Source organism: Sturnus vulgaris, chromosome 3, assembly GCF_052056855.1.
Source record: "Sturnus vulgaris isolate bStuVul1 chromosome 3, bStuVul1.hap1, whole genome shotgun sequence".
In the NCBI taxonomy this organism is placed as follows: Eukaryota; Metazoa; Chordata; class Aves; order Passeriformes; family Sturnidae; genus Sturnus; species Sturnus vulgaris.
In genome coordinates, this window is record NC_142245.1 from 108,049,786 (window position 1) to 108,297,708 (window position 247,923).

General features: G+C 41.1%; 9 protein-coding genes across 18 annotated transcripts; 3 read left to right on the top strand and 6 right to left on the bottom strand.

The window, feature by feature from the left end:
• Positions 1-2,133: 2,133 nt before the first annotated feature.
• Positions 2,134-10,238, bottom strand: LOC106851186 (WD repeat and coiled-coil-containing protein). Of its 2 annotated transcripts, XM_088162466.1 has the most exons (5): positions 10,147-10,238; positions 9,689-9,806; positions 6,007-7,879; positions 4,479-4,596; positions 2,134-2,735 (listed from the first exon to the last, which is right to left on the bottom strand). In XM_088162466.1, the coding sequence occupies exons 3-5, from the start codon at positions 7,858-7,860 to the stop codon at positions 2,464-2,466; spliced, it is 2,244 nt and encodes a 747-aa protein (XP_088018592.1). In that variant the 5' UTR covers positions 7,861-7,879; positions 9,689-9,806; positions 10,147-10,238; the 3' UTR covers positions 2,134-2,463. The 2 variants fall into 2 exon arrangements, with proteins under 2 accessions (XP_088018592.1, XP_088018593.1); XM_088162467.1 differs by lacking the exon at positions 10,147-10,238 and having other exon boundaries at positions 9,689-10,090.
• A 10,497-nt stretch (positions 10,239-20,735) lies between these two features.
• On the bottom strand, positions 20,736-35,677 carry LOC106851145 (WD repeat and coiled-coil-containing protein-like). Its single transcript, XM_014872904.2, has 4 exons — positions 35,666-35,677; positions 32,869-34,788; positions 24,016-24,136; positions 20,736-21,386 (listed from the first exon to the last, which is right to left on the bottom strand). The coding sequence occupies exons 1-4, from the start codon at positions 35,675-35,677 to the stop codon at positions 21,220-21,222; spliced, it is 2,220 nt and encodes a 739-aa protein (XP_014728390.2). The 3' UTR covers positions 20,736-21,219.
• Positions 35,678-48,206: 12,529 nt separating this feature from the next.
• On the top strand, positions 48,207-93,630 carry FKBP1B (FKBP prolyl isomerase 1B). 2 transcript variants are annotated; one of them, XM_014872964.2, is made up of 4 exons: positions 48,207-48,317; positions 51,579-51,626; positions 90,268-90,380; positions 92,925-93,630. In XM_014872964.2, the coding sequence occupies exons 1-4, from the start codon at positions 48,281-48,283 to the stop codon at positions 93,051-93,053; spliced, it is 327 nt and encodes a 108-aa protein (XP_014728450.1). In that variant the 5' UTR covers positions 48,207-48,280; the 3' UTR covers positions 93,054-93,630. The 2 variants fall into 2 exon arrangements, with proteins under 2 accessions (XP_014728450.1, XP_088018602.1); XM_088162476.1 differs by lacking the exon at positions 51,579-51,626 and having other exon boundaries at positions 48,216-48,317; positions 92,925-93,196.
• A 4,357-nt stretch (positions 93,631-97,987) lies between these two features.
• Positions 97,988-102,105, bottom strand: SF3B6 (splicing factor 3b subunit 6). The gene is made up of 4 exons (XM_014872963.2): positions 101,983-102,105; positions 101,625-101,743; positions 99,647-99,785; positions 97,988-99,154 (listed from the first exon to the last, which is right to left on the bottom strand). Exons 1-4 carry the CDS (start codon positions 102,010-102,012, stop codon positions 99,065-99,067), a joined length of 378 nt encoding a protein of 125 aa, XP_014728449.1. The 5' UTR covers positions 102,013-102,105; the 3' UTR covers positions 97,988-99,064.
• A 214-nt stretch (positions 102,106-102,319) lies between these two features.
• Positions 102,320-108,356, bottom strand: TP53I3 (tumor protein p53 inducible protein 3). Of its 2 annotated transcripts, none has more exons than XM_088162475.1 (7): positions 108,189-108,356; positions 107,019-107,215; positions 106,749-106,891; positions 105,802-106,069; positions 104,354-104,566; positions 103,415-103,611; positions 102,320-102,664 (listed from the first exon to the last, which is right to left on the bottom strand). In XM_088162475.1, the coding sequence occupies exons 3-7, from the start codon at positions 106,884-106,886 to the stop codon at positions 102,458-102,460; spliced, it is 1,023 nt and encodes a 340-aa protein (XP_088018601.1). In that variant the 5' UTR covers positions 106,887-106,891; positions 107,019-107,215; positions 108,189-108,356; the 3' UTR covers positions 102,320-102,457. The 2 variants fall into 2 exon arrangements, with proteins under 2 accessions (XP_088018601.1, XP_014728448.2); XM_014872962.2 differs by lacking the exon at positions 108,189-108,356 and adding an exon at positions 107,991-108,138.
• A 9,964-nt stretch (positions 108,357-118,320) lies between these two features.
• FAM228B (family with sequence similarity 228 member B) lies at positions 118,321-129,516 on the top strand. 3 transcript variants are annotated; one of them, XM_088162483.1, is made up of 6 exons: positions 118,321-118,395; positions 121,958-122,062; positions 124,375-124,446; positions 125,102-125,299; positions 127,364-127,438; positions 127,831-129,516. In XM_088162483.1, exons 2-6 carry the CDS (start codon positions 121,970-121,972, stop codon positions 127,843-127,845), a joined length of 453 nt encoding a protein of 150 aa, XP_088018609.1. In that variant the 5' UTR covers positions 118,321-118,395; positions 121,958-121,969; the 3' UTR covers positions 127,846-129,516. The 3 variants fall into 3 exon arrangements, with proteins under 3 accessions (XP_088018609.1, XP_088018610.1, XP_088018608.1); XM_088162484.1 differs by having other exon boundaries at positions 118,330-118,478; positions 127,364-127,486; XM_088162482.1 differs by having other exon boundaries at positions 118,330-118,478.
• Positions 128,459-208,628, bottom strand: ITSN2 (intersectin 2). 5 transcript variants are annotated; one of them, XM_088162480.1, is made up of 40 exons: positions 208,505-208,628; positions 195,678-195,741; positions 177,778-177,870; positions 176,065-176,128; positions 174,433-174,596; positions 172,973-173,170; positions 172,545-172,641; positions 170,727-170,869; positions 169,423-169,486; positions 167,133-167,270; positions 166,958-167,043; positions 165,673-165,935; positions 164,857-165,006; positions 164,489-164,629; positions 163,596-163,683; positions 162,842-162,981; positions 161,856-161,936; positions 159,985-160,121; positions 158,391-158,836; positions 157,079-157,200; positions 155,168-155,343; positions 154,737-154,881; positions 154,107-154,312; positions 153,233-153,297; positions 152,407-152,573; positions 152,066-152,111; positions 151,758-151,879; positions 150,866-150,962; positions 149,880-150,071; positions 137,020-137,141; positions 136,059-136,165; positions 135,241-135,424; positions 134,590-134,688; positions 134,267-134,434; positions 133,202-133,414; positions 132,350-132,471; positions 131,722-131,804; positions 131,490-131,573; positions 131,030-131,203; positions 128,459-129,927 (listed from the first exon to the last, which is right to left on the bottom strand). In XM_088162480.1, the coding sequence occupies exons 2-40, from the start codon at positions 195,706-195,708 to the stop codon at positions 129,770-129,772; spliced, it is 5,376 nt and encodes a 1,791-aa protein (XP_088018606.1). In that variant the 5' UTR covers positions 195,709-195,741; positions 208,505-208,628; the 3' UTR covers positions 128,459-129,769. The 5 variants fall into 5 exon arrangements, with proteins under 5 accessions (XP_088018606.1, XP_014728447.2, XP_088018603.1 ...); XM_014872961.2 differs by lacking the exon at positions 208,505-208,628 and adding an exon at positions 208,185-208,241 and having other exon boundaries at positions 170,727-170,851; XM_088162477.1 differs by lacking the exon at positions 208,505-208,628 and adding an exon at positions 208,185-208,241.
• Positions 208,629-216,717: 8,089 nt separating this feature from the next.
• GCFC2 (GC-rich sequence DNA-binding factor 2) lies at positions 216,718-233,797 on the top strand. The gene is made up of 18 exons (XM_088162485.1): positions 216,718-217,045; positions 218,149-218,256; positions 219,731-219,892; positions 220,391-220,609; positions 221,558-221,637; positions 222,530-222,645; positions 224,377-224,563; positions 225,041-225,164; positions 226,419-226,497; positions 227,647-227,759; positions 228,489-228,688; positions 229,064-229,214; positions 229,473-229,594; positions 230,745-230,821; positions 230,997-231,063; positions 231,786-231,932; positions 232,257-232,381; positions 232,711-233,797. The coding sequence occupies exons 1-18, from the start codon at positions 216,733-216,735 to the stop codon at positions 232,823-232,825; spliced, it is 2,505 nt and encodes an 834-aa protein (XP_088018611.1). The 5' UTR covers positions 216,718-216,732; the 3' UTR covers positions 232,826-233,797.
• Positions 233,798-234,208: 411 nt separating this feature from the next.
• MRPL19 (mitochondrial ribosomal protein L19) lies at positions 234,209-238,895 on the bottom strand. The gene is made up of 6 exons (XM_014872958.2): positions 238,799-238,895; positions 238,475-238,586; positions 236,879-236,997; positions 236,205-236,339; positions 235,292-235,473; positions 234,209-234,546 (listed from the first exon to the last, which is right to left on the bottom strand). Exons 1-6 carry the CDS (start codon positions 238,854-238,856, stop codon positions 234,331-234,333), a joined length of 822 nt encoding a protein of 273 aa, XP_014728444.1. The 5' UTR covers positions 238,857-238,895; the 3' UTR covers positions 234,209-234,330.
• Positions 238,896-247,923: the final 9,028 nt, after the last annotated feature.

Sequence of the window (247,923 nt, forward strand, 5' to 3'; positions counted from 1 at the left end):
TAACTATTTGGGCCTTCTTTTAACATTTAGCATTGGTGCAGATCATCCCAAAAGTTTAGAAATGGTGTTTTGATTTGCAGTCAAGCAGCCCTGAAAGGAAATACTTAGGTGTGTTGGTTGACAAGAAGCTCAACTTAAGCTGGCAATGTGTGCTCAGAGCCCAGAAAGCCAAATGTACATCAATATGCTTTGTTGTACATGAGTGTGCCAAATGTGTCCTGGGCTGCATCAAAAGCAGTGTGGGCAGAAGGTGAGAGAGGAGTCCTGTGTGATCACACCTGGAGTCCTGTGCTCAGCTCTGGGGCCACGTTCAAGTGAGTCCAGGGGAGGCCATGAAGATGCTCTGAGGGCTGGAGCAGCTCTGCTGAGGAGACAGGCTGGGGTTGTTGAGTCTGAGAAGAATCAGGGGAGGCCTTAGAACCCTGTCCAGTGCCTACAAGAGAGCTGGAGAGGGGCTTTTTACAAGAGCCTGTGGTAATAGACAAGGGGGAAATGGCTTTAAACTGAAAGAAAGTAGATTTAGTTTACACATTGGGGAGGAATTGTTTTCTGTGAGGGTGCTGACCCACTGGCACAAATTGTTCATAGGAACTGTGGATACTTCACCTCTGGATGTGTTCAAGGCCAGGCTGGATGGGCTTGGAGCAACCTGGTCTAGTAAAACGTGTCCCTGCCCACAGCAAGGGTTGGAACTAGATGATCTTTAAGGTCCCTTCCAACCCACATGATTCCATGAAATAAGCAAGTCTCTTAACATAAGAATTTAATTCTTCCACGATTCCTAGGATTATATTTTAAATATAAATGCACATGCATGTGCACAGAGCTCACCATGAAGAACTAGTTTAATCTGACCAAACTATTAACAGCTTTTAGCACGTATCTTGCATTTGCTGTACCTGCTCCAGTTACCCCACACAGCACTGCCCTGTGCACAGGTAAGTCCTTGATGCTCACCTGGGGAGCTGGAAGAACTCCAAAGGTGTGTTTAGTGCAACCTGAGACCAAGCACACTTCTGGTGGGAGACACTATCTTTTATCAATCTAACACAAAGAGTAACAATTCCAAAATAAGCAGCTAATTTTTATACACTGTTTGGCTGCATAACAAAATTACAGAAGCAGCATTTGAGGCATGAGAAATTCAAGGTCAAGGTGTTCTGTGGAGCCAAGAGCATTCAGCCCTGACCCTCTCCTCTCGTTAGTGGGACACTGGAACCAGAAACAGGCATGAAAAAGGAGTGTCAGGCTGCTGAAGAAACATGGATCATCCCCAGCATCCAGCCTGCTTTGAACCCACACCCAGTGCTGAGGTTTCAGTGACTTTCAGGTGTATTCATGGTCCACCTTCTGATTAAACAGTGACCATTACTGAGGAGAGATGACTGTTATGTAAAGGATTGAGGCCACAACTGCCAAATTATCCCGTTCATCAAAAGCTGTAACTTGTAGTTTCACCACCCAACACTGAGTGCCCTCTGCAGCTTTTACTAGTGTTGTATCTTTAAAATTGTGTATTTGTGGATAGATTTCTTTTGACAGTGGCTAAATTTCCAAACAGGCAATGAAAAAAGAAGAGATTATCTTAGTCCTGAGACAGCAGCTCCAATTCTATAATCTAGCTGCTTGATGCCTTCTCACACAGTAAGTGCCACTGTGAAAGCCTGATAAACTGCTTAATGTTATCGTGCTGTGATTTTATGGGGAGCAATCTTGGATTAGTCTTTTCTTCAGTGCTGCAATCCATGTTACATAAACTTGTGCTTACATAAACTTTTTCTAAATTTCCCCTTTGCATTTTCTCTCTCTCACTATAAAAGCCCACAGAACATTTTCCTCTGTCAGACTTTTAACTGGACGTTCTCATCACAGAAGATGAGACACGTGGCAACCACTTCCCCAAATCTACAGATGGAAGCAGAGAGGTGTTATGGGCAGGTACAGGAAGGGAAAAGGATCTTGCTTCCACACAATACGGATATTTCACATGATCCTACTTTGTCCCAAATCCCATGATTTTACACTGGTGCTTACACCAGTGCAAACCCAGGTGCACTTCTGCAGGCACAGCTCCTAAATAACACCAGTGTAATATTTCAGGCTTTGGCAGAAGAGAGGAAATGGGGGACAATGTAGCATTTTCAACAATTTCTTTATTATCCAAGTTCACTATTATCTAAAAACACCAATGTATTAAAGACCAAGATGGAAACTTGAGCTCAGAAACTTGTAAGAATGCACATTTTCAACCTCACCTGTACTGCAAGAGGCATAGTTAAAAAACACTGTTCAGTATAAAAAAAAGTTAATGTTTCCAAGGATCAAATAAATAATTTACAATGCAACAAAAAATTATAGAAATCATACAGAGATTTGAGACTGTTGTTGATAATTTGCAGTCCCATACAGTAAACATGAAAGCCTCCCATCGTCAGGCAGGCATTGCAAAACCACTGTCAAAAACTACATTTTATTGCTGGGCTGTTCTGAAGGGCTGATGCTGTCCAAGGTCTTGGAGGAGCAGTCCCTCAGGGCTTCCAGAGAACTGGTGATATCCAGGCTTTCTGAAGAAGTGGATCTACACCCCTGTGTGGAACTGATGATGTCCAGAGTTTTGGAGGAGTGGGAACTGTATCCTTTTGCAGTGGCATCTCTGATGAGGATCTCCTGTGTGGATGTAAACGTTAATGGGATGAAGCCCTCACTGTCTGCTGTGAGAACGATCCAAGAGGAACCTGTGAACACAAGCACATGGCTGTTGATAAGTTTTTGTGCAATTAGGGTGTGTTTAAGGTAAAAAACAAATTTCTTCTAGAATTAAATGCTTCTGTATACTTACAGCTTTCTAGAAAATAAAAAGTATGAAAAGATACAATCTCAAAAATAAAGGACACTTGGCTACTATGATGGATTTTGCCAATAGGAGATGAGAAAATAACAAAGGCATGCTTCAAATGAGGAGGAGGAATGAGATTGTGAACGTAATTTATAAGCATCCACACTTGGTTTTAATTAGGTATTGATAAGCCACTTCACAGTGCTAAAGCTGTGCAGATACTATAAAAAGCAGAGATTTAGTAAATTAAATGACAAATTAATGTAATAAAGACAATTTAGAAACTGCTTTTATTATGTTATTTCACTAGACTTAATTCCAGGAAATACAAGGAAGAAATACTTTACAATACTGTATAAACCCAACATCTCTGGTCAATTTGCTATTTTTCTTTGACACTAGCTTTTTTCTTTATAATTTGAATCTGAAACCCTGACTTTTACCACTACGGATAAGCCAGAAAATGTTTATATTTTTATCCATTAAGCTGATGAAGCAAGAAAATAGAGCTCATGACGGGTAAGGGAATTCAGAGAAGCATTTCCAGCTGTTTGTAAGTTTACATTATGTAACTTTACGTCACAAGTAAGGTCACAAGAAGATTGTATCTTAATAGCACACAACCCTCTAATCTTTTGGCTTAATTTGGACCAAACTTGAAAATCAATACAACTCAGGATTTGAAAATACCATTCCTACTTTGCATCTGTATATTCCAAACAAACATTCCATCCACAATTCCTTATGAAAACTAAAACTTGGACAATGGCAAGAACAGCAGCCTTAGGCTTTGGGATGGCTGCCCAGTGATCTGCAAGCAGGCAGAGAGCAGATACAGGGGGCAAGTGGATGGAATACAGCACAGGGAATACCTGTAGTAGTGAGAAAACAAAGTGTGTTTTCTACCTCTGCCCAGAGCGAAACACTCAGAATTTACACATACACAGAGACATGGGATGGGCATGGCATGAACTGGTAACAGCAGAGGAGAACACAGCAGGAAGAGGCAGTTTTCTTCACAGCAAAACCTGATGTGAAATGCACTGCTGAAGTGTACAGAGCTGCTTCTGTGCTACAGGATTTCCTAAAGCAATACTACATGCTGGGGCTACAGATTCAAATATATAGATTCACTATACTCTCAAAACCACCAGTCAACCCTTGTTACTCAGACTTCTCTCTATAGAGCAGCTGAAAACAAGTAAAACACTGGCTGAAAACAATTTTCCTTTATAACTAGTTACTTGATATGGGGCATCAATATGCAAGTTTGCTCTTCTTTTTTTTTTCCTAATAATACACAGATTCTTTTCCATAAAAGAAGATTCAGAGAAGAATTTTTACATTATTAAAAAAAAAAAAGCAGGATTTTATTCATCTTTCATTATTTATTCCTTAGGGTTTTCCCTGGATGGAATATGCATATTGCTATTGCTCACTATGACACACAGAATCCCAGAATGGCTTGGGTAGGAAGGGACCTTAAAGCTCATCCAGTTCCACTCCCCTGCCATGGGCAGGGACACCTTCCACTACACCAGGCTGCTCCAAACTCCATCCAAGCTGGCCGTGGGATGGGGCAGCCACAGCTTCTCTGGCAATGTGTTTGAAGTGTTTGTACTCCTGGATAATCCCAACATACCGTGCTGCATTTCTACAAGGGACAGGTTGAATATCTGCTGGATGATGTTTAGGCGGAGTTTACCACCACACAGAAGAACGGCTCGACTTTCATCTGCATCACTTTTGGAAAGCTGCTTCTGAAAATGCAAGAAAACAGTCATTAGCTACTGTGATGTATAGTTAAAATGGCATTAATCGAAACAGGATAACAGATGTGTCTCCAGTGGCATCACTCACAGGAAGCCAAACACTCCACACATTTAGGCCTGTTTGCAAGATTTATCCTTTGAAGTCTCAGCTGTCAAAGTGCTGATGAGTGAGTGACAGCAGCAAGGAACTTATCCAGCAAATGTCAGAACAGGAGAGAAAATCATACACTGCTGCTGAAGAAACTATGAGCTTCATCCACAGCACAATCCTCATCCCCATCCTTCATCCATGAGGGACATTCCCCCAAGGAGCTTGTAAAACTACAAGTTTTCTATCCCTACCTTCCCCCACCCACCCCTGATCCAAAACTTCAGAAGTGAGAACTCCTGGTCATGAATGTTGGGGCGAGGAACAGACCCACAAGTCAGAAGGGCTTATTTGTCCCACCCCTAACCATCACTGCCCAAAGCCTTAAATCCAAAAAGCATCTTCAAAGAATATGACCTGTTGGGCAGAGCAAAGCATCTTTTAAATCAGTTTTCACAATTATTAAATTTTTACAGTGGGAAACAGCGAAGAGAGTGAGGGAATATGATCTAGAACTTCAGTTCAATGGTAATTTTTTGCAGTAATAAAGCTTAAAAGTAAGAGCTAATTGAAAGGAAAACGGCCATTTAAATTACTTTGAATATTGACGAAGGTTTATTAATCTGAATTCTAGAAGTGACCCAGTAGATCTCTGCCAGGTTTTAATAATCAGGTAATTTACCCTTTCTAGCATGAGATTTGCAAGAGTAAATCTTTCATCCAAAAATGTTTCACGAGAAATTTCACTTTAAATCCATTTTTAAACTATGTTAACGGAATTATTTATTGTGTCCCTAAAGGTCTCTTTCCTCTTTGGATGGTACTCTCAATGCTAATGAGCAACATTTCTGTTTCAAAGCCAAGGCAATTTGCTTTTGTTTCAGTCTTCATTAGTTTAGTTTTCCTCGCAGGAGAGTGAGAGATTGATACTAATTCCCACATGTAAATCTTCACTTGTCTAAATTTCTATACAGAAAACTTTAGAAGTTGCCTAGGAAAAACATTCCCTTCCTAGACCTCTATAAGAACTTTAATTCTGCAGCTGGGCTGCAACATGTGGGTCCTCTGGAGTCCCAGCAGCCTCACTGCAGAGCTGAGGGGTTTGTCCCAGTGTGAGGTGGGGACAGGGAGCTACACATTCCTGAATATCCCATTGCTGGAAGCCTGCAAAGTAATGGGATTTATAACCATATATAACTACCTGCAGGAACAGGATGGAAATCTAATCCTACTGACTGATATTTGAGCATCACAAAGAACATAAAGCCATAAACAGGTTTCACCATTAAGGCTTTCAATATTAAAATTACCTGGCAGGTGATGTTAATAAACGAGGGTTCCTGAGAAGATGGGTACACTGGAAGACTTATCTTTCCAGATTTTAGCAGCTCAGTTAATTCAGAAAGATGGTGCTGCAATTCTGTGAAGTTAGCAGACAATTTTTCCACATTTTTCAAAAAGTAACTCGCCTCCTTTTCACTGAACAGGTTATTCTTGTAAGAATTGGGTATTTTGGAAGCTGCCTCAGGCTGCCTTTTTGGGGATGTTGGCTTGTTCGAAGCATTAGACAGTGCCAAGCTCCGATTCACTGGCTCAGCATCCAGAGTCTCAACAGCCGGAGGAAAATTCATGGAAATCTTTTTGTCTTTGAAGTCGCTGATGTTCAACACCAGGTTTTGTTCATAAACAGAACTCTTGATTTCTTCAATGAGTTTCCTTCGGCTTGTAGGGGACTGAAGGACAGAGCGATCTGGTATCAGGAGCCCACGGCTGAGAGCAGAGACATCTCTAGAGGAGGGATCATGAGTAATGTTGGAAAGGTTCAAACTGGAGCTGCCATCAGCTGGCACAGACTTTGAAGGACCCATTTCAAGTATCAGTTCTTTAATCATCAATCGGATCATGTATTTGTCTGATCTTGAAGAAGGAAGAAAAGCAGGGTCAGTGAATTTTTGTTTTCCAACCAGTATCAGTAACAATTTATTGGTCAAGAAGCATAAACCCTTTGGCTTCTCACTTTTCTCCAGCTGAATTTGTTGAATATTGGGCAAATTGGATGAAGTCAGTGAATAGACTAAAATAACATTACAAGTATTGGAAGCAACAGATACAGTTTGAGTTTTGGAGTCAAAAGCCATTATATCAGGAACAAGAATGCCTGGGATGCTCACTTTTTTGGTAGAGGTAACCTTTCTTTCAAAAGTCACCAAGATGAGGTGTGAGGAATCTTGGCCACTTCCTGTAAGGTAGTCCTTGGGCCTCAGGTGAAGGAGAGGGCTGGAATCTGCACCCTGCTTGTTGGAAAGTATGTGAGTTAGATCCACAGGAGACGTAACTACAGACAAGGGCTTCTCAGAGTCCAGGGACTTCTTCCCTCCATCCAAGGAATACTCTTCGTCCCCACACAAGCTGGACTGCGAGGGGAAGGACTCGGTTTCAACACTTGATGGAACTTCAAAGGCAACACCAGCATTTAAGCCGCAGATCTTGTCCAGAGGGAGCTCGGTGGCAACAGCGACTTGTAAATTCTGCGTAGCTTCCACGGCACAGATGTAGCCTCCCACATCAAAGATTGGGCAAAAAGAGCAAGCGCTGAGCGTTTTCTGAGCATCATCCCAAATGTAGGAATGGAGGGCACTGCCCACCCCCACGACCAAGCGGTTGCCTTCCTTGGTCCAACAGGCACAGTGGATGAGCCCACTGCCCTTAATGTCTGCGTTAATTCTGGAGTTGCTGAGGTGGACAGAGGGAAAGACGGAGGCGTCCCGGGTGGTCAGCACGGCCAAGACCTCCTTGCTGGGATGCCACACGCAGCCCTGGGGGAGCACCGGGTACGGCTCGCTGATGTCGCAGATCTGGGAAACCAGGAGCTTGTTCCTGTCGGCGCCGTTGAAGCAGAGCTGCCAGATGGTGATGTGCTTCTTGTGCTGCACCGCCAGCAGGGCCGGGGCCTCGGCGGGACACGGGCCCCAGTACAGCCCGTGCACGTGTTCAAACTGACCCACCACGCTGGAGTCACCGAATTTGGGCTCCCCGTTCTGCAGGTGCAGCGCTGTCAGGATCACCTGCTTGCCGTCCGTCCAGGCCAGCCCGTGCACGGGGTGAATGGCCTGGTGCAAGGCGTTGAGGCCAGTGCGCAGCAGCTTCGCCTTCCCCAGCTCCATGACTGCTAAAGTGGAACATCTACACAGAGCAGAATGAGCAGGAAAAATAAATTATTGCTGAGGATAGAGGACAGCAACTGGATGATTATTTAGCTTATGACCCTGCCAGTGCTGGACTCTTCCCTCCAGTGAAGTCAATATACACATAATGTTCACCTATGCTTAATTCCCAGCCCAGTAATTTTTTTGTTTATGATGTTTCTACCATGAAATGCAATTTTAAGAGAAAGAAACTTTGCTGTTTCTATAGGCTTACCATCAGATTTCTGCCGTATTTCCATCACAAGATCAGTCCTTTCATTCTAATCCGTAAATTGCTGTTCTCAGAATATTTTCTAATTACTTCAATATCAACAATTCTCAAAATATTGCTGCTCACTCTCAACTTCCTGAAGCATTTGTGGTCAGATGAAGTAATCCCTTACAAGTATAACCAAGCATTAATGTATTATCTACAAATCTGATCCTGTATTAAGCGTGTGAGAATGAGGCATTTGGATGATTACCCCAGAAAGCTCTCTAAGAAAGCAAATGCAATCTTGAAGAAAGTTAGGATGAAAGCAAGTTTCTGAGGAAATGAAAGAAAAAAGAATTTTAAAGAAGACATACACAAGTCATCAACACTTTGGAAAATTTCAGAGTTTTACATGGATTTCTAGTTTTTGAGCTGTGAACATCCTTACTCTGTGAAAAAAGCCAGTTCAAAGGAATTGATGGTTTCCTAGCTGCTGGTTTCCTAATTTAAGATCTCCACACAATGTGGCTCAGATGTAAACCATGGCACAGAATGAGTTGCACTTTTAGAAGAAAACATGAAAACCAAGAAGAAAGTTTTTTGACAGCTAAAACTGTCAAACTGGAAGAGTTTATTGCAATGTGCGGGGCCTGGCACCACTCAGTATTTTAATTATTTGTGGATGACCCTAAACTTGCAGGAAGAGGACTGCAAGAATGGATTTCAAAGATTAAAATTGTATAGAAAGTTATGTTATTATAACCAAAGTAACTTCTTCTCAACCTAATAACAAGTGCAAAATAGTAAACTTAGTAAAAAAAAAACCAAAAAACCCCAAAAAACCCAACTTGGATACCTCTCCAGGAAGAATTCCATAGGTAGAGGTTTAGAAAAAGAGGATCTGGCTTACAATGAATCACAAACTGAGTATTTCAGTAATGTGAGAGATGTTGCCAAGTAAGAATAATTAATTCTGGAATGTTTTGAGAGGGATGGAGATACACGAGGGAGATAACTGCCCCACTTCCTCATTGCTAACAGCACCTCCACAGAACCTACTTCTGAGTTCAAGGACGATGGAAATGCTCAACAAAGCTAAGGGATCAGAGAAATACACGGCTCTCTGTGGGTTCTGTGTTTGGAGAAGACTATGAGTGGGAACTTGAGAACATCCACCAGCCCAGTGACAGAACATGCATCCATACCTGTTCTCCAGGTATATTCTGGACAGTGCATGATAATAATCAGCTTAGTTTCAACAAAGATTTAGGTCACCTAGTAAGGAAAAATTTTGACTATATGTCATAGCTAAGCATTGAAGCAGGTTACCTTGGAGGGAGGGGAAGGCACTCCATGAATTTCATAATCGGTAAGAGCCAATTAAGGAAATGTCTGTCAGGGATGAGTTTAAGTACACTGAATCCTGCCTCACAGGAGAGCACTCAAGACACTTCCAGTGCAACTTTTCCACCATCTACCTGGCCTCTCCTCTATAACCAACCTCAGTCGTGTTAAGCAGCCACCAGTTCCAGGAAAATTAAGACTGGATATTCGCTGTGCTCAGAATCCCACACACTGCTGGGCAATACTTACTGATGGCAGGGAGATGCGAGATAATGTGCCTCCTAAGACACTAAAAGATGCTAAAGCCTCCTGGGCCGTCCGGAGAGGTTCCTGTGTCACAAGGGGCGTTTGCACTATCCCAGCAGCCCTGGAAAAGCAAAAAGAGCGAGAGATCCACTGGCCAATGCATTCCTGTGCCCAAACCCACATCACCTCCTGCAGCGCCCGGCCCAGCCGCAGCTCCCCGGGCAGGTGTCACACCACAGGCCGGGTGCTCGGCGAAACGCGGTGCCCATCCCAACCCCAGGGGCAGAGGAGCCGCTGCAGGGACCCCCCTGCACCGAGCGGCCACGACAGCGGCGGGCCGGGGAGCCCTCACACACCGCCCGCCTGCACCGCCGCTCCCTGCGCGGGCCCGCCCGCACCGGCTTTCCCCGCCTCCCCAGCGGCCCGCCCGCCGCCTCTCGCCTCTCCGCGGCCTCGCTCACCCGCCCTGCCGGCGGCCCGGCTCGGCTCCGCTGAGGCGGTGCAGGGCCCTGCAGCCCCGGCGGCGCTGGGCTGTGGCGGGCACCGCCTTCCCGCAGGGCTCGGCCCGCCTCCCCGCCTCGCACCGCCTAGCACGGCCCAGCACCTCCCGGCCGCGGGGGGCGCCAGCGCCGCTCCGCCCGCCCGGCCGCTCTGCAGCGGGGGCGCTCTATGGCCCGGCCGCTCTGCAGCGGGGGCGCTCTATGGCCCGGCCGCTCTGCAGCGGGGGCGCTCTATGGCCCGGCCGCTCTGCAGAGGGGGCGCTCTATGGCCCAGCAGGCGGGGCCTGCACGGGGCGGGCGCCTCGCTCCGCTCCCGGTCCCGACGGCGCCCCTTAGGAGCCGCGGACGCTGAGCCGGCGGCGGGAGGTGACGGGAATTACAAATCACAGAATAACCCCAGCTGGGGGGGAAGCACCCACGAGCGTCATCGAGCCCAGCTCTTGTGTTCAGCACACCCCAGGAGTCACACTGTGTGCCTGAGAACGCTTCTTCAACTCAGGGTTGGTGCTGGGAACGCTGCCCTGCGGAGCCTGTTCCAATGGCCAGCCACCCTGTGGGGAAGAACCCTTTCCTGATATCCATATAAACCTCCCCTGACACAACTCCATGCCAGGGGGATCAGTGTCTGCCCCTCCTCTGCTCCTCATGAGGATGTTGAAGACCACAATGAGATGTCCCCTCATCCTCCTGCAGATTAGACAAACCAAGTGACCTCAGCTGCTCCTCATAAAGCTTCCCTTCCATACCCTTGCCATCCTTGTGGTCCTCCTTTGGATGCCCTTTTTATATTGTGGCACTCAAAACTGCACATGGGACTCGAGGTACGGCCACAGCAGTGCAGAACAGAGAAGGACAATCCCCTCCCTTGACCAGTGCCTTGATCAGTGCTGTGCCTGGTGCACCCCAGGGCATGGCTGGCACCGAGCAAAGCATCCCCAGCCAGTCTAAGGAGGTGATTGTCCTGCTCTTGTCACTTTCATTGTCCCCAGGGGTCATCCACCAGCACCCCCAGCCTGCTCAAACCAGTGTGGCTCTTGGAGAGGCCTGAGGAAGTGGCACAGCAGAGCAGAGATGCCTCCAGCGGGAGGACGTCAGGTCCTTGGTGTGGTGTATCCCGTCCCATGAGATACTGAATTCACACTGAAGTGAGGAAAGCATCTAAATTCAGTGCAGAGCTACTCCAATACAACTTACCTGGTCCTGATTTATTGCACTGAGGATAGCTCCTTATAAGTCTCCAAGGCCTTTTAAAAGTTAATTAAATTGCATGACTGTGCCACTTTGCCACTCCTCAGCACTGCAGAGCAGTGTGCTCATTGTACCATTCATGAAACCAACACTCTTGATAGGATGTTGAAACACTAGAAAAGGTGCTGTAGAAAGAGCTGCCAAACGTGTAGGGAAAAAATGCTTGAAATTAACTGCAAGGTCAAATATGTAAGTAGCACAAACTTAGCCAAAGAAGAACACTAGGGGGTGACTCGGTCATATCACATGAGTGCCTGTACAGCGGGGAAAAAAAGCACAAAAAAGCTCTGAAATTAGTGAAGGAAGGTTTAACAAGAGCCGTGGACAGATTCAAATATATAAGACATATCTGTGTGTTACACTTACTTACAGTGGTCCAGACTGGAACAAACTGCCAACAGAGCATCTTCACATTAAAGCCTGATGGTTTTCAGGGCCATACCATTTTAAATTGCAAGCCATAGAATGGTTTGGGTTGGAAGGAACCTTAAAGATCATCTTGTTCCAACCCCCTGCAGCATAGGGAGACCTTCCACTAGACCAGGTTGCTCAGAGCCCCATCCAGCCTGGCCTTGAAACCCTTTGGCAAAAGGCATTATCACCTCCTTCCTCCCCACCACTTGCTTACCTGAACAGCTCAATCAAGCCAGTTTCCCAAGAAGTTCTGTTTCACAAATGTTTAATCTGTTCTTACCTTCATAATATCCATTTTCCTCAGTGGTGAGTTTGGCCAAGCAGGATTGTCACTTGGTGTCTGGGACCCTGAGCCACCAGCTGAGTTTATTAGACAAAAGAGTTTTCTGACTATAATTTTAGTCTCACAAAGAATTATGGTGAACGGGAATGATTTCACCTTTTTTTTTTTTTTTAATATAAAACTTAACTTGACCATCCATATTAATAGACAGAAATAAACATTTAAACCACAGAGAGACCACAGTTTAAGAATGCCTGAAATACATTTTCATGGTAAATGTCTATTTTTGTTTCCTATGCATATAATTATACAGTTAAGTATTTTTAAATACTTATTTTCATGATGTAACTTGTGTTATATGTAAACTGCTAATAGAGTTCAACAAATGAACTGAAAATATCCCAAAAGCTCAGAGTTAGTTGAAAATCTGTAATTTAATATTTTCATTGAAATGGAATTGACTCAGCCTACCAGAGTGCCCGAATGGTGTGCAGGTAGTTATTATTACACCAGTTGTTTATTTCCATGCCCAACAGTGTGTGTCTTATTTGTGTAACCACAGCCTGGTTATTTTGACATGTAGAACAGCATGAAAAAGGCTGGAGGCTGCTTGGCCAGCAGCCACGAGCCATGGCTGGTCACACAGCCACAATGTGCATAGACACAGTTGTTATTCCTCAGCAGCTGTACTGCAAATAAACATCTCTTGTTTTCTTTCTTTCTTTTCCAGACTTTCCAAGCTGTTCACTGCTGATACATATGATCTGTCTGTGACTTTGGGGATTTTAACATCGCAGAACCCCTCAGGAGATGTCTGTAAGGTAGAAAGTGGGTCAATGAAATTATGCAAGGAAAAGTGTTTAAAAGGCTGAAATTACAGAAATAGTTTCCTGTGGTCATGCTCATTTAAAGCACACATCTTGGCTTTTAAAAATGTGATTGCATTGAGTCAGGCTTATCCTTAAACACTGAGCAGACTCACAAATCTGTTCTCAGGCCCTGCATGGAGAGCAGATTTGCCTTCTCATAACTTAATTTGTTGTATCATTTGGATGTCTGCTTTTCAAATTAGTTGAAACACAACGTTAATAAGAATATAGGAGAGTCTGAGACAGAACAGTTATGAATACCTTCTAGAGGGAGGGAATGGCAGGGAAGGAAGGTGAAATGGATGTGATGAGATATGTTGAGTTGTTATTTCTGCACGCTGTAAATTTTTTCTTTGCTTTTACTGAACTTGTACACATTTAAAGAACATGCTGTTAAAAGGGAAAAGAATAATTTAAAGATATTTTCTCTTAGCTTCATAAGCATCATTTTAATATCTATATATATTTAATCCAGTCTATGGACACTGCTGAATGAGCAAATTGATCTCATAATTGTATTTCTTAATGGGAAAACTTAATGAGGCACTACCATGTAATTTAGACTTCTAAAATATGATGTGGTAAAGCCTAGGATCGGTAGCTAAAGGATACAGATGCTTTATATGGTTTATATTATCATATTAAAAATGTTTCTTCTTCATTCTGAAAGCTGATTAGTAATGAAAATAATATAAGATGAGCAATTTTGCAGAAAATTGCCTCATCCTGAGTCAATATCATGTTGTCAGAAGAAGTCAGACAGTGCTGGGGGGTGTGTGAACAGGATCCTTGTATTGTGTCTGCTTGGCTTGGCTGGGTACAGCCAGATGGGGTCATAGTATTTCCACAGCACAGGCAAACATGAATTTTGTGCTCTGTAGCACAAAGTCTTGCAGGGGATTCCTTGTGGCTCCAGGCTTTGAGGAATGGAGAGGATCAGTGCAAATTTCGGGAGATTAGAACAGCAACAGAGTGAAAATTTCTGCTTTTCTCCGAAGCTGTAGCTACCACTCCTCTCCTAAAGCAGCTACCACTACAGGTCTCCTGAAGCCTGCCCTCGCCGGTTGTACTGCACAGGGACAACACTTTGCTGGTTCTTGTAGAGACAAACGAGACTCAGAATGTTGTTTATATTAATTTTCAGCTGATTGTTTCCTACACAGGAAAGAAGGCATGGGAAATGTACAAAACTCACACAGGAATGTTTATCACCCTGTCACGCTGTGACAGCCTATTTTTTTCTGTGTGTAAAAACCTGCAGTAGTGCTTTTCCATGTCTGAAACAGGCTTTCAGCTGAGTTACCATTCTGTTACAGCTCAGGAAAGATACTGCATGCTGGCATAGGGCAGAGAAACAAGATCCAGGGTGGATGTCTGAGAGAGACTGAAGAGTGGTGTTGCATAGAGAAAAGGAATTTCAAGGGAGACCTAATGGACAGAACAGTTTTCAAGTATTTAACAGACAGCTGCCCCAAATAAGGATCTAAACTGTGAATAGTCAAAACAGACCTTCCAGACCTGGAATAAAGACACTGCAAAAAAGCTCTATGTCGAGCTATTATTTCTGTGCTGCTGTGGAAGTGCTACAAAGTAAAAATCAGTCTCCTGACTTCTCAGTTTGTTGTATACCATTAAAAACACACAAAACCAGAATAGCATAATGTAGATTGAAAATAAGATAGCCTCTTAAGAGTCTTTCCATTTTAAAATTGATTTGTGTAAACCAGCCATGTTATAAATAAGGATTTTTGATATGACGGTGTTCCTTTGGAATAATAATCTTTGAAAGGACCTTTCCAGGCATATGTCTTCAGAGCAAACAGTATCTTCTTTTAAATTACACTTCCTTGTAACTGTGGTTAATCCAGAACCAAGCTGATATACAAATCACATAATTAGAGATACTTAACAATATTTTGTGAAAGAGGTTGTTCAAGTCTTAATCTTTGTGGTAGACATTTGGATTCCCTTTTCCTTGTGCCACCATATACACACATGTTTTCTCCTTCTCTGTAAATGTTGCTGTGAGAACCCTTCCTTGTGCCTGTAAACAATTCAGTCCTAGATACTTCTGTCTCCTACCGATACATTTTCTATTTTCTTTTTATGTAACTAATCTGCAAAAGTACTTCTTTGATCTTTGCAGCTGCTTAGGTTAATCCTACATTTCTGGCACACTTGTCATGCAGCTTTCTTTCATGCTATTAAGAGGTACAAGTGTTTTGAGATAACAGTGTATCAATGAAGATCAATGTAGCTACATTTTGTGTTGATAACAATATCACTGATATCTAAATAAAATGTTAATGAGGAAAGGTAGACATGGAAATGGAGATGACAGCTGTGTACAAGTTACATGAGCATAAGAATATTTACAAACTGAGTGAAATCGTGACTTATGTGAAGTTCAAGGGAAACATTCATTTTTTTCAACAGACTGAGGCAATTTCACAATCTTGATGTTAAATACAAAATCACTTTGCTGAGGTTCGGTAGTTCCTGGCAGTGTAGGTAAAAAGGAAAGGTAGACATGGAAATGGAGATGACAGCTGTGTATGAGTAATATAAGCATATTTACAAACTGAATGAAATCGCGACTTGTTTGAAATTCAAGGGAAACTTTGACGGTAATTAGCAGTGGAGCCAGTATCCTGACTTTTCTTCATTGACTCAGGTGAGCTAAGTTTCTGAGGGAAGGATAGCAAGTGAAGCAATTAGCATTACACAAATTAAATGGTGCCATGCTGTCTAAGGTAGGAAACATGTAACAAATGCAATGAGCCATATCGAAAATGCTGTGAAGTGTTACACTTAAAAAGAAATTTATTGATATTTAGAGGACACAAAATTCACTGACAGATAAGAGGAATGAGCTATGATAGCAATGGGCAAGTTAGTATTTTTTGGTGTGCCTTCTATGCTGCCACAACTGTGCAGCTGAGATGTGGGTTGGATTGAGAAATGGATCCACTTTAAAAGTGTTTTGGTTAGTATTTTTAGCCCCATTAATGTTTGGGTCTGTCTGTGTATTTCCATCCAGTGACTGCAGGATGAATGAAGACCAGTCCAGTGGAGAATGAGGAGCCCTATCACCGGTATTGCTTTGGAAAACTTCCCCTCCAACTCAATTTCCATAAGGACAACAGAGTTTTTCTTATACAGCAAAACTTTATTTTTTGACAGCTGAAATGAGTAAATCATTGTGAATTTTGTACTATTTTTATAAAATAATGTTTGAGAACTGTGTCTTTCTATATTGCCTTTTATGTTCTTAAAATTTATTGTGTTTAATTCGAAGGAAGTGACTGTTGCCTCTAAAGCGAACTAAAGGATTCCATTTGCTCAGAGTTTCAGTTTGGTTTTGTCTGTAGTGTCACCCTGTGATGTTTGGACACTCTCTTCTAGCTGTGTGCTGCCTTGGCTGGTAAGATGCCATGGTATCTGCACAAGAGGGCTGGATTCTTCCCACTTTGGAGACTCAAATGAGGGGTACATCAATGTCATTAGCTGGGGGATAATGCCAGCTCTCTCCTTATTAGTGTTATTAGATAATAACATTGTCAGGAACTACCGAACCTCAGCAAACTGAGTTTGCATTTAACATCAAGATTGTGAAATTGCCTAAGTCTCTTGAAAAAAAAAAAAAAAAGAAGCTATAACATTGACTAATTAACATATCTATAAAATATTAAAAATTGCTATTAACATTAAACCACTAATACATAAGTTAATTTCAGTTGCATGTGACAATGGAAAATAAAGTAATACTTGCATGTGTGAAATTTCATAACTCCTGGGATTTACCTTGCCGAACTTCAAATGCTTAAAAGTCGGGTCAGGTGAGTTCAGCTCTAAAGGATGGGTTAGTGCTGCCAGGTACTGTATGTTGGGTTTTTTAAGAACAAGTTAGATAAACATCTGACAGGAGTTATTTCAGAATAATTGGCACTCTTTTGGGTTAGACAGATGGACTTTTCAGCTACATTTTGAGTGGGAAAATGGTCCAGGGCTTGTGGTTTTCTGTTAAGGCAGGAAAATCTGAAAGTAAAAATAGCTAAAAATAAGTTCACTTTCCAAGCTTGGAAATACAGAGGAAAATGAGAAGCAGGGGAAAGGAAGTTAGGCTTGATGATATTGTTGATTGAAAAGATATTGAAGAAATTCACATGAATATAGAAAATACTATTCTAGAGTAATAGAGGGAAAATAGAAGAACTAGTTGAAGCTAATGCAGGGCCTACTTTATATACTTCCTGCTGTGATATCTCACTTTTTAGCTATTATAAAGAACAACAAAATAATATTTCATTGTGCAAAGTCAGCATCATAAATTGGCCAGCAGAATTTCAGATTACTTTGATTTTGCTAGTTTTCATTTGTATATTGTTTTATTATTGTTCTCATGAAACCATTTTCAAAATCAAAAAAGGAAAAGCCTATGTGGAATACAGAACTTCTGTTGTTAGAGTTTTCTCAAGAAGTGGACTAATACAAAAAAAACATGAGAAGAAAGCAGACTGCTGCCTGCTTTGCAGGCAACTTATGGAAACTGTAAGGTGAGTTTTAACTTTACTTTGGAGCTGACTGCACTTTTAAGTAAAGCTGTAGCAACTCCTAAAAATATACTGGGATGCATATAAATGTGCTGGATAAAGATGCAGAGTAATTAAAATGGAAATTTAGACTTTGTGGTATGTTGTTTATTCCCCACAGGAGAAATGTTTTGGAGGAACTGGTACCCCACTTAGACTTCTGAGTGCCACTGGTGTGGCACTGAGTGTCACCATTCTGCTTCCACTTCTAATTTAGGCTCCTAGTCTTTCCTAGCTTTCCTCTGGTTTGATTACAGAATACACACTTCCCTGCTGGGTGACCCTGGACACGAGCATAACACCAGTGGTCTCCTTATTCTTCTAGAGGACACTGTCCTTTCTGGTGACTGTCTAGTCTGGTGACTCCTTTCTATTCCTGAAAGAGGGAGTTAAAAAAGGGGGTTGGCGCTTCGTGACATTTAGATGATCTGAACAACTCCCCTTTCCTAAACTGATCGATTTTGGCCCTGCAAAATAACATTTGGGGAGGAGGGTGAATGCTTCTCAGTCTATGGTTTTCTCCTTTTCACAGCCTCCTCTCTGCTCAACTTGTTTAGTATGAGCTCTTTCTCTACATGCCTTTATCACTGTTTTTGCAAATATCTTCGGTACAGCTTGTGCTTAATAGAACAGTCGTCTTTTATCTCTCTACTCCACTGATTCTCCATCTGTTCTCCATCCAAACCAAAGCTTAAAATGAACCTCTGCTTTGCATGAATCTTTTCAGCACTCCTTCCAATGCTTTTATTGCTTTCAATTTTAACTTTTTAGCCCTGTGATAGACATTAGGTAAGTGCAGCACTGCGGTGCTCTCCTTAATCATTACCTGAAAACAAATTTTTATTTGTTCAATTGTTGTCCATTTTTGAGTGTATCTATGTGGTTTTAACACTTGTTTTAAAGCATGTGCACATAACAGCATATTAATAAATGCGGGAGCAGTTCTATTCTTTGACATTATACAATTTTAATTGATGTATAGAATCTTTTCCAAAGCCTTCCTATAAAATTTTAGGTGTCCAACAGGATAAACTGGAGTTGTTGTTTGTTAGCAGACTATTTGTTCTGGGTGATGATGGCACCTTTAGGTTGATGATAGCTCCTACTTAATCTTTGAATCATACGGCAGGGAAAACAATGTCACCAAAATATAACACATTTAGAAATTCATTAACCACCACAGAATTAAAATTTTTAATTTTACAGCTAGTTACTCTCTGAAACTAATTGTTTTTTCACCTGAATTTTTTTCTTTTTTAGCTCCACCAAACAGAACCAAACCAAATTTTGATAGCTGTTCAAAGAATCTCCTTTAATTTCTGATCTCCTCAACACTCAGATTGTTTTATAGAAGAGTAATGCATGAAAAACTAAAATGGTAATATGGCAGAATGACAAAGAAATGTCAGGTTATAAGTTCTGAGGGATCTTTAATGCCTGGATACTTGCTGATCTCTGCTAGTTCAGGTTTTCACCTTCCTAGAGTTCCCCTGTAACATTTTCTGTGTTTCATTAGTTTCAATTCAAGTGGACCAAACTATGGGATTATCACCCACAGAAGATAGAAATATAAATTTGTGAGAAAAATTTCATTGCAGTTTTTTTTCTTTATTTGAGCCTAAATAGTCCTCTAAAATATATCCTCCCATCACTCTAGTTAGTTATAATTAAGTTTTGTTTTGCTTGGCCGTAACTTAAGCATTGTAAATACCCAAGACTTATGAGACACAAGGATGTTATTCAAGGGTATTTGCAGGATTAGGAACATCTGCTGCTTTGTAATGTGCTATGTCTTTTAGAAATCTGATCATGTCTTCCCTCCCCATTCTATGTCTGTGAACCTCTGTGTTACTTATTTGATTTCAGTGATTTGTGCTGATTTCAGTGAAGGAAAGAATGACTTAAATAAAATTCTTAAGCAGTAGTAATACAAGTACCCATTTGTACACAATTCTAATGCAAAGAATCAGGAAACCAAATTAACCCAATAACTATAAAGTAACTGATGTGTTTAATGCTTAAAATGTCATATTTATTTGTTGTTTGGGATTTGTTTTTTTTACAATCAGGAATGCTTCTTGAGGCTGCTTAAAGAGATCTTTGCGAACAAGGTAGTACAAATATCCTCCACTGTATTGCATGCCTGTGGTTGTAGATGATTTAGAATGATGGTTCCTTTGTCCTTGGGAGGATACTTGCACTTCAATTCAATGAATTGAAACTGTTTACTTATTTCAAGAATTGAAATTGTTCCTTAAGAGATTCCTGGCTGCATTGTAATGGTATTAATGCCAAACCTTCAAACCCATTAAGGTCCTTCAGAGTGTAGCTCTACTGTCTTGATCCAGCCTTTGTATGGGGTGAAGTATTGTAACTGGATTTTAGTATCTGTGCCCTATGAATGGGCTTGCCATAGTACCCAGGAAAGGAAAAAAGACTCCCCAGGAGAGACCCAAAATGCACAGTATGAAAAATAACTCCTAATAGTAGCTTAAGCAAGTGTCCTTCCTTGTCTGTTTTCCTGGCTGTACAGGGTGAAGCAGGCATGCCTTTCCATGGCTCCAGCAGTACAAAATGCCCTTGTACACACTCTACTTTCTCTTTGCATTTCAATGAGGAAAAGTTAAGGAGTTCAATAAGTTCTTCCCTTATACCTATTTCTATCACCATAATCATGATACTTTAGTTTCCATGGATCTGCCTGCCTGACTCTTACCTGTATCTGTATTGTCTCTTCTCTCTGAGAGTGAGGTTCACCTGGCTAAATGTAAATGTCTGTGTTCAAACCAGTCCCCCTGCTTGTGTTTGCAGCCAGTGGAAAGGAATAGGCACTTATTTAATAGAGACAGTTTACCACAATCAGTTTTAAAAATCTGTTAGGGCATGAATAATATAGAAGTGCTTTTTTTCTTTTGACTGATAGTGCAGGAGTGTAGATGAAAGGTTCAGTGTATACACCTTCATTTAGCCAAATGAAGTTTGCATTCACGTCTTTGATCCTCAATTTATCTTGCAAGATTTTTTTCTTTTTCTTCTTACATGCTGTGTAAGACATTGACAGGAGACTGTGATGCAGCCTTTTTAGTAATTGAACATATTCATATAAAAATTAGGTATTTCTGAAAATGTTGCAGGTTTCCATGGGATCCAGCTGGAACAGAAAAGAGGCTGAAGCAATTTTGGTTTTGTTTTTTTTTTTTTTCTTTTCCTATCCTTGTTTTCCTTAATGAATATAAAGGCTCTTTGACTGTATTTTCTTCAGGTTTTATGTAGACTGTACACCTGCACCAGCTAGATTTGTTGTTACTGCATGATTTTTAGCATAATACTGTTCCTCCAAGAACATCCTGACCTCAATCAAAGTACACAATAGTCTCTCCACTCCAGTCCATGACAGCCATTAATAACAGCAGCTGTGGTGAACTTCACTGTAGGTCCATCCTTCAGAAGAAATCATGATGGTCCAGCCAACCCGAGGATGTAGCTATAGTGTAACCACGCCACAGATTTTACAGTTACAATACATGGGAAGTAGTGAGACAGCTTTCTAGTCTCTCAGTGTCTGAAACCACAGAATGTCCCTGTATTGTAGGAGAAAAGAAGGTCATTGGGGTTCTTTGTTCAGAAATTATGTCACTCTGCTTGGTGGTCGCATTGGGATGCTTTTTTTGTGGGAGTGAGCTCCATAGACTTCTGAACTGTCAGTTCCATCCCTTATGATTATCTCTTGTGTGGCTTTGAATATTAATGGCACAAAGCCGTCCTTGTCTGCAGTGAGCACAATCCAAGAAGAGCCTACAAAAATTAAGCAAGAAAAAGAAAATGAGTGCACTGCTCTGGTTATGTAAATGTAGAAGCACGTTTATAAAGTCAGTGAGCATGCAGGCAGAGCAGGGTTTCCTTTTGTGCACTAAAGCCTTATTACACTAATGACATTAAGGTCTGACAATCCATGCTCAACACACCTTTATGCAAATGCAGTGAGAGGCTAAATGAAAGGTCTTGCAAGGTTTGAGGCCTTTTGTCCCTTATATAAATTAAGTTCAAACACAAGGTGCATCTTTGCTAGTTCTAACAAACTAGAAGTATCTTCATCGTCTGAAAACTCAGCCAGTCTTTCTATGTTGACTTTTGTTTTAATGACATCTACTTCTGCTTAGCCTTTTCACTCATCTGCTCTACCCAAATGATGAAGAGATTATAATAATTGGAAAAGTTGCCAACATAAATGATTGTGCTGTACTTGTTCTAGAAGGGAGTAGGGGTCTCCATCTCATTACTGCCAAACCAAGATTGTTTCATATGTTTTCCAATTCATATAGCAAATGCAAGAAAGTTACACCTTGAAGATGATTTACAAAAGCTGCTACAGTGTAGTAATTAAATAATTAAATAAATTAAAATAAATTAAATAAATTCTTTTTCTTAAAAAAAAACCTCAAAAAAACAACCAAACAAAAAGCAACAAAAAACCCCCAAAACAAACAAAAAAAAAGACAAGATTTACAAAACTAAAATACTTCAAAACCATTTAGGTTCTCTTTCTGTATTGCATAGAAGTTGAAAATAAACCTCCCCCAACTTTGTTTTTACTTTTCTTAGCAAATCAGCTTTAAAATGAAGCTATGTTTATTTTTTTTTTAGTGATTCATCTGGCTTTCTTTTTGGCTGGATATTGCAGTTCTGATAGAAAAGAGTGAATTCTTTTTTTTTTTTTTTCAGTTTGACAATTTATGGAAACAAAAATCTGTGGCAACTTAAAAGCATTGAGGGAAGCCTTATATGACACACTTTCCTTAGAGCATGTGATTTTGTCATTTTTGAGCAGGGGCATTAGCTGGGATATGAGGGAAAGGAAGCCTTAATAGGTTCTGTGTTGGGATTTTAGATTTTGGATATAAAACTGGTTTTGAAATGGAATGTGAAAAAAGGAGCTGTAGAAAATCCAAATGAACCATTCTTATTTTTTGTCACTCATAACAAAGCATGCTCCTGGAGAAGGTGAATCTCCCCTTCTTTAACTCCCAACAAAGAACTTTTCCAGGCTGGTTGTATGTTGTCATGTCACCTGTTACATCATAAGAAGATTATCTTTCCAAACCATGAATCTTTAATCTTCTGCTCTTAATACTTTCTTTCTAAATCTGAACAGACTTCAGGTTCTGTGAGCAGTGGGCCTGAAAGTGGAAGTTCTATGGTCCAAATGGATATTCCATTGCTCATCAAATTGATGAAGCATACTTTTGTGTCAGGCTCTTAGGACTTATTTTCGTCCATTGAAATGCTGGAAATTCTCAGTGCTATTGATAACACTTGCTTGGAAGCATATCTCACAGGATATTTAAATGGAAAAGCTGTGCAGAGTGTAGTACCCTTTTACTGAGAACAATTATTATGATGCTATGCTAAAAAGAGACTCCTGTGTGCTGCTACCAGGGCACTACATGACAGATTATATTTAGCACAGGTAATGGTATTACAGTCCTGGGCTTAAAGAGCAAACAATGAGGCCGAGCTCATTGCTCTTTTAACTCTGATGATCTTAACAGCATTGTTGTGGACATGAATTTGACTTACAGTTGTGAAGCTTTTCATGCCAATCTATTAATGCTTAAGTGTTTACTCATAGTAAAAAATGCCAGGCTGTCATTATAATAGAAGCATACTCTTCATTACACACCCTTTAATTATATAGTATTAAAGGATGGGAGTGATATTTTTAAACTTCGCATTTAATATTTATGTCTTGTGTCAAAGGAACTTTTAGGAATATAAGCAAGTACCATCTAGAACTGAATAAAAAGCTACACAACTGCTTCTTCTCCAAACCTTATAATTTTGCAGGATTTTGGTGAATTTTAGAAAGATTCTTGTTCCAGTTTTTCTTTTTGCTATAAGTGTACAGACTCAATATCAGAAAATCCGAGCACAAAGAGGGACACATTAGGATGATTCTGAGACATTATCTTGTTGATATCTCTGAAGTCTAATACATTAACTTGAGGAGAGGTGTTCTGCTAATTAAATATTCAATTGGTCTATAGAGCTGAAAATAGGTTTTCTCAGTCCCCTTGTTTATTATGGGCATTTCTTTCGGAAATCAAGAGCTGGAAATACAGGCCAAAAATGGGCTCCTCTTCACCCTGCGGTGCTGCATCATGTTGCTGCAGAAGCCTGCTGCAAAATAGCTCGGGTCTTCCTTTGCAGAGGCATCTAAAGTATTACTCTGCTAATAGGTAGTTTTGCCGTTACTTAGCATTTAAAGGAAACAGTGCTGTGTTTCAGACAAGGGAAAACACACATTTGCAAAAGAAAGTTAGTTAACTCAGTTTACTAAAATCTGGGGTAATTATTCTCTCACAAATGCCTCTTTTATGCTAAAAATCTCAGGTGAAACCAGATAGCAGAAATAAAAAGAACATACCGTGTTTCATTTCAATAACAGGCAGATCAAACAGCTGCTGGACTAAACTCAAATGGATCTTGCCATCACAGAGGAGAACATCTTTTGTTTCTTCCGTAACTGATCCATTTGAAAAGCTTTTCTTCATATGCATGTAGGTAAAAGAAAAGATCTTGTTAATAGCTTAGACATCAAGCCCGAGTTCTTATAACTATTCCTCTGCTCTTACTCCTTTCAATTCTTTAGTCATTTTGCCTTTTCTTTGTCTGTCTTTCTTACATTTCATAGATGGCATCATCATGCAGGACCATTCCAAGCACAATCTCAAAGTCCCACGTGAGGAGGATGAAAATGCCTCTTTGGTTTTTGTTTTGTGAGCTTCTGCAGCTCCCTCAGCCCTGTACGTGTATTGTCCTGGGGTAGGCATCTGTGTGTCTGTCTGAAGGGCCTCCCTGCCTGAAGCCAGTTTAGTGCAAGAGAATGCATCATACCTGGAAAAATGTTGTTCCAGATGCTGTCAGAGTAAATGAGTACTCTGCTCACTTTCAGCTGTATGTGTGGGTCGGTTTGAGAGCCATTGGGCAGCTATTCCACCCTGGTAAAGTAACTTCAGGGTTATTTTGGCACAGGAAGTATTGCAGAGAGGCTGGACATAGCAACAGTCTCTCTGAAAAGCTGCCACAGGAAGGTAGCTTGGGAATCCTGTGACTTGCTTTGAGAGAAAGGGAATGTATGGATTTACAGCCTTGGAATTTACTATGATATTCACTGAAAGAATACACTTGAATATAAAGGTGGCTTGTTTGTGCTTCATGACATTTAGGTGCCCCTGAGAATCAATATCTTTTTGTTTCATCTTTCTGGTTACTGCAAGGTGCAAGGACAAAAATAGTTGAGCTACTATGGTCATAGAGTGGATATACATTTGAATTTAGATTTTCCTATCTGCTATCATTTAAAATTCTTTTTAATATTGAAAATTTTCCAATGACTCCCTGTCATTATGAAATAGATATGAATGGGACATTTTCCTATAAATAAAATTGCTAAATAATATTGCTATATAATATCACTATACTTTGTCTTGTGAATTTCATTTTGTTCATTCCATGCTTTCTCCGTGTGTAGTTCCATGTGTTATGTTCTGCTTTTTTTCTTTTTCTTTGGCATCTTTATGTTTGCAATATCCTCAGATTTTACATGTTTGTTATGAACAAACAGTCTATTTACCCAGTTTCATAGGCTCCTCTGTTTCATACATTCAAAAGGAATCCAAGGTAATATTTCAGAATGGGTTGACAGGATCTCATCTATCCTAACTCCTGATCTAGTCCTACTCTGCCTCTGTCTAGTACACACCCTTGAATTTTTCTCGCTAATGTAAAACTTACAGTTGAATGAATCCACAACTGCATCTTCTATTTGTGTGCACAGTAATCTGACCTTTGACTAAATAAATGTCTCTTGTAATGCTCGTCTTCATTTCTAATTGTGCTGTCTTTTGACAGTTGCTCTCTGTGAATGTGTGCTTTTTTGCTATATAACAACCTTTCTAAATCAATCCCTTTCACTTTTGTGTACACAGTATCTGTGCTGTCATGCAACAGCATCGAATTCTGTAAATCAGAATGTCTGCTGACTGTTGCAAATGTCTTTTCCCCTAGTCTGCTATAAATTGCTCATGCAGATAGTCTATGGCTGATTGTTATTTATTTATTATGATTGATTTTGTACATAAGTACCATACAAAATATTTTTCCATTAAAAAATGAGAACTTTCCAACTTTCAAAGGTCTTCTTATCTTTTTTCCACATTCAAAACAACCAGAAATTTGTTGGTGCATAATTAATAAAGGACATACCTACGGAATGCATCAAGGCAGTATCATTTTCTTAGTCATAAACCTATAGCAACTTTTTGTTACAGCTGTAACTATATAAGAGAAGTTCTTTGTAATTTTTAGGTATTTCCAAGTTATGTAATACTATATTCTATTGAACCTAAACACACCTGAAACCCAATGGGCTGAATGTTTAGCAGTGAGTGTGTGCTTTGCATAGGCATTGAAAAGGTGCTCTTTGCCTGTGTAGGTATTTGTGCAAAGCTTTGTCATTGCTGCAGATTGTGGACAAGCATATTTCACAGCTATTTCATTTTCCTGAGTTCAGGTTGAAATGGCAGATTTTATTCAAACTGGAACTTCAGTTCATGAATTATAGAAAAAAATGGACTGTAAATGAGACAGGCTCATTGCCTTGACCCAAGTGGTCCATTTTTCACACAGATATGCTTCAACTCAAGAATTATCAGAGAATAATCTATCTCTGTCTCTCTTGACTTGAAATCAGTTGAATGGAAATGCATACTCAAAATGACTTTGTTCTAGTTTGTTTCCTATATAGCATTGCACATTATTATTGGAACAACCATTGGAAGTGGAAGACATTTTTGTATACACAAAACTGCACAACACCTGTTTTTTATCCTAAACAGTTTTTCAAGTACAGAACTGAAAAATCAAGTCTCAGTTGTTTGTCTTTTGCAGTAGTCAGTGGTCATATGAGCTATTTTCTCTGGTTTTGTCATATGCTTCTGTTTATAATGATAAACATAATCATCTTATACATTTATTTTTGACTTTTTACAAATTCTGTCAGGTCAAGAATCTTTCTCTGTTATAATCTTCTAATTTTGTAGCCTTTTTGTTCAATGCTTAGTTTAAGTGATGATAGTGTGCCTTCTCTTGGAGGAATGTATCCACACACATTATATCACAGATTAACTGATTTAAAACTGTACCTCTTTGTGAGGCAGGTAACTCTTAGTATCACCTCTATATAGATGATCATACCATTACACAGGGAGTTTAAGAGATTTAGTCAAGGTCATGGAAGTAATTTGTGACAGAGTTAGAGGTACAACTAAAAGCTTGCCTTGGTACTTCCCACTTTCATGCCTTAACCCAAAGAAAATTTTCTAGTCAAATCTAGATTTAATCCACTTCTTCCCAAAATCCATGTTCGTTTTTGCTATGTTGTTATTTATCTTCAATAGGAATCAGAGGACTTGAAATTCCCAGATTAAAATCCCTTGTGTTTGTTGCTTTAACCTAGCAGAAAATTTATTGGTAGACAAAGAACATGTTAATCACAGAGGAAATAAATATATTTCCCCATACGTTAGTGTATATTTTCAGATTAAGTTTCTTAGTCAACTTCCTGTAGTATGTCAAGTCCAATTCTTCTTCAACAAAAACCCATCAAAAAGAAACAGTCAATTCAATATTTTTTTTTCCTTCACCCGTGTCAGCCTGCCCAGATCAGATTTTATAGCCTACAAAGGGTGTTCTGGGCAGCACCCAGCGCATCACAGCAGTGCCAAACTGCCTTTCAAAACTCACAGTTTGGATTGCAAATATGTATGAGAAAAAAAAATTTGCTAAGGCAAAAGGATTCCTGGATGTTACATATCTCAGGTATGTCTGCACAATAAGTGAACATGCCTTCTCTCCCTTTTTTGAACCCCACTGAGCAGTCAGCTGGAGCTGGTTCTGCCTCTTGACCTTTTCTTCATTAGTCTTGTATTTCCTAATGCACTGCCTATGCCCCCCTGCATGCTGAAATCATCTTAATGAACTTAAATTCAACAACTGATGAAACAGTGGAGGAAATGAGAATGTGCTACCAATGAGAATTGTTTTTACTGACACTGGGTTAGCGATCAGTTGAAGTCTCAATGTGTCTTTCTTGCCCATGGATGTCTAGGAATGTAAAATATTTTTCAGATGAGACCTGCCAGCTGTATGCCCAGTGCTCATTACCTGCTGAAGGATGTGCCTCACTGATGTGCCCACACACTGCCTTTGTTCTTTTCATTACAGTATTGTATTTTGGTTTCACAGTCACCTTGTAATCACTAAGCATGTACAAAAGAAGAAATTTCATCTCTTAATCCTGGAATATATTACTATGCACTTTATATTAGTTCATTTATTTAATTTCGGGGGCTTTTTTATTCTAGATATTAAATTGTAGTCATCAATTTACAGGTGTGAAATCCTGATCCTTTACTGAAAATATTACTGACTTCATGTCATATGCACATTTCCTAAGCATAACTCAGCAGATCATTAATGAAACTTTTAGATGAGCTTGAAAATCCATCATGAGAAAATCCACTAGTAAGTTTTTCCATTTTCTTGTATATTACTATAACTATTACTATCTCCTTTGCAGCTAATTCCTTAACCATCTTATTTTTCTTCTATTAATCTCTATTCTCTATGGTTGAACAAATAATTTCCCCTGTGGCATGATTTCAAGTACTGTACTGAATTACAGGTATTTTAAATATTCTTCATCTCCTTTGTGTTAATAATCTGTTCTTTTATAAGGGAAAACTATCAGGTTACTACATGCATTTTACAGTGAATAGTGCTGTAGTTGCCTAGGATTCTGTTTTCATTCTTTTAAACCCTTGATCTCAACTGTGTTGTGCTCCACTGGTGATTTCAGGTTTGATACCTTAGTACCCATTAGTCAGCTTCCTTTTACCTTGCCCCCATATTCATTGTGCAGAATGAGAAAAAGCTAGTAGATTAGCTAGATGTGGAGGTTCTGTCCCAGAAGGCAATGAAAAGAAACTTAAATAGCTAAGGAAGAGAGCATTGGAGAGGAAGGAGAATTATGATTTACATTCTCATTGTGCCTGGTGCAGCATTGCCACAGGTAGTGTTCATTAGTTTTGACAGCTTGCACTGCTCCCCTTCCCTGTCATCCTTTCTGTTGTTGCTGTGATTCCTGCCTGCTTTTTGGTACATTCTGTTTTCTTGTGCTGGAGATATTGATATCTTTCCTTTCCTTACCCTTGGGACATTCCAATTGCAACCTTAATTAACCTGGCAGAGAAGCATAAGCCTGTAAAATGTTTACGCAGGAAGAGATCTGAGGTGCTCAGAGGTGCTTAAATCCGAGCGCAGTTTGCATTTATAGGGCACATCAGCATTCCAGGTGACACAATGCTGGGATTTCTCTCCTCCTGGCTCTCTCTTAATAGTTCTGCAACTACTGTTTCAGGTGTGCTGTCATCTAAGATATACTTTTAGTGCTTGTGCTTCTATGATCTTTATGTATGATCTTTACTTTCTTTGTGCAGTACGAAAACTTGGCTTCATTTTTGACATTGCATGTTCCTTTCCTTTTGCACCTGCATATCCAACAAACAAATCATCTGCTCTAACAAAAGGAATTGTGTCTCCTCTACAAACCCTGCTTGTCTGCTATTGATCAGTTTCAGAACACTGTTGACAGAATTTGTTCATAACAAATTCCTCAACCTTTGCTCAAAATGTTATCCATGCATTAATCACACTTTCTCTTGTCTACTGCAGGTCTTTCTTTTACAGTCATCCTAAATCTTTTCTTTCTAAATTTCAGGATAGCTGACTAGTTTCTTACTCCAGGGAGCAGTCATATCAGCTTCCTCTTCCATCATTTTCATGACCTACTTTCTATTGCTCAACCCAAGTCAAAATTGCCCTTTGGATTTCAGAAGGGTTCATGGTCTTATTACAGCTCATCATTTCAGCCTGGTCTTCGCTCATTTTACTGTTCCTCCCTTATATTCCCCTTCTTTAAGTCATGTATTTCTATCAGAGCTTTACTGCCATATGTTTGGATCCTTTCTGTTCATCTCCCAGATATGTGTTAAAATAAAAGGTTTATTTTGTAGCTGACCTTTTGTAGCTGTAGTAAATTGTATCAAGATACTATAAAAGTACAAATTGACTTGCCTACAATTATTGGTGAGTGCTAAGAAAAGAAAGTCATTATGACTAATTGCTGAAAATATATTATTTCCTGTTTAATTATGCAATACATGCTCTCGGTGATATAAACTTTTGACATCATACAGCTTGTGAAGAAAATGTAGGAGTTTAAAGATATTCTTCAGATTAAGATGAATCTTATTCCTCCTGGAGAGGTTTGCCTAAATGCCTTTAATTTGAGATCCAGATTGGCTTTATTTCCACTGTAATTAGGTTTTGAATGAGACTATTTTAAATACTCTGCAGCTGTTTCTTTTCTGGGGGGAAAAGGATGATGAAAGTATCTTTTTGCAAAATGAAACAGAAAAAAATCTGTGACAGATCCTCTTCTGTTTCTTTTTTCTTTTTAAATAATATATTCTTATTGCATTTGTCTGTCTGCCCTCCCACATTCCCCTGAATCACAAGCCTGTATGTGATGAAAGAGAAATAATATTTGCTCTTCAGGGTTGAACGATCAAGTTACCTCTGGTGGCTGAATGCTATTACAAAAGTGATAGTGCAGTGACATTTCCAAAGTGTGAATGATTGTGGTTTTCTTCTATGGCTATAGGATAGAAAGAATACAAATTCTGGTAGCACTGCATAGATGTGACTTCAGAGGAGTTAGAGGCAGGCTTGCACTAACAGGATAAACAAAGGTTTTGAAGGCTTTTAAATGAGCAGACATTATGAATTATTAAGTAAGAAATGTTTTGGGTTTTTTAGTTTTCCAAGCAGAACATAAAGTACACATAAATATGTCAATAACGCTTCTGCACAAGTGTTCATAACTGCTCGTTAATTATTGCTGCATTTTTATCTGTTATGTTTTAAACTTTCATTTTATTTTTTAAATGCATAAATATGGTTATGCAGTTCTGATCATTATACTCTTTAGTACAATAGATTTCTCAATCAAGACTGAGCTTCTGCTGTCCTGGGGATTATAGAGACACTTAAGAGGACATGCACTTAGCACAAAGAACTGGAAGATAATGGCCATATTATTGACTGGACTGCAGTGTTCCTAAAGCTTAGAATGTTTTCCACTGGCTGATATTTATATCATAAGGCAATAAAGCTATTTCCTGACTTTTTGCTCTGTGATCACAGAGTCTGGCTGGAACCCACAGCCCAGCTGGTCTCTGAGCTCACAGTGCACTAAACAACTCCTGAAGGAGGAACAAGGTTCAGATGTCTGGATATAAACTAATCAAAACAACAATTTCTCTGAAAATTATTAGCTGCCTATGAAGCAAATATTTCCCTGTCTGTCTGTAGACCTTTCTGCCAAGTTTATTTTTCATTATTTTTTGGCATCATGCTATGACCCTGTTAGATTTCAGAAGAGGAGCTGAACTGTACAAGGCATTAGTCGAGACTTCCCCAGCAAAGCTGTGTGTGGGAGGCATTAGTGGCACCTTTTCTGAGTCATTGTAATGCGGTGCTAGCAGTGCTTGCTGCTGGCTTAATGTGCAACTAACCTGTTCAGATAAATAAGTATTCCTTTCTAAACAAAATTTTTATAGCAGTATTTTAGAAGCACTTAATATTTTTGTTGTTCTTTCCAAAGAAAAATAACAGGTTAACTAATTCTTACTTCTTGTGCAAGCACGTGCACAGCAACTTCAGATCTTAGATTAATGTTACATGTCACAAATAAAACTTCTCTTGGGAAAGGTTAATCCAATTGAATCTTAGAAATAGGGCTGCTTGCTAAATAAATAAGTTGATTTATGTTAAGAAATCAAAATTAATTTGAACATTCTGGAGAACAGAAGGGCTTGCTTCTTGGCCAATAAAATCCTAAATTATTTAAAATAGACATGCTGCTTTTTCACCAGAATTTGTATAATGTGTTCAAGTTAAATTATTGACTAATTCAGATTGAAAGCTTTGCTTTTTTCCAGAGAATCCAACACACCAGAATCTGTTTAAATGCCAAGTAAACAATTGCTAGAAAGTAATGACCATGATTGAATCGAGTCACCATTCCCTTAATGAGTATTTAAGGAGGGGTACTTAGAAGTCTATATGGATTCCTTTAGAGTTAAAAGAAGTAAAATTTGCTTCAGCATCATCACAATGCAGTGTATTATTTTGACATAATGCTGCTTATGTTGCAGTAGATAAGAATGCATTTATAATTGGCATCTACATCCTGAAAGGGACACCAATTTTTTCACTACCATCAGCATGTTCAAAAATCTGTTCAGTATAATGTTGTTATTATTATATATTCCTGTGAATAATATTAAAAATAGGAGATAGAAATAATTACCTAACCTCCATTCCTTAGTTGAAATTCTTATTGAAGCCAGGAGGAAATTTGCCTAAACAAGGGTAGATAGAAACATGATGGTTTGAAATTCTTATACTTACTTAATGAAATCATAATTACATATTGATGAGTTAGAAGGTTTTTGTTTGTTTGAAGTTTTTTTTCAGAAAATTTTAAGTAGTTATGTGTTTTACAAATTGAGTGCATCTTATTTTGAATAATGAATATTTTGAAGAATAGTGTTGAGAAATCAAAGCAGAAATAATCGAAATTCATGTCATGTCCATTTAAATTTTCCATAAATTGAGATTCAATACTTTGTTTCAGTCTTCCTGTGAGTCTGGCTATCTTCAGACTATGGATTTGAGCTCTGGTTTAAATTTGTTACATTTCTGGTGAGCTACTGTAGCCCCACCATTCATCATCTTATCTCTGCACTAAACTAAAATATAAGCCTTTTGTAGATTAACAACTCTGGCTCTGTTTTCTCTGACAGATGCACACAAAATCAACCAGTGTCCAATACAATTGTGCATCATCAAAGAACAGACAAATCTCCCATATTTAAGTAACCTCTAAAGTTAAGTATCCTCTAAACTACCCACATCATCCTGAGTTATTTTTCCAATGACATTTTAGATTATGCTTGATGCCAAACCTAGGTTACATTTCTTATGGGTTGATAAGAATAAACTGCATCCTCTTGATTTCAAGCTAAATGAATGCAAGATGGTTTAAATATTCGGTTCCCATCACAGTATTTCTAAGCTGACAGAATGTTACCTGGTAAGTGACATGCACGACAGGGGGTTCCTGGGAGCATGGGTAGGCGAAGGATATCCTCCTCCCATTCCTAGCAAAGTCTGTGATTTCAGAAAGACTCAGCTGCAGCTCGTTGAAACTGCCACAAAGTCTCTCTAAATTTCTAGATATGTGACTCATTCCCCTTTCACTTGGCAAATTGTTGTTTTTAGGAGAATTCGATGTTTCTTGGATCACACTGAACTGCACTTTAGGGGATGTTGGTCTGCTGGAAATCCTGCTGGGTGATCCAAAACCACGAAGAGACACTGAGCGATTCATAGGTTCAGCATCCAGTGCTTCCAAGGCCACCGAGGAGTCACCTGGGAGCCTTTTTTCATCCAGGTCACTCACACTTGATGAAGAGCTCTGCTCATAACTAGGGCTCTTTACTTCTTCAATGAGTCTTCTCCTGCCACTTGGAGACTGAATAACTGTGCTTTTTGGTATTAACAACTCCCTGATTTGAGGTTGGTCTTCTGTGGCAAGATTCTCAAAGAATTTTCTTTTTCCAGGTATATTAACAGAGGATTCAAAGTTATAAAGCACATTCTGCTTAGTCTCAGGCAATGCCGAAGAGTTTTCTTCCAGCATCAATTCTTTGACCATAAGACGCATTACATACCTGTCTGAACTTGAAGATGGAATGAGATTAGGCTCGGGGAACCTCTGCTTGCCAATCAGAATCAATAAGAGTTTATCTGTTAAAAAGCATAGGCCCTTTGGTCTTTCATTTTTTTCCAGCTGGATTTGTTGAATGTGAGGCATGCAGGAAGAGATTACTGAATATACCAGAACAATATTAGTAGTGTTAGAGGCTACTGCCACAATCTGAGCTCTAAGGTCAAAAGCCATTATATCAGGAACCAGAATACCTGGGATGGTGACTTTTCTGGTGGTCGTTACCTTCCTCTCAAATGTCACCAAGATCAAGTGAGAAGAATCTTGACCATTTGTTGCTGCAGAGTCTTTGTGTTTCAGAGTAAGGAGAGGACTGGGATCAGACCGACGGCGGTTTGCAAGGATATGGGTCAAATCCACAGGACCTGATGAAGAAGAAGCAACTGAATCAACACCTGATCTATCTGAATCTATGGACTTTCTTCGTGTGTCCATGGAGTATTCCTCATCACCAAGCACCAAAGCAGACTGTGAGATTAAAGAACCAGCTTCTGTACCAGAGGGCACATCAAATGCAATGCCTGCATTGAAACCACAGATATTATCTAAAGGAAGCTCAGTAGCTACTGCAATTTGGAAATCCAGAGTAGCTTCTATAGCGCAGATATAACCTCCCACATCAAAAACTGGGCAAAAGGAGCAGATACTTAGAGTTTTCTGAGCATTATCCCATATGTAGGAGTGCAGGGCACTGCCTATAGCAACGACTAAACGATTACCATCCTTAGTCCAGCAAGCACAGTGGATGACTCCGCTGCTTTTGATCTCTGCCTTAACCCGCGTATTGTCAGTACGAACGGCATGCAAGACTGAAGCATCTCGTTTTGTAAGCACAGCCAAGACCTCCTTCTTTGGATGCCAGACACAGCCCTGAGAAAGCAGTGGAAATGGCTCACCAACTTCACAAGTCTGAGAAATCAAGGGCTTTTTCTTCTCTGCACTGCTGTAGACCAGCTGCCAAATGCTTACGTGCTTTTTGTGCTGAATAGCAAGCAGAGCTGGGGTGTCTGTAGAGCAACACGGGCCCCAATAAAGTCCATGTACATGTTCAAATTGACCAACAATGTTTGAGTCTCCAAACTTCAGCTCTCCATTTTGATAGTATAGAGCAGTCAGTATCACTTGCTTCCCATCTGTCCAGGCAATTCCATGCACCGGGTGGATGGCTTGATATAAAGCATTGAGTCCAGTTCTTAGCAGCTTTGCCTTTCCCAGATCCATCTTTTAGGCTTTCTTTCTAATGGTGATTGTTCCAAGGTAGAGAATCCATGGAATTCATTTGCAGATCACCATGAGTAAAATTTTTTCTCATGTCTCCTTCCCTTCCTTTCCAGCATCAAGCTGCTATTTTCTGCTAATAATCCAAGAGTCTATATTGTGAACTCCTTCTCAGTAGACCTCCAGCTGCTCTTCTAAGTATAAATCCATGTCAAAGCTGCTTTGGCTATGTCTTTTCCTGGGAGGAGTTATCATCTTCATGTGATTGCTAACAAGGTTTAACCAATTACTGTGTGTTTTCGTAGAAGGCTATTTTTAACTCTTCAATGCTGGGAATATATTTAAAAATAACACTAATACCTTGACCTTCAGTGAATGAAGGTCTTTACCAAAGAGAGAGATCATACACTGGTAAGCCTAAGTATTAAGCTACAGCCTGAAATAATGACCTGACACTTCTTTCAGCCAGCCTTTGAAGGATGAAAGAAGATTTAAACATAACTGAGAACTGTACAAGGCAGATTGCAATCTGTGATGGGCAGCATCTTTCCAAGAGATAAGATCTGAAATGGCTATGAAAGGAAAGTAGAAAAGGAAAATCATGCTCTGTTCTGTTAGTAGTTATCAGAGAATGAAGGAAGGTGAGATTTTAAAAAAACAAACACCCAAACTAAAAAATCCCAGTATGTCGTCTAGAAGCAAAGAGAGCTGATTAGTGATTAGTGTTCATTTTACTGGGACATACTTCCTAGCCACAAATATTGATTTCTTTCTCGGTCTTCCCAGCCACCTATATCTGAGAGGTGTTCCCTCATTATACAGACGGAATGCAGCATGGAATAAAAAAATTTCCTGTTTCTCCTAACTCTTCATTTTCCACAATATGTAACATAACATCATGCAAGATCCTTGAGCTGTCAAAGACCCAAAAGACCCGACTAATAAATTGCTGTAGCACAGTGGGGCTGTGGGATGATACAGCATTTTGGGTGGGCTGTGTTGTTTCAGGCCCAGAGCTGGGCCAGATGGGCTGCCTTGGGTGTCTCCATCCTTCCCTCCTCAGCACAGCCTTCTCTGGGGTTAGCTTGGACAGAGTGCGTGTATGGCTGAGCATAAATAGTCAGCGTGGGATGAATTAATTTAAATGTAAGCAACCTTTACTATTTTCAGTGCCCCAGGATATCTCAGACAGCCATACTGGGCTGGCAGGTAGAAAATAGGACTTAGAGAAGAGTAGTGCCATTCTGGGGTGGCAGCTGGCAACAGAGATGATCCCCAGGTAGTCCCTGGACTGCCTAAGATGGCATTAGAAGTTTATAAGCAGGTAACTGAATCCCATCCTTAGCATCTTTGTGTAATTCTTGTTTTGCCAGTGTCTTGCTTTTTAAACTAACAAAAAGTGGATAAATTAAACCTGGGCAAAGGTTTACAAGCTATCAATGTAATAACTGTGGTTAAAGATATAAGACTTAACAATACACACTGTGCATCTTTAGCTCATTTATACATTATATATTTGTATATTACCACCTGAGGAAAAAAAATGTTTTGTTGAAGGCAGTTGCACCTCTGTTAAGAATTTTTAATACCCTTTTTCCAAGTGTATTTACTGAGGATGGTTATTACCACTAAAGAACTCCCAAATCATTGTAATTATATCACATACTCATTCACAGCTACCTTTTTTTCTTTTGTGAATTACGAATATTACATTCAAAAGAAAAACTTTTTTATATTCTTCAAGAACAAGCTAGCAAGGATGACTAGAATATGTAAAAATTAAAAAGCTAAATATGCAGGTTAGAAGATCTTTTTTTTTAATGCAAGATTCATAAATTCTTTGGTCTCTGTCTGTGCTTGTGGTGAAACCATGTTTTTTAATGATTGTACCTTTACCCTTATCCAGATGCCACTCTGCCATACCTATTTCACAAGGAGTTCTGATGACTTCCTCCAAGTTGTAGCAGAGTTATTGGGTTTTTATATTAGTGAAAGTTTCTTACCCATAGTAGTTATAATGAGTAGATTGCATTAAAATACAATTCTAGCAGCTCCATAGTTTGACAGAATCTGTATAATATGTATTTCTTTTACTTTAAAATAATGGTGTTTCACTGCTTTGTTGTCTTCTGGGTGTATTTTGTTATTAACCTATTCTTTGGCACAGCATCTCATCCATATTCTGCACCACTGTGCTTTGACTATCCTAAACAAAACTGTGTCACAGCTGGATTCTAGCAACCTAAAATGAAGTTTGGATGCAGAAACTTCTCCTCAGTGTGACTGAAATGCTCAGATGTTTTGCTAGGGATAATGTGCATTCTGCTAGCTATGCTGACATCTTCAGAGCATGGACTGACTACTCGTGTGGAAGACTGGACTTTAATTGCTGTTGGTTTTTTTGGTTTTTTTTTATTTCATCATCTCTTAAAGCATTTGCTCTTCAGCAGTGTCTGTGGAATCATCAGAGGGTAATACAAAGCTGCATATGTGAGGTTTGCCACTAAGCTTGCCAGGATCACCCTCAATTTTGGAATTCAGGTCATCTCACAAACACTAAAATCTTGAAAAATATTTGCAGCAGAGCTACAGTGAGACTTTCATCTATTTATGAAGGCTTTAGGAAATAGGACTTCATCTGAAGTTATACTTATGACACACATATGAAGACATACTTCATCTGAAGCATACTTATTTCTAATTAATTTTCTGAGATACAAAGATGGCAACATCCACAAAGTTCCACTGGCATGGTACTGAGCTGGGGAGTCAAGTAAGCATGAATTTGCTGTGGCCTTTTCAAAACTCTCTAAGGCTCAGTACCATGAGTTCCTGGTACTCTGCAGGCTTTAGACACACTGTGAGCTCTATTCTGCAGCAATTGAGTTGGAACCTCAGACTCCATTTGGGATAACATTTGAGAATCTCAAGGACAATTTCCTCTCATGGTTCTGGTGGGAGGCAATTATGTGGGCAAGGAACTCCTGTGAGAACAGAATCCTCTGGTACCCTCATAAACACCATATATGACAAAATTAATTTGAAATAAGGTTATCTTTCAGATTGTGTCTTTAAAAAAACTGTAAATAATGGAAGACTTGTAAAATATACAGCAGGGAATAAAACCTAAGTTATGCCATGATTATGAGTTTGAACAAGTTGTACTGGAGATCAAAGAAGGCACTAAGTGAGACATTGAACTTTGGTTTGGCACAACCTCATTTTTAGAAAACAGGATTAAAAAAGAGTGGAAAAAACAAGTTCCCTTCAATCAGTTAGCATATTTTCCTGAAAAAAAAATTCTTCATCACCTTGGCATGCACAGATCTCTATAGAACACACTCAAAATAAAGTGGTAATTGAAAACTGTTCTGGAAATACCACAGTTAGAAATCTGAGACACTTCAGTGAGCAAACACAGTCTTTACACCTACAATGAGCTGGATTCTGACCTATAAGCATCTCTGTGCTTCTGATTAACTCTGGTGTAACTGAGATCAGAATGTCACCTGTGGCTTAAACAAGGTGTTTCAGCTGGTGGGACCTTGGCTGGCTCTCTCCTGCACAGTAATTCCAGCCAGCCAGTCTGTGCTTTGGAGGAGATGGTTTTTAGAACTTGTATGTAAAGTCCAAATTTGAACACTGAGTTGCACATAGCTGCCAGTTGGTAGACATTAGTTCCCATGGTTCATAATGAGTTTTGGAAAATTAATGCAGCCTTCATCATTGCAGAGGGTGAGCTGCCTTTTCTTATAATACTGATTTACACTGATGTTTTCCCACATTGCTCTACTTGCTACTCAGGAAAACAGTGAATACTTCTTGTGTCCAAATGGATCAGAGCTAATGATTTCCAGGTTCTTAAATATATTTACCTGTCTATTTCTTGTCCAGTGGGAGATTGGTATCTAAATATCTCTGTGGATCTGAGTTCAGTGCCTTGCTGTAAAAGCTGAATTTCAGACTTCATTTTCTCCTTTACTCATGTTAAAATAATTCTCCCAGGCTAAATCTTGCTTCAAGTTAATTAAATTGATGTTAATATTCCTGGTGACTTCAGAGGAAGACAGATCCAGCTCAATATGTAATAAAAATGCAAGAGTAATAATTTTTCTAATACTATTTTAACTCAACTTCATGAAATGTCTAATACTTTGTGGTATTTTTACTTCAAAAGTATGTCTGTTTAAAGCTCCTCACCATGAATTCACCAATTTAAGTAGATGTGTCATTTACTTCAACACTTTTGAGAAGCTTGAGTATTTATTTATGCAATAAATGCATACTAAATGTCTTTATTCTTTCACACTGACATTTCTTTGCCTTGAGATCTGATTTTAAAAAGTAGTTATCTGTCATAAGCTAACTTGAACAGAATGTAAAAATTATGCACAGTTAATAAAGAAACAAAATACGTAATCTGTCAGAGCAGATCCACTGATCCATGCCTTGTAAATCAGTGCTTCTCTGACAGGGATATGTCTGTGTGCTTTTACTGCTCTCAGAATAGGATTTTACTCACCAGGGACACAATTTTGTTCATATGCCATGTAAAGTGGGAAACACTTAATGAAATATTGTAATTTTTACATAAATAGATTTAAGAAATTGCTAAGAAGTTTGGTTAATTAAAAAACCCCTACAAATGCAAATTATTGTGTAAAGGCAAGCCCCTCATCTTTTCTATGTAGGCTACATTCAAACTAAGGAGACTTCAGGCAGGAAAGTCACCACTTCTTTCTAAGAATGTTTTTTTCGTACATGCAGACCCTTGGTGTTACCTTTCTGGAGCAACATCCTGGGCCAAGGGTACCAGGCTGGTGTGATCTGTAGAGGCACCTAGCATGGGGACACATATGATGGAGAAGACTCTGCTACAGCAAGACAAAAGTTTTGCCTCTTCTTGTAGAAGTTTATAAATTCTGTGAGCTCATTTCCACCCCCAGGGATATACTGCTAGATGGCAACTTTCCAAATGTCATACGTGTATAACTGACTGCACTGACCTCTGTGACACTGGACCTTGGGTTCTCTGAAATCCCCCTGGGTCTCAGGGAAGGCACCAGAGATGCTCCCTCACATCATTCCAGCTGGAGCTGTCCATGACTTGCAGGAGGGTCGTCAACAGCTTTCTTGATGTTTGTTGCTCTTGGAACTCCCTTTCCTCTATAACAGAAAGTCAGATATGCAATTCTAACATAGAAATCCAGCACATCTGGGGGAGTAGAGTTGGCAAAGCAGTTGTTAATCACCCAAGCCTTCCCTTTTATGGTTTAGAGTGAGACTCTTGCAGTTCACTGGAGTGGAAAGAAGAGAACCAAGTCTTTTCAGAAGGCCACTTAATTCTCACTCTCATCAAAGGCTTAATGCTTTTTGGGCCTTCACAATGCTAAAGCAAAACTGGTGAGCAATTAGGAAGGAGCAGGATGGTTATGCAAACATGGTCACAGAGAATGAGACTCATTCCCCATTTAATTGTAGATGTGGGATTCATCCCACAAATAAGTATTTTTGTGCTGAAGTAAATAGGTATAGCTGCTTACATACAGGTAGTAGCCAAGCTCCTATTAGGCAACAGCATGGAGCCTCAGCTCTCTAACATATCTCTGCACATGCACACTACAGTTGTCTAAGTCAGACCCTGCTTCCTGATCCACTTAAAAGTCAGTGGTGAGAAATAGATACTTTTAGGGCATGATTCATTCCATCCTAAAGTACCTAAAATAGATGAATAACTCTTGCCTTTTGAGTCTAGCTGAAGTATTCAGATAGGAAATGGGTATGGACAGATGAATGCCAAGGAATGGTTGCTTAGTCATTACGTGCATGTCCCTTCTAACTAGAACATTTATCACTGATCAGCCCACAAATAAGTCTTTCTAGAGCTACATGATTCCTACCCACATCTTTCCCACTGCTGAATGCCCTCTCTGTCTCAAACCACTGTTTTTTGACTTAATGCTCCCATATGTACATGCCAGTCCCTTGTGCACGCTTTATAAAGCAATCAGGTTTTCAACAGAAACTCCAGCACTTATGTTACAAAAATTATACTGGGCAGAAGAGCATGAAATGTTATTTAGGATATATTTCTGTCTTGGCAAATAGAGGGAATGAATGATCTAATGGATCTTTCCATCTGTAAGTCAACATTCAGCTTCAAAATTATGACAGCCTTTTTCTTCATAGGCATTAAATGTATTTGTTTTTGAAGATGTCTCTTATCAGTACCTTCTTTTTTTTACATGATGATGTAAATTTATACCCTTGAAGTGATATTTTTATGATTCCCATCAGACACATAGATAAGTTAGGAACCTCTTGCATGGCTAAATGCTCTTTGCCACAGTGTGCATACTCAGTTAGATCACTCTCAATTGAAAACCCATTGAGACTTGAAGAAGAACAAAGGATAGTAATATTTTTAGCAGATTTATATTTGTCCCAGCTTGGTAAGTTGAAAAGGTCACTAAACTCTGTCAGCTCTGGGAAAATAATTTATTATTGTGAAGGAACTCAGGACAGCATGAGCTGGACATAATCCTGTATCCAAACTTGTTGGTTGATAATGTCGACAGAGTCAAACTCTTAGCAACACCTGTTTAGGAAAGTGCACTAGAAAGCAAATTTTATAAAGTATATCAGAATTGGTTACTTCTGAATCCCATGGGTTCTAGCATCTATTCAGGCAACTAAACTGTGGTTGAGAATACTGATTGAGAAAGATTGTGGGGTCTCATTTTGCTTGATGTATGGGGTGTATTTGATGATAACACTTCTGATGCCCAAGATAGTTGAATAGCTTGCTGTTGCTGATTCTACTTGGGACAATTTCAGAAGTGTCTGAAGAAAGCTGATTCCCAGCTGTATTTGTAAACCCTTGAAATAAGACATCTTTAACTTGGTCTCCCATAGAAATGTTCTTGCTAGTTAGACTTAATAGGATCTCAGTACTTCCCTGATATAGACAAAAATATTGGTGAACATGTTCTAACACAAACCTGCTAAATAAAATGAAACAGTGCTAAATTGTGCTGTTATCCACCTGCTTGTTTAAGTAGTTCACCTGTAACTGTCTGTATAGGCTGAAACAGAGCAATAGTGGATGATGTTTTTAATCCACAGCCCTTAAGATAGTTGAAGCATTAGCTAGAATTGTATTGAATGTCCTCTGGGGGGGGTCTACATTTTTACTGAAAGGCTGTAATGGTTCTGTTTTGGCCCTCTTTTTTATCTTAGAGAAGGCCTTCAAATGTAATGGAAAATAAAATTAAAAATACTTTTTCCTGCTTCCCTAGCAGGAAGGATTAGAAATGTTTCCATTTGGTCAGTTTAAGCCTAAATACAGGCTCTCCAAGATTGAGCCACCTTGACTCTATAGGTGCACAACCTGAAATGGCTGATTCAGCCTTGTCTTTCTCTAAGAGAGCTAAAGGCTAAATGCTGAGTCAACCTTGATGAGGAGCTGAATACCAGAGAGATTAGTGTTTATGCTTCTCCTAGAGACGAATGTAAAAAGTCTGAGATTTTTGGTGGCTGTCGCTGATCTGTTGACACTTATCTGGAATTAAAGCCATCCCTGGAGTATCACGCAGAAAAAACCCCAACTTTTTACAATCTTTTTGTGCTCACCTACTTGTAGCTGCCCTGGTATGTTACAATCTGCTTCTCTGGCTGCTGAACTTTTAGTTATAACTTCAGATCACTTTAGTCAGGAGGTTCTAGAAACTCGTTAAATAGTGTTATAATTTCACATGCAGAATGAAGAAAAACAAATACAACGTTAATTTTCTGAGTCCATTAGCCAGCTCCCTTGATTCATTTATCTGGAAGATTGAGAATGCTAATTAATTTCATTTCCACAGTTACGTTTTCCAAAATCATTGAAAGACTAATCAAAAGCTTGTAGCTAATATTTGCAGCTTGTTTGGTTTTCTCCTGTTGTTTGAACTGCTTCCAGTATGTCTTGCCAGTGACATTTCTCCACAAGCAGAATAAATACCAAAACTATAGAAAAATAGTTTTACTGAAGAAAGCAGCCAATGTGTTGCCCTGGAAATACAAAATCTCTCAAAGCCACTGACGTCCTTCTGTAACTTCCACGGCAAGGAAATAACAGAACCAGAATAATTATTTTACTGAATAGATGCAATATGTGTAATTCCAGTACTCTTCCACAGTTGGAAAGATAGATATATTTACATTTTTTAATCCATTTTTTGCTATGAAAGATTGGGTGGAAGAGAAAATCTAATCCTCTTGGAGTGTCTGCTTAAGATATCGTTATTATTGGAAATTTTATTTGTGACACTGTACCACATGACCCTGAATTTAGGCTCTGGGTCCTAAGGTTTTACTTGCTCTCATTTATTTATGATAAAAGAGGATCTCTTCCCCTGAACTACTTGGAATCTAAACAAGGTAGAATGATCATTCTTGTTATATAAATTAAATACTGAGACACAGAGCAATTCAGAGCTTATCTTCAATTCAGCAAGCTGCCTTCAAAAGAGTAGGCAGTGAAGTGATATCACTGCAGCAATCTGCATGTGTGCTAATTAGTCTGGATGGATCCTGCAATTTCATATTTATATTGCATCTGAGGTGCTAGCTAGTGTATTAGCCACTTTGGAACATTATGCATTGCAAACACATCCAAAGTGATTTAGGATCATGCAGTCAATGTTGGATTTGTGGTTAATCTCACTACTATTTTTTAATTTCCTTCCCCATGTTGCACGAAAAATATTACAGACTCATACATCAGTTTAGGGGAAGGGATCTTTGGAGGCCATAGGGTCCAATTGCTTGCTTGGAACAGGGCTAACATCAGTTTGTTCCAGTTCCTTAAGGCTTTGTTTGATAACTCATCTTGTGAAGGTTTTTTTAAAAATCTATATATAGTGAGAATTTCCCTTGCTATGACTTGTGTCCATTGCTTGTTGTCCTTTTGTTGGACATCTCTGAAAAGAGTTTGACACCATCCTTTCCACCACCTCTTAGGTATTTGCAGACAGTAACTAAGATCCTGCTTCTCTCTGTCTGCTGCAGGCTGAACAAAGCCAGCTCCCTCCTACTCTCCACATTCTCCAGCCACTAACAACATTGGAATAATTAGGCTTGCTCAGTACGTCTTTGTACTGGGGAGACAAGTCTGGGAGACCATGAGTCTGTCTAAACCCATGTGGTTTTGGAAGTGATAAATTACATTAATCTCTTCTGGAAGCAAGCTCCATTATTAAGATCCTGGACTTGTGGAATTTTTGCCTCCATTCCAGAACATAAGTTACCAGTTTCTTGACTCTAATAGCTGGTGGTGTATATCCTGATGAGCTGGAGTCTTCCCTGTGCATACCTGAGGTTACCTCACCTGGTCCTGTAAAAGGCTTTGAAGATCAGGTCCAAGACCTTTGTAATGATTCACATAAAAGCGTTGTGAGAGAGAATATGTGAATATCTGAGTTGGGAAGAGCTTGGTGAGAGAGGTGGTGGCTTTTAAAGCAGTTTTAGTGCTACTGAAAAAATTCAGCTTCAGTTTTGCCCTCACAGCTACAGCTTAAAGAGGAAACCATAGATACAGATGTGCATAAGGAGTTGCAAGAGGAAGATAAGGATTTGGAATAATTGTTTCAGGAGGAAATTTTATTCTGTTTTGGGACATTTGGAACCTGTATCAGTTGGGAGGAGGTGACTGTGCTGCAGACCTGTGGTAACTGGCAGTGGTGAGAAGAGAGACAGGCACATGGAGATTTTTGGGTTTAATCTGTTAATCACATGGCCATCACTGCGGGTGTGCTGTCAGACTTAACCTAAGCATGTGCTTTGAGAGGAGTAATGGATTCTGGCTGGCTCTCTTTTGTCAATGCTCATGGTGCACAGGAACATTCACAGTGACACGACCTGCTGAGCTCTGCAGGCTGCTGTTTATTTTGATCAGGATTTTTTCCAGTGTGGTGCTGGTTTTGCGTGACCTTTACACTTTGGGATTAAAATTACTTGGTTGCATATGTTGGTTCACTGAATGGAAAGGTCAGTATTGGTAACCCATTTTTAATTTGTTTTCACTGTTCATATTGCACTGGTTGGGTTTCGAAGTAATGCTGATTCTTTATCCATGGATGCTGGTGAGGGAAGTGAGTGTTGTTGGGGGGGTTTTGTGGCTTCCATGAATTTTTACATTTGCAGAATTTGTGCTTTCCATTTATGGGCAATTTAGTGCTTTGCCTTCCAGGGGTGTTCGTCGTGTGCATATGGAATCTATTACACATGATTTGTAGACCCTTTGTAGATTTTAAAAACAATGAAGAATGGGATTTCACAATATAGGAACTATGAACTAAGTAAAAACACCCTAAAAGTTTGAAAACTGTTTGTCCTCCTAAAAGTGGAAATGCATAAATATTTTGTAAACAGTGCTGGCTGTAGGGGTTTAACTAAAGAAAATGGGATAATCATCTGCTAAACTTTGAGGTTTTGGGTTTTTCTCATAATGCCTGTGGCAAATTGTCCTCTTTGTGACCACTGAATAATCTTAGATGTTGGAGTCATGTGGTTCCATCAAAACATTTGGGAAGGGATGTCAAGAGAACCCCCACTTTTCCAGCTTGCTTCTTTCTGATGCCAGGATAGAAAAACGTGCTGTGGGAAGCTCTTGTGGTAAATGACTGTTCAGGAGCTCTACAGAGCTTTGGAGAGACTTCTGGACTTTGCCCTTGATACAGATACACTGGATGCCAAAGGTGGTGATGGTGGATGACATGCAATGACTTTCAAAGAGCATTCTCAATACATTAATCTTTGTTAATCTGGTTTTAGCCATTTCCTTGGTCATGGACTTTCCCTCTTAAGTCCTTTTGTCCTTTCTGTTTCCCTTCCAATTCCCTGCCAGTTTTAAACCACTTTTTCTTGTATTTCAGAGGCTTTCCTGAAGATATGGACATTCCTTGTTTCAGTCTACTCTTCCATGATATTCATGTGCTGTAGACTTCTTAACATGTAATTAAGGATCTTGATGCCTCCAGTGAATAATGTGAGGGGAAAAACAACATTATTTTTGGTTCAGTATCTGTGGTGTCAAAGATTTTTTAAAATATTCATCCAACAACTTCGAGATACTCTGTACAGATCCTTATTTTCTGTCTTGGAATTTGGCCTTACCTTTCTTTCCATAGTCTTGGGAATATGAGTGTTGGGCATCTAATTAGCTCATGCCCAAAATAAGCATTTAGAGTCCCACTATGGGGCAGGAGGCCATGGGATAGGATGATTGTAAATACAGCATGTTAGACTTAGGTCACAGTTTGGTACCTCCTAATCCCATTTTGTAGCTTCTGAATTTTGCTGTTGGTGGGCTTTGCTTTTTTATTATGATTGTCAATCTGCCTGAGAATGCTGTGGTCTTCCTTTAAGTTCTGTTACTTATGATGACACTTGAAGCAGATATTCTGTGATCCAGTCTGAACTATGTCTATTATGTGATTAGGTCCAATCTCCTGTCAGAAGACACAACTCAAGAACAGCTCCCATCGTGGAGACATGTGTGGCCTGATCAAAGGAAACATGTAATTATAAAAGCTGAAATGAACCCAGCAAAGAATAATCTGCTTTTATTAATTTGATTTATACCTTCTGATACTCTGATCATCTGAGAGGACACAGACATCTACCTGGAGCCTGGATGAAAGCAGTGCTTTCTTGTAAAGTCAAGAGCCCTAACAGGACACCATGTACCTAGAATTTCCCTTTGTAACTCCTCTTATGCACTCAGCTTTTCTTGTGCTGTCCTTGTTGTTCTGTAATGACTCAGAGGCACCTCTGGAATTAGCAATGTTCATGGGTTCTTAATGCTTCTGTGCCACTTACCTCCTATCTGGCATTTTCCTGTTTCTCAAATGCATTTTTAGTACCTTTCTACTGATCAGAAACCAAATGACACTCTGAGACTGGCAATGGAAAATAATCCCTTTTCAGAATTTGCACTTTTACAGATGTCCTCTGATAAACTGCAGTAAGTGCCTGCTTATTCTGTATATGCTACCTACAGATGCAGAATTCACCAGAATGGGAGGCAGGTGAAAGGAATCTGTCTTCAGTCCACATTACTGCTTCTGAACTCGTGTGATCCCATGATTTTCCTCACTTGCCCGTTTTTGGGGAACTTCAGCCAGCCAGCCCTGGTATTTCAGAATGTCTGACCCACAAGGAAAGATAGATACAATCGAGCAGCTGAAGGAATAGTCTGATTGGAGTAACGGGAAAAGCTGTGTCAGAGATGAGATGGTCAGTGTAGTTCAGAGCATGAATTCAAGGGCCACATTATCACAGCTACAAACTAGCACAGTAATTCCTCAGTTCAGTCATCCTGACAACTGCCCATATAGACGGAGATCTTTTTTCCTGAAGAGAACCCAGTTTGTAACTGGGATAAAAATCAGGAAGAAAATCCTGAAAAAGCAATGTCTAGGAAGTGCAGGTTGGAATTAGATGGATACAGACAGCTCTTTCAGTTGGAAAATTGATGATGTTGCGGTTCCATTTTTATTTTTAACTCAGAAAACACAGAACTGCAAACAGAACTATTCCTTTAGAGGCAGTGGAAACTCCTGAGATTCAAATACACAGTAAGTGCTTGAGGAAATAGTCTATTTCAGGTGCATTCCTCAGAAGTAGTTGTAGCAAGGTTGAATATGTAATCTCACATCATGGGAACACCATACATACATAGACCTTCCAATTTAAAACATGGATATGAACAAGAAGTTATAAATAGTTTTGCACTGAAACTCAAGGTCGCTGCCAGCCTGCTGGAGACCTGCCGCTGCTGCTGCTGTGTGGGGTCACCAGCGGTGGGTACCGCTGCCCTGATGCTGCGGTTCACCGACAGAATGGGGGGACATTCCCTTCCCTTCAGCGCGCACACGCAATGTGCGAGCAGGATGCCTTCCTCCATGGCTCTTTGTGACGAGAAATGCCGACCCTCCACTCGCACTCAGCTGTGTCCTGGTGTCTGGATGGTTTGAAGCGCGGCGCTCGCTTTCCCTGCCTGCCCGGCGCGGCTGCAGCAGTACCCACCGGTACCCCCCGGTACACGCCCCGAGCCCTCGGCCGCCCGGGCTCCGCACGGGCACGGTCACACACGGGGGGCAAACGCTGGCGAGACCCCCGCGGGAGCGCTACGCCGGGCACCATCGCTTGAGCGAGCCCTGCCCGGGGCATGGCAGCAGCATCCCCTGCACGGCTGTGGGGTGGGGGGCGATGCCAGCGGGGGAATACCTCCGCCGCAAGGCTCCCCTCGCTCCCGCGGCCCCCGGGCGCTCGGAGCGGGGGCGGGCGGACCCCTCCCCTCCCCTCCCCGTGCTCCCCGCCCCTGCCCCCCATTGGCTGCGGGCGCTGACGGGCAGCCGGGGCGGCCCCTGCCCGCGGCCGCCCAGGGGCACTGCCCGCACTGGGGGTCCGGCCGCGCCGGGGAGCGGGGCTGAGTCGAGCCGGTGTTGCCATGGGGGTGGAGATCGAGACCATCTCTCCGGGAGACGGTACGAGGCCGTGCGGGGAGCAGCCCTGCGGCGTGGGGACGGGGTGCGCCCGGTCCGGCCGGACACCCCGGGGTCTCCGGGAGCGAGGGAGCCGCGTCCCCGCCGGCGGCACAGCGGGGAGCGCGGGGAGCGGGGAGGCGGCGGGGTGGGAGGGGAGGCACGGCCGCCCCCGCAGCCCCGCGGGCACGAAGCCCCGGTGCGGGAGAGGCGGAGCGCGGCCAGGCGGCCGCCCGGGGTCGCGGCGCGGCAGGGGCGGCGAGGGGCCGGGGTTTCGGTGGCATCCGCTGACAGCTGCACGGCCCGAGCGCGGCGTCAGCGCCCGCGCCCGGCGGGGAGCCCAAACTTTCCCCGGTGGCGAGCCCGGCCTCGCCGGGGCTACCGGCCTTTCGTGCCAGCATCCCCCGGCAAGGCACCGCCGCCTCCCGGTCCAGCGTGGGATGCTGGCGAGGGCTGATGTGCAGCCCGGGTGGCAGTCACCTCTCCTTGGCGCACGCTTGGCTTTCCAGAGCCAATTCGCAACATTCTGCTCTCCCTTGGCATTATAATATAATTCCGTAAGGTTTTTGTGTTCTCGGTTTTTTTAGAGAGAATGTGATTTTTTCTTTAAAATGTAAATCTCTGTAACATACATATGTAGCTATATAATAGGCCAGATTCATCGTTGGCTGATATACAATCATAAATAATTCGTTCAAGTTGATCACAGATTAAGTTTCTTGGCCCAGTATCTTTCCTTTCTTTGTGTATGCTTTAAAATTGGCTTGTCTCTGTGTGCTGTTTAGCTCTAGATGAATTCTTCTCTTGGTTGCAGAGATGTAAAAGAAGAATTCCTATACCCACATAAGTAATGGTGCTGAGTTGGGAGTAGGAAGGGAGGTGGAACTACCTCACAGTAGTACTTTCTATCTATTAGATAGATCAGGGCTATCATTGTAATACGCGATTCCAAATAAGGCTATATGGTTTAGTTCTCTTGGTTGCAAGTCTTAATCAAAACCAGCTGACTTTAAACACTCTTAAGCCACAGTGAGTCAGTGGTCTTGCGAATCTCTACTTTTAATATGGCTTTGATGTGAAATTATCTAGCTTCATTTGCTTTGCTGGTGGTACACTCACACAGCAAAGTGTGTGTCTATATGGTCTGAAATTGCTTTTCTCAGATCTCTGTATAATAGTGGTTCATTTTAATAATACCTGTTTTACTGGGGGTAGGATTCATCTCACATAACTCTTCTCAGGTTAGCAGGGTAGTCTTCTGGGTTTTCTTTGTGGCCATCTCCAGAGATTAATTTGTCTTGCCTTTCTCTGGATAGGCTTGCTTTCTCTCAAAGCCCTGCTAATTCTTTTCTGTCAATAGAGGAAGCCCAGGAGACTGGCATATGATAGCTGCCTGTGGTTTAGATGGCTGGGAATTTAAAAGAGATGAATCCCTCTTTTAGCATACCATGGTGCTCTTACCAGATACCTGCTGTACTGCATTTAGTACAACATGCAACTAGGAATATTTCAGCCAGCCAAGGCTGTTCAGGTGGTGCTTGGAAGCACCACTTTCTCAATTTTTGTGTTGTAAATCTTGGTTCATTGTATTAGCCTGCCCTCCACCACTCACTGCTCATGTGGTTTTGGTATGTGAGCCCAAAGACCATAGCTTGTGTATTACCTGCTGATTTATACCCTGTGAAGCGCCCTGTAATGCAGAACTTGTTATCATGTTAATTCTCACCAAAGAGCCAGAAAGCCAACTAAGGGATGAGCCTCAGTTTCATAGAATCATAGAATGGTTTGGTTGGAAGGGACCTTAAAGATCATCTTGTTCCAACCTCCCTGCCATGGGCAGGGACACCTTCCACTGGACCAGGTTGCTCCAAGCCCCATCTGCCTGACCTTGAACATTTCCAGGGATGGGGCATCCACAGCTTCTGTGGGCAACCTAACTCAATCCCCATTTTTTAGCTTTCTGTCAGGATGTTCCTTAATAATTAACCTTATTGATACTTTTAAGTTCTTCTGAACCTGGGCACTCCCCTGGCCAGCCTTAAGAAATCAAGGTTAGCACCACTGGCACCTAATTGAGCCTTGAGAGTCATCCCGTAGCTTTTAGTACCTTTGACAGTACCTGGAACAGTAAAATGGAAATGGTAATTCCGTTTTCCAGTGTCAAGCAAATAATTTAAGCTTTATTTCCTTTCAGTATGAACATTTTAGGAGGAGCTACCAGGGTCTTAAAAGAATTCAGTGTACTACTGCTTTACTGTTGCCTCATGCTGCAAAATTAAATTGCTTTTGTCTGTGAAAATTTCTGTAAAACCCAGCCCTGCTAATTAAAGATGCCCTCACAGAGCTGTCTTTCTTGAGTGAAAGGCATTAGAGATGTCAATACAAGTGGATTTTCTCACAATGTCAGACTGAGACTTTTTTTGAAATGTTATAGCAAAAACATTCTGAGAACTATTAAAAGTTGTAATTCGTTAAGTTTTGGCTGTCCTTTTGTGCTTATAGAATGTAAATGCGTATGTAATGCACACATATATAGGGAGAGTTATCTAAGAAAAGTATTACTTGGTCTAAAAGCTAAATAGCAGCCAAGCTGGGACCTTTTGCCCTAAACCATCCTATTCCTGTCTTTCATGTTAGTGATTTGGTAGCACATAGTCATAGAATCATGGAGTTGTTAAGGTTGGAAGAGACTTCTAAGATCATGAAGTCCAACCATCAACCCAGCACCACCACCATGTTCACCATTAAACCATGTCTCAGATGTCACATGCATGTGTTTTCTGAACACTTGAAAGAATTGTGACTCCACCACTTGCCTGGGCAGTCAATGTTTTACAACCCAACGCTTTACAGCCTTCTGTGAAGAAATGTTTACTAATACCCAATCTAAACCTAACCCAGTGCAGCCTGAGACTGTTTGCCCTCACTTTTCCCCTCCACTTGTTCTCTGGGAGAAGAGACTGATCCCTGCTCCACTACAATCTCCTGTCAGGAAGTTGTAGAGAGCAATAAAATCCCCCCTGAGCCTCCTTTTCTTCAGGCCAGACACCCCCAGCCCCCTCAGCCTCTCCTCATAAGACTTGTGCTCCAAGTTGTATGGGGAACCACTTACATCTACAGCTGTCATGTGGCTTTCCCAGGTGTCCTAAAGCAAGCAAATGGCTAATACCAGATCTCTGTTCAGCATTTTCCCTTTAAAAGATGATCTTGCATAGCCAGGTCAATCAGAGAAAATAAAAGAATAACCTTTTATAATTTTAACAGGACGGACATTTCCAAAGAAGGGTCAGACGTGTGTGGTGCACTACACAGGTAAGGCTTGTTCTGGATGCTCTCTCCATACCAACTGCTTCACATCCAAGAGTGATTTCCTATCTCAGATGTCTGTTGTATTTTTTGTTTTGTTCTGTCACTCATAATCCACTGGATAATGTTTGGATGGGTTTCCTGCCTATTTCACTTCTAGCTGAGCTGTTCAGGCTACAGTAGCTAGATATGCCTGCTGGCAGATTTGCCATGGGTAATGTTCAATGGTGAGAGCTTTGCAGAAGAAGCTGCAGACCTCATTCATTAAGTTATTTTATTAGCTAGTGAAATTGAGCATGAAACAGTCAAAATGCTGGGTTCATATTTTTGCAGCCTCTGATCTTGACACAGACAATTAATGATTGTATATATCTTGAAAGCATGTGTCCTTGTGTTAGCAGTGAAATTGATTCCAGATTGAAGACATCAATACCAGGTCTGTTTAAACACCTGCTTTATGGACTTGTGCTAATCTTAAGTGGTGAGCTGGTTAATGGAGCTGCTTATGCTGAAGAAGAAAATATTCTTTAAATCAGTTTATGGTGTTATGCTTTGTATGTAGTTATGTAAGTTGTCAAAAGGATGCAAAAATCTCTGTAGTCTGAGTCTCCAACTGGAAAGTTCACTTCAAAAGCTGTCATTTTATGAGATATTTTCCTTAAGAAGCTAACATGCAGGTTATGTGGGCATTGAAGCTTCTGATCCGGGCCTAGATAGTGAGATAATGTTTTCCTCTAGTGTTCAAGATGATAGGAAAGTTCTCTCTGGTAACTGTTGCTTTTCTTCAGTTTTGTATTTGCTTCTTAGAACTGGAGCAAGATGGAAACATTTGCTAATAAATATAACTAATGAAGTAAACCTATTTGTATTTTCAATAAACTTTTTATATCATTTCAATAATATCACCATTGCAAAGGTTATATGGGAGTTAGTGCACTGGCCTGGGGTGGAGGTTGTCTGGTTTTAAGCTCCCATATATACATTATATATTCAAAGTATTTTGATCTAATGAGGATTTCTATTTTGAATTAGAAGATGTTAAACTCATGGATCTCCCATTCCAGTCTCAGCTCTTACAGATATTTCTCTGTAACTTAGACATGAAAATAGATGTTTTGAAATTATTTTTGTGAAGATGCTGAAAAATGTTTCTCTTCCTGTCCAATATTCAAAAGGTTTTATGAAATAAAATTGTCACCTCCCACCCCTAGTTAGTTCAAGATAAATTTAAATGTCAGAACTGAAATAGGCAAAAAAATTTGAGCCTGGTGGCTCCCACAAAGCACATTTTTTCTGGATAACTTCAGAGAGTGTGAATGGTAAATGTGAAAAGATAACAAGATGCTGCATACTCCTATTGATATTAGATAGTGTCTTAGATGAGGCTGTCGTAAACTGGCTTTGACATAAAAGACTTCATAAAAACTCATTAAATCAGTCTCTAGCATAAACTGTGCTTTCTCCATATATTTTGCTGCTGGTGCTATGTAACCTCTCTTGCCTCCCTGATTAGAACAGATTGCAGGGGAGGCTCATCACCTCAGTTCCACTGCTGGTGCCAGCAGTCTTTGGTGGTGATGTTTTTAAATTGAGCCTATGGTTAGTGGATAAAGTGTTTCATTCCGGTGATCTCTAAAGCATGTGGGTAAGATGACATGTAAGTGTTGAGTTTTAGTTTAAAACAGTTTTGTCTGGATCCAGTAGAGTTTCTTTTTGTACTGATGAGATTCTGGATGTGTCTGGTATTTATCTTGGAATGATCTCTGTCTTATTTATGTGATCTTATTAGGCCTCAATGTACTTAATACTTATCCTCACCACACTCCTCGGCGTCTTGCTTTAGGAACTGGGTACCTAAATTACAGGGAAGCCTGCAGAGAAATCCAGAACCTCAGCTTTGGCACCTAAAATGGGAGTTAGGAAAAACTAAGACACCTAGGTGCAAGGAAATGATCCAGAAATGCTGCTTTTCAGAGCTGCTAATGTTGCATAGCATGTATGACTCTCAAGTTGTCTCTGTATTTAGCTTATGTGACACTCTGGAGTTGAGCACAGATACCTGTGAGGGGGTACTGTATTATGGGAGGCGAGGGAAGCAGGCACTGACTGGGCTCCATCAAGATCCAGAGATTGTTTGGATCCCCAGAAAAGCCTGACCTCCCTGGTGTACTTGGAGCACAGTTCTGAATCCAGGATCAGGCAGAGCAGAGAACCAAAAATGGCCTGTGGGAGCCCACTTGATGTGTAATAACTGAACAGGTGTTTCAGACATGGCAAACCTGGCTCCAGTTGGCTCTTGCCATAGAAGAGGGTCATAACACTGCCTGCCACATCCTGAACTGCAACCATTACATTCCTGGGGAGAAGAAAGCTGAAATTTCCCACTCCTTTCACTCTAGCTTGGGACACTGAGCAGTGAAGAGTGCAAGAGCCAGGGCAAGGAAGGGAGCAGGCATGAGGATGAGTGTTTGGTGCACGATACTCATGCAGGGATATGGAAGGAGTTGTAGTGCAATCCCTGTCTTTGGGGATTAATTCAATACCTTTTTTTTAATCCTATGATTTTCCCATGTGGTGGTGCCAGCTGGGCTGGCCATGTAACTTCTTGCAGTGGCCCTTCTGCTTTCATACTAACACACACTGTGGTGATACAGCTCCTTAGCACAAACATGGTTGGTCCTGAAGGACTAGTTTTTTGTTCATGCATAGAAAAAACATTGCCTGCCCACTAATTATTCCTGTCTCGAAGGAGAGAAGAGGCTAAAATGGGTTCTCCTCTGCCAGAGCAAGCTGTGAATCTTAAGGGAGACTCCAGTGAGTGGTGGTCTGTGGCCTCCATAGTGTCTGATTTCCCCTCTTGCCTTTGCTCTTGTAGGCATGCATTTACCATGTGATGGGGAGTGATGGCAGACAGCATGGACAGGAAGGGACTGCTGTCACTGCAGGAGTAGAAGGCCCATAGCAGCCTCCATTTTTTAGGAGTAAGCTGTCTGTATGACTTGTCCTGGTGGTCCGTGCAGGAAAAATCCAGAGAGGACCAAAATCTGGACCTCCAGATGTTTGGCAGAGCTTTAGGGTTCTGTCTGCTTGTCCTCTAGGATTTTATGATTCATCACCAAGGTAGAGATTCAGCAGGGTAGTTTCTAGTCTGACAACCCTACATGTTCTGGAGGAGTGGGAAGTGAGAACTGGAATCTCCTCAAAATGAGGAACTGTGAGTTTTACACTTCTGCTGTCAGCACTCCAGCTATTAGGCTGTTACATGTGGCAGCTTTTCCTCTTTCTCTCCTTGATCAGCTGGATGTATAATCTCAGGGTACGGTGTGGCCTGATTCCCAAAAGCATTGTGATGCCTTAAGGAGCAGACCTAAGTTCCAGTGGCAGCAGGAATTAAGGTGCAACCTCACTAGGGAGCAGTTCAGAAAGGACCTCTTCGTTTCAGCAGATTGTTTTTAATTATTTTTTTCCCCTTAGGAGTAATTCTCAGCTGCTTTTCAATTAGAGCAGGATTTTTGGATTACCCTTCAGAAGTGCCTAATTGCCCTTTCATAAGACGCCTTAGTGCCTAACTTTGGTCCTGTAAATCACCTGCTAATTTTTCAGCTTTGCGCAGCTTGATTTAAGTACACAAATAGATGTCCAGATAATTGCAGAAGATTAGATAAGAGGGACTGTGATAGAACATGAAACCAAGTGTCAGTCTTAGTATATGATAGAAAAATGTGGCCAGATTCCTGTATGCTTATCTTTGTTAACAAATACAACAAATGTAATAATTTCTTCTTAGGTTCCAGCATCCATGTTGAGTCTCAAAAGTTACCTGACACAATATTACAGTAATGGGATTAATAGATAAGGCAGAGCACTGGCACTGAAATGCATTTGCAGCAGCACTGGTTTATGTCATGTTTTTTGTCACAGATTTCCTTGAGCAAGCTTCTCAAAGCCTTTGGCAATCTGCTTACTCCTTCTGTTTTCCATCTGCAAAATGATAGTTGTACTTTGTCTGCCTCCTGTGGAGAGATTGCAGGGAGTTTGAGATATGAGCTGCCTCCTTCTTCATGTCTGTTGTAATGGCGACCTAATCTTGATTGGGTCTTCAGGTTACACTGGGCTACTGACAGTAGTACAAGCAAACTAATTAATCCTGGAGTGCATAAAAGGAATTGACTCATTTTCTGCAGTTTTGTTTCCTGTGATTTAAATTTGTTGACTCTGGCAATGGGAATTAGCAGTGTAGAATTTTCAAAGATTTATGAAGATGATACAAAACGTAACTTTCAGTTAGAAATGCTCCTCAACAAAACCTTCACTGAGGAGGGATATGCTCTGTCTGGAGACTGTGAGGTAAAACCTGCACTCCAGGAAGCTGAATCCCATTCCTGGCCCTCCTGCTGGATGATGGTGTGCCTTCACACCAGCTTTATGTGTACTGAATCTAAATCTGCTCATGATTATGAGAGGATAGCTTTTTTCCCCAAGTTCTTCAGAGTTGACATTCACTTGTGTTGTCCCATGTAGCTTCTGGCAGAGCTGAATTCTTAACCCCTTCATCTTTCTCCTTGGCCACCTGTAAAACTCTGATCATAATACAGTTGCCTTTTTTAAGGAACTGATGATAACCAGTGTTTCTAGTCGGCTGGAACTGACTTATTTGAGTGAGACTATAAAGACACAGTAAATCATTAATTATTTATTAAAATGGACTTCTCTCAGAAGATTTTTCATAGACTTTTTAGGCTAGGACTATTGCCCCAAAATTGCACTAAACAGATTTCCAAAAGAACAGAATACTTCAATTGGAAGGGACTTAAAATGACCATCTCTTCCAACTGCCTGAGAATTTCAGGGCTGACCAATAGTTAAAGCATGTTGTGAAGGTCATTGTCCAAATGCCTCTTATACACTGACTGATTTGAGGGATCCACTGCCTCTCCAGTGGTGGGCCCTCCACTCAGTGAAGAAATGCTGCCTAATGTCCAGTCTAAACCTCCTCTGGAGCAGCTTGGAACCATTCCCATATGTCCTGGATCACAGGGAGAAGAGCCCAGCATCTCCCTCTCCACTTCAATATTTCAGTACTGAGAAGTTGATTTTTTATTATTTTTTAATGCGTAAAGTGAAATTCCACATTGAAATAAATGAATACTACTACATTTATTGCAGCTGAGCTGTACAAATTCATTCTGTTTTAGGAAGCAGGGTTTTATTTAAAGCAGAACAAATGATTAATTGTTCTTTTCCTAGTGGTCTGAGGACAAATTTGTATCATCTTCTTTTCCCATATATTGCCAGAATTATTTTATAGTGTTTCTTCAGCTTTGGCAGTGGTGTAGTGTTGAGAATTACGGTTATGTCTGTGAAGTTGACAGCTCTTTATATAACAAAAGCATAGTGCCAGGATATAGATGAGCACTAATTCATAGAATATGCTTGATTTATCATGATTAAAAACACTATTTTCCATTTAACACAATAGAAATGTAATGCAATTCCCTTGAAATAATCTTTGCCAAAAAGATCTGCCTATTTTTCTTGGATGAAAATCAACCCAGCCTTAAGTGTACGTAGTAATAGCCAGAGATTTGTCTATACTGACATGCTCTCAAAAAGACTAATGTAGATTCAGAGTAACTTTACAGAGTGTCATCTGTTTGTCTGTGAGCATGACTGGATGAACATCAGCCTTGTGCAAGCACTTTGTGCCAGGTGAGTACAGGAGGTTGTTATTTCTCTGGTCCCACTTTCAGAAACATCTGTACCACTTCAAGTGGGAGCTCTGCATGTGTAGCTGAGAGGAAAATTGAACTAAGTAAGGCATTTAATCAAAATTCTTTGTCTCCAGGAGGCTGTCTAGCTGGGTTTGGAAGAGGATAGTGAACACTGCAATTAGAACTATCATTAATAAGAATTGTATTGTAACAGACATTATAATTGAACGTTGATTTAAAGCCAGCTAAATCTTGCTTACCTAGAAGGAATTTAATTCTTTAATCAAGCCTGTTCCCAAGATACACTATACCAGAGGAGTGTGATGTCCGTCCATCTTTTGAGGACTGCCAATTTTTTGTATTTTTTTAATTTAATGCCCTGGTTTGGAGGTATGAAATCCTTTTGCTTCTGTGGAGATCTTGGTGGCAGCTAAGCACTTAGAAAGATCTTTTTTCTTTGGTGGATCATAAAAAAAGTAGTTTTAGTCCTCCCTGAGGAATCTTTTGCTGCCTCTAGAAACAATTTGTAAGTCTTAAACTCTGTCAATAAAGGGATAAAAATTCTCATCTTTGCTTATTTGATATAGTTTAGTTATCCCTGGAAGTATTTTAGCAGTGACTTTGGCCTGATAGTGATGATAGTGATCAGAGTCCAGAAGCAAAAGTCTGAGCAGAAGAGATTTCTCCTCCACATTTTGCTGCCAGCTTAGTGACTGACGTCAGATATATTACTTGCTCTTTGATTTTCTAAATTTGATAGAAAAAGGGGCGTCTCAAAATTGTCATGCAATTAATGTTTGCAAGTACAGTGAGATTCGCTGTAAGAAGCTCTTGATGTGGAAAAGTGATTTGATTAATAAAAAGGTTCAGAGATTTGTAAGAGAAAAAGTAGCAGCTTCAGCTGGAGAGTGAGTGAGTTTAAATTGAACACACTAGATTGTTGCCTTATGGAAAAGGATCAGCGTAATAAACTGTAGCCTCAAGTTTCCCAGTTGCTCCTCCTTTGCTGTTTTGCTGTGTATGGTGCCCATTGGTTTCACTGAAATCACTTGTGGTGTTAGATGTGCTTAATATGGGTAAGTGAATCAGAAAAGGACCTTGAACTATTTCAACAGCGTTCTTATTGGCAACCTCAGTTGTGAAGCCTTGGTTTGACTAAGAATTGGAAGTTTCTCCCCTTAAGGGGACTCCCCATCTCACTGAGATTTTGTTTGGACCATTGCTGATATGCTTTGAGCAAAGAAAGGGAAGGCTTCAGGATTGCCCATGAACACCATCTTATATTCATTTGGGAAGAAGACAGAAGGAGTTTCATTCTTACAGCGTAAAGAAGAATATAAATAGATTTCTTCAAGATAGCATACACGGGTACTTTCTCCCCTGACAGAGACTTCTCTGTCAGCATGAGAAATGCTGAGTGATTTGGTGACTGCTAGCTTCGATTTTGGAACACTTGCTAACCTTTACAGGATTTCCTTTCATGGTGGGATTGTAGCATCATGCTCTCTTCCTATTGTGCACAGAAATGAAACTGCTAGCGAATAATTAAACCTCCTACTCCTACCCCTACCTCACAAAAGCCTTAAGGAAGTGGATTTCAAGATATTTTTAAAAAAGCTCACAAAGCAGATTATCTGAAGTACCAGAGAACTAATAGCCTCTGTTCATCAAGTTTTTTAAAAGCTCAGAGCTGATCCAAGAAAGTGCCATCTTTTAGAAAATTAGATTGCTGTTTCAAACAAGATATTTTTGCTGGATCCTCTTTGCACTTATTTTAAATGATTTCAGCATGCCCTGCTTGCAGCTCATACGTGTATTTGACAACTTAGACCTGAAAGATTTACTTCAATTCTTGATCATTAGAATTCCAGGTCCTTACAAGAATGGCATCATTTTCTAGTAATTTATGCAGCCAAAAATCAAAGAATTGTCGAAAAAACTGTGCAATGAACAGTATTTGTTAGTGTAAAATGTACAAATGATCCTGCATCAGCCAAAGAGAAGCTCTTATCAGCTGGCACCAGTGATAGGCTTGTATCCCTTTATTGACAAAATAGAACTGACATCACCGTATTTACCTAATTAAAAAGTCTAAATTGTCTAAACATCTAAAAGCTTAGTTACGGGTTACCTAAATAGTTAGATTGTGGATATGCCTCTCTTTCTATTGATTAGATAAAGAGCAAAATGTGATTCCCAGGTCAGGCAGCTCAGCTAGGCAGGGAGTGTGGAAGGGGGAATATTTTCTTAATTTGACAGCACGTGGTGTCATCCCTCCGCAGGGGATACACAGCAGGGATATGTACCATGCACCACATCTCAGGTGGATCACCTGAGCAGATGCTGTGCAGCCAGAGATCTGCAGCACTCAGTGTGTTGGTCCAAGTGCTGCAGGGATGTGTGTGGGAGATCCCTGGGGAGGGCATTGCCAAGGAGCTCACATGGTCCCCATTTTTGGCGCTGGGAAGCAGCTGAGCCTGCGGCCGCTGTGCCGCGGGAAGCAGCAGCCTGGTGTTGGCAGGAGTTCTGCTGAGTCTTGCTGAACCAGGGCCAGGGGGTGGGGGGGCTTTATATTGAAAGCAACATCTCTCACTTGAGACATATTATTTAGCTTTACTTACTCAAGGGCATTGTAAATGTTTCTTAATTTTTTTTTCCCACAAGACTGCTGGCTGCAGAAGTTTATACTCCCTTGCACATCACTCACTCAGTGTGAGGGATCTTAAGTGTTGTAGCTGTGGTGTCATCAAGCAGAGCCAGAGGATTTTTGTAGCCAAGGCAGCAGGTCCATGTACTTAGTGTAGTCCTTTCCCATTCAACACCCTGGGACTTCTAAAACTCAATGTTATAGCAGTGGCTGTGAGGTACATTTGATGTGTAGATCTCCCTCTGTCTCTTCTTATGATATCCCAAGTGTGGTTACCCCTTCCAGATCTTTTCCATTTAATCCTGCATAGTTATTTGGGTCTTAGTTGTCTCTTCCTACTCTAATTCACTTCCCTTTACACATTTAATGATGTGACAACCTTGATTTAGCAAGATTGTCTTCTCTTACTTTGTCCTCAGTTAAAAATGGAAGACTTGTTTTTTGAAGGTGGTTTCCTGCTGGATGGCAGAAAAGACGTAACACCAGATTAGTTCATTTTCCAATCGGTGATTTCTACAAAAAAGACACTCCCAGATACATTTGCATTATCTAGTTTTTAATGACCAAAGTGAAAAAATATTTTTCTACTTCCTAACCTCTTCAAATTGCTGCTAGTGCAGCTTTAAAAGTAGCAGCTTTGTGTTGAAATTTTTTACACTGCATTAGAAAAAAAACCCAACAAAACCCAAACACAAACCAAACATGTAGTTGTTTGGAAATTACACTAAAATACTATATAGGGATTGCAGTTAGGAACTTATATTTTTGTTCTCTTCTATGGATAAATTTATGGTTTTGCTACAAGCAGGGATTTCCAAGAAGACAGGAGGACCTCATACTTTTGGGGGTGCAATGTTGCCATATCTAGAGTACCTAAAAGAAAATAGAAGGTGAGTCACACAGTGGAGACAAGTTCCTGAGGCACTGTCATCAAGTGTTGCCATTTTCAGACTGGAAAGTACAATTTTCAGCCTGAAGAAATGAAATAAATTATTTTATTTGTAAAAGCTGTAATTTTGGTCAAAGAGCCTTTCCCACAGATATTGTTTTGAAGATTGAGGATCTGAGTGTGAAATTCATAGAATGCTGCCAACTCTGTATCTATATTATTGGATCATGAGCTGGAAGGGACCTTAAAGATCTCTACTTCCAGCCCCCTGCCATGTACAGGGACATTGTCACTAGACCAGGTTGCTCCAAGTCCCATCCAACCTGGCCTTGAACCCTTCCAGTGTGTGGGTGTGGGACATCCACAGCTTCTCTGGGCAACCCATGCCAGTGCCTCAGCACCCTCACAGGGAAGAATTTCTTCCTTGCATCTAACCTAAACCTGCCCTCATTCAGTATAAACTGTTGCCTTCATCTTGTCAATACAGCCTTGGTAAGAAGGCTCTCTGTCTTTCTAATGTATGGCAACTTTAAGTATTTAATGTATTGAAACTTTTAAGTATTGAAACTTACACAGTAAGGTCTCCCTGGAGCTTTCTATTCTCCCGGCTGAACAGCCCCAGCTCTCGCAGCCTGTCTGCATAGGAGAGGTGCCCCAGCCCTCTGACCCTTTTTCATGGCCTCCTCTGGATCCCCTCTAACAGGCCCAATGTCTTTCCTGTGCAGGGGACCAGAGCACTGGAGGCAGTACTGCATCTAGGTGAGGATCTCATGAGAGCAGAGTAGTGAGAAAATCACCTCCCTTGACCTGCTGGCCACACTTCTGATGCAGTTCAGGGTGTGGTTGGTTTCTGGGCTGAAAGCACACATTAACAGATCATGTCCATCCTGTTCATCCACCAGTGCCTCCAAATCCTTCTCTGTAGTGCTCCATAGGCATTCACAGAGATGAGAACTCTTCTGCAGTGTCCTGCTGAAACACCTGACCTTGGCTTGTGCTTGAGGTCACTCTCTGGCAGTGTCTCTTCACTAATGAAAGCAGGAGGTGCTCTGCTGTCCCTCTGCCTGAGTGACTAGCTCCCCACACCCTTGTGTCTCACAGTGGCCAGCTGGCAACAACCCTGGAAAACTATGGCTATGTCTGTCCCACTCTGTCAAGTGCGTTTTTGGAGAACACACACAGCCCCATTCAGTTTATTCTGTTATTTGAATTTTTTCTGCCTTCATTTGCACCTCATTTTCATTCAAATAAATAGCAGGGACAGGTTCAGATACTTGCTTAGGTCAGTGAGCAGTGCTCCTGGACGGCACAGCTGAGGGCTGTCATCTGACTGTGCCTCTTTTCTCATGTCCTGCCTTTTCCTGCCTGGAACTCCAGAGTCCTGACCTTTTATGTCTTAACACTGAGGACTTCCAGGGCCTCCTGTAGCTATAAGAAGAGATGTCAAAACGTCATTGGAACGGGGTGGAAATGCCTCATTACAAAATGATCCTTACTTGGGCCATTAAGACTTGTTCTTTGTGAAAACAATTACAAAGCTCATCTCATTTTCAATATTTTTTGCAATCTCTGGCTGAGGGTGTGGGTGTTTTAAATGCATATAAGTCAAATGCAAGTTCAAAGTTGATATAGTCAAGAAGAGCTGCTCTCATTACTCCCCTGTGGACAACTTAGAAAGCTGAATCTGATCAAAGGGATACTCAGTTCATTCATAAATTGCTTTGGAGAAGGAAAAGCTTTTTTTTTTTTACTCCCTTTGAAAGACAGGGACATTCAGAAGGGAAATGCTGTGTCCAGGGCACAAAGCAAGCCTCTAGAAAAGTTGAGGCTAAAAATTCATGGGCTTTTAATTTCCTTATCTATTATATTTACCTATCTACTTATCTATTGCATTACCCACCTATATATATATTACATATAGGCTGTACCAACTCTGTAGAAGAGCTGGTCTGTTTTTTTCCAGACCTCAAAAAAGTGTTTACCTTTTGAGAACTATTTAAATTAGGATAAATGGTGGAAAATAATGATGTACTTTAGTTTTTATTAGGTTTTCTGTCTTTCTCTAACCAGTCTTGATTTGATTGGTTATATAACCACTGTAAACAGAATAAGGGCTCAGTCCTTCCCTGTTGTAAAGAATAGGGGACTTGATTGTAACGATTCACTGTGTTTCAATAAAGTAACTAAAGCTTGCAGTACATTGATTTCCTAAAACTGCAGAACCATTTCTGAAGTGCTTTCCTAAGACTTGCTATAATAGCACATTCAAAGCGCCTCTTCAGATTCAAAAGTTTCTAAATCATTTGGGAAAACAATAGGAAACAAAGTAGGCTGGACCTGAGAAAGCCTGGAGCTATAAACACAGAGGCCAGAGGTGATGGAGAGCTGAGAAATTATTTGCCTTACAGCAAAAGAGCAATAAAATCTTGGGCTGGGATTTTTCCCTGCAGGAGTGTGAAAAGAAACATTGACTGATTGCAAAGCACCTCCATACTGTAATGGAGTTACACAACCTGTAATCTTTCTATTATTCAGTCTGTCATTGTAGGACTGGCCCATTTGGAGGCTACAAAGCATTTAGATGCTGACAGCTGTATGAGGCTGTAAGGGACATGGTTGGCCATTGTGTTTATAGAGGGCAGGGAGATAAGAATAGATCCCAGTCTTCAGTGCCTGCCACATTCACTTGAAGTTTTGGACACCTCTGTACATCTCGTGGACAAGTAGCTGTGTTGAAAAAGCAGGGGGCACTAGGGCAATACTTATCTTAGCTCTTCTTTTTCCCTTGAGAAACTGGTGTACAATACAGGCCAAGAGGGTGTCAACTGATAAAAGTCAGACAAATGCAAAGTGTTCTCTGGGTTTGACGTCGAGGAGCCTGCCATCCAAGAGGAACAGGACACTGTCTGGCACACCATTAATAAATTAATGTCCCCAATGTGCCCTTCCACTGCACCCTCCTGTTGGTTTCTTACTATGCATAGGACCACCCTTCTTCTAGTTGATTTTTTTTTTAATACTACAACAAGTTGTAATAGACTTACAGAAGAATTTTCTAGTATATTTGTTTAGTCACTTGCAAGTTTTTGTTAGTTTCCAGTGTTACTTGTTTTGCAGCTTCTTAAGCACATTCTGGTAGTACATTAAGCTGAGAGTTGTTTTCAGATTGCTTCCTCAGAGGATGAAGCAGTGGAGATTTTTAGCACATCCAACAGAATGTGTGAGTGCAGCCCTGGTTTGAAAATGTTTCTTATGCTGCAACATAATAGCTTGTCACAGACACTGAGGATGCTGCAGTGTGAATATGTGGGGCTGAAACAGGGGATGCAGGGACATTCCCAACTATTTCCTCTGCCTCTGCATCACTCTGTCCTGTTTGTGTAGAAGTGTTGCAGTGGTTGCACCGTGAACTGGGCTGAAAATCTGATGTGAAAGAAAAGTTGGGAAAGGAGGGAAGAAGTGGTTGTGAAGGACATCAGGACAACAGAATGGAAATGCAGGGTGATGGAAAGAGCAACAGCCACAGTTGTTATCTGGCACTGCTGCAGGCCTGGAGTTTTGCATTGGTGTAGGGAGCCAAAGCATTTGGGTGGTTGTAGAGAAAAGAAGAGAAGGCTTGCCTGTGGGAACAAGGGGGAGTATTTATTTCTGCTTCCTTCTCACATTTCTGTCTGTCCAGTTTCCCAGTAGTGCACAGTTTGGGGACCCTCCCATAGCAAACTCTCAATCTCTCCATTGCAATAATGTACTGGGACAAGTTTGTCTTGTTAGCATGGTCCATAGGTATAACACTGCTGTGATGAGGACTCTCTAGTGGTGCTATTATTTGTTTATACAAGTGATCTCAGAATAAATTTGCTTGACTTTTTTTCCCCCAAGAAAGAAGACAAAAAATTTCCTTCTTGAAACTTGGTACTAAAGGACATTTTTGGTTCACAGTTATTTAGTGGTGGGTGAACAATCATTCCAGGTCTGAGATTGTGGTGCACAACAAGAGCATTTTATTTTGAACAGGCAGACAAAGGAAACGTGGGGAAAGAATTATTGTTATAAATATATTTACTAATACAGCGTGTATCACTTTGTTTAAAGGAAGTACTGTTGCCTTTCTGTTGAGCATTTGAAAATGTCAAACTTCTATAATTAGCTTCTTATCAGAAAATGAATCACTGTCACTAGCCAAGGTAACTTCTGAGCATGACCTGTATAAACCTGTCACTGAGCAGGATTCATCAGAACTACATTAGATCCTGATGAAGGTATCAACTTGAATGTCCCAGGCACTAGCAGGGTGAAGTGTTTAACCTTACAGAAGGTGAAGTAACCACCTTACACTGAAGTAGTGACAGTGCTGCACAAGATGCTGGAACTGTTTTTTCCCCTGCAAAAGATTCATTGCTCTTGGATTTAAAAGTAAAACAATGGTTTTACTGAACCTTCCTTTTGCTCCTCCTTGTGAAACAGCACTTGCTAATTTAGAAGTGCTTCTTTTGGCCTAGCTGAGTGAAGATGGATTTGATGACAGGCCCCTCATATGAGGATGGTACTTTGGACTTTTTTATGGGGAGAAGCCACAACCCGTGGATGCTTTTCTCCTTGCTGTTTGCCAGAGAGCTGGGGAAACAACTTAGAAAAAAAAATCAGCACACCATATATTTTTTTTAAACTGTGATGCATATCTTATACAACAGATTACAGTGTTAGCTTAAATATGGGATCAACACTTACACATTTAAGATGGATTAGGGTAGATCTTTACAACTTGTTTTCCTGTTTTTAGGTATATTTGAGGAAGACATCTCTAATACAGGTGTATGCATGCCATAGTATAAAAACAGTATAAGTGTAAAGACCTTACATTATAATGTTAAAAAGTTCAGGTCAAAGGGAGTGTGGATTTTTAGTGTTCACATTTTAAAATAAATTCTGACTCTTGTGTCAGTATTACTGTTCTGAAATGTATTATGTTGTTTTGTACCTTGTTCAGTTTGTCTTTCTTATCTGTGTTTTTGGTGAGTAATAGTGACAAAATTCTGGTTTAGGATGTCATAGAAATGGAATAGACTGTTTCACTTGGAAGGGAGCTACAACCATGATCAGCTGGCCCAGCTGCCTGGTAACTTCAGAGCTGACCAAAAATTACTGTGTATTATTAAAGGCATAATCCAAATGCCTTTTAAACAGACAATTTTGGGATCATCAGTAGAAAATCTTGTCAAGCTGGCTCTCAAGGAGTAGGTATATGGATGGCTGGATAATGTTTACAGAGGATCATGAGGTTTTCCATCATGGTCTGCAAGGAATTCATGGTACCCTGAATAAGAAACGTAAAAAAATACAAAAAAACCCCATGCCAGTGGATCTAAAATTGGCTTATTGAATAGAGGACTTTCCAGTAGACCTTAAAATGGACTGATGTCAGCCCCACTGTGATGTTTTTTTATCAGTAGAGGAAGATATCAAGGTGACAAAAATTAACAGATACATCCTAAATAAATGTTCTCATCCCATAGGTCATTGATACACAGTAGTAAGAGGGATCACTATGTAATATTGTCACAAGTAAATAATGTGTTTCCGTTGCTGTAAAACTCTTTACAGTCTTGAAGGTGGAAGAGCAAAGAGTGATTCCTGTGCTTACAGATACAGGAGAACTTTGTCATGTGAAGCAGTGACTTTGAAACAGATGTGGGAGTGGTGGTTGGTTATCAACTGAACACATGCTCTGAGCTGTTCTTTGGCCAAAAAGCTGACTGCAATCCATGAATGTATAAACAGGAGCATGCAGGAGAAGAGAGGAGGGCCAGAGGTCTCACACAGATATTTAAAAAATAGTTTGCTCAGTTCTGTAGTCTGCAATGCTGGAAAGAGCCATGAGGGTGGTAGAAGTGCTGGGAGATCTTTTGAATATAAAATGCCTCATTTATTCAGCAGAGGTTAAGGGATGATTTACTACTTACATGCGGAATAGAAAATTGATAGGACAATTGAATTCATCTGCTAGTTCACCAAGAGACACAAAGATATCATAACTGGAAAGTGAAATTTTGCAAATTCACCTTATAATAAGGAATACATGTGAACTGGCAATACTGATTTATAAATGAATACCAATCAATAATTGCAATCGCTTCATCTCCATGAGAAATCTTTAAATCAGCTCTAACTCAAACAGGAATTATTTAGTGAAAATCCTGCAGCCTCCATTAGAGTAGGAAGCCAGAAGAAGAGATTGCAAGGATCACTTCTGGCATGTAGGTGCGTTAATTAGCAGTTTGTAATGTATTTTGGAAGATTTGGTTGCATTCTTGTTCAATGGTCTTTTCCTTGTGTAGATTAGTCCCAGAGGCTTCACATCCTTCCTGGATTCATGGTTCTTTGGGCTGGGCTGATAATTTGTCCAACTCCCCCCATAACAATATTTGAACTTAAACTAATTTGCTTCCCTAGGTTTGATCATGCCAGTTACTTTTCTTCTTTTGCAGTCCATTTTTTGTGTGTCTGTATCTTTGACACCTTTACCTGTATCGATATGAATGAGAACTACAAAATGGTGTCAATCAAAATGTTACCTGATTTTCCAGCTTCTGGGTAATGGTCAGGTAAATCCCAGAATGGGTCAGGTTCAAGGGACTAGACTGGGTCATCTGGTTCAACTTCCCTGCTCAAGCAGGGTCATCCCAGAGCACAGAAATACAGAATTGCATTCAGACATTTCTGAAACATCTCCAGTGAGGGAGACTCCACAGGCTGTCTGGACAATCTGTTCCAGTGCTCAGTCACGGCACAGGAAAGAAATCCTTCCTGATGTGCAGCTGGAACTTCCTGTGCATCAGATTCTGCCTGTTGCCTCTTGTCCTAATGCTTGGCACCACCAAAAAGGTGCCCTCCCATGGGTGGAATTCACTGACACCAGAGGACAGTCAGCATTTTGCACAAGATGTGAAGGATGAGCCAGTACAGCTCTGTGAGCATTAACATCCACTTGCATTCTGATCACCAGCTTGCATTGAACATCCTTAGAACTGGTCACTTCTCAGAAAAGTAATTGAAATGTATCAGAAGGATATTAAAAACATGCTTGGTCAATTATAGAATGTAAGATCATGTTTGAAAGTAATTTTCCATGCTTAGCCATAGGACTTACTTATGTTTTTAGACCACTTTGGTTGATACAATTTTTATTAGATAGTGCTTATTAAATATGAAAACCAAAATAGCTGCATTGAAACAGATGGGTGTTTGACTTCAAGGTATGTCTTTGATGGGGGGATTACTGGGCAGAAACCTGGGATTGGAGCAGGGACCAGACAGCTGTAATGGCTCTTTCTATAAAAAATTATAAGTACTAGACATGCCCAGCAGAAGACAGCAGCACCTACAAGAAGGGAGCCTTTCCAAGGGAATCTGCAACACACGGAAACATCTGCAGCTCCGGAGGATTGACAAGCCATGGTGCTGCTCAGGGTAACAAACACTGTTTGCTTAAATCCCCTTGCAATCATCACATCTCATTTAATTGACATCCCACTACTTCGTTCTTCTTTAAAAACTTTCTTTGATTGACTCCTCTGGAAAACATTGCCTTATCAATGTAGTACAGGCAAAGCAAGTTTTTGCAGCAAGACTTTTTGACTCTTATTCTGCTGTGTGTTCCTGCCCACAGGGCGCGTGGTTCTGAGGTTCTCTGTGTCACACACACATCAGAACTGTATCATGTTACAGGAAAACCCGACGTTAGCAAACAGTCTTCACAGTCTGGGCTTTAAGCATATCTCAAGGACATCTGTGTATGGGAAAAATAAAAATAGCAACACTAGAAAAAACATGGAAAAATTCCCTACAGAGTGATTGTAAAGTAAAATGATCCCACCTAGAAATACGCTGTGTACCTTGCACAGAAGTTCACCTTGATTTTTAAGTCCTGCTAGCACTGGAGGTGCTTTGGGGACCAGTTCTGGGGTCACTGGATGATCTGTAGTGGTCTGACTACATAGAGAGGACTGGTACATGGGTAGGGCTATGTGGACACAGCAGGATCCTGGGATTGCCTGCACATCCCTGGGCACTGCAGGTGGCAGTGGTGCAGTCTGTGCACAGTGATACTGAGCACCTTGATGCCTTTCCCAATGCAGGCCTGCATCATAGACATTACAAGGAATAACATGGATGGCCTCTTGTTATTGGTAAAATACAGCCTCATTCTGTGGATAGTTGGAGTGCAAGACTTTTCAGTTGATATTGTAACAGTTTTGTTCTGTTTAAGTATAAAATGCTAAATATTTTGTGTATTTTCTAGACCTAGTGATCAAACTAAATACACAAAAAAACCTTTGTGAAAGATGTCACATTTCTCATCTGTTAATGTCCCACAGCAAAAACCTCTCAAATGCTGCTCACCTGTAGCCCTGATTTTGCTGATTTTTCTCTAAGTATCTGTTCATCATTATTTTCAATAGAACACAACTCTTCTTTTCTTGTGTTGGAGTAACCCTCAGAGATTTTCATCATGCTACTCACAACTGACATAATGAGGTTAATTTTATTGAGTGTATTTGGTTCCCTGTACCCCAGTGTTCATGATTCATCATTTCTTTTGTGAGTGAATAGTGAGATAATGAGATACCAGGTTGACAAGGGCAGAAATACATTCAGGTTTAAAATGACAGATGTGCTTTGTGAGCAAGTTCAGCCAAGGAGGATGTCAGTCTGTTCCATGGGGATTGCCAGGTCAAAGCTGACTCAGAATTAGTATTTATGAATACTCCATCAAAATACAAGCATGAATAATGCGATATGTTTCTTTAACACACACATCAACTGATGTATTCTACTACAGTGCAGGTTCTTCATACTGGATAATAAAAACACATGTTTTTTACTGTGTGGACATGATGAACTTTGTAATCTGACTTGTCCAATTCCTCAATTTTAAGAATTTTTTTTTTTGAAGCGTTAAATGTCATAGATATTTTTGAACAGTTTAGGAAGTTCAACTTTTAAAAGAGATGTGCAGGCTTTGAAGTTATTGTAATTACTATAACTTTGTGATAGTTACCTTTCATGCCTGAGGAAAATGCAAGAAAATATTAGAGTTGAAAAGTTTTAAAAATAATTTTGTTGAAATCAAAGGAGTTTGATGCCCAGATGCATTTGAAACGCCCACAGTATGACTACTCCATCTTTAGACACCTAATTATCTTCAAATATCTGCCCTTTGTATTCTGTTTACGTGCAAAAAAATGTTCAGCAGTGTTAATGGCTGGACTTGATGATTTTAGAAGTCCTTTCCATCTTAAATGATCCTGTGATTATAAAACCTGTGCCACTTGTCACTATTGTTGTGTTTCTGACATGGGTGTGTTGGTGTGAGCATTGCAGAGATGTTGGGAGAAATCTGCATCTTCAGCCAACATTTTTATATAATAAAAAGTGTGTATGAGACCGGATATTACATTCTGTTATCGTGGTAGGTATTTTTAATCTGGTTACTACCTACTGCATTTTCAGTTTAAAAGAGACTGTGTGAGTGGCTCTGCAGCAGGCACCGTGCGTTTCTCAGCTTTTGCCGGACTTTTTGATGTTATGAATCAGGGAGACAGGTCTGGCCACATTAAATGATGATTGGTCCCACTTGGCTTGCAATTTTAAGTACTTACCAGTTAATTTAATAAAGACGTTGAAAAGATGTTGACTGCCTTCTGTTATGTACATGTGTGTGATTCACAGGTGTAGGAGCTGTGGCTGGTTCAGCCTCTGGCTCGAGGGGCTCTGCAGGGTTGGAGACAAGCACGTTCTCATGCTCAGCACCCCGGGCTGTGTCTGCATTACAGCTCACAAAGGCTGGGAGCAGGAAGGTGTGTGAGCCACGGCTCCTGATCACAGGCTTGCCCCGAGGCACGCTGCACACTGCCCCTGCCGTGTGCCCGGGCCCTGGCAGAGCACTGAACTGCCAGACAGGCTTAGGCAGAGTCCCTTGGGCAGTGCTCGGGGTTGCACTTGTATTTCACTGTCTGAATATAGAGTGAGTCTGATCTGGAGGGCAGCCTTTGCGTGACCCCGGCATGCAACGTGGAATTAACAGAATGTATCTGAGCATAGACAGCTCTCTAAGCTGCAGAGTTAGGTCAAAGATACATGGCTGAGAAGGAGAGAGAGAGCAATTTCAGCTGAGGAAACATCCATGACCTTGACATGCCCCAGCCGTGATTTTGTAGCTCTCCAGTAGTGCTAATCCATGTTGGCTCAGACCCCAGCTGGGATCAGACAGGTCAGCGCCTGCTTAGAGATTTCTGACTGGAGAACAGAAGCAGAGCTCAAAACAGAAGGAAAAGAATGAAGGGTTTTAGGATTAGACTGAGAATGATTACATTTGTCTTGGCAGTAGCCGTACCACACGCACATGCAGCGCTGGGGAGCTGCTTCCTGGCGGCACCGCACAAAGCGCTCATGGAGCAGCATCCAGGCTGTGCATGGAGCAATCCCTCCCCTCCCAAGTCTCAGCATGGCTCTGGAGCCAATCCCAGAGTTTGCTACTGGCCTCACAGGGCAGTTTATTGTATCTTCTGTTTAATCTTACTTTGAGCAGACTGAGAACCTGATGACAAGAATGTCCCGTGCATGATTTAGCTCCTGCAGATGGTCGGGGCATGCCAGTCTTAATTTCTGGCGTGTACACGCCAGAGGGAGAAAAAGCAAGGAATTTGATGGGCACAGTAGAGTAGTTTCAAGGAGCACCCTCCTGCTACTCTGCAATGCAATGTGAGGGTCACAGCAGGTAAACAGTGTTTTATCTGTGAGGACACAGTGATGTGTTTGCTCTATGGGTCTCCTTAGGGCTACACAGGAAGGATGTTCATCTACTTCTTGAAAGCTGCTTGTTGCTGCAGTTTGTGACATTTGTGGAGTTACATTATTGATTTTATTTTCTTAGGAGAAAAGGTAAATAGAAAATTACTCATTTGTACACCTGGGCATGCCTTGGACATCAGGACACTTAAGGAATTAAAGCTCAAAGTGACCGAGAAGCAGAAGATAGTTCTCTATTTAACATCCAGCTGGAGATCTGTGTTTACTCCTGTATTACATAACTGCTTTTTCAGACAATTTCTGTATTTTTCCATGCATCTCTGAAAGTGCTTCTAGTTATTCCAGTAAACATGGGTGTGTAGGAAGAAGGGGAGTAAGTGCTTTTGAAATGGTTGAAAATAATGCAGTTAAAGCCCTGTATTTAGATGGTTCAGGATGTGGCTATTTATTTCACAGTTCTGCTTGCTAAAGATCTGTCCTGCAGTGATCAGCCAGTGGCAGTTCTTGGGCTTCAGACAGAAATATTTAGGAAGGGAAATTTGGGGAGATCAATAGATTGAATTTATTCACAGCGATAAACTGCTCTCCAGGGTCAGTGATACATTTAGCTCTGGAAAAATGAGGAATGGGCTAGCCAGTTATCACAACCAACCAACCATTTTAATGTTTCTTTGATTACTTTCAATGCAGATGCTTTTGGACAAAGTTTTGCTCTCAAAAGTCCTCCCCACTACTGTAGAGTTATTATTTTCTTTATAGCATTGTCGTTGCTTCCAGGAACAGCAAAAGGAGAATTTGATTATGTTTGTATTGTAGTATCATTCAAGAGCTCCATTGTGCTTAACTGTGCAAAAAAACAGATTAAGAGAAACTCATTCTCAGACAGCTGAGGAAGATGAACAACAAAAGACGGAGGAGGAAGGGACACAGTCAGATACACGCATGTATTACTGTGATATTTACTTCATGTTTTCAAAGGCAAATAAAGTGAGAGGCATCTCTTAGCCAAATTATCCATTTAATAACTCATTTTCCTGTAATGTTACAACACGTTTGGGTGTTGAAGAGAGACGTTTATAGAGTGAGGTGGCCTCAGAGAGATGCATAAAGAGAGCATTAGGGTGTGGAGAGCAAAAGTCAACACCTCCTCCAGGTCTCCAGGACCATTTTGTTTGTTTTGAACGTGTTTTAGCCCGCGGGCAGCCTTGCCTGGGCTCACTGCAGAGCAAGGTGGTTATTCTGTAGAATGTATAGTATGGCTGTGGTGCTGTTAATACCCCCAGGGAAGGGGAGCTGGGCATGGCATAGGACTAGGAGGTGTGCACAGACATCTTGTGGCATTGAGTCAGCCTGTCCTGTGCTGTGCTGTCCTGTGCTGTGCTGTCCTGTCCTGTGCTGTCCTGTCCTGTCCTGTCCTGTCCTGTGCTGTCCTGTGCTGTGCTGTCCTGTCCTGTGCTGTCCTGTGCTGTGCTGTCCTGTCCTGTGCTGTCCTGTCCTGTGCTGTCCTGTCCTGTGCTGTCCTGTGCTGTCCTGTCCTGTGCTGTCCTGTGCTGTGCTGTGCTGTCCTGTGCTGTCCTGTGCTGTCCTGTGCTGTCCTGTGCTGTGCTGTCCTGTCCTGTGCTGTCCTGTCCTGTGCTGTCCTGTGCTGTCCTGTGCTGTCCTGTCCTGTGCTGTCCTGTGCTGTCCTGTGCTGTCCTGTCCTGTCCTGTGCTGTGCTGTCCTGTCCTGTGCTGTCCTGTGCTGTCCTGTGCTGTCCTGTGCTGTCCTGTGCTGTCCTGTCCTGTGCTGTGCTGTCCTGTCCTGTCCTGTCTGCAGCCTGCACTCATCTCAGCCCGAGCCACCACAGCCTAAGCGCTGTCATGAGCACTGCAGGCAGTCTGGCTCCCCCCATTTAGTCTCCCTCCACTTTTGGTCTGTAAATATTTGTCCTGTCCACATCTATTGTTGGCACAGAGACATCAGTAGAAAGTTCTCTTAAGCCTTTGCTTACATATTTGGATTCAGGCCAGTGGAAGTTAAACCTGATCGTCTTAGCCTCTCACTACCCCTGCTCCTTCTTTTTTTTTCAGTAGTCAATGATGACTCTCCTCAAGATGGACCAGATTTTCCTGGGGGCAGGTTGGCTTTCCCTCAAGACATACACATTTAATGGCCTGTGCCAGTGCAAGTAAACAGCAGGATAGAGGGGTTTTGTTCCTTTTGTACCCACTGACTAATTTGTCCCTTGACACTTTCCCCACCCACAGGGGGAAGGATGGCTGTCTCTCTATATGAGCTAGAGTTTGATTTATTTATTTTTTTCCTTCCTCCCTCAAGCTGCCTGTAGCAGGCACACCGAATTTCCAAAAATGAAGGTGTTAATACAAGTATCACTTACTGCCCCTCCTGTAACATCCACGCCACTGTTACCCAAAATGAGAAATGCAATTTGGATGAGTCAGGGAGTCTGCCCTGACTCAGACTAACTAATGTAGGAGTGTCTCGGGGTTATGCATATTTCTATTAATAGGGTCAAACTTGAGTAGGGAGCTCTGGTTTGATTTACCTATATTTAGCAGTCACACCAATGCAGCAAACCCAGCCAAAATAAACCTGGCTCAACTTTCTTTGAATTTGTGATAAAACAAAATAAAATACAGTCATTACTTTAAGGTAATGAAATGTTCATTTTATTCCATGCTCAGCCAACACACTAATTTTTATGTCATGTTCTGCTGCTGCAGTAAAAAGTATTGAAACCTAATTATTTTCGTGTCTCATACATATTTTTTTTCTTCACACAAATTAAACCATGAAGATCTCTCATGTATTCTGATCCTTTCAAAGTGTATGTGCAAGGACACTGAGAGAAACTCTATAATTTCTTCTTCCTACCCTCTCAGTAGACTCTTGGTACAAGGACAAATAAAGAAAATGTTTCTTAGTGTTAAGAGTAAGTTGTGGGCAGATATTTCCACTGTATCTTTTGTAGTCTTGCCAAGGTTTATTAGTCTTGTGTCTAGCAGATTAATTCCGTATTAGAAAATCTTTGTGGTGCAAGGTTTAGAATATGTTTATTTTCTGGCTTCCAGGAAGGCAAATTGTCTTTAAATACAGTGAAATTGAATAGACTATCTAGGGAGCTAGGGGAACTGTGTAGGAGAGTAGAATATATCTGTAGCAGACTACATGGTGGGAAAACCCTGTATCCCAAGTCTCATATCTCTGGAATGGCTTGGTGAGAATTTCTCCTCAGCTGGTACGAGCTCACATTGCTCTATTGACCTTTTTGAGGTTCAATTGATTTACCCCAGCTTGAAACCTGACCTTTTGTGTCTAGATAGCAAGGTGGCACAGAACTTCTGTGTCCAGATAGCAAGGTGGGAGAGAGCAGAGCAACACTTCCTAATCTCCACAAAGACTTCTGAAGCACATAAAAAAGCAGAGCCTCTGCTTTGCATTCTGTAACACTTTAGGAGAGCCAACAGGATGTGAAACTGCTCTGAACAAGATCAGAACAAGAGTTACATGTTCCTGTAACCTTAAAAATACAGGTGACACTGATTTGTGTTCTTTTCTGAGCCAAAATGATTGAGATGTAAGCAACCAGAGATGTGGCCCAAGGCACTCAGTCGAGTAGCACTGTCACCACAAAGACAGAAATAAAGATCATATCTGGGCACCAGCCTAAAAAGGTTCTATGGACTGTTAAACCAATTAGGGATCAGATAACATGTTCTCCCAGTCACTGGGATGGAGTCTGTCTGTCTTAGAGTAAAAAAATAATTGTGCCATAACTAGAAATGCTTACTGTCAGCTTCATGTCGTGTGTGAAACTCCATATCCTTTTAATAGCTGTGCAAAGCATTAGACTACTAAAAAAAAAGAACAATCAACCAACAGCAACCAAAAAACAGCAGCAACAGCCCCCCAAAAAAGAACAACAAAAAAGCCCAAGCCAAAATCTGTAGTTTAAGTCTTCCTCCCCTTTTTATTAAGCAATACCAAGAGTCAACATAGATCTTGGAGCTCACCCAGAGGAAGTTTGGTATTTGACTTGAACATGCACAGTGCATCTCTAAAATTCAAACTTGATGTGGAGGCCAAGACAAATGTATTTTATCTTATAACTGTGTTACATGACAGCCAGATGTCATGCTTTCAGCCTGTGAAACATTTGCAGCAGAAATTGTCTTTGCAGCAGGGCAAATGACCTTTCTGTGTTTCATTGTTAGGTTGTTTGTATTTTTTTTTCACTGCTAGGGCTTCACCTCCAGCCATTATTAAACTACTAGGCAGAGAACATGACACAAAGCTCAAGCTGCTGTGAAAAAATAGAATTGTGTGTATCCACACATGCATCAGCTCTGAAGAATTGATACTGCTCGTGTGATTGTTGGGTGTAGATATGATCCACCTTCAGGCTGCACTACAGCAGTAAGTGCATCACTGCACAGGATCACAGGGCCCCCTGTGATCTTCCTTGCTGATATGAGTCTGTAATTTCCTCTTCCTTCGCATCCTTCCAGTCTTACTTGCAGCAGGAAGATTATAAAAAAATTGCTCTTGTTGGATTTCTAGTCAACAATATCCTGGGAAAACCAGCATTGGCTGCTCCACTGAAAAAGTTGCTACAAGATGATGTCATCTGGCAGTAGGGACCAAAACAAGACAGGGTATTGCAGCAGCTAAAAATGACAATCTGCAATGCACCAATATTTAGGTTTCATGGTCCCACGTACGAGTTTTAGAAAAGAGATGCAACTAAACACTGCTGGAGTTCTGGCTGCTTGCAGGATGCACTGTGCCTGTATTAAACACATAATTTGGTGTAAGAGAGGTGGAAAAATATTACACTTGAACAGAAGCAGACTGTTACATTTGCTCCAAAAATTACTTCTCTGCTTAATGGAGTGTTGCAATCCAAATGCATGTGGTTTATAAATCACCTTTTCTTTTCTTTTTTTTTTTTTTTAATCATACTACTTTATTTTAAACCCTTTGGAAACACTGATGGAAGACGTATTTGTGAAACTGTTTAGCAAAATGTTAATTTGAGATTTGCTGTCTAGGAGTCTGGTGGGATGCTCAGATTTTTGCAGGAAAGGCTGTCTTGTGCAAGGCACCTTAGTACTAAGAGCAGAAGGGCTCGCTGGGTCATTTGTAAGCTGTGCAAAAATCTATATGCAGGTAGCTTTTTTCTTGGAGAGTTGGCAGCTGAATAGCAGCCCTGCTGGGCTTTGAAATGTGTGATCACCTCTCCAAGAAGGCTGTGAACAGCAAGTAAAAAAGTGAGGATCCATAAGGACAGAAGGCATTATTTAATCCTCCTGCTAGAAGGCAAACACCAGGGCACACAGTGCACAGGCAAGACAGATGATGTGACTGAGAGGGGCAAAGCACACAAAAATTACAGAAATATGGATAGATCAAGAATTGAATTACCAGAATTGTTATGGCTGTCTTCGACTTTTGATACAGTAATTATTATAATAGCTGTAATTTTTCCATTTTATTTCCTTTTTTTCTTGGCAAGTGTTTTATGACACAAGCAGCCAGAATACTTACAAGTCTGATGAATGATTTCCAAAGACCCCGTATCCTGGGTGATTGCTGCCCTTGTGAGCAGGATCACTGAAACTCCCTGTGCAGGCAGCCAGTAAATCAGCAGATCCGTGTGTAAGCATTAAAATGGCTCCCAAAATGGAAAGAAATTAACTGCCACAATCCCTTCTTTTTTTTTTTTTCTGTGCAAAATGGTTAAATGGAAGAAGCAACTTGAATGAATGTTTACACATTCCATAACGTTAGATGTTATGGATTACAAAGTAAACCATATTACCTGGTCATGGAAGATCTGTTCAATTATTTTTAAAAGCACTGTAGAATACCCAAGTGTCTGGGTGAATGATTATTTTAGGCCAGATAACTGTATCCCTCTTACATAAGTTTCAGCTTCTTTGATGCAGATTTTAGCTCAGTTCTGCTTTTCATTTGTCTGGTTTGGCTGTGTGGATACTTAGATTTTATCTGATACGCCTTCCCTTCAGCAAGCTTCTTATGAATTTAAACTTTTCTGTTTTCCTTTTATGTTTTCTCCTCAATAACTCTGGTGTCTTTTACCTTGCATGTATCTAAGCAATGCTTGGTGTTATGTAACTGGAAAGGTGGTTGTGCTCAAGAATGCCTTAGACCTCATCCAAGCTGAATTTTAAATAGATTTAAATACTAGTAATCCAAAAACCAAGCAATGAAGTCTTCCGAGAATGTAACATTTCAGATGAACATAAGCCTTTTCTTTGTATTGTTTTCTAAAGCAAAATGTTTCATTCCATTCAAGTCTAAACTGTATTCTCTCTTTTTTTTGAATTTGAGCAGGACATTGATTATTTTTTCCACAGAAAAACAACCTTTGATACTGTGGTTTGAATGTTTTTACCATTTGATTGCTAGGAATAGATTTTTATTGACTTCACATAGTAAGTTGCTCATAGGAATACTACTTTTTCAGTTACACGTGCTGGGATTATAAAAGATAGTGTGACCTGGGATAGAACATAGTCTGGTCTACAGCAGTCTCTGTGAGTTATGCAATGTATGCACCAGCTCAGTCTTTGCTTTTACAGATAATAATATTACACATTTCACTGTAGAGGCTGAAATCTTCAGACTTTTTGTTGTTGGTGTAATAATATATTTGTTTATGTAGTGCTTTGCTGTTTTGTCCACATGCAATTTGTGTTGCTCTCCACTCTGTTGTGCTGTTGAGGTAATTTTGACAATGTTTATCTCTGTTGTTTGTGTCTATGGACTGACTGCCATTCCTATTTGTAGTATCTAAACTGGCTTAATTTACAATGTGTTCTGTTTGCAGCAGTCCTGAGTGTGAAAACACTTTTGCTCTTGGGCAAGGGTTGTGGTCTGTGCAGTCCACCCTCAAACTCCCACTAAAGGCAGTGAGGGCAATGCAGGGACAAACCCTACACATCAGGCACTGCTGATCTAACAAGTCTTGGGAGCAAGGATTGGTTGCCCAGGAAGGTTGTGGTGTCCCCATCCCTGGAAGTCTTCCAGGCCACGTTGGATGGGGCTTGGAGCAGCCTGGGCTAGGGAGAGGTGCCCATAGCAGAGAGATTGGAACAAGATGATCTAGCTAAGCCCCCTTCCAACAGAACCCATTCTGTGATTCCATGAGTCTGTGAACTGGGATCCAGATCTCTGCCCATGGCCCTGACCTCCCCAATTACTACTACTTGTATAGTGTTCTCCTAACTCCATTGTTCTCTATTTCCAGCTACTGTAGAGATTCAAGGAGGGGGCATAGAGAGTGATCCCATTGTGTGTTTGGTTGTCTGGTGATGAGAATACAGGAAAAGGTGAAGAAAATTAGTTTAAATTCAGGGTTAAGGTGGAGTTGAACTCATAGTGCCTTGAGAAGTGTTTATAATAGGATGGGTGGGCGGTGTCTCCTGACCACCCTTGAAAAACCACCTCAGCCCTCTGTCTGTCCTTAAAAGCAGATTCAAAACTCGACATCCAAAATTAATGATTATGCTAAATTGTAGAAAGATATTAAAATTGAGGTTCATCCTTTTACTTACTGTATCCTGCTACCTTACTATTGGCTGCACTTCACTTGGTGCACAGGCTTTCTGTATCTCACCTTCTGGATGTACCTACTTGTCCCTACTGCCCCTGTAAGAAACTTCTGATTCTTTTTCTCTCTCTCACTTCAGTAAAACACAAAGAGAAAGTCCCTAATGGGTGATATCCTCTTCTTACCCCTTTTCTCTGAGATGAGTCCCCTAAAATGTTTATTTTGTGTTCTTGCTGCTTCATTGCCCAAGACATGAGTGGTTTATTAAGGAGATGAAAATAGATACAGTCACTTGGAAATTCCTATTGTTCTTCAGAGAGACGACTGTAATGTCCAGCAGAGCAATGCCTGAGACTCATCTGTCAAGATAACAGCTGCTACTTTTTCCATAGTTCATTTATAAGATCACTGAGATCAAAACTTAGAGATGGAAAAGACCTATTTATAAGAACAAACTGCTCTGTAAATAGCTCCTTTTCCCTGTGGCTTGGAAGATACTTTAAGGCTTACTGAATGAAGCCTTTCAGGATATCCAAGGCAAAGTATATTGGTTAATAATATTATTGCTGGGTATGCTGTTGACTGGCTGACCTGGGTGAAACTACAGTGCTTGTTTCACAGGGTGAAATGAAGGTGAGTTGTACTTACACAGCTGTCTGGTGACACAATGTGTTCTTTTTGACATCCAGCTCTTTGCTCTCATCTCAAATGCACACTATTCTATATTGTTGCAGGATTCTGCTCTGGAGAATACTCTTGAGTGCATGATTCAATGTAGATTTAAATTACTGAGATACAGGTTTCAAACTGTTACATATATTTTTGTACTTTCATTAATATCAAGGGAACTGTGCCAGTTTGCACCAAAGAGAATCTGCAACGTCAGGAATGATGAGCAAAAATAGGAAAAAAATGTGGCAAAAACTTAATCTCATAGTAATATTATTTCAGAACAAACTCACAGTTTAGAGGCAGTGATATTTATGACACTGACAATGTCTGCCTTGGAGCACGTAAAACACTGTTTACATTGAAAACAATACTGCAAAAATACTCTTTCTTTTTTTTTTTTTTTAAAGCATGTGAATTCTTAGTAGGTGGGAAGAACAAACTATACCTCTGTGGAAAGATTTGTCCCTTTGATGAGTGTATCTCATCTACCTTTTAAAATGAAGGTCTAGAAAAGTAAAAGAAGACATTTCTCCAGTGGAGTCCTGCAGCAAATAACAAAGCTTCTGCTCAGCACAGTGTTGGGTTTATCTGATGTTGCTGGTAGGCTGAACTTCTGACAATACAGTAAGGGTTTCCCAACATGTAACTTGTTCATGAACCCTTCTCAGAGTTTATTCAATGTCTAGAGGGGCTCTATGTCCTGTTATTCCTACAGCAGGGTTGCTGAGTGTGTTGGTACACTGTAAGTGACTGGGTAGATCTGTGGTTAGAGTCTAAAGAACCTCAGGCAACATAATCCACTGGAAGGCATTTGGTGCACACATCACAATCAGCTTGGTTTTAAGCTGCATTTTTTCACTAATCTTGACTGTCATTAAGTAATTTTGGGTGGAATTAAGCTTGACTGTCTTTAGCTACCTAGAAGTCTACAGTCTGCCCATGTCAGTGGGCATCAAGATGCCTCTTCCATCCCAGCAAGGGACTTATCCCTTGAGTGAACCAGCAGTGTGTTCCACCTGATCACCCTGGAAATTCTGTGTGTTATGCTGGAATGAGGCCCCTTGGTGGCCTCAGATTGGTGTCAGTGAAGTAATGTCTCATTTTTCTGCATGGAATCACAGGCAGGAGATGACTCCCCGGGAATTCTCCAAACACTTGTGAAGGGAGGGGCTATTGCATAATGCTAACTTATACCACATCTCTAAAATAAGATATTACAGGCATGTCTGACCAGTCTAGATCACAAAGTTGGACACCCTGGATGAAAAGCATTGGACTTCTGCATTATGTATGTTTTATATACATATGAGGTCATGGTGGAACAGCAGTGTCTGCCTCTGACTTACTGCAAGTATATGTAATCTTGGCATATTGACTGTGGCTGGCTGACTTACTGGCTCAGTAAACACCCATTTTAATAAACTATTTACTTCTCTGGTCCTGTCCTGTGTGTTTATCTTTTTTTTCAAGAATTTTTTTCCTTTTCTCCATCTTATTTAAGAACAGAGTAGCTGCTGAGTCCTTTGCACAATGTTGGACGATTGCTGTGTTTATCAAGATGAGTCTCAGTAAAATAGTACTTGTGAAGGAGCTGTAGCCATGCTGAGCATTAAGAAAGTTGGATGTGATAAAGAACCAACTAAACAAGGACCTGTGGGAAGGAAAGAGGATGTGGGGAGAAATTTTATTTTTCAGTTCCAAATGCCCTAAAAGCCAACATACCATTTTCATTTCTTGGTATTAAGTGGTAACACATAAATAATATTCTTTTTCATGCTCAAATTTATTGTCTTTGGGCATGGCCAGAGAAGCTGTGGATTCCCCATCTGTGGAAGTGTTTAACACTAGGCTGGAGGGGGCCCTTGGCAGCCAGATCTTGTGGAAGGTGTCCCTGCCCATGACAGAGAGTTGGAATGAGATATCTTTAATGTTCCTTACAATCCTGACCATTCTGTGATTCTCTCCATAGCCCCTTAGTTCAGTGCCCTTGTAGAGATGGGTAGATCTGTCACTAGGCTGTTGCTAGCTTAAGCCAAGGGAATCAGAAGTGTTGCACTTAAACTAAGATTTTTAGCACAAATTTTATTCAGAAGGAAACATACTACAAGGCTAGACAGCTGAAAACTAAAAATGCCCAATCTGAGAAGAGCTTATCATTAAAGCACACCTAACTGCTGGTAAGATTGTCATGTTGGGCTGGGAAGGTGTTTCCTCTGGCAGTTTCTTCCCTGGAGCAGAGGAGGAATTAAGAACCTGGTGCTATTTCCCCAAATCCCCTCTCATGTGATCTCAGAGCCATGCTCAGAACTTTCACAAGAAACTTCTGAAGATGCTTTTCTGGTGTTTTTCCCTGCTCCCTGCACCCAGATCTGTGTTGAGAACTCTGGAGTTCCACCTTGGGCTCTTCTGGTGCTATACCCTGAGAGACAGTGGCTGTCACACTCACACCTATTTCAGTGAGGTTTAACCTGTTACACAAGTGTGTAACTTCCCAGTGGGAGGTCATCTGCACAGTTGTGTATGTGCCACAGGCCAGAATGTCAAATTCATGGCCCCAGAACACAGGCAACCATGAAACAAAAAGAGAGGAGGGAAGGAAATACATGTGGCATTGGATGAAACTAAGAAGGAAACTAAGATGAAAAGAAAGAGATTATTTTGCTGCTCTGTTCCCATGGTGCACTAGGTGTTCAGAATTCTGTGGGCAAGCTCTGCTGCTTGTGTGGGAAATCTTGCAGACTCTCTTTGTATTACAGCTATGCTTGAACTGTTCTTTGTGCCTTTGGGCTGCTACCAAAGGGCAGGGACAGAAAGACCCAGACCAGTGAGGAACATTCCCTCTCCCTGTGTTACAGGACATGGTGTTTGGGGATAGCGAAACAAGAGATCCAAAGTATTTCTCCATAAATATATTCCCTCTAAAATGCTGCTTTAGACAGCTATCGTCCCCCTCATTAGCATTCCCACACTGACCTGATTCTGCCATGCTTATTCAAATGAAATTTGCCTTATGCTGCAATATATGTATATTTTACAGCTGAACTTAGTAACAAAATCAAACTCTAAAATAAAATTAGTTTTAAGGTGATGGGATACCAGAGGAATTGTTTTGGTCTCTTTGCAACTTATGGAGAATATGCTTAGTGAGCCTCATATCTCCCTTGAAGGTAAATCTACTTTTCCTTCTCTTAAAAGTATGCAAATCCCCAGAGTTGCTAGGACAGAATAAGCCTTTCAGCAGAGTGAACTAGACAATTGCAGGTAATTTTCCTGGCTGTGAAGTCGAGCTAAGTGCAAGGTTCTTTCAAATTGTCTTGTGGTTGTACGCAACAGTGATTCATAGCCCACAGTGATGCATTATTGAAGAGTTGTCTGTTGTGTCTTCATTGCATGCTGTCAGCTGCATAATAAATAATTGATTGTGCTGCTCTTACTCCACATTAAAGATATATGAGTATCTAATACACGAAGAAAATGAAGCTGCAAGGCTGCCTGTGTTCAAAAGATAAAGTGTTACTGAAGTGTGCTGCAGTAGCAGGAGCTGGGAAGTGTCCACCACCACTATCCATTTCCCACTTCTTCACTTTGAGTCGGTTTGTCATGGCAACAAATGGCACATTCAAGTCGTTGCTGCTGCCTTTCTAGACAAAACAAAATAATTGTGGTAAAGAGCTGATATGTTGCAGAGTTGTGCTTATCCCCTTCCCTCTTTCTCTTCAACTATTATCCCTCTAGACTGAAAATTCCCTTAAAGTTTTAGTATTTTTTTCTTAAGTGGCTGAAAGCTGTCAGGAAAATGCAGTCTAAGACAGTAAATCCTTTTTTCCACATAAGGCTTTGTTTATATTAAGCGGAGAAAATGTTAGCAGGATAAAACTGAGTGTTTGCAGTGGTACTAAACTTCTATTGTTGAGCCTTTCCCTGGAAAAGCAAGGCTTTGTGGTTCAGTTGCCAAAGTCCCCAGACAGGACACAGTAAGGTGGCTCCTATTCCACCACAGTGTAGGGAACAAAAGCATCTTCCAACTCACATTCAACACTCTTTGTTTCCATTACAATGACCCATGAGTAAAATAAATGACACAACAAATTTGTCAAGAAGAGTTTTGCTTTGGAAGTCTAATCAGGAAATCAGAGGTGTGTGCTGCTCACTGTGTTGTGGCAGGAGCAGGCTCATGGCCAGATATAACTATGGGTTACTGGGAGCTGCTGTTATGACAGAAATGTGTAAAACAGTGAATTGAATTTTGAGATAATAGTGACATTAAGATGGAAGAAGTGTGAGATGTCTGACTGACATGTGTCTGGATTCTGATGGAAGGAGTTGGGAGCTGGAATGAGTTGGAGTTAGGTCCTGGGAAGAAGAAGCACATGGCACTAACAGTATTTGCCTAGAAAGCTATTGCTCAGATCTCTGTGTTTAACATCAAGACATAGAAGAATTGTTTTTGTTCCTGAGGGAAACCACACATTTATCAAGTGTGTTAGCTTGAGACTCGGCCGCAAGCTAAGGTGGGAATACTATTGAATGCAGGGAATGCTTTGCCACAGTATTTCAGAATTGAATCGTGAAGACAACTGATCTATTTTAATGTAAAATGCAATTAACATTACAGTGGAGTTCTGCTGGTGTGAATCAACCTGGGATGTGATTTGTGACTTTATGGATGCATTTCTCCCACTATTCCTATGCAATTGTGCTGAACTGTGCCTTCCTATATCCTTTGGGAAGGTATCAATGTTGACATAAGGACTTCTGTGCAATTGCTAGAACCTTTCTGATAATATATTTTCCAGGATAAAACTGGATATTAGTAATAGTTGCATGTTGTAAATGGGAGGGAGATAAGAATTTCCAGCCTTTGATATATTCTCCTCTCAGAATAGGATATAGTTTTATGTAGAAACAATATATTTTATGAGGAAAAAAATAAACACTTGAGATAAAAAATTCTTAACCCACAGCAACATTAGCTCCTCAGAAAGTCCTAGGAACCAAACCCAAAGAGATGTTCCTAAAAGCACAGATTGATTACAGGGAAATGTAGTGGCATTGAGGGGAATCAGAATACAGTTCCTGTTGTGAAGAGCCTCTGGTCTACATAAAATGAAACAGGATAGTGTCCTAGAAACTTCTGAATATCTGCCCCTCTTTCTGCTGCCAAAGAGTGTTCAGGAAGTAACTGTCTTCAAGGGTATGTATTGCCTTTACATTCTGTAGGTAACTACTGCTTGAAAACATAAGGGAATAGAATACTTTATAGATGAATGATGCTGTTTTTTGAAAGTCACCTATTTAATTCAGTTTATCCCCTCGGTACTTGAGAGGTAAGTGAATCCCACTGTACAGGATAAAAAGATAGCAGCTAGTGAAATCAAGAGATTTGCCCTGGATTGGGACCTTCATCTTAGGACTCCCAGAATTTGTCAACACTGCAGAGACAAATAATTCAGTAAACACTGGAGTCAGTGAAGCCTGGGATGCAGTTTTGCCTACTTCACTTAGGGATGGATGGCTGAGTTAATACTGCCTCACCAGGGCCCTATAAAAACTTGGCAGTGTAGCATTTGGTTTAAGGTACCTTACCTTTTGTAAGGTAGTTGACTGAGAATGATAAACAGTTCCAGGAGGTTATTTCAATCCTAACATCTAAATCTTAGGTAGGATGAATCATCCTTGGATATACCACTCTTTCTCCATTAACCATAGGAGTAGCCTAGATGACAGGTTGAGACACAGTTTCTACCTTTGAAGTGGGTAACATTAGCAATGGAATTTACACGTGAATTTTCTGCATTCGGGCACAGAAGTTTGACAGACTATCTGCAGATGGCCTTCAGTGGTAACTTTCCATCCATCCTTCTGTGGATAACAGCTTGGCCATGGTTTGGGGCAGGGTTTTATGGGGACAATAGGTGTATTAGGTGTCTAACAGATGGGCTGACTCCAGGCATTTGTGCTATGTGATTGCTTGTATTCCCAGCTGAGTCATTCTCAGATGAAAGAAGAAAAGTAAGCAAAATGAAACTTAGTCTGTGGTGCAACCTTTCCATTCCTGACCTCTCCTCCATATTTTCTCTGATAACAAAACCTGAGCCTTTCTCTTGATAGAACCTCTTAGAGGCTCTTCTTTCTACACAGACTTTTTCATTACGTGCATAGGATCTTAGTGTTGGTATGATCCTTGTTCATCTGCCAAATGAGTTTGAAATCGGCTCAAAGATTAAGAAGTTATTAGGCAAGTGCAGACAGTGTCATTTCATTAGCCCTCTCCCCTTAGGAAACAGATTTTAGTGATGGGATCTTAGCTAATGTAGTGCAGTAGTAAAAAGTAGTGCAGACACAGCTGCAGACACACCTGTGTTTTAATAAGAAGTAATAATTTGTGTTGAACCTCGCCTGAAGTGTTTTCACTGCCAGTTTAGCCAAATGGCATTGTAGTCCTGCAGTTTGCATGGATCTGTGGTCATGTTCTTTAATAAAATGATCCATCTACTCTTTAATCTGCAGCTTCAATGAGCTGAACATCAGTGATTCAGTAGGACTCATGATCTGAAATGTCTCTTTTTCTACACCCTCTTAATTTTTAAAACCTGATTTTCAATTAGGACTATTTTCAAATCCGTGCCATATTCTGATAACCCAAGTTTGTGCAATTAATTATTTTCATACAATGATTGTTCCCTTTCAGAAACCTAAGGGTTTTTTAACAAATAGCCATATAGGCATCTAGATGTCCTTGCTCAGTCAAAACTCTTATTGACTGTTCTGACTTGCAAAACAATGTCATTGCTGAGTTCCTGATTGTGGTTTTTTTTCTCCTTGCTGTTAGCTAGATAAATAAAGATGTAGGCTGAAGATGGGCATGTATCCTTGTTGAAGAATATTAACTAAATCAATTTCTTCACAAAAAAAAAAATCAATTGGTGCATTAGCAAGAGAGAAAATAAAGCATTGTGCTGTTTTAACTCCCAGGAGCTTGCATAGCCAACTCTAACTCTCTGAACCTGAGATAGAAAAGATCTAAAGTTCCCATTTAAATCCATATCGGAACTTCTTCAGGGCACGTGGAGTCTCTGACTCATTTCCAGACTGGATGTGCATTTTAAGGGCACTGACATAAAAACTGACCCTCCTGCCAGAGCTTCAGTGAATACAGACACATTTGATTCTGCATCCCAATTTGTCTTCCAAAAGCAGTAAGGTGATGACAGAGGAAGCTTGTGAATCCATAACCTCATGAATTTTCAGCTGTTGCTGAAAATAGAATGTTGCTGTAAATACAGAAAAGCCTGATTTCTTCTACAAGGCCTAACACATCTTCTATGGGCATTTTCTAGTGCAATTAATTAGTTTTTAAATGGTGTGTCAAACTAGCAAGCTCATGGGAAGATGGAAATGTTACTTTAAATGGGAGACATTGTCCAGGAGCTGTTGTCAGAATCTCTGAAGAGTTAATTCTGATTCTGCCACTGGTTTGATGTGGGGTGTTTAGTAAGCCATCAGAGCTTTAAGCTAAGAGTTTTAATAGGATTTAGTTACAAAGTGAAATGAATGCATAATAAATTATTGTGGAACTTTGCATCTGAATCTGAACTTTTAGATTGAGGCTATTTTATAATAAATATATTCTTTACCTCTTGAGCTAATGTGAAGAATAATTAATGTTTGCGTACTGCTTTGAACATGCAAACTGTAATGACAGTACTAAGTTTTAATATTAAAACTATTAAATATTGGGATTCTGTAATAGTCTCCTTCCATTTCATAGAATCATAAGGTTTTATGATGTATTTAAAAATAAAAGTGCTCTGAGGAAGGACTGTCACTTAAATTTAAGATCAAATACTTCAAAAAGGATTATGTGATTTGCCTGAGAGTTCCCTCTGAGCTGCTTCTCTCTGCCTGCCCTCCCCCAACACAGGCTGAATTTCTGTATTACAAATGAATCCATCCTAGTCTGTAGCTGGAAAACCTTGTTCAGGAGCTGCTGTGGCTTCCCAGCCTGCCTGGAGGGGTTTGTGGATATCACTGAGCTGATATATTATATAATAAGTGAATTTCCTCCTGTATTGGTGAGGCCACTCCTTGACTTCTATGTCCAATTCTGGCCCCTCAATTCAGGGAGGACATTGAGGGGCTGGAGTGAGTGTCCAGAGAAGGGCAGTGGAGCTGGGGAAGGGTCTTGAGGGTAAATCCTATGAGGAGTAGCTGAGGGAGCTGGGGGTGTTTATCCTGGAAAAGAGGAGGCTTAGCAGGACCTCATCACTCTCTACAACTCCCTGACAGGAGGGGGCAGCCAGGTGGGGAACAGGCTCTGCTCCCAGGGAACAAGTGACAGGACAAGAGGAAATGGCCTCAAATTGTGCCAGGGGAGGTTTAGAAGGACATTAGGAGGAATTTCTTCACAGAAGGGGTCATTAGACATTGGAGTGAGCTGCCCAGGGCGGTGGTGGAGTCACCTGGATGTGGCACTCAGTGCCATGTCCTGTTTGACAAGGTGGTGTTGAGTCATAGGTTGGACTCAGTGATCTCAGAGGTCTTGTCCAACCTCATAGATTCTGTGATTCTGTGGACTTGCATCAGAGCACACATACAGCACTTCATTATTTTACTGTGAAAAACTGAAGGATTATGTCAGGCACTAATGGTAATGGTTGTGAAACATTTCTTATGGGCAGGTTATTCCATAGTTCTCTTTCTAAGGCCTTGGGCACATGCACAGGTGTGTCTGAAAGACCAACTTGGACAAATGTTGGACTTGGCTAATGACTAATTTTCCTTAATATGGCATTTGATTTTAATATTGATGTAAAATATCTGGACAGAGAACCCCTCTGGAATAATCAAATACTGTGTGCTCATAACTGCCAGTCCAAAACTCCATTGCCACTGATTTAACTACTAATGAATTTGGAGACACCTATGTCTGAGCTGTTGTTTGGACTTACCTTTATTCATTGCACAGAAATAGGCACTACTGGGATGTGATTCATTATGTCCTAATGTACATCCCTAGATCTGGTTAGATGAATTGCTCCCTGACAATGCATTTTTCTCTGACTTGATTATCTATTTTCTCTGAGTAATTAGCTCAGAAGTAGCTGGCTATACCTTAGAAGCCTAAAAGTTGGTAAAATGAATCCTACTTTTTTAGTTTCTGTTTTTCATTCTGGCACATCTCTTCATATTTACCTTTGATTCATAGTACAGACTTTTTAAGCAAGCAAAATATGCGTCTTTGTTATTGGACAATAATTGATGATTTTCACTGAAAAATAAAATTTGTGCATCAAAGTGATCTGTTAACATAACTGCTTTAATGGAAAGAAACTACTAAAACTGTATCTTGGTACTGGATCTTAAAGACACTTTTTTTCTCAGCATTTTCTTTCAAAGCTGGACTTGTTAATGTTCTTTGCAACCAGAGTCTTTCTCAGATTAATGAACTTCTCTTTGTACAACCCCTTGCATAGGAGAGTCGTGGTGTATGCCCACAACACTGGCTCTACAGCACAACAAAAAAAGGATTGAATCTAATATATAAATATCAGCCCAACCTTGCAAAATATTCAGAGTAAAGCATTTTAAGTACCAGGTACTTCTAAATTGAAAGCTACTATAATTTGAAAAGGAGAATAGCCTATCATGCAGTGCTCTGTGAAGGTTTGTCCATTTGCTGAGGAATCTGGGCATGTGTTCCAAACCCTTGGATTGAAACAGTGCCCATCCAAAGGAACAAGTAACCTGTCCTGTGCCTGTGTCTCGTGGCTGAATGAAAATATGGAGGAACGAGGGTGGTAGAACATTTATATAAATACCTTTGCTGTCTTCAAATTTGTGACTGCAGAGTCTCTTCTTTTTGTATGAGGAGCAGGCACATGCAGCTGTCACGTTGTGTAGAGGTTTCACACACATGGTGTGGGATGGCCCCGTTTGTGTAACACACGTCATTAGGGGCAGCCCTGGATCAGGCACCTGGCTTGGGATTCTCTCCTCTGCTGCCTCCCACTTGTTCCCTGCATGCTTTTATCCACTTAGGCAGGGAGTGCCACTGTGCAAACAACAGCTCTTCTGTATGTCAGTGCAATGTTTGGTGCAATATGGGTTGTAACCTATTGCATTGAGAATAATAAAAATTATTTCCATTTTAGAGCCTAAATTACAGGAAGGCAAAGGTAACAGTATGGTACCATTGCAGTTGTCTCTCCTGTCTTTTGAATGAGGCTTCAAAGGGAAAATGGAAATGAGCAGCTGATGTGACGAAGACATTAATTTTTCACTCCTCCAGTGCTTAAATTTAGATGTAGCCCAGGCTGAAACTGTGTGTCTTGTTTTGGCAGGAATGCTACAGAATGGAAAGAAGTTTGATTCCTCCAGAGACAGAAACAAGCCTTTCAGGTTCAAGATTGGCAGGCAAGAAGTCATTAAAGGATTTGAAGAAGGTGTTACACAGGTACTAATAAATTGTTCTGGCTGAACCTGGAGCTGGCTGAAGGGTGTGTGAGCTCAGCAATGTCCAGGGCAGTGGTGACAGTGTAGGATATGGAGTGTTTTTGTGAAAATATGGTATTTCCTGTAGTTTCCATCCATCCATCCATCCATGACTATCTCCTGCTCATGAGCCTTTCCCCATGGTATGCATTTGGGAGGGGAGAGGTGAAGTCCCCTCCCCAGGTGCCATATAAGCCCTGTCCCTCTCCTGTGAGCAGCTCCACAAACAGACAGCAGTGGCCTCTAAAATGTTGAGGTGGCAGCTTTTTATGGAGTGACCTCTATTCAGCTACTCCATAAAAGCCCAAGCTGCCCTTTTTGATTATATCCATGACCCAGCTAAAGATTCTGACCCTGACTGAGTAAGGCACCAAACTGCACTGTTACATTTTTATGACTTCAGACCCAGCTTTATGACCCAGCTACAAAACATTCACTGACCAGCCCTATGCTGAAAGAAAACTGCCCTCCATTATTACAGTGTGAATACCAGCACAGTAAAAGCCCCACAGTACAATTCACTGCCAGGTCTTGCTTTTTGTGCAGTGCTGAGGGCCCCCACTCATGAGGAGTGTGATCAGGCTGCTCAAGAGCACGAGTGAATGAGATCAGGGTGCACATTCCTCGACTTCCCATTTCAGGATTCAAGAGCTCAGTGTAGGAGGCAAGTGCTCAAATACTCTTATAGGAACAACTTTAACAGGAGCAACTTCTTATGCTTAAATAGAGAGAAGGGAAGAATGCAAAATGAGAAACAGTCCATTGAGGAATGATGCAACCATGCTTTTCCAGAGAGGGGTGGAAGAGACAAGGGTTTCCACCCCTATGGAGAAAGCAGTGCAAGCATTCCCTTCTTTCTAGACAGAGAAGTCCGTTTGAGGAATCCTAGGCTGTGAAAAATGCCATCTTCCACTGAAGGATTTGAGTTAGACTGTTCATTATTTGCTTTGCAGAAAGGCCTAAGAGAGCTCAGGATTGCAGAGCTGTAGGAACCAGAAGCCAGTGCAGATAAAGCAGCATCAGCAAGCGCTGGGTGAATCAGTTCATCCCTTCCTTAACCACTCTCACTCCCTGACTCTTGACCCTTAGAAAATAAGTGGCCTGAGAGCCATCCAGAAACCCGTGTGGCCACACGCTGCCCTCCTGCTCCTCCTAGTGGATCACTGACACAGTCGAGCTCGTGGCTGTCTCCTTCCACCCCAGGGTTTGAGGGATTTGCAGAGTGTGCTGGACAGAGTCTCTTGGAACAGGGCAGTTCCCTATCTCCAGCACACAGATTTCACAAGCCTTGGTGTAATGACTGTCAGATGTCAGCAGGGTCTGCATTTCTCTGCTCTGCTTCTTACAGTTCAAGTTTGCCTCATCCCTAAAACCCCAGGCATGATCTACCAGCTGCCTGGTTTGCAGGGACACATCCAAGCACTGGACAGCGAGCCCCATGCAAAATCTCAGGGGACCAGGGGAGGTCATTGGCTTGGACATCCTCAGCCCCGTGCCATGAGTACTCCTTGAATGTTCATATCCACATTTGTCTTCTACCCGAAGTAATTGACTCTTTAGCTTTGGTATATTTTATAGAACCTAAAATATTCAACCTGAAAAAAATCTCAACAAGAGCTATCACATAATCTGTAGTCCAGTGATGTGCCTGATCTTGGGAGAGAGGTCTGAGTTAAAATCACTGCTTCAAATCAGTGGATGTTTCTTGTGAAACAAGAAATGTTTCATATGAGCGAGTGAATATTCCAACACCAGTGTATGGTGCATGAACAGCAGTTTGAAAATGTTCCAAAGTACTCAGAAGATCACTCCAGATCTAGGTGAGCAGTTCCCTTCAGAGCCAGTCTGGAGTGAGGGAAATCAGCATTCCTGCCCATCCCAAGGGCAAGGGCTCTCTGCCTGGATAAGCAGCATAAGTGAGATGTCTACCCTGGGGCTTGGAGCTTGGACTGGATTTAGGAAAATAAGTGTTGAGCCTGGCTATGTTGGGCGCCAATCTGTCATGAATAGAGAGCTAAGAGGGCCTTTTCCTAGTGCCTGCTGCTGGTATTCCTTGTACCCTGTGCTCCACAGAAGGTACTCAGACCTCCTGCAGCCCACCCCCGTATAGACAGGATGGACCAAACATGGTGTTAAAATGACTTTGTGTCACTTCCAGGCTGGTTCTGGCAGTTTACATAACTGCTGTGAGAGGTCAAAGTAGTGAGGAGACCCATGCCCATGTGTGAGCTATTTATGGCAGCTTCAGCTGGAAGCAAAACCATTTGGGCTCAGAATCATAGAGTGGCTTGGGTTGGAAGGGACCTTAAAGATCTTCTCCTTCCATGCCCCAGACTCAACAATCTTAAAGGTCTTTTCCAAACTAAACAATTCTATGAATCTGGTTATCCCAATACTCCTTGATTCTATAAATCTGCCAGGTAGTGATTTTTTTGTTTGTTTTCCTCCTAATCTTGTTGTTTGTTTGTTTTTTTGTCTTCTCCTTTCTCCAACATCCAAAACCCAGATGAGCTTAGGACAAAGAGCAAAGCTGACCTGCACACCTGAGATGGCCTATGGAGCCACAGGCCACCCTGGGGTCATACCTCCCAATGCCACGCTCCTCTTTGATGTGGAGCTTCTCAGGTTAGAGTGAACCTTCCCGGGGGAGTTGGCTGGAGACATCTGTTAATAACCATCTGTTCCTTCCCGCCTTGCCAGTGGCAGGAGGAATCTTCACTGGAATCCCAACCTTCCCTGCTCAAGCTGTCCTGTCAGTAGCGCCTGACTCTTGGTTTCCCATGCCTTCCTTCTCTTTTATAAATTTGTGGTGTTCATATTTGCCTTTTATTAGAAGCTTTGCTCTGAGGAAAAATGTCTCCCGGTGTAACATTTCCAAGTTGTACATTTTATTTAATTTGCATGTACGAAGAATTCACGGTGATGACTGAAAATATATATAAATATAAATATATATATATATATATTCCTTATTGAAAAAACCACTGCCTTACTGTACACTTAAACCAAGAAAAAATAAAAACCACAAAAGGTGCTCAAAAAAAAAAAAATCCAATGTACGCCTTGTACATGAACGGGCATTAGCCAAACAGAGTTACCTGCGCTGCCACTTTTCTCAACTTGTACGTTCTGCTTGCTGCTGTTTTAAAAAAATACTGTCTCATTTAAGAATTATAAGTATATATATAAAACAATAAAATCTTGATACTTTACTGTCTCTCATCCTGTTTTTCTCTTCTGGCTACTGGGATGCTCTTTGCTGTACAAGAAGTTCTTCAATCATCAACCCATTTTTTGTTAATTAATCCTTGTACATGAAGTATGTGTAGCTCCATGCACTGCTTCTATTAATGATGGCCCAGTGGAAGACCTCTGTGGGACCAGACGTACCAGGGACATGCAGGTAAGGAGTGCTGGGACAGTTTTCCATTTCCATTTCCCCTGCCTCCATGGCCCTTCAACTCTGGCCAAAATTTGGCTGCTGAAGAGATGGAAAGTGCTGCTTGTCAAAGACATGCAGTGCTGATCTAATTCTGTGCCTTTACAACAGTAAAACTAGTGTACTATTTTGTACTGGAGCTGAGCAAGGCTAGAAGAGAGCAGGATTATGGACATCCACCTTTCAAAAGAAATCTGAACTGTGGGATGATGTGGCCACTGAATACTCCGGGATTTTTAGGCTTTATCAGCTGCTGCTGTTTACAAAGCCTGCAAACTGACCATGTGCACTGCACCTCTGGCACTTGAAACTCAGTAATATTTATTTCATTTGCTGCTTACATGAATTCATGAAATGCTGGTTTCTCCTCTGGAGACAGAAAGATGTGTTGGCTGTTACTTACCTGGATTTGGGAGCAGGAGCTGATCAGCAAAGCTTTCTCTGTGCTGTTATTTTGCCTTGTTGGATTTCTTTCCATTAGGCTCATTGTTCCTCTTTGCTGTAGAAAACCAGGGCATCACTGGATCATGATGTTACTTTTATTTAACTTGACTATAAACTATTTGCATGGTTTTCAACTAACAGATGTTTTGATGGTAATATTTCAAACAGTTGTGCTGTTTCTCTGTGTTAGGAGAACACTCCCAGCATGAGCAGTCAAAGCTACAGAGATGACCCCAGGTGACACCTCCTAGAGTTGGGAAAGGGAATGAGCACAGAGAAGACGTGATCTGGCCAGGGGCCATGGCTCGTGGTCTTCTCTCTTGAGATGTTAATTGTACCCACAGAGCTGCATTTATTTCAGCTTGTTAATTAATAAACCCATAAATCGTTATCTTACAGATTTTTATACACTGAGTGGAGTAAATTTTTTTCTTACTCTGCTTTCCATGAAGAAATGAAGGGATTTTCAGAACCCTTTTTTTGGTGGAAATCTCAGGTTACTGCAGCAGCTGGGTTACATGTCCCCTAATAGTTCTTTTATTTAGGGCACGCTAATTTCCTGTTAAAAATTGGTCATTTTATCTGTCAGGCTCTGATATCCACCAGCTTTCCCAAATCATTTGAAAAGATCCTGCTCTCCTTTGCCACTGCCCTGGCCTGTGTCGCTGGCCTTCCTTTCACCACTGGGTCACAGACTGCACCTCCCAAAGTCGGTTAAAGGTGATGTGGCTCTGTTGTGTCTGTCAAACACAGTTTGATCCAGCACATTGGTCTAAGTTGTTCCTGTCAATGGCCCAGTTTAAGTTAATTGCTTATTAAACAAAACAAAACAAAAGCCCAAAGTGTAATAGCATCACAGAATGGTTTGGGTTGGAAGAGATCTTAAAGACAATTTTGTTCCAACCTCCTGGCATGGACTGGAACACCTTCCATTAAACCAGGTCATTCAAAGCCCCATCCAGCCTTGCCTTGAACACTCCCAGGGATGGAACATCCACAACCTCTGTGGGGAACCTTTGCCAGTGTCTCATCACTGCTCTCAGTAATTAATTTTTCTGTAATCTATGATCTAACCCTGCCTTCTGCTAGTTTGAAGCCATTCCCCCTTGTCCTGTCACTCTAGGTTCTTGTAAATAGTCTCTGCATCTTTCTTGTCAGCTCCCTTCAGGTACTGGAAGGCCACAATTAGGTCACCCCAAGGCTTTTCTTTCCCAGGCTGAACAATCCCAATTCTCCCAGCCTTTCCTGATGGGAGAGGTGCTCCATCCCTCTGATCATCCTGGTGTCCCACCTCTGGACTTGCTCCAATTCCATATCCTTCCTGTGCTGGGAACCCCAGAGCTGGATGGCAGCTCTGCAGAGACCAGCACTGGCTTTGGGCCCTTTCCTGAACGCCCCAACAGCGAATGGCAATGCCAAGAATTGTGTGAGTGTCCCTGGAATGGCCCTGTGCTCCCTCCATCCCCTCTTGGCCTTGCTGTTCGGGAGCTCCTGCTGCATTTGAGGCAATGGGCAGGGCATGGCTCTGCCCTTCTGCTCCTGCAGGTTTCTCACCAGGGAAAAACCACGTTCCTGCTGGGCTCCGAGAGCTGATTGTACTTGATTTTATCACCTCTATCTGCAGAGCTGCCACTGTGCTCTTCCCTTCTGCCCTCCCAGCACAAACCAGCCATTACCCACTCTGTAAAATCCTTATTACAGCTGGCTGATGAAGCTGTCCCTCATCGTCTCCTCTCTGCACAGACCTTGGTTGGAAACAGGGATTATTACATTTTTCACGTCAATTTCATTAAAAAGGAAAAATCTGAAAGGAAAACTAATTGTGCTTTGTGATACTTAGGGAAATTAAGTCTTCAAGGAAATGTAATCTTCAGCTCTTTATTCGACTGCAAATGCGTTAATTTATTTAATTGTATCATCGATCAACACAGTACATAAATTTATTACCCCTATATAATAGATTGGAAAAGATTTACTGTCATTGCCTGTGTAATCAGATATACTCTTGTTACTAATTTCTAAACAGATTCAATGGGAAAAAAGTGACCTTCCAGTCTTAATTTCATGCCCTACTTCCTGAAAAATTAAACGGGAAGTGAGCACACACAAAACCAGCACAGATGCAGAGTGCGAGGCTGGTAACATCTGCTTTATTTGCTACCCCTCTGCCATTCGTGAGCTGAACTCATTTCCCTGTTCTTTGATATTACATTTCAAACAAAATCTTGAGTAGATCTCATCAAAACAGTCCTCCGGGCATTCCATTTCCATTCCCCCTGTCTTGCAGGTACAAATTATTATTTCATTTTTACATGTGCAGGGACATTGAAAGCCCTGAACAGGCACTGGAAGAAACCTATGAAATGGAATATTTAATGAAAGATGGCAGCTGAGCTCTCAGAGAAATCAAAAGCTGCTGATCTTGAGGATTCATTGAAGGAATTTTTATTAATCTTATTGCCCTAAAGAATTGCTTTTTATGTATGTTTTTCAAACAGCATCAAATCCTCATCAAAACAGACACTGCAGTGCAAGCACCATGGTCTCTGCTATTGACAGAAGCAATGTGGTATTTGCATATGATTTAAAACAAGGCTAGCAGCACACAGCACCATTATTGGCACTCTGGTATTTATTATCAGTGTTCATTACTTACTAGAACCATAAATCCAGCATGGCAACAAGCACGTCCAGTTCCCATTTCAGCAAGGAGCCTTCTCAATGTCCAGTAATTAGTGTAAATGATTTCAGTTATCCAAGTGTTTGATACATGGATGTGTACGTATATACATGGCACATATAAATACATATATTTATATATATATAAAAAATAGACATACATGGGAGCAGAGCAGTTTGTAATCCTTGAAAAGCTGTGGATGCTCACATAGAAGCAAATCTCCCAGTAGTATTTAATTAATTTAAACATTTTTTAATGTAATCTGGTTCTTGCCTGAGAACACTCTGTTTATTTGATAGGCAGGACCTGGAAGCCAGGCTGGCCATGGAAGGACTGATCACCTTACCCAGCTTCTGGGCTCCAAATCTCCCAGTGCCTGTTCCTGACCTCAGCCAGGGTTACTGCAGCCTCCAAGGCTTCTTGCTGCAAAAACAGCATCAGTTTTAAGGGACGGCTGCAGGGATGGAGGAATCATGCACTAAGCCTCACAGCCCCAGTGCCTGTGTGCAACAGAAGGCAGGGCAGATCTGCCCCAGTGGGATGCTCTCAGGTCAGGATGGGACTTCAAGCACCCACCCAAAGCTGTAATCACACCTCAGCCATCCTGGCTGCTTTCCCCCAGAGCTGGCTTGGAGCTCACTCTTCACGAGCCATTACTGAACTTTTCTTTGGAACATCTATTAATTGGTAATAGTTTCTTTAAGGAATGAAGAAAATAGGACCATTCACTCCAAAATGTTGAGTGTTTAGTTTCTCATTGGTTCCAGCTAGTAACTGAGTATTGCTGTGAGCCCCTTCCAGCTGCCAAACGAGTTGCACAGCACAGGGCAGCTGAGAGAGATCTCCTCCAGGTGAGATGTGGGAATTGTTTTCACAGTTGGGCACCCTCATGTCACACGTGGACATCCCTGTACCCACGGAGATGGGTGTGCTACAGCTCCTGCCTGCATCAAACACTCCTAACAGCACAGGTTACATGCAGGAGGAACACAGTGTGAAGCCTGCCTTGATTAAAAAAAGCAAAATATGCAGACATTTATTTTTTCACCAAACGGACACAGTATTGTTATTGAAGTGACAGATTCCAACAAAAAAGTAATTTCAGAAAATGGAAGCATTCCTCTCTGACTGTAGAATGCACTGAAAAACAAAACTGAATTACAAATCCCAGGTAAAGTATATTGTTGTCTGCCTCCGTTCTGCACTGGCTGGAAGTTGTCTGGTCAGGGAGCAGAAGATCACATCCATGCAAATAAATCCTCCGAAGGCAGGACACTACCCACATTCACACAACTTCCAGCTGGTTCACGACACAGACACAAGTTATTCTGTCCCACTTCCAAAACATACTGCACACTCTGGATCACACTCATTTTTATACACAGGACATGAGTACTGAAAAAAGAACCAAAAAAACATAAATTTGTTTTTCCTTTACCAGATGCTACACCTAAAAATGTATGTACAGAAAATGTCTTACAGTTCAACCATGCCAAGTAGAAAACAATCACACTACAGGTATCAAAACGAAAACCTTAATCTATGGTCTCATCTTGGTCATGTGTTCTTCACACCAAGTCCTCCGTCCAAACCTGGGACATACAACAAAGCCCTCTACACTTTTTTTTTAGTGTGAGAGCTGGATTGTTTCACTGCAGTTGATCAGAGCAGGCACCACCACTGGGAATGAGGTACTTGGAGTGGAGTCCCCTTATCAGCTGGATCCTTTTAAAAGCCGTTCATCTTCTACAGTTTGTGAAAGAAACTTTGTTACAAACATGGACTTGCACTTGCTTTGTTCAGTCAAACACAGAACCTGCTCGGTCCCTTCTTGAAACAGGTCAAGGCAGCCTTTGCCAGGTCACCCTCAGCACAGAGAAGCCATGTCGCCTTGGGGGATTTAAATCTTAAAGCAGATCTCTGTATGTTCTACATTTATTTAATCTTAATCTGAAGATATAGAGACTCATATTGCAGCTTATCAAATTTATAAGAGAAAAAACTACACTTTGTTAAGAATTCCTATGTTTAGGCCAAGAATTCGATGGAAGGGCTTGAAAACAGTTTTCCAAAGAAGATCAGTTTATTTTGGTGGGTCTGTGTTAATTCCATATTTTTCCTTGAGAAGCTTAAGCTGTTCTTCTTTCTTCTTTGTGTCCATCTTTTGGAATGCCTGTAGTTAGGAAAATAAAAGATGTAAGAAGACAAAATAAGCCTCTCATCTTATGACAAGTTATTTCCCAGTATCTGCAACCAACACCAGTGTGAACTCCATCACCATCACACACACAGAGCATTGCTTGATTCTAGTCCTTGGAGAATGTCACAGGGCCTGCATGCCATCAGTGACACAGAGGACGTCGAGAACTGGAGACCTTTTACCCATAAACAAGATCTCACCTCCTGCTGCAATGTGCTGTGCCTCTTCTCCAGAGTACCCTCCCCACAAACATGTTTTTCACACCCTTTGTCCAAAGGTACTTTTTTTGCACACAAATCACCAAAGTAAACATGAAACTGACCACATATCCCATTCACTCCCTCTAACAATTTGGATTTTATTTCTTAAAAATACTCCAGCAACTGTGTTTACAAACTGATGCTGGGGTTGTTTTTTTGTGACAGCCCTGTTCAGATGTGACTTCCCCAGCCCAGGTGCACGTACCCTGTTTGCATTGTAGTACAGAACCACGAGGTATCTGTTGCACACGTTGAACCCTGACAGGTGGTCACAGGCGTTCTTGGCATCGAAGATGTCCTCATAGACCACATAAGCTGTTCCTCTGGTCTCAGGGGTATTTCCACTGCACAGCAAACGCAGAATCAAGGTCAGATAAAATGCACAAGAAATTGTTTATTTCACAGTGACTGAGATTAGCTGAACTAATGCAACAAATTGCTTTTTAGTGAAGTTATTTCTTCTAGGTATTAAACTACATCCCTGCTTTCCACACCAAACAGTTCAGAGACAGAGACAACAGGAAAATGTGCTGTATTTTGCTCCATAAGGGAAAGGCATCTCTCCACAACAACTGGGTTGTTGAAGCTTTTGTCAGGGCTGCCAGGTTGTGTCTGGAAATAATTTAAATCTTATTACAGCAATTAGCTGTTATTTCATATTACAAGATCTGGATGTCAGTTAGCAGCTGGCTGGATCAGATGGATCCTAGGATGGAACAGGGTTCCTGGCATATCACAAAATCAATTTAAGAGGCAGAACAGCCCTGCTGGTGCAAGCCTACTGTCAAGGCACAGCCATCACCCACGGGAGCACCAATTCCATGTCCTTCATCTGAGGGATGGGACACATGTCTGGGCACGTAACAGTAATGAGCCCAGAGGGGCTGCAGAGTTCACAGATCCCAAAGGTCTCGACTAGAAGATGGCAATGGAGACTTCACAATCAGAACAACTGTCTCTAAGGTGCTTCTGAGAACTCCTCAGGACAAGAGGTATCACACATATCCACACTGGGATCTGTGCTAAAGTGAGGAGGAGAGTGGGATAAACACTGCACAAAGCACAAGAGCCGTTACAAAGGGGCTTACACATTATGCCTTGGCACTGATGATGTTAAAATTTCTGTGGGAAATTACATGAATTAGTAGCTCTGAACAAACTGCTGGATAAACACACCAGTGCATCACTCCAATGGAAAGCCCCTGATATGCCCTAATTCTATGTCCCACTATCATGCTGTTCCAGCCCACGTTTTCAGAAGACTTAAGCACTGGCTCTCCTGTATGCTCATTAGCAAAGAATTCCACCTATTTAGCCAAACTGTATTTACACTGTTCCTTGTTCCCTGAGCCACTTCTCCAGTCACATCCACTGCCCTTCCTCGCTCAAGAAGGGTCTGGTATCACATCTCAGCACCAGCAGCACATGTCCCCTTGGTGTCCTCTGCTTAGTGAGGGCAACTCTGTAAAACTCACTTTACACAACAATCAATCAAGTTACCCAGAGAAGCTGTGGATGCTCCAGCCCTGGAAGTGTTCAAGGCCAGGTTGGATGGGGCTCAGAGCACCTAGTCAGGTGGAAGGTGTCTCTGCCCACTGCAGGGGGTTGGAATGAAATGGTTTTTAAGGTCCCTTCCAGCACAAACCCTCCTGTGATGATCAAAGCTCAGGTCCTCAGCATTTGAACTAACCAGGAGAAGAACATCAGAGCTGCTGCAGACTTGTACAGTCTCCATGCATTTTAGAACCAAAGGCACAGTCACATCTCCACTATCCAGACACGGTATGGCGTGAGGACATCCAGTCTCTCATCCCAGTGAACAGATCCCAACAACAACATCCTTGTTTTCCCACTGGTTAATTATTGGCTACTCATAAAACAGGAAAACTGTTTATGCTCAGCTTCTGTCCTTCCTATTTTTACCCCAAGTCGAGGTAAAACTTCAGCTGTATTTGAAAGTTACTTAAGCAAACAAGTCTCATACTTTATCAACTTCCCCAAGTTCATTTCAAATTTAAGCTCATTCTATACACTTCCCAGCAGAATAATTTGCATCATCACATCCCCCTCTGGCACTCAGGACGCTGCTCCAGGCACTGAACCTTTCCAGCTGTAAAACCCAGCTGCTACTCGCACTGGAGCACCTGAAAACCTTCACGGTCCAAAGAAACCGAAATACTCACACTCTGATCTGCCGGATGGGCCCGTACTTCCCAAAAATGTCGTACATCTCCTCGGCCGTGATTTTGTAGGGCAGGTTCCTGATGTACAGGATCCGGTTGACCTCCGGAGGGAGCCGGATCTGATGGGGGAAGGACAGGCGGTGTGTTAGACCCAAGTAACGTACTGCAAACCTTAAACCCAGCCCCCTACGGACTAAGTAATGGAATCACTGAACCACGGAACATCTGGGGCTGGAAGGGGCCTTAAATATCACCCAGTTCTACCCCCTGCCTCGTTCCCGTCACAGCAGCGGGATGCTTGGAGCGGGACGGAGCCGGAGCCCAGGCCGGCAAGGCTGAGACCGGGCAGCGCACTCACGTTGGCTCGTTTGGCTGCTTGCATCGCCATGCTGGCGGGCGGTGAGTGGAGGCCGCGGCCTGGGACAGAAACACGGGCGGGGAAGGAGCCTGGAGTGGAGACAGCGGCGGGGAGCGGGAGCGATGGGCGGGAAACCCGGATATATCCCAGCAGGCACCGCGCGCTCTCTTCACGGAACCGGATCTATCCCAGCAGGCACCGCGCGGGAAGTGGCGTCACGCGACCCCGGCCAGGCCCCCCACGTGACCTCAATCGCGGCCCCGCCTTTAGCCCCGCCCCCCGCGCCTCAGCCCCAGCCTCAGTCGGGACCTCACACGTTCGATCCGCGGTGCTAGAATTGCCACAGGAACTTCTTTAATAAACGCTTTCTCCTTATCCTTTCCCCCTCCTCATCGCCCACACCAGTCGGTCCCGGTGTGAGCAGAAGCGGCAGGATGGCCGCAGTGCAGCCCCCGCAGTGGCCGTCCCAGAGCAGCTACTGCAGCGGCCCTTTCTTGAAGCAAACGGGAATTTCTATGACGATTTTGCCGATGTTCTTGTTCTCCTCCATAGCCCTGTGTGCCTCAGCGACGGCATGCAGGGGGTAAACGCTGTCCACGAGGGGCTGGAGATGCGGGGAAGCCCCTCCTGAAAAGTGGGGCAGCACCTCTTCAGTGAAGGCTCTCACCAGCCGCTCCTTGTACTGGAGAAAAAATAAAACTGCAAGGTTATTTCCAATCGTTTCACTCGCCGAGGTGCCTCAGAGCACGGCATATAAAATGTGCACAGCCCTCAAGAGACACCTTCTGACATTCTCAGTGATATGCAGATATAAACACCTGACAGCTCTAAATTACAAACAAGAAGAAAGCTTTTAGATTTGTTACATCTTAATTCAATGAAATTCTCCAAAGCAAGTGGCTTGAGCTCAGTGCAGAATCATTTAAGTCAAAATGATAAAGTACTTATAAATATTCTTTCTTAAACTATGCACAGAATCTACCGTAGAGCTCTGTACTGCCTTTTACTGTCATCTCTGAGAATATTCCACATAAAGTGAATTTTTCTTGGTAACTGGGCATCCAAATGGCCTTGGTCTCTACTCTGAAAAGTGACCTAATAGAGATGTTCGTTTTCCCCTTCTCAGACTTGATCAAGTTGCTCAATCACTGGAGTTTTATTTCATCCAGGGCCAAATACCTAAATTGTGACACCCACGAAGCACAGTAAGAAGTCCTGGGTGTCATTCCTCTCATTCAGGGAAGAATTTGATAAAAATAAAAGAAGGACATCATAACTTAATTTTGTGACATTTTCCAAAGTATGTAGTAACAGTTTATGGTGGGGCTTTTTTTGACAAGAATGTGTTTAACACGGGTTTTAAAATAAATCTCTCAAAACTGTAATAAATTTAAAAATCAAACTGTATACACTGCTGATAGCTACTACTTGCCTTCTTATCTCGGGACCGTAACAGGCTCGTGTGGATGCTGGCTCTTTTGGAAAGCAGCCTTGCCAGCAAATCCCCATGGACTTCACCTCCACTCAGCAGTCCATAAATGATCCACCGGCCATCCGTACTCAGACAGTTGAGATTCTTCTCCCAGTATGAGGCACCAACACAATCTAAAATAATATCTACTCCAGAACCTCAAGTAGAAACAGAAGAGATTTCAGCAATGAAGTCAAGCTGCATTAAGGGTAGGATAATTTCAAGCAAGACTAAAACATTGTTATTTGTAGGTACAGAATTGGCCCTACAATTCTTATTTAATCTTTCTACTGAAATTAAGAATTGGCACAGTGATTTGAAAGGAATTACAGAATCAGGCACAAAAAAAAGAATCATCAGTTACCCATAAGCCAACTCGGGTATTAACCACCCCAAATGCTTAGAAAAGCTACATTTTCCTATCAGTTTAAGAATTAAGTGTCGTAAGGCCCTAGCACAGGTTGCCCAGAGAAGCTGTGGCTGCCCCATCCCTGGAAATGTTTAAGGCAGGTTGGATGAGGCTCAGAGCAACCTGGTCTAATGGAAGGTGTCCCTTCCCATGGCAGGGAGATGGAACAGAATGATCTTTAAAGTCCTTTCCAACCCAGGCCATGCTATGCTTCTGTGATGATTCAAACACCAAACTGTGAGGATTTGGTCCCACAGTTCCTTGGGGAGGCAGTAATAACAAGGCACAATATTTATGCCCCAAATGAACACAGACAAAGAAAGTCCATGCAGAAAACAGCACAATTAAACTAAGGAAAGGCCCTTTCTGGGCTGAACAGGATATCAAGTTGTGCTTACACTACTGTCTGCTCCCTCACCAAGTGACAGCTGAAACTGAGTGTGTGTCCACATGTTGGGAGGTTCATTCACACTTCACAGAGAGGTTTTTACCTTGTGTGAACTGCAAGACCTTTTCACTGAAGTCTTCATTCTTGTAGTTGAACCCTGCAGCTGCTCCAGCCTTTGCTGTTGCTTCCAGTTTCTCCTGAGTGCCCGCTGTCACAATGGGAATAGCCTTTGCCAGTCTCACCAGCTGAATGGCTGCTATGCCAACCCCACTGGCTCCAGCGTGGATCAACACTCTCTCACCCTCCTGTACTTTACCTGGAGGAGGGCATAAGGAAAGTGGTCATCCTTTGGGCATCACTTTGGATTACAACATGAACAGTCTGGAAGATACCGAAGAGGAGGCTGGAAGAGATGCCCTTGATTGAACTTTGGACAATTAAACATCTTCATAGCCTTCATAAAAGAGAGAAATCCAGAAGAAGCAGAGGTTGCAGTATGCTGACAGTACATCATTTTACCAGCCTCAGTGGAAGGACTTTGCCTTGGCTGTGTGCAGTTCTGGGCATCTGTGACCAAGATGCTTAAGTGAGTGCAGTTACAGCCTTTTTGTACCATCAGTAGAAAACACACTTGGAAGATGTTCGTACTGAGAAGTCAGGCACTCATCAATGGAGAAATACCAGAAATTCCAGGTAGCATAAAGACCAGTCCTACCAGTCATTTTACCATCTATTGGTTGCGTTATTTTGTGTTTCACCAATTGTTCCTGAAAGTGAGACACAAAGTAACCTGCCACTGATCCCCAGGAAGCAACACTGCTTGAAGCAAGTCTGCAGGGAAGTTATGTTTGGAACTTTTGTTCCTTATTTAATCTTTTAGGTGCTACTGCTAAAGAAGGATATTTCTTGCGGAGGAAAACCCTGGCAAGTGCTACTGTTTATTACCTTGGCAGCGTATTTTTAAATGATGGGTGTGGGCTTCTGTCTATTTTCAATCAGCTCAGAGTGGATTTTACCTACAAATAATATCTCTGGTAAAAAAGGTACAAGATGTTGCCTACTGTAGATTCACAAGCAGTTAGTGATAAAGTTCTTGATATGGTCATGCATGCAGTGAAGCCATATCCTTAGAAGTTAAATGTGTTTTCAGGTGTATGGAAAACCTGAGAATAATTTCAGGGTTTAGGCTTAATGGAAGGTGTCCCTGTCCATGGTAGGAGAGTGGAGCTAGATGATCTTTAAGATCCTTTTCAACCCAAACCATTCAGTGATTCAAACTGAGAAATACAGATGAAAAGAATTCTGACCACCTTTCCATATCCTTCTTTGTAAATGTGTAATCAGCAAGGTAGATTGGCACTGGGGAGAGGTGGTCAAGATTCAAGGATTTGTGTCTGGCATACTGAATTCTGACCCACAACAACAAAGTGACAGAGAAAAGGTTCTTTGAAGGCAAACAACATTCAAATGGAGGCAACAAGGAGAGGATTTTTTTAACAGAAAGGAAGATGAGCTGTTTTGGTGGGATAAATGGGCAAATGCACCTCTCACCTACAAAATGGAGCAGCTGGAATGCTGTTAGCCAGGCTTCAGGAATGGCTGCAGCCTGAATAAAAGTCATGTCTTTGGGAATTGGCATCAGGAGGCCTTCGGGCACTGTCACGAATTGTGCCTGGCCTCCCCCGGAGAGCAGAGCCATCACTGCATCGCCGATCTTCCAGCGGCCTGAGCAGCCAGGACCCAGCCCAGCCACGCTCCCTGCTGCTTCCAGGCCTAAAATATCACTTGCTCCTTTGGGGGGAGGGTACTTCCCTCTTCTCTAAAAAAACAGAAAGCAAGGAAGGAAAAGCCAAGCATCAATGAGTGTAATAACCTGCCATATTTCATTCACACATCTCCAGCCTAAATTTCTATTTGTTTAATCCTGATTTTGCCCAGTGCACATATGTTGCAGTAATTTGAGGATCTTCTAGCCTCCGGAAACACTTCTGCTTCCTAAGTATCATTCTTCCTAAGTTTTATTCTTAAAATAAGAATAAACTGAAATATCTGTGAGTCCCCTTTGTCCAGGCTAATCCCTGCTGTGGAGGTACTATGGTCTCAATTTGCAGAGCATAGCTTGCAGCTCAAACTAATAATTTGAATGTGAATTTGAATACATTTTCTCCCACTGGAACTGTGCCATTGGAATGTTTACTTTTCATCTCAAATATCCTGAAAAGGGTCTAAGATCTAGAAAGATCCAGAGCTTTGATTTTATATGTTTTGTTGAAAGGCAGCTGCCTTTCCACGCCAGCCCAGCACTGCACTAACTCAGATAAAAACATTTGTCTGCTGAATCAACAAACATCTCTTCTTTCAGCCCTATGAACTCTCCCATCCAAATGCTCACCAGGTTCAAACTCTTTTAGCTTGCTGGATCTTGTCAAGACTTCACAGAGAGACTTGAAAAATCTATGTTGTTTTTAGGTCCATAAATCTGCTTAACATACACATACCTGGAGTAAATCGGCCCTATTCAGAGCACTAGCAGAGACCTTCACAAGAACTTCTCCTTCTCCTGGGTCTGGTTTCATCACTTCTTTCATATAGAGGTTTTCTGGGCCTCCTGGGCAATCAAAATAGGCTGCAAACATTTTGTCTAAAAAAAACAAAACCAAAACCTGAAAAAATGTTGCATGAAGGAATGCACACTTAAAGTGCAGTGGAATAATCTCAGTAATGAAAGGTAACAAGTGGCTTTAAAAAATCCTTTTTATTTCCCTTGCCTCTGGAGGTGATTCCTGTGTGTGTGATTTTCTGTGGTACAGGATGTCACTGCTGCAGGAGTCTTTCAGGTTCCTCCCCAGATGCTGTTCCTGGGATCCTTTTGGCACCAGCAGCTGTTGAGATGGGCTGAGCTGTGAAGCCTCCTCCTGCCTGGTGAAATCAAATGAGGAACAGTCTTCTCTCTGCTCCCTGTGTGCTGGGTGGAAGGAGATGAGAAGGAGAGTCAATCACAACAGGAACAACTGTGTTACTTCCTGAGAGCAGCACGGATGGGCTGCAGGCCAGAGCCTCTTCAAATAACCAGCACTGTGTGACAGACCACCCTGCCCTCTGTAAAAGTCACTGATTTCTGCACAGGGAAAGCTAAATGCATTCCCCGTTATTTGTGGTAAGACTGCAAATGCAGAATGATAAACAGCTTCAAACCCCAGGGATGCCAATCCCCACAGGGTGGTGCTCTGTGGCTATTTTATGGTGAATAAGCACTTCCAATTATTTGTATAAAATGCAGTTTAAAGGCTTTTCTTTCTGAGGCTGGCTGTCTATTCTTTTTTTTTCAACCATTTAATCCAGTCCCACAAAATTTGCCTGTATCAGCAAAAAAATACAATGGGAAGCCCACCCCATGCCACCCCATAACAATTGTTTCTGCTGTCTTAATTGGGTCCAAATTTAGTCAGTTAAAAATAAGATGTGAAAGGTTTTGTCCATCTTTTACAGAGTTCATTAGCCTGCTTTTTCATAAAATACTGTCTTTGTTGCTTCAAGCAGACCCACAAAAATGTAAAAAAACCCCAAAAAACCAAAACAAAACCCATAAAACTAAGAGGATCTGAACATTTAAATTACTCTCAAATGCACAGAAAACCACAGGAACTGAGATACAAATTTCCAAGAATTTCAAGCACTCAGATTTGCCGGCCGTGGCTGAAAACAACAGTTTTAAGAAGCTGTGTGGCTCCCGAGCTCACCTGTTTCCTGTAAAGGACGGACAGTTTGATTTTACCCCGGAACAAACCCAGCCTGGCTCGGGAGCAGAGTCCGATCCCAGTTCCTCCTCTCCCAACTCCTCTCCCTTGCACTTCCCTGCAGGTCAAAGGGGAGGAACAGGGCGAGGTTCTACTGTGGAGTGACAGAAATGAGGAATCAGAAATATTAGCACAGCTCACCATTATTTCTGCTAACGCCCTGGATCATTCCATGAGTTGGCACAGGAATCTGTGTTCCCGTTCAGCCTTGCAGCAGAGATCGGCTGCTGCCCCCGCACACCGGGAGCCTGGACTGCTGCCCGTGGCTGTGCCAGTGTGTGTGTGATGGGCTGGGCTCCTGCTGAGTGTGAAAAACGAGCTTTAGTTTCTTGGTAGATTTTTAAAAAGTTTAATAAAAGACAGTAAGAGACAATAACCAATTCCGCTAAGAGCACGCCTTAGCTCAGAGAACACTTTGTTAAATGCATCAGCCTGTTGCATATTCATAGACTTTCATGCATAATTCAAAATCACCATCCCCCCCATCCTGTAAATCAACATCTTTACTTTTTTTTTTTCTTTTTTTTTCTTTGTCGTTTCTTCTTGTCGGTGCACTTCCTGATAACAGAGATCAATAAATCCTTTCCCTGGGCTTTTGGTGTTCATCACCTCTGTCTTCATTCAGATAGGATACTTCAATAATGTGAAGAATTTCCTGATTATATTTTTGCCATTCTCTTAGTTAGTTACATGAACAAAAGCTTTTTTACATCACCATATTATAGTCCAAAAAAATATATTTATTACACTACTATTTCTAAGTTTTGTTAATACCAGAACTAAAAGAAATTATATTCATTCAGCAAAGTTTCCCAACATTATACATATAACATTCATTTTAATATTTGCAAAATGCCAATAATATAATACGTACTTATAACATGAGCAAATGCTGTGATTTCAGAATTCTGAGTATCAGACTTGATTTACTCCAGGGCACTGAGGGTGTGGGAGCTGTGCCAGCCCTGATGCCATAAACACACTGGGGAGGCTGCCCTGGGCTCTGTTCCTGGGGAACAGCGACGTTCAGAGCTCACCCGATCATGTCCATAAACCCTGCATGTTCCTACCCGATGGTTCAGAATCAGAATCAGTATGTTCTAAAAGTCTGATTATATCTCCTTGAGCTTTGCAGAAGGATCAGATCACGCCTTTCTCTGTGTCCCAGTCACCAGCTCTTGAGTGTTTGAGTTGTCATGGAATAAAACTGACACTTCAGACTATTTTAAAATGGCAATTCGTATACGTGAGATTTTTCTGTGGATTTTTTTCCCTGTAATAATGAGAGTTTTGGATTCAAGGTTTTAAACTCATCTTTGAAACGAAACAAATTTAGAATCAAGTATAACTAAAAACTCTTTTGTTCTCACGTGACTTGAAGAGCTAATAATTAATGTGCTTCTGAAGATGAAAAGATCATGAGGCCTGGTCTATAGTACACACAGCCTGATTCAGTGCTGGTACTGATGTTGTCCCTCCTCCACTGTCCCTGGAGAACTTTGCAATCCACTGCAGTTTAAAATAACTTTCTGTTGCACTCAGACAATGCAAATTCACATGATAAAAATAGATTTTATTATTTAAGGATGTACGGGACTGTCTGAAAATGTGTTAATGTAGCAATTTCCTTTGTCCCTTGGGTCTGTGGCCCCCTGCATAGCTGTAATGCTATTAGATAACTTACTTTGCTTAGTGAGATTAATAGAAACAGGCTAAAACACAGCATCAGAAAGATAAGGCAGAGTATCTTAAACCAAATATTGAAGATATCACTTTCAATTCAGTTAAGAAATTTAGAGGGCAGATACATAGAATAGTCCTTTTTATGAGCAGCAAGCCCACAGGTGTTCTTGAAAAAACAGAAGGGAGCTCAGCAGCTGGAATGTTGTAAAGCAGCAGTTTCTTGTTTAAAGTTTCGAACTTCTATACTTTATTTCCTGATGAGCACTCTTGAGGTTGATGAAGTCCAGGTTTTCTGTTGATTCAGCTACCTTTTTCTCTAGTCTGCTATAATAACACAAGGGCATAAATTTAAAAAAAATCAACAATTATAAAAGTCATATACAGAATTGCTGGAATGGAGATGCTTTTTTTCAAGTTCAAATCCCCCTTACACTGTACTGCACTCAAGTGGTGACAGTGCTCTTTCTATCTGAAAATAAAAAATACCTATATTTGTGAAATGTTATCTGCTCTGAAGAGTAAACACTGAACAGCACTTTAAATAATTTTCAAAAATATCTTGTAACATGCAAAGAAAAGTTACCTTCTTTTTTCCCACAAAGAAATCCTCCAGGACAGCAAGAGTAAACTCCAAAGAATAACTGCTGCAAATCTGGCCCTGGAAAAACTTAGCATCAGTCTTTGCTAGTAACAGTGGCCAGTTATGAACAATGTGACTTTGCAAGAACAAATAATATGTGGATATTGTTACAGGATTTTTGAAAGTGTTGGCATTTTTTGCAATCTTTCAGCTTTATACTTTCTGCCTTCCTCCCATAGCAGAAAAAAAGAGAGCTCAGATCAAATATGTTATGGGTTCTGAATTTATTACTGAGCCAGCCAGGCAGACTTGGGGTTAAATAACACAATGGCACCTTTTGGACCTGCTCCAGCTCTGAAGTCAGCTTATAGGGGAAGGCCTTGCTGTTAGATTTAATAAATCTCATTTCCCAAGGCTCAGTATTGGGGTCAGCTCTGTTTAATGTCTTTATTGATGGTTTGGATGAGGAGACTGAGTCCACCCTCAGTAGGTTCCCAGACAGCACCAATTTGGGCTGGAGTGTTGCTCTGCTGGAGAGTGGGAAGGCTCTGCAGAGGGATCTGGACAGGCTGGATCCATGGGCCAAGGTCAGTTGTTTGAGGTTCAACAAAGCCAAGTGCTGGGTCCTGCCTTTGAGTCACAACAACCCCTGCAGTGCCACAGGCTGGGGGCAGAGTGGCTGGAAAGCTGCCCAGTGAAAAAGGACCTGGGAGTGCTGGTGACAGCAGCTGAACATGGCTCAGGTGTGCCCAGGTGGACGAGAGGCCAAAGGCACCTGGGCTGTGCCAGCCATGGTGTGGCAGCAGGGCCAGGGCAGTGACTGTCCCCTGGGCTGGGCATGGTGAGGTCACCTCGGGGGCTGTGTCCAGTTCTGGGCCCTCAGTTCAGGAAGGACATTGAGGGGCTGGAGCGTGTCCAGGGAAGGGAATGGAGCTGGGGAAGGGTCTGGAGCACAAGGATGATGAGGAGCAGCTGAAGGAGTTGGAGGGGCTCAGCCTGGAGAAAAGGGGACTCGGGGGAGAGCACCTCTCTCTGTACAGCTGACAGGAGGGTGAAGTCTGCTGGGGGTTGTGCTCTTCTCTCAACTTACAAGTGATAGAACAAGGTGAGATAACATCAAACTGCATAAGTGAAGGTTCAGATTGGATATTAGGAGCAATTTCTTCACCAAAATGGTTGTGAAACACTGGAACAGACTACCCAGGGCAGTGGTGGAGTCACCATCCCTGGAGGTATTTAAAAGACGTCTAAATGTGGCACTGAGGGACATGGTTTCATGGTGGGCCTGACCTGATGATCTTCAGGTCTTTTCCAGCCTAAATGATTCTGTGGTTCTGGGCACAGACAGAGCTGTCATTGGATAGAAGAATGGCCTTCGTTCATGTGCTGTATCAGTGATAGTAACTTGGCAGCTACAGGTGGTTCCACTGCTTTGTTTCTCCAGAACTGGGCAGAAAATACTTCTATATCAACTCTTAGTATTGAATCTAGATCTATGTTCCCAACAGGCATCCCAGTTCAGCCACAGCTTTGGGATGGGCACAGCACATCCCATTCCAGCAGGCCAGAGAATGGACCTGCATCCATCTGCTTTACTGTCAGGATCACTGAACATAAAGTGGTTAAAAAGCACTTCTTCAAAATGCCACTTGAGTGGCATCTTTGTTCTAAAAATCAAAGATGTGAAATTAGCAATCACCTTGCCAGTCAGCTGGGCTGTACCCTGGCACAGGGCTCTGAGGCTGAGAGAACAAGTGGATTTAGTGGAGCACTGAATGGTTCCCTGCCATTATTGCTGCTTTGTGTTCTGGCTTCACAGAGTTTCTGTCTCTGCTGTCACTTCCCAGGAAGCTCTTGATCTCTCACATTAATGTCAAAGGTCACTGCAGAGACTTGTCTTTGTATCGATGATAACTGCATTTTCCACATGCTTTTTGTGCTAGAAAGGCTGTCACTCAGCAAAGCCTGAAGTCGTTTCATTTTCATTCTATTCTGTAAAAAGATAGATACTTAAATGTTCATTCTCCTTCCCTTTTATATTGGAAAACACATTTTCCTCCATGTGAAATTCAGGAGTTTCAGCAGAAGAAATATAAGGTCTCATATAAGCAAAATAACAACAACAACAAAGACACCAGAACTGACCAGCAAGAAAATGGTCCTCTTTCCCAGAAAGGCCGTAAAAGTCCAGTTATGTCTTTATAGTTGTAATTTTTTCTGGATTTTTTTTCCCCTGGCATTAAATTTTCATCTTGCTGAGGAGACAGTCCACAGTGAAAACTAAGAAATGAGATAAAACTTGCTACAACCATCAGATCAGAGCAGAAGGAAGGAGCTGAGGGTGTTGTCTGGGCTGGGTTTGACCCAAACCAAAAATTATTTTATTTTTAAATGATCAGCACTAGCACAATGTGGGAAAATGACTGGGGGGAAATTACAGAAAACTGAGAAGTATATTGAGGCTAAAAGTTATAGTCACATTATCACTGAAACTACGGGGAAAACAAACTCTCCAACAACATCTTTTCAGTGTTAGAGAATCAAGGCATTACTTTATTCTGGCCAGGATGTGCAGTAGAAATTATTTCATTTACACATGCCCGGGTTGTACAGTGAAAATCATGCCATCACACATGGTTCTTTACTAGACTTTCCACATATTTGTACATACAAATGCCAAAGAAATTCATGTTCATTGGTCTTAAATTACACAATTCTTAGTGTTTGATATCCTATTGGTTATTGATTCCTTCACCTCCAGTGTTAATTAGGACCTCATTCTTTGGTTCTCTTACCAATTTTTTCCCAGACCAGGTGTCTCCAACCTGGTTTATGTTCGATAATGCTCATTTATCTTCTCTGTATCTTCTGGCTACTCCCAGTCTGTAGATTTTAAGCTCATCAGGCTTTACCTGGTGAACAGAATCGTTTGAAGAGAAACTTCAATTCTCCTCCCCCTGGGCAAAGGTGAGCAAAACAAATCCCTGACTAAAGTTAAATTAGAAAAAAGTTGCATAATTTCCAACAAACTAAGGGAGATAGGAGAAGACATCCTGCTACTGTCTCAGGACTCTCCTCGGGTGTAACACTGAGCACATCTCCATCCCAAGGTTAACTGAGATAAAATGCTGGTACACATTTCCATCCCAAAGTTACCCACATCCAAGGTACAATCAGCCCTTGCTGTATGACTGGAGTCACTCAAACTCCACATAAACATGAAGAAAGAGGAGAAATTGGGGAAGTCTCCATTGTAACTTCTGGGGTCAATCATGGGGCTGAATGTGTCTTCTTCCCTGCAGGCACATCTGCTGGGTAAGAACCATATTCTTCACATATTGACTGATTATCTTTAGACAGCTTTTGTTAGGGATTATCCCTGTGTTGCTTTGAATACGTTTTTGTAGTCAGATACTATCACTGGCAATCCTCAAACCTCAACTTGTCACAATTTTCTGTATTATTCCATATACTGTTACTGTGAATCCTTTGAGGGCTCTGGCATGGGTGGCATACTTGACAAAACTGATAACATACTGATTAAGAGCAGGGGGAATCCAGGAGGGACCTCTCTTTCTAAATTGAAATAGGGATTTTGACTCTGCAGGTTAATTGACCCACTCTCCAATACACTGGTCTGTACAGTGAGGTCCCATTCTGGGGCACTGACAGGCTGGTTGGCCACAAGGCTCTCATCTTTCCTGGGGTGCTGACAGATGGATCAAATATAAAAGGCTCGAGAAAACCCTCCCCCATCTTTACCTGACAGAAAATTGGCACATTCAGTAGGATTGCCATGGATAGGCTACTGCGAAAACACAAATGTGCCCCTTCCCAGGCTGGGAAGGAACAGGCTCAAAAGTTTTGGAAAGATGAAGTGAAAGTCATGGAGCGCATTGGACAGTGTAAGGATGAGTAAAAATCTAAAGTGGAAAGAGGTAAAGATGTCATTTGTGCAGTTTTAGGAGCATGTTTTTCTTGTGCACTGAAAGAACCTAAGGATACCCTTGTTTCCAAACCAGTTTCGGATCTAGAATATACTGTGTTGAAATCAGAAAATGAGGTATTAAAGTCATCCTTAGCCTTTGAGAAGGAGACAGGATAAAAACTGGGAATACAAGTTACTCAACTTGTGATTCAGAACAACCATCTTAAAACTGAGGATGATCACCTTAAAACTGAGGTTGATCACCTTAAAACTCTGTTTGCTGCAGTTAACACAGAGAGAAACAGGCTCCTGTTTTGGATAGATTGCTCCAGAAGCTGGTACATTATATGGATCTTGAGACTTGTGATGGGGACATTTGGTGTGCTGGTAGTGATGTTGAAATCGTGGGGACCTCTGATCCTGACTCTCACCTGGTCTCCTTGAGACCATTAGTTCAGACCAAGACTGGTACTGACAGTGAAATTTGCACTCCTGCACGTAGGAACCTCTGGTTGCCAGAGGAATTAGTACAACTGCAGGAAAAGTACTCAAGATGAGAGGAAAAATCCGAAGTTGAGTATGTAGGTTGAGTGTCCCTCACAGGGGGAGACAGGATTTTGTTGAATGAGGAGGAAGCACGAGGCTATTTGGGACAGGGAGTATCCCTCACTGTCCTGCTGGGAAATCACGATTGCTCCTTTACTGCTTGGGCTGCACACTGGGCAGGCAGTGCTGAGCCTCAGGACAGAGGGGACCCGCTGGTAACTCAGACTACAGGCAGCTGTGACTTGGCAGCCTCAGTGCAGAAGGCAGCCTGCACACGGACCATGTATGACAGAGACCCCAGCACGAAATCTCCTTTGCAGGCTCCCATTGACCTAGCCTGATTAACTCCTCTCATTCAAGGCCTCCCAGATATTTGGATATTTGCTGCCAAGGTCCAAGCTGCTTGTGTTCTGAATAACACAAACACCAGTTGTGGTCGGGCTCCAGGCCAGCAAAGCCCTGTAACCTCCTCGTACGAGTTAGTGCAAGGACTGGTGAGTTATGGGCACGGAATAGGCTGGATCAGTTCCTCTGTGAAGAAGCTGATGGACCATGCACTGTGAATCCAGCTTAACACTCCACTGTCCAGATTTAATGAAAGGCCTAATGAAAGGTCCAGATTTAATGAAAGGTCTAATGAGAGACCCAAATTCGATAAAAAATGGTGTAACCTGTGGCACTAGGCGTGAGAGTGGGGAGTACCTAAGTTCTGGTTACATGGTGCCTCCAGGGATGACATCCAATAAGCTGGTTCAGTCTTTAACTGTGATGAGGAAAAATAGCAGGAATGAGGAAAAACGAACATCAGGAAAAAATTTAGCATCAGGAGCATGTGCCTTTCTCAGCAAGACAGGATTTAATTTGACAGAATCCATGGCAACCCCCCCCACGTTCCTGGGGAGGGCAACAAGCCACCCTGCCCGCTAGGTATTATCAGTAAGTGGCTCACAAGTAAATGCCCCAAACCTTCAAATAATATTCCTCAAAGTTGGTCCTCAAAAAATTGTGGTTGAATTTTTAATTTGTGCAGGGACTCAAGTGATAGTGAATACAAAGAAAACAGCAAATATTTTTTAGAATGATACTCAGTTGCCATAAAATTAAATTTACATCAATTGATGGAATAATAAATGAATGTCCCACAGCAAAAGCCTCCATCTGGCCTCTGGGGGAAATATGGTTAACTAAGGCTGAAGTGCTTGTGGACACTGTCCAAACAAACCTTTTAGCATTTGATTTACTTTGTGAATAAACCTGGAAACTCTTGGATGGAACTTTATGGAATTTCACAGTGAGAGGCTCTGGTTTGCCAGGGATTCAAACAGAATCTGGAAGAATGTGAGACAAGTCAGACTCTGAAAAATAATCAGTCATCAACACCACTGCATTCTTCCCAAGTTACTAATGTAAAGCAATGCCCTTTGATAGGGTGGTGGCAGATTTGGGGCAAAGAGGCATTGCTAAAAGGACTTACTTGCCCTACAAGTCACAGCTGTAGCTGGTAAAGAAGCCAATGATAGTGATGTTTTACAGTTTTATAGCTGATTACCAACAGTTAAATGCAAATGCTGCAGCTTTAACTGCTGCAGTTCCAAACACTGCTGAGATACTAGCACTGGGGCAGGAGGCTGCTCCATACTCTGATAGCTGCCCCAGATGTTTCATGATTCCTCTCTGTGAGCACAATTTGATTTTATGGGGAGAGAGACTTGTTTTATTGATATTAACCCTTTTGCTTTTTGCCTTGATAAAGGTATTGTATGTTAAAGGTTGTATTATGATGAGGCAATTAGTCTATTTGCCACCCTACAAACATCAGATAATCCATGCAATACAAATGCATGAAACACTCTTGAACTCCATTTGGATATTGGGAAGCTTGAGTGATTACAGTCATGGGGTTGAATAAATGGGGAAATGGGAGAAAATTAGAGACATCTGGGGAAAAATCTTAAGGCTAAAGTTACAGTTACATACCAACAGAAGCTGTAAAATTAGGAAATTTTAGGGTAAAATGCAGTTGCTATTTCCAGGAGAGAATGTGGTTGGCAAGCACAGAGTGAATTCCATGATAGCTGCCGATGCAGCACGCCCTGCAGCAGATGCTAAGGAGGGTGAAACAGAAGGTGGAGCAGGATGGACCCCACGGCCAGGCTTTATTGTGATCCCTGCAGGAATGGGAATTCAGTGGTACTTCGTAGATGACAGCAGCTGCCAAGCACAGGATAGAGGAGATGTCCTGTTCCTGAACCAGCAACTGTAGGGAAATTGCTCTCCTCGGATGAACCCCACTGTTTCTGCTCTCATTGCAATGATGTCACACAGCTCCATCCCAAAGTTACCCAGCTCCAAAGTCTGACCAGCCCTCCCTGAGCACATGCTATCTCATTTATTACCTGTATCTTTGAGAGCAAAGTGAGGGAATTTTACACCAATCGAGAACAAACATATGTTCGGCTAGAGTCACTCAAGCTTCACTTAAGTGTAAAGAAATAGTATAACTGTGAGTTAAGAGGGGACAAGTTAGGAAAGGCTCCACATAACTTCTGGAATCGGCTGATGGGCTGATCCTGGCTTTTCTCCCGGGGGCACATCTGTTCGGTAGGATCCCCACTCTGTGCACGTTGATTATCTCAAACTTTCACTGGTGATCAGAGCCTGTGTATCCCTTCAAACTTGTTCTTGCAGTCAGTGCACTGTCAGTGACAATCTCTGCCCCGACTCTGTGACAGTCTTCTGTGACCAGTGTATTTGTTAATAAAGTGTGTCATTCCTTAAATTGCTCAGCCTGAGTTCTTCAATGGCTGGCATTGTCTGCCAATGGCAGTGGATAAAAATGACAAAATTAATAACATAGAGACTAAGAGCGTGGGGGATCAGGAGGAGGTCTTTCTTTCCAGACTGATATAAGGGATTTGACTCTGACACGCTGCTGTCACAAGTCCCTGGACAGGTCAATGAACCCACCCTGGGCACAGTGGGACCCCCATTCCGGGGCACTGGAAAGCTGCTGGGCACAAGGGTCTCTTCTCGACTGGAGCACTGACCAATCAATCATAAAAATACATTTTAAAGAATAAAGTACAAAGGGCTCGAGGAAACACCCCGTCTACGTGGCACACAGTTATTGTGAGACCTGTGTGTCAGTGCAGCACTGCTGGGGAAAAATAGCCTGACATTTCCTTCATCTGATGGTATCTCTGGCTGATTGCCGTTTCAAATTTGGTGTCATGGTCAGCACTGCTGGGGAATGTGTGAAATCTTGTAATACGATTTAATGAACTTTCGTTAATAAACCAGGGAGCCTGATTGCGCCGGCTCGACTGGGCTCGGCTCGGTTCGGTTCGGCTGGGCTCGATCGGGCTCGGCTCGGCGCCGTCCGACCCAGCTCGGCTCAGCTCGGCTCGACGGAGCCGTCCTCGCTCCTGATTGGCTCGCTCACCGCTCGCTCCCTCTCTGATTGGTGGGGAGCCCTGCCGGTGGGAGCGCGCGCGTTGGGGTTGCCATGGCAGTGCGGGACGCTGCGCGGACAGGCGCGGAGGGATCCGGCCGTGCCTCCCCTCCGTTATGTTCGGGGCTGGATCAGGGCTGCCGTAACGTTGTCCCTACAGGTTGCTGTGTCCTTGTAGCCGGGTAGCCGGGTCCCTGTCCCCGCGGGCGGCATCGCCTCATCCCGACAGGCTGAGGGTGATGGGTGAGGGTTTATTTTTTTTCGGCGGAAGGTCACAGAGGGGCGGTAGGGCTGCTGCGAGGTTCACCAAGGCGCGCAGCGGCGCCATTTTCTCCTCAGCGGGGCGGGGTGGCTTTGGCTTCTACTGCCGCGCCGTCCCGCCGCCCTTGGAGCTCCCTGGGGCTGTGTTCACTGTTCCCAGTGAGGGACCCCGGCTCGGGGGTGATAGGTGTGGGTCTTTGCTGCCCGCCTCCTCTTCCCTGGGACCTGCGGGACCCGCCTCAGGACCGAGTAGGATGTGGAGGAAGCCGGGCCCAGAGGGGGCTCAGCCTTTGCCTTTCGCCGGCCTTTATATCATCGCTGCCTCGGAAGTGCAGGGCCAGGCCCGGGCCCTCTAGAAATACACGCGTTACCTGTTAGCTCAGCATTCACAATGTAAAAGGTTCTGTTCACAGAGCTGCCCTGCTCGCAATGGAGACTGGTTCTCTTACCTTTCTCTGTCCTTGCACCTGAAGCAGTGAGAGGGGACCAAGGCAGCCGCTGTGCTTGTGCAGGGTGACATCCGTGCCGTGACACGTGAGCCTACATGGCTAAAGGGGATTTTGAGAGGACTGAGGCATGTGTGAGGGCGCTTATATTTGTCACAGAGTGATTAAAATGTGTTTCCTCAAAACTGCTTCAAAGCCTCGTGTTTGGGCACATAGAGTGTGAATTTTAGCAGGTGGGTGTTTGGGGAAGAACCTTGCTTTACTGAGGAAATGAGAAACCTGTCTTTAAAACTTACTGGTGCAGAGCTACACTGCTGACAGCACAGAAGGATGCATGTTTATCTAGCAAGGATTTTTAAGCATGGTTATTCTCAAGTTTAATCATCACAGAATGATTTGGATTGGAAGGGACCTTAAAGATCATCTTGTTCCAACTCCCTGCCATGGACAGGGCCACTTTCCCCTAGACCTGGTTGCTCAAAGCCCCATCCAGCCTGGCCTTTAACTCTTCCAGGAATCTGGCACAATGAAACAAATGTCCTACCTGCTCATGGGATTTGGTATCTGCAGAGTGCAACTGCTGAATTGACTAAATGCTTCTTTTATCCACTCAGATTCTGGAAAACCTTTATTTCTATCTAAGCCTGTGATTAAATCTGTAGTTTCAAGACCTGCAAAACAGCTGCTGTCTCATATCAGTGAGCCCTGCCTTTGCAGAGAGGAGGGTTGGCATCCCCTTCCAAGACTCCAAAAAAAAAAGCAGAAAAATAAAGGATTAAAATTCAGTGGCAGCTTGAGTTAGGAAGATTGGTGGGGGTGGGATTGAAATCTGCAGCTAGAGTCTTTACCACTTGTGGGTTCCTGAAGGCAGATTGCTGCAGAAGCAGATTTTCTGTGTTTGCTCTGTTTTATCTCCTCTGGGGTTCCAATTCTCTGAGGAGGTCAAATACCTCCTCTGCTTTTGTGCTCAGTCTTTCTTTGTAAGGTGGTTGGAGTCTTAATACTAGCTACTAAAAATAGAAAGGAGGGTAATGGTCAGGGTTTTATTTGTTTTACTTGCTTTACAAGCTTAGAAATATTAAAATATATCTTTTTCTCATCTCAGGCTTGTCCAGGGATTTACAGCATTGCTGTCTCAGAAGAACAAAACTGCTTGGAGTTGAAGGAAATCTGTAAATGGTGGCATGGCATGGGAGCCTGTGGCACCTGTGCATGTAGGGGGGATATATTGCCCATAGGAAGATGTGTTGGATTTTTCTAATGCTAGATCTATCAGCACATCAGGTACCCAAATCTCTTCAGCCCTCACTGTTTGCCAGTTTGTTTTGTATCAGAAATTTGGTCTGTGAGGTTTGCTTTTCTTCACACTGGCACTAGGACTGATGCCATTTGGGTTTTGCCTTTTTTTTCTTTTATATGTTCTCTGTATTCTTCACAAATGTATTTGTAACTCTGTCACCTATTGTATTAGTAGCTAGTTTCCCCAGTACTGTTCCATGGCCTTTCCTTAAGCAGAAAGACAAATTCCAGAGGTACAAGGAGGTACAAGGCTCCCTGCTGTCTTGGTTCTACCTGGGAACCAAGGATGAGAACAACTCTTCAAGATACATTTCATGGATAAAGTACAACTAGTGCTGAAGAGGGATCTCCAGAGAAGGGGCTTGACCTGGGGGGGAATTGCATCACCACTTGTCCTCCTAATTGGTGCTTTTTATCAGTTACGCTAATTTCCTAAAACCTATAAAAATTTACTCACCCCTGGCTGTGGGGGACTTTTGTGGACATCTCTCCATAATTGCCTCTGAAGACCTTCAAATAAGATCCCCTTTTATATCACCTCCTTATTAAAATTATCTTGAGTTTCATTTCCGAGTTGGGAAAAAGGCAACAGGACAGGTGACTTCCTGAAGTCCTTTCCAACTATGCTTTCCTGTGGTTTTTGACTCTTTCAGTCAGAAAAGACAGGAAAGCATTGCTGTGAGGATGCAGGAATATCTCAGCAGATATTTTTGTCAGTGTACAAGAGCAGGGCATATAAAATTAAACGAATAAAGATGTAGATTACAGAATTTACCTTGAACGGATGGTAAGAAATTTTAATCTGCACTCCAGAGAGGTAAGTTGGGAGTCAGATATTGTCACTAAAGTGCCGGATTGGACAGAATAAACTCTTAAGTGTTGTCTTCTACCAAAAAAAAAATATTATCTCCTCTGAATACCTGAGAGTCTTTGCAGATTCTTTTAACTATATATTGCAAAAAAATAATTGAATATCAGATTTTTTTTTTTTTTTTTTTTTTAGTAACTGAAAGATCTGTCTGAGGACTTGGGGTCACTATCTCTGTAGAAATAAGTTTTTCTTTTGTTCCATTCTTTACCTAAGTAATGTTGTGAATCCATTGTTTCCTGGAAGCAGTGTGTCTCCAGTGAATCTGAAATAAATAGGGGTTTAAATTGAGGTTCCTATAAAGGGCATTTTGCCTCTGTGGTACCAGTGTTTCTGTTATAAATAAATCCAGGTATCCAGATGCACATACGAGAGAGAAGATGGAATTTTCTGACTGGAGCTGAGTTAGCACTTCAGTATAAACTTCATCTGGTAGGACTAACTTTAAAAACCAATAAAATGTAGCTGTCCCTGGAGTGAGATGTGGCAGTTACTTGAAAGGGACTTTTATGTGATTGAAAAAGGCACAGAGGAAAGAAGTAATAGTCTGGAGGTGAAATTTGACAGGCATTTTCAAATAATTTGTCAATCACTGTTCTTTGAAACAAAACGTGCTGTCCATGGTGTGTGGAGATGAGGACAGACAGTCCCACCCGAGGCAGTATCTGGCTGTAAACCTGATACTTCATTTCTCTGTTTTAGTTACGGTGACAGGAAAATGCTGCAGGTATCAGCAGTTGGGAGTCCTTTAGAGATTTGTTGGATTGGTAGGAATTGTAAGAAAATTTAGATTTTACTGTTAATACAATAGTTTTATATGGTTTTGATGGTTTTACTGTTTTTTCCAGACTAATCCAACCATGGGTAGTGTGAATAGCTCAGAGGGTCCCTGGCTACAAAGATTTGCAAATGGGAGACCTGTGAGAAAACCCAAGGGACAACAGCCTTGGAAGGTGAGTGACCCCCAGCATTCCTCAGCCATAGGTTCTACTGTGAAGAACACAGGAGAGCAGTGTCTGTAACTGGGTCCTGTATTGGAACTGGCCACCCAATCCTACTGAAATCCTGGCAGTGTTTTCTGGTCTGTCTGTGCTCCCAGACTTCCATCCCTGCCATGTGCCTGAACTCACCTGTGAGCTCTGAGCAGGAGCTTTGTGCTTCAGTCTGTCCCTCCACAGCACATTCAGAAGTGGATATTGAAGTTGTATTACTTTTTACCATTCCATCCCAGTTTGTGGAACCTGGATGAGAACCTGATCTTTGTAAAGCAGGTTGTTTTTTTTATGCAGACCTTTTCCTTTTTTTACATTTATCCAGAGATTCTCCTCAGCACCAGCAGAGTGGCGCAGCCCATAATTTTAATTGCAGCAGACATTTTGGGAAGGAAAATATTGCCAAAGATTGGCTAACACAGAAGGAAGGGCTTCTGTTGCGTGAAGGTGTGGGTGGAGGAATGAAGTGGAAGTTATGAAGGGAAGAATGAAAAATTGTTATTTACAAAGTTCAGAGATGTTTGCCATGGAGAAGGAGAACAAATAATTTTGAAAATAGCAACAGATTGAATGGGTTTTATTGAGTTCTTGTATCCTTTTGAGGCAGCTTTATTGAATTGCAGTTTGGTGTGTGGAAAAGTTTCCCATAAAACCTGAAACAAGCTTGTGACTAGTTAGAATCACAGACTCATGGAATAGCCCAGGCTGGAAGGGACCTTGGAAGATCATCTGGCCCAGCCTTTCATGGGAAAGGGACACCAGATGAGGGTATCCAGTTTCTGTCCAACTGCACCTTGAAAACCTTCAGTGGTGGGGACTCCACCACATCCCTGGGAGGTTGTTCAGTGAATGACTGAACTCACAGTAAAAATTTCTGTCTTACATTGAGATGAAACCTCTGCTAGTGCAACTTGTACCTCTTACCCCTTGTCTTCTTGCTGTGGCTTCTGGTGAAGTGAGATCCTCTCTCCTCTTTGTAGCTGCCCTGTAAGTAGTACTGTGATGAGGCTGCCCCTGGGCCTGCTCTTTTCCAGGGAGGAGACTTCATTCCTTCAGTCAAAGGATACCCAACTCCTTTGGCTCTTAAGGATTCTTCACATATGTATCATCCTGAAGGAAAACTCTTCTCCAGTTCACCAGTGGTGGTTCTGAGCTGGAGTGATGGCCACGTCTTTGTGCTGCTGTTACAGTGCTGGCTTTAGGAAGGATCTGTGACTATTCATTAGCCATAATACAACATACCAGCTGTTTCAAATAGTAGGATGAAAGGGTCTTAAAACATGCCAGAACTTTAGTTTTCCTCTTTCTCATTTGTTTTTGTTGGATTTTTTAATACTTATTGTCTCTTCCTTGCTTGCTCTGATGTATGATGTCCTGCTCATCTTAGTGTGATAAACTTTTGGGAGTGTGGAGCTAGCCAGCAGGGCCAAGGCAGAAATGACTGAAAACTACACTGTCAATTGGAATTAAAAATCAATATTAAGCACAGGGAGTATCAGGCTAATATTCCATTCTATGCATAAAATGTATTCCATCACCAAATTATACTTTGGTCTGTGTTGCCTGTACTCCTTGTCTGGAGTGCAGGAGTTAAGGAACCACATGTTTGGCACAGGTGAGAAACAGTGGCAAGGAGGAAGTGATGTTTGGTCGTGGTGAGGAGCAGCCAAGGAGGTCTGAGAATTCCAGTTCTCTTTCCAGTTCTTCCGACTCTCTTCTGTTGCTACTTAACCCAACTGTTCAGAGCAAAGCTTGCAAGGATTTGCCATCTGGGCTGTGGTATAATGTGCCTTTAATCACGACACTGATAATTCTTTTGAATTCAAAAGTAAATCTAACTCCTACTCTGAGTCCTTCTTTCACCTTGATGCCTTTAGTTTTAAGTTTTCCTATTCTCCTTGGATGTGCTTTTCTGATGTGCTAGGGTGATGAAGACAAAACAGTCCTATTCTAGTTAAGAACTCAAGGACAGTTTCACCAAACTTCAGGCCCTAAGCACAAACAACGTGGAAACGTGGAGGGTGGGTTCATGCAAATGAGTCAAGACCTATAAAAGTGTAAGATTTTGTGACCAACCCCCCCTTTGCTTCTATCTTGGAGCCATCCGGGCAGGAGTCACACTGTAGCATTCATACTGCTAGGGTGTGGCTTTTGTAGGCCTTTCATAGGCCTCTCAATAAATACCCATTTTATTCCCCTTAACTCTGTGTGTAGCCTCTGTTCCAGCTCCTCAAGGCATCAACCTCATGTGGGCTTTTTTCATGTTTTATTAGGCAGCACCTGATCAAAGCCGAAACATTATTGCTTCTGTTCAGTGCATCTTGGACAGAGAAAATTTTGTGAGGGTAAGAAGTGGTACCTCTTTTCTCATTTGCTGTGTGCTTTCCTGCATGTCAATATTTTTAGTTCCTAAACAGTGATTCATGAGAAAATGCTAATTGCCTGTATTCTTGAAAAACTAATTTAGAGTTATGAGCTTCTCATCTTTTCAATCTCCTCTGGATAGGACTGAAGTAGTAACCCTAAATGTGAATCCCAGGTGATTTGAACTGCCTGTTTGCACCTAATATTTGTTCTGTGGGTGTAATTGGTGACTGGTGCTGTGAGCAAAGGGCAGGAGGGCTGCTCTGATCTGATCCAGCAAATTGCCAGTGCTGCAGGGAATGTCCTGCTGCCTGTCTTGCAGAGTCTGGTGCTTGCATCTCCCTGCTCTGCAGAGATTTCAGCTCGATAACCTGATGGGAAAATCAGTCGTTTTCTGCCAATCTTACACCACAGCTTCAAAACTTAAGGGTCTGAATGCCAGAGCTCTTGAAAGGGCAAGCTTGGAGACAAGTTGTGGGAGGTGGAGAGAGGGAGGAGCAGAAGGAAAGGCTGGAAAACACATGCCTTGGAGCAGTGAGCAGTCGGGCCAGCCAAGCTGCAGGCCTTCACCTGTGGAATCTTTACTGTCATCAGCCAATAGCTTATATGGTTTTTATTTTCCATTTCTTGCTTAAGGAGCTGGGAAGATATTTGAGGCACAGTGACTTCCTTAATCTGAGAAAGAAAGAGCTTCTGTACAAAAAATATATTGAGGATGTTTCAGAGCCATTTATGCAGAAAATGAAGGACCGAATGGACAGCCAGTCACAGGAAGAAATGCAGAAAAGGAGACGAGAACAATTATCTCAGTATTTAAACTACTGTACAAAGAAGGTATCAATGAGAAGCACATTTCTGTCATGGAGAGGGTTGTATACAGAGGGTTGTGACAAGATCAGGGTTTAGCTGTTATTTCCTGTCGGTTGAGTAACCTGGAGTTCAGATATACCTTGTGTGTAACTTATTTTTCCCAAGGACCTCAGCAGTGGTGATGTTACAACTGTGTACATTCACCAGTAGCTGTGAACAGCAGCATTGCTTGGTGCAGTGAACACGTGCTGGGTTCTGAATATGATGAGACACCCTATTGAGGTGTGTTTCCCTCCATGGGCTGGACCATTTAGTGGGAAAACCTTGAGCTCTGTCAGCTGAAACCAAAGGCTGAGTTAGCAGGGTATGGGCTGCACTCTCATGTCTCAGGAGTTCAGCTACAGTAGTACTGCAACTTTACTATCAGAGCATAAGTGAAATAATTTTGTGACCTTGGGTGCTACTGATCAAGCCTCATAAAAGAAAAAATATGAGAACATGGAGATACAAACAATTTTGTTAAGTCTGCATGCAGATAATGGACCCAGCTCATGGATTTTGTAGTTCTGTGTGTTTCAGTATTCACAAAAATTGCAAATTATAGTCACTGTGGAAAATATTTGTTAGTTTTCTTCCTTTTGCTCTTCATTTCACACCACTCTTGATTATCAGCTCCAACAACTAAACTTTCTGCATCTCAGCAATGAAAAAAAAAGAAAAATAAAGGCAGTTATTTAATCTGCCACAGAAATAATACTTCATGAGGGCAGGCAGTTATTGTCAGTGGAAACCACTGGAGTCTCACTGGAGTTGTGAGACTGTAAACAAGCTACTTGTCTAGAAATGAAAATATTATGGAAGCTGTGTTGTTTTAAAGAGACCAAACTATCTTTTTTAAAGGCCTGATGTGGCAGACCCATACATTTAAACTGCATGGAATGACGTAGAACTGAACCAGTCCTACTGCTGAAGTCCTGGGATTTAGGCTATGTTGGGTGTACTGTACCTATCTGGGTCTGCATCAGTTCTATTTTGCAAGCTGCTGTGCCAGGTCAGGAATTTGCTGGGTGCCCTCCAGAAGCAATGGCTGATGTACTGGAATGAGTCCTTCTGCCTGAAGGGGAGCACCAGTGATCAGCTTCTAGCTTTCCTCTTTGCTCTGTGGTGTCAGGTCTGCCATCAGCATGTCTGAAGAGCAGGCTGAGGTGCTTCATATTTACTGGACAACTTACTTACTTGATAAGTTGCATTAACTGTGGCAGTATAGGATACATTTTGCAGAACATGAGACACTTGTGGTGGGTTAATGTGGTTAATTCTGGATGTGTTTTCCCTTCCCTCCCTTCTTTTTGCCCATTTTCTTTTACTCTCTTCCCTTCTATCAGGCTTCTCCCTCACCTGTGGCAGCACTGTTGATGAGATGGAGCTGTGGCCTGGACCGGTGTGGGTTCAGGTCTTTATTCCAATGTATAGCTGGAAAAGCCAGCTCATGAACCCAGACTTGGAGCTGGCATCTTGCAGATCAGTGACCTGCCTAAGGCTGTGGCTAGTGAGGGCTCACTCCCTCCTGTTTTTTCTTTCCTTTTAATATGTGTTTTGCTGAAATGACAGAATATTTTGAGTTGTAAGGGACCCAGAAGGATCATCTAGTCCAGCTGAAAATGGGTGGCCCATTCTGGGATCAAACCCACGACCATGGTGTTGCTAGCACTGTGCTCTGACCAACTGAGCCAATCTCAGGGTTTCCTTCTCTAGAAAAACATTTTCAATTTAAAAAAAAATCCATTGTCTTGACTATCCCAGTTAAGGTTAGCATTTTAGCCTGAAATTATTTCTGGATGCCTCATGAAATAATTTATTATGCATTTATGCCTGTGATATATTAAAATGGATAGAGGAATTTTCCTGTTACAGTTCAGTCACTTTCTTTCTGAGGTGCAGTGTATGAAAATTTGGGAATTCTTTTTTCAAGCATCTCTGGTGCTGTGTTATGCCATGCCTGGCTCTGTCCCACCCAGGCTGGCTGCTTTCACTGTTGTAACTACCAACAGCTTCTGAAACCTGACCCAGTACCTGCTTCTCCCACAGGGCTATGTGTTTTTGGATGATTATGACCCATCAGAGTACGACCCATTCTTCCAGAAGACGTGCACAGACTGGAAGGTGTGAGGAGGTTTGGAGTCCCACTTTGACCAGCAGGAAGTTAACAGAGTGTGTTCCTGATGTGCTGCTGGGGGGCTGCTCTAGAGGAGCACGTTTGAATTTTACAAACTGACTCCTACTGCATTTAAGCCCGAGAGTTGTTTGAACATGGTTTTCACCAGTAACACAGTCTGGGTCTATACTAAGCCTAGTTTTTGAGGCACAGTAGCAATGGCAGGGGGAGGTTTGTTTTCTTCATTTCAAATCCGTTGTGGCAGCACAGAAGGTGTCCTGTCTAAGGAGGGTTGGAGAGTTCCCAGGCAAGCTCAGTGTGTGCTGTGTAAAAGGAAATAATCTGACAGCTCAGCTGATCTTTACAGAAGTATGGCAACAGTTTTTCCTTCTCTTTAAAGGATGGAAGTCGTTAATCAGCATAATGGCAGAGAGAGCCAATGATGTCACCTGTCCTCCAGCTGACCACAGTAGCAAGCACTGCCATCAAAGGTACCCTTTACAAAATAGGTTACATGCACTGCAAAACCAAGTGAGAAGAAGCTGGGTCTTTGGGCAAACTGCAATAAACCTTAATGTCTTAAACATGCAGTTCTGAAATGTTGTTAACCAGCAGGCAAAGAAATGTCTGAGATGCTGCTCCTCTTCTTGCCAGATCCAGTTTAATGCTCTACAGGCCAAAACCTGTTATTTTAGGAGGTTTAACTTGGGCTGAGCTCAATAAAGACTGTGCTGGTTTTCTCTCCTGGAGACAGTGTCCAACAGTAAATCAAACTTTTAACATACATCATAGGTGTTTTGAGAAGGCAGGAAGAGCTGGCAAGTGTTGTACAAAACATCTGGTGCTTTTTGGAGAATTGGTGCTGAGCAGCAGCTGCTGCCAGTGCCCTCAAACCTGTCCCTCTCCTGTGCCAGTGCAGTCCCATCTCCCTGCTGGTGTGGCTGCTCAGCAGCTCTGGGCTCAAAGCCTGGAAAGAGAATTTTCTCTCTTCTGTGAACTCCCATTGTACAGACACAATCTCTCAAGAGTTGCCAAGAGTTGAGTTTTATTTAGGATTAGAAATACTGAACCACAGAAAACTGTTAAATGTAACAGAGGTTGACTCAGGAACAGGAGGGTGCACAGATGGTGACTGGTGGGAAACTGCCAGACTTCAGGAGGAATTTCTGCACCCGTGGAAAACAAGGGCACAGGCTGCTCAGAACTGCATGCTCTGCTTCTGCAACAAAGCAGCTTAAAGGAGGCAGTAAATGGTTACAATGTATCAAATATTTATAAACAAACGTTCTTTTTTTTTTATTTTTAAACCATCCCTGATTTGGTGCCAAGAGAAAGTTTTTGCTTTCAACCACTTCATCTTACAGTTTTATATAGGGGGTGAGAGTTCCCCAGAGCAAACCCTTTAAACTTGTAATAAACTTTCCTTGAACAAATCCTATAAGTTTTTCTAATTATTTCACATTCCTCTTTACAATAAAATATACTTTTTAAAAATCACTATGCATCAATAAACATCTGTAGACAAATTAATAAACTTATATTTTACTCTCTATATACATGTTGGCAATGTCAAAGCTTCAAGATTCACATGGAGGTCTGCAAGACCAAGGAAATGTACACAAATAACTTATATTTAGGAAAAAAGCCAAAGAGCTGAAGAGTATTTTGCCACATTGTTGTGGGTCACAGTATTTAAAATATTTTTTTCTAGTTATTCTTCACAACCACATTGTCTCAGCAGAGAATGATAAACAGAAGCAGAAAGAAAAATCAAGTAGCAGTTACTGATTCCAGTGCAGAACTAAAGTCAAGTGAAGAAATACACTTGATTCTTAAAAGAATATACAATATATTGGAGACTTCTCAAGTGCTAAGGCTTCTTCAGCATTTAACCGTTAAAACTATCATCCTGAGATGGGAAAATTCCAGTGGATATCACTTTTAAGATTTCAAATGGAATTATTCTAGTGCTGAGCTTAAACCATTCCTCAGTCTGTCTGTCAGACTAAGTGGTAAAATATACAAACAGCTTGGTGCCACATTTCTACGTAATACTTTTTATGGCCCTGAAAATGGAAACATTGGCATCCAAACCCAAGATATTCCAACATAATAAAAAGGCACTGATCTATAGTACTGTATTTACAGTATTTGTGTTTGCATAGATCAACAACAACTTGGAACACTGCAAGGAACTAAGCACAACCAGGAACTAAGAGGAAATACAAAAGCAGCAGGAATTCTTGCTTAGTAACCAGCGTGGGACAAGGAACCTTTCACCAGAAGACGTTCAGGCTGTCAGCTTCAGTTGTCCTTCATAAATTAAAACAAAAGCGTTCTTAGAGGAGTGTTTTCTGATCAAAGAGCTGCAGGTCAAAGCGCACCCACACTTCTCCTGTTGGAACTTCATGCAGCAGTAAGTGTTTAGTTGTGGGGCCTTTGGTCTCTTGTTCTGTTCTGATTTTTGCTACTGGAACTTCAGTGCGACCCAAAAAATCTGTTGGGCAATTGAATAAGAAATTTCATTAGGCAAAGATACTGACCTTAGAAAATCTGAGTGAGTCAGGTTAATGCAATGCTGTGGGGTACATGCTTAGTTCCAGAGCACCACTCTCAGGCTTCCAGTTGGATTGGACCCCAGCTCTGTGTAAACCAGCCAGCAGTGACAAAAAAAGGCCTTTTTAGAAGAGAACAATGCTATGGAATTAGGATGTCACAGTTTGAGCTAAGAGCTTTTAAAATACTCTTAGAAAATGGCCTTTCAGAAACACAATTTCAAGTGTTCTTTAGTTTCAGAGCTGGCTGGTCAGAGTTAGGTGATGGAACTTGTTTACAAATCAGCTGAGGTGCTCAAAGACAATTAAAAATCAACTATTTTGGCTCAGGCAACTTTTAATTATGCCTATATATCATGCTTTTCACAAGGACCTTCAACAATTACTTCTACTAGTAGGTTTACAGTCCTATTCAGAAGTCATACACCTTCTGTGTGACTATTTCTTACACGACATCTTTGTGTGTGTGTGCATAAAAAGGTTCACCATGGACCGAAAAACAAGACTCAGCTGTCCAGCTGGGAGAAGCCAGCCAAACTTATATTAACTCACAGGAGAAATGACTGAGCTATGGTTACATAGCAGGCATCTCAGGTCAAGGCAGTTCCCTGCAAATCTGCAATAACTGACTGAGCCCTGAAAAAGCACTTAACCTGTTAGAGAATATGAGAAGCAACTGACTGCCAAAAACGTGCTCAGTTTCCAAGCAACAAGAAAGCTGATCAAGCTGTTCCTGTGAAAATATAACCCAGGACCTTTTTTTTGAGTACCTATTGTGAGTAGAACTTCTGCTTTCAACTTGTCTGTCTCCTCAGTCTGACAAGAAAATAATTCTGTGTCTGATACAAAAGCCAGACGGATCAAATCTGACTGCCTAGAGTTACTGGCTCTAGAAGGCTATTGAACACCCTGAGTACTGAGGCATTGTTTTCACCCCACATTTGTCAGGCAGCAGTCAGACCTACAGACTCTTGAAACTGCTGCTGAGGAACTGGGTACCTCAGCTAACAAAAAAGCATTCTTTGCCTAAATATTCACACTTACCATCAGGTGAGAATTGATCCCTGTCGAACATGGTGATACACAGGACATCCTGATACAGATCCTTGATGAAGAACTGGCAGTTGAAGTTCCACTTGGGGTTCAGGGTGTCCTGCAGGGTCCTGGTGGTGTAGCTCTGTGAGCCCATGCTGATCTCACAGTAGGGGTTGCTCTTTCCTAAAGACAGAACAGGGAGTGAAACCCCCCCTGCAGTGCAGAACTGCCTCCTCCATCTGGAGCCTGCTGAGACACACATCACTGCTGCTGCCAGAAGATGTGGATCAGGCAATCCCAACATCCCAGAGCAGCACAGAGCTGGTTCTTCACTCAGTCCTCTGAAGCTAAAGAATGACTATTTCATACAGAAACTGTAGACAAACCACAGTGTCTCCCAGCTTCTCTCAGCAAGCCTTTCCAAATGTTACAGGAATAAAAGTGCTCTGAGACTGTTTCCCTCACTCACCATTGGGCTTACAGGCCTTTAGTTCTGTTGCTTCAATCACTTGCACCATCAAGCGTCCTATTCCTGAGGTTTTCTGTGAACGAGCTGGGAACAAAGAGGTCAGAAATAAACAGATGGGTTGGAACTGTAAGAACTGGCAATAAATCTGAAGAAGGAGACACTGGCATCCTCCAGGAAACGCCCTGCCCCTGTATCCAGTGGATGAGAGGGAAATACAGAACTCGGAGGGTACCTTGATAAGCTTTTTCACGTTTCTTCTTCTCTGTTTCAATGTATTGCTCTGATGCTGCTTTGATCTTCTGGACCCAGGCAGTCCTGCAAAGAGCAATCCTTACAGTCAGGGTCATCCCACAGGCAGTAAAATCTTCAGTGACTCTGGCCCACTCTCTTTCCCTATTCCCTCTCCCTAAGTTGTAGAGGCATCACAAATCAAGTCAGTTCATGGACTAAGGCGATGGAGTTTTTGGATTTAGTCTTATGCCACATGCCAAATCAGCTTAAATAAATGGACATGGAGCTGCTGTTTTATTAAAGACTGCTGGGACATTAAAGACTGCCCAGGACTGGGGAAAAGTCCTATGAGATGCTGGATTTTGCAGCCATAAACTGTTCTTTGATACAAGTGAAACTTCAAGGAGCAGCAGATGTGGCTGGATGCCACTGCAAGAGCTGCTGCAGAAGCAGAACAAAATTAGAGAAAGCTTCTCATTCAAAGGAGAGTCAAGTGAGTTTATTTCCTGACCAAGAGACAGCTCTGCTCCTGAGCTCTGTTCCAGAGCCCCTGTGTCTGCTCACTGGAAACACAGCCTGCCAGTATCAATGAACAAGTTTAAGCTCAGATTTGCATTTTAACTACTCACCGCTCGTTAATATTGTCAGTTTTAAGTGTGTAAACTCTGTCAATGTGTGATATGTGAAAAACTGGCTCATCACTTGAAGGGTCTGTGGGCAGCTTCACAAGGACTTCATTAAGGAAAACCGGCTGAAAGAAAAGCAAATGTCACTGTGACAGCACCACCCTGTGACAATAGGCAGAAACTCTATAAGCATGTTTAAATACACTGTTTTTACTGTAGAGAAAATTAAAGTCATAGGATACAGGACAAGCAATGAGATCACCGTGTAAAGGATGCAAGAAAGGGCTGAGAGAAAAACTACTCTGGCGATTCACCCCATTCTGTTTTCCTAGGCAAAGAACTTTGTGAAAGGGGCAGGAGTTTGCAAGCAGAGCTGCAGTGTGGAGCTCAGAAATCCAGGAATCTCTCAGGTTCTCTGTAGGAAAACAGCCCTGATACTTAAACTTCTATCTCCAGTTTCAGAATCTTGAGAACACACACTGTGTGGGCACAGAGACTAAAATTTTGCACCTTCTACTGTTTTCTGAAGGACAGGAATTTTCTTGTGGATGCAGGAATCTGTGCACCTTGAAATCAAGGCTCCTGCTTCCCTCTGAAGATTCCACTCAGCTGTTCAGGTGTGCTGCTACTTCTGCCCTTTCCTCCCTAAGTGGACCAAAGTGTTTATTAAACCAAGATAAAGAAGTCCGACCTTTTTTGGGTACTAAGCCAATGTCATTTGTGCAAATTGTCTTCCAGAACATGCCCATGTGACAGCAAAAGGAACCACACAGCTAATCCCAGTGGGAGAGCAGCATTCCTCATCAGAAGCCAGGACCCATTCTACCAATATGATCATGGAGCACCTTGACTCACCATTTTGTACATTTTGAACTGGGAGTTGGATTTGGGGCTGAACAGCTTATCAGATCCGGAAGACACAAACTGTTTAACCATGTAGGTGAGCAGCAGGAAGTCATTGAAAAGGAATCCATACAGCTCCTTACTGCTCTTGGCCTTGTACAGCTTCCCACTGTGCAGGAGCTTCCGTGGTCCCAAGCAGTTTGTGAGGGAGTTGAACACGGGTTGCTGGGAAGAGACAAAATCCATTAGCAGCAGCAAGTCTGTGCAGACATCAGCTCCTGCTCCTATTCACTGTGGAGATTGACTAAGCTACTGAGAATTTTTCTCTTTTGTTTAATGAATTCCATTATAAATGAACAGAAGGGAACTGTTCTGTGATCAGCCATGGCAACAGCACAACTCCCACCTCAGAGGAGATTTAAGCTTTACCAGAAACACACAGAGAGATGACCAGATGGAGGCATTTACTACATGTCCACTTCTGTGTTGTCCAGAAGCTGTGTTTAAGAAGAGGCTGCACAGGCTGCAGTCAAGTCACCTCTTACAGGTGATTAGGTGATGGAACAGGACAAACCTTCTGGGTGTGTCAAGCCCTGGTTCCTTATGCAGTGAAGAACTGTCAGACACACCTCAGTTTGAAGGCTGTCCTGAAAGGTACAGGAGCCTGAATACCACATATCCTGGAGGATCTGGCACTGAGGGCTGCTGTTCCCTTCCTGCTTGAAAGAAAAGCCTGGGAAACACACACTAAGTGAAATCCTCCATTGCAACACCTGACTTAGCCCAGTGGCAGCATGATCAGGAGTTCAGAGAGAAGAGCTATTTCTGTCTGTTTAATGGTCTAAATGGTACCAGTTTTTAAGCTGATAAATCAAGATTTCTCTGCCATTACAGTCATGCAAAAACAATGGTTCTTCATGTTATGGCTGTGAGTAGAATTCAGTAAATGCCTCCCTGCCTAGAGCTCAGCAGTAGCTCATGTTCCAATAAGGGATGTGAGCAAGGACTCTCATTCCCTCCCCAGCCTTGCTGAAATGACTGAAAAGCCCCAGGCCTGCAGAGCTTCAGTGCAGGTACCTCAGCAAGGCCTTCACACTGGACGTGGGCCTGGATCCATTCCAGCCTGTCCGAGTTCTCCTTCTCGCGCACGCCCTCGTTCACCTGGGAGCACAACTCCTCCGCACGCTCCAGGGCGAGCCGGAGGTTGCTGTGATCCGGGTGGGTCTCTGGAGTGTTCTCTAGAATCTGGCATGGATCAGAGAGAAAACCAGATAAAAGCAGAGGTAAGCACAGGTCCCTGTCAGAGAAATCCCCATAAAGGGACAAGCCTTTTTCTTGGCTTTTGCTATGGAGATCAAACTCAAAGCATTCACCTACAAAACCTCACTTGGGGTACTCACACTCTTTATGAGCAGAGGGTAGCGCGTTATCCTTTGCATGGGTTTCAGGAGGAAGCTGGAGAGGGGCATTCCTTTGCAGCGAGGGTCCAGGGCAAGTTTCTGTGGTGCAACCCAGAGATTTAGCAGAGACATTGCATTAGTCAGCAGAAAACAGTTGCACCACTGGCACTGAATACTGAAAATTCTCTGATCAGATTCATTTTTCCAGGCATTCCAAGAGATCTTGGATTTTTTTTCAGTGAGAAAACACTTGTATGTAGAACAAACAGGAAAGCTGGCAGTATCACTGCACCCAGATACAGGGTCATTGTTCATGCAGAATCCTTACATTCAAAACTGTTGCAGAGTTTAGTTTGACACTACAGGCTCCACTCAAGTTGAAAAAGAACAAAGCAATGAAAGAAACAAATGCCTGATGTCAACTGTTCTGGCAATTTTCCTTTTATGGCCTAAGTAAATTAGCTTGAGAGAAAGACAGTGTTATAAATAAAGAGTGTTAGTCATGGTCACCATATAAATACACCTTGGAAGCTTCTTAGCTATTTTTACAGGATTTTACTCTTCTGGGTTATTTTGATGTGGTCGATGCTGGTTAGACAGGTTCCTGTCATTGAGGTAAGGAGAAGGCACAAAAGCTACTGAATCAGATACCTTTAAGTAGTCTTTGAAATCAGCATCTTCATCAGTTTTCTGCTGCAGCAGGGATGCTCCGTTGAGCTGGCAGCTGCAGAAGCGAATGTAGGCCTGCATGTGGGACAGCTCAGCTGCCAGGATGTCCCCGATCATCTGCACCGGCATCTTCTCGCCCCCGGTTTTCTTACGCACCCGCAAGGCTCTGCGGACGAGGAGAGAGATCAGCATCCAACTTTTGCTGCCAAGCCTGAGAGGCCTAAATCACAACCCTTACAGATCCACCTCTGAAAGGACACAAACCTGGCAGGTGAATTTCCTTACACAGCACAGGCACTTCCAGGAGGTGCTGGAGTCCTGCCTGAAACCCCAGGAAGTCACTGACACAACACCCAGAGCTGAACAATCTCCCTGATGGTCTGGGGGACTGGGACTCTCCTTTGAGGTTTCTGGCACAATCAGCATCAATCTCTACATTCAACCAGCATCCCATTCAGTGAATTACTAGCCACTGTATCTTTCTAAAGATTATTTTTAGAGAATAAAAAGGTTACTTTGCAGAAAACTGCAAAGAAAAGAAGCTCCCATGCATATACTTTTGTTTACTGTCTGTTTCTAAGGTATTACAGCAAATGTACATCTGTTCTTGTTGTTTATTTCCCCCTCTCTCTTATTCTCCTTTTGAAGCAGTTGGACCACATTTAGCTGTTCTGAATGCAAGCCTGCACAGGAGATAATCAGCAAGGACAGAATATTTACTGTAAACCCAGCAAACTTCCTGGGGAAAGGAACGACAGAATAATGAAAAGGAAAATGTAAGATTTTAGGTAAGTACTCACTTCAGTAACTTTGTATTTGACATGATGAGTTCCTTCCAGTTAACAAAGATCAGCCCCATTTCTCCTTCTGTGAGACAGCCTGAATCAGCCATTGGTTTTTGGAAAACCTGCAGCCAAAAAAAGAGCAATTCTTCAGAGAACAGAAACAGCTCAGCCTCTTGCTTAGTCCAGCAGTAACTTTTTTTGAATGCTCAGTGTCTCAGCAGTTAAAAGCAATTCCTTACTAGCACTTTTGACAGCTGTTTCCCTTGAGCGTGTGACCCCATTCAGACACCAGCATCAGCACTTGCAAAGCGAGGACAAGCACTGGGACCTGCAGGCTGACAGCTCAGCAGAAGAGCATTCCCATGATGCCAGAGTCAATCACTGCACAAATTACACTCAGGCACTGCTCCTCTCCCCTGACCCACAGCACTCAGGGTCACTCTGTGTGCAGAACCACAGCTGCTCTCAGGAGCCCTCAGCACCTCATCTCCGGGGAACACAGCACCCCTGTGACTTGACTATTTAACATCTGCCACACTTCACCACACCATTGTTTCATAAAGAGAGGTCAGGTTGGATGCCAAGAGCACTTAATGCTTGCCTGTCCCTGCCCTGCTGAGGGAGGTGGTCTTGCTTCCAGAAACAAAACTGGGGAGAAGGCACATGATAAGCTGTTATGGTGCTTATACAGCTCTGTGCAGCTCTGGTTGACACCTGGCCCCAGCCCATCATCTTTTTACTGAGCCCGAACACCTAAGAACAGGATTTGGAAAACAGGAAGGTCTTTGTAAGCTGATGGGTTTCACAAAATGGTGCTTTTGCCTGGTGAGCAACCACATATCATTCACTGGAAAGGGAGATGCCCACACTTTTCTTTCTCCATCATCTCACAATTAAGAATTAATAAGAATAATATTGTTATTATTCAGTATAGAGGTGTTTTTCCAAATGCATTTTCACATCCAAGACATCTCACCTCTATGACGAGCTGCAGATCATCCATGTACCTTTCTTCAGTCTGAATGAGCTCGTGAATGTAGCCCTGCCTTTTCCTTTCCATGGGCTGCATGGTATCAAGGCTCTGGAGATCAGCACACCCTGCAGGAAGCGAGTCAGGAATTTAGATCCCATTCAAGGCATCAAATCTGATAAATTAACAAAATTGCACCAGCATTCAGCAGTCTATGGCTCAGACTATACAGGCACACTGATAAACCCTCTCTGCAGCAGCAGAGGGTTTCAAAATCAAGTGATGTAGCAACCAACCCCCTGTCTTGTTTTTGTCACTTTTCAGTCTATCACCTTTTTATTTCTTTGAACACCCCTTGTACTCTGATGTAGAATAAGAGTCCCTGAATTCTTGCCACTCCATTTGTCTCATGACTTTTCTCATCTCTTCTGCCACACTGATTTGAAACTGTGATTTTCTCTTACCTTGAGCAATGTCTTTTTAGACTTGATGATGTTAAAGGTCTTTTCCAACCTTAATAGTTCTATGGTTCTAAGTTGTCTTTTGTGAGATGAAGTCACAGAAAATGTGGCTGGTCCTCACTTAGAACACTGCACTTTTAATCCCCACCCATTTCTGAAATTCTCTGCCTTAGTTTTATTTATGATACAAACTACCACTACAAATTTGTAAACATGTAACATTATAGTTGTGTAACTTCACAGCTGCACAACTTTCTTTTTTTTTCTCAAAATGAGCTGGAAATATACTGAATTAAGAATCAAGAATGAAGAATCAAAATCATGCACAGGAACACACCAACAGTCAATGACACAAACCCCAAGTTTCTGTCAGAACATGCAGACTCTGCAGCTTCACACAACTCTATCTCTACTGGATGTTAGTAAACAAGACAGCAGTGTTCAAACTTTAGTAACCAAACCAAAAACTGGTAAAACCAGAGTGGTGAATGTGTTTAGCTAGGTAAAGGAGAGCACAGAAAGTCAATCTGATCCCTCTGTCAGCCATCACACAGCAGAGTATTGCAAAGCAGTAGGGTGGGAGAAAAGGGGAAAAAATGAACAATTACAGAGCATTTGAGAACATCTATCTATTGGTGGATGTGATGGCATCAGGTTGCAGCACCAGGTGAACTGTGGGCTTTGCAGGATAGCAGAAAAGACATCGCAGGCACTCACTTAGATCCGGCAGTTCTAGAGGAACAATACTTGGTGAAGATTTACAGGAGTTGTGAAAGGCAGAATGACCTACAGCAGGAAGGGCTGTGTCTCCCTTGTCACCCTGACACTCCTGGCAGTGACTATTCACTGCCAAGGTATAGATTTGCTCATGGGAAGGTGAGTTAGTAATAAAGTTGAGGGGAAAAACCAAGAAACATTAAACATTAGGCTGAACTTGAAGTGACAGTGGCCTAATGGGAACCTCACAGGCTCCTGAGCTTCTGGCTACATCAAGGTGCTCTGAAAGAGCAACTGTCAAAAATCTTGCCAAGTGAAATTTTAGGACACCATAAAAAGGAGACCCTTTGAACAACACACAGACGTAAAACAGCAACAAAGACAACAGTGAGATTGAAAATCAAGACTTTTCAGTTCTGTTTTGCACCCTAAGGAGGATCACAGATCATAAGCTTTCTGACAAGGTTTGAAAAAACACCACTTTTTTAGAAGAGATGAGGGATTGCAGCTCTTTTGATCACACAGAATGCTCCTTCTGGCCCTAGTTATCCCCAGAGCTACAACCAGGCCAAAATTAGACATGAGAAAGGAGTAAAGTTACAGATAAAAGTGATTCCTGCTAAATTTGATGTCTTAGTCCATTGAGACAGTCTGTGGCCAATGTGCTACTTCTGGATTCTTTTGCCACTCTTCAGCACAGGATTGAGTTTCAGTCCACCTGGTTACCAAAAAATGTAATTTCAGGATAATCCAAGGGCTTTCACAGTAACCAGGCGTCAATTGTCCAGATGTGGAAGTCTCACCTTTGGGCAGTCCCTTTCCTACTGCAAGGTGCACTCCTGTGACAGAAGCAGGGATGGCCTGAAGCTCCTGTTGGCTTGTGTCCCAGCTGCTGGAACAACCCACGAGGTGGGAATTGGGTCTGTCTCATGCTGACCACTGAAAGTTGGGGCCAAGCCTGGGAGAAAAATGGGCCTTTTTTATGCATTAAAATAGATTTGATTTATAAATTTGTTATCAGATGTAAAAATGCAGTTACATTAACTGGCTCCTCTGCTAACCTTATGTTTGGACTGTCAGCTTCTGGGATGAAGGGACGAATGCTATTTTGTACTTAGTATTTTATATAATTTTATTTAAACACTAGTTTACTAGTGAAAACACTCCCAATTTGGATAGGTCTGATGATACTAGCATAAAAACACATTATGCAATCCCCACATCCGATTTCAGAGGGTGAATTCAGGCATTTGAGTCTGAAGGAAAGAACAAAAACGAAAAGGAGAATAAACCAGCCTAACAAGTGCATTTGCAAATGTTTTCCTAAGTGGCCATAGCAACCCAAGGGCTCACTGGTACTGAAAGTGGAGCTACATCTCTACCCCTTCTCCTTCCACATTGCTGTTCCCTCCTTTTCTTGCATCACTTCTGGCACTTATCTGACTCCCTGCTCACATGCTAGCAGCAAACAAATCCCAAGGGGGGAAAAAGAAAACATCAATTTTCTGCTGGTTTAACAGCCAGGAATGTGCATGGAAGCAGTAACACTGCCTTGTTTGGCAGCAGAAAGCTCTTGGCTTGGCTTCCCTCTGGTGCAGCTTCATCCCAAGCTCCCCAGGCAGCTCAGGAAGAGTAGTGGGATTTCTGGGAGTGTCTGCAGCACGAAATGCAGCTCCTCACCTGCCCTGCTGACCAAAAGGGACACCTGCCCTGTGGAGGGGAAGCCAGCCTGCCTCTCCCACCAAGAGCAGGCAATGCCAGGCTTTCAGCCAGCCTGGGGCACAGCCTCCCCAGCTCCCTCTCCAGAACATTCACCAGAGTGAGCAGGGGGTGTCTGGAACCTTGGAAACTCGGAGCACAGCAACAGAGAGATGCCTACATTGACTGTGGTGCCCTCTGGACTAAATCCTGCTCTCTGAGCTGAGGAAGCAGCTGCCAGGGCAAAACAACCCAGAGAGTCTATAAACAGGAAATCCCAGTCTCTGAAGTTGTATTTAAAATTATACTTTCCAAATAAACCTGCACAAGGAGTATTTTTCCTACTAACATAGGATGAATAACTACTGAGTTCCACAGTGAAACGATGTTCTCCTCTGCAGGAGATTCAAAGCCCTGAAAAACATGGGGGGCTGGGGCAGAAAATCTTCCAAATTACTGAATTTTTGAGTATGAGCACATTCAAGGGGAAGAGGAGCAGTTTCTGAAGAAAGAAAATCCTCCAGTGAAAGACAGATGAACAATACCTATCCCTATTTTCCCAACAGAGTTCCACACTCAACAGACAGGGGAAAAAGCCATTAAAAGTGATAGCTCTGAAAAGGCATTTCAACCCTCCACCAGGAGTTCAGGCACTCATATGGAAGGATGTAGCTACACCAGAGGCACTAACTGCTTTGGGTGACCAGTGAAGACTATTTAGGGATAGAGATGAGGTTTAGATTTGATATTAGGAAAAATTTCTTCATGGAAAGGGTAATAAAGCATTAGAACAGGCTGCCCAGGAGCCACCCATCCCTGGAAGTGTTAAAAGACCACACTGATTTGGCACTTTAGGATGTGGTTTATTGGTGATGGGTTAATGACTGTACTTGATCATCTTAAAGACTATAATTTTATATAAACTGCTTTTTTAAAGGAAATATCTTGGTTTGTTTAGGGTGGGTTTTTTTTTTTGTTTTTGGAGGAGGTTGTTTATTTGTTCTAATTGTTTTGTTTGACTCTGAAGCCAGCTGACATGGCTGAGAAAAATAGGTAAGTGTCGTGGGGTTTTTTTCCAGCCCAGCCTGCCATAGAAAGGCCACGTGTCCCCTCAAGGACCATGGGCTGGCATTAGCACAGTCCCTTCAGTACAGCCAGAGAGCAGCTGATGGCATCAGGGACACCAGCACAGCCGGGTGCAAGCTCTGCAGGCACACACAAGGCTAACACACTCAGGACACACTCTTGTCACTCCTGGAGCTGCCAGCAGCCTCTGAAACCCACAAAAGGAACTAATCCAAGACATCTGCTACTGTGGAAAAGGCAGTTTCCATCTGGCCCTAGGGGAAATAATAAAAACTTTTATCCAATCTCCCCTAATCAGTAAACACAGGATACCATGCTACAACAGAAGAAATTTATGAATCAATTTTCAAGAGGTAAAAAGCAAAATCAAGTCACTCCATCACAGGTGACACAATGCTCATTCCAAGCTATTCAGCTGGGAAAAAATAATCCTCCCCAGATGGACAAAAAAACCACAACAGACAAACTAGATCCTTTTATGTGTCCCTTTAATAAAATACATTTGCATAGTTATCTTACAACTTTGTTCAAATCCAAAGGTGAACAATTGCCTCATGCTAAGCACAGCCTGCATTCGCGTGTCTCAACAACCATCCCCACACGTGACACTCAAGCTTGGGGAGGACAAGGAGGGGTTTTAAGGCAGCACACACCAGAACGCAGCAGTTTTATTATTCATTTTACACTGAAGTAGCACGACCCTACAGCAGCTCCTGCTGCAGGCCAGGGAGTGTCGACATTCCTACGAGCAGACTTATTTATTTACAGGTGTTTCCAACCCCGCCCAGGACAATGACACACGGGTACAATCTGACAAAGCACTGAGCTGGCAGAAATGTTCAGTGACCGGAGGGAGACCTTTCAGTTATTAATGTGCAACTTTCTGATGGAGCTTTGTGCCTTCTGCTCCTGACTGCACCATCAACCATGTGGAGACAGCACTTTGGATGCTCCCAGCCCTCACCACCACGGGCTCCTCACACACCCAGCCCTGCCTCTGGTCCCAGTGGTGGCACAAAACCTTCCTGCGTGGATCCGGCTCTGGATCAGGAACTAAGCTTGTGTCAAACCAGGCTTCTGTAGTTTGTTAGTCCATTATGCAAGCCAGACAGTTACAGAAATAGCATTTTGGTACCTGTTCTTGTGCACTGTTTTGTTCTCATCCCCTGTGACACCAGGGTCCATATTCTCTCCTGGCCCACAGGAAACAACATTTAGCAAGTGCCACACTGCAGGCAACAGCAAACAGCATATTTGGCTTTCGTTTTACCTTTTAACATTGTGTGGCTCTCAGCAACATTTAGACTCTCAGTTCTTGCCTGGGAACCATTAGTTCAACAAAGGACTCTATTTTCCACTTTGCCCTTAGTTCCACAGCCAACCTTTTTCACCCAGATAAGGGTGATTTTATTTGACTGGCTGGGATGACCAGCTGAACTCAACTCTATAGTCTTTTATCAACAAAAGGGTGGATTGCACACAACCAGAGAAAAAGTAGCATTTTCAAAAGTAAAAGTCTGATTTAAACACAACTTCCAGTAGCCACACTGCTTCATTGATAAAGAATATTATTTTTAAATAATCTTGCTGTAAATACATCCTTGGCATAGTCTTTTCTTTGGATGATCTGATGTGTGTATCCAACTCTTTCTGCACCACTGTGCAGGAGAGCAGAGTTCTCAAGCAGCTGTGCTGGAGCTGTGCTAGGGAGACTTTTGCAGTACAAATACTAAAGGCAGGGACTGTGTCTCCCTCAATCAGCATTATTAAGGTGTGTTTTTATTATTATTATATTTATTATTACACTTAATAGAATTTAGAGCATACTCGGGTAATACTGAAACATGAAAAGATAGCTGTGAAAGCACAAAATGCTTCACTTCAATACTCTTCAGTTCAGACATAGAGGCAGCTATTTCAATAATTATCAATATTCATACCTACACACCAACACAGGGCTACCTGTGTGAAACTTTGCCAACAGTACTGCAATTTCCAATTGTATCAGTAAAAAAGAAAAAAATAAACAATGTGTGGAATGCCAGTTGACTTGGAAAAAGTCCACATAAATATATTCTCAGTTACCTCAGTAAGGATGTGAAGTTGTTTTTTAATTTTTCAATTAGTAGTAATCTAGCATTCAAAGAAAACTGACTGAACATTGATTGTCAGTGTGGCTCAAATCCCACAGGTTAACAGTACCTTTTTGCCTTTTAGTAACTACATAATTTAGAAGATCACCTAATTCTCAGACTACAGTAAGTGACTGCTCGATGCCACTGGTGCAGCACAACAATTTCAGCCTGTATTAAACAGGCTTTCCAAGAGAGAAATTCAGAGAAGGCAATTCTGTGTGAGTAGTGTATTTTAGTAGAAACACTTAAAACATGGTTTCAGAAGGAAATCAAGTAATCTGAAATACCCAAAGGATTATCTAGCACGTTATTTGCCTACAAGAACATGATTTCATTCTATAACAAAATACTGGTTCAGACGAAATACATCCAGAATAAAAATCCATTTGTAGTTTTTTGTAGGCACATTGCGTAGTCCGTATTGCACAGAAGATACATCTCTCAACTAAAGGGCACATATACATTATTTGATCAAGGATATTAAATACATAACATTGGATTTTGGAGAAAGGCTTTTAAATCTCTGCAACTGGATTAACCTTTTCCTGATAGTACCTTCACAACATCCATCTATATATATATGTCTATATAGTAAACAAGCAGTTTGTTTTGTAAACATTTCTGATTGCATAAGTGACCTTTGCTGTTTCATAACCAAGTTCAGGAAACGAACTAAATTAAATACTGTGTCTAGAGATCTCTCTTGTTGTTACAAGAACACAGACCTATTTAATCAGAGAATTAGTCTAGAATCAAATTAATCCTTTTATTTAAAGGGGAATCAAGGTTAAAGTTCCTCCTTCCCTCCAAACATTATAGTAAAACACGGGCAAGCTCATACCACACCAGATTTCCAACAGGCCAGGACTGTGGGCTGAGGAGCACAGTTCCATCCTAAACCCAAATGCTCTGCCCTCACTCCAGGCTCTCTCAGTGTCTCTCTCCTGGCAACACCTTTTCAGCCAGGTTACCTCTGCATTAGGCTGCTGCCCTGTTTACCAGGAGGAGGAGCAGCAGCTTTCAGACAGTACTTTAGAAGTCACTGCAGACCACAGCCAGAGACAAACAATTCAGTACCATGAACTATTTAATGAAGAGAAGGGGCAGGGGAAGGGCCTGGTCACACAGAGGCTGTGCAAGTACTAACTGCAGCAACTAATCACGTTTGCCAAAACTGAAAGCAAATATGAATGATCAGAATTTAAAGGAAGGAGGCTGTTTAGGGGTAGAATGTATTGAGCCAAAACAACCTGAATTCCTGCCATAGCACTACTGTGAAGGAAGAAAAAAAATTAAAGTATCTTCCACTATGCCTAATAGTTCTTTCCCCCATTAAAAAGGGTGTGAAAAGGCTGGATGGAGTGCACCAGATCTAACCCTTAGATCCTGTAGCACGTTTGTAATCACAGTGACTATCAGCAGCAGACAGGTAGGGATTGTTTCTGGGTGAGCCATGAAGGCCGCCAGTTTTAAAAGCTCAATATGTAAGAGATTAAATCAAGTCCATTAGAACAATAATCAATGAACACTTTAATTCTGCAAAATATGTACATTACAACATTAAAAGAACACAAGTGCCCATTCAAAACAGCTCAGATAAACTGTGCAAATAGTGGGTCTTTGTGTGTCTGCAATCCCACCATGCAAACAATAACTTGATATGCATGCTAATGACTACGGTTATCAATCCCAAAGGAAATACTAAAGGAAACAAGAATGAACAGCAGTGAAAGCCACACAAAGACCCACTATCCTTTCTGCTTTTACAAATCAACTGAAACTGTAGATTAGAAGAAAACCCACAAAAACCTAACTTCTTGATTGGATCTAACGTTCAAACGAAGCAAAAGGATTGTGTCAGACACGTGAGCAGGGCTGGCCACCCTGCCTCCACGCTAGTCAAACTTGGATAGTGGGTCTCTGAGGTGCTTTCACACTGGAAGACAACATTGGGTCCTAAAAAAAACAAAAAAAATGAAGGATAAAATGAACATAAATTTGAAGAGTGAAACATATGAATTCTATGGACAAAGACAGAACAACACCAAAAAGGTCAGAAAGGAATGATGAACATTCAACTTTCTGAAAACAGACATCACAAGCTTCCACCCTTGCACTTTTATATTTATAAACACACAGATTTAAGTACTTGTCACCAGCCATTGCTGATTCTGAAAACCCCTGTGGCTCATTTATTTGAAGAAAAGGTTTCTTCCTAAGGAAAACATCTGTCATGTAGACTCAACACAAGGTCAAGCTCTAAGGGTTTTTTTAAAGGCAGTGGCAAAATTCCCTGAGATTTCAACAAAACCACAATCTCTCCTGAGAAACTTCTACTGGGACATTAGAAAAATCAGATAAAAACTAAACTTGTAAAGAAAAATCTCACTGGAATCTATTTGTATCAGCACATAAAAATTAACCTGTTCAATTCTGTTTGAGCCTGAAAGAAATTAAAACCTTGCCTCTAGTCTTATGTGTCCATGGAACAGGAGGTACCACATCCCTCAGAATCCAAGGGCTACATGGTTTGAAGAGGGACACACTTTGTGGGCAACCCCAAGACTATTCCAGACCCCAGAATTACATCCTGGAAGTGTTATCAAGCCTGAATGACATTCACCAAATAGTTTTAGAAATACAAAGTCACTATGTCACTATGAAGTAAGGATTGATTTCATATTTGATCTTTGGTAAAAGAGGTAAAATTCTGGAGTTGTTGAATAAAATCTTAGAATAAATCATTAATCCTTGTGTGTTAAAATATCAATGTGGAACTGCAACAGGCAACACCTCAAAGCCACTGCTACCACGAACTGTTACTCCACAAAGAGCAGTTATTTGGCAAGAACTGTAGAACTTCAAAACATATTGTCCAGACACAGACAGAAATGCAATGGCCACCAGCACATCAGTTCAGAACTTGTTTTTTCTCCGTGAACACCCCTGAAAGTGAGTCAGCTTCATCCACCAGACAATGTGGACAGGAATTACTAAAGATCTTTTGCACATGGAAATCAATTTCTGGAAATACAGATCCTTGTTGCAGGACTTGCCTCATGTCTCCAACATGTCACATCTACAAGTAAGGTTTGGGGAAGACAAAAATGAGGTAGCTCTGGAGATACTGCTACAAACAACAAGCTGGAGCTCAGGCCTGAGCACCTGAAGGAGTAACTCTGATGTGTGAGGAACTGCAGCAGTGCTGGGCTATGGAAAACAAAGAGTGAACACATAGATGAGAGCAGAAAGAACTGGCACAACATTCAGCTCTGTGAGTCTTGTGGGATGAGACACCTCAGGATGAACCAGATGCCTCTCTGCACATGGAGCACAGGTGTGCCCACCTGGCTGAGCTGTCCAGCCCTCAGCAAGAACATCTCTGAGGAATGAACTGATCTCTAACACTAGAAGACATCTAGCAGTCAAGTATGCAAACATAGCTGGAGCAGCTGCATTCCATCCTTACACTTCTCCTTAAAGATCCCTTGGGAAGAATGGGAAGAGAACCTGGTGGATGTGTCAGATCCTGGTAACACAGAAAAGACCTGGCCCTCGAGATTTAATGGCTGAGATTTACCTGATGGGAGAAAATCTCAACTACAGAAAATAAAAGGATAAAGCTCACACCGGTCCCATAGATAAGATGGCAAACATAAAAAGGTATTTCATTGAAAAAGCCAACAAATAATAAGAGAACAAATTCCCAAGTGCAAAGCAGATGAAGACTGGACAAAATAAAATTATCTCCAGACCAGGCCACTGGGAAGAACTGCGAAGTGGCAAGAGCACCATGCCTACCCCCCATACACATGCCTTGGAAAGGACAGGAAGGGAACCTGGCACTAGACAGGGACTGGAAATACACAAGATCTGACCCTGCATGGTTGTGCAAACACTCAAAGAACAGAAGACTGATTCTTTATTTAATATCTGTATTTTGAAACCTGCTGAGTATCATATTTATTATTTATGATGGCTTTTGAGCAAACATTAGAAAAAAGGCTATTAAAATGTCATTAAAACAGGAGCAAATCTAACCACCACCACAGTCACCAGGAACACAACTCAACTGTCCTGTGTTCTGCAATCAGCATGTCTTTAAGAGACAAATATTCAAACCCAAAAACACCCTGAAGCCATTTTATTTTTCTTTTTTTTTCCCTTGCAGGGGTCTTATGCCAGGATGTGCAGCTACACCAAGAGGAAAAGTGATTTTGTTCTGTACCCAGAGCTATGTCAACAACTTAAGAGAAAGGGACATCTTACTGACCCCAGTTCCTTCTGTGCTAGGCAAGTTTGCCATTACAGCTACAACTAATAACTCCCAGAAAAGACTCCAGATACAAAGGTCTTTAAATCTAGGGGAAAACCAGAATTTTCCTAATCCACAAACTTATTTGAGTAAACCAAATCTGCCTGCTCCCTTTCCAATACCATTATAGTCACTCTAGAAAAAACAGCAGGAAAAACTGCTATTACTCAGAGGCATTATAATACTCAGATCAGCAGTTCTTTAAAATGCAACAATGCATTTTTAAAATTATGTTCTGTCATATCTTACAGCTGTTCTGTAGAGGGCCACATCAACATTTCTGTGGGACAATTCCTTAGTGATTTCACAAGAATACTTGTGATAGTTTCTGTACTCTGTTTAAACAAGTGCCAAAAATATTGTAAGGAAACCCAAAGAAGTTTGAAAGTTCATTCAGGACATATTTAAACATTCCTCTGGTTACAGAAGAGGTATAAAACAGTGGCTTAGTGCTCACACAACTGACAAGCAGCAGCAGCCCAGCTGAAATCTGGGAAATGGTATTTGAAGAGTGCTGTGCTGCAGCTACTGAGCCGTGCTGGGTTTGTGCAGGCTCGGGGCTTGAGGCAGGACTTTTCCTTAAGTTTCCAAATGCCTGGATCACAACAGAGTGGCAAAGCCCAGTACAAAACTAGTGTGTAATTTAGCTTATTTGAAATACTGAGAGAATTTTAAAAAATGAGAATAAATTCAACATACTCTTTGTTCACCAGCAGGTGGATTTTTAGAACTGCTTCATAGAGTAGTTCTTACAGAAAAGTTTAATGGCCAGGTACAGATGACCTGCTGCATATCTGCACATACATTAACCTTTGTCAAAAGCCAGTTTGATGTGGATGGAAATACTCATTCCAAATCATTGAAATCTGAGGGAAAACTTAATGATGTATCAGCAAACAATGAGAAAAACTTATTAATCATTCAGAAAGTTTCCAACTATAGTGTGGTCTTAGCACAGCTTTTGCTGAAAATCAGTGGTTTATGTGATCACCTTGCACTTGTCACATTCAACCATGTAACTTGAAATAACAACACACCTGGTGTGACAAGCTGTAACCTCTATCATTCTTGAAAATTCCTAAGTTTTAATACTCAGCCAGAATCTTAATTTTATAGCCCATCTGGTGTAGTCTATACTGTTTCTTCAAAAGTGAGATTTGCAAACAAATTAAAGTTTTCAAAGGACCATTTTAATGATTTATCTAATCAAAGAATGTTAAGTTCAATCTAAATGCAGGAGTTTTTGACATCCCAACCACATTGGCCAGAGGCATTAATAAAAAAAAAAGAAAAAAAAGCCAGAACAACGTGTTACCAAAAATATGAGCTCAGAAGTAATTTAGCTAAAAAGAAAACCTCAAGAATGGTGCACACTCTCTTTTGCCCAGAAACCATAACAAGCTACTCAGGGAAAATATTTTAACTTTCCAATCCAAGCTGTACTTTCATTATGAGTTTGTCAATTTTTCTGTAAGAACATGACCATGTGATCAAATCTGAAGTGCAGACTGATCCTACAGTAGCTACAGGCTAACAAGAGTGAGGCTCAGCCAGGTTTCCAGACGAGTGATTTTATCCCAAGAGAACTCCAAATATTGTCCAGAGAAAAACAGTAAGTGAAGGGACAAGGCCTGTTGTGTCAAAGGAGCAACTCTGGCACCGTGGTATGTTCCCAAACCCACTGGGCTGATGCAAAAGTTGCTTAAATCACAGGATGAAAAACTGAAAGAGTAAAAATTGTGCTAGATTTCTCTGGGAGGAGGATTTTCTCTGGGGACAGGGGCCAAAAAGCAGAGTGTGTGTAGGGGACACCAGAAACCTTTACTATGTTTATGTGCAAAAGGCAGAGAAGATGTTGACTGTCAGGTGTACAGTTCAGGATTCAATTCTCAGCCTGCTGCTGCTAATTCTCACTTCAACCTATGTCCTGACATATCTTGTTTCCCAGGACTAGATGATAGCTGGAATGCTGGGGGCCAGGACAAGCAAATTTAGGACAGGACAGACCACTTACTAATGCAAAAATCGTTTTCCTATCCTTTTTATGGGTAATTTTACTTAACTGGTAAGTGTGTTAAAATTACTACAGCACTTTTCCTTATTTTACAAAACTTGAGCAAGTTCTGTAATTGCAGTGTGCCTGCACTGCTTCCCAGTCCATGTTCATTATCAGCATCTTGATGGAAGAACTCCTACCCAATCTGTATTTTTAGCTCACCCTACAGCACTCTTGCTATCCTACACTGACTGGTTGGTAATGTGCTGGTTGTTTGTAGGTTAACTAGAAAAGGGTTTAAAGTACCTTGAACTATAATAATATATTTAAAGAAAGAGTATTTGAAGTACTAATCAATTCAGCTGATGTCTGGAACTCCAAATTCCAAACACAAAGAAGAACAGCAATGCACCTTTGAAATGAAGTAACAAAATTAATAAAAAATAGAGGTTGCTCACACTGCTGACTTGGATCAGAATCTGTGGTCATCTTCACATAGTTTGAGGGGAAGAGACCTGTCACACCATTGATTTCTCCTTGCCACCAGTCAGCATCATCTTTGTTCAGCACATTAATCAGCTGCCCCTTGGAGAAACTGAGCTCATCCTCATTGTTGGCCGTGTAATCGTACATGGCTATCACCTGACACACTGTGAAGGAAAGAAGAGTAGAATGGAGTTATACCAGCATTAAAACTGTTCTCTCAGAAAAGAAACAGCTATTTCACATGCACTGTTACATAGAAAAATGCCACACTATTTTATCTTGATACAGAATTGTCTTCTCTTTTCTTTTACTTTTTTTTAAATTGAGCCAGTGAGTAATTCTTATTTCCACTTTATATATCTGTGAACTTTTATAATTAATGGACTGCATCTACTGGCCTTCTAAACACTTTAAAATATAATCAAGTGTGCTTCTCTCTTCTACTGGCTGAAAAGAGTTTGATTATCTTACTGCAGACATTTGTGGGGAAAATGTGGCAGAGGAAGAGGAAACGTGCAGTAGCTAATCATGGGTTGCTACTTTAGGCACAGGGAAGTTTTGTCCAGTAAAATGCAGGAAATTGTTGTATAAGCAACTCATAGCTGTGGAGAACAGCATAATTTAAGCACACAGAAGCAAAAAAAGCTCCTTTTCTGTGAAATAACCTCATTTGTACCCGACCATTCAAGTGGAAATAACCTGAAAATTTGCTTGGTCTCCCTCTTTATAAGGAGCAGTGCATGTAATTCCATGTGGTTTGCCAATGTTTGCCAGCTCTTTCTAAGATTTTAGCTAGCACATGGAAACATGGAATTTCCAGAGGAGAAGAGTATGGCTCTTCAGAGCAACCATCAAAATTAAAAAGTCCAGAAGATGCATGCTGACCCTCATAGATACATAAACAATTGAAATAGTTACATTAAATTCCAAATGAAATACAAAGTTTTTTTTTTTTCACCTGAGGGAGCAGCTGATGTAGTTCTTTCACTGCTTGGACCCAGCAGCTTCACATGGCTGGCAGGGAACCATCCCTTCTGTCTCTTTTTCCCTCTTGCCTGTAAATGTTTATAATGGTTATTACACAATTGAAAAACTGAATAGTCCATAGATCGGAAAAAAATGCAACAGATATGTCAGGGTTTTGCCAACAAATACAAGAAGTCAAGCTTCTAAACAGCAGCTAAATGAATCTCAAGAGATAAAAATCTGACTAAAGCATAAAACAACACAATTGAGATAAAGCTGTACCCTAATATGTTCATCCAAATTTTTAAGTGAGATTTCAGAGTACAACTCAACTGTAGGGCTGAAAATTCATTCTATAAATTTCCCACGTATGCATCACATCCAGAATCCCTAATGAGGTCAAGGGCACTTTTACAGGACATTCTTCTTAAATCTAGGTAGGGACGGGAGAGAAGTAGGAACAGCATCTTTGCATTAAACAAGCTTCCAACTCCAGCTTCCAAACCCACCTGTTCTTTCACTAGAATAACTTTGCAGTTTAATGTTTCACCAATTAAATCTTAACTAATTAAATAAATGTCAACTTTTCTCTTCCCCCTCCCACATGTTAATCAACAGTTTTACTATTTTATGTGAGCAAGAAAATTGACTCTAAAAAAAACATAAAACCCCCAGCAACTCAAGGTTTAAAAAAGCCAACCAATCAATCTAACGAACAAAAAAAATCCACCATGCAGCTTTTCTTCCCTTTTGGTTTTTACAAGATGAAAATAACTTTCTGACCAAATTTATATAACTCTAATTAGTTGTTTTTATTGAATTAAACCTGAGAGCACCTCCTTGCCATTCATGAAGTCAATAATTATTTCTCCTTGAATCACTACCTGCAACTCTCCTTGCCACCATCCACTGGCATTTTTCTTCAGAATAAGTATCAGCTGTCCTGGAGCGAGACTGAGCTGTTCAGCTCCTGATGCAGCATAGGCAGTAGTAACCTGAGCGATTTCTGGAAAGAGAACAGTAATTGCATTTGTTCATTTTTCACTGCAGTAAGAGCTGGATCCTCAGAAATATCCTGGTAGCTGACTTGCAGCTAAGAACATCAGCCACCATTAAAACACTTCTATGAACCTAAATGTTCAGAGTTACTTAAGATACAGCCTTAAATGTTGAAAGGTTACCATGCACTTACCGGGCTTCTTATTTATTGTTCCAGTTTTGCCAGCACAGCTAGAAGCCTACAAAGACAAAATAACAGCCACCTTTAATGTGCAATAAAACCAGTACAGTTTACACTGTAAAAGCACATGGAGATTTTAACTTTAAACCCATATTTAACAAAACACCATCCTGTACAGTGAGAGAGGCAGTGTGACACTGGCTACAGCTCTGATGTAGCACTCAAGCTACTTAGGATTTTCTTTTCTGCCAAGCACATTAACCTCTGCTCAAAATCCTTGTCTAAGAGCTGAGTGCCAACAGAACAGAATTGAGAGAAAATATTGTGTGTTAATTGTCAGAATATGAACTCACATCTGGATCTTTTGGTCTGACGTAATTGGAGGGGAAGATTCCAGTTCTGTTATCGATGCTCCCAGTCCACCACTCCCCTTCCTTCTGGGTCACCAGGATCTCCTCCCCTTCCATGAAGGTCAGGTCACCAGGCTCAGAGCTCGAGTATGGATAGAGGGCAACGTACTCTGTGCCAAGAGGAGAGAACAGCTTCAGATGGGCATAAAGGAACCTCAGATGCACATAAAGGGATATCAGCAATCTCCAGAGTATTCACAACAGGGACCACAACCGTGTGTTCATAACAGGGATCATACCTTTACAGGTCTGTGAACTGACCTGCCCACCTGCTTGACTGTAATCACATTTACTCTTACAGGTACACAACTTTGTAATGAAAAAACACAGGTGCAATTAAAATATAATTGGGGAAGCATGGAGATACTGGAGAAAAATTTCTAGTGTAATACTTGTTTTCTCTACTCCTTACTGACTGTAAGAAAATGGTCCACATTTAGGAGATTAAAAATCTTCTCATGTCTTTACAGAACACCATAACACAGTAGAGAACACCATGAAGGGAACTCTGCTTATAGGTTTTCAGAAATATATTCATGCTCAAACAAAAGTCTTAAAACAGAACCTAGGCCTATGCTCAACCTGAATTACTTATAACCTTAAGTTCCTATTTCAGAACTCTTGTATCAACACCTGAACATTTGCACTGTGTCTTTTGGACAACCACTCAAAGTGCTGCTCAGAAACTCCTCACAAACTGAACTATATTTACAAGTCATTAAGCAGAACCATACTGTAGCATTAGTTGGCATTTTTCATGCTGCCTTACCCTCTCCTGCTGTGTAACTCTGGGTATTAGGCCTTTTGTTTACTGCTGCATAAATAGCTTCTGGTCTGCAGAAAGAAGGAGGAAAAAAAAAAGCTTTGTGTTACCAAGAGGCTGATCAAGAGCAAATCTCTCAATTAACATGAGACTAAGATCACATTGGTCATATCAGAGCTGATACTGACTGAATTAACTGCAAAGACTTCCCTGACTATCAAACAGTGCCAAGTACTACTGATATTTAATATATTTATGGGACCCAAGAGCACAACACTTAAGAAAAAATATCATGTGATAAAAAGAAGAGATACATTCACAAATTACATTATTCAAAAGAAGTAAATTACAGATTTTGACTAAATTCTCTTATTCTAAAGAATTTCTAAGAAGTTTTAGCAGAATGCATGAACAGAACAATTTACACACAGTGGTGCAGTAACCAGACTTTACCTGAGCAGTTACCCTGCAGCATTAGAACAGGCATAATGATCTTTTCAAGTGAAGAAAAACACACTACTGCTCTGTGCAGAGCTTACTTAGTTTTGGGTCACTTAAAAACTGGCACTTTTAGAGGCAGAATGCAACTGTACTGCAAGACAGGAGACTTGGTAATGAACAAAAAGTCTGGCACTTGATGAATAATCAAACACCACTGATGTTTCACAGCATCAGCCTACCAAGACTGTTTATAGTTACACAGCAGTGAGCCCATCATTACTTGGCTTGCCAAAATGAAATAATAAAAGCCTAAAATGACACAGTGTAAATTCTAAAGGGCATTTATGTTCTGCACACTAAAGCACTGCAAAAATTTTGCACTCTAAACCACCTCTTTTTGCAAGCTGCTGAATAAAACAACAACAAAAGTCACACTTACTCCTCTTTCTTGATTTCACTCCCAGGTAAGAGCTTGACATAGGACTTTGGAAACCAACCCCTTCCTCCATGTACCTCTCCAAACCACCAGTTCTCCTGCTGCTCCAGGACAGTGATGATGTCATTCTTTGAAAAATTCAAGTGGTTATCTTTTTTTGCAGTCCAAGAGCAAAGTGCTTGTGCTTTTAGATTCTCTACAGGCTGCCCCTGTAAAACAGAAGTGATGTTGGTTGACCACACTGCCCCAAACTGGTTCAATTGTTAAAAACAAACACTGGTGGATCTTTCAATGAAGTTTAAGCAACTTCATTCTTAAGTAATGGCTGAATAACTTTGTTGACGTCAATGCATGCATGCAACTCAGTTTCTTATTTATTAGAAATACCTTCTGTGTCTAATTATAGGTGAAAATTATTTTAAAATTAAGAAAGATGAGTTCTTCTTGCTCAGTGGTTCCTGGAAATACATGGAATTATATCAATGCACACTAGTAGAATATTTAGATGAGCTTCTTTATCCTCCAGCCTGCTCAGTGCACCCAGCACTAGCAAAGTTGTGTGGTATTTTGGCTTTTCTTTAAATGATTTTCATTGACATGAATCTGAGATACAGCAAGTTCTGCACAAGGTACCTGTCCATGAATGGGTGAAACAGATCCAGGGGACACAGTGCGAGTAAAAGCTGATTTCTGCTGCCAGGCTGTGTTAACATTCAGGCTGGAAAAGGGGACGTTTTGGTAATCAGATTCTTCTGCAGATTTACTTGGTGAAAGTGGTCTGCAAATTGAACACAAAGCATATTTATCAAATTACAACTTTAATTTAGAGAGTAACTCAAGCAGAGAAGTTTTCTTCTGTTAACATCTGTAAAACTGATATTCTATACAATGCAAAGCAGACTATCAAATACTCAAATTTTCCAAGCTAAGACTTTACGAAGGTTCTTCAATAAGTTTTCTGCATTTATATTTTAAGAACAAACACCAAGTGAAACTATACAGCACATTATGTGCTAGCTAAATTTAGAAAAAGCAATTTAAACACAAACATAACAACAACTCACTCTGAAGCAGCTGAGGTAGTAGATAAAGATACTGTAGGAGGAAGTAAGGCTTTCTTAGGAGATAAAGCTTTTTCTCCTTCTGGTATTTTTTCTACATAATTGCATGGAAACCAACCAAAATGTCCTTGAAAACTCCCATAAAGCCAACCAGGCTCTCCCACAGTTTTTTCATCAACCTATGGATGGGAGGAGAAATACAAAGAATTAGCAGCATGAAACAAGCAGGGTACCTGGTGTGTCAGCACCTGCTGGCTCTGACCTGAACAGGGGCAGTTCCCATACAGGATCAGCATTTTCACTCTGCCCTGGCAGAACTGAGCTGATTTTGCCCTGTGATGATGCAGCTGTACTGGTTTCAGACACAGGTACAGACAGACCTCAGGGACCCTTCAAACAGGCCCCAGATATGCACACATGAGGCTCATGCAGTGCCTCTGAGCCACTCTGTCCTGCCAAAAATACCAGTGCACTATGCTGGATTCTGCTGAATGTGCAGCCAAGAGGCAGGGGCTGGTGAGCCCAGCAGAGCAGGAAACAACTGCTGCTGTTCTGCTTACAGATATAATTAACTCTGTCAGCTGACTGCATCCAAAACACATCCAAAAATTCTGTTATTTACTATGTGATTAAGTACAGAATATCCCTAAACATTCACAGCAATACTGAAGCTTCCATTATGCTGCAAATTAGCCAGTTAGTGAAAATTGGCTAAAAATTAGCAGCCTATCACATACTATCAGCTGGTTGGCTTAGCTAGGGTTTGGGATGGGAGAGGAGGAGGAGGAGGTGGCAGCAGTTAGCCTATTTCTGAAATCAGTAATCAGCAGTTAAATGTTACAATTACAGCTGAGAGGGAAGTCAAAGCAAAACCTACTTCTCTTGTTCCCTTTTCCATGGTTCATTGGTATAAAAATGCAAATAAATACTTTAACACTGTCAAACTAAAAGCTAATTTAGTCAATTATTTTAATACTTTCTATCACATTGCTTTATAAATTCTTCCTCATCACCTACTTGTATCACTTACAGTCTGAATGAGAAGAAACCACACATACATTAGAAACTGTATTACCATGGCTGTAAATCAGTTTTCATTCACTGCAGACAAAGACTTTCAAACAAGTGCTAAGAACTAATATACATGAAATAACACAGATTTCTACTGAGAAGCCATAAGGCATTTCCAATCTTATGGTCCTACTGTAATATTAGAGACAGCAAACTCAGAAAAGTGTTACAATAAATGGACACAGAATAAATTGCTCTAAGTGTCTGCCTGAGGGAGGATTGATAAAAGAACACTCAGAGAATCACAGATTCATAGGATGGTTTGGGTTGAAAGATCACATGATTCCACCCCCTCTGCCAGGGACAGGGACACCTTCCACTAGACCAGGTTGCTCAGACGGGCAGAAATCTCTGTAAAGAATACACTGGAAAACAGTATTAAGATTCAAAAGAACCTTTAACACCTACTTGTTAAATAACTAATTAGATTTTAATTCAAATACCATCAATAAATAATTGATGTCTCTATTTACTATGCTCCTATTTCAAGCAAACACTCAGAAGTCAACTTGTACATGTGCAATAAACTGCAACAACTACATTGTTTCTGATCTACTAATTTTAGAAACTTTATGTTTAGTATTCACTGTTCTTATACTTAAAGAAATTGTGAATTTATCTAGGATGTGTAAAACTCAGGGGAATATTTTGGCTGAACTAGTCCTAATTTCACCTGTTTAAAAAAAAAAAAAAAAAAAAAAAAGAAAGAAGCAATCCAATTTAAATTTTGAGTAAACCTTAAAATACAACAATGCCATGCTTTTGACCCTTAAGACTTTGTGCCTCTCAAGGCTAGAGAAAAGGGTTAATTTTTGCAAGTCAAATGTAAATAGCAAATCTTACCTGAATTACATCTCCAGTATTAAAGCTCATCTCATCATGGTTCCTTGCCTCAAATGGATACAAAGCTCTGTAATTTACCATGGCAATGGAATTCCTCGACTCTGCAGTACCAACTGCATTACCTGGAAGGTAAGAAAACCAGTGACCACTCTGACAGCTGAGAGACAAACACTCAGTTACAGCCCCATCACTCTATAAACAGCTGGTAGGAATATCAGTTCTTGTCCCAGACACTGTGCAGGTATCAGAGGAGATTCAGTTTAGCACACTATTCATGGAAATGTAACCGAGACAACAAAACGCATTGACTTTGCAGTGACAAGTCACAAAAACATAGAATGGATTGGGCTGGAAAGGACCTTAAAGGTCACTTAATTCCAACCCCCCCCCCATGGGCAGGGATGCCTTCTGCTAGACATCATTAAAAATGACATTTTTATCTTCTTCTCTTTCCTTGCCACTCTGCTCTGGCTAAGCCAGTGCTTTAATAAAGCCTCATTTAGCACCACTATAATGTTCCAAGTTGAAGAGATCCCACTATTGCAACATTTGTTCAGCACCATGTGTGAAGATTTTTTTAGAAACCTGTAACAGCAAAATATAATGATTTCTATTTTCTTTGCATTTCTGTTCTCCAAGTCAGAGACTGATGTTACAAACAGGGAATGTTTTACAAGGTTTAGCTGAGGTGTGCAAATATCTTTCAGCCCTGTTCTAATTTGATCCTTGATGAACTCAGTGAGAAAAGTGGCTAATAAAAACTGAGAAGAACTAATGAAGGATGAAATCAAACGTCTTTAGTGAAAATATTGTTAAAACATTATTTTTCTGAGTCCCACTGCTAGAGTTAGGTCTAGTTATTCAGTTCTTTGTTTTCTTCATCTGAGGCATTGAGCAATGCAAAAATAAACTACATTTCACTGTAAATAAATCACTTTTCTGAGCATTACCTGCCCATCTCTCATGAATGAACAAATCCCTTCCATATTTGCATTCCATTTTAATGAAAAGAAAGTGCAAGCCTAGGAAAAACCTAAAATATTACTGTTCCCAGCAACTGCTACTCATTGACCATAATCACTGGAAGATTTGTCATCAGAGTCATATGTGCTGAAAACTGACAGAAGTAACTTAAGTTTCTAGTATCATTTATAACTGACAAAACACATGAAACAATGCTGGTTTGGGTGTTTTTTAATTGCCTCTTAGGCAAGAAGTCTGCCATAGGGTCACATCAATAGTAGTACACCTGAAGAGTGAAATAACACTCAAGAGAAGTAGAAGTCCAAAAGTCTAACGATTTTGAGATTACCTTCATTTTTCCAGGGTGGCTTAAGACTTTTCCCCTCTGTTGGCTTCAAGAGATCTGCAAACTTTTCATTTATGTTTATTTTAGAAGTGTGTTTCTCCACTTCTTGAGAGTTGCTTGTTTCTTTTATCTTTTTTATCTCCTCGTTCTGCTTGCGCCTCTCCTCAGCTTCTTTTGCTATTTGTTCTTGCTTTCTTTTATCTTCTCCCAGTTGCCTCTGCCTTTGTTGTTCCACCTCCCTCAAGATCGTGGCTTGTCTATTTTTCTCCTCCTCTGCAAGAAGCTGTTGTTTGTTTTCCCTTTCTCTCATCATGGCAGCTGCTTCTTCAGCTTTCAGCTTTTCTTGGACTTTTTCCTGCATTCGTTCTTCCTCCAACCGCTTCTTTTTCTCTTCCTCTTCCCTTCGGATGTTTTCCTGCCATCGGTTCTCCTTCTCCCGTTTTGCTTTCCTGGAAGAAAGGAATGAGAGAGGTAAGAGAACATTGATATAAAAATGAATGAGATTGTGTTCCTACAGTAATCAGTGACACTTGTCAGCAAAACTGAGTTTATGACCTTGATCACTCTGCTCTCAGGATCATCAGCTCTGCCACAGACCATGGCTTAACATGGGTGCCAGTGTATTCCACATAAAAATAACAAATGGATTAAAATTCAAGCATTGTAATCCATCACCTGTGCAGTGCCTTCATGAACACTTCTGCCCACCTGCATCCTGATGAACAAGAACTGATCTGATAATTGAACCAAGCTGGACTTAAGCTCTCTAGCAAGACAGTATCCAAATCTCCTGACTGGAAACAATTACTTCCAAAGAGATTAATTTCACTCAGGTACATAGATAAAAATAGCCTTTTCATGCTGGTCTTGGCAGCTTGGTATTTTTGCCTTCAGCAGTTGCAATCTATCCAGTGTGCTTATCCCTGCCAGGACCACACTGCAGCAGACAAGATCTGGAAACCTGACTGTATTCTCTGAAATTATTTGAATGTTACCCTGTGCCTCAGCTGTCTAAAGAAGTTAGTAACGAATTCAACACAGTATTTTAGCTGTCAAGACCTTTCTTCTGAAGAGAGAGGACCTAACACTTTGGGCTATCTTCTTAAAAATGTCTAGATGAGACCTTTTCATCCATTCCCTGTGGGACATCCACTGCTCTGTTGGGCATTTTAGTGTTTCCAAGCACATGGCAGGATCCAGGAGGAGCTGTGCAATGATGCTGTTGCTCCATCACACAGCTATGTCCAACCTAAAAATTAACAGGCTATCACCACACATATGGCACATGGTTCTCTTAAACAGACTGTCACAAATGTTATGAAACTTCATCATACACAGAAAAACGCTGTCATGAGCAATCATGAGTCACCCACACTACAAGGTCACTAGCTCTGTTTCTTTAGTGAAATAAAATATAAAACAGTGAAAATCTCAAATTTAAACCCTCTTACACGAGTAGTACTCCACATAAAATGCTTCCTCTAAGGCAACCAATAGGATGTATTTTTACATTAAAAATATAGATCTTATCTTAAAAGTCAGAACAGCATGATTTTGTTTTAAGAACTGCAGCACTGATGCACTCAGCCATGGTTACCTTGCAGCCTCATCTTCCAGTCGCTTCTTCTGTGCCAGTTCAGCTCTTCTTTTCTGTACCTCTCTTATTTTGTCCTGTTTGATCCTGTGGAGCTGCTCCAAGGCTAATTGCTGTGTGCTGTAACTTTCCCTCAGGTCCTAGGGAGGGAACAATGGAATACATAAAAGGGAATAAAGCCAATCTTTGAGAAAAGCATCCAGGCATTTAATGCTTTTTCAACCAAGTTTTAATACAAATGGCCAAAGTTAAGTTATTAATAGTCCTTGGAGGTCACTGCAAAGAAAGTCAAATCAACAGAAGGATAAAAGGAGATGGTAGGTTTGCAAAGTCAGTGATGTAATCTGGGCTTTCAAAGAGCCCTTCCAGTCCTACACCTGCTGGAAATGCCAACTAGGACAGAGGAGAGGGGAAGATACAAAACTAAGTGTTCAAACACAATGTTACTGAAGGCAATGAATTGTATTTTAAGTAACTACAAGGAGGCAGATTTCAGCTGAAAGCCAACACTGTACCATAACCTGAGAAAGCATCCTGCAATAGGGTGCTCACCCTTGATGTTTCCTGAGTGATCAGTCCCATGTTTAAACCAGAAAAATGTCATAAATATACCCAGCAGTCTTACCACTGTGGGAAACCACAGCTTAAAGACACTAACTCTGACTGGACTTTTCCTGTACTTGTTAACTTCTCAATTTTAGTCTTTTTCTTTTTGAACACATCCTTCAATTCCTATTCCACCTCCTTCTGATAACAGTCTTTTTTTCCAAGCAAAAAATCGGCATGAATCTTTTGGATAATTGAATTTACAGACCAAAAAAAAAATCAACAATAATAGAATTACTTTAGACTGTACTTTGCCATGTTGCAAAACACCTTTAAGATACCTCAGTCTTTTCTCTTAGGAATCTTGCTGATATACATTGAGCAATGCAATGGGTAAAAAAACCGGATTTTTTTCATCTGATTTCATAAATACAAATAAAGCAATTCAGAATGAATTGTTCCCACTACAATATCCACCTCTATCAATAATCATGTTGCCTAAGAGATATGCTGCAATTTGTATGACAAAGGTAAGATAACAAGATTGCTGTGTCACTGTAGCAACGAACTAAATCAAGCAATTGACTGAAATTTTTTTCTCAAATATATTAAGCTGGGAATATTCTTCCTTCTTATTTTGCCCAGAATTTCAGGAGCACTATGGAAGCAAACTTACATTAGGAAAACTCTCATATCTTTAAGGACAGAAAAACCCTCATGCAAAGTGAAACGAAAAGCTCGTTTAGGCAATTCTGTTGTTTTATTTCCTCATAAATTATTCTAAAAGTATAAAGTATTTCTGACCTCAGCAGATAAAAGTAGTGTTGAAAGACAGCAAGTAAGTTTAGTACTGGGTTAATCTGGAGGTTTGACAGCCATACTGTATTCTGCACTCTGATGCTTGTTCTAGACTTTTAAACTTGGACAAGAACTCAAACACCTGACTCACAGCTTAGGATGGATGGATCCAGGTACAGAGCAAGAGATGGAAAAGTGGGAGAAGACACTGTTTCCATCTGAGACTACTTTTTTGGTTCATGTTACCTTAACTAACAAGAAAAATGTTTGGGTGAAACAACTTAGAGAACAGTCCATTAAGAAATTAAAAGTCAGTATTTTGCTCTCAGTATTCTGCAGCTTGGATTTCTAAGCAGGTAAGGATGTTAAGTCTTTAAGAGGATGTAAAAGCTAGCAGAAAGAAAAACAGCCTATTTATTTTATTTTGGGAAAATGTATTTAATAGAAGTTGCACATCCAAACAGAAAGGGTAAGCAGAGAAAAATTGCGAAATAATTAACAAACAAAAAAGCCAAAGATTAGAAAATAACCTTAAGTAAGAGGAAGAGGTTGTTGAGACAGCTTAGCAGAGACAAAAGGCACTGAAGAACAGAATCATCCATATTCTCACACTGTAAGATAAGGTAGACAAAAAGCCAATTAATCTTTGCACTGTATTTTGAAAAACATATCTTAGGGAAGACTGAACTGTGGATGCAGCCACTGAACACAGCAAGCCATGCAATAAACAAGTAACTCAAAATGCCCATTGCACGAAGCCACTTTTAAAAAGAAAATAAATTCCTTACATGTATACAAATTTTTGTGGCTTTTTAAAATTGGAGAGTGCAGAGCCCTCGTGCTGGCCCAGCATCAATCCAATCAATCCTTACTAAAGGAAAAAGCTCCCATCAGTGCCACTCAGAGTAAGCTGGCAAATAAAGTTAAATGGATGTGTGCTACCCTGTGAGAGCTGCCTGAGTTTTTAGGCAGGCCAAGAGTTGCCTCAGAAACAAAAATTCAGAGCCAGTGATCAACAGCTCTTACCTTATAACAAATTAACGAATATTAACAAATAAGTAGCCTACACTTACTTTTAAGGATCATACCCAAATCTGCTACCAGACCTGGCACAGTGCACTGTGAAACTATGCAGGTCTATCAATAAAAGTCAAGTGTTCAGTACACAATTCAAAAATAGCAGCAAATATGACCTCATACTGTGAGAACAGAATGTGCAAGGGCCTGAAAAACTTTAATTCTAAATCAAAATGAGTTCTAGAAGGTAAAAGGTGAGTGAGCAATAGTTAAGTCATGCAAAGCAATAGTTAGCAAGAGACTCATGTTTTAGTACACTAACAGTAGGTTTGCATTTTTATTGTATTATTTACCCCAAGACTTTCGATAATTCTCTTTTGACACTGAAGTTAGGGAAGACTTTTCGGAAGCCTGGTGAAAGCAGCACCAATCTTTATGACTGGATGAAGAAATAAAATACAGTGCTTACAAGTGTAGGACATTTAGATAATGCAAGTACCTTAAGCTGACTGTTAAATTCATCCATTTCAGCAAGTTTAGAAGCAGTTTCCTTCTCAAGGGCATCTAGTTGTTCCTTAAGTCTTTGGCATAATTCTTCCTTTTCTTGGGACTTCTTGTGCACTGAATTGACTCCTGTGCCTACATAAGGAAAGACAAGCAATTTTACAGGTGTTTCTGGGTTATTTTCAGTTTTTTTCCCCAGTTTTTAATCATTGCTCGTTATTTTCCTATTATATACACAATCCAAACCTCCTTCCTCACAAAAATTCCTTGATTTACCTTTCTTTTCATATACAGCATGAGAAAGAAATATCCCCAACACTGAACTAAGGCACATAGGCATTCCATGCAATACATACAGAAAAATTTTCAAGCTGGTTTTTTTAATATCAGATCAATTCATCCCAAGTTTTTCTAGAGATTTCCAGTGTAATTTGAAGTAAAGACCAATGTAAACTTTACATAAATGAACTTCCTTGTGTTTACCAAAAAAAGGACAAATTGTAATAATATCTGTACAGTCTGTATAAATAAAGTTTTAAGCAAATTCTGTGCTTTCTTACCAAAATGTGTTTGTTTGTCCCTTATTTGGAACATAAAGGAGATAACACAATGCAGATGAGACAATGGCACTACCTGGGAAGATGTAGAAGTGAAGGTGCTATTAACACCTCTGTACCCTTCAGCCTTGATTACAAGGGATGAGAAACCAACAAGGCAATCAAGAACAGAACTCATGTACAGGCACTTACTCTGAGTGTTTTCAAGCTGAGCATTTTTTATTCTTTCATTTAACAACTGCTTTTCAGGAACCAAATAGATTAGTTTATTCTGATAATCCTGTAGATGTTGAAGAGAACATAACAAATTTTTAATATTGTTTATGAGTCATTAAATAAAAGAGAGTGACTTTTCAAACATTGCTTCAATTCATGTTAGTGAAGCAGGGATGCAAGTTATCATTGGTGGATAAAGAAAAAAATTGCTTCTATCCTCTTAGCAGAAATAATATTACAATTGAAAGCTTTTGACCCCAAACCATTAACACAGCTGGAAAAATATTTACCACACATGCTAAAAGTGTAAATATTAGCACAAGTCACATTTAAGGTGACTGCTCCAAGCCTAATATAAAACAGTAACAACATGAAAATAAGTTTCCCTGACAAGCAGAAGCATCACATAAAAATACGGCAGAGAATAATTTATGGTAGTCAACTGATTAGAAATAATTAATGTCTTGTTACTCAAATAGAGAAAAAAAAAGATAAAAGAGCAGCAAGATAATTCAACCTAAACACTAACTTGGTCTGAACACAGGACAACATTCCTCAAAAAAATCTGAGTCTGGAACCGTAGAAGAATTCAAAATTAAAGAGAAGTCTCTACTATCAGTCCACAAAAGAATAGCTGAGGTTTTCAAAACTGTTACTTAACTCTCAGTTCATTTTAGTACATATAATCATTTGTTTAACACCACACACAAAACTAAAAGCCTCTGTAATGCTGACAGTCTTGCCTATTTCCTCTCTCCACTGCAATCCAACTGACTCCATATTCCTCCCTATGGGGATGCATTATAAACAGCATTATGGAAACACAGAATATAGTAAAAGAAAACCATAAGCTTAACAAAGTTACACACCTCAAGCTGTTGCTGTAATTGCTTGACTTCCATGATTCCTTGGTCATATTTCCTATCCAAAGCCTCTAGCTCTGTTTTTCGCATTTGCTTTTTGCTACGAATATCCTGCAACCTGCCCGAGATCTGCTGATGTTTGTCAGTCTGGAAAGAAAGCAGAGACAGATTACACCACAGATAGCAAAAATCCCTTTGCTAAGCCTGTGGGCAGGTTAGTTCACAACCAGTTCTCTAAAACAACCCAAAATACCTGCTTTAGATCAGTCATCCAAAACAGAGTGGAACACCTAATGGGCCATTAATGAAGGTATTACTATTTGCATAATTTAAAATACCGTATTTCAGCATATGTGGTAAAATTCCGGTCTTACCAGGGCTTCTAATTCAAGATTAAGGCTCTTCTTTTTGGAGGTCAATTTGACAATTTCTTCTTGTTCCCTGTTACGCTGATTAAGAAGCTCTTGCCGACGGATTCTCTCCCATTCCAGTCGTCGCTGGCGCTCGAGCTCCTGCTTTGCTGCCTGAGGGAAAGTTACATTACCTTAAACTAGAGTGGAAATGCAGAACTCAGAGATCCTGATTTAATATAATGTGCTCTGTTTCTAAACAGAACAACAGCAACACAACATCATGTCTTCTCTAAAGTGCTCTTCTACACTTCAGCATCAAAGAATGCAGGAAGTGATCCTACAAGATTCTTCGTGCCACACTCCTGAATCTGGATGAAAAAAGCTTTATAATTCAGAAAGTCCCTGCAGCTTGGAATATTGCCCATAAAACAGCACATTGACAGACACTGCTTGTAATCTCCTTTGAGTATTTCACAGAAGTACATATAATATGGAAGTGTGATGCATGCACTCAGACACCAAGTAGAAGCAAATTTGTCTCAAGTTTGGCTGTCAAAATCTTATCAATTATGAATTCAGTGGAGTCTTGTTTGGAATACAAATTCTGGCAAAAATGCAAGAAATACGCCAAAGAAAATCTCATCTGTCCTATGAAATATCTGAAAATCTTTAACCTATAGCAACGTTTATAACAGACAGAAATGATGTTCTCTCTCCAAGACAACCTGACATCAGCCAGGCCAGGAGACAGAACACCAAAGCCAGCACTCAAACCCTGTGTGCCGTATGCACACACACATTCCTTAGAGCATTAAAAAGTAATGTTAAGAGAACAACCTCCCGCCTTTCTATTTCTTTCCGTCTTTCTTCTTCCCTTTGTCTCTCCAGCTCTCGTTGTCTCTCCAGCTGCCTTTCCATTTCCAGTTGCCTCTTCCGCTCCTGCTCCTGGCGTTCCCTCTCTCTTCGTTCCTGTTCTTCCCGTTCTTTCTGAGCCTTCCTTTCAGCCTCTCTCTGCTGTTGCTCCAGCAGGACCTGTCGGCGTTTTTCCAGCTCCATATTTCCCCTCTCATAGTTGGCTTTCCTTTTGTCCTCAAATGTCACTAAAATAAGGAAAGGTCGTTATTTCTGCCCTGTGCAAAACACTGCTCTCAAACAAGGACCTCAGTTATGCCACTAAAGATAGATACTTCTTGGCAAGCTCAGGTTGTTCAGTCATGGATGATGTAAGCATCTTTCATTTGTTAAAGTATTATTTTTCTGTTCAAAAATACCTCTACATTTTCCTAAGTATATTCCAACTAGGGAAAAAAAATAAAAAGAAGAAAAAGTTCCAGTTTAAAATGACCACAAAAATGACTTGAATGTTACAGGAAAGCCTCTCACTCTCTAAAGAATGAAAGATGAAAGAATGCTAGAGGAAAACATAAAAGAACAGCTTATATAAATTGGGAGAAGACAGTCAGTCTGCTGTTAAAAAGGTTTTTCCAACGTGCAGGAAACATTAATACATGGATAAAGAGCTTAGTTTTTCAGGGTGCTCCCTCTAAGAGTTCCTGGAGTTAAAACTATCAGACACCAAAACAGGATCAAGCTCAATTACTGCACACAAGGATAAAAAGAGACACAAAGGAATGGTTTAGGCCCCCAGCAACCACCCTTCCAAAAAGAGAGGCAAGTCCTGTCTTGCAGTGTCCCTGTTACATTGTGAGTAACAGAATCTTTGGTATGTTCAAACTGCTTCCAGTTTGCAGAGAACTGAACTCCACTGGACCCCTGCTTGCAGAATGGCCAGCAATGCCAGGAACTTTCAGATGAAAAAGAAATTTGCAGTAACATGGCAGTGTCTGGCCATAAAGGGTTTATTTTCCAGAATACATTATTAATCAGCACATTTTTCCTTTCCTACAGCTAAAAATAACCCCAGTCCCTGCCTTCTCAATTCTATTAGATGTAACAGGCTGACTACATCCACTTAACAACCTTCCTACCATCCAAGTTAAAAGGGATCTAGATCCTGAAATGAAGCTCTCCATGGATTTGACTATTTCTTCCACTTTCTAAAAGCTTCAGTGCCCTTCAAAAATAGCCCCACACATTAAGAACATGAACCCTGTTTTTTTACCTGGCTGTTTTTTCTGTGGCTCCTCCTCTTGCACAGGTTGGTAAGATGGCAGAGTTCCATTTATATTTTCAGTATATTTTCCACTCCTTGAGGGGAAAAAAACCCATCCCGTCATTATCAGAGAAATTGCACAGTTGTGTTAAATATATTAAATTTCACTGCCCTCAGTGATTACCTGAAGGAAGGTGGCACCAGCTCAAGGGGCAGAGTCAGGGGCAGTGGCTGCCCAGCTTTGGCCATGTCTGTGAGGTGCATGGCCAACACAAACTCATCAGCCTTCAGCTGCCCATCTCCATCTATATCAGCCAGGGACCTGGAGGGGTTCAACAGCAGCACCAGTTAGAACCAAATATCACAATGACTCACAAATTACAGCTGAAACAAGGCACTGTGGAAAAACAATTTTTAAAACTGACGATTCCTGTGGAATGTTTTGGTAAAAATACTTGCAGTTAATAACAAATAATTGATGAAGGGAGATATTATTTGGTTTAATCATATATGTTACTCAGATCACAGAATCATGGAATGCTTTGGGTTGGAAGGGACCTTAAAGACCATCCAGTTCCAACTCCCTGCCATGGGCAAGGAAACCTTCCACTGTCCCAAGTTGCTCCAAGCCCCTTCCAGCCCGGCCATAAACACTTCCAGAGATGAGGCATCCAGAGCTTTTCTGTGCAGCCTGTTCCAGTGCCTCAGCATCCTTACAGTAAAGAATTTCTTCCTAATATCCAATCTGAACCTGCTTTCCTTCAGTTTGAAGCCACTCCCCCTTGTCCTGTCTCTACAGGTCCTTGTAGTCTCTCGCCATCTTTCCTGTAGGCTCCTTTCAGGTGAAGCTTTCTTTTCAGCTTCACTGAAATGTTCTCTTCTCCAGCCTGAACAAACCTAATTCTCTTACATTTCCACAAAATACTGAAAAATCGACAGGAAATGGTAAGAAGTATCTCTTGGTTTATTGCATCACAAATAGAGGAGCTGGAAAGTAAATCCAGGAATGTTCTTAACCAGCTCAAAATGCTAGAAACTACTTTTTCAATTATTTTTTTGAAGCCAAAGAAAACATTACATAAAATTACATCAAATTCTATAAAAGAAAGCTTTGCATAGAATTTATTTTTCCCCTTGTGTCTCCTCAACAGTGCAGGGAAGACATGAGACACAGAATAACTCGCAGTGGGTAGGAAAAGGATCACCTACCCACTCTAAGGAGCAGGAGATCATATTACCTTACAAAATGTTTCCCACAAACTGGGGGGCTGGTGGGGTGTGTGTTTGTGTGAAACCAGTGAAATGCAAGCAAGCACGAGCCTCTCTCAAAGAACTATCAAAGAACTACAGAGACAGAATTGCTAAAATATGTCCTTAGACTGCACAGTGAAATGTTTAGTAAAAACATAGTTCATTAAAAAAGCAGTTAAAAAAACCATACAAAAACCAAAAAGGAAACAACAAAACAAACACCAAAAAACTCCATCACACGCACTGTTTTTCACACAGTGAAAAACAAAAGCAGGAGATTATGTTATGTTCACATAACAGCACTATTCACACGTAACAGCACCATTATTTCAGTCATTACCATTAACAAGCACTCAGTAGAAACATTGGTAATTTCTTAGGGCAAAACTGAAATTTGGGCTGTTATTTCTCTCTAGAGGGGAACACTGAGCTCCCTGCACTGGCTACTGATACCTTCAGGATACATACCCAGAAGGGAAAGAGCCACTGCACACCGGATTTATTCCCCCAGACTCCAGCGAGGAGCAATACATCCCCACACTCCATGTTTATCTTCACAGCACAAAACCAAATAAGCTGAGCTTTGCTACTGCTAAAGACACAAATGACTGTCCTGGGACAGGGGAAGAAGAAAGGGGACTCAAGAGGAGATGTAAAGTTGTTGTGAATTCTGCTGGGCCACTAAATTTCATGTATAACATCTGAGTTATGTCTGAAGGTGTAACCTGAACTGCCATGTCTAGCAGAGCAGATCATTCAAGCCTTCAGACAACTCTCAGCACTTTCATCAGCACAATAAAGGCAAGTCTTAACAAACGTGTAATATGCAAATATCTTGATGGAAACTGCATTAAAACTGAAAAAAAGCTGAAGGGTTACTTAATTTTGAACCTTCTTCCACACTTTAAAACTAACAACCTAGATTTCAGAATCCTACTTTTGAAAGGAACAAGCCCTGGATCAGAAACTGAAGTTAGCATCTCTTCTATTATATAGAGTTTAACAAACACACACAAAGAATGAAAACATGAATTATCTCAAGGTGTCTTTCAGAAATGTAACTAGTGAACAAACTAAGTTTGTTAGCAAACTACTTAACAAGTTTGTTTTAGCAGCTCAGTTTCTGATTTTAGATCTGTAGCGTCTCTTCATCATTTCTTATTTAATAAAGTACATTTCCTCTCTTAACTTCATAAAGACATTGAATCAGTAACTGAACTCACCAAATAGTAGCCAGCTGAGTCTGTGAAAGATTTGATTGCAGAAGGGCATTCCTTGCTTGAAATCCTTAGTGAAAGTGTAAAAGATTTTTATTAAAATAAACACTTCATTCAAAGATTCATATGAGGCAAAAAAACGGGTCACGAACTGGGGCATGTTTATTTTTAATATTAATTTAATCCATTTTCATCAGTTGGCTTTACTTCCAAGCTTAACAACAGGCATTATAACCTGAACACAATGAAGGTGTAAGTATTCTTGTGTATCTTTTTCCCTCAGAGCACCTAACAAAAAAGTCAACTTGAAAAATGGGTATTTATGGTAATCCCCACAGCTGTCACAAAAGCACAGCTGACTGTTTCCCTAAACCTTAAGCTATCACCTGGAAAGTTTTCCTTGGTAGCAAAGAATCAGATACATTTCTAGGCAGGTCAAAGAAACCTTCAGCCCAAAATCCACTGAAGAAGTTAAAAAGCATTGAGAATCTTTCCTTAAAGAAAGAATTGTCCTCTTTTGTAGGCAAGGGAACTGAGGCAGAGTGCTTATTCAAAATGGGAAATCTAACTAAAACACACAAGACACACACACTGACTTTACACCTACTGAGTGCTTGGCCAGTGCTCGCTGCATTACACTGAGGAATTCCATTTTATAAGAACTTTCATAAAACTCTCCTCTTGTATTAACTTTGTGTGAAGTCTTTTGAAGCCACCACAATGCTGTGGCCCAGCACAGATGTCACTGGAAACCAACAAGGATTCTCTTAAATTACTTTGGAAAAATTCAAGCAATGGCTGCAGTTCTGCAGTGTCTTTCCCAAGCTGCTTTCTTTCAGAAGATAAAGCCCAAGTATCTGAGCACTGACTGATACAGGAGCACAAGGCACAAAAATGATGGTCAGTGTCCCCCATTTTCACAAGAAAGAGTCTCAGTCCAAAGAGTGATGCTTGAAAAATGCCTGCTGACTTTACAGAGCTGAACTCCACAGCCTTGTGAGTCTCAGGCTCCTCTACTCAGATCCCACCACTCCAGGCTTCTCCTTTTCCCTGCAACAGCTGCTGTAGCTCCCCCAGTGTATTTGGCTCCTCCAGGTCTAACACAAAACCCAAGCCAATGAACTGATGGTTATTTCCATTTCTTGGCTGGCTGAAACCCACTCTCTCCTGCACAGGTCTGAGCACCAACATTTCAGCTTTTATTTCACATGCAAATCAAATCCCAAGCTGGGATTCCATCCCTCAGCCTATGATGTTCAGAGGCAGGAAACATTCTGGTTTTCACAGTTCATATCAAAAGTCATACTCACCTGATAAATATCCACTCATACTTTTATCAAGACTGTTAAATTTCTGTCTGTATTTTAATCTGGAGGCCTGAGGAACTGCCCAGTCTGAGGATGTAATCTTTGGTGAATTCCCAGCTAATGATGCACTAGAGGAAGAATTTGAACTGCAATATAATTTCAAAACAAAACAGAACAAAAACAAAGCAAAAAAAAAAAAAAAAAAGCCAAACCAACCAACCAAATATTAAAAGAAAACCAAAAGAGAAAAAGAGATAACGAAATAACTCTAAATCATTTGGCTTAATAAAGAGGCATTGGAACAGAAGACACATAGCATCTTCCAGTTACATGAAAAAACTTCATGGAAGTTTTACCTCTGCTAACTTGCTATAAATAATGTCATCACAAATATGGAATTTTACAGTAGAAGTAGGGATATATTTGTTGAAGGGAAAATGTTGAATTGAAAATCCTTTTCATTTGGTATCACAGGCACTAATGCACATAATTGATCCTTCTATCACTGCAAAATAACAGTATAGGAAACCACAGGAAAACACCTCCACTATCACAAGGGTGTTGGATCATTGTTTAAGTAACTTTAAGAGGCATGTAAATGAATAACCATGAGAATAAAAATGGATCTGATGAACTCATAACCAAAAGCACCTTCTAAAGCTATTTTAATCACCATATTCCAGCTCTACCTCTTCTTTCTGTTTGTGACAATGACACGCTGAGTGGAGCTTTTCCAACTCAGTCAGTTTCTGCAGAATAGTGTTGATGTAGGGTTTAGATATAACCCATATAACTTGCATCAAACTCCCAGAATTTTTAGTGTCCCATCTCCAGACATCAGACAAACTCAAGAAAACTGAATCCAGCCTGCCTTGTTTAAGGTAAACCCCTGCTCTGTCAAGTAAAAAACCCAGAACTATTTGAAGTGCTATCCAAGGCAATACAGAATGCTGATAGAAATAAAGCCTCTCCAGCACAATGCTGGATTGACATCCCCTGCATGCAATGAGACAACATGATGGCAAAAATGCTGCCAACAATAGCACTGGAGAAGGGCTCCTTTGTATAGCACCAGCAACAGAAAGCTTTCCAATTAAAAAAAAAAAAACAACCAACGAAAAAAAAGATGATTCCAGGCACAAGCCATGCCTACAGTCACCTTACAGGACATCTGCTAACATCAGTGTGTGAGAAGCCCAGATCATGCACCCCACATGCCCTGAACAGGCAGCAGGGAGGTGAAAGAGTCTCTGAGTTAATTATGGAACTGAGCTGGGGCAGAGGTGCCCTCAGGACCATCTTTTGGGAGATACCCCTGGACACCCAATTGGATAGATAAGCCCAGCCCCTCACTTTAGTTCATAGCAAAGCTCTAAAATCAGTGAACCAGAGCAGCTGAATATAAAGATTCATAATCTTCTATTATTCATAAAACAAACTCACACATAAATATTGATAACAAATCCTATTCTTACATGCCTGCTGATTACATGGTGCCCTCTATAATGAATGAGCACATAATGCATAAGCATTGCTTTTATAACCACTTAGTAAGCTTTGTATCTATTTACTAATAAGGTACATTCCCTTCTTTTTGGCACTGCTCATCTGACCTCCACACCTACTTTGGATATTTTGTCAATTTACTGAAAATATTACTTATTGTGCATAGTAAAACAAAATCTATTTTCAGACTTGATAGGTCATATTAGATAGACCAGTTTTTAACAAATGCAGTTTGGGAACAGAAATGCTCCATGTGTTTTGGAAGATATACTACTTAAGTGTAAGGCACAACAATTTTAAACTTAACTTCCATACCTGCTAGATCCTAAATCAATTAATGACTGTGCCTTCTGCATACTGGAACCACCAAATCCTCCTGCCATGGGGCCTAAAGAACCAGTATGAGGCAGCGCTGGAACAAGAAGAAACAAAAAATTAACCCCAGAACTCTAAAGCAGTTGGGTATAAGATAATGCTTCATAATCAACATTCTCTTTGATTGAAGTAAGAAAAGCTAATCAGTGTCTTGTTATGATTAACTAGTTAGAACAGAATTAACACATGTGAACTGCAGAGAAAAAACATTTGTAGGGTTTTCTGTTGGGGTTTTTTGGGGAGGTTTTTTGTTGTTGGTGGTTTTTTTTTAACTCTCATGCATGTTTTAGCACTCCTGTCTGAAATCAGCCCTAGGGAAGATAAGATTCACAATTCTGAAAGCAAGTACTGGACTGTGCTATACTTACTTGAGGAGAAAGGTACAGACAAAGGCTGCAGAAGGCTGGATGTTCCATTTGGCAACGAGGAAGTACTGACAGAAGGCACCAGGGGAGCAGAGATAACCAAAGGAGGAATGGAAGTCATGGAGGTCAGAGACATGGGAGCTAATGGTGTGATCGCAGACATGGACGTTGGCATGGACAGATTTGGCATACTACCCATTCCTAGAGCAAAATCCAATAATTCATGTTTAGAATTGCAGAGGCTTCAGCAAGAAATTGTGTCCCTTATGTGAGGCAGAAATTACACAAAGCAACTGGTGTCTGGAATATAATGAGTTAAAATAGATGCTTATGAACAATATTTACTTTTTCTCTAAATCTGGGCAAGACAGCTCACAGGGGAAAATACATTGAAGAATAAGAATTAAAAAGAACAATCTTGACAAGCAGATTCATTCTCAAGGTAGATTTAGCTACTATTTTCACAACAGAGCAAGATCTGGTTTTCTATAATTGCAGCTATACCTACTTCTTCAACAATTCTGGGCCCTGAGAGAGAATTACAACCTCAAAAGCTGTGATAATCCTCCACAGGGAAAAGCTGCTGCTGTTTCTGAACTAAGTCTCTTCCAAGTATCAGCCTTGGAAGAATCCACAGGGGTGAAAAGTCCTTATTAGGGACCCATGCTTAGCAAAGGGTTTCTAGAGGCAGCTGCCTGAGGCAAATTAGGGCACTTGAATTACTGGCTGCACCTTGTGGAAGACAACAGTGCTGGTGAGATGATGGAAAGTTATAGAGGTAACTGTATGCCAACCACAGCTCCCTGTAAATGCATGCCCTTGTACTCCAACACACGTGATTTGGTGATGGGCAGACATTTTAAATCATGTATGTAATTAATATATGCATACATTTAATTTTAGCATAGAAGCATGCACGTATTTTGTAATCCAGCTCAAGTCATTGTGGACATTTTGTGCTATAAAACAACACAATAATAAGCATGCACTGAATCACCAAACACCATCACAAAAAAATGTCAAAGTAATTCTATTCAGTTAATCATATAACCAAAACAGACAATCTGATTCACTTTGAAAAAATATGTAAAACACCTATTCTACCAAAACTCTGATATTTGACTAAATTTAACTTTAAAACCTCAAAGCATAAATAAGTGACTGAGTAGGAGGGAGACAAAAAAAGACCACCAGTACGAAATGAGAGCCTGAAAGCTAGATGGCAGATGTGAGTGGCCCTCTTGCCAAAATTGAATACATGTTTTTCTTTATCAAAGTCTTCAAAGAATCAACTTATCAAAAATATCAAGTGACCCGGTCAATTTCCTAAATCAGAATATCCTTTTTTCTTGTTTCACACTGATTTACTAAACTTTCATGGTCAGATTAATGCTTTTATTTGGCTGCAATTAACTGTGGCTTTTTTACCTCTGAACACTAAGTAATTATATATTCATAAGTACCAAAGCGAGCTGACATTAGTGGTGAAAACACTGGAGTTTGTTTCATGACAGGAGGGAGAACTGAAGGCAAGTGCTGTCCTTGCAATTTCAGCTTGATGAGTTTCATGGCTATAGAGAACTCCAGCTGATCCATTTTTCCATCCTTGTTCAGGTCCGAGAGTGTCCTTAAAACAAAATAAAGTAAGAGGAGAAACAGAAATACAACATTTTTGATCAGTGACAGGCTTTCCTACTAGATGTATTCACTGTTTCTGCACAGGAAAACAAGAAACTTCTTGCAAAGTAAATTTTCTACTTTTGATAAAATTCATACTTTTGAGAAGCTTCAATATCCACTTCTGCAGAGTTCAGTTTTGAGGTTGCTATATATTTAACACATAATTCCCAAGAAAGCAGGAAAACATTTGGGAAAACACAAGTCTCCTGCCCAGTGGATATACTTGTTGCCTCTGCTATGCTTTTCTTTATGCTCCCAGCCAGAATAATTATTTTAAATTAATCTTTGGTAAGGTAAGGAATTAATGTAAGAATCTGGAACAGGATGCAGGAGTATGCAGAAACCTCCTAAAGGCACTATACACTGCTATGAAAACTTCATTAATTCACAGTGGTGAATTAACCTCACAGTGATGAGGTTTTCTAAGCCTGATATCCACACTGTCTTCCTTCTGACAGTTCTCTAAATAAATATAACAGGAAATATATGCAACAGTGCATACATAACCTCAAAATTTATGGTCAGATGGATAATACAAAGTTTTATTATCATTTAAACATGCAAGGACCGAGCACAAGAATGTAAATAAAATTAGGAGAAAAAAAAACCAAAACAGACTAATGTTAAGCCTCATTTTTCCTTTGGTTCTGCTACTGCTCAGTACAAAACCCCAAGGCCCCACAAAAAAATTTACTTGCCCCTCTTTTCTAGGCACTGAGGTGTCTGGTTTAATGGTGAACATAGTGGTGATGCTGGTTGGACTTAATGATCCATGAATACTTTTCTAATCTTAACAATTCTGTGATTCTATGTGTCTGAAGTTAAAACTAACTTGCATTTAATTATTTTGTTTAACACTTTTTCTTAAAGTTGTTCTTAATTGTTATGATTCCTCAAGTGTGTGTCCTTCAGCACACCAATGTCTTGGTAACAAGCCAAGTACCCCAAACTGAGCACAGGACTCTAGTGAGAACTGAGGGGTTACAGAGAAGAAAATGTTTGGAGTGTTGCACTCACCACACACATGCTGCAAGGAACTGCACTTTTTCCAGTTCCTGTATTACAGCATTGCTTGGTTTCTCATGTATCGTAACTGTCCTTCTACTAATTTTTTTTGTGGCTTTAGATTTTTTCTTGTCTTCTACTTTACATGTACTTCAAGCCCTTAATACAATTTTAAAACACTGCTTTCAGCATGATCCAATTCGAAATAACACCATAAGAAAGATGTAAAAATTACTGAGTGTTAATTATTGTTGGTACACATATGGGCTGAAACCTTCCTCTTCATGGTTCAGACAACACTTTCTACCTCGACTGCTGAAAGCCTCTGTAAAACAACACAACACAGCAAAGGTAGCATTTGAATGCTGTGTATCTCCTATCTTAGAAAAAACAAATAAAGAATACCTTACCATATTTGAGCAAGGATTGAAGATGGCAGGCCTGATTGCAAAAAGAAGGTACGTGCTTGATCACCTGTGATAAATAAGGAAAATAACACAGACTTTTATACCAGAGATGTATTTTTGAAGAGCTCAGCAGCCTCTTGGGGGATCAAGTTTTGAAAGAAATCCCCATGCTGGATGTCAAGCCTTCCAAGGCTTTTTTTCCAGCTTTTAACACTGGTGACAACAGTGATTATCAGACACCCATGTATTCCATAATTCCCAATCTTTGCTCTGAGAAGTGATTTCAGATAGCTGTAGGAGCTTTAACAGGTCACAAATCAACGGCTGCCAACATCTTAAAAGATGCATGAATTAAAGAATGACTGAAAGTTTAATCCTGCCTCAAGTACTCAAGCAGGAAAGGATCAGAATGGTTTCTTTTCTCCTCTATCCCATCTAACTTGAGCCAGTATTGTGTCTCTAGAGAAACACCATGTTCTAAATAATATTCTTTTCTGTCAGAGAACACCCACGATCGATTTCAGTATTGCAGGAAGGGAATGGGAACTGTTGTGCAATCCCATACCAAGTTCCACATCAGTTGGTACATAGACAAAACAGGGACAGTGGTGTTTATGCCTACATCTGAGTGAATTGCAGATGCTTAAAGCTAAGACTTCAGGTTACTCTTTCAGCTCTCTCATATTCATACACAACCTTTTATTTCAAGCATTTGCCAAATAAATAACAAAGCCAGCAGACGTAGATGAAGGTAAGAGCCCAGCTGTGGCCTAAGGGTAGTCCCTGGGACTGCACAGTTTACAGCCAAAGGTAAACACCAACCTCACAGTGCTGTTTGGCCAAAGCAGGAGTTATGTGCCACTTAGCCAGAAGATGTGCATGTTCCAAATAGACAACTTTCCACTCTCTCCTCAGTCCTTTCCAGCCCCAAAAGAGGAAAAGCAGGGCCAGTGGAGCAACTAGATAGGGCATTACTGGATAGCTGGGCAGGTAGAAGCTGTCAGGGCTGGTCTTCATTGCCCACCCACCCAGAAAGAATGGGCATTCTTAAATTAAGACATCTTTGCCAATGAAATTGAGTCGTTCTTGATATCAAAAGCAGATTTTAAATTTAAAACCTGCAAATTCTGAGGTGCATAACAATGTGACCCAATGCTTCAGAGGAGATGCAGCTGAATGCAACTGGAACTGACAGCAGACCTCTGCAAAATGCCATTAGCCCATCCAGTCCCTGCTGAAGGCCCAACAGCCCAAATTTCAAGCAGTTGCTAACAAGCACAAGCTGTCAGCATCCCTCCCCTGCCTCCTCTCTCCAAACAAAAATATCTAACAACACAGCATTCTCTCCTCAGACTGAGGAGACACGTCTGCTGTGTCTGGTGTCACTTGCCACAACACCTACTGTAAGCGCTCCCTGGCAGCTTCCCATGTGAGCATGGATTTTGCCTGATATTCTCTGGTTTCTGAAACTAGGCAGAATGGCCACACACAGATGGTGGCTGCAGAAGTGACAGGGTTAAACAGAACAGCATTCCTGTGCCAAACTTCAGAGGAAAGCTTGTTAAGTTTACTAATAACCTGTGGCAGTTTGCCTGAAGAATACGGTTATTAGTCACACAACAAAGGGCTAGAAATAGGATGCAGTTCTTGAACTGTTCTACAGAGATAGGTATGTGTACACAGAAGTTAATGTGTAATGCAGAGCCTCAGACCAACCTGTAATGTAACCTCCAGTGGGTTTAAGGCTATCAAACTGCTTGTCGTGCTTGGCCCGCTCTTCAGAGGTGATGGCCCATATGTTTGGCCCTCCTGGAAAAAAAAATCCAAAACAAATCAACAAAAAACAATGAACAACCAAATGGACTGAAAACCTTCACAAATAAAGCATGTCACTTGCAAAATAAAAGCTTGGCTTTCTCAAGAGATAAAGTTAGATGTGGACACACCCAGCTCCTACCAGTTTGGCAAGGACGTTATGCAACACAAACCTGCTTCCCAGATGTGCAAGCCGAGCTGAGACAATCCCCCAGCCAGACTGCTTCACCCTCGGCTTTCAAACAAGCTCAGTCCTTCAAAGCTGGTGCAGAGCAGCTTCCTGTCGCTGCTGATTGTTTGCAGCCCGGGCAGGATGTGTCTCACCATCCCCTGTGTGAGCCAGACACTCCCCTGGCTCACTGATGGACAAATGGCATTCAGCGTCACCCAGGCTCTCATGCACAGGGTTAACACCCTCTAGGTGCCAAAAGGGCTTATATTTGTCTTGCCAACACTCTAAAAACAAAATTGGGACTGCTGACAAAAATAATTTGGTTTTGTCTGACAAAGAACTGACATTTCGGGCTGTTTTCTTAAAAACAGCATGCAATTTCCACTTCACATTTTTTAATACTTCATGAAGTAAAAAATATTTCAGCCTGAGAGCAGGAACTAGAAGTTACAGGGAATAACTGTGTTTACAGAGTTGTGCTGGTGACACCAGGCAGAACCTGATGGACTTCCAGAAATGCTGCAACCTGCTGCATAAAGGTCAGGTTTCCTTTGCAGGAAAAAGCAGCTTGCCAGAAATAATTGGGTTTGTTTTTTAAGTAGGGGGAAGTTTTAGTTGGGAAGTTCTTGACAAATATTTAATTTTTCAAATCAATGAATACAAGAATTAGCCAAAATCCTGAATGAAACCACTCAAAACAGCATTAAAAAGTTATTACCTTTACACTTCTAAAATTACATTCTGCTGAATATTACTACTTCCAAAGAACTGCTAATCTGTTCAAGTGTTTGTATTGCTCACTAAAAGACAGTCAGGGGAATAAATAACTCTTCTAATAAGATATTAACAACTTGCTTCAAAAGCCACAGCACTGAAAAAAAGTTACCATAAAATGCTTCCTCTTCCTACATAAACTTTCAATGCTTTCAAAGCTTTGAATCTCCAAAATTTCAAGAGGTTTTTGCACTGTTTTTCAATGTATAACAGCAAAGTGAAGGGATTGTGTGCTGATATACTTGTCAATACAGACACAGTAATAATGTTAATCACTTCTCATCTGTGCTTATCAGCATAAACAAATACATTTTCCAAAAAAGACTTAATCCTTGCTCCCTTGGTAAGAAATACAATAGTTAAAAAGACCAAAACAAAACAGAAACTCACTGGGGAGATGTATGACAGAAAAGACGTGAGGGCATTAGGATACAAATTCTAGACACTTGAATTTGGAATTTTGCTTGTCTCTCCTGAGGCTATACCTTTTTTTTTTTTAGTGTAGCCTCAATGAAAGAGTCTTCTTGCAGGTTACATGTGAAATTGCACTTCAAGAACACCCCCTTTAATCTTCTGATTAAATGAGCATAAATAAATCTAGATTAGATGCTGATAATGAAGTGAAACAAATCTGAATCAGATGTCTAGAAGTCAGTGGGCACTGTCAGTATTACTGTAAGACACTAATGAGGACAACTTCCACCCAACGGCAAAAATTAGAGCAGCACTTAGATTTCTTTAAAGTGCTAATTTTAAGATACAAATGAGAAGAGCAGAAAATGTGGTTATGATTATAGAAATTATCTCGATCGGACGAAAAAATGCTCCTAAAGCTGCCAGCAGCAACTTCAGAGAAACTGACATTTTTTCATTTTTGGAAAACAAAATATTAACAACATTACACTTTCCTTCTACAAAATGCTCCTCTTTGAATATCTTTTGAAGCAGGTTGCTGCAACACTCCTTGGCTTTTCAAAATCAATGACAGAAGGATTAAGACCACCATAATAAATTCACATGGTCAGTGGCTGCAAAGTGATAATGGAGTTATGACCATCACCATAGCCCCTCTAGAGAATCCAATTTACATTGTAAGTTAATTTCTGCTTATATGTGCACAATTTCTTATTTATATGTCACAGATTAGGCAAGAAGATGGCAATCAATCTTGAAAATCTAGTATTTCTGTAATTCAGAGAGTTGTTTTACTATTCTATTTCCTCTCCAACTATGAAATTCAGCATACACAGCATTGTCTCAAATGTGTTAAAACCTTACAGGTCAGCAAATCCCCAAATTCACACTGGTAGCTGGATGATGATTAAAATCTCATTCAACAAGTGATTCAAGATCCACATTCACCCTTCATTCTCATTTTTGCCATCCTTAACACATCCAAGACCATTGCTATTTTTTGCTCACTTGATATTTTGTACACTTTTACCTCTGGACATACATCTCTAAGGTCCTTTCTGTTCCATGCCTATGATTCTATCATTTAGTCCAACACCCCTGCAAGGAGCAGCAACCTCTTTAACCAGGCCAGGTTGCTCAGAGCCTCATCCAACCTGGCCTTGAACACTTCCAGCTCCTCTGGGCAACCTGTTCCAGAGCCTCACCACCCTTGTAGAAAAATTCTACCATACATCTGTTTGAAATCTACAAATTTTTAATTTAAAACCATCACCCCTTCTCCTATCTCAGAGTGTTTTTCCCCACCTTTCTTACAGGCCCCCTTTGAGTACTGAAAAAAGTACAGAAAGGTCTCTCTGGAGCCTTCTCCAGGTTGAACAACCCCAAGTTTCTTGCAAGTATAAATTTAATTTTAAAAAAGAAATCTTTGACTAAAACCACATTATTACATCAACAAGTGCTTCTACAGCTTTCCACAGTCCTAGTGAGTCAGTGCAAGCAGCTGTCATGGAATAGTGGTAACTACAAACACACATTATCAAAAGCACATTGTGGGAATGTTTCAGGGAACGGAATATATACCCTGAAAACACCAACCTGCTAATAATTTATTTTCAACAGTAAGGAAAATTTCAGATTCTTCCTTTCCCTAAGGACAGAGACTGAGAATCTTATTTTTCTGGCGATTAATTCCATAAAGATATGCTCTCTACTGGTTTCTTTATAGGCCAGGAAGAAAATGCAGTAAGTCTTAAAATCCAATGTATAAAAACACAGATTTTGAAAAATATAAATATTCATGGCAGTAATTTGGAGCTAGAGAACAGCACACTTTTAAGTCAGCACACCTCTCCCAGTGAAATTTTAGTGCTTGTCTGTAACTGAACGAAGACTGAGAAAATTAAGTTTTATCCTAACATGACTTGAGCGTCTGCCATCTGCAGCTTGAACTAGAACAGGTCATTGTTTTCTGAATAGAGGTTAATAACTGTTGGACAATGAAAGTATTTGTGTAAAATAATAAAGAAAAAATTAAAAACCCATTGCTTCTGGTAGAGATCCACAGTGAATGTAGTCAAACTCCACCCACAGTTATTATTTAAAGGATTCACTGTTTTTTTCAACTCCCACTCCATATGCCACAGAAACAAGATAAACAGCATAGCACAAGAGGAAAGGCTAAAGCACTGTGAATCCTTGTATTTAGCTTAGCCAGGTGCTCACAGCTCTTTTGATGGTACTCTTGATGACACAATTAGGAAGAGTAAAATCTGTGTACAGAAAAGCTCATATGAAGATTTCTCAAAATACCAGGTGAAAATACCATACCCGTCTATCTGAAATCGACACTTTCAACAATGGGACTCACAAGGTATTGGCAATTCCACAAAGCACATCACAAGACCATTCTCCAAAGTAATTGTTGTGTTTACCTGCATAGTACAACCAAGACCATCACAAAAACACAGCCAAAATTAGTTTGAAACTCAGTTCTCCTGTGCCATCACCATCAAATCATGCTACAAAAATCATGCTACAATCCTCACAAATAGTGTGATTGCTTCCCAAAACTACCACAAGTGGTAAAAATGGACACTCAGTGCAACTGCTGAGAAAAGTTACACTGCCTGGTTTTCACACAACCACGTCCTGGGCATGCTGAACTGTGATGAAGGGAAGATATTCCTTTCCTGGGAAAGGCAAAACTGCAGGAAGAGTCAAACATCTGCCACCCAAGATGTGTCATCTAAACTTACCTGGCTTAGCTCAGCCATTTTTTGCACTAACATGCCTTCAGTTCTAGACCTGAGAAACATCTTGCCCATAAACCAGAGCCAATGAATTTTGCATAGAGAAATTGCTGTTGTTCTTCTGTCCACACGGCCCCAGTCCTCACTCATGGCAAGTCGTGCATTAATCACAAACCAAACTGCAGGGGTCTGCTCCTCACAGACCTCTCTGACCACAGCATGGGCAAGAGGCAGGAATCTCCTTGATGGAGCAGTGCTGAACCTTTGGCTGTCCAAGCAGCAGTGAGCTACAATATTTTACAGATCAGCTTCCCACCAGAAATCAAAATACAGTTGCTACTACATGCTCCCATGAGAGGCTTTGCTGCAGACAATGAATAGTACATTACTTTTCTGACTCAGCTTAAATTTCCTGGACATTTTTGAGATCTACATAATTTTCCCCAACTGTAGCTGATAAAATTTTGGAGGGGAAAAACAGTACAATCTCTCTGACAAGAAGATATCTCATTAATTCATTATTCTTCAAAACAGATTACTTTAGAATCTTACAACTTCATACATGAAGCCAACATATTTCATTACCCTGAATTTTTAAGAATCAAAACTCAAGAAATACCGAACTTGAGAGATTTTCCTGACAAAGACTTTCCCTAGAACAGAGTAACTATTATCTTCACCTGCTCTTTTTGCTTACAAAAAACCACAAATCTATTTTAGTAAGACTTCTGGAAGACAGAGACCAAATTTTCTTTCTTTCCCAGAGAAAGCTGGTACTTTCAGAGAAGACTGAATAAACGTCAGCACTGGCAATTGTGTTCAATATCCAATATTAGAAACCTGGACTTCACGTCCAGAAATGTCTCCACAGATTCCCTATTCCAAAACAGAAAACCAACAGTGAAAGGTCCTTCACTTGCCCACTGCAAAACTCCACAACACATCCAAAAGTCCAACACCACATGTGGCATCTGCCCAAATAGAAAGTCTGTGTGTGATGACAAAGACCCAAACACCCAAAGCTAAACATACTTTAACTTAACTCTCAAGACTTCTCTGAAGATGACAAAATACATACTGACCTCACTTTCATGTAACAGGTATTTCTGTAATTCAGTGTAGCACCACTCACAGTTTTCTATTGTTGGAAACAAGTGACTATGCTGTTGATTAGACATCTTCAGTTTATTTTAGTTCATTTTAGATAAAATACACTTCTCTAGGTGAGAGTAAGGAAGTCTGCTTATGGCAGGATCACAGCATTTCAGGAAAGCTCCAGAAATGTCTTTACAACACTGCATCAGACAGATAACCTTCTGAATAAAATAAAGGACTTGCTTTGATGGGCTGCCAACATCAAAAGGGAAACATGCACTGTTCTTTCCTTAAAACAGTAAATCACCATTGAAAACAGAGAGGAGAAAAGAAAGTGCAGTCTTAGACTTGAAAATGCTCTGTAAGACCTCTGCCACTGGTTAGTACTGCCCATAGCAAAGGGTAGCTGTAGTGAGAACAGCAGGATTACTGATAAGGAAAATCCATAAGACATGCCTTATATTCTCCAGAACATCTTTATTTCTCACTCACAAGCATTGCTTGTATTTCTCTAATAAAAACAATGCTCCTACGACCTACAAAGTTAATTAACTCCACAGAGATAATAAACCTTAATTGAAAGAGCATTCCTTGTACATATAAGTCATGAGGATTATACCACCACCTCTGTAACCATCAAAAAAACTAGCATGAAGCTTCATAATGACCTTAAATAAATATTTATCCCTATGTTTAAAAAGAGGGAAAATTCAGAACAGATATGCAGCAACATGCCTCGAGCTGTATAACGGGGTTTTCCTTAATGCAACCAACAATCACATTACAGTCTCCTATTAGGAGCCTCCAGAGGGTTGTCTGGTCTAGGACATATTGGGATAAATCTAATAATTCCAGTCTTTCTGTGTTTGCAGATAAGTTTACCACAGAAGTATTTATCACAGATTAGATTTAACACTCCCAATTGAGATGTTGAATCAAACTTCTAATTTTTCCTCTGTGGTGAGTAAACACTCCAGGACTCTGAAAATACACAGAACATTTTACCATTAGTCTGAATTTGAGATTCTTTATCAGTGTTATTGCTATTTTCAATATTTGCTTCCCTTCTTTGCTGTTGATTCTATATATCAAACAGAGGAGAAAAATGACTAATAATCAGCATTTATCCTTATTTAGGAGTGCTAATGTGTTATGAACTACTACTGTGGTGGCTTTGGGTCCATCCCAAAGCATTACTTGCCCTTCCTTGAGGATTGCACCTGCTATTCCCTGCTTCCACAATCTCAGACCATGGCAGGAGCCACATGCAATCTCCTTTCACAATACATACAAGAATCCTCAGTTACTCCTACTCGAAATGCTCCATGGAGGCTCTCAGTTTTATTAAGCAACACCAAGGCAGCTGCCAGAGGAAAAGGGTATCTATTTCTGTGCTTAACTGTAACTTCAGCAACTCCTTTTTGTGTGCATACAGTTAAAAGGAAAAACTTGTAGCTAAAGCATGTTAAACACAGGGAAACATGACTCTCCTTCAATTTTGTAATTTCACTACATTTACAAGAATTGTGCCTACTGAAGCCAAGAGAATTTTAAAAAGATTTTCAAGCATCTCTGGCACATTATCAAAAATAGCTGGTACCTGCAGACAGGTTGTTAAATAGTGTCAGGCACATGCAAGGCTGCAAGATTTGACCAAGAAAAGCTTGTTTAATTGAAGAGCAAACTTAGAGAAATGTGGACAAAGCAACAGCAGCCACATTGCATTTTAGAGTACAATTCATATTCTTTACATTATGTACAGAATTTCCAGGTGTTTAGTATACTGGGAACCCTCAGGATGAACAGTTCTCAAAAATCAAATATTGAGCTTGTTCAAACTGTCCACCTGCTCCTGTGAGATGTGGTGCAGAATTCTGCCTGGTGATCTTGTCACTGGCAGCCCCCACTTTGATACACATAAAGGGGAAATATTAGAACACAGAACACTGCGTGCCATGAAGTGATCTCAATGCAGAAACATAATCCATGCTTTTAGAAGGAGTATAATCCCTAAAACAATTTAGAGATACATAATAGTGTAATCCATGCTAACAGCACAGATCAAGTATTTTCTGAACTTTACAGCACAATTGGCTATTCCAAAGCACTTAAACTATCAGTTTATAATAGCAGGATAGTATTTCTATACTTTATAAATATAACAGGATCTTTTAGCTCATTAAGGCTATCCTTTTTCAGACGATCATTTTTAATTAAATTATTGCCAATTCCACTGAAGCACTAAAAAAAAAAACCCACACCAAGGAAGCAAAATACTGAAAAAACTCCAAATAAACAAAAAAATGGGTTTAAAGTTTTTTTAAAGCTCCACTAATGTAAAAGTACATGAGGAAATGTGCACTAGAAATGTGTATAAACTTGACAGAATTCTGAACTCCAAACTAACATGCTAACTTTACACTAGTTTTCTGTAAAGTTTCTGACAATTCATTCAATAGGGGGGTTTTTTAAGTTTTAATGAAGCAAGCTTCCTACTTCTCATAAAAAAGTGCAAGCACTGTAACACACAATGTTGGTAAACTCATGTTTTATTCTTAAAAGTTAATTAACTTTACCTTTCCTTACATGAAGAAGTTGGCACACAGAGCTGGGTTTAACCTAAGCCTTTGCCAGATCTAGATTTGATACCAGCAATTAATATAAAATTATTTTCTGCCTAATTCTAATAACAGTGAAACCAGCTGTAGTTGCTGAATTGTGATGCAGCACATGAAACAACCTCATGAATCAAGCCCAATGACAGCTCTGTCTGTGCCCAGAATCACAGAATCATTTAGGCTGGAAAATACTTTTCAGATCATGGAGTCCAGCCATTAACCCAGCACTACCAAACCCACCACAAAACCATGTCCCTCAGTGCCACATTTATAAGTCTTTTAAATGCCTTCAGGGCTGATGACTCCACCACTGCCCTGGGCAGCCTGTCTAATGCTTGACAACCCTTTCAGGAAATATTCAATCTAAATCTCTCCTGGTACAACTTGAAGCCATTTTGCCTTGTCCTGTCATTTGTTACTTGTGAAAAAAGCCCAACCCCACCTGGCTGTCCCCTCCTGTCAGGGAGTTGTGCAGAGGCAGAAGGTTCCTCCTGAACCTTCTTTTCTCCAGGCTGAGCCCCCCCAGCTCCCTCAGCAGCTCCTGGGGCTCCAGACCCTTCCCCAGCTCCTTTCCCCTTCTCTGGACATGCTCCAGACCCGCAATGTCCTTCCTGAACTGAGGGGCCCAGAACTGGACACAGGATTTGAGGCACAGCCTCTCCAGTGCCCAGCACAGGGGAATGGTCATTTTCCTAAACCTGCAATTCATACTTTTGGATGGATTTTAGAAATGGAAAGAAGAGAAGAAAAAAGTCAGACCAACAAGAGTCGTTCCAATGGAAGGTATGAAAAGGTCAAGTAAGCAATATTATCATGGCATAATATAATCATACTTTGCTAACTTCTCCAGTTTTAAGTCCTGCCTCCATTTGCTTTTAAGGTGGGCAAAATTCCAGCTTACAAAATCCATGGCCTGCTTTCCCAGCCTGACACAGAAGACAGAAGAGACGCTTACCCTTCAGTTAAGGACAAGTCAGAAGCTTTTTTGAGTAAACTCATCAACTTGTATAGTATCAAAGACTACCATGAGAAAAATAAAAGGTTTTAGTCATGTTTGTGGAAAAAGAAAACAAGAGCTTAGACAAAACATTTCTAATCCTGGAAATTGATGTTTTATGTTGCTGCTGCTCACCAGCATTCACAAAACAACCCTATGACTTAATTAAAAATGTACAAAAGAACAATTTGTTTAATTATTGTCTAGAAAATCTCTGTGGAGTGCAGCAAAACTAATAAGATTTAGGTGAGTTTCAATCTGTGGCAGTCAATAAATCTTTCTGCACCAGGAGAAGTGCAGGCAGTAAAAACACCAAGGAAGAGGATGCAAAGTGAACCTTGAAATTAGGTGAAGTAAAGGAAATGATTCTCCCACGAAGACATACATTGACAAAATCAGAACAGAATTCTGTTTCAGGAATATTAGGTCCTTTCTAGTAATTTGCATAATTCTCATCGCTATCCGGCCATTAGAGTAAAAACCACATTTCCGAGTTCTCAGACTTGAGAAGGAAGTCTGGGACCAGGAGGAAGGATGATGGGTTATCCTTGCAATGGGGAACTGGCATAAAGACTTGAAAGAGAAGAGGAAAACAGACAAACAAAAAAAAATCCCCAAAAAATTACACAGGAAGGGTGGGAGAGAAGAAAAAATGAAGAGGCACTTCCTGAATGATCTTGGAATAAAATAAAAATAGGAGATAATTCAGGAAACAAAACACAGTAACAGTCCTTCCAGTAGACTGAATATTCCCCCAGCTGAGATCCCAGCACGTCTGGGAGTTACAGTCTGAGCCAAGCATGTGGTGGTGCTGCTCCAGGATGTCTCCTCAGCCCCAGTGCTGAGGTACTGCCTCATAAGTAGAGGGCACCTATCTCTAATCATTTAAGGAAGGCCTTTTGTCTAAGACCTTTTGTCATCCACAGCCTCCTACAGCTTTCATTGTTCATTTGACACAGTGCAAAGTGCTCTGTATGATTGAGATCTGCCAATGGTACTTCCATCTGATACTGGTTAATCTTGTGTTATCAGAGACTAATTACCATTCTCTTGCCTGAAAAATAATGGATGACCTTGGGAAGGGGACACCTAGTATTTCCATTATCCCCACACTTTCATTTCCAAGCTGAAATGTCCTAGTCAATTCAATTAATCCACATATGGAAGCTGTTCTGTATCTTTAATGACTCTTGTTATCCTCCTCTTTGTAACTTCTAGTCCTGGCAGAAAAAAAAATGGAGGGAAAACTGGAAGGAAACACAAAGGAAACAGAAGCAAGAATGAGAGAGTTTGCTTAAACAGTACTGCTCAGAAGGTTAAATTCCTAATTAGCAGAACCTGCCAACTATATCCAGCACATACACAATACTACTTTCCTAGCACACATGGGAGTTTGATTTGAAATATAATAAATTAAAAACTGTTTAATTTATGTTCATACAACCATTGGTATCAGTTTACATCATAGTCCCTAATCCTGCCTTGCCAGTGATTCATGGGGCATTTACAGGCTAGAATTTGGAACAGAATTCTTCCACGGGTATTACAGTTGTTACAATTTCTCAGTTGCCAGAAACCACCGATTTAGCAAGCTTCTTGAGCCACAAAAGCCCCCAAAGGGGAGGGAAAAAAGAATAAAAGGGCAGCAACCATTTAATAGCCATGGCACAGATCTTTCCTCCTCAAGTTTTGATTCCATGCTGTTTCCAAAACATCTTAAACACAGTGAGTCCTAAAAATGAGTTGTGAGTTGTTCCCTGTGTGGAACAAACTACCAAACTAACAAACAAACCCATTTTCTTCTGCTAGCCTTAAACTCAATCATTTCACTAGGTATTGTGTTGTTTTTCAGCTATAAAAAAATACAGTGAATATTCCTTCCCTTCTTAGCATTTTCTACACTGTTATGGCTTTACAAGTTTTTAGCTGTCTCTAAACTAAACAACTCTCATCTGTTTAGTCTCGCTTATCACAAGAGCCACAACCTGTCTGTGGTCACCTTTTTCTCAGGTATCCTTTACTTTGTATTTAATTCCAGATCCTTTTGTGTAACAGATTCTGGCAGCTACAGGTGGATCATTTCCAGAAAAGAGAGCTTAGTGAATGTTATCTTTAGGCCAGGTTAAAGAAGACTGTCTGTGTATTTCTTCATCCAATCTGAATACAGAGAAGATGAGAAATAAGAGGAGAGACTTTGCTGGCCTTCCAACTCTCATAATCTCCATCAGGAACAGTTTATACACCAATTCACAGCTGTACATTTTATTTCCCCAAGCCTGAAGATTTCCTGTGAAACACAGAGCTACGGAAGCATTATTATTTGTTGCACAACAAATTTCTCTTGTAGCTAGTAAGAAAATATAAGTGTATCCTTTTCAGTACAGTTATACAAGTATCAACACACACTGTAACAAGTGCAGAGTTCTACAACAGAGAAACCAGGACTTTTCAGGAAAGATGTGTTTCCTAAAGAAACAACAGTGCTGCAGAGATCATGGATCAATGCTAAATCATGGTTATGAGAAGAAATGTAGTGAAAAAGGTTGATGCATAGCTTAAAATAGACCATCTCTTATTTATATTTCCACATATAAAAAACTTCTAAGCAGATTACTTCAGTAAGAAGAAGTGAAAGAGCAGAAGTTATTGATATTCATTTAATCTTACCTATTCTTGAGACTCGCATACAGAGAACTTCACATCCAACAAAAGCACAAATGTTTTTAGCTTATTAAAATATCTATTCTGACGATAGCCAGTATAAATCCTAATCCCGTGGTCACTGACATTCTTTCAGCTTTCCAGGGTTTCACCCCTTCCAGCTCCCTCAGTGATGATTTAAGGCTACTGTCCCATTGTTGGAAAAACAACAGATGTCCGAAAGAACTGATGCAGTACACTGGAAAGCCTGAACACACAAGACTTCTAATTAAAGTAATAGGGCATTATATAAATATATTTGACAGACCACAATGCCTGAAAAACGTGTTTGTTCTTGCCATTATAATTAGTGGGCTAAACCTGAACTCATTCTGCCAATACTGATTAGTATCATCTATGGCCTGTTCAAAGTGATGATCACAGATGATTTGGAATTTAGTAGATGTTAAGATGGTGCCACTTCACACAATGGGTTCATCAACCCTAAATTGCAACAACCACATGAAGTGGCTTATCAGAGTAATGCATTTCACAAACTTGAGAGTTAAACCTTTAAGGAAATGAACATTTTAACAGTCAAAGCACTTTGAAACTTGTCCATGTGTTAGATTTACGTTTCTGATCTTTTCAGCTAAGCCTTCAGCTTTCTGCTCCATTTTGGATACGTATTTGCAGACCTTCTTGTGTTTTTTGTTCAGGGTTTTATATGCTTTGAAGAAAAAACACCAGGAAATATCTCTGACATCCAAAATGAATAAAGCAGCTTGCATTATAGTATTAGTATTCCAGATAAAATCCATCCTGGGTTTCCCACTCTGTGTAAACTTACCTTATAAAAGCTAACACATGACACTAACAAAATGAAATCTTGGCAAGACAAAGCCATAGGCTTAGAGTAAGTTAACAGCTCAAGATCTAACACTAATCTTCATTATTATTTAATTCTTCTTACATTTTAGGAGCACCGGATTGGAAGGGACTTATAAGGTCACCATGTGCAGACTGCTGCTTCTCCAACAAACTCTAATACATTAATTCCTTCCTAAAATGCAAGTTCTGCCTTAAGGCAACCAGATTTCCTCCTTGACCATGGTCTAGAATGTCACTGCTGACAGAACCATTCCCATTTCCAGACCGACTGCATCAACAGCTGGTTCATCTCTATTTACCCTTGTGCTATTACTGTACTCAAAGACAAGTTAGTTTCCTTCCTTAATGTTGTTCTTCCTAGTAAGAAAAAATAAAGAGAAAATTTATTTACTGAACAGGAAATGCAATGAAATTGAAATTAAAACCCAAAACTAAACAGTAAGCTTTTATCTGGGCAGGTCAACAAAGGCAATCCCTTTATTCCTTCTCAGCACTTAATACGCTGAAGCCCAGCTCTGTATCTGTTGCACTCCCTGTTTTTTCCCCCTCTTAAGCAGACAACCCAAATTCTGCCCTCTAACCCACAACATGTCTCACCAGTGCCTGAAGCAATAGCACACAGCACTCCTTATTTCACCCACCACATTTTAGGATGCATTTCCTTTCCCTCAAATCACGTAATTACTACGTGATCCTCTAACACATCCAGTTGTCTTCCTCATTAGTCACAGTCAACTGCTGAATTCCCAGCATACAGCAAAAATTCTTCTAGCCCATAATGGTATGGCTAAAAAGCTATTTGAAGTCAGCACAGCAGAAATGTGATGAAATTTAACCAATAACATGCAGCCCATACTGTGTCATTACGGCTGGAAAATTACTCCAGAGTTTGTCATCTTCCAATTTAACCAGCATGTATTTTCTTTTTACTGATGATATTGCCATAAATAACCATTAAGACTGGCATTATGATAAAATCCATGAAGAAAAACGTGACTACAACATTCTAGTCTAAAATGTCTACTTTCTTTCCCTTTTAGCCATTTATTTCTCTAATGAAATCCAATCATGGGACCTGTTACACGTTTTCTGCAAAACTCAGGTATTGAAGAAGGAACAAAGTGCAACCTTCTCTTCTTAAAGCCTATTTCCATTTACTCCATTTAATATATACCTCCATGTCAAACTATTTTTTCCTTCTAAGACTTCCTCTTACATCTTCCATGTAAATCATCCTCACCATTAAATATAAACAAGATACCTTGTATTCTGAAACCCTATAGCACTATTTCTGACTTATATGATTAAAGAAAACATATAATATGGCAGACACACTGGAAATCTAATTTTTTGCATGGTGTGATAGTGGAAGATAAACACCCCACTTATTTGAGCATATGAATTTTGCTCCATATCAACTAACACCACTGCCCTCACTGAAAGGAAGGTGTAAGTCATAAATAATGACAGAGAAAATATTTGCTCTTGTCTTATAATTTCTTTCCTTTTCCTACTTTTAGATGGGAGAACGAGTTGTGATACTTGTTTTGCAAGGTCTAATTCAGCTTTGTATCTTTATCTACGCTTGTTGATATTCAAGTCTACAGTTTCCATATCTACAGTGCACACAAGGTCAAGAGTCAGGTTGCACTCAACCAGCTTTTAATTGAACTCCGATGACCAGGGTTGCTCCTAATTGAAAAAAATTTAGACTGTAAAGCTCGAGACTGACTTTTCTAAAGAGACTGTGCAACAGAACCTATTGGTGAGTGTTTTACCCTTGACACCAGGTAACCAGGACCTCACAGAATCCCTTCATGTCTACTTTTAGTCTCCAACACACCTAAGTGTGAGGACACAAAATTCTATTCACAGCAGCACAAAATCCAGTTTTACTTAGGAAGGTGAAATGAGTTACAGCTATTACTTTCTACACCTCAGTTTATCAGAGATTTTCCTGCTGGACCACAGCAAATTTATATCGAAAGGAAACAGGTGGTAGAAGGGAAGAAAAATGGCAAATAAAAACATAAACAGAAAAAAGCACAGCCCAGAAATTCCAATTGTACTTAAATAAACAATGTGAAAGATACTGATCAGCAAATAATGCTTCCCTTGTTCCAGGTGGTCCCTTAAGATTAAACGTCCCCAAATCAAGACCCATCAGCATGGCTATCAAACCCTGAACAGATTCAGCCTACAGAAGAAGGAAGGGGAGTTGGAAAAGAAACATCTTGCAACTCCTCTCCAGTTGCAAACAACACAACCCACGGCAGTGAAGGTTACTTCTTCCAGTGACAAAGGCAGCAGACACCGAGACAAATTAGATGGAAGTATATTTTAACCTATTAAAGCCTTTATCCTTTTAAGTGTCTTTTGCAGTTAGTAGATTAACACTTTCTTTAGAAACACAATTGCTGATGTTGTTATTTAGTGTAACCAAATGCTGTTTCCAAACACTTTTGCAAGACTCATGATGAATTCCTAAGCAAGCTTTGTCCAGATGGAGAACTGTTTGTAAGAAGAATCAACTACTGTAAACTGTGTTTGTATTATCATTTGTACAGGAATAATGATCAATATTCAAGCAGTTACAGGATAGAACTAAACTTTTAGTTGGATATCCTCAATCTTGTTTACAGACTGGGGAGAAAGATATACCTGGTGTGGCTCTTTGATAGAACTGGACTCCACATAGATAAATGTCTCTTATCCATCTGGTGCTGTATAAGAAACATGTTGCTCAGCCTTGCCTGTTCACATAAAATGTCACCATAACCTTTACATTTTGCACGAGATATAAATTTGTAAAAACTGGTAGGTCTGCCCTGAGTTCCAGAAAAATCAACACCCACTCTTTAGTCCTGCTTTTCCTCTTTGAATTTCAGCTTGTTAGTAAGGCACCCACAAAGGTCACCTTGGACAGCAATGGAAAGTCAAAGGGAGCTCCTTTCTGGGCACTGTGTCCTTTCATGACTTTAAAGACAGGTCCATCAACAGCAGGTGCCCTAGAGCACACAATGTTTACACGTGGCCATAGAAGAACACGCCAGCTCCCAGCACAGCACAGTCTGGCCACCAGCCACATGCTGAGGCTGGACAGGCTCAGGACCCTGCTTGGCTATGGTATGTTCTGGAGGTGCCTCAATGAACCTGAATCTCTCCACTGGAACTGCACACATGGCTCAGTTCCCTTCCTTCTCAGGATCCTAAGCAGCGTTGCTTTCTCTGCTTAGGCTGGTAAATAAAATGTTGTAGCATATCCCACTTGTATTTGTTCGAGGCTGAGTACTGTGCCTTGAACCCTGCAGTTCTCAGACTGTGTCACATAATCACACACATCTGCTCCATGCCATCCACTCGCTTTTCTGTAACGCTGAATGCCAAAAATAACCCAGAAACGGAAACTACTTCATGCATTACACTACTCATGAACTAAAAGCAAAGTATATTGTACCTTGGTAAGAATATGAGGTTTTTTCCCACAGAAGGAACTCACTACTTCCCCCAGTAGGATACAAAAGGGAAGGGTCAGTGCTGTGCTAACACAAAGGTGAGGTAGGCAGCCAGTGCTCCCAGGCTGCAGGAGTGCCTAATGGCTTGGCTGCCTCACACATAACCTCATTCTTCATCTCATGCTTCAAGTCACTACCAAGGTCTAACAACATAATTAGAGGTTTCCTGCAATGAGTGGCAAATGCAGGTGAACTAATTTGAATGCAACCACTACAGCAGTGCTTGTAAATGCTAAGTAGCATGGAAGAGGAACAAAGATTAGAGAACAACTTCAACAGCAAAGATCGCTCAGTATTTACCTAGAAATCACATTAAAACTATTGATTAAAACACTTGACTTGCTTGAAATTTCACCAGTTCTGGTAAGAAATTTGACTGCAAGACTACACACAGTTGACACAGTCACCCAAACTACTCTGTGAGGAGTAATAGTTTAACTATTGCCTGGCGTATCTCTTCCTCGGTCTCTCTCTTAGTATGTCCTCCAACACAGTAACACTGTGAGGGGAAAGGCAGCATTCTTTGACACCATTCCTTTTGAGAGTGGCAGACAGTACTGCCCAAGGGATTTCAAATCAAGGATCACTCTCCCCAGCTAAGGCTTCTGAGAGCAGTGTATATGGTCAGCACTGACAGGACACTTGCAATCCTCCAACGGAACCAAGGAATAAAAAGCCAAAACAAAAAGACATCAAATAACTTATGCATACATCAACCATAGAGACAGCCAAGAACTTCTGACTGTTTATTTTAAATTGAGAAGCAAAAACCACGTGAAAATAATAATAATAAAAAAAATCTATTATGTCCAATTAAGTGAAAAAAAAAAATGCAGTCTATAGGACTCCCCCTAGTATTAACTGACTCCTTTTAAAGTGGCTTTTATTGTAAGGTCTGTGAAACAAAGTCTGGAAAAAACTGCAGCTGACTGTAAAAAAAAAAGTGTTGATTACACAGATGTATTTTTTTTTTATAAAATGTCTTTAAGCTCACATGAAACAGATTTGTAAAACAGAGGTTTAATTTGAATCTGAATGTTTTTCTGGGAAAGAAAAAACCCAAAAACCCTTTCCCAATTTATCTCAGTGATAATTTTCTAAATTAGTTAAAGACCTCCCCGTCCTGCAGTAACCTTCACAGATAAATGAGACAAATACTCATTCCTGTATGTATTTTTCTATTATAATCCGGAGAAATACTCCTTATCAGGAGTATCTTAAGTACAAAACATTGTTTCCATATCTGTATTTTCATTTTGGCCAGATCTGCAAATTACAACATGCAAATGTCAAATTTCTTTGCAGACCTTTGCAAATCATGCTTTCACAAATAAGCCTTCTCTAAAAATAAAAGCTCCATCCCATATACACACGCAGGAACAATTCTGAGGCTCCAACTCTCATATATTTTTGAAAGGAAATCACCAAGAAAAATATTAAGAAGTTTCTGCAGTGGAAAGAGCACAATCAGGAGGAAAATTATTTTTCTCTTTTTTTCTTTTTTTTTTTTGAGAAGGGCTGATTGTTTTCATCAATGTCACAAACTGCTTGACACATTTAAATATTTTGTTTAAAATAAATAGCATAATGGACTATAATGGAACACATTTTGTGCTGAATTACGTAACAGAAAAGGTATGCAAGTTTAATCAACTATTACTTAGCATATTCCCTGCTTAAAGTCAGGCAGTGTTCGCACTACAACTCACACATTCCTCAGCCCGGTAAATGATCCGAGATTGCCAGCCACTCCAGGCGTCTCCGTAGCCCAAATTACACTGCAGTGATGCTCGTCCCCTCCCAGCCTCGCAGCACGGGCTGGCTCAGGCTAGAGACAGCGATCTGCAGCAAAGTGACCCAAACGCACGAAAAAACACAAACAACCAACAAACTCCAAACCTCCCACCCTTACCTGAGCACCCCGGAGCTACTCACCATTCACGGCTGCGGGAAACTGAGCCATCATGGTCCCGAATGCACCTCGCTAGCCCTCAGCCATCTGCAACATGAAAACATCGTGCCATTAATAATGCAACAAGGGCAGAGCCGAGCGGGGCGCGTCCGTCCCCGGCCCCGCTTCCGACAGCAAACAATGCCCGGCTCGGGCTGCTGAACCAGCGGCATTTACACCGGAGAGGGGTGGAGAAATTTTTTTTTTGTGTATATAGGGTATGCAGTGCAGTCCTGAGCCTTGTGGCAGTTCTTAAAGGAAAACAGTACCAAGTGTTCGGAGTGATGAACACAAACAGCTCCCGGCTGGCCGGGACATATGGCTGGGCACAGCATCACAGCCCGGGGTCCCAGCACATCCCTGCCAGCTCTACCCGGGAAATATTTAGTGTTTCGATTGAAAAAAAAAAAAAAAACCAACAAAGTTCAGTGCTCAGCTCCTTAAAGAAATGCTGCTGCTGAGCAAAGTGGAAAGCAATTATTATTCAAATTCATCCACTCCAACACTCCACGCACTATTAACAAAGAAAACACTTTTAACATGATGTATTTTGAAGAAAGGGCTTGTCCCAATAAAAATCTGTCATCAGCCAGTTTTGCAGAAGCAACACAATAAAGTTATTCCTTCTCCTGAGCTACTGCATAAACACTCCAAAGCGGCATTTAAACGGGTTCTCAACAGAATTTACTTTCGTAATAAATACCAGAGTACTAAGATTTTCTTTTTCTAGTACGCATTATTTCAAGAGTACCTGTATAAAGAATTATTTAGAATTGCAAAACAGTCACTAATAATTATCTAAGGGAAAAGCATGAACAATTCACCGCTTTACAAATGTAGAACTAAGACAATGAAGTGAGCTTGCACTTTGAATGAGATAATTTTACTTAAATACTGAAATTTATATATCATTACCGTTGTGCTCTCTGTGGAGAAACTATTGTACAGGATGAAGCTAGAAAAATGAAATATTTATTTTAATTTAAAGATAAACTTGAAACACAACTCGCTCACCCCTTTTCAGATGCCAAAGCTCCTACCCACACACATACACAAAAAACCCCTTCACCTCTCAATACAGCCATATATTTTAATATTAAGTACAGAAATATTACATTCCCCATACTCTCTTCCTGCAAAGGAACTCCTGCACACTCTCAGCACAAAAATCACATGACTGGAAAGCACTCCAGTTCCACCTGAGGACAGGAGAACTTTTTTTTTTATCTATTAGAATTTTTATCAACTGATCACATAAATTTTTAATTTTATTGAAGAAATGTGTTTCTATATATAGTTCAAATCATTATTATACATACATTCATTTATGGCTGCACACACATGTATATATATCTACTTAAACAAAGCAAATGGCGTGGTTGGCGAGTCCAAAGGGTCTCTCACAATGACACAAGGTATCAACCACGGAAAGATGAAAGAAGGAAGCATGGACCTGTTCCAAGACAGGGACCTATTAAATAGCCAACCAAGAGACACCTGAGATCTATAAAGAGCCTTCCTGGAAAATGCTGCCAATGTTGTTAAACATTTCTACAGCACATTTCTCTGCAAAAGCTGTTCTGTCAAGGAGGTCTAAAACAGAACCTGAAACCATGACACAGAAGCAGGATGCTGGAGAACACCCCCAGAATCAGCAGACTTCTACCTGCATGTGACTTGTTCCAGATTTAATCTTACCGGTTAAGGGCTACATATTTGATCTTTCCTCCAACTCACTTTATTCTCTTAATTTCAGATGGCTTTTAGTTGTTTGTTTTGTTGTTTGTTTTTTTTTTTTAATGAGTAATCACAAGAACATAGAATATCCCAAGCTGGAAGGGACACAAGAGGATCACTGAGTCAGACTTCAGACTTCTCTCGGGATACACGGGTTGGCTTTTAGGGTAACTCAAGAGCACTGGCCAAACACTTCATGAACACCAGCTGGGGCCATGCCCCCTTCCCTGGGGAGCTTCTTGTGCATGATTGCCCTCTCTGTGGAGAACTTTTCCTTATATCCAATCTCAACGTGCTCTGATACAGCTTTAAGCCATTCCCTTGTGTCCTGTCACCAGAAGACACCAACACTTCCCTTGCTGCTCCCACGATGAGGAAGATGCAGTCAGCAATGAGGTCACCCCCTCAGTCTCTTTTCTGAACTGGACAAACCTCACATCCTCAGCTGTTCCTCAGAAGTCTTGCCCTCTACTCCTTTCACCATCCTTGTTTCCCTCCTTTGGACATATTCTGGTATTTTTATATGCTCCTTACACTGTGGGGTCCAAAACTGAACACAGTACTCGAGGTGGGGGGGACACACAATACAAGTCAGACAATTATCAGACAATATAGGTCTTGATAGTGAACTGATTAACTCTTAAAGCTCCAAATCTTAAGATATACTTTTAAAATACTTCATACAACTCACAGTTATACAGTCACATTTCACTTTGGTTTTGCTGAAATGGCTTCTGTAGATTGAGCTTTCAAAACCCTCTACTGCTGAGCACGAGTGGGAGAAGTAACTCAGCTAGCTTCATGCACACTAAATGGAGAAACCCCTTCTAATTTTAATGGCCCTAGAGTCACAACCATACCACATTTTAAGATCAATTTCATCTGAAACATTTTGAGGACTTTGATGTCACTTTTGTGTGGTGAAGGTCATTCCTATTTATGAGGCATCTGTGGAGGACACAAGCTCCTGGTTCATCAGCAAAAATAATGAGCATCCCTGCCCAAATTATCAACACAAGATTTTTCAGTGTACCTGAAAATACCCCAAGTTTCCCAAGTCTGGGCCAAACCAAATCTCTGCTGGGCATTGCCACGTAGATGAACCAACACCCAAGGTCCAAACACAAGAAGGAACTGCCCAACAGGTCTGTACTTACAGCACTGTGATGTGATTAAATCTTGTTTTAGCTCTGTCGTCTCACTATTATGTCCATATGCAGACCTTGTCATATTTGAAATAAATAATAAACTTGAAGGTAACCAAACCCTCCTACAGTAAGCCTTATAAACAGAGAAAACTATGACCTTACAGAAGCCAAAAAATCATAAATTGAACTTTTACAGGATTTTGTATCTCACCAGCATTAGGAACACATTCTTACCCCTTTGCACAGATCCATGTCATTCAGACACCAGAACTACACCAAGCACAGACACTTCTCCAATGACAGATTCTCAATTGTACCAGGAAGTAAAAAAAAGGAAGAATAAAAGTATTGCTGCACTATAATTCCCCTCAGTGTTTTTTAAGAAGGAGGAAACAGTCCAGTAAACTGGAAATCTACACAAATTTTTTGAAAGTCTGTGAAAACACTCCTTGCCAAAGAATGGAGCTTGCCCTCAACAAGTATTCTGTCTTCTGCATTTCTCCCACAGGCTTGGAGATTATGCATATATCAAAGCTAAAAACACCTTATTTTCAAAAACTGCAAACAAAGTTGCTGCAATCCCTATCTATAAAGATTATAAAAGTGTAAAAGCACCTTAAGCCTTTAGGACACAAGTGTGAACCACTTATTTACTCAGCAAAATATTCTCACTTTAAGACAAACTTACACTTCTTTAGAATTATTCTGATAACTTTTAATCATTAATGGAGGTGAAAGTTGTAAATTTCCAAGGACCTTTTTTACCCAATGACATAGAGCAATGTTCACTGAAGAAAGAAAATAAAAATCAAGAAAATACTATAACCAGTGTCCCAAATAGATTATATGGATGAAATCATGGTCATGATCACCAGAGCATTTCACGAAAATTGTTTCTGTTCCCCTCTCAGTGCTCATTATAGTTGATACAAGTGGAGAAAAGAAATTAAGAGATTGCAAGAAGCAGGGGGCACATCAGGACCATGCTGAAAGCATTAGAAAACATTAGAGCTGGGCAGACTGCAGGAGAAGGGAAAAAAGCTTTTTGTTTTCCCTGTCATAGGCATATTGCCATTTTATGAAGGGCAGCCTTACCACAATCTTTAATATTTATACTTGAATCAATTTTTTTTTTCAGACCATTTCTCAGAAAAACCACAGCCACATAGTTTTAGTAGGAAAGAAGGTCTGGTGCACCAGGCTCTGTCTGGCAGAAAGCAAATTCCATGGCAGCAGCATGTGTGGTCACACTATTACTCTTTTCCTTTTCTCCATGGCAAGAGGAAGATGTATTTCACAATTTTGCTGCAAGAGCCAATTAGCAAGGACAGAGACTGCAGCACTAGTTACCTGATTTACTCTTTGCAACACCTTTAGATCTGGACAACACAAAGACAACTCATCATATTTGCAAAGCAGTGATCCTGTAATAGCCCATGCAGTTGTTTCCTGGTTTTTTTTTTTTGAGTACTCACTTAAAAATGAGAGAATTAGAAGCATTAGTAAGGCATTATGAAGCAGCACAGACTAAAACTTCTTTTTGTTCAAGACATACTGGCATAAGAGTTTACTGATTAAAAAAAAATTGTGGCAGGCCAAGCATTTATCTCCTTTATACAGTACAGTTATACAAAGCCACATGGCCTTTTCAAAATGCACTGTGGCCAGCTTACAAAGTCCACCCACTGTGATAACAGATGAATGACATCAGTGACAAAACGGAGGAGTTGACTGTGGGTAGCATATTTCTGGCTCTTCCTGCTCCCCCTGTTACTGTAGATAACAGAACCGAGAGCCTTAGTTAATATCTTGATATTAAAAAAAAAGCATTAAACACTTTATTTCTTACGGTATGAAGCCCCTTCCTTGCTCATTGTGAAAGAGAAATTTCCGACCCAACAGTGAGTGTGTCCAGAGGAGACAACAAGGCTGGAACACAAACCCTGAGGAATGGCTGAGGGAGCTGGGGGTGTTCAGCCAGGAGAAAAGGAGACTCAGGGGTGACCTTATCACCTCTACAACTCCCTGAAAGGTGGCTGCAGTCAGGTGGGGTTGGTCTCTTTCTCCAGGCAGTAACTGACAGAACGAGAGGACACAGCCTTAAGCTGCACCAAGGGAAAAAGGGGTTGGATATTAGGAACAAGTTTTTCACAGAAAGAATAATAAAGTGCTGGAATTGTCTGCCTGGGGAGATGGTGGAGTCACCATCCCTGGATGTGTTTAAAGAAAGACTGGATGTGGCACTCGGTGCCATGGTTCAGTTGAGGTGTCAGGGCATGGGTCGGACTCGATGATCTCGAAGATCTCTTCCAACCTGGTGATTTTGTGATCCAGATAGAACACAGAAAGTATTTTTCTGACAAATACCCTTCTGCCCACCTTGCCTGACTAATAGGCTTTCTGAACATACTGACCATCCAAAATACAAGGATCTCTGTTTCTGTTCAAAAAAACAGAATTGTGTGGTCACTATTGCTGGGTTCACTCTTTCTTACACAGCTGCTCAGCTGTGAAAGCACCCATTCAAAGTATCAAGACACAGTTCAGCTCTCTCCTCTGTTTCTGGAGATTAAAACTGATCTTTCCTTCCTCCTTCCTAGGAGAAGGTTTCCCTCATTTTATTTTTAATTCTCTACATTAAGGCAGAGATCCACAGGTCCCTCTCTGTCTGTCCATGCCCCTCCAGCTTCAAATCTTCTTTGCAAGGAAGAAATTACTCTGAGGGAGAGAACGAGAATCCTACTTCAGGAAGCTCACTATTTAATTCCCTGGCCCTTCTCCCAGGAGACACAAACTTCCTCAGGAAAAGATGGGAATTGAACCCAGCTCTGTCACGCCCTGGGAGAATGCATTCACTCATCTGATCCCAGACAGACAGACATCACCACCTCTGCTTGCTTTGCTTAAAAAGGAAACGAAAAAAAAGCAAGAAGCAGAGGGTAGACTATTTATAAGATTTTTTTTAAGGCTCTGAGCTTCTACCTTTGAGAAGCAACTCCAGGCTGCATATTGTAACCTTTCCAGAGAGCTGAGATATGCTTGCTCCCCAAGAGGTGGTAACTTAAAATACTCTTGGGTTGGGCTTTTTTTGCTTCCTACTTTCTAATTCACATGACTCCCCACTCCATATGCCTTTTTTTTAGACTCTCTTTTAAAACACATCAATTCTCACATCTAATCATTTGCAAGCTTTGTGCAAGCACCCTTAAGGTTCACACACCTTGAAACCTGCAGTTCTCCACTTTCACACTGTAACTCCTAATTTATGCCAATGTGGACTCGGGCAAGACGTAAGTATTTTACGAGCTGTCTTTTTTTCATTGTTTTCTTACTTCAACCATGACTGGAAACATGAGAGCATATTACTTGTAAGCTTATTTATTTAAAGTCTTGCCACCTTAGAGAAAAATTGTGAGCCCACTCCTGTCATTCCATCAGAAACACAAGCAAAATGCTAACAGAGGGGAAATGAAAAAAACTAACAGAAGAATTCTTAACATTATTTTCTTTTTATGATAGAAAAGATGCTACTTGCTGCTCAGCTTTCAGACACAGATAACAGTGCCAAATATACAGAACATCTAATGGGCTGCTATAGCAAAGCATAAAACAGAAGATACATAAGCACTCTTCTGTGCACAGCAGAGAACAATCTCTGACTATCTGTAAGACTAATGGAAGTAAAACATTCAGTGAGACTGGATTTAAAGTTCAGATATCTGGTTTCAAGCTGGACAGGTGCACAAAGCCATAGCAGGCTTAACTTCTCAAAATTGAATGAGACGACAAGCAGAGAGGAGAAAGGCCACAAGAAGCCTTTAAAGCACAGAAATGGTGTTTTTTCTCTCATGAATCAAAAAACAGGGAAACCTCGTGGGAGAAGAAGCAAAGATTAGCATATGGCAGTCAAAACAGGAAAAAAAATAACTAGGTAGGAGTATTTCAGTTGGATAATGGATGGGTAAAAATGCATTCCCCAAAGTGACACAGAAAAGTGTGGGTATAATGGAGATCCCACCCAGCACAGGGACACAGGGACTCTGGGACCAGCACGCTGGTTCTGAGCTGGACACAGGACACAGGCAGTGTCCCACCTGCCCCAGCTGAAGACTCCTGCTTCTGATCCCACAGCCATCCACAAGTTGCATCCACACTTCCATTATCAAGAACAGTCCTTCAAATCATCCAGTTGAAATGTGGTCTCTTAAACCTTTAGCACAGAGCTCTAGAGCATACAGTAATAATGTTTTCACCACCAAATTGAATTTCATGATCTTAGGGAATCAATTATCACCCATGTTAGACAAACATCTCAATATCATGTAAAATCTTAAGGGGCAAAAGTATCTCAGCTAGAAAGATGTGTCCTACCTTAAAGTCATGAGTGTAGTGGAAAAAGCTAGAAAGTTTTAGCTTTTGATTAGTAAAATTCTAGACCTATGAAAGATAAGACTAAAGTATTATTTAAATGTGCTCTGATTTTTTGGATACATTTATTAGTATAGCCATAATGGGTAATTTTTTTTCACATTCCAATTGTAATATTTTTAGAAACAAAGAAGAGTTAACTCCCATTTCCTGTTCTTCCCTTACTTCACGTGTATGCTGTTGAATCACTAACTGCAGATACTGCTCATGACTGATGCCACAGAATTTCACAAGCTCCACTTGCATCAGCCTTGAACATTTTCACTAGTAGAGCCAGCTCAGAATTATCTGCTACTTCGGAAGCAACAACATCCCATATCAAAGTGTCTCAAATCAAACTGACTGCTCTCAGAATTGCTGTTTCAAAGAAGCTGTGACTTTTCTGGATCAACCACACTTTTTCAACTATCTGTAACTCCCCAGATATTTAAAAATAGTTCTCAGGTACTTGTCCTCTATTATATAATTTCAATGCTTTGTGCTGCTACTGTCATCACGTTACATCATTTGAATTTCATGTGTTGTTCTGAAAATAGGAGTTACACAACACTGTGCTCACCTACGTATTACTGTTTGATCCATTCTTTTAATTCTAGGACCCAAGTAACCAACCTGGCCAGGCTCTGTTCTTATATTGACAAAGTTATAAATACTCTCAATTTGAAGAAAAATGACATTTCACCAGCTCTATTTTTACTATATAATTTTTATGTGACCTAATCCTTACCTTTACAACATTTGGTGCTAATGGCACAACAGTACCAGAAAAACTAGTTACTACAGTCCCTGAATCATCTTGCAAAGGGCAATAAAACAATGTATATGTCGAAGTAGGAAGAACAAAGAACTCCTCATGAAATTAAGTATCCTATTTATCTTCTAAAGACTTATCCTTAAATAAATTTGAGAATAAAAAACAAAAGAAAATTCACTATCCTGATAGACAAGTGAATTAATGAAAGCAGTAACATTACAGTAACCAAGCAACCAGGATGCTTGAATTCTTAGCTTGCCTTTCTCAGAGTATGAGACATGAGTTAGCTACTCATCAAAGGATGAACCCCATCACCCAGCATGAACCAAGCTCAACAGAACGGTGTCCTTTGCAAGGATCTTAACTGAATATAACATTCATAAAAAGCAGTCAACCAGACAGAGAAGGCACAACCAAATTTAGTGTCCTCAAGGAAGAGGAAGACTGCTGTGTGTTTGAGTACCTGCATTGGACACCAGAGGATCCACATGGCTAAAAGGTGCTCTAAATATACTGACCACAAGAAAAAATTCAACACAGGCTCACATCTGATCAAACTCAGACAGCCAATGCCACAGAAAACAAGGCTTCACTGCTCACAGCTGGCTTAAAATTTTGGCTTACATTTGGTCTATCACTGGAAGGAACGTGAACTTACTCGTAGACATAAATCTCCCAGTCCTATATTGATCAGTGTTCAGACACGCGATACCAGAGGGAATTCAGCTACCTGCAATACTTGCAACTAAGCATTTGAAAATTTCAGGATCACTTAAAATAGCTGCTTAGCCCTTCCAGAAATCCAGCCAGGCACTATAACACAAGTGTTTCCCTTCAAAATAGTCTGATGTGTCATCTCTCACCAACCAGGAAACACAAGAAAAATGCAATTTTAAAAGGTGAAGTTAAAGAGTGACAGGATGTGTTTTAAGGTAAGAGGAATACAGTAACTATCCTATTTCACTCTGAACCTCGAAGTACGCTTTGTGTTAAGTGTTTTACTGGCAAGTGATAGTGCTTGAAATAGATCAGTCAGTCACAAAATACAGAAAACTCTCCAATTAGCACAATTTTATCTTTGTTATCTTTATAATCATCAATCATCACTTAAGACAAAAAAGCCTAAGAATGATTACTGACTTTCTCAATCGTTCAGCCACATAAAATTAACCTTCCAATCCCAGCAACACCTCAAACTCTCTGTCAGCCAACTACTGTTCTCCTGATTTTCACTGAAGGACTGTCTACATCAAGTTTCACACCACAACTTAAAAACATGGTAGGCTCCATCATCTACTGTCTTTTACCAAGAGATTTAACATTGCACTGAACTGAAAGCAATGAGCTATTTTGAAAGCCAAAATAACTTGAAAACAAGTAAGTAGAACATTTGTATCCATATGTATGGAACAAATCACAGCCCCAGTGCTTCAGTGCTGCCAGGATCATTGGCTAATGTGACTGGAAAAAGGCAAACTGAAAGCTGCTAAGTCTTAGTTCAGTCCCTAGAAAGATTATGGAGCAAATCTGCCTGGGACCCACCTACAGATGCTTGAAGAAGAAAAAGGTGATGGGAAATGGCCCGTGGCTATTGAGGACAAACCACACCTGACACATCTCTTCTTTGAGATGATTTACTCTGTGAACAAAGGCACAGAAGCTTGTTTTGACACTACAAAGGCTTTTAACAAGGTCTCCCACAGTATCCTTACTATATCCCATAGCCAAACTGGTGGAACATAGTTTGAAAAAGTTGACTGTAAACTGGGTGGAAAACCTGGGCTGTGGTCAGTAGTCCCAAATCCATCTGGTGGGAACTAATGATGCTCCCCAGGAGCTGATACCATTGTTTAATGTCTTCACTGGCACCCTGGGCAAAGGGTTGGGACTTTGAGCCAGTGTGGGTACCAAACTGGAGACGGCTGTCCAGTGAGTTTTTGGGATCTCCACCCTCAGAGATAATCCCAACATAGCCAGACATGGCTCTGAGTGACTTGACCTGAGCTGGCCATGCTTTTCATAGGGTTGGACCAGATGATCCCCAGAAGTCCCTTCAAAGCAATATCGTTCTGTAACTACATTTAAGGTAAATAAAAACAAATAGAAGCAGTTAAAAGCTTTTTAAAAACTGAGATATTGGAGGTATTTCCTTTCAAGTGAAAATAGGCCAGAAATTAACATTACAAATGAAGACGTCCAATTTTTGAACCAGTTTCAAAAAAGGCAAAGAGAACAGCTCTGGCCTTTAAAAGAAAAACCTCATTAAATGTTTTTCTCACATATTTTGCATGCTGATCAAATTAAATCTTTTGAGGCAACAGCAGATAACCTGTTAGTTAAACGTTTGCAAGTAAATTATCTCTCAGACCAGAGACATCTGTCTCAATTTGTGACAGGAACTAATCTGGACTACACTGCCTTTCAGGAACTAATCCCACAGTATTTTCCTGACAGATGCCGATGTTCAAAGGCTGTAAAGGTTTCTGATAACATCCCAAGCAAAGCATGCACATCACCTTTCACTTTCCAAACGCTGCCTCATTTTCCTCACCAGCTCCTGACAAGCAGCTCAATGAAGAAATACTATCACCTACAGATTTAGCTTCATTTTTCATAGCTGCTACTTTCCTATGACATGAAATTAATTCACTTTTCAACATTAAAGACTACAACAGAAGTATCTGTTAAAAACTTTAAGTACTGCTGTGGTACAAATCACTGTAATATCTGAGTCTTAGTAAATAAAGCCTTCTCAAAAACATAGTTCAAAATAATCTATGTGCCACTTCCACCTTGATCTATCTCATTCTGTCTACAAGAATGGTTTAAAAAATAAGTACCCATAAAGCTTTGGTGCTTTGACCAGCACCTATGGTAGATAACCCCATTATTTTTACGATTAGCACAAGCAGACCTAGGTACCCCATTTTGTTATTGTTACTGCTACAGGAATATTCCCTTTTGTTTCTATTACAGTGACAGCTACAGCTCAGCCAGGGATGCGTCCTGGGTCCTGATATGTACCCCAGATCTTGTACAGATGGAGGAGAAAAAAATAAACGCAATTCCCTCAGGATAGTAATTAAAAGGATAAGCATATTCACTTGATCTAATTTAGGCATCTGAGTTAGGAGGCTAATCTAACACAAAATTCTGTTCAACAGAGAGCATGGAGCAGCCTAAATCCATGTCTGCAGACATCATGCAGCCCAGAGTCTGAATCAGGGTTTGTCTAGATACTCAGAGACACGGTGGTGTGAATGCCCCTTCCAGCTGAGTCTTAATAAAAAAATATACACAAACAAAACAGGGGAGGTAGAATGGAAACAAAGTAACAAAATTGAACCAGGTTTGGTAGCAGAAGGAAGCCCAGGCAGCTATTTATCCAACTAGCTCCCAGCGCTCTTCACTTATAGGTGTCACCGTCACATCAGCGGATACAGACAGTTGTTACAAGCAAATTTCAGAGGAAGTGATTAAAAGTTCTTGAGAGCAAGCAGCAATTTATGTGCCACCGATGTCACCCACACCACGTTCTGCTTCACACACCCCCCGAGCTCTGCTGTGCGCACTCCGGCATGGGAGCTGCGGCCACCACAGGCCAGCACCAACAGCAAACGAGTCCAAAAAACATCATTTTCCCAAAAGAGCCACGCACACCATCGGGCAGCCTGGACACAAGGGCAAACAAGCTCGAGACTCCTCATTCCTGAGTTTTAGATGGGGAATTTCCGACTGATGTTTAAGAGAACCGCTGCAAGAGTAACTTCAAAGAACGCAGGTACTATCTTAAAGCACGATCTACTTTCGGGTTCTGCAGTGTGACAGATGTCAAAGCTCCAGCTGCCCTGAAAACTATTTACTGTATTCAAAATGGTACCTTAACGTTTAGGAAACCGAATCACGTACCTCAGCCTCATTTTATTTTCTGAATTACGACATGCCGCGGTGAGAAGTCGAGACCGAGAAAAGCCAGTCTATTTACAGACAGAACAGTTCGCAAACTTTAACTGCAGAAACTAGCTCGGTTCCTCCAAACTCCGGGCTTTCACAGTTAACCAGACGGAACAAAATCCCCATCACCACAAGGAACTGGGCTCTACAAACGCGTCCGAGTCACCTCACCTCGGCAGGGCGCTCCCCTGGGCGCCGCGGAGCTGTCTGGGCACGGGCACCGGGATCTCTCCGCCCGCAGCGCTCTGAGAGAGCGCGGGCAGCGCCGGCAGCGAGAGCCACCGCCGCTACCGCCCAAAGCCCCAGACACCACCCCCACACAAAAAAAATGAAAAAAACTCTAAAATGATGGGAAAAAAAAAAAAAAAAAAAAAAAAAGAGAGCCCAGATTTAGCTAAGGGATAAAATAAAGCGGCTCGCAGCAGCGGAGCCCGCAGCGCTGCCACCCGCACCCCCCGCCCCGCCGGTACCTGTTGCGCTGCCCCGAGCGGCGGCTCCGCCGGGCCGCGGCCCCTGCGCCTCCCGCGGCGCTCGGCCCCACAACATGGCGGCGGGGGCGGGGGAGGAAGCGGGGGCGGGCGCTGCCCGAGGCCGGGCTCCGCCGCAGCCGGGACGGGGCTCTCGGAGCCCGATGGAGGGGTCGTTGTGCCTGGGCTGCAGCCCCTGGGTCGGGGCCGGGCTCGTCAAACAGTGCCGCGCTCCAGGGATGTCGCCACCGAGCCTTTGCTATACGGTAACAGCTACTGCCTGAAGACGTGACTGACAGAGGGTTTATCCCGTCCTTGCTCACCTCTGTCTCACTCGATTCCAACCGCTGCCTCCTCATCTGCTCCATAGGTTACCTTTGCTTTAGCTTTCCGGCTGTATCCCAGTCCTATCTCTACTAGAGGCTGAAAAGCCTCTAAGGCTTTTCGCAGGCAAAGCTCTCACATTAAGACAATTTTCCCATCTGGGAGCAGGTGACAGCAGCCTTGGTGCTTTTCCATGGGCAGCGCGTCCCGCTGGGCCCCCACGCCAGCGCTGAGGCACCAGCAGCTAAACTGGGCTCATGCCAGGCACTGCTCAGTGCACTGAAATACGTAGGGTTTCAGGGGTTTATCTTTCCAAAAATTAAAAGAACCTTGTAGGAAGGCAACACCTGGAAAATGCCATAATTTTTACCCACCAAACGTTTTCCTTCTCCAGCGAGGGGATCTCGCTGTGCACAGACGATTACAGCGCCTTTCTGCTATGCTTTTGCTGGGTAGATAATTACCTATCACCTTCGTACAGCTCAGACTTTTCCATTGACTCATTCTCCTGGGTTCCTAATGAGCCTTTCCAGTTTGTTACACCTTTTATCATTCACGGTGATTCCAGAACAGTCACGTTCCTGTGCCATGCAATGGCCATGGCCACATCCTAGCACTTACCACTGGGCAGTATTTGTGCTCACACACCTGATGTCTGCATTTGCTGTTGCAGCTGCCACATTGCACTGGCAGCATTCCTGCATTTACCCCTTGTGACCTCCTCACTCCTCATCTTATTCACTGCTTTTGAAGATACAGCATTCTCCTCCCTCACACCCAGCCCAAAAACATGCTTTGTATTTTTATCCTATGAACAGACAGCAACCTCGGCTTTGATGCATAGATATTTACTGTGTAGGTGGATTAAAACGTGTTATTCCAAGAGGCCCAGGTGGCCTTGGGCTGTTTTGAAGTCATCTCCAGATTTCATGAGCAGTGCTTCATATAATTCCAAATAATTATTTGGGATAACAAAGCAGCCCTGAGTCAAAAACGGGCTTCTCTGAAGCCCAATTAAAAAGTCTCTCATCTGACATTTTTCACTTGAATTACTTTCTAACACCTCTTAAAACACAGCCTTTAATCTGTTTAGTACACATTATAGCGATACAGCAGTTCTAAATGTGACTTTGTTGTGCTGGCAACACCTCCAGCCTGCTCTGCACTGAAGAAAAGTGCTTGCATCAGGCATAACAGTGTACAGGTTCATAAAGGCCATTGTAGAGAGGATTAAGTTAACAATAAAGCAGATAAACATGTTTCTCCTCATAAGACAAAATCGATCAGGTTACTGATTACAGTAGTTAAGGATTGGGAAGGGCAGTGTAAAAATCTATGTAGGAAAGCCTCTAAGAACAGGTTAGACAGATATTGGAGGAGTTTGGTAAATACAGTTGATCATGCCTTGAACATTGAACCAAGTGACTTTTCAAAGAACCTTATAGTTCCTTTCTTCTGTAATTGATATTACTGCCACATCCCACAAGCAAATGAACTTGGGCCGTGTCTGTGTTTAACCACTGGCTTTGAGGTGACAAAATACATAAAGCAGGAATTCTATAAAGGATGTTGGGATATTTGATTCTGTAAATATGACAGATGGGGAATGACCCATCTGATTTATTAAAATGAGATCCCTATATGAAAACAGCAATGTACCTCATTTGAAGTAACTACACACCTTGCCTAATACCTTCTCTGAGACAAAACTGAAGCCAGGAAAATCACAGAATGGTAGCATATTTTGGGTTGGAAAGGACCTTTAAGGGTCGTCTAGTCCAAACCCCCTGCAATAAGCAGGGACATACTCAACTAGATCAGGTTGCTCTGAACCCTGTCCAGCCTGGTATTGAATGTTTGCAGAGATGGAGCATCAACAACCTCCCTGAGAGTGTTTTACCCCCTTCATTGTAAAAAAAAAAAAAAAATATCCTTCCTTATATCTAATCTAAATCGACCTTCTTTCAGTTTAAAACCATTACCCCCTCTCCCGCTGAAACAGGCCCACTGAAAATACCTCTTCCCATCTTTCTCACAGGCTCCTTTAAGTACAGAAAGGTCATAATAAGGTCTCCTGGAGCCTTTTCTTCTCTGGGCTGAACAATCCCAACTTGCTCAGCCTTGCTTAATACCAAAGGTGCTCCAGCCCTCTGAGCATCTTCATGGTGTGAACTGGACCCACTCTAACAGGACCACACGTTGCTTGTGCTAAAGACCCCAGAGATGGATGCCCAGTGGGGTCTTAGAATCACCTGTTTTGGCCTGTCGCCTGGGGAGGGATGAGTTGTAGGGATTTAAAAATTCAGCTGATTCCCTAGCAGGATAACCTGGTATAAAAAATTAGCACATCAAAGCTTTATGTGTTCTAATTCTGCACAAATTCAATGCATCTACATTATCACGATGAACTGGAGCTGATCAGAAATACTAGAATAAGTAGAATAACAGAAGAATAAATATCTGTAAGATTAATTAATTATCAGGAAGAGGACGAGGACTCACAACCTGCAGTGTAGACACATTAGAATGCAGCAGCCCCTCAAATTACTCTTCCTTGGAAGTGGAGTATGTAGACATGCAATGTTTAGTGTCAGCTATAAAAATATGCATCCTTGAAGTAAAGCTGAACTCTTACTCAACCTAAGGGTCTTAGAGAGATGTTTTATTAGTAATGCCAGAGGCACAAACTAGTATTACATCTTTAAAATGGAGAATGAAATTCGTTTCCACTCAAGAATTTGACTACTGCTTGCAGTAGGTTCAAAATAAAAACACTACTTTTATGAAGGTGGAATTTCTACAGTCACTGTTGCAGATACTGCCTTTGGGCATCTCAGGGTTTGGAAAGAGTGCTTTTTACAAGCTTCGACATGTGGTTTTGGGGGTTGATGTCAAATACCAGGTGAAATAAAAGTCCCTTCTGCTGACAGTACCCTTCTAGCAATGAGCAGATAGTGGCAAAGAAACTTAAAACTGCAGGAATGAATTAGTTTGTTTCAAAAAGCCATTAAAGTAAGAAAAATTGCTTAATAATAACTGATAATAGAAAAAAGAGCTGAAAGGAGAAGAAACTAATGGTATGATAAGATAGAGGCTTATTCCAGACATAGGGGCAGGGTTGCAGCTACTCAGAGGAGACCAATTAAGATGAAAGTTGTGGGAGGAGCAGAACAGAAGTAGGATTCACTATAAGCAATGTTTCATCCTCTAAGATTGTTATGGTATCATTATCCTGGCCTTCTAGTGGGAGGTGTCCCTGCCTGTGCTAGGGAGATTGGAACTAGATGATCTTTGTGGTCAAACTCAACCTATCCTATGATTCTAAGATTTCCTTGTCATGTCTGAGCCAAAACCAACATACAACAGCAAAACATAACAAGATATAATGACTATTACTATATATATAACTATTACTAGCAACTCAATTTTCACATTAAGGCTTTACTTTTTGATTATTATCTGTACTCTGTCCTCAGCTTCCTGTTACAAGCAGTTTTGCTATCTGTAGAGTAATAAGGAAAGATCTCCACTGACAGCAAAAAAGATCATGAATTAAATTGCTTAGCCTGAAAGGAGTAGCGAAATGTAACATGACTTCTTTGCTCTTAGTTTACTCCATCATATTGCTTATTTTCTCTGCTCTGCTGCAGGAAAACACACCAGAAGTGAATGCTTTATTCTCCCTGTCCAAGTCCTCTGACCAGGCAGTGTCTAAGCTTGATGACAGACATCTTTCTGCAAATGTATGTTTAAACCACATAAAGTTAGAGCAGAACCAAATGAACATCAGAAATCAGTTACTACAAGAATAAGCCATGCTTTGTGCACAGTTATTGGTCAGAGATCAAGGAACGTAAAGCAACAACTATTTCTGAGTGGTCAAAAAGCAGTAATTTCTCAATAGTGACCTGCACACATTCCTCCTGTGGTGACCTGTTTAATTTAGCCTCCTAATGAGTGGCATTTCCTCATCTGGAGAGTCCAGCTTGTTGTCCCAGCTATAAAGAACTACTTAGGAACAGCCACACCTACCTGATGAGTGACAGCTCTGACCCCTTTATTAGATTCAACTCTATTATTCATGCTAAATTTTCTTTTGCACCTCCTCTTTTTTCCCTCCAGCAAACACAGAAGCAATGAGCCTTCACTCAGTGCTGCTGCAGGTTTCATATTTACAGCAGTGTCCAACTGCTTTCTTCCTTTTGAGTAAATGCTAGATACTGTCTTTTAACCCACATCTTTATTTAAAAATGGAGGCATAAAACACAACGGGATAAACAAAAGCACAAGTTAATATTTGCTTTCCACACCTAACAGAACAAGAGTGGCACATTTCTGATATTGATTTTGAGTAGTGATTTATCAAAAAGGCATAGAAGGCACATAGCACACACTGCATCAAAAATAGAACTTCTAGGGATGTTGGTTTGGTTTCTGAACCAGAAGCCCACACAGGTTTTAAAATAACAACTGGCTACTGTATTTATTTTGCAGGATTTTCTATTACTTCATAGCTGTATAAAATAAAATATTCATGTCCCAACTTTGTTCCTGCCAAGCGCTGATGTTATTTAGTAGTGGATGGGGAGCTGGAGTGTATTTGTTCAGTGTAGCAGTGCCTACCGCACTGAAATTATTTTGAGATTTACAGAACATCTATGTAACCATAGAGAAAGCAGCTTTCCAGACAGGCCAGACCATGTTGTGAAGGGAAGCAGTGCTGACTCATGCAGACTGAATTATGGCAAATAAAACTTTGCCAACTGCTGAGCAGACACAAGGGTTTTACTTGCTATCCCTAGCTGCAGTGCAGGCGGGCAGAAACGCTCAAGCACACAGGAATTTCACAAGTGCCAAGTGCTGACAATAGCAGAGTAATGGGGTTAAGCAAGGTTATTTGTTGCAGTTTTACAATCCTTATGCCACAATTAGTACCTTGGCAAGACAGAGTTGCAGGTTAATTTCAGACGAACTCAAGTTTTGATGCAAGTCAAGAAGCCACTCTAATCCCAATAGGCTGGGATCCCTATTGCATTTGCTACAAATGTGGGGGTTTTTCCCGCAAATCTTTCACTTTTAGGAGCTAAAAACCTGTTGTTTAATATATACTGTTGAGCTCTGAGGACCAGTACTACTTTTGAGTAGGGTACCTCTTGTGTACCAAATTGTGTGAGGTTCTCTGGAACTGCACATTGCTTTTAAGGGATGAATGACATAAATACTGTGAAAATTTGAAATAAATCTCAGGTTTCAGAATGTTTCATGAGTTGCTGTGAAAAGGAAAATTTTTCAGATTCACAGATTTCTGGAAAGATGCAAGCATGCTATAAAACAAGTACATACTATGGTAAAGATAGGCAAAACAGTGTAAAACGGTAAAGTGAATTTATGATTGATAACATAATTAATAAGAACAGGGACTCATTGAAAGGGCAAAAAGATCACTGTGGTTTTAAGCTGGCTAATGGAAGTCTACACAAAAGCTCTGTGTTGATGGAACACAGAAGTTTCTCCTAACTGTGGCTCTTGCTTGCCTGGTATAATGCTGAGAGTTTGAGGTGCTGCTGCCCCCATCTGCCTGAGATCCTGCTGGACTTTTCCATGAAAAACAGAAGCAAAGGCAAATTCTTCCACCAGCTGCAAGCAATAACTTTGTGCTGTACCTCAAATCGGTGACAGAGTTGTTGCATTCAGGGGGTTGGACCTAATTTTGCATTCTTTCCCCAGAACAGAGTTGACCACTTAGGTTTAGGGGTGTTTTTGCAGTTGAAAGTTGTTTTTGACCAGAGATAAGTCTGTCAGAGCAAGTCACTTTGTAACTTACATTGACATTAAAGTTTAACAGAGTTCAAGCCAGAGCTGAAATCAATGGAGTGTGAAAAGAGATCATACTATCAGCCATTAATGCTTCACTTGAATTTTCGTGCAAGGTTTGTCTTGCTTTTATCCTGCTTCTTGCTTTGGAAATGGGAAATCTATAACAATTTGCTGATCTACTTCACTGATCTACTCCGAGTCTTTCTGAAAATTCATTTGCCAGAGGAATTTTAGCTGCAGAGTCACTAAAACACTTAAGAACAAATGATTCTAATATTTGTGACCAATAAATCCTCACCTGTCTGTTAACTTTAACCTTCATGGCTAAATGGTTTAAGGCAAAATTATCCTTTTGTCCTGTGTCAGCAGAGTCAGGAAAAGGACTTTTACTGCCTACCAAGATAAATCCATCGGCACTTGGCACTGGCAGTCCTTCCAAGAAATATTGCACTGCATTGCTGCCCTGAATTTTCTTTTCCTCTTCTGAACTGGGAAATCATGGATTGGATGCCACTGCCTTGATTAATATGGTGGCACTTGGTGAGCTTATTAACTGGAGAGACAACTGCAAACATGGCAGTTTCAACCTGCTGGAAAGACGAGGAGTACAGCAGCTGTATCCCATGTTTCTGCCATGCTGAGGTCCTGGGTCATTTTGTCATACAAGGACTCGGCCCAGTCCTGCCTGAGTAGTGCTCACTAGACTGACAGGATTTAAAATCAGATGAAAGAGAAGAAACACTTTAATACAGAGACACAGGCAGGGAAAGAAGCTCTGTCATTGTTATAAAGATGTTAAAGGTTCCTGGTAAAACTCCCATCTTTGCTTGGCATAATGAAGCCTTCATCAATCCTGGAGTGGTAAATGAGAAACAGGAAACTTCACGGGGATTATTCCAGGTAAATCTCTATCTGCAAACTCTGCTTTGCCCAGGTCGCAGTGGAACAACTAATCAATCAGAGCCTGCAATAAGTCAATTTAAACACAAATCCATGGACAGGTTTAATTTCAGCATTTGCATAAGTACTTTATTTTTCCACCACACCCCCACCCTTTTTCAGAAAATAAATAATGCTGCAAGGTGAATTGTGCTTCCTGAATTGTTAAAGTTTTTATAACCTTCCTTATTCACTAAGTAGCCTTGGGCTTTATTTAATAATCATTGAGAAGCAGTGCTGAATAAAAAATATATTTTAGTTTATTTTCTCTTGGGTTTTTATGTTATTTTTACTGTAACTGGTGCTTCACAAATGTAGCTTTTTCTTCACAAGATTCCTGAGACAAGTTAATATTAGTATCTTCATCTTACAGATGAAGAACAGAAAGGTGGAACAATTTGAGCAAGAACATTTCAAACATTTGCTATTCTTGGATACATCTCTTGAGACACAAAGGCTTACTTGAAGGACTTGCTCTGCCTGGTTTCATGGTTTCATTTGGAGTGGGATGCACTTTCTTTCCACAGAGCAAATCACACACAGCTCAAGTTAGCACGGCAGAAATCAAAGGCTGGTACAAGCTACAGTGCAGCTCCAAGCAAACCAATTTGTCATCACTTGTCACATTCCCACCTTCCTTCTGTTCCCAGCCATATGTTCCCCTCCCCTTCCACCAGCACTGGCACCTGCCTGACTCCTTCTGTGAGCTCAGCCTGAGGAAGGGGAGAAAAATGTGTGGTTACTTTTTGCCGACAAGCTACAGAGTCAGTTTTGCATTTATAATAATCATAGAATCCTAGACTGACTTGGCTTGGAAGGGACCTTACAGATCATCTAATTTCAACAACCCTTCCATGGGCAGGCACACTTTCCACTAGAACAGGTTGCTCGGAGCTCCCTCCAATCTGGCGTTATAAAGTACATTTATTTGTTTTTAGTGTATGTTATTACTATTTCTAAAATAACTATTTTATTTATGTGTAGTTACACATTAGTAATCACATTTCAGTTTACTATTCATTTACATAATACATAGCAATCACGAAAGTTTATAAATATTCATTACTAATTATCGCCATATAATTTACATATAACTTATGCATATTGAAAGAATATATCATTATATATTATTTATAAATTATATAGTACCAGAACTCCATAAGTTTTCGATGGCACTGCGGCGGAGGGGGAACACCCACCCAGCACGGCAGCCCGTGCACTGATGGGCTCACGAAACAAGTTATATTTTTAGGCATCAATAAATCACAAAAAAAACGCCTTTTACTTTTTATACACCTTCCCTTTCCCCCGCTCCATCCTCCGTCCCTCCCGAGCTCCCGCCCATCCGCGGGCGGGGCGCGCTGGGGTCGCCGCGCGTGCGCGCCGGGATCCACGTTGGGAATCGCGCCGGTCCAACTTCCCGGGAGCGATTGATTCCCGGGAGTCATTCCCGGGTGCCATCCCCGGAGCTATGTTCCGCCGTCCCCCCCGCAATTTCCGCGGCCGGCGGCGCGCAGCCTCCAGCGGCAGCGAGGACGAGCCGGAGGCGCGGGCGGAGCCGGCCCCAGCCCCGTCCCCAGTCCCGTCCCCAGACTCCGGCGCCAGCTCACCCTCAGAGCGGGAAGCGGAGCCCTCGGAGGCCGGGGGCGATCCCCCTGGGGAGGAGCCGGCCCACAGAGCAGGGGCCGGCCCGGGCCCGGGGCAGCGGCGAGCCGGAGCCGCAGGGGGACCGGGCCGGGCCGGGAAGGAGCTGCTGAGCTTTGGCAGTGAGGAGGAGCGGGAAGGTGAGAAGGGGTCATATGTGTGTGTATGTATATGTGTGTATATATATATATATATGTGTATATGTATATGTGTGTGTGTCTGTGTGTGTGTCCCGCGGAGCAGGGCCGGGGCTCCGGGACCGGGCTGCCTTGGGCTCCCGCCTCAGCGAGCCCCGCGCTGGGCACCCTCCTGCCCCTCGCTGTAGACACCGCGCCGTGCCGTGTCAGGGGAGGGCCTCTTGGGAGGGTTTGCGCCATAAACCCGTACTAAAGTATGGGCTGGGCCTGGTTAGTCTGGAGAAGACAGAGAGCGTTCTCATCAGCCCATGTAAATATCGCAAACGCGGGTGCCAAGAGAATGGTGCCCGACTCTCTTCAGTGATGCCCAGAAACAGGATGAGGAGCAGTGGCCATAGAGTAGAACACAAGAAGTTCCACTTCAGCACAAGGAAGAACTTTTTTACATCAAGGGTGGCAGAGCACTGGAACAGCTGCTGAGGGAGGGCGTGGAGTTTCCCTCCCTGGAGACATTTCAAGCCCACCTGGACACATCCCTGTCTCACCTACTCCAGGTGACCCTGCCCTGGCAGAGGGATTGGCCAAGGTGATCTCCAGAGTCCCTAACAATTCTGTGATTCTGTGAAAAGTACTTTAATAATTATTTATGTCCACATTCTTTCGGCTGGAAAGCATCTGCAATCTTCTTACAGCTGGAGAAAAACAGAGAGAACAAGTACTGTGTGATTCCGTGACTAGTTAATGATGAACAAGCTTAAATAAAGGAAACTTAAGTGTTTAATTGACACTTCTGGGCTGTTACTGTTGTGGTTGATGAGGAGACGTACCCACCTTGGGTACGTACAAAGAGACCCTGCATTTCAGCAGTACAGTATTGCTGTGCTGAGGAGGCTGAGTTGCACAGTTTGTAACTAAGAGGTGATTGATCATGAGTGATAAAGCTGCAGTAATATTTAGAATTAATCCAGCCAGAACTGAAAGACTGGACATAGCCTGTAATGCCATGGTCTTGTTTACATGCACTTTTATATGTAGTACATACATATATGTGTGTATATTGTTGGCTTTATTAATGTTACTCAGAGTCACTTTGTTTTATCTGGTAGGTGAAGAGTTTTTTAAAGTTAAAAAACCATCCTTCAATGAAGTAACCTTTAGAATTAAAAAGAAGGAAAGCCTATTGCCTGCACAGACAGAAGCTGAAGAAAGCAAAAGTAAGTACTTTTTTAGTTAAATATTTTACGAAATAGATGAAGAGTGATGTAAAAATACTGCTATTGGATGTTTTTTACTTGTTAATTGAACCCAGAATTACACTTAAAATATTAGTTTACTGGTTTATAATTTTAATGTATTTGTGCTGAAGTTATTTTCAGTTTGAACTTAGTAGAAGATTATCAGAACTTGGAGGCTGTTCTTGAGAAAACCTGGTTATGCAGAACTGTGCACTACATCAAAATTAACAAAGTTCTGCTAAGTTTATACCTCAGCATCATATCTTTCAAACTATGGGCCAGGTATCCACTGCTTATTGCTGTTAGATTGCAGTTCGATCTGAGTATTGGCATTGAGGGAAAATGTGAGCTTAATAGCATTTTGTTTGATGAAACTTTATGTAAACATTATTAAATTGTGTGCTTTTACAGCATTTAAATATTTTCATTGAATGCAATCAATAGCCTTGATTATTCTGGTAGTATCCCTAGTTTCATTGCAATATAGTCAGTTGCCCAGAGAGGCTGTGGACTCCCCATCCCTGGAAGTGTTCAAGGCCAGGCTGGATGGGGCTCTGAGCAACCTGGTCTAGTGGAAGGTATCCCTGCCCATGGCAGGGGCATTGGAATGACCTTTAGATCATCCCTAGATAATCTTTAAGGTACCTTCCAACCAAAACCATTCTGTGGTATGTTTCCTGTTGGAATATTTGGAGTTTTTGTGTTTTTTTAGAAACAAATGTATCTAAAAGTTCTCTTTATGTACTCTCCTTTGGACCCCTCTGTCAATTCACAGATACACCATATTTGCTATTGTTAGATAAAAGTAAATTAGATTGAGATTGAGCAATAATTCTTTTTGAGGTTGTGATACAGTTGAGATGGTAATTTTTCTTTGTAACTTCTTAGAAAAACATCATATTCTTGTAAAAGGTGGTACATTCTGTTGTTCAGTAATCTGATGATTTCCTGAAAGTGTAGTGGCAGATGAAGATAAATCAATATTTTTAAAGAATTTGATAATAACTGGAGATAAGGCCGATATAAGTGTTTGTAGTTTAACTAAGAACTTCCTCATTGTTAGTGCTTTAAAAAAAGTGCTTTCTAAATGGACTTTTTCAAGTCAAGAATCCAAATACGCTGTGAGCAATCAGAATATTAATTAGTAGTTATCTGAGAGCTGATCTCATTGCTTTTGTGCATGTAAATACACTCTGTGTCCCAGAAGGACCTGCAGTCTTTCTATGGGAAGCATCATCAAAGATGCTTTTATTCAATACAAGAATTGGCTTGTAAGTGGCTGTCTTGGAATGTTACAATTTGACATGTTTTGATGAGAACAGGTGGAGATAAACAAGTGACCAGTATTTGCTGCAGCAACATGTAAATAATTTCTGGTAACCACTTAGGGCACATCATATTCCAGCAGTTGAAACTGAAATAATTGATCATACTTTTTTCCCCTATAATGCAGAAATCTGTCAGTTGGAGCCTGGAGTTGGCAACACCAAAGATACTCGTGAAGAGGAGGAGGAGAATGAAGATGAAACTTATTCTTCACTGAATGAGGACTACAACAGCTCAGATTCTGAAAATGAATGCAGCTCTCCACAGAGGAGGAAGGATTTGTCACCAAGTTAGTTCCCTGGCTTTTTTGTATTTTAGGAAAGCTATTTTAGACCATTCTGTGTTTGAAGTACATGACAAGTTAGGTGAGATGAGTTCCACTCAGCTTAAAACACCTAAGGTATGGGCATCTGTTTGTCCCGAGTCAGGGTTACCCTTCTGGAAGAATAGGGATGGTTCCCACGTATTTTTAGTTGCAAACATGTGTTGTTTTTCTGTGCTAATTTTGGGAATGGAGCAGAAATTATAAGCACTGGTTATAGAAGAAAGGCAGCAGAAAATTCCTCTTTAGTGATGCACAGTTCCCTTCATGAGGTGAAAATAAAACCTCACTTTGAGGCTGAGAGACACTTTTTCATCTCCTTATATTCTACATGGTAACCATGTAGGAAACCATCTTGTGTTCTGTATCCAGACTTGTACCGTGGTGCTGAACAGTTGTGATGATTGGCATTAGGTACAGAGTGTTGCTTTTAGTCTTTCCTTAGATTTTCTCTCTTTGATGCAGGCAGTATCCCCAGTGCAGCTCACGTTGAGGCTGCTCGGAGGAAGCGTCACTTAGCCAGGACAGAGGCTGATTATCTCCCCCTGGATGTTTCAAACAGTCCTCAGGTCTCTCAGAGAAGAGGAAGCAGTGATTTGGAGAGTGAAGATGAGTCTGAAACAAAGAATCTCGATTTTGCTCCTAAAATGAAAACTCTTAGGCAGAGAATGACTGAAGACATGGGTGAGTTTGTGGTGTTTCTCTCAGAGGCTTTGTTTTAGTCTCTAGATCCACATGGGACTTGTCCAGTGAGGAGTGAGGCTTTGCTCCTCAGGACTCCTGGAAAAAGGCTGTACAGTTGGTACTTGAGGTTTATATGGGTCATAACCTGGTTTAGGTCTCACTTGTGGTGGTGCAGGATACTTTGAGAAACGTTTACAAAATTATTTTTGGCCTTGTTGACTGCAAAAAAATGGCCTTGTATAAGGGACATTTACTTTGAGTAAAGTTACTGTAAGTCCTTCCTCCTGCTTCTGGTCTGGTCTTCTAAGTACTCTCCCTGTACTGACATTATAAATTTAAAAAATGAAAAACAAACCAGTATTTCAGCCCTTCAGAAGTAAACAAGCCTACTGCATGCAAAACATAATTGGCTTTTCCATTGTTTTTATTCCCTTAGTGCTGCTTAGAGTGTTGTTTATGAAGCACATGTTTACTGTAGTATTTGAATAAGGGCTATAAGGAATGCATAACTAAGAGCAGAATCTGCCATTCAAATTAATGCTAATGAGATATTTTGTATCTGTAGTTGAGTGTATATTCTGGAATGCTCAAGGGTTTGTTGGGTGTAATGTCACAGTCTATACTTATACTCTTGTTTACATGTGTTATGCACAGCTTTGCTTTGAGACATGGAAACAAGATGTTTGTATGCCTCCTACTGCAGCAGTAGTTGTCTGAGAAACAGTTGGGGAAATTAATGTTAGTGTGAATTCCACAAATCCCAGTAGCCTTTTCCAAGCCTTTCAGTTTTGCAGTCCTCCATCTACTGGTTTTCTATCTGCTGGTTTTTGTGTGTATCACTCTCAGTATTGGTTGGGAGACCCATTGTTGCTTTAGATGGAGGAGAACACAAACGGGGGAAAAATAAAGGGTGTAGTTACATCTAATAATGGTTGTTTTAATTTCCAGTATCTCTGGGTGATGGATCAAGTGATGATGAAGCCAAATGGGAAGAACAGCAAATAAAGAAAGCTGTTAAACTCTCTCAGGTGACACATGCTTTCCTAACCATTGGAAGGTGCTTTTTGCTTATAGGCATAGCGTACTGTTCTGTCTCTGTCCTGCTTTCTCATTAGGGAGGATTTTAGGAAGTTATTCCCTGGCTCTTCAGGGAAAGATGATTAGAAACATGGGAAGATAATAATGAAAGTCTGTAATCTCTGTCTGGCTGTTGATAAGCAGTGTGGTCATATCAGCCCCAAAGGTAGGTATCTGTTGTGATAAGAGATCATAAGAAACAGAGAAGAAAATTCTGAACTCTTGATTTTTTTGCTGCTGCGCAAGAGATCTTGAATGCAAGAGTATGCAAATAATACAAATGTTGCAAAGTTGCAATGCAAAAATTATTCTTCTATTCTGCTAAATTTCTGTTGAGTGTCAATCTGAGAGCTCTCTTCACAGTTCAGCAGAATGCTGTCTTTTTCCCAGTAAGTAATTGCCAAAGTAAACTATATTCTGATGTGCTGGAAGTTTTGTTCTGGCTTGGATCACTCTGGATCAGACTAGAAATGTATGAATAACCAGCCTTTATTGAAGTCCAAATTGACAGTTGTAGAAATTTTTCCAATTTGGAGAGTAGAGGAGTGGGAGAAAGTTCTGAGACTGATGTTCAAATCCAGTATGATCTTAGGTCCTCATAGTCCACTTGCTTATGGAAAAGTTAATTCTGCTTTTCAGGGAACAGCAGCAATTTATATCCACAGACCTTGTTAGTTATGGACTTAAAGCTTGAATCGATTGGGTTTTGTCTAGATTTTTTTGTGATTGAAATATGTATCTTTGTATCAGATGTCTAGTATTTAAATGATATGTCTCGCTGATCTTTAGAGTTGCAAAGGGAGAAATGGAGTAAATGGTAAAATTGACACTTAATTCTTGTAGGAAATTTGTGATGATGCTTCTGTGCGTAAATATCAACCAACGAAACCCAAGTTTGATACCTCTGTTTCTCTACCACCTGTGAATTTGGAAATTGTGAAGAAACGACTGACTGAAAGGTAACTCCTTAACTTACCAGTTGTCTGAGTTTTTGTCACAATGAGACAACAGCTTTGAAGTCTTACTCTTTTTTCCAGAACATTGAGCTTTTTTTGGGTTGTTTTCATGTGTAATGATGTCTGATGGAGTACTACAAATTTTTTACTTTATGTGGCAACGCTTTGTTTCAGGGGAGCATTTGGACTTTCCAAGAGTGTTTCTGTCAAATTGAACTTTAGAAAGTAAATTCATTTATTTGGCAGAAGCTTTTTCTGCTTACTGGCAGTTCTTGGCAGGAGCCTTGGCTTGATATTACGTTTGCCCAGCAAACAGAACTTCATAGGGAGGGAGCAGGTGGAGCAGGCACTCCCACCCCTCCTATGGTAGTTCTTATACCACCTACAAAAATAGCCCAGTATTTCCTAAAACAGCCTAAGTTCTCTGCAGCCTGTCCAGAACGTGCCTGGATCTTTATCTTTAGTTGTGAGCCAGGCTGTGACTTCTCTCGAGCAGCTCAGCTGCTGTGTGGGCGCCTGAAGTGTCCTGGGTTGGACATGGGAACTGCCTGGAGGGTGTGTGGGAAGGACAGCTGGGGTCAGGCATCCCAAGGTAAGCCATCCCCTGTCATCCCTCCCAGCACTGGGAAGCAGCTGTTCAGATAAGTTTAGACAAGTAACTTAATACAAGTGAAACATGAATTGTGCTGTGAACTTGCACCAGGCTCTCTCTGTATAATCTTTGCTTTGTACAGAACATCAGTGATGCATTTGTCTAGAGAAGTGAAACTAAGTTGGACTAAATATTTTTGTGGAATTGTATGCTTTCTTAGCTTTAATCACCTGAAGGGAATTGAGTTAACTGAAGCAAGAGAAGTACAGAATCAAGTAAAAAAACATAAGAATACAGCTATCAAGAGTGGCAACTTGTCTGGAAAACAGCAGGAAGGGGAGGAGGAACTTGTTTGCTGTAAACTTTGTAGATGTTTTTAACATATTAAGTGCTGAAATAGATTAATATTTTTTCTTTTTAATTTGTAGCACAGGAGAACACAATAGCTTAGTTCAGCTATTTTCTTTGGGAAGTGTTCAGGGAGGTGAAAGAAATTGTGGTCTGTGCATTGATTCTGTTTTAGGCCTGCTCAAACTGAGCAGACGTTTGGGATATGTAAGGAGGGAAGGGGTAAAAAAGAGAGGAAGCAGAGTTGTAATGTATTTAAATGTTTGTGTGCTACCTGTCTGCTAGAGACAGCTGTAGACAGAAGTTTTCAGTGTTTATCACATAATAGTAAGAGTTCTTGGTTGGTTTGTATTTAATAGCACATTATGAATGCTTACAGGTACTTCTGTCCATGCAACTTCTATTAACTGGTATGGACATGCTGATGTGAGCTGTAGTTTTTACCAGATCACATTGGGTAGAATCTATTTAATAATGTGATACCATGTAATTTTGGGGTTTGTGTTTTTGGGAAGTGTGGTGTATTGAGGAGTCCAGGTGAAATATCTGTGGTGCTTTCAAAACCAGCACCACATAAATGACATTTGGGGCACCAAAGCATGATGTTTGTCCATACCTTGTGCTTCTGTAAATGTTGGCAGGGGTAAATCTTTCAGTGCTGCTCAGGTCAAATGCAAGTGCTATTATTAGTACAGGCAAAGATTTTGTATATGATTATAATGGGAAAAATGTTTTGGAATGCATCAGCTGTTAAGTTGACAATAGTTCTGATTGTCTGGGTTTCTCTCTTTCAGGATAACATCCTTACAGGATGTGCACCGTGCCCACCAGAGAGAGTATGAAAAATATATGGAGGATATTGAGAGCTCAAAGATGTCTGTCCAGGAGCTGGAGAAGTCTTCAGATGCAGCTCTGAACTACAAATTCTACAGGGCCATGAAAACATATGTAGAAAACTTGATAAACTGTTTGAATGAAAAAGTACGTATATTTTTCTCTTTTTTTTTAAGATGACAAAGGTGTGTTCTGTCAGTGAAAAAGAGAGATACCACCTACTTAAAAATCAGTTCTATCAGAATCAAATTTAGTTTAAATTTAATTTTCTGTGACTTTGCAGTTGTGAATTTCTTCAGGTAGCTCTAAAGAGAAGAAATGTTAGTTACTGAACACATTTTCTTCAATGGCTAGTGCCTCAAAAGCAAACTGAAATGAAACAAGGGACACCAGCAGTGTCCTGGTGAACCCTTTTGTATGAAATCTTAGTCCTTGATGTGTAACTAGCATGTAGTTTTGTGTTTTCAGCCTGAAAAACTCCCATGACCAGGAACTTACTTGTCAATCTATGATACTTGTGTTCTAATTTCACAGCTATACAAAAAACCCATGGAAATCGGTTTTCATTCATTCTTGTGAGATTTAAATCAATTGAAATACTGATTAGTGTTTACTGTATTGCAGCTGAAGGACATTAATGAACAGGAATGGGCTGTACACGCCCTTCTTCAGCAACGAGCCGTGAGAGTATCAAAGCGAAGGCAAGAGGAGCTGAAAAATGAATCTGCTTATATTCAGCATCTGACAAGTTAGTACAAAGTAATTTTCAGTGAGAAAATAACTTCTGTCTTTGAGCAGAAATACGGTTCGTTTTTGGGTTAAGATTTTAATTGTCACCTTTGATCTCCCTTCCCGTTGTCAGTAGGTGGCTGTACCTCATTTGAATTCTTACCTCAGTAATGCCCATCCCACTGTTTTTTCTCTGGTTTAATTTCTCTGAACAGGACGTGGCTGAGTGCCTTGTCAATTTTTAGTTGTTCAGTTACCATTAATATTTAAAAAGAAAAATGGGAGTCAGTTTTCCAGTAGGTCTCAAGTTGGAGAAAGCTTGCTTATTATGGAATTCTGTGAATATCCGAAAAAGCTGAATGTGTAATTGGCAATATCACTTTTACCTGAGAGTGTCTGTAAGTCTAGGTGTGTGCTCAAATTGGAGATTCCAAACTAAGAGGTGACACACATGTGGCACAGCATGAAGAGAGAAGCTACTTTATGGAAGGGTTTTTTCTAAAAGAAAACTGTGTTTCAGTCACTGTAGGAAAAATTAGTACAGTTTTCTCAGCTTGTATTTTCTTTCCACACCAAGGTATTGTTTGTATGCTGTGTGAATGTCTAGCTGCTGCTATTTAAAAATCCCAAACAAACCAGACCTCCAAAACCAAACCCTTTAAAACAGTTTAGGCAAAGCTGAGAGCAATATGCTTGGAGCTGCTGGGAACAGATGGAGGCCAGATGCACTGGATCCTGGTAAATACTAAATCATATGGGTTCAGTCTTCTCACTTCAGGGGTTAAACTGCTGATGAGAGTAAGTAGCAGCCTGGATGGTTTTGTAAAATGGTGTGGCAAACTGACAGCAGGTGTAAGGAGAAAAGGGTAATGCCATAGTAAGAGTTGCTATTAAAACGATTTTACCTCCAGCTCATTACAAATGAGACTGTACTTGCATGTTTAGCAGCACATAGCATTGTTTTTTATGTTCCTGGTTGTATTTAATATAGTAGAAAGGCTGTTTTTTCTTACATGATAGTACTTCAGTAGTAGCACACTTTCTCTTTGCCATGTTTTACACATATCAGAAAGTTATTAGTGCTACAAGGAATTTACTCTGACTTACTCTAGATACTGTTACAGTTTTGATTTTGTTCTTTTGTTGGTTATTTTCCAAATTAAAAAAACAAAACCAAAACAATAGAAGGAGATTCTTTGTTTCCTGATTGAAAAGAAAACAGGAACTTTAAAAACGTACCACTTTACTTTTGGCTGTTTCTGTCTTCTGATAGGTGGGGATGGTAAACCAGCAAAAGGTGGAATGGAAGGTTATGAGAAAACACAGGTTCTGGAAATGTGTGAGCATCGAAGGTAACTCTTACACTGAGGTGCACTTAACTCTGATAAATGTGCTGTGCACTGACCCGAATGTAAACCTGTGAGATTACACTAAAAATATTTCAGTATTGCTTTCCAAAACTTGAAGTACATGGAAGCCATTTATGTGTTAATGTAATTCTCTTCATTTTGATTTGAACCTGAATGCTAATAGGGCTGGATATTTTAAATTAAAAAGTCTTAAGTGAGACAAAACTATGAGGGGAGCTTTTTTCTTCCTGTTTTAATTAGTAATATTATTAACTTTTACAGAAATTTAGTTTTGTATTACTGTATAACTAGCAAAATTGGGCAGAATTGTTTCTGCTGGCGAGGTGGTGGTGAGTGAAACAAATCAACCCCTAGTCCCAGGTCTGCTATCAGTGTAGGTCAGATAGATGCTACATTTGGATGTTACAGTGTTCAGAGATTGGTACCAATTTTTTTTTATATTATTGGGAGCTTTGAAAGTTTTATAGTTGCATTGGTACCTCGAGTCATAACTATACTTTGAAGTAGCAAGTACCTGGAAATTTTACTGGAGGAAAAGTGGTATAATAATAACAACTTCCTCTCCAAGCAGTTAACTTTTATTGCTAGTTGATGTGAATAGCTGTTTAAATGTATTTATGCAGTGTCACTTCCATTTAATTTATCATTTTCTTGAGGTAGAAATTCAAACAATTGATTTTGCAGCCTGTTTTTCTTGATGCCACAGCAATAGCTTTTAGAACCTCACTGGCACATGGGTGCTATCACCTTTTCCTATATGCTATTGAACAAGTGATCCAGGACTGATAGGACAGTGGGAGAGCTCAGTAAACACACACTGAACTGTCAGGCAGGATACAGTTCAACACCAGACGCTCAGTGTTTCAGATGGTGATGAGGTGAAGGGAAGGTTATTGCAGGCTCACGTGGGAGGTTGGAGATGTTGCTCTAAGCTCTTGGATGTCAGTGCCCAAATCTCTTCCTTTTTCTGCAGTTTAGGAGTCCTTTTGGTTCCACAGTCACTGTTGCTCCCCTATTGCCTCTCCTTAGGCTGTTGTTCTCATGACTTGTTTTAAGTTGGATGATTTTTTTTAAGCTTTGTCGTGCACACACAGGAGAGGATAACTCATCTGAGTTCATTCCAAAATGCAGGACGTGCAGGCGGCAGGCGAGGGAGCAGTCAGGAGAAGGAGATCACCACGAGGGCTTGTCGAGTGATGAGGAGCTGACTCCCACAGAGGTGGACGAGTTCCAGAAGAGAAAGGGTTGGTGACAGTCCTAATGTCGTGTCCTAGAAGATCTCTTGTTGATATTTCTTCAGTGATTTTTTTTTTAAAGGGAAAGTAGAGGAATACTTCATTTGAGTTCCATGTTTTTATTCGCACGCTGTAGAAAAAAATGCACCCAGGCAGTGACTAATGACTTGGGAAGAATGAATGAATGGTTGTAGATTTCTTGTGGTGTCAGTTATGTGGTGGCAGCACTATACATGGCTTTTTAAACTAGAGGTAAGTTCTGTCAGATTGTGCCAAAGCTGATCTGGCAGTACTCAGTGCAGTACTGCAACATGTTTTGTACAGTCAATTTATTTCCTGAAGCTGGAGAGTGAATTAAAGGTTGGTGTTTTAATTATCTTGAGTGAATGGACGAAGAGGGGGAGGGAAAGGCATAATAGCTTTTCTTCAGGTAACAGCAGAAGGGTTTTCATGCCTGAAATTGTATCATTCTGAAACAAAGTTTGAAACATAGTGGTTGTATAAATCTGTGAGATCATGAAGAAACTTGCCTTTCCTTGGTCTTCTGACACTATTTTTTTCTGAAACTGGGTTTTTGTGGGAGGAGTTTTTAAACCATTTCAGTGTCAGGTGTGTCAAAAATAAATGCAATTCTCATAAAAATATCTCTTATGTCCTATAGATGCATAAACTCTTCAGCTTATGCCTCAATAAGTTCTGTGATTGTTTCTCTTTATTTCCAATGAATATTATCCATAGATAACGTTTTAGAGGATAGTAGGAAAATCTTTGAAGATGTGCATGCAGATTTTTGTGACATCAGAAAAATCCTGTTGAAATTCCAGGAATGGAAAGAGAAGTTTCCTGACTCTTACTGTGATGCTTACATCAGTTTCTGCCTGCCTAAGCTATTAAATCCATTGATCAGAGTTCAGTTAATAAGTTGGAATCCTCTTGAGGTGGGTGCATCAGCTGAAATTTTTGTGTGTGTGTATGATATATCAATATGAAAAATTATTTTTTTCTATACATAGCACTGTGCATTAGAAATTAAGAAAGCTACTGTTTTTTCTCAGAAGCTGAAGCATGTTGTGCAATCTTCTTAACTTTCCCCTTTCTTTTTGCCACACCTCCTGTAAAAACAGTTCTTCTCCTGGATTCTTTGAAGACACTTGAATAATCCCACCCATTAAATTGTAGCTTTAAATCTAGTTTTGCTGTTTTGGCGCATTCAGTGATGAGGGTGGACGTGAAATTAAGTGGGGATTTGGGGTGTTACTGGATAGAGCTTTTCTCTTAATGCTGAACAACTAACAGGAGTCATCTTTCAGCAGAATTTTACAGAGTTGGAAGAGATGCCCTGGTTCAGAGCTATAGAAGAATTCAGTGATGCAGAAAACGTATCTGAATCAAAAAGAGATGATGATCATGATAAAGAAGTTTTGCCAAGAGTGATTGAAAAAACTATTCTTCCCAAAATTACAGGTATGATAAGACTTTGCTGAAAATGTTCACTGCAGCTACACAATCAAACCTGAAATAAGAATGATAATATCAAATAACGTTGGTGATACCACAGTGCTCCAAGATGGAATGATTGTGTGGGGCTGAGGTGGCCTCTTCAAAATTATTGTGAGAGGCTGAGGTTTTCATATGTTTACTTCTGTTACATTGTAATGGCTTGAAAATAGGGCAGATAAGTACTTGCATATTATGAATGAAATAAATTCCTATTTTTTTCAGCATTTGTGAAGAGTGTGTGGGATCCTTTATCTACTTCACAGACAAAGAACCTTGTACAGCTTTGCAATAGCATCTTTGGAAAACAAATCCTTTCAAAACATGAGCCCAGCCGAGCAAGAGAGGTAAAAGCAGTGGTACCAAGAACGGGGAGTTCACTCACTGTGTGTAGTTTTGTATGTGCTCCTATGGGCACTGAGAACATTCTCCTGAAGTTGTTTGGTTCTGATTTCTTCTTTGTTTTGTTTCTTTATATTAAGATGATTTAACAGTTAAACTTCCAGCTCTCTGATTCTTTCCTTGTTGAAGGCAGAAATTAGCTACTGTTTGTAGAAAAATTCTGCCTGTATCTATCCAGAACCTGTTTGTAGATCTAATCTTCCTTTGCTGCAATAACAATGGCTTGCATTTAATTATCTTTCCAAATTTGACCTTTAAATGCTAGCAGTGCTTCAGTGGTCCATTCTTAAGCTTTTATTTATAAAGTAGGCCTAGAATTTTAAAAGTTGAGAATCCCCAAAGGTTGGTTAATTGGTGAGGAGAAAAACTACTGTGTAATCCTAGCAATCCTTTAATACTTAGTTTTATATATACAGTCACTCTAGGAAGCCCTTCTTAGCCTGATTCTGGTTTTACTCTGATGTAAATCAGGAAGTTTATCTAGTGAAAATGGGATGGATTAAGTGGTGAAATGATATGGATGTTTGAGCCCTGAATATGAAAAATATTTTAAAGAAAATGTTTATGCCTTCCAAAGTTTTCTGTTTGGAACTATGGCTTGAAGTCAAGTGATACAATTGATCTTAGCAAGAACTTAAAATAAATACTTTAAAAAACATAGGTGGCAATCTGTGGCACCTGAAAACACATTGCTCAAAAATGCATACTATCCTAGCTAAGGTGATTTTTTTCTAACATAGAATTTAACAACATTTAATGGAGATCCCATATGTATAACTTATTTTGGTTTTAATCTGTACAGTTTTCCTGCTGCCTTGCAGATTAATGTGCAAAAAAAAGGCTTCACCTAGGGATATAGCTTAGGGATATAGCAAAACCCTCTAGGCTAAGCCTATAGATAATTACTGTTGTGATTTGTCTGCTGTTCCTATTTTTCTATTCAGGATCTCAATGTGTGTTATATACAAATGACAGCTGTGCTTATCTCTGATATCAGACCTCTGGATGAACGAAATATAAATAATCTTTGAGCTTGTTACAAATGGAATACAAAGTCTTTCTTCTGAGGACACATTAATAATTCTTTTTTAATAGGATTTGATGAACACGGTTGTCCTAAGAATGAAGAAATCTGTAGAGGAAGATGTCTTTATTCCTCTGTATCCTAAAAGGTAAGCTGACCCTGTGACTCTCTTAAGTTTGTATTTTTTTTAGTTCCTCTACCTTTCTCCCCTACAGATAGAGATGAAATACTGCAGACATCCATGTCTGAGAGATCAGATGTCTATCTTCTTTTAAATCAAACAAAAAGTAATCTTTATTTTAACTTTTTCTTCCAATGACCAGCACTGTGGAAGACAAGTCATCACTACGTTCAAAATTTCAAGAAAGACGGTTTTGGTCAGCTGTTAAGGTAGAGAAAATAGGGCTGGTTTTGTTCTGTTTTGCCTTTCTGAAATTAATTTCACTGGAAACATTAACATCCCAGACAATATTCCAGCTTTCCTGCTATTCACGTTGCCTATCCTCCTCCTTCATTCAGAGCAGGTTAATTTTCTGGTAACTTAACCTCAAGGTATTTCACCTTCACAACACAGCCTTAGACCATCCTCAGAAATGACAATTGTAAGGATTTATAGTGATAGAGGCAAAAGAAAAAAAACCCTCAGTGCCTAATAATACTGACGTGAACTACAAAAAAATTTTTGTGATGCCACAAACTGTAGCATCATCATGTCATAAGGGACTGTGTGTAGTCTTGTCCTGAGCAGTTGTAGTGACTTTCTCACTTCTCTTATGGACAGTTTGCTTAGTTGCCTTCTGTACTTAGCAAATTGTTAAACCTCCCAGAAGGGTAAAGGTTCTTCCAGCCCTTGGGAGGTCAAATATACACGTATCCAGGTATATCTATACATATATATAGATGCACTTGTAAAATTAATTAGGTTATTTACTCTATGCAGTTCATTAGTGGCTAACTGATGGCAAGTTGGGAGAGTGTAAATCCTAGAGTTTGAGGACTTGAATTGGATGCACATATTACCTTTCTATGTTTTTCTTTTATGAAACTTTTAACAGTTTTAGCACACTTAGGGCCAGCAGCTCTACAGATTCTTTGTTTCTTCATTACTGCAGCTGTTCTCCAATGTTGTTCGTTGGGATGGGATTGTCCAGGAAGACAAGGTCCGTGATTTGGGGCTGAGCAAGCTGCTGAATCGTTACCTTCTCCTGAACATCCTAAACACACCACTAGGGCCGGATAATATAGAAAAGTGTAATAAGGTAAAAGATAATATTCATTGGAAGAGGGTGTATGCTAAAAGCCTTTTGTTTTTCATGAAGGGGGGTCAAAACTGAAGATGGAATATTAAAAACAAGAAAATTTAAACATTTAAAATTTGATTTTAATTTTTTCTTTTAACAACCTTGCTGCATATGAGCATTTTAGAGTAAATACTGGTTTGTAGGTTCTCAAGCTTAACTTCTTGGAGAAATAATCCACGTTGGCTTGAAGGAAAAAGGACATCAATGAATGAATGTTAGAAATTATGTGACTTGGTTATATTGAAATTCTTGTTAAACTTTTTCCAAATACTGTGTGAACAGGTGGTTGCATCCCTCCCAGAAAGATGGTTCCAAAATCTCAAGGGTGGATCAACTCTCCCTGAACTACTGAACTTCAGCCAGCACTTGCTGCAATGTGCCCGTGTGCTACACAAGGACAACCACAGGTAATGGAGGAGGCTGTCCTTGGGATTCAAGTGCTTCCCCAAATACTTTGTGTTAAAATATTTTAAAATTTCTTAAATACCATCTATTTGACACTTTCAAGTATGCTCATGTCATGTAAATATCTATCTGTGTAAAAGAAAAGATGGAGTCTGATGTGAAGGAGCACTTGAGCAGTCCTTACTGTCAGAGTTTGAGGTAGTTGACCTTGGGTGCTGTTAATGATCAGAGTAGCCAAGGCCATGAAACAAAAATGATACTTTAGATAGGTTCATAAAAGTCTCTCAATTGCTATCACTGCTATGTTTTTTTTCCTTTTTTTATTAAATAGTGATGAAATAAAAGAAGTTCTTCTCCTGCTGGTGAAAATTGGAGCTCTGCATATTGTAAAAGACTTCATTGAAGAGCATAAACTTGAACACCTTAAAGTAATGATTGGGAAATAGAAATCTTTGAAGAAATGCTTACATTACTGGAACAAGCCTGGTAGTCACACTAAACCAATTCTAATATGAAGTTTAATTAGTGGATCCTGCCTACTCCAGGTAGTGGTAATCACTGTCTTAGTGTTAAATACATGAGGTGTTTTTTCCAAATGTCTTTTATTGCCATCTACTCCTAGATTAGGGAGTATTTAGAAGTTCAGTTGTCAAAGCAACGGTTCAGGCATTCTAAAATGTGTGACAGTGCTTTACTGCTGTAGGGAAAGAATCCTGCAAACAGAAAGGGCCTGTGAACTTCATCACTGCTTGCCAGTAGATAACTTGACAAGTTATTTTCAGTATTAATTGCTAAATACCATTCTGATTCAGCAGCCATTTGTGGTCCACAGTAATTTTGGTAGGGTTATTGTTAAGCCATTCTTAGTCAAAAGGAATTCATGATGCCCCTGATACAGAAACAAGGGAGGTCAGTGTGCAGGTGAGGAATCAGGATTTTCATCACAGACATTGTGATGATGAGAAGAACAGAACAACTTCAATTACTTTCTAGTAACTGGAGTTCTAGGAAACTCCCTTTGCTTGCCAGTAAGCTCTACAAAACTTTACTTCTTCATATCTTTATTAGGATATTATATTATTTCTAATGTTTTATAATTTTGTATATTATATTATTTCTAATGTTTTATAATTTTGTATATTTGCAATAAATATTGTTACAGAATAACAAGGATGTTTCATTGTAAAAATTGTAGTGCATCACAGAATCTGTATATTTGTGACTATTTCTCCAAAATCTTCTGGGAATAGAATTTAACTATTGTAGGCTTAATCCTTATGCCTTCTTTTTATATTTTTTTAAGTTAAAAATATATTTTTATAAAATACATTAATTGTAAATTGGTTTGATCAGTACTACAGATAAAAGATTAAAAATAATTTGGGGTTTTTTGAAAATAAAATATTTTACTGTGGTAATGACTCTTACAGTTCAATTCTTTAATATGTGACAAAAATGTTATTAAGATGTATGATAAAAACCCCACTCCAGCTCCACTAATCCACGGTAGCTTCAGGATTTATATTGCAAATACTGCTTTCTAATAATCAATTTCTGCTGTTTTTCCTCTCAGAATGCCAAAAAAAAATGCAACTGTTGATCAGCAATCACCACAAGCTCATGATCTCATTGCTTTTCTCTTGTTCTGCTTTGCCTCATCCCAGCTTGTCTCTAGCACCAGCCTTGTGCTATGACAAAAATGTAATTGATGTTCTATCACAGTTTAGTTCTGTAGATGTTTGTTTCTGGAAGAAAGATTCCTTGTAATGAGCTGTAAGCATTGGGAGGGCAGTGGACACTCGAGCCACAGAAATCTGTTCACACTGAAATCTGGAAAGGTTAACTTTATTGTTTGCTTTGCCCATGTATATACAAAACTTGACAATTGATCATCCATACAGTAAACTAAAATATTAATTTTCTCAGGAATTCTAGACTGCAAGAAACATTATTATTTTTCAAGTTCTTCACTCAGTTCTTTCCGAATCTTTGCCTCTATTTTTGACGTATCATATTCTCTCAGCATGTCAAACTCCAGCCATGGCTGGCTCCACTTCTGTGCTGCTTTCATTTTATGTTCTGGTAGCTCAAACTTTATTCCTTTTATATTGTATTTGGGTCTTTCCCACCGTTTTGACCATGGTTTAGGTTTCATTCGTACCTGAAGCTAGAGTGAAAGATTAAAAAATTAAAAAAAACCCAAAACAATAAAAAGGTATTGAGGAATTAGATTTTTGATTGTGATCTTAAGAGAAAGGTGACAACTGCTGTTCTAACAGGAGGAAAGTAAGAGAAAACTGACCAATGTGTCAGTGTTTATTACTTTATGATTGTCATCATAGTATCTTGTAAAACTTTTTAATTAACGCTGTCTTGATTTATCAGAGAGTCCTTAATTGAAACACAAATTGAAGCTAACTCATCTTTTGTAGTTTTGCTCCTTGTTAAGAAAAAATAGAAGTACCATGAGAAGGAAAGGGAGGAATTACCATACTGAGTTCCTACACAACACTCTGGCAGGGTCTGGTAGTTTCTGGATCTTGCCTGAGATGCAGATTTTAGGTGACTCTTCCATCTTTCTTACCTTGTTTCCTGACACCAACCACTCCTGAATCAGTAACCACATTAACAATAACATTCCTGTCAGAAAAGCTTTCCTCTCTGCACAGTTCTACAGAGGAATGTGGAGGTTGCTCCTCTGTGTATGTCTTAAAAATTAACTCCAGAGGAGGGTAGGTGTTTCTCACCATTCTTTCTTTAGAGAAATGGCACAAAGCCTTGCCTGATTTTACCTACTTTGGTCACCATGGCAACTGATGTAGCAATGAGCTGCTATAGCCTGCCAGGATAACAGTCATTAACGGAAGTTGTAAATAATCCTGTGCTTTCCCACTGAAGCACGTGGCTCCTACCTTGTTCACAGGAATTTCCTCGTGCTCCATACGAGGCACAGGTTTCATATTGACATCAAAAGTGCTGTACTCGGGGAGGGCATCTCGCAGGTACATCAGGTTCTCATCCAGCCTCTTCTCCAGCTTCAGCACCTCGATCGCCTGGATTCGAGGACTGTACAGTTCGTAACAGATTTCAACCCCTGGGAGACAGAAAGCCTGGTTTAATGAACCAAAGTCAGGAGAAATACTAACACCCAAGCAGCATTGCTTCAGTTACACATTCCTGCTTTTTAGTCCTCAGAACACTATAGTGCTGTGTGCACGTGTGCTAGTACTCGTGCACTATGTCTGCACGTTTCTTTGTAAATCAAATCTTTGATAGAGCATGGCTTAAGAGACTTGAATGGCTTGAATTTAAGGAAGATGAGTTTGGGTTTTAAACTTTATTTCCTTTTGGTTACAATGGCTGTTATTTATGCATCTCAGTGTAGGTGTAGTGTGTATGAAGACGCAGCCACCCCTTTCATATTTGCCCTCAGACACTATTTGCACTGCCCCTGATTTTGTCATAATCCAGAATACGAACCTGTGATAAAACTCTTCTAATCTGTTGCTTGTTAAAGCAGTTCACACCTACATCCCCAGTTCATGCAAACACACAGTGCTCAAACTGGGCTGGCAATAGACAGCACAGGCTCAGACATAAGCACAACCATCACAGAATGTCTAAAAATTACTGTGCAGTTCTGTGCCTTCAAGTAGAGAGCACATCAACATTTCTGTGTGCACAGTTTTAAATTTGCACAGTACTCTAACAGACAGACTCATGCTTTCACTTCAATCTGCTGTTTTCCTTTCCACAGACTAAATTTCTACATAACTCATTTTTTGCTGAACACTTGCAGCATAATTAGCACAGCTAAATCCCCACCTTGGTCTTCTATGACATTCCGAAGGACAAAGGTAGCGCCGAGTCCTTTGCCTCCCCTCTGGATGCAGATCCCAACAAACCGTTTGGATTTGTCACTGGCATAGGGATCTGCAGTTGTCACAGCGAGTACACTGCCTGCCAAAAAAAATGGATTAAAATAAACAGCCTGTCCCAGTTAATATGTACCAAAATGTGGAAAGAGTCAAGCAAAGTGCATCTATTCTGGTGCATTTTGAAAATATTTCTGTTTCCCATCAAAACTGCCAGAAACAGAAAAAACTGCTAATGTGACCTGAATTCAACACAGGTTGAAATGGTACTGAAGGTTAACTGCAAACTTTCTTCAACATTATTTTTTTGCTCTTCCCTATCCAAATTGAATATAATTAATCGAACATATTTTTTTTTCTTTAGCTCTACTGGTAAACCATGTGCTCAAGTGCCAGGATTGAAAAAAAATCACATAGGGAATGCGTTAGGATTACTCTTTTAATGACTCAGGATGTAAATATGAGATTAAAATACGGAGTATTATGTACAGAAACACGTCCTAGTCGATCTAATACACCTGAGACTTTATGTTTTATGCTATTCTACATATGACCACACTTTCTAACACCCCACGCAATGCAAAATACTGACAGAATTATAAAAGTTTTAGTGCTAATACTGACCAACATAGAATTCTGGGATGCTGAACACTTTTCTTCTCTGTATCATATCCTTCCTTTCTATATAGTACTTAAGAGGATCTGTTCTCCCTCTGGGAGGTATAAATTCAGGGCTCAGGAACCTGTAAGAAAAGCCAAACTTTTAAAAGTATGAAACAAAAACATTTGCATAAAAATACAAGTCCAAAAATTTGGCTTAAAAATTATCAGCTGTTGCTTTTTCAGACATATGAACTACAGTCTATGAAGTCATCAATTTTATTTAATTATTGTTTTTTGTTATCCAGAAGGAATTTTTGTGGGGTTTTGATGTTGGTTTGGGGTATTTATGTGGCTTTTTTGTTGGGGTTTTTTTGTTGTTCTTTTAAACACTTTTCCCCAAATCAGTAATACGTGTTGGTTTCAGAGGAGCTGACTGAAAGAGGATAGTTCAGTTAGTGCTGTCACAGCTTAGGAAGGTTATTTCATGGTTTAATTGTAATCCCCATGACAGAACACTTATTATTTGTTGACTTTATAATAACAGATATGGAAGAATTTATTACAGTTTTCACAAATTGATTCTACAGGACACACCACATAAATATCCTTTTGTGTTACAGAAGCTTAAATGGACCGGTAAAACTATTTTCTGCTACAAAAAAATTAAACCATGCTGAAGAATTTCCCCATGGCCTGGACTTCAGTTATCTGACTTCTGAGTTGAGTGCACACTTCCTGACATGCATTGGCTTGAGCTGAGAAGTATTTCCAACAGATATTTGGATGTGCTCACTCTGGTTTGGATGGCAACACCACCGGGCCTCAGAGTGGATGGATGAAAGTGGACTCAATTCAGTTGTACAGATGCATCTTAAAGTGAGGTTTTTTGCAGGGGGCAGATGAACAGTACAAGACCACCACTCTTTTTCCAAACATAACATGCAGTTTGAACCACTGGGTCATTTAAAGCAGTAAAAATTTGGTTTAAAACCCAGGGAGGTTATGGATACCTCAGTCCTGGAAGCATTCACAAACAGGCTGGATGGGACTTGGAGCAAGCTGGTCCAGAGAAGGGGGGTTGGAACAAGATGATCTTTAGGTCCCTTCCAACCCAGACCATTCTGTGATTCCATGAAATGAGTTGAGGTGACACCAAAAATTCCCAGAATGAGACATCTCATGAAGGCCACCAGAGACATCAAGTCCGTGTCCCAGCCAGTGATGCATGTGCTCACAACTGGCCTGAAGGTCCAAGGCAGACACGGGACCTGTGTCCCGGTCACCCCTGGCACACTGAAGAGATGCCTTTAACTAGAGAGATGCATTTAACAAACATAATCTCCCACATTAACCTGAAATTTTAAAAGTATTTTCTGCTCTACATTTTTTTCATGTTTTATTGCTTTCAGAAACTCCAGATACCGTATTTTAGGGTGTTTTGAACATATTTCAACACAAATGGTCTTTGCTAGAATTTTACTAATTGTATTAGGGTTTGGTTTTTTCCTTTTTTTTTTTTTGCGTTGACTCTTCAAGTAAGTGCTCACACAGTGACCAGCCCGAGCACAGCCCAGGTGAGGCTCTACAAGCTCAGGTGAGCAGTGGGACCCCCCTCACCTCCTCTCCTCCTTCTGCGTCTTCCTGTCAATAATGATGGGCTTCGGAGGCGGCTGGAATTTCGGTGGCTTTCCATCGCTGCTCACTCGATACCCCGATAAAGAAAAACACCCTGTATAATACAAAACAACGTTTAAAACACCCGTAATTTCAAGCTGAACCGCCCCAACCAAAGCAGGACATGGCACCACAACCCGCCGGCCAGGCCAGGGATGGCGGCAGCCTCCTCCCCGCCGCTCTGTGGGCCAGGGAGGGCAGGAGGAGGATGCCGGGCAGGGGGGAGGCCCGGGGGTGCCGGGGGGCTCGGGCCCGGGCAGTGCTCACGGTGGGGCAGGGCGATGGCGGCGCCCCTCGGCACCAGCCTCCCACAGGCGGCCGCCATGGCGGCTGCGGCGCGGCCGCTACGGCGAGCGCGGGGGGACAAAGCGCGGCCGGACGGAGCGCGGAGACGGTGCCGCCTCACGGGGCGGCGCTAAACGGGAACGGGTTCAGCTTGGATATTGGGAAGAAATTCCTCGCTGTGACGGCGGTGAGGCGCTGGAAGAGACTGCGCGGAGAAGCTGGGGACATCCCCTCCCTGGAAGGGATCAAGGCCGGCTTGGATGGGGCTGGTTTAGTGGGAGGACATTAAAGATCCTCCCAGCCCAAACAGTTCTGTGGTTTAAGGACGAAGGGAAACAAAGCGGCCGCTTTCGCCTCGATCTCTCAGGGCGGTTTGGGGTGTGGCGGGAGGAGAGGGGCAGGTGCTGTCATGGGATGCGGGGCTGGAGCTCCCAATGCATCCCTTGGGATCAGCGGCGGTGGCTCCTTGGACATCACAGGGATCCACCACAGCTCATGAATCCTGGCTTTGCCACATCGAAGTGGTGGTATGTTTTCCAGAAACACACTTTCTTCTGTGTGTTTTCATAATAAAAACACTCAACTAAATTTTTTTTTTGAGGCCGTTGTTATCTCTGTCCGTAATTCAGATATCCCGCAGTCCAACTGCTTTTCACCAACATTAGTTTAGAAAGCATTATATGCAAAAGTACTGTCGAGGTACTTCTAATATGTTTGTGGCAGTCAGGTTTCCTTGGCCATCAGTCTGGATTCAATTAGCGGCTACAGAGGCAGGAGGAAGGTGAATTTTAAATGCAAGTCTAAAATAACACCCTGCTGTGTGAACTTCGCAGAGATTCACTTCAAAATATCCCTGACCTCATGAACTAATTAGGTCCACCATGTTGTCTGTGATGTTCCCCAACCCCTGGGGTTTTTTTGTTGCAGATGACTGCCCAAGCCCCCACATTAACAAGAGTAATTTCCTACTTTGTGATCTGCTGCTTGGTTTCTTGACTGTGCTTTAGAAGACGATAAGGTGTGCAGAAGACAAGTCACAGTTTTCCTGTGATCTGCCGATTAACAGTGAGCAATTGACAATGAGCAGGACATGGATGGGACAGAAGAGGGCACTCTGACCCTTAAAATACAAAAAAATCTCCAGCCACACAGAGCACACCATTCCTCAAGTTTAATATTTTTTATGATCTTATCCCATATGTAAACACTATTAAAAAGGTAGAATAATATTTTTCAGGAGGTGAGGAATTATCATGTGGGGGTAATTCCAATAACTTAATGGTGATCAAGGAGATAACAAAATAGCTGTAAGGAGATGTGTGGGCTATGACTTGGAAAACTGCAGATTTGTAGCTCTTTAAAGAAAAGAATTGGATGTTTCGGTGTCAGGGAACCACTTTTAATTCCCTGACTGACCACAGAGGATTGTAGGCTAACAAAACCATTTTGATGGGCTGGAACCGCCCTGAGCTCAGGGCTTCCCAAGAGAACCTCACTTCTCTTGAGGTGCCAAAAGGGCCTAGAAACTTGCCCCTGTGTATTTCCCAATTCCAGTGTGGGTTGTTGAGGCACCCTGGCATCAAGACACTGGACCATGTGTTGGGTCTCTTTTTTTAGGAACAGCTTTCTTGAGTTTGAAATACAGAGGCAAGATACTCACCTCGAGTTTCTTCATTCTGTCACATCAGACAGAATAGGAGAAGGGCTGCCTCCCTACCCTTCTTGCCTATATAACAAAATCTAAAATACGGATCACTTTACAATCACTGGAATAGAGTGAAGTTCATAAATGAAAGGCATCACTGTTCTCAGGTGATATAACAAAAGAGGGCAACGAAGATGGTGAAGGGCCTTGGGGGAAGCCATATGAGGAGTGGCTGAGGGCACTTGGATTGTGCAGCCTGGAAGAGACTGAGGGGAGACCTCATTGCAGTTACACCTTCCTGGTGAGGACAGAGGAGAGGCAGAGAATGATCTCTTCTCTGTGGTGACCAGTGATAATACATGAGGGAATGGCCTGAAGTTGTGTCAGGGAAGGTTTATGTTGGGTATTAGAAAAAGGTTTTTCACCCAGAGGGTGGCTGGGCACTGTAACAGGCTCCCCAGGGAAGTGGTCACAGCACCAAGCCTGACAGAGTTCAAGAAGTGTTTGGACAATGCTCTCAGGCAAATGGTAGACTTGATGATCCTTCAAACTCAGCTTATTTAGTGATTAAACAGACTTTAATCAGACTCAGTATTTCTCTGAATTAATTCTGACTGAATTGAACATATTTCTACTCCAGTCCTGGGGAAGCTCACTTATGGTTCCTTACTAGTCAAATCTGAGTTTCTTTGGGAAGAAAAGCAGGACAGGTAGAAAATAGTTCTTAGCCTGATCTTCTCTCATCTATGGAAGTAGGATGTGCCCAAGATCTTCCATTGAATGCCATCCTTCATGTTTGAAGTCTCTTTCCTTATTTCAACAACCTTCTTGAGGTATTTGTTTCAAAACTGAACATGGCAGTTCAGCAGTGCTCACAGCCACCCCAAACACCCTCATTAATCCAGCTGGACAAACTTCCACCTCCAGCCTATTTCAAACTCAAATCTCTTTTGACATCAGCATTTCAGTGTCTTTCTCCCTTGATGATGTGACCTTGCAGATGTATCAATAAAGTCTCTCCCAGGTCAGCAGTACAACTGATCCATCTTTGTACTTCCTTACTAAAGATTTCACTGAACAATGGTCCTGCTCATTAGAGGAAAAAAAGACAGTGTTTAAGGAGGAAGGAGACCTTGTGTTTTGCTCCCTGCATTCTTTGTCACTCTGAGTCATTCACTTTTTGATTTCTGTGCTTTAACTCAGCTTTGTTGTAACAAAACCTGAAGAGCAGACCTTATCAGACATATGCTGCATTTGGAAGTTAAGGGAGGGGTGCACATTTCTTGTGTGGAGATGCCCAGCAGATTTTACTGGCCTGAGCTGACCTGCATACCTGGATTTAACCTTCTCATGTCCCCAGGAATGAAGTGCTCCAGTCCCAGCACCACCAGGATCGGGGCTGTCAGTATCACCTTCCAAAACAGTCTGCATTACAGTTTGAAATCCCAGAGATTTCTTCTGAACACCTGAAGCCACGTTGCAGCAGCCCCAACACAGTTGTCTGTGGCCTATTAGAGAGTGTGAAGGGAGTTAATTTTCATGTTGTCCAAGTGAACGTGGACATCTTTTCATAGGAAAACACAGCAAAAAGTGGTAACACCTGCTGATATTACTGTGTCTCTAAACAAAAAGAGATATCTGTGGGGGGCTAAGCTGCTCTGGAGATCTGCTTTGTTGTCCATTAGGGGTTGAGAAGAGGCAGCTGGCTGTCCCCAGATTACAAAAGAAATGGGACTGGCTCATGGAGGGCCTCTCCACTTCACCTTCTAGCTAAATTGTGCCCTTTTCAGAACAGCTGTTCATAGCTGCTGTAGCCCTAGCAGTTGCTGGTGGAGCAGACATAACTCCTTTCAGACTGTCCAGAGGCATCTGAATCCTTCAGGCTGTCTTGCAAACCTGTGTCAGCAGAGACACAAGGCTATGCCTGTATTCCTCTGTGTCCTGTTTATCCCAGGTTCCAAAGCAGCTCTAGAAACTATTCTGGAAAGGTTGGAGTATAGTGGATTTTATTAGAACCTTTAAACAATCTGATGTCAGTTCTAGTCTTTCTGGAAGCTTCCCATAAATGAAACATGAGTTGTTGGTTAACTTAAGGTGAGTTGATCTAGCTGAAAATAATCAGAGAAATCCCCAAATGTTGCTTAAAATGACCTCACGTGCCAGACCCTTCTGGATAGAGCAGCTGCTCATTAAGGTGGCCAACAAGCATCCACAATTACATTTTTTACCTTACTGCAGAGCAAGCAAAGAGGAGAGGGAGAGCTGTTCTTCAGACACAGCATCCCAGCACTGAGCTCAGGAAAGCGATGGGCTGGAAAATCCTTGGTTCTGTCAAAGCAGCCCCGGGCCTCGGTTGTTTTGGAGTGTGCATCCTGCTAGAGCCACACGCAGTTAACCCTGCCAGGCCAGTGCATGTTCTCCCCTCTGTGCACTGCTGGGAAAGTGGTCACACCAGCTCCTCTGAGCCTGAGGCTTCCTGAGGGCCTCTGACAATGGCCATGGATTCCACAGCACATCACCACTGTGTTCATGCACACCTATGCTCTTCCATTTCTTTTTCCCTTTGCTGCATTCCAGCCCTGGAGAGTAAATTGTTATTGTATAACCTGTATGGGAGAAGAAAAGAATCATGTGCTAATGATTTCTGTCAGGGTGTAGGGGGATACAGGAAATGTGAACCGGTCTGTTTGTAGCTTTGCCTGTGCCTCAGTAGATATTGGCTCCATGTTCAGAGACAGAAGTGTCTTTAAATATCTCTTGGAATCTGTGGTGTTTTCAGATCATTGAGAATTTGAGCTGTGTGGCTTTGTAGTTTTTCTTGGGTCTTTTGCTCTTGATTATGTGCCCAGTCAGAATTCAGTTCCCTCTGGGATGCATGACACCCTTACAGGTTATGGAAGGGACAACAACACCACTGGCTGATCTCAGCATTTATAAAACACTTGATTCTCCTAATTTTCTGATTTAGTAAGAAATTTTATAGAGGAATTGTGTCTAGTATGAAAGCCAATATTGAAATTAATCCAATAATCTGTGTAGAAGACAAGTATATAGTTACTTTAGAGGTTAAAAGAGTGAGATGTTATGCATTTGGAGAGTTATGAAGAGTATGAGACAAAGTAAGATTAAGTTCAGTAAATGATGCCAGAGGTCTTTCCCTTAGGCAGTAAATTATTGGGTCTTCTTGAATCCTGTATTGGTCCAGATGCCAAGGGGTGTCCTTGCCTCTGAGCTTCTGAGTGATAGAGGCTGAGTTCTGGAGCCATTTTACAGAAAGCTGCCCCAGAAACACCATTAAGCAAATAACTCATTGACTAGTCCAGGCAGCTCCTTCAGCACTTACCTCAAACTAAAAGATGTGTCTTGGATCGGGAGCATCTACCTCATTCCAGAAATTGGAGGTCTTGTCTTTCAGAAACAGTCTGGAACTCCTTGAGAACCTAAAGAGACCACTGATGTGTCCCTCCTGTTTCCTGAGATGCTAAAAAAAACCCAATTGAAATGGATTATAAAAAAAGTCCCATTCATCTTGGAAGGCAAGTGTAATCTGAAGACTGATGGGTGAACTCCCAGGTACCTTTACATTTCATAGAGTCAATATTTGTTCTTTCTCCATTTATAACCCCATTACTCTCTCTAGGTGGGCAGGAGATTTCAAGGGGGACCATTTGTTTTTCTTGATTAAAGCATTAATACTAATGGTTTGTCATAGTAAATTTTATCTACCATCTCAACCTCCATATGCAGGAGGAAAAGCAAGTAAAAAATTTATGATCAAATTGCTCAAAGTTGCGGCTTTTCATTATTTTTAACAAAACCAATCAATTTCTGCTCTTCATTATTGTGTGACATTATTCTCTAGCCTGAAGAGAAAATGTCTCTTATATCCTTTGTTTTGCAAAAGCCCTTTAGAAATCATAACATTATTTTCCGCTGCACTGGCTCAGCTGTGTGCAGTATTATTGTGTGAAAATAGGTGGGAGAGAGAAACTGCTCCTTTGTTTCATGTCTCACTTTGCTTTCCTCTGGATTCACAGCAAGGCTTTCACCTGAGAACTGGGCTTTACAACCTTTGAGTCTCTGCCTCTTCTACCACAGAAGCAGCTGCAGCTCTGGGCACTGGCTTCCTAAACCAGCTGAAGAAGCTCTCAGCTCTCCTAGTTATTCACAGCACCATTTGTGGCAATCTTCTTTGGGTGAAAACCAAACTGCCTCAAATCAAACTCCTTTTAATGGACAAAGCTGCTTTTCCTATACTGTCAGAAGGTACATTTTCCAAAGGAGCATTAGGTGGGGATGAGCTGGTGTGCTGTGTTGGGATAGATTCAGTGAACTGAAAAAAAATGGTTTTACCTTTCACTGTGAGAAAGGAGAAGGGAATTTGGTTAGTTATGCATGTCCAAGATGGGGTTAGCAAGTGAAGCAAGAAAGAAAGTGTAGTAATAAATATAAGAGATTCTCCATGGACAACAATACCTGAGATTGAGAATGACCAGGGAAGGGCTGTGCATGAGATAACACCCAGGGCAGAGCATAGCACAGAGTGTTGGGCAGGGAAAGGCTGGGAGGGTGATGCTGGCTTGTGAGTCTTCACAAGGGGATAGTCCAGCAAAAACTGAAAAAAGCTTTGGAATCTAAGTGGCTCTAGTCTCTTTTTGCCTCTGCTGAGGTGTTCCTGAGGCAAGTTACTTGTGTTAGAAAAGCCAGTTTTTATAATTATTTTATGTAGTCTCTGGATGCATGCAACCACTAAGCTACGCCCATATACACACAGCTCTGCACATAACACTGCTGTCAGTGCAGGCAATGCCAGCCTGGTGAGCTCTGACATTTGCAAATCTCTTGTAAAAAAGCTGTAAAAATCTGTAGAGTTTCCTTCCTCTGCATCCTTTGTAGCTGGTCTGGTGAGCAGCATTACCACATTAGGTATCAGTGGTGTGTGAACCAGGTGCCCAAAAATAATGCTGCAGCCAAATTTCAGGATGAGCTTTCTGCAGTGGGAAGCATCTCTTGCCCTAGAAGCAAATTAACTGGAGTTCCCTAATGATGGTGTTTGCCACAGAGTGCTAGATTTGACTGTATTGGACTTCAATGCCCTTGTAAATTCCTTGGGTTCTTTTAGATGACATAGTCCAGTGCTCTCTGCACTGCCCAGAACACCTGGACTTTGTCACTGGATAGTCTCTTGGGACCACTGTGAAAAAAATACCTGGTGATATTATTGGCCTGAGTACTAAATGCATGTGAAAGCATATGTTACTCTTGAAACAGCCCTCTCAAATGGGAAAGGTTTAAAAGAGGAAAGGAAAATGTATGTTTAAGTACCTGTGAAAGGAGAACACAAACCTGTTCTTCTTGCAAATGGTAGATGTAGTCCATTGTTGAATTTGCACTGATGCCAGTGAAATTACACTTGGGATTAATTTTCCCCATTCAGCAGAAAAGCATTTCCTCTGATTCCCTTTGATTTTTTTACCAGTTTGTGATCTGTGAGCCAGAGGTTTTTTGTGTAATTTGCTGTCTGTACAAAACCGAGGGAAATACCCTCTGCTCTGAGGCAATGATAAATCTGAAGCGAAAGCTGATCTCTCTGGGTTATGTTGGAACCAGGGAAGCCAATAAAGTTTTTTCATTGACTTCTCCAAATCAAACTTGAGCACAGTCTATGCTGAATGCTCCTGAAGGAATGGCCTGTCCTACTGATCACTGTAAATAGGTGGGAGCACAAACACGTGGCATCCTGGGCTGTAGCTGTGCTGGAGTCTGAAGACTGTAGGATGCACTGACATTCCTGGGCAGCTCTAATCAGGCTTGCCAGGGTTGCAGAAGGAGAAGATGCTGTAGCACTGGCAGACAGTCTGCTCTCAGGTTATTTTTTCAGTTCTCAGCCCGTGCCACTGTGTCTTCACCAAGGATATTACAAACTCCTGAAACACTGCTGGGTCTCTTAGAACATATCATCTGGTTGTGCTCATGCTATCAAACTCCAAACCACGATTCCTTCCTGCTTATTAGGAATGGCCAAAGTTCCTGCCAACTCCCAAGCCATGCTCAGAAATGTTCTGGATGCCAGAACAAAAGTGAACCAAGGACTAGTCCAAAATATGAGTGACAGTGTCTGTGTTCAGACCCTTATGTGGTTCAGCCTATTTAGTACAGAGGTGGATTTTATGAATAGGCTTCATGACAATGCTTGGAAACAGTCCTTTTTATGGGAAAAGTCTTGGGCAACAAAAATAGCTTTTCCAGTGTAAATTATTAGAGTAGTTTCTGTAAGGATGGGCTGTGTGTAGAGGATGTGTGCCCATGGGGGACAAAAGAACACGGGGGAATGCTGAAGGACTCTTTCGTTGTCCTACATGCTACTGCCTTTGCATGCCCTCAGAGTGGAGGTCAAAGGTTTGGGATAAATGCCCATGGTACCATTTTAAGAATGAATGTTGAGATGATGCCTATTTTTATCAAATAACATCATAGCATGTTACTCCCACAGGACAGGCAGAGAACTTCTAGACAAGTTAATCTGAGAAATAGTTCTGGTTCCTGTGGAAATTAAGGACAATGTAAATTATTTGTGAGGGTTAGTAGTAAAACAGGAAAAACAAAAGGGAAGAACCTAGTGGAGATCCAGATTAAAAGGGGTCTGTAACCTGAAGTGACTCATGCCTACATAGCAGCAGGATTGAGACAATTCTCCCTTGATTATCATAGGTGAGATAATAGGAAAAACATGCTGCTGCTCACATTGAAGCAGCTGGGATGTCTCTGCTCTTCAAAGCCAAGACCAGCGAGGTCAGAGATAGGAATCTGCAGATGTCAAATTCAGCCTCTCATCTAAGAAGCACTCCCAGAGTGTTATTGAATAGACTAATGGAAATATAGTGGTGGGAAATAGTAAAGCTAGTACCTACCATAATTCAATTAATGGAGAAATCTATCCAGAAAAACTGTTAGAAGAGGACTTATAAGTCAGGTCAAGTGGAGAACAGTTTCACTTTACAGATATCAGAAGACAGTGCAGGTCCTGAAGATCTCAGTGAACTTGTCTCTTTAAACCTTTATGTGACTTGCAGTGTAGTACAAAGATCAAGATGACTCCAAATTCCTGTAGTTCTAATACAGTGATTAACTCGAGAACATCTAACGCACAACTGGATATGCCAATCCCACAAAAATCACCAGATTGCACAGGATCCTCTAACACAGAACATGGAATCATTATAAAAAAGAGAATGCCAACTGAAAGAGGTTTCAACACCAGTTACTTGGTGAGACATGAGGAGAAAGTTTTCAGCTTTGTTGTGGATCACTTTGTAGCCTCCAAATATTTTACTTTTGACATTTTCGTGCATTGGAGGATTTTTCACCACTTTGTTCAGTGTTTCCTAATGTTTCAGTGGGTAAATGCATCACTTGGGGCTTTTGCTCTACACAGTATTTGGTTGAAGCACTAGCCCCACTT

Bases quoted from the DNA above. Each gene is read 5' to 3' on its own strand.
- LOC106851186 (XM_088162466.1), bottom strand. From the start codon at position 7,860: ATGGAGCTGGGGAAGGCGAAGCTGCTGCGCACTGGCCTCAACGCCTTG. The intron at 4,597-6,006 runs GTAATTTTAATA...TTGCATTTTCAG, and splicing joins TTATTAACATCACCTGCCAG to AAGCAGCTTTCCAAAAGTGA. The intron at 2,736-4,478 runs GTATGTTGGGAT...TTGTGTTCACAG, and splicing joins CCTTGTAGAAATGCAGCACG to GTTCCTCTTGGATCGTTCTC.
- LOC106851145 (XM_014872904.2), bottom strand. The intron at 24,137-32,868 runs GTAACATTCTGT...ATGCATATGAAG, and splicing joins TCGTGCATGTCACTTACCAG to AAAAGCTTTTCAAATGGATC. The intron at 21,387-24,015 runs GTATGTTCTTTT...TAATTTTTGTAG, and splicing joins TGTTATTGAAATGAAACACG to GCTCTTCTTGGATTGTGCTC.
- FKBP1B (XM_014872964.2), top strand. From the start codon at position 48,281: ATGGGGGTGGAGATCGAGACCATCTCTCCGGGAGACG. The intron at 48,318-51,578 runs GTACGAGGCCGT...TAATTTTAACAG, and splicing joins GACCATCTCTCCGGGAGACG to GACGGACATTTCCAAAGAAG. The intron at 51,627-90,267 runs GTAAGGCTTGTT...TTGTTTTGGCAG, and splicing joins GTGTGTGGTGCACTACACAG to GAATGCTACAGAATGGAAAG.
- SF3B6 (XM_014872963.2), bottom strand. From the start codon at position 102,012: ATGGCGATGCAAGCAGCCAAACGAGCCAAC. The intron at 99,786-101,624 runs GTGAGTATTTCG...TTTGCTGTGCAG, and splicing joins CCCATCCGGCAGATCAGAGT to TGGAAATACCCCTGAGACCA. The intron at 99,155-99,646 runs GTACGTGCACCT...TCCTAACTACAG, and splicing joins TGTACTACAATGCAAACAGG to GCATTCCAAAAGATGGACAC.
- TP53I3 (XM_088162475.1), bottom strand. From the start codon at position 106,886: ATGTTTGCAGCCTATTTTGATTGCCCAGGAGGCCCAGAAAACCTCTAT. The intron at 104,567-105,801 runs GTGAGAGGTGCA...GCCCTCCTCCAG, and splicing joins CCAGCTGCTCCATTTTGTAG to GTAAAGTACAGGAGGGTGAG. The intron at 102,665-103,414 runs GCAAGTAGTAGC...TTTTTTCTCCAG, and splicing joins TACGGTCCCGAGATAAGAAG to TACAAGGAGCGGCTGGTGAG.
- FAM228B (XM_088162483.1), top strand. From the start codon at position 121,970: ATGGGTAGTGTGAATAGCTCAGAGGGTCCCTGGCTACAAAGATTTGCA. The intron at 122,063-124,374 runs GTGAGTGACCCC...ATGTTTTATTAG, and splicing joins AGGGACAACAGCCTTGGAAG to GCAGCACCTGATCAAAGCCG. The intron at 125,300-127,363 runs GTATCAATGAGA...CTTCTCCCACAG, and splicing joins TAAACTACTGTACAAAGAAG to GGCTATGTGTTTTTGGATGA.
- ITSN2 (XM_088162480.1), bottom strand. From the start codon at position 195,708: ATGATGGCTCAGTTTCCCGCAGCCGTGAATG. The intron at 167,271-169,422 runs GTGAGTTCAGTT...GAACCCCTCCAG, and splicing joins ACTCAGCTGGCTACTATTTG to GTCCCTGGCTGATATAGATG. The intron at 150,963-151,757 runs GTAGTGATTCAA...AAACATTTACAG, and splicing joins GGTGGCAAGGAGAGTTGCAG to GCAAGAGGGAAAAAGAGACA.
- GCFC2 (XM_088162485.1), top strand. From the start codon at position 216,733: ATGTTCCGCCGTCCCCCCCGCAATTTCCGCGGCCGGCGGCGCGCAGCC. The intron at 217,046-218,148 runs GTGAGAAGGGGT...TTTATCTGGTAG, and splicing joins CAGTGAGGAGGAGCGGGAAG to GTGAAGAGTTTTTTAAAGTT. The intron at 228,689-229,063 runs GTGGGTGCATCA...ATCTTTCAGCAG, and splicing joins TAAGTTGGAATCCTCTTGAG to AATTTTACAGAGTTGGAAGA.
- MRPL19 (XM_014872958.2), bottom strand. From the start codon at position 238,856: ATGGCGGCCGCCTGTGGGAGGCTGGTGCCGAGGGGCGCCGCCATCGCC. The intron at 235,474-236,204 runs GTGGGGATTTAG...TCTGTCTCCCAG, and splicing joins GAATGTCATAGAAGACCAAG to GGGTTGAAATCTGTTACGAA. The intron at 234,547-235,291 runs GTAGGAGCCACG...CTTTCACTCTAG, and splicing joins AGGAAATTCCTGTGAACAAG to CTTCAGGTACGAATGAAACC.